At 53.9% G+C, this 279,546-nt stretch overlaps 15 protein-coding genes and 2 pseudogenes across 27 annotated transcripts in view; 10 read left to right on the forward strand and 7 right to left on the reverse strand.

Annotated features, from left to right (window-relative positions):
* Positions 1-49,498: 49,498 nt before the first annotated feature.
* SYCE1 (synaptonemal complex central element protein 1) lies at positions 49,499-58,013 on the forward strand. The gene is made up of 13 exons (XM_060033501.1): positions 49,499-49,568; positions 52,955-53,017; positions 53,655-53,714; positions 54,061-54,135; positions 54,822-54,869; positions 55,118-55,172; positions 55,878-55,967; positions 56,215-56,278; positions 57,077-57,143; positions 57,214-57,337; positions 57,407-57,517; positions 57,652-57,757; positions 58,011-58,013. The coding sequence occupies exons 1-13, from the start codon at positions 49,499-49,501 to the stop codon at positions 58,011-58,013; spliced, it is 936 nt and encodes a 311-aa protein (XP_059889484.1).
* A 7,333-nt stretch (positions 58,014-65,346) lies between these two features.
* On the reverse strand, positions 65,347-67,026 carry LOC138414298 (zinc finger protein 33B-like). Its single transcript, XM_069541490.1, has one exon. It carries the CDS (start codon positions 66,896-66,898, stop codon positions 65,945-65,947), a length of 954 nt encoding a protein of 317 aa, XP_069397591.1. The 5' UTR covers positions 66,899-67,026; the 3' UTR covers positions 65,347-65,944.
* Positions 67,027-70,191: 3,165 nt separating this feature from the next.
* On the reverse strand, positions 70,192-87,615 carry LOC132439635 (zinc finger protein 717-like). The gene is made up of 8 exons (XM_069541523.1): positions 87,495-87,615; positions 84,045-84,103; positions 82,940-83,031; positions 81,382-81,444; positions 81,069-81,162; positions 70,869-70,995; positions 70,432-70,613; positions 70,192-70,215 (listed from the first exon to the last, which is right to left on the reverse strand). Exons 2-8 carry the CDS (start codon positions 84,057-84,059, stop codon positions 70,192-70,194), a joined length of 597 nt encoding a protein of 198 aa, XP_069397624.1. The 5' UTR covers positions 84,060-84,103; positions 87,495-87,615.
* A 3,908-nt stretch (positions 87,616-91,523) lies between these two features.
* CYP2E1 (cytochrome P450 family 2 subfamily E member 1) lies at positions 91,524-102,010 on the reverse strand. 4 transcript variants are annotated; one of them, XM_060033794.1, is made up of 9 exons: positions 101,787-102,010; positions 100,684-100,843; positions 97,636-97,785; positions 97,179-97,339; positions 96,552-96,728; positions 95,369-95,510; positions 93,326-93,513; positions 92,687-92,828; positions 91,524-91,957 (listed from the first exon to the last, which is right to left on the reverse strand). In XM_060033794.1, exons 1-9 carry the CDS (start codon positions 101,961-101,963, stop codon positions 91,848-91,850), a joined length of 1,407 nt encoding a protein of 468 aa, XP_059889777.1. In that variant the 5' UTR covers positions 101,964-102,010; the 3' UTR covers positions 91,524-91,847. The 4 variants fall into 4 exon arrangements, with proteins under 4 accessions (XP_059889777.1, XP_059889776.1, XP_059889775.1 ...); XM_060033793.1 differs by having other exon boundaries at positions 91,524-91,981; XM_060033792.1 differs by having other exon boundaries at positions 91,524-91,926; positions 101,787-102,009.
* Positions 102,011-121,333: 19,323 nt separating this feature from the next.
* On the forward strand, positions 121,334-139,139 carry LOC132439234 (olfactory receptor 6B9-like; annotated as a pseudogene).
* A 641-nt stretch (positions 139,140-139,780) lies between these two features.
* Positions 139,781-140,366, forward strand: LOC132439235 (ganglioside GM2 activator-like; annotated as a pseudogene).
* A 4,056-nt stretch (positions 140,367-144,422) lies between these two features.
* On the forward strand, positions 144,423-146,061 carry SPRN (shadow of prion protein). Its single transcript, XM_060033803.1, has 2 exons — positions 144,423-144,651; positions 145,476-146,061. The coding sequence occupies exon 2, from the start codon at positions 145,492-145,494 to the stop codon at positions 145,936-145,938; it is 447 nt and encodes a 148-aa protein (XP_059889786.1). The 5' UTR covers positions 144,423-144,651; positions 145,476-145,491; the 3' UTR covers positions 145,939-146,061.
* A 2,508-nt stretch (positions 146,062-148,569) lies between these two features.
* MTG1 (mitochondrial ribosome associated GTPase 1) lies at positions 148,570-162,121 on the reverse strand. Of its 3 annotated transcripts, none has more exons than XM_060033798.2 (11): positions 161,846-162,121; positions 160,735-160,801; positions 158,208-158,310; positions 156,192-156,272; positions 155,606-155,662; positions 155,297-155,387; positions 153,982-154,043; positions 153,501-153,597; positions 153,117-153,198; positions 149,276-149,388; positions 148,570-149,037 (listed from the first exon to the last, which is right to left on the reverse strand). In XM_060033798.2, the coding sequence occupies exons 1-11, from the start codon at positions 161,955-161,957 to the stop codon at positions 148,904-148,906; spliced, it is 999 nt and encodes a 332-aa protein (XP_059889781.1). In that variant the 5' UTR covers positions 161,958-162,121; the 3' UTR covers positions 148,570-148,903. The 3 variants fall into 3 exon arrangements, with proteins under 3 accessions (XP_059889781.1, XP_059889784.1, XP_059889783.1); XM_060033801.2 differs by having other exon boundaries at positions 149,298-149,388; positions 161,846-162,077; XM_060033800.2 differs by having other exon boundaries at positions 149,292-149,388; positions 161,846-162,077.
* A 2,407-nt stretch (positions 162,122-164,528) lies between these two features.
* On the reverse strand, positions 164,529-173,216 carry PAOX (polyamine oxidase). 2 transcript variants are annotated; one of them, XM_060033797.1, is made up of 7 exons: positions 172,542-173,216; positions 171,559-172,045; positions 170,474-170,673; positions 168,659-168,911; positions 167,824-167,936; positions 166,930-167,087; positions 164,529-164,917 (listed from the first exon to the last, which is right to left on the reverse strand). In XM_060033797.1, the coding sequence occupies exons 1-7, from the start codon at positions 172,723-172,725 to the stop codon at positions 164,714-164,716; spliced, it is 1,599 nt and encodes a 532-aa protein (XP_059889780.1). In that variant the 5' UTR covers positions 172,726-173,216; the 3' UTR covers positions 164,529-164,713. The 2 variants fall into 2 exon arrangements, with proteins under 2 accessions (XP_059889780.1, XP_059889779.1); XM_060033796.1 differs by having other exon boundaries at positions 167,824-167,939.
* A 7,348-nt stretch (positions 173,217-180,564) lies between these two features.
* Positions 180,565-187,794, forward strand: ECHS1 (enoyl-CoA hydratase, short chain 1). Its single transcript, XM_060033804.1, has 8 exons — positions 180,565-180,698; positions 181,871-182,068; positions 182,543-182,670; positions 183,502-183,601; positions 184,826-184,930; positions 185,400-185,519; positions 186,630-186,697; positions 187,640-187,794. The coding sequence occupies exons 1-8, from the start codon at positions 180,611-180,613 to the stop codon at positions 187,703-187,705; spliced, it is 873 nt and encodes a 290-aa protein (XP_059889787.1). The 5' UTR covers positions 180,565-180,610; the 3' UTR covers positions 187,706-187,794.
* A 5,825-nt stretch (positions 187,795-193,619) lies between these two features.
* On the forward strand, positions 193,620-197,261 carry FUOM (fucose mutarotase). The gene is given in 7 exon segments (XM_060034113.1): positions 193,620-193,676; positions 194,334-194,493; positions 195,888-195,958; positions 196,158-196,185; positions 196,188-196,255; positions 196,838-196,911; positions 197,186-197,261. Coding segments are annotated over 7 exon segments (534 nt in total).
* Positions 197,262-201,485: 4,224 nt separating this feature from the next.
* On the reverse strand, positions 201,486-205,821 carry PRAP1 (proline rich acidic protein 1). Its single transcript, XM_060033816.1, has 5 exons — positions 205,675-205,821; positions 203,221-203,287; positions 202,521-202,570; positions 201,885-201,988; positions 201,486-201,755 (listed from the first exon to the last, which is right to left on the reverse strand). The coding sequence occupies exons 1-5, from the start codon at positions 205,680-205,682 to the stop codon at positions 201,532-201,534; spliced, it is 453 nt and encodes a 150-aa protein (XP_059889799.1). The 5' UTR covers positions 205,683-205,821; the 3' UTR covers positions 201,486-201,531.
* Positions 205,822-215,923: 10,102 nt separating this feature from the next.
* Positions 215,924-227,651, forward strand: CALY (calcyon neuron specific vesicular protein). Of its 3 annotated transcripts, none has more exons than XM_060033814.1 (6): positions 215,931-216,107; positions 223,697-223,839; positions 224,765-224,881; positions 225,494-225,607; positions 226,603-226,968; positions 227,266-227,651. In XM_060033814.1, the coding sequence occupies exons 2-5, from the start codon at positions 223,717-223,719 to the stop codon at positions 226,933-226,935; spliced, it is 687 nt and encodes a 228-aa protein (XP_059889797.1). In that variant the 5' UTR covers positions 215,931-216,107; positions 223,697-223,716; the 3' UTR covers positions 226,936-226,968; positions 227,266-227,651. The 3 variants fall into 3 exon arrangements, with proteins under 3 accessions (XP_059889798.1, XP_059889797.1, XP_059889796.1); XM_060033813.1 differs by having other exon boundaries at positions 215,940-216,107; positions 227,335-227,651; XM_060033815.1 differs by lacking the exon at positions 225,494-225,607 and having other exon boundaries at positions 215,924-216,107; positions 227,335-227,651.
* Positions 227,652-249,873: 22,222 nt separating this feature from the next.
* On the forward strand, positions 249,874-257,109 carry LOC132439637 (paramyosin-like). The gene is made up of 2 exons (XM_060034114.1): positions 249,874-249,927; positions 256,006-257,109. Exons 1-2 carry the CDS (start codon positions 249,874-249,876, stop codon positions 257,107-257,109), a joined length of 1,158 nt encoding a protein of 385 aa, XP_059890097.1.
* Positions 257,110-260,564: 3,455 nt separating this feature from the next.
* Positions 260,565-262,211, forward strand: VENTX (VENT homeobox). Its single transcript, XM_060034125.1, has 2 exons — positions 260,565-260,757; positions 261,290-262,211. The coding sequence occupies exons 1-2, from the start codon at positions 260,565-260,567 to the stop codon at positions 261,796-261,798; spliced, it is 702 nt and encodes a 233-aa protein (XP_059890108.1). The 3' UTR covers positions 261,799-262,211.
* Positions 262,212-274,917: 12,706 nt separating this feature from the next.
* ZNF511 (zinc finger protein 511) lies at positions 274,918-278,541 on the reverse strand. Of its 3 annotated transcripts, none has more exons than XM_060033809.1 (7): positions 278,389-278,541; positions 278,080-278,153; positions 277,592-277,793; positions 277,316-277,440; positions 276,043-276,192; positions 275,594-275,652; positions 274,918-275,223 (listed from the first exon to the last, which is right to left on the reverse strand). In XM_060033809.1, the coding sequence occupies exons 1-7, from the start codon at positions 278,539-278,541 to the stop codon at positions 275,174-275,176; spliced, it is 813 nt and encodes a 270-aa protein (XP_059889792.1). In that variant the 3' UTR covers positions 274,918-275,173. The 3 variants fall into 3 exon arrangements, with proteins under 3 accessions (XP_059889792.1, XP_059889791.1, XP_059889793.1); XM_060033808.1 differs by having other exon boundaries at positions 274,918-275,252; XM_060033810.1 differs by lacking the exon at positions 275,594-275,652 and having other exon boundaries at positions 274,918-275,252.
* Positions 278,542-278,594: 53 nt separating this feature from the next.
* Positions 278,595-279,546, forward strand: part of TUBGCP2 (tubulin gamma complex component 2) — a 19,488-nt gene continuing 18,536 nt past the window's right edge. For 2 of the 3 annotated variants that reach the window (XM_060033805.1, XM_060033807.1), the window contains exon 1: positions 278,595-278,697. The gene's annotated coding sequence lies outside the window, so the exon portion shown is untranslated. Of the gene's footprint in view, positions 278,698-278,888; positions 279,109-279,546 lie in introns of all 3 variants that reach the window. The other variant, XM_060033806.1, reaches the window with a different exon arrangement.

Here is a 279,546-nt window from a genome sequence, read left to right on the forward strand (position 1 = left end):
AACCCTAACCCTAGCCCGAACCCTGACCCTAAACCTTTCCCCGAAGCCTGACCCTCACCCGTCCCCTAATCCTAACCCGTACGCTAACACTAACCCATGCACTCACACGCACGCTCCTCCTAAAGCATTGCCGTACCCTCACCTGGACCCTAAACCGTCCCCGTCCCCTAACCCTAACCCTAGCCCGAACCCTAACCCTAAACCTTCCCTGAAGCCTGACCCTCACCCGTCCCCTAATCCTAACCCGTACGCTAACACTAACCCGCGCCCTCACACGCACGGTCCCCCTAAAGCGTTGTCGTACCCTCACCTGGACCCTAAACCGTCCCCATCCCCTATCCCTAACCCTAGCCCGAACCCTAACCCTAACACTTCCCCGAAGCCTGACCCTCACCCGTCCCCTAATCCTAACCCGTACGCTAACAGTAACCCATGCACTCACACGCACGCTCCCCCTAAAGCGTTGCCGTAACCTCACCTGGACCCTAAACCGTCCCCGTCCCCTAACCCTAACCCTAGCCCGAACCCTAACCCTAACCCTTCCCCGAAGCCTGACCCTCACCCATCCCCTAATCCTAACCCGTACGCTAACACTAACCCGCGCCCTCACACGCACGCTCCCCCTAAACCGTTACCGTACCCTCACCTGGACCCTAAACAGTCCCCGTCCCCTAACCCTAACCCTAGACCGAACCCTAACCCTAAGCCTTCCCCAAATCCTGACCCTCACCCGTCCCCTAATCCTAACCCGTACGCTAACACTAACCCGCGCCCTCACACGCACGCTCCCCCTAAAGCGTTGCCGTACCCTCACCTGGACCCTAAACCGTCCCCGTCCCCTAACCCTAACCCTAGCCCGAACCCCAACCCTAACCCTTCCCTGATGCCTGACCCTCACCCGTCCCCTAATACTAACCCGTACGCTAACGCTAACCTGCGCCCTCACACGTACATTCCCCCTAAAGCGTTGTCGTACCCTCACCTGGACCCTAAACCGTCCCCATCCCCTATCCCTAACCCTAGCCCGAACCCTAACCCTAAACCTTCGCCGAAGCCTGACCCTCACCCGTCCCCTAATCCTAAGCCGTACGCTAACACTAACCCGCACCCTCACACGTACGCTCCCCCTAAAGCGTTGTCGTATCCTCGCCTGGATCCTAAACAGTCCCCGTCTCCTAACCCTAACCCTAGCCCAAAACCTAACCCTAACCCTTCCCCGAAGCCTGACCCTCACCCGTCCCCTAATCCTAACCCGTACGCTAACGCTAACACACGCCCTCACACGTACGCTCCCCCTAAAGCGTTGTCGTACCCTCACCTGGACCCTAAACTGTCCCCGTCCCCTAACCCTAACCCTAGCCCAAACCCTAACCGTAACCCTTTTCCGAAGCCTGACCCTCACCCATCCCCTAATCCTAACCCGTACGCTAACGCTAACCCGCGCCCTCACACGTACGCTCCCCTTAAAGCGTTGTCGTACCCTCACCTGGACCCTAAACCGTCCCCGTCCCCTAACCCTAACCCTAGCCCGAACCCTAACCCTAACCCTTCCCCGAAGCCTGACCCTCACCCGTCCCCTAATCCTAACCGGTAAGCTAACACTAACCCGCGCCCTCACACGCACGCTCCCCCTAAAGCGTTGCCGTACCCTCACCTGGACCCTAAACCGTCCCCGTCCCCTAACCCTAACCCTAGCCCGAACCCTGACCCTAATCCTTCCCCGAAGCCTGACCCTCACCCGTCCCCTAATCCTAACCCGTACGCTAACGCTAACCCACGCCCACAGACGCACGCTCCCCCTAAAGAGTTGCCGTACCCTCACCTGGACCCTGAACCGTCCCTGTCCCCTAACCCTAACCCTAGCCCGAGCCCTAACACTAACCCTTCCCCGAAGCCTGACCCTCACCCGTCCCCTAATCCTAACCCGTACGCGAACGCTAACCCACGCCCTCACACGTACGCTCCCCCTAAAGCGTTGTGGTACCCTCACCTGGACCCTAAACCATCCCCGTCCCCTAACCCTAACCCTAGCCCGAGCCCTAACCCTAACCCTTCCCCGAAGCATGACACTCAACCGTCCCCTAATCCTAACCCGTACGCGAACGCTAACCCGCGCCCTCACACGTACGCTCCCCCTAAAGCGTTGTCGTACCCTCACCTGGACCCTAAACCGTCCCCGTCCCCTAACCCTAACCCTAGCACGAACCCTAACCCTAACCCTTCCCCGAAGCCTGACCCTCACCCGTGCCCTAATCCTAAACCGTACGCGAACGCTAACCCACGCCCTCACACGTACGCTCCCCCTAATGCGTTGCCGTATCCTCACCTGGACCCTAAACCATCCCCGTCCCCTAACCCTAACCCTAGCCCGAACCCTAACCCTAACACTTCCCCGAAGCCTGACCCTCACCCGTCCCCTAATCGTAACCCGTACGCTGATGCTAACCCGCGCCCTGACACGTACGCTCCCCCTAAAGAATTATCGTACCCTCACCTGGACCCTAAACCGACCCGACCCTAAGCCTAACCCTAGCCCGAACCCTAACCCTAACCCTTCCCCGATGCCAGACACTCAACCGTCCCATAATCCTAACCCGTACGCTAAGGCTAACCCGCGCCCTCACACGTACGCTCCCCCTAAAGCGTTGTTGTACCCTCACCTGGACCCTAAACCGTCCCCGTCCCCTAACCCTAACCCTAGCCCGAACCCTAACCCTAACCCTTCCCCAAAGCCTGACCCTCACCCGTCCCCTAATCCTAACCCGTACGCGAACGCTAACCCACGCCCTCACACGTACGCTCCCCCTAAAGCGTTGTCGTACCCTCACCTGGACCCTAAACCGACCCCGTCCCCTAACCCTAACCCTAGCCCGAAACCTAACCCTAACCCTTCCCCGAAGCCTGACCCTCACCCGTCCCCTAATCCTAACCCGTACGCGAACGCTAACCCGCGCCCTCACACGTACGCTCCCCCTAAAGCGTTGTCATACCCTCACCTGGACCCTAAACCGTCCCCGTCCCCTAACCCTAACCCTAGCCCGAACCCTAACCCTAACCCTTCCCCGAAGCCTGACCCTCACCCGTCCCCTAATCCTAACCCGTACGCTAAGGCTAACCCGCGCCCTCACACGTACGCTCCCCCTAAAGTGTTGTCGTACCCTCACCTGGACCCTAAAGCGTCCCCGTCCCCTAACCCTAACCCTAGCCCGAACCCTAACCCTAACCCTTCCCCAAAGCCTGACCCTCACCCGTACCCTAATCCTAACCCGTACGCGAACGCTAACCCGCGCCCTCACACGTACGCTCCCCCTAAAACGTTGTGATACGCTCACCTGGACCCTAAACCGTCCCCGTCCCCTAACCCTAACCCTAGCCCGAACCCTAACCCTAACCCTTCCCCGAAGCCTGACCCTCACCCGTCCCCTAATCCTAACCCGTACGCGAACGCTAACCCGCGACCTCACACGTACGCTCCCCCTAAAGCGTTGCCGTACCCTCACCTGGACCCTAAACCGTCCCCGTCCCCTAAACCTAACCCTAGCCCGAACCCTAACCCTAACCCTTCCCCGAAGCCTGACCCTCACCCGTCCCCTAATCCTAACCCGTACGCTAACACTAACCCGCTCCCTCACACGCAGGCTCCCCCTGAAGCGTTGCCGTACCCTCATCTGGACCCTAAACCGTCCTGTCCCCTAACCCTAACCCTAGCCCGAACCCTAACCCTAACCCTTCCCCGAAGCCTGACCCTCACCCGTCCCCTAATCCTAACCCGTACGCTAACACTAACCCGCGCCCTCACACGCACGCTCCCCCTAAAGCGTTGCCGTACCCTCACCTGGACCCTAAACCGTCCCCATCCCCTAACCCTAACCCTAGCCCGAACCCTAACCGTAACCCTTCCCTGAAGCCTTACCCTCACCCGTCCCCTAATCCTAACCCGTACGCTAACACTAACCTGCGCCCTCACACGCACGCTCCCCCTAAAGCGTTGCCGTACCCTCACCTGGACCCTAAACCGTCCCCGTCCCCTAACCCTAACCCTAGCCCGAACCCTAACCCTAACCCTTCCCCGAAGCCTGACCCTCACCCGTCCCCTAATCCTAACCCGTACGCTAACACTAACCCGCGCCCTCACACGCACGCTCCCCCTAAAGCGTTGCCGTACCCTCACCTGGACCCTAAACCGTCCCCGTTCCGTAAGCCTAACCCTAGCCCGAACCCTAACCCTAACCCTTCCCCGAAGCCTGACCCTCACCCGTCCCCTAATCCTAACCCGTACGCTAACACTAACCCACGCCCTCACCCGCACACTCCCCCTAAAGCGTTGCCATACCCTCACCTGGACCCTAAACCGTCCCGGTCCCCTAACCCTAACCCTAGCCCGAACCGTAACCCTAACACTTCCCCGAAACCTGACCCTCACCCGTCCCCTAATCCTAACCCGTACGCTAACACTAACCCGCGCCCTCACACGCACGCTCCCCCTAAAGCGTTGCCGTACCCTCACCTGGACCCTAAACCGTCCCCGTCCCCTAACCCTAACCCTAGCCCGAACCCCAACCCTAACCCTTCCCTGACGCCTGACCCTCACCCGTCCCCTAATCCTAACCCGTACGCTCAGACTAACCCGAGCCCTCACACGCACGCTCCCCCTAAAGCGTTGCCGTACCCTCACCTGGACCCTAAACCGTCCCCGTCCCCTAATCCTAACCCTAGCCCGAACCCTAACCCTAACCCTTCCCCGAAGCCTGATCCTCACCCGTCCCCTAATCCTAACCCGTACGCTAACACTAACCCGCGCCCTCACACGCACGCTCCCCCTAAAGCGTTGCCGTACCCTCACCTGGATCCTAAACCGTCCCCATCCCCTAACCCTAACCCTAGCCCGAACCCTAACCCTAACCCTTCCCCGAAGCCTGACCCTCACCCGTCCCCTAATCCTAACCCGTTCGCTAACACTGACCCGCGCCCTCACACGCACGCTCCCCCTAAAGCGTTGCCGTACCCTCACCTGGACCCTAAACCGTCCCCGTCCCCTAACCCTAACCCTAGCCCGAACCCTAACCCTAACCCTTCCCCGAAGCCTGACCCTCACCCGTCCCCTAATCCTAACCCGTACGCTAACACTAACCCGCGCCCTCACACGCACGCTCCCCCTAAAGCGTTGCCGTACCCTCACCTGGACCCTAAACCGTCCCCGTCCCCTAACCCTAACCCTAGTCCGAACCCCAACCCTAACCCTTCCCTGAAGCCTGACCCTCACCCGTCCCCTAATCCTAACCCGTACACTCAGACTAACCCTCGCCCTCACACGCACGCTCCCCCTAAAGCGTTGCCGTACCCTCACCTGGACCCTAAACCGTCCCCGTCCCCTAACCCTAACCCTAGCCCGAACCCTAACCCTAACCCTTCCCCGAAGCCTGACCCTCACCCGTCCCCTAATCCTAACCCGTACGCTAACACTAACCCGCGCCCTCACACGCAGGCTCCCCCGAAAGCGTTGCCGTACCCTCACCTGGACCCTAAACCGTCCCCGTCCCCTAACCCTAACCCTAGCCCGAACCCTAACCCTAACCCTTCCCCGAAGCCTGACCCTCACCCGTCCCCTAATCCTAACCCGTACGCTAACACTAACCCGCGCCCTCACACGTAGGCTCCCCCTGAAGCGTTGCCGTACCCTCACCTGGACCCTAAAGCGTCCCTGTCCCCTAACCCTAACCCTAGCCCATACCCTAACCCTAACCCTTCCCCGAAGCCTGACCCTCACCCGTCCCCTAATCCTAACCCGTACGCTAACACTAACCCGCGCCCTCACACGCACACTCCCCGTAAAGCGTTGCCGTACCCTCACCTGGACCCTAAACCGTCCCCATCCCCTAACCCTAACCCTAGCCCGAACCCTAACCCTAACCCTTCCCCGAAGCCTTACCCTCACCCGTCCCCTAATCCTAACCCGTACGCTAACACTAACCTGCGCCCTCACACGCACGCTCCCCCTAAAGCGTTGCCGTACCCTCACCTGGACCCTAAACCGTCCCCTTCCCCTAACCCTAACCCTAGCCCGAACACTAACCCTAACCCTTCCCCGAAGCCTGACCCTCACCCGTCCCCTAATCCTAACCCGTACGCTAACACTAACCCGCGCCCTCACACGCACGCTCCCCCTAAAGCGTTGCCGTACCCTCACCTGGACCCTAAACCGTCCCCGTCCCCTAACCCTAACCCTAGCCCGAACCCTAACCCTAACCCTTGCCTGAAGCCTGACCCTCACCCGTCCCCTAATCCTAACCCGTACGCTAACACTAACCCACGCCCTCACACGCACGCTCCCCCTAAAGCGTTGCCGTACCCTCACCTGGACGCTAAACCGTCCCCGTCCCCTAACTCTAAACCTAACCCAAACCCTAACCGTAATCCTTTTCCGAAGCCTGACCCTCACCCGTCCCCTAATCGTAACCCGTACGCTAATGCTAACCCGCGCCCTCACACGTACGCTCCCCCTAAAGCATTGTCGTACCCTCACCTGGACCCTAAACCGTCCCCGACCCTAACCCTAACCCTAGCCCGAACCCTAACCCTAACCCTTCCCCAAAGCCTGACCCTCACCCGTCCCCTAATCCTAACCCGTACGCGAACGCTAACCCGCGCCCTCACACGTACGCTCCCCCTAAAGCGTTGTCGTACCCTCACCTGGACCCTAAACCGTCCCCGTCCCCTAACCCTAACCCTAGCCCGAACCCTAACCCTAACCCTTCCCCGAAGCCTGACCCTCACCCGTCCCCTAATCCTAACCCGTACGCGAACGCTAACCCGCGCCCTCACACGTACGCTCCCCCTAAAGCGTTGTCGTACCCTCACCTGGACCCTAAACCGTCCCCGTCCCCTAACCCTAACCCTAGCACGAACCCTAACCCTAACCCTTCCCCGAAGCCTGACCCTCACCCGTGCCCTAATCCTAAACCGTACGCGAACGCTAACCCACGCCCTCACACGTACGCTCCCCCTAATGCGTTGCCGTGTCCTCACCTGGACCCTAAACCGTCCCCGTCCCCTAACCCTAACCCTAGCCCGAACCCTAACCCTAACCCTTCCCCGAAGCCTGACCCTCACCCGTCCCCTAATCGTAACCCGTACGCTAATGCTAACCCGCGCCCTCACACGTACGCTCCCCCTAAAGCATTGTCGTACCCTCACCTGGACCCTAAACCGACCCGACCCTAACCCTAACCCTAGCCCGAACCCTAACCCTAACCCTTCCCCGAAGCCTGACCCTCACCCGTCCCCAAATCCTAACCCGTACGCTAAGGCTAACCCGCGCCCTCACACGCACGCTCCCCCTAAAGCGTTGTTGTACCCTCACCTGGACCCTAAACCGTCCCCGTCCCCTAACCCTAACCCTAGCCCGAACCCTAACCCTAACCCTTCCCCAAAGCCTGACCCTCACCCGTCCCCTAATCCTAACCCGTACGCGAACGCTAACCCGCGCCCTCACACGTACGCTCCCCCTAAAGCGTTGTCGTACCCTCACCTGGACCCTAAACCGTCCCCGTCCCCTAACCCTAACCCTAGCCCGAAACCTAACCCTAACCCTTCCCCGAAGCCTGACCCTCACCCGTCCCCTAATCCTAACCCGTACGCGAACGCTAACCCGCGCCCTCACACGTACGCTCCCCCTAAAGCGTTGTCATACCCTCACCTGGACCCTAAACCGTCCCCGTCCCCTAACCCTAACCCTAGCCCGAACCCTAACCCTAACCCTTCCCCGAAGCCTGACCCTCACCCGTCCCCTAATCCTAACCCGTACGCTAAGGCTAACCCGCGCTCTCACACGTACGCTCCCCCTAAAGCGTTGTCATACCCTTACCTGGACCCTAAAGCGTCCCCGTCCCCTAACCCTAACCCTAGCCCGAACCCTAACCCTAACCCTTCCCCAAAGCCTGACCCTCACCCGTACCCTAATCCTAACCCGTACGCGAACGCTAACCCGCGCCCTCACACGTACGCTCCCCCTAAAACGTTGTCGTACGCTCACCTGGACCCTAAACCGTCCCCGTACCCTAACCCTAACCCTAGCCCGAACCCTAACCCCAACCCTTCCCCGAAGCCTGACCCTCACCCGTCCCCTAATCCTAACCCGTACGCGAACGCTAACCCGCGCCCTCACACGTACGCTCCCCCTAAAGCGTTGCCGTACCCTCACCTGGACGCTAAACCGTCCCCGTCCCCTAAACCTAACCCTAGCCCGAACCCTAACCCTAACCCTTCCCCGAAGCCTGACCCTCACCCGTCCACTAATCCTAACACATACGCTAACACTAACCCGCGCCCTCACACGTAGGCTCCCCCTGAAGCGTTGCCGTACCCTCACCTGGACCCTAAACCGTCCCTGTCCCCTAACCCTAACCCTAGCCCGAACCCTAACCCTAACCCTTCCCCGAAGCCTGACCCTCACCCGTCCCCTAATCCTAACCCGTACGCTAACACTAACCCGCGCCCTCACACGCACGCTCCACGTAAAGCGTTGCCGTACCCTCACCTGGACCCTAAACCGTCCCCATCCCCTAACCCTAACCCTAGCCCGAACCCTAACCCTAACCCTTCCCCGAAGCCTTACCCTCACCCGTCCCCTAATCCTAACCCGTACGCTAACACTAACCTGCGCCCTCACACGCACGCTCCCCCTAAAGCGTTGCCGTACCCTCACCTGGACCCTAAACCATCCCTGTCCCCTAACCCTAATCCTAGCCCGAACCCTAACCCTAACCCTTCCCCGAAGCCTGACCCTCACCCGTCCCCTAATCCTAACCCGTACGCTAACACTAACCCGCGCCCTCACACGCACGCTCCCCCTAAAGCGTTGCCGTACCCTCACCTGGACCCTAAACCGTCCCCGTCCCCTAACCCTAACCCTAGCCCGAACCCTAACCCTAACCCTTCCCCGAAGCCTGACCCTCACCCGTCCCCTAATCCTAACCCGTACGCTAACACTAACCCGCGCCCTCACACGCACGCTCCCCCTAAAGCGTTGCCGTACCCTCACCTGGACCCTAAACCGTCCCCGTACCCTAACCCTAACCCTAGCCCGAACCCTAACCCTAACCCTTCCCCGAAGCCTGACCCTCACCCGTCCCCTAATCCTAACCCGTACGCTAACACTAACCCGCGCCCTCACCCGCACACTCCCCCTAAAGCGTTGCCGTACCCTCACCTGGACCCTAAACCGTCCCCGTCCCCTAACCCTAACCCTAGCCCGAACCGTAACCCTAACACTTCCCCGAATCCTGACCCTCACCCGTCCCCTAATCCTAACCCGTACGCTAACACTAACCCACGCCCTCACACGCACGCTCCCCCTAAAGCGTTGCCGTACCCTCACCTGGACCCTAAACCGTCCGCATCCCCTAATCCTAACCCTAGCCCGAACCCTAACCCTAACCCTTCCCCGAAGCCTGACCCTCACCCGTCCCCTAATCCTAACCCGTACGCTAACACTAACCCGCGCCCTCACACGCACGCTCCCCGTAAAGCGTTGCCGTACCCTCACCTGGACCCTAAACCGTCCCCATCCCCTAACCCTAACCCTAGCCCGAACCCTATCCCTAACCCTTCCCCGAAGCCTTACCCTCACCCGTCCCCTAATCCTAACCCGTACGCTAACACTAACCTGCGCCCTCACACGCACGCTCCCCCTAAAGCGTTGCCGTACCCTCACCTGGACCCTAAACCATCCCCGTCCCCTAACCCTAACCCTAGCCCGAACCCTAACCCTAACCCTTCCCCGAAGCCTGACCCTCACCCGTCCCCTAATCCTAACCCGTACGCTAACACTAACCCGCGCCCTCACACGCACGCTCCCCCTAAAGCGTTGCCGTACCCTCACCTGGACCCTAAACCGTCCCCGTCCCCTAACCCTAACCCTAGCCCGAACCCTAACCCTAACCCTTCCCCGAAGCCTGACCCTCACCCGTCCCCTAATCCTAAACCGTACGCTAACACTAACCCGCGCCCTCACACGCACGCTCCCCCTAAAGCGTTGCCGTACCCTCACCTGGACCCTAAACCGTCCCCGTACCCTAACCCTAACCCTAGCCCGAACCCTAACCCTAACCCTTCCCCGAAGCCTGACCCTCACCCGTCCCCTAATCCTAACCCGTACGCTAACACTAACCCGCGCCCTCACCCGCACACTCCCCCTAAAGCATTGCCGTACCCTCACCTGGACCCTAAACCGTCCCCGTCCCCTAACCCTAACCCTAGCCCGAACCGTAACCCTAACCCTTCCCCGAATCCTGACCCTCACCCGTCCCCTAATCCTAACCCGTACGCTAACACTAACCCGCGCCCTCACACGCACGCTCCCCCTAAAGCGTTGCCGTACCCTCACCTGGACCCTAAACCGTCCCCGTCCCCTAACCCTAACCCTAGCCCGAACCCCAACCCTAAACCTTCCCTGACGCCTGACCCTCACCCGTCCCCTAATCCTAACACGTACGCTCAGACTAACCCGCGCCCTCACACGCACGCTCCCCCTAAAGCGTTGCCGTACCCTCACCTGGACCCTAAACCGTCCCCGTCCCCTAATCCTAACCCTAGCCCGAACCCTAACCCTAACCCTTCCCCGAAGCCTGACCCTCACCCGTCCCCTAATCCTAACCCGTACGCTAACACTAACCCGCGCCCTCACACGCACGCTCCCCCTAAAGCGTTGCCGTACCCTCACCTGGACCCTAAACCGTCCCCATCCCCTAACCCTAACCCTAGCCCGAACCCTAACCCTAACCCTTCCCCGAAGCCTGACCCTCACCCGTCCCCTAATCCTAACCCGTTCGCTAAGGCTAACCCGCGCCCTCACACGTACGCTCCCCCTAAAGCGTTGTCATACCCTCACCTGGACCCTAAAGCGTCCCCGTCCCCTAACCCTAACCCTAGCCCGAACCCTAACCCTAACCCTTCCCCAAAGCCTGACCCTCACCCGTACCCTAATCCTAACCCGTACGCGAACGCTAACCCGCGCCCTCACACGTACGCTCCCCCTAAAACGTTGTCGTACGCTCACCTGGACCCTAAACCGTCCCCGTCCCCTAACCCTAACCCTAGCCCGAACCCTAACCCCAACCCTTCCCCGAAGCCTGACCCTCACCCGTCCCCTAATCCTAACCCGTACGCGAACGCTAACCCGCGCCCTCACACGTACGCTCCCCCTAAAGCGTTGCCGTACCCTCACCTGGACGCTAAACCGTCCCCGTCCCCTAAACCTAACCCTAGCCCGAACCCTAACCCTAACCCTTCCCCGAAGCCTGACCCTCACCCGTCCACTAATCCTAACACATACGCTAACACTAACCCGCGCCCTCACACGTAGGCTCCCCCTGAAGCGTTGCCGTACCCTCACCTGGACCCTAAACCGTCCCTGTCCCCTAACCCTAACCCTAGCCCGAACCCTAACCCTAACCCTTCCCCGAAGCCTGACCCTCACCCGTCCCCTAATCCTAACCCGTACGCTAACACTAACCCGCGCCCTCACACGCACGCTCCACGTAAAGCGTTGCCGTACCCTCACCTGGACCCTAAACCGTCCCCATCCCCTAACCCTAACCCTAGCCCGAACCCTAACCCTAACCCTTCCCCGAAGCCTTACCCTCACCCGTCCCCTAATCCTAACCCGTACGCTAACACTAACCTGCGCCCTCACACGCACGCTCCCCCTAAAGCGTTGCCGTACCCTCACCTGGACCCTAAACCATCCCTGTCCCCTAACCCTAATCCTAGCCCGAACCCTAACCCTAACCCTTCCCCGAAGCCTGACCCTCACCCGTCCCCTAATCCTAACCCGTACGCTAACACTAACCCGCGCCCTCACACGCACGCTCCCCCTAAAGCGTTGCCGTACCCTCACCTGGACCCTAAACCGTCCCCGTCCCCTAACCCTAACCCTAGCCCGAACCCTAACCCTAACCCTTCCCCGAAGCCTGACCCTCACCCGTCCCCTAATCCTAACCCGTACGCTAACACTAACCCGCGCCCTCACACGCACGCTCCCCCTAAAGCGTTGCCGTACCCTCACCTGGACCCTAAACCGTCCCCGTACCCTAACCCTAACCCTAGCCCGAACCCTAACCCTAACCCTTCCCCGAAGCCTGACCCTCACCCGTCCCCTAATCCTAACCCGTACGCTAACACTAACCCGCGCCCTCACCCGCACACTCCCCCTAAAGCGTTGCCGTACCCTCACCTGGACCCTAAACCGTCCCCGTCCCCTAACCCTAACCCTAGCCCGAACCGTAACCCTAACACTTCCCCGAATCCTGACCCTCACCCGTCCCCTAATCCTAACCCGTACGCTAACACTAACCCACGCCCTCACACGCACGCTCCCCCTAAAGCGTTGCCGTACCCTCACCTGGACCCTAAACCGTCCCCGTCCCCTAACCCTAACCCTAGCCCGAACCGTAACCCTAACACTTCCCCGAATCCTGACCCTCACCCGTCCCCTAATCCTAACCCGTACGCTAACACTAACCCACGCCCTCACACGCACGCTCCCCCTAAAGCGTTGCCGTACCCTCACCTGGACCCTAAACCGTCCGCATCCCCTAATCCTAACCCTAGCCCGAACCCTAACCCTAACCCTTCCCCGAAGCCTGACCCTCACCCGTCCCCTAATCCTAACCCGTACGCTAACACTAACCCGCGCCCTCACACGCACGCTCCCCGTAAAGCGTTGCCGTACCCTCACCTGGACCCTAAACCGTCCCCATCCCCTAACCCTAACCCTAGCCCGAACCCTATCCCTAACCCTTCCCCGAAGCCTTACCCTCACCCGTCCCCTAATCCTAACCCGTACGCTAACACTAACCTGCGCCCTCACACGCACGCTCCCCCTAAAGCGTTGCCGTACCCTCACCTGGACCCTAAACCATCCCCGTCCCCTAACCCTAACCCTAGCCCGAACCCTAACCCTAACCCTTCCCCGAAGCCTGACCTTCACCCGTCCCCTAATCCTAACCCGTACGCTAACACTAACCCGCGCCCTCACACGCACGCTCCCCCTAAAGCGTTGCCGTACCCTCACCTGGACCCTAAACCGTCCCCGTCCCCTAACCCTAACCCTAGCCCGAACCCTAACCCTAACCCTTCCCCGAAGCCTGACCCTCACCCGTCCCCTAATCCTAAACCGTACGCTAACACTAACCCGCGCCCTCACACGCACGCTCCCCCTAAAGCGTTGCCGTACCCTCACCTGGACCCTAAACCGTCCCCGTCCCCTAACCCTAACCCTAGCCCGAACCCTAACCCTAACCCTTCCCCGAAGCCTGACCCTCACCCGTCCCCTAATCCTAACCCGTACGCTAACACTAACCCGCGCCCTCACCCGCACACTCCCCCTAAAGCATTGCCGTACCCTCACCTGGACCCTAAACCGTCCCCGTCCCCTAACCCTAACCCTAGCCCGAACCGTAACCCTAACCCTTCCCCGAATCCTGACCCTCACCCGTCCCCTAATCCTAACCCGTACGCTAACACTAACCCGCGCCCTCACACGCACGCTCCCCCTAAAGCGTTGCCGTACCCTCACCTGGACCCTAAACCGTCCCCGTCCCCTAACCCTAACCCTAGCCCGAACCCCAACCCTAAACCTTCCCTGACGCCTGACCCTCACCCGTCCCCTAATCCTAACACGTACGCTCAGACTAACCCGCGCCCTCACACGCACGCTCCCCCTAAAGCGTTGCCGTACCCTGACCTGGACCCTAAACCGTCCCCGTCCCCTAATCCTAACCCTAGCCCGAACCCTAACCCTAACCCTTCCCCGAAGCCTGACCCTCACCCGTCCCCTAATCCTAACCCGTACGCTAACACTAACCCGCGCCCTCACACGCACGCTCCCCCTAAAGCGTTGCCGTACCCTCACCTGGACCCTAAACCGTCCCCATCCCCTAACCCTAACCCTAGCCCGAACCCTAACCCTAACCCTTCCCCGAAGCCTGACCCTCACCCGTCCCCTAATCCTAACCCGTTCGCTAACACTAACCCGCGCCGTCACACGCACGCTCCCCCTAAAGCGTTGCCGTACCCTCACCTGGACCCTAAACCGTCCCCGTCCCCTAACCCTAACCCTAGCCCGAACCCTAACCCTAACCCTTCCCCGAAGCCTGACCCTCACCCGTCCCCTAATCCTAACCCGTACGCTAACACTAACCCGCGCCCTCACACGCACGCTCCCCCTAAAGCGTTGCCGTACCCTCACCTGGAACCTAAACCGTCCCCGTCCCCTAACCCTAACCCTAGCCCGAACCCCAACCCTAACCCTTCCCTGAAGCCTGACCCTCACCCGTCCCTACTCCTAACCCGTACGCTCAGACTAACCCTCGCCCTCACACGCACGCTCCCCCTAAAGCGTTGCCGTACCCTCACCTGGACCCTAAACCGTCCCCGTCCCCTAACCCTAACCCTAGCCCGAACCCTAACCCTAACCCTTCCCCGAAGCCTGACCCTCACCCGTCCCCTAATCCTAACCCGTACGCTAACACTAACCCGCGCCCTCACACGCAGGCTCCCCCGAAAGCGTTGCCGTACCCTCACCTGGACCCTAAACCGTCCCCGTCCCCTAACCCTAACCCTAGCCCGAACCCTAACCCTAACCCTTCCCCGAAGCCTGACCCTCACCCGTCCCCTAATCCTAACCCGTACGCTAACACTAACCGCGCCCTCACACGTAGGCTCCCCCTGAAGCGTTGCCGTACCCTCACCTGGACCCTAAACCGTCCCTGTCCCCTAACCCTAACCCTAGCCCGAACCCTAACCCTAACCCTTCCCCGAAGCCTGACCCTCACCCGTCCCCTAATCCTAACCCGTACGCTAACACTAACCCGCGCCCTCACACGCACGCTCCCCCTAAAGCGTTGCCGTACCCTCACCTGGACCCTAAACCGTCCCCGTCCCCTAACCCTAACCCTAGCCCGAAGCCTAACCCTAACCCTTCCCCGAAGCCTGACCCTCACCCGTCCCCTAATCCTAACCCGTACGCTAACACTAACCCGCGCCCGCACACGCACGCTCCCCCTAAAGCGTTGCCGTACCCTCACCTGGACCCTAAACCGTCCCCGTCCCCTAACCCTAACCCTAGCCCGAAACCTAACCCTAACCCTTCCCCGAAGCCTGACCCTCACCCGTCCCCTAACCCTAACCCGTACTCTAACACTAACCCACGCCCTCACACGCACGCTCCCCCTAAAGCGTTGCCGTACCCTCACCTGGACCCTAAACCGTCCCCGTCCCCTAACCCTAACCCTAGCCCGAAACCTAACCCTAACACTTCCCCGAAGCCTGACCCTCACCCGTCCCCTAATCCTAACCCGTACTCTAACGCTAACACGCGCCCTCACACGCACGCTCCCCCTAAAGCGTTGCCGTACCCTCACCTGGACCCTAAACCGTCCCCGTCCCCTAACCCTAACCCTAGCCCGAACCCTAACCCTAACCCTTCCCCGAAGCCTGACCCTCACCCGTCCCCTAATCCTAACCCGTACGCTAACACTAACCCGCGCCCTCACACGCACGCTCCCCCTAAAGCGTTGCCGTACCCTCACCTGGACCCTAAACCGTCCCCGTCCCCTAACCCTAACCCTAGCCCGAACCCTAACCCTAACCCTTCCCCGAAGCCTGACCCTCACCCGTCCCCTAATCCTAACCCGTATGCTAACACTAACCCGCGCCCGCACACGCACGCTCCCCCTAAAGCGTTGCCGTACCCTCACCTGGACCCTAAACCGTCCCCGTCCCCTAAGCCTAACCCTAGCCCGAACCCTAACCCTAACCCTTCCCCGAAGCCTGACCCTCACCCGTCCCCTAATCCTAACCCGTACGCTAACACTAACACACGCCCTCACATGCACGCTCCCCCTAAAGCGTTGCCATACCCTCATCTGGACCCTAAACCGTCCCCGTCCCCTAACCCTAACCCTAGCCCGAACCCTAACCCTAACCCTTCCCCGAAGCCTGACCCTCACCCGTCCCCTAATCCTAACCCGTACGCTAACACTAACCCGCGCCCTCACACGCACGCTCCCTCTAAAGCGTTGCCGTACCCTCACCTGGACCCTAAACCGTCCCCGTCCCCTAACACTAACCCTAGCCCGAACCCAAACCCTAACCCTTCCCCGAAGCCTGACCCTCACCCGTCCCCTAATCCTAACCCGTACGCTAACACTAACCTGCGCCCTCACACGCACGCTCCCCCTAAAGCGTTGCCGTACCCTCACCTGGACCCTAAACCGTCCCCATCCCCTAACCCTAACCCTAGCCAGAACCCTAACCCTAACCCTTCCCCGAAGCCTGACCCTCACCCGTCCCCTAATCCTAACCCGTACGCTAACACTAACCCGCGCCCGCACACGCACGCTCCCCCTAAAGCGTTGCCGTACCCTCACCTGGACCCTAAACCGTCCCCGTCCCCTAATCCTAACCCTAGCCCGAACCCTAACCCTAACCCTTCCCCGAAGCCTGATCCTCACCCGTCCCCTAACCCTAACCCATACTCTAACACTAACCCACGCACTCACACGCACGCTCCCCCTAAAGCGTTGCCGTACCCTCACCTGGACCCTAAACCGTCCCCGTCCCCTAACCCTAACCCTAGCCCGAACCCTAACCCTAACACTTCCCCGAAGCCTGACCCTCACCCGTCCCCTAATCCTAACCCGCACTCTAACGCTAACACGCGCCCTCACACGCACGCTCCCCCTAAAGCGTTGCCGTACCCTCACCTGGACCCTAAAGCGTCCCCGTCCCCTAACCCTAACCCTAGCCCGAACCCTAACCCTAACCCTTCCCCGAAGCCTGACCCTCACCCGTCCCCTAATCCTAACCCGTACGCTAACGCTAACCCGCGCCCTCACACGCACGCTACCCCTAAAGTGTTGCCGTACCCTCACCTGGACCCTAAACCGTCCCCGTCCCCTAACCCTAACCCTAGCCCGAACCCTAACCCTAACCCTTCCCCGAAGCCTGACCCTCACCCGTCCCCTAATCCTAACCCGTACGCTAACAGTAACCCGCGCCCTCACACGCACGCTCCCCCTAAAGCGTGCCGTACCCTCACCTGGACCCTAAACCGTCCCCGTCCCCTAACCCTAACCCTAGCCCGAACCCTAACATTAACCTTCCCCGAAGCCTGACCCTCACCCGTCCCCTAATCCTAACCCGTACGCTAACACTAACCCGCGCCCGCACACGCACGCTCCCCCTAAAGCGTTGCCGTACCCTCACCTGGACCCTAAACCGTCCCCGTCCCCTAACCCTAACCCTAGCCCGAACCCTAACCCTAACGCTTCCCCGAAGCCTGACCCTCACCCGTCCCCTAATCCTAACCCGTACTCTAACACTAACCCACGCACTCACACGCACACTCCCCCTAAAGCGTTGCCGTACCCCAACCTGGATCCTAAACCGTCCCCGTCCCCTAACCCTAACTCTAGCCCGAACCCTAACCCTAACCCTTCCCCGAAGCCTGACCCTCACCCGTCCCCTAACCCTAACCCGTACGCTAACACTAACCCACGCCCTCACACGCACGCTCCCCCTAAAGCGTTGCCGTACCCTCACCTGGACCCTAAACCGTCCCCGTCCCCTAACCCTAACCCTAGCCCGAACCCTAACCCTAACCCTTCCCCGAAGCCTGACCCTCACCAGTCCCCTAATCCTAACCCGTACGCTAACGCTAACACGCGCCCTCACACGCACGCTCCCCTTAAACCGTTGCCGTACCCTCACCTGGACCCTAAACCGTCCCCGTCCCCTAACCCTAACCCCAGCCCGAATCCTAACCCTAACCCTTCCCCGAAGCCTGACCCTCACCCGTCCCCTAATACTAACCCGTACGCTAACGCTAACACGCGCCCTCACACGCACGCTCCCCCTAAAGCGTTGCCGTACCCTCACCTGGACCCTAAACCGTCCCCGTCCCCTAACCCTAACCCTCGCCCGAACCCTAACCCTAACCCTTCCCCGAAGCCTGACCCTCACCCGTCCCCTAATCCTAACCCGTACGCTAACACGTGCCCTCACACGCACGCTCCCCCTAAAGCGTTGCCGTACCCTCACCTGGACCCTAAACCGTCCCCGTCTCCTAACCCTAACCCTAGCCCGAACCCTAACCCTAACCCTTCCCCGGAGCGTGACCCTCACCCGTCCCCTAATCCTAACCCGTACGCTAACACTAACCCGCGCCCTCACACGCACGCTCCCCCTAAAGTGTTTCCGTACCCTCACCTGGACCCTAAACCATCTCCGTCACCTAACCCTAACCCTAGCCCGAACCCTAACCCTAACCCTTCCCCGAAGCCTGACCCTCACCCGTCCCCTAATCCTAACCCGTACGCCAACACTAACCCACGCCCTCACACGCACGCTCCCCCTAAAGCGTTGCCGTACCCTCACCTGGACCCTAAACCGACCCCGTCCCCTAACCCTAACCCTAGCCCGAACCCTAACCCTAACGCTTCCCCGAAGCCTGACCCTCACCCGTCCCCTAATCCTAACCCGTACGCTAACACTAACCCGCGCCCTCACACGCACGCTCCCCCTAAAGCGTTGCCGTACCCTCACCTGGACCCTAAACCGTTCGCGTCTCCTAACCCAAACCCTAGCCCGAACCCTAACCCTAACCCTTCCCCGAAGCCTGACCCTCATCCGTCCCCTAATCCTAACCCGTACGCTAACACTAACCCGCGCCCTCACACGCACGCTCCCCCTAAAGCGTTGCCGTACCCTCACCTGGACCCTAAACCGGCCCGTCCCCTAACCCTAACCCTAGCCCGAAACCTAAGCCTAAGCCTACCCCGAAGCCTGATCCTCACCCGTCCCCTAATCCTAACCCGTACGCTAACACTAACCCGCGCCCTCACACGCAGGCTCCCCCTAAAGCGTTGCCGTACCCTCACCTGGACCCTAAACCGTCCCCGTCCCCTAACCCTAACCCTAGCCCGAACCCTAACCCTAACCCTTCCCCGAAGCCTGACCCTCACCCGTCCCCTAATCCTAACCCGTACGCTAACACTAACCCGCGCCCTCACACGCACGCACCCCCTAAAGCGTTGCCGTACCCTCACCTGGACCCTAAACCGTCCCCGTCCCCTAACCCTAACCCTAGCCCGAACCCTAACCCTAACCCTTCCCCGAAGCCTGACCCTCACCCGTCCCCTAATCCTAACCCGTACGCTAACGCTAACCCGCGCCCTCACACGCACGCTCCCCCTAAAGTGTTGCCGTACCCTCACCTGGACCCTAAACCGTCCCCGTCCCCGAACCCTAACCCTAGCCCGAACCCTAACCGTATCCCTTCCCCGAAGCCTGACCCTCACCCGTCCCCTAATCCTAACCCGTACGCTAACACTAACCCGCGCCCGCACACGCACGCTCCCCCTAAAGCGTTGCCGTACCGTCACCTGGACCCTAAACCGTCCCCGTCCCCTAACCCTAACCCCAGCCCGAACCCTAACCCTTACCCTTCCCCGAAGCCTGACCCTCACCCGTCCCCTAATCCTAACCCGTACGCTAACGCTAACACGCGCCCTCCCACGCACGCTCCCCCTAAAGCGTTGCCGTACCCTCACCTGGACCCTAAACCGTCCCCGTCCCCTAACCCTAACCCTCGCCCGAACCCTAACCCTAACCCTTCCCCGAAGCCTGACCCTCACCCGTCCCCTAATCCTAACCCGTACACTAACACGCGCCCTCACACGCACGCTCCCCCTAAAGCGTTGCCGTACCCTCACCTGGACCCTAAACCGTCCCCGTCCCCTAAACCTAACCCTAGCCCGAACCCTAACCCTAATCCTTCCCCGAAGCCTGACCCTCACCCGTCCCCTAATCCTAACCCGTACGCTAACACTAACCCGCGCCCTCACACGCACGCTCCCCCTAAAGCGTTGCCGTACCCTCACCTGGACCCTAAATTGTCCCCGTCCCCTAACCCTAACCCTATCCCGAACCCTAACCCTAACCCTTCCCCGAAGCCTGACCCTCACCCGTCCCCTAATCCTAACCCGTACGCTAACACTAACCCGCGCCCTCACACGCACGCTCCCCCTAAAGCGTTGCCGTACCCTCACCTGGACCCTAAACCGTCCCCGTCTCCTAACCGTAACCCTAGCCCGAACCCTAACCCTAACCCTTCCCCGAAGCCTGACCCTCACCCGTCCCCTAATCCTAACCCGTACGCTAACACTAACCCACGCCCTCACACGCATGCTCCCCCTAAAGCGTTGCCGTACCCTCACCTGGACCCTAAACCGACCCCGTCCCCTAACCCTAACCCTAGCCCGAACCCTAACCCTAACGCTTCCCCGAAGCCTGACCCTCACCCGTCCCCTAATCCTAACCCGTACGCTAACACTAACCCGCGCCCTCACACGCACGCTCCCCCTAAAGCGTTGCCGTACCCTCACCTGGACCCTAAACCGTCCCCGTCTCCTAACCCTAACCCTAGCCCGAACCCTAACCCTAACCCTTCCCCGAAGCCTGACCCTCACCCGTCCCCTAATCCTAACCCGTACGCTAACACTAACCCACGCCCTCACACGCATGCTCCCCCTAAAGCGTTGCCGTACCCTCACCTGGACCCTAAACCGACCCCGTCCCGTAACCCTAACCCTAGCCCGAACCCTAACCCTAACGCTTCCCCGAAGCCTGACCCTCACCCGTCCCCTAATCCTAACCCGTACGCTAACACTAACCCGCGCCCTCACACACACGCACCCCCTAAAGCATTGCCGTACCCTCACCTGGACCCTAAACCGTCCCCGTCCCCTAACCCTAACCCTAGCCCGAACCCTAACCCTAACCCTTCCCCGAAGCCTGACCCTCACCCGTCCCCTAATCCTAACCCGTACGCTAACACTAACCCGTGCCCACACACGCACGCTCCCCCTAAAGTGTTGCCGTACCCTCACCTGGACCCTAAACCGTCCCCGTCCCCTAACCCTAACCCTAGCCCGAACCCTAACGGTATCCCTTCCCCGAAGCCTGACCCTCACCCGTCCCCTAATCCTAACCCGTACGCTAACACTAACCCGCGCCCGCACACGCACGCTCCCCCTAAAGCGTTGCCGTACCCTCACCTGGACCCTAAACCGTCCCCGTCCCGTAAGCCTAACCCTAGCCCGAACCCTAACCCTAACCCTTCCCCGAAGCCTGACCCTCACCCGTCCCCTAATCCTAACCCGTACGCTAACACTAACACACGCCCTCACATGCACGCTCCCCCTGAAGCGTTGCCGTACCCTCATCTGGACCCTAAACCGTCCCCGTCCCCTAACCCTAACCCTAGCCCGAACCCTAACCCTAACCCTTCCCCGAAGCCTGACCCTCACCCGTCCCCTAATCCTAACCCGTACGCTAACACTAACCCGCGCCCTCACACGCACGCTCCCTCTAAAGCGTTGCCGTACCCTCACCTGGACCCTAAACCGTCCCCGTCCCCTAACACTAACCCTAGCCCGAACCCAAACCCTAACCCTTCCCCGAAGCCTGACCCTCACCCGTCCCCTAATCCTAACCCGTACGCTAACACTAACCCGCGCCCTCACACGCACGCTCCCCCTAAAACGTTGCCGTACCTTCACCTGGACCCTAAACTGTCCCCGTCCCCTAACCCTAACCCTAGCCCGAACCCTAACCCTAACCCTTCCCCGAAGCCTGACACTCACCCGTCCCCTAATCCTAACCCGTACGCTAACACTAACACACGCCTTCACACGCACGCTCCCCCTAAAGCGTTGCCGTACCCTCACCTGGACCCTAAACCGTCCCTGTCCCCTAACCCTAACCATAGCCCGAACCCTAACCCTAACCCTTCCCCGAAGCCTGACCCTCACCCGGCCCCCAATCCTAACCCGTACGCTAACACTAACCCGCGCCCGCACACGCACGCTCCCCCTGAAGCGTTGCCGTACCCTCACCTGGACCCTAAACCGTCCCCGTCCCCTAACCCTAACCCTAGCCCGAACCCTAACCCTAACCCTTCCCCGAAGCCTGACCCTCACCCGTCCCCTAATCCTAACCCGTACGCTAACACTAACCCGCGCCCTCACACGCACGCTACCCCTAAAGTGTTGCCGTACCCTCACCTGGACCCTAAACCGTCCCCGTCCCCTAACCCTAACCCTAGCCCGAACCCTAACCCTAACCCTTCCCCGAAGCCTGACCCTCACCCGTCCCCTAATCCTAACCCGTACGCTAACACTAACCCGCGCCCTCACACGCACGCTCCCCCTAAAGCGTTGCCGTACCCTCACCTGGACCCTAAACCGTCCCCGTCCCCTAACCCTAACCCTAGCCCGAACCCTAACCCTAACCCTTCCCCGAAGCCTGACCCTCACCCGTCCCCTAATCCTAACCCGTACGCTAACACTAACCCGCGCCCTCACACGCCGTCTCCCCCTAAAGCGTTGCCGTACCCTCACCTGGACCCTAAACCGTCCCCGTCTCCTAACCCTAACCCTAGCCCGAACCCTAACCCTAACCCTTCCCCGAAGCCTGACCCTCACCCGTCCCCTAATCCTAACCCGTACGCTAACACTAACCCACGCCCTCACACGCATGCTCCCCCTAAAGCGTTGCCGTACCCTCACCTGGACCCTAAACCGACCCCGTCCCCTAACCCTAACCCTAGCCCGAACCCTAACCCTAACGCTTCCCCGAAGCCTGACCCTCACCCGTCCCCTAATCCTAACCCGTACGCTAACACTAACCCGCGCCCTCACACACACGCACCCCCTAAAGCGTTGCCGTACCCTCACCTGGACCCTAAACCGTCCCCGTCCCCTAACCCTAACCCTAGCCCGAACCCTAACCCTAACCCTTCCCCGAAGCCTGACCCTCACCCGTCCCCTAATCCTAACCCGTACGCTAACACTAACCCGCGCCCTCACACGCACGCTCCCCCTAAAGTGTTGCCGTACCCTCACCTGGACCCTAAACCGTCCCCGTCCCCTAACCCTAACCCTAGCCCGAACCCTAACCCTAACCCTTCCCCGAAGCCTGACCCTCACCCGTCCCCTAATCCTAACCCGTACGCTAACACTAACACACGCCCTCACACGCACGCTCCCCCTAAAGCGTTGCCGTACCCTCATCTGGACCCTAAACCGTCCCCGTCCCCTAACCCTAACCCTAGCCCGAACCCTAACCCTAACCCTTCCCCGAAGCCTGACCCTCACCCGTCCCCTAATCCTAACCCGTACGCTAACACTAACCCGCGCCCTCACACGCACGCTCCCTCTAAAGCGTTGCCGTACCCTCACCTGGACCCTAAACCGTCCCCGTCCCCTAACACTAACCCTAGCCCGAACCCAAACCCTAACCCTTCCCCGAAGCCTGACCCTCACCCGTCCCCTAATCCTAACCCGTACGCTAACACTAACCCGCGCCCTCACACGCACGCTCCCCCTAAAACGTTGCCGTACCTTCACCTGGACCCTAAACCGTCCCCGTCCCCTAACCCTAACCCTAGCCCGAACCCTAACCCTAACCCTTCCCCGAAGCCTGACACTCACCCGTCCCCTAATCCTAACCCGTACGCTAACACTAACACACGCCTTCACACGCACGCTCCCCCTAAAGCGTTGCCGTACCCTCACCTGGACCCTAAACCGTCCCTGTCCCCTAACCCTAACCATAGCCCGAACCCTAACCCTAACCCTTCCCCGAAGCCTGACCCTCACCCGGCCCCCAATCCTAACCCGTACGCTAACACTAACCCGCGCCCGCACACGCACGCTCCCCCTGAAGCGTTGCCGTACCCTCACCTGGACCCTAAACCGTCCCCGTCCCCTAACCCTAACCCTAGCCCGAACCCTAACCCTAACCCTTCCCCGAAGCCTGACCCTCACCCGTCCCCTAATCCTAACCCGTACGCTAACACTAACCCGCGCCCTCACACGCACGCTACCCCTAAAGTGTTGCCGTACCCTCACCTGGACCCTAAACCGTCCCCGTCCCCTAACCCTAACCCTAGCCCGAACCCTAACCCTAACCCTTCCCCGAAGCCTGACCCTCACCCGTCCCCTAATCCTAACCCGTACGCTAACACTAACCCGCGCCCTCACACGCACGCTCCCCCTAAAGCGTTGCCGTACCCTCACCTGGACCCTAAACCGTCCCCGTCCCCTAACCCTAACCCTATCCCGAACCCTAACCCTAACCCTTCCCCGAAGCCTGACCCTCACCCGTCCCCTAATCCTAACCCGTACGCTAACACTAACCCGCGCCCTCACACGCCGTCTCCCCCTAAAGCGTTGCCGTACCCTCACCTGGACCCTAAACCGTCCCCGTCCCCTAACCCTAACCCTAGCCCGAACCCTAACCCTAAACCTTCCCCGAAGCCTGACCCTCACCCGTCCCCTAATCCTAACCCGTACGCTAACGCTAACCCGCGCCCTCACACGCACGCTCCCCCTAAAGCGTTGCCGTACCCCCACCTGGATCCTAAACCGTCCCCGTCCCCTAACCCTAACCCTAGCCCGAACCCTAACCCTAACCCTTCCCCGAAGCCTGACCCTCACCCGTCCCCTAATCCTAACCCGTACGCTAACACTAACCCGCGCCCTCACACGCACGCTCCCCCTAAAGCGTTGCCGTACCCTCACCTGGACCCTAAACCGTCCCCGTCCCCTAACCCTAACCCTAGCCCGAACCCTAACCCTAACCCTTCCCCGAAGCCTGACCCTCACCCGTCCCCTAATCCTAACCCGTACGCTAACACTAACACGCGCCCTCACACGCACGCTCCCCCTAAAGTGTTGCCGTACCCTCACCTGGACCCTAAACCGTCCCCGTCCCCTAACCCTAACCCTAGCCCGAACCCTAACCGTATCCCTTCCCCGAAGCCTGACCCTCACCCGTCCCCTAATCCTAACCCGTACGCTAACACTAACCCGCGCCCGCACACGCACGCTCCCCCTAAAGCGTTGCCGTACCCTCACCTGGACCCTAAACCGTCCCCGTCCCGTAAGCCTAACCCTAGCCCGAACCCTAACCCTAACCCTTCCCCGAAGCCTGACCCTCACCCGTCCCCTAATCCTAACCCGTACGCTAACACTAACACACGCCCTCACATGCACGCACCCCCTAAAGCGTTGCCGTACCCTCATCTGGACCCTAAACCGTACCCGTCCCCTAACCCTAACCCTAGCCCGAAGCCTAACCCTAACCCTTCCCCGAAGCCTGACCCTCACCCGTCCCCTAATCCTAACCCGTACGCTAACACTAACCCGCGCCCTCACACGCACGCTCCCCCTAAAGCGTTGCCGTACCCTCACCTGGACCCTAAACCGTCCCCGTCCCCTAACCCTAACCCTAGCCCGAACCCTAACCCTAACCCTTCCCCGAAGCCTGACCCTCACCCGACCCCTAATCCTAACCCGTACGCTAACACTAACCCGCGCCCTCACACGTACGCTACCCCTAAAGTGTTGCCGTACCCTCACCTGGACCCTAAACCATCCCCGTCCCCTAACCCTAACCCTAGCCCGAACCCTAACCCTAACCCTTCCCCGAAGCCTGACCCTCACCCGTCCCGTAATCCTAACCCGTACGCTAACACTAACCCGCGCCCTCACACGCACGCTCCCCCTAAAGCGTTGCCGTACCCTCACCTGGACCCTAAACCGTCCCCGTCCCCTAACCCTAACCCTAGCCCAAACCCTAACCCTAACCCTTCCCCGAAGCCTGACCCTCACCCGTCCCCTAATCCTAACCCGTACGCTAACACTAACCCGCGCCCTCACACGCCGTCTCCCCCTAAAGCGTTGCCGTACCCTCACCTGGACCCTAAACCGTCCCCGTCCCCTAACCCTAACCCTAGCCCGAACCCTAACCCTAAACCTTCCCCGAAGCCTGACCCTCACCCGTCGCCTAATCCTAACCCGTACGCTAATGCTAACCCGCGCCCTCACACGCACGCTCCCCCTAAAGCGTTGCCGTACCCCCACCTGGATCCTAAACCGTCCCCGACCCCTAACCCTAACCCTAGCCCGAACTCTAACCCTAACCCTTCCCCGAAGCCTGACCCTCACCCATCCCCTAATCCTAACCCGTACGCTAACACTAACCCGCGCCCTCACACGCACGCTCCCCCTAAAGCGTTGCCGTACCCTCACCTGGACCCTAAACGGTCCCCGCCCCCTAACCCTAACCCTAGCCCGAAACCTAACCCTAACCCTTCCCCGAAGCCTGACCCTCACCCGTCCCCTAACCCTAACCCGTACGCTAACACTAACCCACGCCCTCACACGCACGCTCCCCCTAAAGCGTTGCCGTACCCTCACCTGGACCCTAAACCGGCCCGTCCCCTAACCCTAACCCTAGCCCGAAACCTAACCCTAAGCCTACCCCGAAGCCTGACCCTCACCCGTCCCCTAATCCTAACCCGTACGCTAACACTAACCCGCGCCCTCACACGCACGCTCCCCCTAAAGCGTTGCCGTACCCTCACCTGGACCCAAAACCGTCCCGGACCCCTAACCCTAACCCTAGCCCGAAACCTAACCCTAAGCCTACCCCGAAGCCTGACCCTCACCCGTCCCCTAATCCTAACCCGTACGCTAACATTAACCCACGCCCTCACACGCATGCTCCCCCTAAGCGTTGCGTACCCTCACCTGGACCCTAAACCGTCCCCGTCCCCTAACCCTAACCCTAGCCCGAACCCTAACCCTAACCCTTCCCCGAAGCCTGACCCTCACCCGTCCCCTAATCCTAACCCGTACGCTAACACTAACCCGCGCCCTCACACGCACGATCCCCCTAAAGCGTTGCCGTACCCTCACCTGGACCCTAAACCGTCCCCGTCCCCTAACCCTAACCCTAGCCCGAACCCTAACCCTAACCCTTCCCCGAAGCCTGACCCTCACCCGTCCCCAAATCCTAACCCTCACTCGTCCCCTAATCCTAACCCGTACGCTAACACTAACCTGCACCCTCACACGCACGCTCCCCCTAAACCGTTGTCGAACCCGCACCTGGACCCTAAACCGTCCCCGTCCCTGAACCCTAGCCCTAGCCCGAACCCTAACACTAACCGTTCCCCCAAGCCTGACCCTCACCCGTCCCCTAATCCTAACCCGTACGCTAAGGCTAACCCGCGCCCTCACACGTACGCTCCCCCTAAAGCGTTGTCGTACCCTCACCTGGACCCTAAACCGTCCTCGTCCCCTAACCCTAACCCTAGCCCGAAACCTAACCTTAAGCCTACCCAGAACCCTGACCCTCACCCGTCCCCTAATCCTAACCCGTACGCTAACATTAACCCACGCCCTCACACGCATGCTCCCCCTAAAGCGTTGCCGTACCCTCACCTGGACCCTAAACCGTCCCCGTCCCCTAACCCTAACCCTAGCCCGAACACTAACCCTAACCCTTCCCCGAAGCCTGACCCTCACCCGTCCCCTAATCCTAACCCGTACGCTAACACTAACCCGCACCCTCACACGCACGATCCCCCTAAAGCGTTGCCGTACCCTCAACTGGACCCTAAACCGTCCCCGTCCCCTAACCCTAACCCTAGCCCGAACCCTAACCCTAACCCTTACCCGAAGCCTGACCCTCACCCGTCCCCAAATCCTAACCCGTACGCTAACACTAACCCGCGCCCTCACACGCACGCTCCCCCTAAAGCGTTGCCGTTCCCTCACCTGGACCCTAAACCGTCCCCGTCCCCTAACCCTAACCCTAGCCCGAACCCTAACCCTAACCCTTCCCCGAATCCTGACCCTCACCCGTCCCCTAATCCTAACCCGTACGCTAACGCTAACCCGCGCCCTCACACGCACGCTCCCCCTAAAGCGTTGCTGTACCCTCACCTGGACCCTAAACCGTCCCCGTCCCCTAACCCTAACCCTAGCCCGAACCCTAACCCTAACCCTTCCCCGAAGCCTGACCCTCACCCGTCCCCTAATCCTAACCCGTACGCTAACACTAACCCGCGCCCTCACACGCACGCTCCCCCTAAAGCGTTGCCGTACCCTCACATGGACCCTATACCGTCCCCGTCCCCTAACCCTAACCCTAGCCCGAACCCTAACCCTAACCCTTCCCCGAAGCCTGACCCTCACCCGTCCCCAAATCCTAACCCGTACGCTAACACTAACCCGCGCCCTCACACGCACGCTCTCCCTAAAGCGTTGCCGTACCCTCACCTGGACCCTAAACCGTCCCCGTCCCCTAACCCTAACCCTAGCCCGAACCCTAACCCTAACCCTTCCCCGAAGCCTGACCCTCACTCGTCCCCTAATCCTAACCCGTACGCTAACACTAACCTGCGCCCTCACACGCACGCTCCCCCTAAACCGTTGTCGAACCCGCACCTGGACCCTAAACCATCCCCGTCCCTGAACCCTAGCCCTAGCCCGAACCCTAACACTAACCCTTCCCCAAAGCCTGACCCTCACCCGTCCCCTAATCCTAACCCGTACGCTAACGCTAACCCGCGCCCTCACACGTACGCTCCCCCTAAAGCGTTGTCGTACCCTCACCTGGACCCTAAACCGTCCCCGTCCCCTAACCCTAACCCTAGCCCGAACCCTAACCCTAACCCTTCCCCGAAGCATGACCCTCACCCGTCCCATAATCCTAACCCGTACACGAACGCTAACCCGCGCCCTCACACGTACGCTCCCCCTAAAGCGTTGTCGTACCCTCACCTGGACCCTAAACCGTCCCCGTCCCCTAACCCTAACCCTAGCCCGAACCCTAACCCTAACCCTTCCCCGAAGCCTGACCCTCACACGTCCCATAATCCTAACCCGTACACGAACGCTAACCCGCGCCCTCACACGTACGCTCCCCCTAAAGCGTTGTCGTACCCTCACCTGGACCCTAAACCGTCCCCGTCCCCTAACCCTAACCCTAGCCCGAACCCTAAACCTAACCCTTCCCCGCAGCCTAACCCTCATCCGACCCCTAATCCTAACCCGTACGCTAACGCTAACCCGTGCCCTCACACGTACGCTACCCCTAAAGCGTTGTCATACCCTCACCTGGACCCTAAACCGTCCCCGTCCCCTAACCCTAACCCTAGCCCGAACCCTAACCCTAACCCTTCCCCGAAGCCTGACCCTCACCCGTCCCCTAATCCTAACCCGTACGCTAACGCTAACCCGCGCCCTCACACGTACGCTCCCCCTAAAGCGTTGTCATACCTTCACCTGGACCCTAAACCGTCCCCGTCCCCTAACCCTAACCCTAGCCCGAACACTAACCCTAACCCTTCCCCGAAGCCTGACCCTCACCCGTCCCCTAATCCTAACCCGTACGCTAACACTAACCTGCGCCCTCACACGCACGCTCCCCCTAAAGCGTTGTCGAACCCGCACCTGGACCCTAAACCGTCCCCGTCCCTGAACCCTAACCCTAGCCCGAACCCTAACACTAACCGTTTCCCCAAGCCTGACCCTCACCCGTCCCCTAATCCTAACCCGTACGCTAAGGCTAACCCGCGCCCTCACACGTACGCTCCCCCTAAAGCGTTGTCGTACCCCACCTGGACCCTAAACCGTCCCCGTCCCCTAACCCTAACCCTAGCCCGAACCCTAACCCTAACCCTTCCCCGAAGCCTGACCCTCACCCGTCCCATAATCCTAACCCGTACACGAACGCTAACCCGCGCCCTCACACGTACGCTCCCCCTAAAGCGTTGTCGTACCCTCACCTGGACCCTAAACCGTCCCCGTCCCCTAACCCTAACCCTAGCCCGAACCCTAAACCTAACCCTTCCCCGAAGCCTAACCCTCATCCGACCCCTAATCCTAACCCGTACGCTAACGCTAACCCGTGCCCTCACACGTACGCTCCCCCTAAAGCGTTGTCTTACCCTCACCTGGACCCTAAACCGTCCCCGTCCCCTAACCCTAACCCTAGCCCGAACCCTAACCCTAACCCTTCCCCGAAGCCTGACGCTCACCCGTCCCCTAATCCTAACCCGTACGCTAACGCTAACCCGCGCCCTCACACGTACGCTCCCCCTAAAGCGTTGTCATACCTTCACCTGGACCCTAAACCGTCCCCGTCCCCTAACCCTAACCCTAGCCCGAACCCTAACCCTAACCCTTCCCCGAAGCCTGACCCTCACCTGTCCCCTAATCCTAACCTGTAAGCTAACGCTAACCCGCGCCCTCACACGTACCCTCCCCCTAAAGCGTTGTCGTACCCTCACCTGGACCCTAAACCGTCCCCGTCCCCTAACCCTAACCCTAGCCCGAAGCCTAACCCTAACCCTTCCCCGAAGCCTGACCCTCACCCGTCCCCTAATCCTAACCCGTACGCTAAGGCTAACCCGCGCCCTCACACGTACGCTCCCCCTAAAGCGTTTTCGTACCCTCACCTGGACCCTAAACCGTCCCCGTCCCCTAACCCTAACCCTAGCCCGAACCCTAACCCTAACCCTTCCCCGAAGCCTGACCCTCACCCGTCCCCTAATCCTAACACGTACGCTAACGCTAACCCACGCCCAACACGTACGCTCCCCCTAAAGCGTTGCCGCACCCTCACCTGGACCCTAAACCGTCCCCGTCCCCTAACCCTAACCCTAGACCGAACCCTAACCCTAACCCTTCCCCGAAGCCTGACCCTCACCCGTCCCCTAATCCTAACCCGTACGCTAACACTAACCTGCGCCCTCACACGCACGCTCCCCCTAAAGCGTTGTCGAACCCGCACCTGGACCCTAAACCGTCCCCGTCCCTGAACCCTAACCCTAGCCCGAACACTAACACTAACCGTTCCCCCAAGCCTGACCCTCACCCGTCCCCTAATCCTAACCCGTACGCTAAGGCTAACCCGCGCCCTCACACGTACGCTCCCCCTAAAGCGTTGTCGTACCCTCACCTGGACCCTAAACCGTCCCCGTCCCCTAACCCTAACCCTAGCCCGAACCCTAACCCTAACCCTTCCCCGAAGCCTGACCCTCACATGTCCCATAATCCTAACCCGTACACGAACGCTAACCCGCGCCCTCACACGTACGCTCCCCCTAAAGCGTTGTCGTACCCTCACCTGGACCCTAAACCGTCCCCGTCCCCTAACCCTAACCCTAGCCCGAACCCTAAACCTAACCCTTCCCCGAAGCCTAACCCTCATCCGACCCCTAATCCTAACCCGTACGCTAACGCTAACCCGTGCCCTCACACGTACGCTCCCCCTAAAGCGTTGTCTTACCCTCACCTGGACCCTAAACCGTCCCCGTCCCCTAACCCTAACCCTAGCCCGAACCGTAACCCTAACCCTTCCCCGAAGCCTGACCCTCACCCGTCCCCTAATCCTAACCCGTACGCTAACGCTAACCCGCGCCCTCACACGTACGCTCGCCCTAAAGCGTTGTCATACCTTCACCTGGACCCTAAACCGTCCCCGTCCCCTAACCCTAACCCTAGCCCGAACCCTAACCCTAACCCTTCCCCGAAGCCTGACCCTCACCCGTCCCCTAATCCTAACCCGTACGCTAACACTAACCTGCGCCCTCACACGCACGCTCCCCCTAAAGCGTTGTCGAACGCGCACCTGGACCCTAAACAGTCCCCGTCCCTGAACCCTAACCCTAGCCCGAACCCTAACACTAACCGTTCCCCCAAGCCTGACCCTCACCGTCCCGTAATCCTAACCCGTACGCTAAGGCTAACCCGCGCCCTCACACGTACGCTCCCGCTAAAGCGTTGTCGTACCCTCACCTGGACTCTAAACCGTCCCCGTCCCCTAACCCTAACCCTAGCCCGAACCCTAACCCTAACCCTTCCCCGAAGCCTGACCCTCACCCGTCCCATAATCCTAAACCGTACACGAACGCTAACCCGCGCCCTCACACGTACGCTCCCCCGAAAGCGTTGCCGTACCCTCACCTGGACCCTAAACCGTCCCCGTCCCCTAACCCTAACCCTAGCCCGAACCCTAAACCTAACCCTTCCCCGAAGCCTAACCCTCATCCGACCCCTAATCCTAACCCGTACGCTAACACTAACCCGTGCCCTCACACGTACGCTCACCCTAAACCGTTGTCGTACCCTCACCTGGACCCTAAACCGTCCCCGTCCCCTAACCCTAACCCTAGCCCGAACCCTAACCCTAAACCTTCGCCGAAGCCTGACCCTCACCCGTCCCCTAATCCTAACCCGTACGCTATTACTAACCCACGCCCTCACACGTACGCTACCCCTAAAGCGTTGTCATACCCTCACCTGGATCCTAAACAGTCCCCGTCCCCTAACCCTAACCCTAGCCCGAACCCTAACCCTAACCGTTCCCGGAAGCCTGACCCTCACCCGTCCCCTAATCCTAACCCGTACGCTAACGCTAATCCGCGCCCTCACACGTACGCTCCCCCTAAAGCGTTGTCGTACTCTCACCTGGACCCTAAACCGTCCCCGTCCCCTAACCCTAACCCTAGCCCGAACCCTAACCCTAACACTTCCCCGAAGCCTGACCCTCACCCGTCCCCTAATCCTATCCCGTACGCTAACGCGAACCCACGCCCTCACACGTACGCTCCCCCTAAAGCGTTGTCGTACCCTCACCTGGACCCTAAACCGTCCCCGTCCCCGAACCCTAACCCTAGCCCGAACTCTAACCCTAACCCTTCCCCCAAGCCTGACCCTCACCCGTCCCCTAATCCTAACCCGTACCTAACGCTAACCAGCGCTCTCACACGTACGCTCCCCCTAAAGCGTTGTCGTACCCTCACCTGGACCCTAAACCGTCCCCGTCCCCTAACCCTAACCCTAGCCCGAACCCTAACCCTAACCCTTCCCCGAAGCCTGACCCTCACCCGTGCCCTAATCCTAACCCGTACGCGAACGCTAACCCATGCCCTCACACGTACGCTCCCTCTAATGCATTGTCGTACCCTCACCTGGACCCTAAACCGTCCCCGTCCCCTAACCCTAACCCTAGCCCGAACCCTAACCCTAACCCTTCCCCGAAGCCTGACCCTCACCCGTCCCCTAATCCTAACCCGTACGCTAAGGCTAACCCGCGCCCTCACACGTACGCTCCCCCTAAAGCGTTGTCGTACCCTCACCTGGACCCTAAACCGTCCCCGTCCCCTAACCCTAACCCTAGCCCAAACCCTAACCCTAACCCTTCCCCGAAGCCTGACCCTCACCCGTCCCATAATCCTAACCCGTACGCGAACGCTAACCCGCGCCCTCACACGTACGCTCCCCCTAAAGCGTTGTCGTACCCTCACCTGGACCCTAAACCGTCCCCGTCCCCTAACCCTAACCCTAGCCCGAATCCTAACCCTAACCCTTCCTCGAAGCCTGACCCTCACCCGTCCCCTAATCCTAACCCGTACGCTAAGGCTAACCCGCGCCCTCACACGTACGCCCCCCCTAAAGCGTTGTCGTACCCTCACGTGGACCCTAAAGCATCCCCGTCCCCTAACCCTAACCCTAGCCCGAACCCTAACCCTAACCCTTCCCCAAAGCCTGACCCTCACCCGTCCCCTAATCCTAACCCGTACGCGAACGCTAACCCGCGCCCTCACACGTACGCTCCCCCTAAAGCGTTGTCGTACCCTCACCTGGACCCTAAACCGTCCCCGTCCCCCAACCCTAACCCTAGCCCGAACCCTAACCCTAACCCTTCCCCGAAGCCTGATCCTCACCCGTCCCCTAATCCTAACCCGTACGTGAACGCTAACCCGCGCCCTCACACGTACGCTCCCCCTAAAGCGTTGTCGTACCCTCACCTGGACCCTAAACCGTCCCCGTCCCTTAACCCTAACCCTAGCCCGAACCCTAACCCTAACCCTTCCCCGAAGCCTGACCCTCACCCGTCCCCTAATCCTAACCCGTACGCTAACGCTAACCCACGCCCTCACACGTACGCTCCCCCTAAAGCATTGTCGTACCCTCATTTGGACCCTAAACCGTCCCCGTCCCCTAACCCTAACCCTAGCCCGAACCCTAAGCCTAACCCTTCCCCAAAGCCTGACCCTCACCCGTCCCCTAATCCTAACCCGTACGCTAACACTAACCCGCGCCCTCACACGTACGCTCCCCCTAAAGCGTTGTCGTACCATCACATAGACCCTAAACCGTCCCCGTCCCCTTACCCTAACCCTAGACCGAACCCTAACCCTAACCCTTCCCCGAAGCCTGACCCTCACCCGTGCCCTAATCCTAACCCGTACGGTAACGCTAACCCGCGCCCTCACACGTACGCTCCCGCTAATGCGCTGTCGTACCCTCACCTGGACCCTAAACCGTCCCCATCCCATAACCCTAACCCTAGCCCGAACCCTAACCCTAACCCTTCCCCGAAGCCTGACCCTCACCCGTCCCCTAATCCTAACCCGTACGCTAAGGCTAACCCGCGCCCTCACACGTACGCTCCCCCTAAGGCGTTGTCGTACCCTCACCTTGACCCTAAACCGTCCGCGTCCCCTTACCCTAACCCTAGACCGAACCCTAACCCTAACCCTTCCCCGAAGCCTGACCCTCACCCGTGCCCTAATCCTAACCCGTACGGTAACGCTAACCCGCGCCCTCACACGTACGCTCCCGCTAATGCGCTGTCGTACCCTCACCTGGACCCTAAACCGTCCCCGTCCCCTAACCCTAACCCTAGACCGAACCCTAATCCTAACCCTTCCCCGAAGCCTGGCCCTCACCCGTCCCCTAATCCTAACCCGTACGCTAACTCTAACCCGCGCCCTTACACGTACGCTCCCCCTAAAGCGTTGTCGTACCCTCACCTGGGCCCTAAACCGTCCCCGTCCCCTAACCCTAACCCTAGCCCAAACCCTAACCCTAACCCTTCCCCGAAGCCTGACACTCACCCGTCCCCTAATCCTAACCCGTACGCTAACGCTAACCCGCGCCCTCACACGTACGCTCCCCCTAAAGCGTTGTCTTACCCTCACCTGGACCCTAAACCGTCCCCGTCCCCTAACCCGAACCCTAACCCTAACCCTTCCCCGAAGCCTGACCCTCACCCGTCCCCTAATCCTAACCCTTACGCTAACGCTAACCCGCGCCCTCACACGTACACTCCCCCTAAAGCGTTGTCGTACCCTCACCTGGACCCTAAACCGTCCCCGTCCCCTAACCCTAACCCTAGCCCGAACCCTAACCCTAACCCTTCCCCGAAGCCTGACCCTCACCCGTCCCCTAATCCTAACCCGTATGCAAACGCTAACCCGCGCCCTCACACGTACGCTCCCCCTAAAGCGTTGTCGTACCCTCACCTGGACCCTAAACCGTCCCCGTCCCCTAACCCTAACCCTAGCCCGAACCCTAACCCTAACCCTTCCCCGAAGCCTGACCCTCACCCGTCCCCTAATCCTAACCCGTACGCTAACGCTAACCCGCGCCCTCACACGTACGCTCCCCCTAAAGCGTTGTCGTACCCTCACCTGGACCCTAACCGTCCCCATCCCCTAACCCTAACCCTAGCCTGAACCCTAACCTTAACCCTTCCCCGAAGCCTGACCCTCACCCGTCCCCTAATCCTAACCCGTACGCGAACGCTAACCCACGCCCTCACACGTACGCTCCCCCTAAAGTGTTGTCGTACCCTCACCTGGACCCTAAACCGTCCCCGTCCCCTAACCCTAACCCTAGCCCGAACCCTAACCCTAACCCTTCCCCGAAGCCTGACCCTCACCCGTCCCCAAATCCTAACCCGTACGCAAACCCTAAACCACGCCCTCACACGTACGCTCCCCCTAAAGCGTTGTCGTACCCTCACCTGGACCCTAAACCGTCCCCGTCCCCTAACCCTAACCCTAGCCCGAACCCTAACCAGAACCCTTCCCCGAAGCCTGACCCTCACCCGGCCCCTAATCCTAACCCGTACGCTAACGCTAACCCGCGCCCTCACACGCACGCTCTCCCTAAAGCGTTGTCGTACCCTCACCTGGACCCTAAACCGTCCCCGTCCCCTAACACTAACCCTAGCCCGAACCCTAACCCTAACCCTTCCCCGAAGCCTGACCCTCACCCGTCCCCTAATCCTAACCCGTACGCTCACACTAACCCGTGCCCTCACACGTACGCTCACCCTAAACCATTGTCGTACCCTAACCTGTACCCTAAACCGTCCCCGTCCCCTAACCCTAACCCTAACCCTAACCCTAACCCTAACCCTTACCCGAAGCCTTACCCTAACCCGTCCCGTAATCCTAACCCGTACGCTAACACTAACCCATGCCCTCACACGTTCGCTCACCCTAAACCGTTGTCGTACCCTAACCTGTACCCTAAACCGTCCCCGTCCCCATCCCCTAACCCTAACCCTAACCCTAACATTAACCCCTAACACTAACCCTAACCCTAACCCTAACCCCTAACCCTAACCCAACCCTAACCCCTAACCCTAACCCTAACCCCCTAACACCCTTATCCTAACCCCTAACCCCTAACACTAACCCTAACCCTCTAACCCTAACCCTAACCCTAACCCATACCCTAACTCTCACCCTAACCTCTACCCTAATCCTAACCTCTACCCTAAGCCTAACATGTACCCTAACCTGTAGCCGTACCCTATCCTGTACCGTAACCCATACCCGAACCCTATCCTTTACCCGTACCTGTACCCTAACCCTGCCCCATTCCCTAACCCTAAGCCGTAACCTAACTCTAACACGTACCCTAACCCACACCCTAACCCTAACCCGTAGCCATACCCTAACCTGTACCCTAACTCGTACCCGAACCCAAACCCTAACCCTATCACATAGCCGTACCCAATCCCTACCCCATTTCCTAATCCTAACATGTACCCTAACCCTGACACATATCCTAACATATACCCTATTCCTAAACCGTAGCTGTATCCTAACCTGTTTTCTAACCCCACCCGAACCCTAACCCTATCCCTAACCCGTACCCTAACCCATACCCTAACTGTAACCCATACCATAACCCTAACCTGTACATTAACCCATATCCTAACCCATACCCATACCGTAACCTGTACCTTAACCCATACCCTAACCCTATTGCTAACCCTAACCTGTACCCTAATCCTAACCTGTACCCTAAACCTAACCCGTACCCTAAACCCTAATCCTTACCCTTAACTTAGTTTTTTTTGTGTGTTTTAAAAAATATTTTTCTGGGGTGAAAACAAATTGCAGAACAATAAAATAAGACAGAAAGTAACCTGAGTGCCCCTCCAAAAGCTAAGTCTGAAATACTTGATACTTCTGTTATATGGACTTTTATGTAGCCTATAAAAGGTGTGAGAGCTCAATCTGTTTTTCTACAGTGAGAAACATGATGTTCCACATGTAAGGAACACCTGAATAAAATGAGAAAGCTTTACATTATGCTAGTCGTTTCAGGGAGTGTGGAAGGATGGCACATGTTCAAATATTTTCTTTTCCTTTAATCTTTTTAAATTTCCATTGTTACAAAGAACTTGAATTATAATTGTACTTTTAAAAAGTAACAATGGAAATTTAAAAGAAAAAAATGTATATTGTGTGTTTACATTTCGTAGAATTATTATCCCTGAATCATAATTCTGTTAGTACACCAGTATAGAGATTTGTTCTTAATATTTAGGTGAGAACCATTTCCTTCTGTTTTTGGGAATAATTCTGTGAACTCATTTTCAGTAATGGCACTCTTCCCCAAATCAAAGGTTTAACAAGGGAGATGCAGGCAGAATAATCATGAAAACACAAAGCAATACAACAGCAACACAAAATTTCTAACTTCCAATAACAACTCAATTTAGAAGAGGGTTTATATCTTCAGAACAAAAGCATTCCTCCTTGACTTGCTAACGACTCAAATTCTGTGTATTCTACAGAGAATCTGTGATGTTATTCCCATAAAACCACCCTTTACTGCGTCTGCCTCCATTAGATTTCCTAAGCACTAGTGTTTTAATGTACAGGTTAAAAACAAAATCCTAATGTGATTTATTTATAATGTGTGTGCTCTTTGTCTTATCCTAGTGTCTAAAGTGTTCTCCTTGGCTGGACCCCAAATAATATTCCTTTACGTGCTAAGTGATATCTGGAGAGTGGGAGAGGTTTTATAAATACCCTAACCCTAAAGCATACGCTAACCCTAAACCGTACCTTAATCCGTACCCTGACACTAACCCTAACCCTAACCCATACACTAACCCTAACTCGTAACCCAACTCTAACCTGTACCCTAACCCTAACCCATACCCTAAACCTAAACCTAACCCATACCCGTACCCTAACCCTACCCCGTACCCTAAGCCTAACATGTACTGTATCCCTAACATGTACCCTAACACATACCCTAACCATAAGCCAAAGCCGTACCCTAACCTGTACCCTAACCCATACCCAAAACCTAACCTACCCATCACCCGTACCCTAACCCATACCCTAACCCTAACTGTACCCTAACCCTAATCCTAACCCTAACCCCTACCCTAACCCATACCCTAACACTAACCAGTAGACATACCCTAACCTGTACCCTAACCCTACCCCGTACCCTAACCGTACCCTGTACCATAACACTACCCCATACCCTAACCCTACAACATACCCTAACCCATACCCTAACCCTAACCCTAACCTGTACCCTAACCCCTACCCGAACCCTAACCCTAACCCTACCCCGTACTCTAACACGTACCCTAATGCTAACCCGTATCCTAACACTAAACTGTACCCTAACACATACCCTAACCCTACCCTGTAGCCGTACACTAAACTGTACCCTAACCCTAACCCATACCCTAACCCGTATCCTAACCCTAAACCGTACCCTAATACATACCCTAACCCTAATCCGTAGTTGTACCCTAACCTGTGCCCTAACCTGTACCCTAACCCTAACGCTAACCCTAACCCTAATCCTAACCTGTACACTAATCCTAACCTGTACCCTAACCCTTGAACCCTAACCCTAACCCGTAACCTAACCCGTACCTTAAACCCTAATCCTTACCCCTAACTTAATTTTTGTTTTTTTGTATTTTAAAAAATATTTTTCTGTGGTTAAAACAAATTAGCAGAAAAACAAAAGTAAACAGAAAGTAACCTGAGTGTCCCTCAAAAAGCTAAGTCTCAAATACTCGGTACTTCTGTTCTATGGACTGATATGTAGCCTATAAAAACTGTGAGAGCTAAATCTGTTTTTCTACGGTGAGAAACATGATGTTCCAGATGTAAAGAACACCTGGATAAAATGAGAAAGCTACACATTATGCTGGTCGTTTCAGGGAGTGGGAAAGGATGGCAAGTGGTAAAATATTATCTTTTCATTTATCTTCTCAAATTTCCCTTGTTACAAAGAACTTGAATTTTAATTGTACTTTTAAAAAGTAACAATGGAAAATTAAAAGAAAAAATATATATAGTGTGTTTAATTACATTTCATAGAATTATTATCCCTGAATCATAATTCTGTTAGTACACCAGTATAGAGATTATTTCTTCATATTTAGGTGAGAACCATTTCCTTCTGTTTTTGAGAATAATTCTGTAAACTCATTTCCAGTAACGGCACTCTTCCCCAATTCAAAGGTTTAACAAGGGAGATGCAGGCAGAAAAATCATGAAAACACAAAGCAATACAACAGCAACACAAAATTTCTAACTTCCAATAACAGCTCAATTTAGAAGAGGGTTTATATCTTCAGAACAAAAGCATTCCTCCTTGACTTGCTAACCAGTCAAAATCTGTGTATTCTACAGAAAATCTGTGATGTTATTCCCATAAAACCACCCTTTACTGCTTCTGCCTCCATTAGATTTCCTAAGCACTAGTGTTTTAATGAACAGGTTAAAATCAAAATCATAATGTGTGTGTTCTTTGTCTTATCCTAGTGTCTAAAGTCTTCTCCTTGGCTGGACCCCAAATAATATTCCTTTACGTGTTAAGTGATATCTGGAGAGTGGGAGAGGTTTAATAACTACCCTAACCCTAAAGTGTACCCTAACCCTAACCCATACCCATACCCTAACCCATACCCGTACACTAACCCTAACCCATAGCCGTACCCTAACTTGTACCCTAACCCTAACCCGTATCCTAACCCTAACCCATACCCTAACACTAACCCGTACCCTATACCGTACCCTAACCCTAACCCATAGCCGTACCCTAAACTGTACCTTAACCCTATCCCATACCCTAAACCTAACCCTAACCCATCCCCTAACCCTAAGCCGTACCCTAACCCATACCCTAACTCTAACCCGTAGCCATACCCTAACCTGTACCCTAACCCATCCCCTAACCCTAAAACCTAAACGCTCACCCTAACCCCTAACCCCTAGCCCTAGCCCTAGCCTTCACCCTAACTGCTAACCCCTAACCCCTAATCCCTAACCCTAACCCTAAACCCAACCCTAACCCTAACCCTCTAACCCTAACCCTAAACCCTAAACCCTAACCCTAACCTTAACCCCTAACCCCTAAACCCTAAACCCTAACCCTAACCCTAACCCTGGAGACGTGCAGGAAGCCGGGCTGGCCCAGCTGGCCAGAGTAGGAGTTGGAGGGGTCCCAGCAGGTGAAATCACCATGCAGGATAAATTCCTTGGACTTGCCATAGGCCAAGGGAGAGTCTCAGGGCAACCCGCCCCTCTCTGGTGCTGCTTGGAGAGACCTCGCCAGGGCCACTTGGCTACTTTGGAGAAGCGCGCGGGAGAGAGCTTTACACCAGCAGACATTTTGTAAAATTTGAGAGCGTAGGCTCAGGCCTGTTCTCAAAGCCTTTACTCAAAGGCGAGCCCTTCCTGCGGCCGTCAGGTTAGGGGGCTCCGTGACTGTGCCAAACAGCTCTGCTGTGAGTCGTGCTTCCCTCCTCTACCCACCCCCACCGAGTCCCTGTCCCCTTACCAGCGGTCTGCGGCCCTCCGCTCCGCGCTCGGATGCCGCTGGGGTGCCAGGGACCCACGGGAGGGGTCGTTCCCAGCCGCCGCGCGTAGGTTTCCTAGACCCGCGCCGGCTCGCCGTGGGCCGGCGGCGAGGAGCCCCGAGGACGCCCCGCGCCAGGTGCGCTCTGGCCATGAAGCCCACTTCCGGGAGAGGCACGCGGACCGCCAGCGCGCTCAGGTGAGCCGCAGCCAATGCCGAACAAAACCCGCCCCGCCGGCGCCGCGTCCGCGCGACACAGCGCCGTCTCAGCACTCCTGGCACGGGCGCCTGGGGCCGGGCGTCTCCTCTCCTAACAGCGTGAGGGAGGAAGCGGCGCCCCTGCGAGGCCGCTAGCGATGCCCCGATGCGCGGGCCCCTGCGGCGCGGAGACCGCTCCAGGCTGGACTCACCGAGACCAAGGCCGCCAGCAGGAGCGCTTGGTGGGACCCGGCTTGGGCGGGGGAGCTACAGGCCCCCGCAAACAACCCAATATCTTTAAATGGAGAAAGGACTTGAAAAGACCCTTCCCCAGATAAGACGTACAAATGGTCAACAAACAGCTGAAGAGATGTTAAACATCATGAGTCAAGATGGAAATGCACATTAATACCACAACGCCATACCCCTCCACAAACACTAGAAGGCCTATAACCAAGAAAATTAAAAATAACTAATTTTGGCAAAAATGTAGAGAAATTGATACAGAGTTTCCCATGGGGCAAATGAATCGGTCCTGGAGATGGATGGTGAGAATATTTGTACAACAATGTGAAGGTAGTTAATGCCACAGAACTGTATACTCAGAATGGTTTAAATGATAACCGTTATTTTTAATCACAATGAAAAAAATGAATGAAGCACTGATGATACATGTTAGAACATGGATGAACACTGAAAACATTCTAAGTCAAAGAGGTCATGCAGAAAAGGTCGCCCAGATCATACTCATCTCGTGTGCTTTAAATCCATAAAGGTTTAGAAAATGAGGGAAAGTCTCAGTAATGGTTTCAGAAAAAGAAAACTGGATCACAATGGGAAAAGATATTTCCATGCAGTTGGGGAAACAGTGAATGTTGAAGCGGGCCAGTGCATAGGATTATAAGGTGGAACCATAAAATTTCCTCTTTGGGACTTTATGTGCTGGTTCCCTGGGAGAGGAGCCCAGTATTGGGTAAAACACAATGGAGTATTTTATGGGAGGTGGTGTGTTTTGTACTGCTACTTACAGTTTCTTTATACACTTGAAATTACTAGGAAGTAAATTACTTTTCAAATGAATCATGTCAAAACTATGCCCAAAAAAATGCAGAGAAGACATCAAACTTCATGATAGAGGCAAAGCCTTAACCAGATGCGATTCACCTAAAGCGGTGATGCTCATCTTTCTTGTAGGAATCCACGCGTTATTAACAGGCATGGTGGGAAGATTATATTGGAAGCCACTATGTGTTGGGTGCTGTGGATGACCTGGATGTAGTAGAAACAGTAGGATATCTGAATTCTAGTTTTCCACATCAAACCACCAAAAAACTGTTAGAACTAATAAATGAATTCAGTAAAGCTGAAATCAATACACAGGGTACAAAATACAAAGGGTACAAAATCAATACACGGGCTGCCCTGGTGGCGCAGTGGTTGAGAGTCCGCCTGCCGATGCAGGGGACACGGGTTTGTGCCCCGGTCCGGGAAGATCCCACGTGCCGCGGAGCGCCTGGGCCCATGAGCCATGGCCGCTGAGCCTGCGCGTCCGGAGCCTGTGCTCCACAACGGGAGAGGCCACATCAGCGAGAGGCCCGCGTACTGCAAAAAGGGGGGAAAATCAATACACAAAAATAAGTTGCCTTTCTATACACTAATAATGTGCCATCAGAAAGAGAAATTAAGAAACAACCCCATTTACAATTGCATCCAAAAAATTCCTAGGAATAAATTTAACTGAGAAGGTGAAAGCACACCTGAAAACTGTAAGACACTGATGAAAGAAACTGAACAAACACAAATAAATGGAAAGATATCCAGTGCTCATGTTTGCAAAGAATATTCTTAAAATGTCCATTCTAGGGCTTCCCTGGTGACGCAGTGGTTAAGAATCCGCCTGCCAATGCAGGGGACAGGGGTTCGATCCCTGGTCTGGAAAGATCCCACATGCCACGGAGCAACTAATCCCATGCGCCACAACTACTGAGCCTGTGCTCTAGAGCCTGCGAGCCACAACTACTGAAGCCCGCGTGCCTAGAGCCTGTGCTCCACAACAAGAGAAGCCACCACAATGAGAAGCCCGTGCACTAAAACGAGATGTGGCCCCACTCTCCGCAACCAGAGAAAAGCCCGCGCGCAGCAACGAAGACCCAACGCAGCCAAAAATAAAATTAAAAATAAATACATTTATTTTTAAAAAATGTCCATTCTACCCAAAGCAATGTTCAAATGCAAAGTAAGCCTGGTCAAAACTCCAAAGGCATTTTTCACAGAAACAGAACAAACATTCCTAACATTTGTGTGAAAACACAAAGGCCCCTGAATAGCCAAAGGGATTCTGAGAAAGGAAAACAGGCTGGAGGCATCTTGCTCCCTGACTTCACACTACATTAGGAAGCTACAGTCACCAATAAAGTGTGTAACTGGCACAAAAACACATTCACACACCAGAGGAACAGAATAGATAGCCCAGAAATAAACCTACAGGTGTGTGATCAGTTGATTCACAAGAAAGGAGCCAAGAACATACACCAGGGAAAGGAGAGTCCCCTCAATAAACGGTGCTGGGAAAACTGGACACCACACACCAGACAACAACACTGCACTCTGTCTACACCATACACAAAAACTGGCTAAAAAGCCAGTTTTCCACATCAAGCCCTTCCTCTCCTGGGTCCTCTAAAGACAGACACCCTCAGCGGTCAGCCACGCACAGGAACCTTCCCCCCACTTTTCCTCACTTTTTCCCTCAGGAGCATCACCTCCCAGCAGGTCCTGAGGAGACCAGACTTCCATTACTGTGGCCTCGATGCCTGTCCTCCCGGAGCTGCGGCCGTCAGCATGGCCTCGGCCCCGCGTGTTCCAGAAGCCAAGGCTCCAGTGGGTCCTGAGGAGACCCAGCTCTTCTCAGCTGCTCGGGCAGAGCCAGGTCCGCAGTCAGAGCGGGTATTCCTGCGGAGGGTCAGGGAGGTGGGCTGGCGTCCCCTCCAGCCAATGCGAATGTGCCGACCAAGCCTCCCTCACAGTTCAGCAGAGGCCCCGCCCCCTGAGAGTAGTTCTGCTGAATCCATTAAACTGCAGAAATTCAAACTGAAATACAGCCAAATATCTCATGACTTCTCCAAAATAGTTAAGGAACAATTTAACTGGAAACCATATGAAATGAAATGACTGCAGACACAAACTTTAAAACTTACACAAAAATCATTCAAATTTATTCACAGACATTCAAAATGCAAAACTATCAAAATTATAGAGAAACATAGAAGAAAATCTACATGACCTTGGGTTTGGTCTGTAGATCATGAACTTTGAGATTTAACACACAACACAAAAACCCAATCCACAGGGCTTCCCTGGTGGCACAGTGGTTGAGAGTCTGCCTGCCGATGCAGGGGACACGGGTTCATGCCCTGGTCCAGAAGGATCCCACATGCTGTGGAGCGGCTAGACCCGTGAGCCATTGTCGCTGAGCCTGCGCGTCCGGAGCCTGTGCTCCACAACGGGAGAGGCCACAACAGTGAGAGGCCTGCGTACAGCAAAAAAAAAAAAAAAAAAAAAAAAAACCAATCCACAACACAAAATAAATAATATTGTGGACTTTATAAAATTAAAGATTTCTACTCTGAAAGACCTTATTCAGAAAGTCAAAAGACAAGCCACAAACTGGGAGAAAAATATTTGCAAACCTCATATCCAATAAAGGATTTGGACTCAAAATAGACAAAGACCTCTGAAACAGCCCTATAAAAACGTGGGTAAGGATCTGAACACACACACACAGCCAAAAAAGATATACAGATAGTAAAAATCAAACAAAAATATACTCAACATTATATACCATTAGGGAATTAAAATCATGAGATATCACACCACACCTATTAGGAATGCTTAACTCCAAAAATGTGACAATACCAATTGCTAGAGCATGAGGAACAACAGGAACTCTCCCTCCTTGCTTTTGGGATGCCTGTACAGTCACTTTGTAAGACAGTTTAGCAGTTTTCCTTTCCAAAGCTAAACAAGTCTCACCTTGGGATCCAACAATCATGCTTTGAAAATCTATGTCCAAATGCAAACAAGGATGCAATTATGCACAGCAGCACTATTCATAATGGCTAAAAACGTGAAGAAATCAGGATATCCTTCAATAGATGAATGCATAAGCAAATTGGGGTACATCTATGTCAAGGTGACTAGAATATGCCACCCCAAAATATGTCTCTCTGACATAAGGATTATTTCAGTCTGCTTAAAAAAAAAAAAAGGAATCTGAATCCCTGTTTGTGAGTTGTAGGAGCCTCAGGAACTGAGGATGGGGTCCCTGAGGATAGGCACAAGATACAAGATTATAGGCATTGGGGCTTCCCTGGTGGCGCAGTGGTTGAGAGTCTGCCTGCCAACAGGTAGGGGACATGGGTTCGTGCCCCAGTCTGGGAAGATCCCACATGCCCCAGAGCAGCTAGGCCCGTGAGCCATGGCCGCTGAGCCTGCGCGTCCGGAGCCTGTGCTCCGCAACGGGAGAGGCCCGAGTACCGCAAAAAAAAAAAAAAAAAAAAAAAAGATTATAGGCATAACATGACTGCATTCTTCTTTTTGTATTTTATTTTATTTATTTATATTTTGGCTGCATTGGGTCTTCGTTGCTGTGTGCAGGCTTTCTCTAGTTGCGGCGAGTGGGAGCTACTCTTCGTTGCGGTGCGCGGGCTTCTCACTGCAGTGGCTTCTCTTGTTGCAGAGCACGGGTTCTAGGCGCGCAGGCTTCAGTAGTTGTGGCTCGTGGGCTCTAGGGCGCAGGCTCAGTAGTTGTGGCGCTCGGGCTTAGTTGTTTCGCAGCATGTGGGATCTTTCTGGACCAGGGATCCAACCCGGGTCCCCTGCATTGGCAGGCGGATTCTTAACCACTGCGCCACCAGGGAAGCCCGACTGCATTCTTCTTAAACGAGCCTGACCTACACTCACACGAGATGGTTTTCTCTTGTATGCACACTGACATAGGCACCTTCAGTCTGAACTGCAGGCCTTTGGCTTCACCACCTCCACTGACAGCGTTAGCTTCACCTGCTGTGAACCACCTCCTATACGATTTCCAGAACCAGAAAGCATCGAAGAGCTCATGCTCACGTGTAATCACGTTTTACAGGACCAGAGACTGTGCACTAGCATATGGGCAACTCATACTGTCCTCCCTTGAGAGCAAGAAGATCTTCCACTTGCTAAAATAGCAACTGTGCTGTTGGTGGTAAACTCAAGGCTCTGGCTTTGGGCATCAGGTCCTCACATCAGAGACTGGCCCTGGTTGCCCATGTGCCTCAGAAAGCACACAGACCTCATCTGTGACTCTGGGAGGTGGGAGCCCAGGAGTCACACCTGGCCCCTGGCCATATTAATCGCCCGTCCTTGAAGAATAACACTGCTCACTTTCCAGTCTTTTCTCTCTCCTTTACAAAGAGCAGAGACCGAACGCTGGGTGGTAAGGAAACTCTAGCTTAGTGAAGCAGTAGGAGTTTCAAGGGTTATTCCATGCCACGCAGTCCACAGTTGGCAGGCTTTCTGCGGGACGCAGGGCCGAGCCCTAAGCTCACATGGCGCGCTGAGACCATGCGGCCCCAGTGAGAAACTGCCCATTGCGAGGCCCAGCGGCCCCCATATCCTTGAGTCTTAACGAGTATGAGTGTCAAAAGTTTATTACAGCTGGAAGGCCAAAGAATTATGGGGTAACAGTCTGCTGTTTGGATGTTGTGGCCAGGGCCACACTCAGTGTTGGAGGGTTATTACTTCTCTTGGCAGGCTATGAGGCTGTGAGGGAAGAGACACTTCTCTCAATCACATGGATGTAGGGAACTGAACCACCCAGGGGTCTGTCTATGCTGCCCAGGTAGCTATTCTATTGCACAGTAACATGGTCAGCTCAGTGACTGGCAACAAGGGCTTGACAGGGCCCAGGCTGGCCTGAGCTAGAGGACTGCAAATGCCTGCCTGGATGGTTGAAGGTCAAGGGCTGTCCTGGCTAAGACCTGACTGTCTACTGCTGGCCACTTGAATAGGACAAAGGATCCATTCAGTCCCAGGAGGGCCCAACCAGCCTTCAAGTATGCAGCACGTGGGGGCTGGCAGGTCACTACCCCCAGTCCCTATATAAACCCACACATGTCTTCTGAGTGCTCTGTGGGTCAGGGCTGTGCTGGAATCTGGGGCTGCCCAGACAGAGTGGGCAGACAGAGGGTGGGAGGACAGAGGGACACCCTGTGGGACTTCTGGGGCCCTCCACAACACTTGACTGAGTAGAGTTAGATTTGAAACAATCAGTGACCAGAGTAGACATTTCATTCTTCTAACAGAGCCCAGTACTGGGGTACAGAAAATCAACGGTTCAGCTTACCTTCCTGACTCATGTGTGACCCTGGGCCACTCCTACCCTTCCTGGACGCCTCACAAAGATGGAGAGTGAGGAGGCGGAAGAGGACCAGTTATGCTTAAACCTAACTCTAACCCTGATCCTCTGATTCTAACACCCTAACCTATAACCCTAATCCCCCTATATATAATCCTAAACTGTAACAACCCTAGCCCCAGACCCCTAGACTGTGGACCCTGACCCCCTAAGCTCTAAATCTTAACCCTCCAAACCTGACTCTCTAATCCTGACCCATAACCCTAAACTCTGACCCCGACCCCAGCCCTAAACTCTAGCCTAGCACTGACCCTGATCCCCAACACTGACACTGACCCTGGATTTTGAGCCAGAGCCCAACCCTAACCCTAGGGGTTAGGGTCCTTAATCCTGATCCTAGCCCCTAACCCCGGGAAGTCTGTACAAGACGGGTTCTGGCTTCAAGGGTCATTTGAACTTTGGTCTGTCCATATCTTGCATATATCAGTTCATTCCCAAAGAAGTAGCCCCAGTAGCAAGGAGATCACGGTCCATTCTGCCATAGTTTGGGTCAGTAGTCCCTGACTTGAACCATGATCTTGGGCGGGAATGGCCATGGTCTCGAGTCTCTAATTCCTATCCCTGTCCCCGACCTCGATGCTGATCCTAACAATGAACAGTGACTCTGAATATGGCCTCTGACATTGACTCTTGACCCTTTCCCTGACCCTGGTCCCCAATCAGACTTTTGCTTGGACCCTGAGTCCTAATTCCTACTCTGTGACTTTTCATAACCTTATCCATATCACGAGAGCTATGGATTTTTAGACAGCATATTCACATTGATGTGACCGTTCAAGCTTTGAAAACTTCAGAAGGGTGCATGTGGCAGCGGTGGCAGCCTTTGTAAAGGCTTAAGGTGGGCTTGAGCCTATTTATCTTGAGGAAGGAGGCTGGTGGCTTGAGCAGAGTGGGTGAGGGGGAGTCCAGCCAGGTTGTCCTTTGACAGGATTACATGAAATAATCTCCTACCGTGACGAGAATAGGAACTGTTCTGGCACAGGAAGCCCTCCTTACATGTTAGTTCTTGTTTGCTATTACTATTTCCAGACTACAGATGAGGAAAACTGACGGCAGCTCTTAGAGCAAAGCTTTTCACAGGTAGTTCTCAAAACTGCTCCTCACACTTCGTTGTTACTGTCGTGATTGGATCCCGGTCAACAGGTGAGGAAGACGAGGGGTGGGATGTCTTGGAACAGGATTTGTGCACAGTGAACACTCAGATGTCCAGATTCAGGCTGGTAACTGTCACCTGCACCGCCTGCAACCAGGTCCACCGGCCTCCCCCAAAACGTGAATTCTGCCCCATCCAGCGCGCGGCAGGGAGCCTGGCTGAACCTCCCCTCCACATGCAGCCCTGAGGTCCACCACGGTCCTTCCAGACCCACAGGGGAACGCGGCAGTTCTGCACCCCCAGCCCGCCCTACAGACCCGACATCGTCCACCCTTCGGCCCCGCCTCCCTTGAGAATGTGTCACGCTAGGCAGGGCCAGCCTCGGGATCACGCTGGGAAGAATCAGGGTCTCGCTGCACCCTTGCCCTCTCCTCCGCGTCCAGCCACGAAGAGCGGCCAAGATGAGTCTGGCGGGGCCAACTCACGGCCTCGGTGCAGAACGCCCACGCGGAGGTTTGCGGTAAACCGGAAACCTCGCCTAAGCCTGCAGAGACTGAAGTCAAACTCGGCTCCCCACCGCCAGGCTCTGGCCCACTCGCCGCAACGCAGGTGACGTCACGTGGGGCGGGCTCTAGGGAGGCCTCTACACTCTCGCAGGCCACGGCTCCTCAACCGGCCAATCGCAAGCCTGGAAGACCAGGCGCCGCCCTCGCCTGCTCTGCCCTGAATCGGCACCGGGAGGCCTCAAGCATACGCACTGGCGCTTGCCCAACTGTCTATTCCGCGGTCCGCTCTCGAAGGGATCGGCGCGGGGCGCACTGCGCAGGCGTGCTGAGGGAGCCCCGCCCCCGGCGTGCGTTCCGTCCAATCCAAGCGGAGGCGCCAGACTGAGAGGAAATGGCGGGGCGCTCGGAGCTTTCGAGCGCGAAGCAGGCGGGAGCCGTGGGTCGGGCTGACGAGGCCGGAGGTAGAGCCGGGCGATAGAGGGCTGGGCGGGCAGGGAGCGCACGCGGGCGCCGCTTCGAGTCAGGGCGGACGTGGGGAAAAACGACTTTCGTCCCCTCCGGAAGGGTCTCGGCGGCTCTGCCGGCAGCCGTGAGGACTCACCCACAGGCCCGCGTCCTACATTCACACACCTCTCGCTGGCCTCGTTTGCCCCGTCTGCTCCGTTTAAGTAGCTAAAAGTAGGCAGAGGACATCCTTTCGACTTGATATCACACTCAGATGATAGGAAGACTAGTGGGTAAAGGCTTTGCAGTAGCCCATCTGGCACCAATTTTAACATTTAAATTATTTTTCCCCCTTTTTGGTCACCTTCCTAGAGGATCACACAAAACATATAGATGCATGGACTGGATGGTCCCTGTAGCCTGGGTGGTGGTACGAAAACGGGGAGGGAACAGCTAAATCCCATGCAGTTCTCTACTGATGGGCGTTCACGTTTTTTTCCCAGTTTTGACATAAATGTTGCTTCAGTGTCATTTAACATACCTTTTGCATACTTAACCAAGCATATCTGATGGATACATTCCTAGAAGTGGAATTTGTCTTCAAAATGTTGATGTAGCCAGACTGGCCTCCAAAAGGTTGCATCAGTTTCCACAGTCTGCCAGTTTCCCTACATCATCACAAACACTGGGCCTTATCAGACTTACTAATCTTTACCAACCTGCTAGATGCAACATGTTATTTTCATCTCTTTAATTATGACTGAAGTAGTACGTCTTTTCAAATATTATTAGCCATCTGTGTAGTTTTTGGTTAATTGTTCTCTCCATTTCTCCATTCTTACGTAGAAATGATTATTTACCTTCTCTATATTGTTTGATTGGTTGGTTGCTTTATTTTTTTTTAACTTTTTATTATGGATAAATTTAAGCACATACAAAAAAATATACAGGCACATGAAAAGATACTCAACATTGCTAATTATTAGAGAAATGCAAATCAAAACTACAATGAGGCATCACCTCACACTGGTCAAAATGGCCACCATCAAAATGTCTACAAATAATAAATGCTGGAGAGGGTGTGGAGAAAAGGGGACCCTCCTACACGGTTGGTGGGAATATAAACTGGTGCAGCCACTATGGAGAACAGTATGGAGGTTCCTCAAAAAAAAAAAAAACAACTAAAAATAGAGTTACTGTATTATCCAGCAATCCCATTCCTGGGCATATATCCGGCCAAGACGAAAGCTCTAATTCAAAAAGATACGTGCACCCCAGTGTCATAGCAGCACTGGTTACAGTAGCCAAGATGTGGAAGCAACTTAAATGTCTATTGACAGATGAATGGATAAAGAAGATGTGGTACATATATACAATGGATTATTACTAAGACATAAAAAGTAAGGAAATAATGCCATTTGTAGCAACATGGATGGACCTAGAGATTATCATACTAAGTGAAGTAAGTCAGAGAAATATATGATATCACTTATATGTGGAATCTAAAACTGGTACAAATTAACTTACTCACAAAACAGAAATAGACTCACAGACACAGAAAAGAAATTTATGGGTGCCAAAGGGGAAAGGGGTGTGGGAGAGTTAAGTTAGGATTGGGATTAACAGATACACACTACTAAATAGAAACAAGGACCTACTCTATAGCACAGGGAACTATATTCAATATCTTGTAATCTATAATGGAAAAGAATCTGAAAGGTATATATATAATATAACCAAATCACTTTGCTGTACACCTGAAACTAAAACACTATTGTAAATCAACTATACTTCAATTTAAAAACTTTTTTTTTTAATATTTACTTATTTATTTATTTGGCTGTGCTGGGTCTTAGTTGCAGCACACGGGATCTTCATTGCAGCATGTGGGATCTTTAGCTGTGGCATATGGGATCACGTTCCCTGACCAGGGATCAGACCCGGGTTCCCTGCATTGGGAGTGCAGAGTCTTAACCACTGGACTACCAAGGAAGTCCTAAAAACATTTTCTTAAGTCAAGAACAAAGTATAATTACCCCATGAACTCATCTTTCAGTTTTAACAATTATCAGCTCTTGGCCAATCTTGTTTCCTCGTTATCCTCACCCACTCCCTACCGCCGACTCCACTGTTTCATTTCGAAGTATCCCAGGCAACATAACATATCATGCATAGATACCGGGTTGGCCAAAAAGTTCGTCTGGGTTTTTCCATTAAGATGGTATGGAAAACCCAGGCGCACTTTTGGCCAACCCAATATTTGCATATATCTCTCTAAAGCATAAGCACTCTGCAGAAAAGTAACCACAATAGCATTGTCACATGTGAATAATGGCTACAATAATTCCTTTGTTTCATCAACTATCTAGTCAGTTTTCAAATTTCCTTGATTGTGTCATCACCATTTTAAAAAGTGCTTTCGATTGAATCGAAATCCAAGTATGGTCCGTTTATTGAAATTGGTTGATACGTTTCTTTAATCTCTTTTTGTCTGTAAGGGTCTTTCTCCCTTTTCCCCCAAAATGTATTTAAATTAAAGAAACTGGGTTGTTTTTCCTGTGACGTTTCCCAGTGTGGATGTTACTAATTGCATGCCCATGTGCCACTTAAAATGTTCCGCTCTCCCTGTATTTCCTCTGAATTGGTTATTTAGATTGAGAGGCTTAACAAGTATTAGTGTCATTTTTTTACAAGAATCCTACATTGAATTTTTACATTACATAGCTCATAATATCCAGTTATTTTTATTGTGATGTTAATCCATTAATAATAATTGCCTAGATCTACTAGTTCATCAAGGAGTTAAAAATAAGTGCCTATATTGATTATAAGCAAGTTAATATGAAATATTTTACTTGGAGGCTACAGAATAACAGTTGTATATAGGAAAGCTATTTATATTTATTTAAATGAGACATCTTATTAGATTTTCTCAGTATTCCTTGTAAGGTTTCTTTGGGTAATATTCTCTAGAAATTTCTAGTTCATTATGCCACCTACTAGTTAACAGTGATTTCTGAATCCTTGTTTCCAGTTTTTAATACCACTTCTTTTTTTTTCTTTCATTATTACATCCTGAGCTTTGGCCAAGCCTTGAACAGTATCAGCAGTAAGAGTGTACCCCTTTCCTTGCCCTGAGTTTTATTAAGGGGAAATCTGTGGTGTCATTTCACCCTTTAGGAAAGTCTGCCCAGGAAGGGCCGGTTCATCCCTTGTGCAGTGTCTCCCTCAGGGCAAGGAGCAGACGCCCCACTCTGGCTGGAGACCTGCCCTCAGGCCACCTCAGTCCCGGCCCAGTGTTATCAGATCCTTCCTCAGGCCTCTCACTCCTACATAATTCTTTTTTTTTTAAATCTTTATTGGAGCCTACATAATTCTTAAATGTTTGGTTTTCTCTCCACAGGGCAGGCCAAGTCCTCACAGAAAATTGAAGACTTGATGGAAATGGTGAAGCAGTTACAGAAAGGTCACATGTCTCCTCTGTAACTGGGGCTCAGCCTGAGATTTGGGGTCAGGCAGAAGTGGAATCAATTCCAAGGCCCAAAATTCACCACCTTGGGAAATTAACTCATTTGTTCTCTCTTACTTTTAAAACAATTTTTTGAAGTAAAAATATGAACCCATGATTCAAAATTCAAGTATAAGGGGATAAAGTACAAACGTTTTCCCAAAACTCAGCTGCAGTCCCCTTGCTGGCCGTCCATTTGGTTCCCATGCACTCTGCTGGATCCAGGGTTTCACCTTCCCTCCACCTCACCTCCGCTCCTCTGGCTTGCTCACCAGGCACCTTCCACCCGTGTTCCCACCTTAGGGCAGGCCTTTGTACTGACTGTCTCCCACCCCCACCCAGGGAACAGCAAGGTCTGCCCCCCTCACTTCATTTGGGGCCCTCAAGGGGTCTTGCCATATCTGAAGAAGCACGTCCCACTCCACTTTGTAATCTGTTGCCCCTCCTCTGTTTCTCTTGACTGCACTTAACCACAACCTGACTCAGGTTCTTTATCTGTTCCTGTCTCCCCTCCCCAGAATGTGAGCCCTTGGAGGGCATCCACCTCCCTTCACCTGCCCTTTCATCTTCACTCAACCTCCTTGTTTCCCTGCAGTCGGAAGCCTAGAGCCCAGGATTGAGGTCCTGATTAACCGGATTAATGAGGTCCAGCAAGGTGAGCTCAGGACCTTGGCTTGTCTGCCAGGTGCGGTTGCGTGATTGGCAGGGCCCAGTGCAAAATGAAAATGTAGGGCCCCTTGTTCCAAATTACTGTGTTTTGAAAGAGCAGAGCATTAAACTTAGCATGGGTTGGTCGGGCCCATCTAAATTCAGGTGCTGTACTCACACGTTTATTAACCTGTCCTGCTGTCAACTGAGCCCAACAAGAAAGGCTTGGGCTCTGGAAGCCTTGTTTCCTGCTTCCAGAAACAAGAATCTGGGCCCCTCTAGGTTTGCTTAAAGACAAATGTGAAATGTTTGCAAGGACAGACACTTACACAATGTTCTGCGGTTTGGCACAGCAAAAAAGAAAGCCAGTGAGGAGCTAGGAGAGGCCCGGACTGTCTGGGAGACCCTGCAGAAGGAACTGGACTCATGTAAGCTTGTGGGGGATGACCCAGAGGTCCCCACAATGTCATGCATCCTTGAACCCAGTATTCCAATCAGCATCCTTGCCGTGGCCAAGGGCTCCTGCCCCCTCTCCAACCTCAGGTCCTACCAATCTCCCCGCTCCAACTCTGTGGGTGGGAGTGTTCCGGAAACACCCTCCAAGCATACTCTTACCTTAGGGGCTTTGCTAGGAGAGGTTCCCCCAGATAATACAGGTTCCTATTGCCTCACATCATCATTCAGTTCTCAGCTCAAATGTCCCCATCTCAGAGAGGCCTTCCCCAGTTACCCCACCCAAAGACCGCACTCTGCCCACACCTAGTCACATGGCTCTTACTGCTTGATGTGTTTCTTCTCAGCCCTTATCCAACTTCATGCAATGTGTTTATTTTTCCTCTTCCCTCCATGTAAACGCACTGCCATTCCACAGGGTCCTCACAGCCACCCTTTATCAACTTGAGGGCCCTTTGATGCTTACAGGGAGTATGGGCCCAAGAGGGAAGGGGCTCACCTCAAGGGGTCTACATCTGGGGTTAGGGCTCACCTTGAGGGGTCTACATCTGGGGTTGGGGGTAGGGCTGTACCAGACCACACATGTGACCATGGGCAAGCCCAGTCCCTGAAGGTTCAGTGTGTGGACTCTGATGCCTGAACATGTTACTGCATTTTCCAGTGAGTGGAGAGAAAGTACGCCTGAAAGAGATCTTGAGCAAAAAGCAAGGTAATTGCAGCTACTCTGTCTCCAGGTTTTTGCCTTTGCCACCCTGCAGAAGCCCACTCTCTCTATAGAAGTAGGAGCCTTTTGAAACCTGAATCACCATGCATCCCTCCTGTGGCTTCCACCAAACATGCAGTAAATGACAGAGTCCCATCAACTCCAGAGATCCCACATGATCTAGCACTTTTACCTCTGCCCAAACCTCATGCCCTGATGGGCTCTCACGGGGCCCTCACTTCCTCTCCCTGCAGAGACCCTGAGGATCCTCCGGCACCACTGCCAGGAGAAGGAAAGTGAGGCACAGAGGTAAGAGCTTCCCCCTGGCCCCTGCTCAGCGCTGTCCATTCTGGTAGAGAGAGAAAGCAGAGGAAATCGGCCTTAGACCCACAGCTCTCATCTTCTCCCTAAAACGGGGAGGCCAAATGCCTGTCTTCCCACCTTGACTCCAACAGTAGGCAGTAGTGTTAGGAGTACTCATTCACGGGGACGGGCATTCATTTGCTAGAATGTCAATTAAATTCCCTCGGCTGGTTTTTATTCTATACCTTCATACTTTCTGCAGGCTGTCTTGGCTGTCTACTCACCTGTCCCTTCATTTAGGCGTCAAGCCAACCATCTGTGTACCAGTCTCTCTCCATTCATCCATTATCCCTCCATCCACCCAACTACTTGTACATCCATGTCTCTACCTCCTGAATCTTTATTTTGCTCATTTTGTGACCAGAGGCCCCAAGCCCCTAGCATACCAACTTTGAAACTGTTTGAGAAATTCACATAAGATTAATATGTGTGTGTGCCTGTACTTGTGACCATGCCCACATTGATCTCCCCAGTCTTCACAATGACATTTCCAGAGGGCATGAGCTCATGCCCCCCTCCCACAAAGTTACAGAGAAGGACCTCAATCTAGAAGGTTAGAACAGACCTCAAGAGAAGGACGCGGAAGCCCCACCCCAGGCCCCTCCTAGGGAGACATTCAGAAAACATGACGGCTGCCTTGCCTCTTGCCAGGAAGCATACCATGCTGCAGGAGTGCAAGGAGCGAATTTCTGCCCTGAACTCCCAGATGGGGCAGGAGAAGAACAAGCAGAGGCAGTTGAGGTAAAGCCCATTGCCCAAGGCCTGGGGGCTGGATGCATTGTAAGTGGGGGGAATGCTAAGAATGGGGGTTAGAAGACGAGCTGGCTGAGCTGAAGCTTGGAGGGTCAAGGAGGCAAAGGTGCTCCCAGCAGAGTGAGGAGCATGGGCGAGCTCTCCCATGTCTCTGCATGAAGACCCCGGCCTGAGCCAGGTTGAGGAGGGGCGTCTCTCAGCCCACGGCCCCTCATCCTGTGTGGTTGGTCCCCAGGTTGGATTTTGAGGAGCAACTGGAGGATCTGATGGGCCAGCATAAGGGCCTCTGGGAATTCCACGTGAGTCACTCGGGGCCACTCCTTCCACCTTCCACATCTTCTCTGGCAGCACCAGCCCAAACCTCGGGGTCATCCTCCAGGCCTCCTTCCTCTCAGTTGCCGCACCCAGTTCCTGAGCAGCCCTGGCAGCCGTGTGTTAGAATCATGCTCAGTCCAGTTCCTCGTCACCCTCACTGCCACCCGGTATTGTCCTCTTCACTGGCCCTGCCCACCCATCCCTGATGCCCTCCCAGGGGCCTTAAGTGGTCAGGAGGAGCCCTGATGAACCAAGGAGGGGTTATCCATCAAGGAGACTCCTGGCTGTGTCTGGGGCCATCACACACACAGGGCAGATAGTGGGGAACCAAGCAGGCCGGTGTTTGCCACCTGGGGATCCCAAACAAGAAAACAGAATGAATGTCAGGACGGAAGGGCTCAGTGCGGTCACAGAGCGGGAAGAGAAGGAGCTGCAGGGCTGGGCTGGTAACTGACTCTCCAGAGAACAGCCTCGATTTGTGGTGTTTGCAGGATGCCCTGTAGCGAATACCCCAGGGCTGATTTCAAACCTTGCAGAATTCCTGAACACTAACCCTCACGAGCCTCCCCAGCATAGCACCACAGGTATCTGGGGTGAAACAGCTCCAGGTGGACAGAATGGCCAATGGAAAGGCCCTGAGGCTGGGCCATGCCTGGCATGCATGGAGGGCCAGAGCAGCAGGAAGTAAGGCATGCAGAGTAAAGACCAGATCCAGATCGGCTTCTCTGAGGCACATGGGAGGAAGCCAGGAGATGTGGACAGGCTGCCTTTCTACCCCTCAGAAGCCAGAGCAGCTGGCCCTGGAGATCGCCGCCCTGGACAGCAGCAAGGAGAAGCTGCTCAAGGAAGGTGAGGCCTGGAGAATGGGGATGCCCTGCCCTGCCCTGCCCTGCCCTGCCACTGTCCCTTCCTGCTGCAGAAAAGCTGGTGGAGGCAAAGCTGGAGGATGTGAAGCATCGTCTGTGCTCCCAGTTCGGAGCCAAGGGCTGCTCGGCAATCACTGAGGGGCTCTTCCTGCGCAGCCAGGAAGCAGCAGCTGTGGTGTAAGAGAGGGACGGTGCGGGGGGCGGCGGGGAGGGAGAGGTGCTGCCATCACTGACGCCCACCCTCAGGCATCTGTTTGAGGAGGAGAACAAGAAGGCCGGGGAGTTCCTGGAGGCTGCTGCCCAGCGCCAGGAGCAGCTGCAGCAGAAGTGCCGGCAGCTGCAGCAGCAGAGGCAGAGGTAGGCGTGGTCCCCAAGGGGAAGGTGGCTAAGGGAGTCTCTGCTCCCTCCTAGACTCTGTCACTTGGTCTCTTTACAATCCTTCCCTTCTCCCCCTACCCTCCTACCCTACCCCCCTACCCCTTTTTGTCCAGGCTGAAGGAGGAGCTGGAAAAGCTTGGAGTGCAGGTCCCTGCTCAAGGCCAGAGCAATCAAGAGGAAGGGGCTGGCCCAGGAGAAGCTGTGAGTCCTGGCATCTGGGTCAGGGAGCAGAGACAGCTTATGAAAGGAGCTCTGGGTGGGGAGGCAAGGAGGGGTTCTGCAGAGAGCTCAGAAGATGGTCTTCAGGGAAGGGCATTCCCAAAGGGACACAGCCAAGGCAAAGGTGCAGAAGCTGGCAGCAGTGGGGTGAGGAAGGGCAGGACCCAGGGAGGGTGTGGGCATGGGGATGTGAGGAGACTCCCACGTCACACTCTGACCTCCCGCAGGCCAATCCCAAGCCCCTTGGAGTCAGTGAGGAGAAAGACCCAGAGCCGCCCACTAAGCAGAGCCTGATGCCCTCCTAGGCAAGGAGGAGCCACCCTGCACTAGAGCTTATGCCCTGCACTGGAGCTTATGGGCTTCAGGAAATAAAGGCACCATATTAACACAACTGCCTCAGCTGAGTCTGTGTTAGGTGGGGGGTTGTCCATCCCAAGACCCCTGGCACCTGAGACTGAGTGAAGCCTTGGCCACACTCTGCCTCTTGGCTTCAGCCAGAGTCCCACAGCAGGCACTCAATAAGTGCTTCCCTCACCTCACAGTCTCTGGTCTGCTCATCTCTAGGACTTGACATGTTCTGGGTCCCCAGGCAGAGGGATGCAAGACTGAGACCCTCTCACAATAGGCCCAGGGGTTCTGAAAACCCAGCCTGTGATAGTTTCTTCCATTCCTTATTCAGGCCTAGACCACAGAGTCTCAGAAATCCCAACAAGGACCAAGGGTCCTCAGCCAGTCAGTTCCATGCCCACAGCCCCCACTGATTCGCTGAGAAAAAGAAGTGTAATTGGAGCCTAAATGTAATTTGTGCCTGCATAGGCACAAAACCTCTACCTGAGACACTTGTCACAAGAACATAATATGTTAGAAATCCTCAGTGTCGTGGAAGTCAGTCACCTAGGACAGTTGGTGCTTAGGGCATGTTTCAAATCCACTGGAGTGCATCACCCAAGCCAGGGCAATGATGGGAGTCAAAGTCTGTGTTCTTGGGTCAAAAGACAGTGAATTCAGTACGTACAAAGAGATTCCTTCTCTTGAACGGCTCCCCCATCCAGGTAGGACAGTGACACAGTCGGGCAGACAAACCTCAACAACTCTCATTTCTGAATATATACATATATATATATATATATCCATTTCTGTAACTGGTCGTGGGAATCACAGCCGGTATTTATATCCATCTTCACCTTCTTCCACCACCCATTCTGCTTCCCCTTTGCCTTCATCAAGCAACTCAGCCGTCTGTGCCTTTTTACCCGGTGGAGTGACCAAAACCTTTATTCCTGAAGGATCTGGGCCATCAGTACTCTTGCTGGATTGGATTGTTATCGTTTTTCATTGGCATTAATCACAGGGCGTGGTCATACTCAAAGGAACCCTAAGGTATCTCCTGTATCACGGACATGGTTTCCCTACCTGCACTGACGAGAAGTCCAGTTTCCCTGTGGTAGTCAGGCTCAGTGATCAGTCACACCAGCCAGCACAGGGACTCCTTTGCCTGTTGATTCACAGGCATGAGAAGCCCAAGGGGGCTGAGCAGCGGTCTTAACTTCCCGTTCAGTGGAATCATTATTGTATCTCCTAGTGGAGGCATTCCTCCCTCTGGGACTAAGGCCTCTAGGCCAGTGGAATATACAGTTGGGGGAACAGGAAGCAAAACTTTTCCAGCTGATCGCTAGGGACAACAGTGAATGTTACCACTCCCATTTCCACCCCATGATTTTTGGACCTTAGAGTGCTGGCCATGGGAGACAGCACCATATATTAGACACTGATTCAGAACATATGCAACCTTCTGGAGAACCCTGTCCCAGCCCTGCAAGGTATTGCCACCTAGCTGGTATTGTAACTGAGTCTTCAAAAGACCATTCCACCATTCTATCAAGCCAGCTGCTTCAGGATGGCAGGAGCATGGTAAGACCAGTGAATTCCATCACAACTTGGGCCCACTGCATAACTTTTTTGTGTTGTTAAGGGAACTCTTCAATCAGAAGTAATGCTGTGTATGAGACCATGATAGTGAATAGGAATTCTTAACTCTGCAGATGGCAGTTTGGGCCGAAGCATTGTGTACAGGGAAGGCAAATCCACACCCACATTTAACCCTACCCTCATTCCTTCTGGGGCAGCAGGCATTACTGATATTAACCAAGGCACATAGTTCACTTCTCAGAATACACCATGTTAGACTCTAAAAAGGCCTTCAATAGCACTTTTATCTTCCTGATAGGTTCTTGATAGCCGATTCAACTGAGAGACATGATGGTCTCCTCAGACAGTTTTTCAAATTCCACTCCAGCAAATGGACACCTTATATGGGTCTCTGTCTTGTCCCAGGCCTAAATCGCTTAATTCAAAGCCCCTTGTGAAACCATACCCTGTAATTTACAAGGTCCATGTAGTAGAAACAAAATGATACACCAAGAACACCAGGGAAACCACAGATAGGGAAACAACTTGCTGATGCACAGGCACATTGAGGGACTAGGGTGACTGATAGTGAACGTTAGATGTCACGAGCCAAAAATTCAACCCCTGCTACACACCAAACACCCTGAATTTGCACATATGACACATGAAGAGCAGAGCAGTACTGCCTGGGCAGAGAACTCAATACTTCCATTGAAACTTACACGTACTTTTCACCAATCATTTCTGAGCTCCCTGCCCCTCTTTCTCCCTCTTTCCAAGATAAATACACCACTTTGCCTCCTGTCTCCTTGCTTGGCCACCCTGCAATAAAGCCTTTTTTTTTTCTGCAAAAGACTTGTCTCAATATTTGGTCTTTTCTATTGCGTAGCAGGAAACGAGCCCACACGCTTGGTTACAAATTTGCTGACATCTCCATGTACTCCAGGACTGTTCTCACAGGCAGTGTGGACTACGGAAAAGATAAATAGAAAACTCCACTTAGTAAATGAAATTCACATTTGGAGATAATAAAATCAAAACCATATTCCATAGGGATAAAACCAGAACACCTCTACCTGTTACTGATACGTGCTGGAGGAAAATCAACGTCAAATGACAAAAGCCAGCCAAGTGAGCTGTAACCACTCTGCTGGACGTCTCCTTACTGTCAGTCTGGGTGTTTTCATTGGTTTGCAAACCAGAGTCCCAAACCTTCCAAGGAAGCCATGGTTTAAACCAACATGGTGAATGCAGGCCGACATGCCATCACTTTTGACTAATACAAGTTTTACAGCCCAAAGACTGCAGGCTAGCCTGTCACCATCCAAACCAACAGCTGAGGCAAAGGGACCTAGAAATTGGCCAAATTAGAGGGCCTGTCTAGAGGGTAATGCCAAAGCTCCACAGCCACAGATATTTTAATTGTCAACCGGACACCCTGCTAACAACATACACCCAAATCAGGCCATATGACTTAAACCTATTTGCAACAGAATCCAACTCACCACCCATCTGGGAAAAACCTTGGAGAGTTAAAACCTCAGATCTGGCCATCTTTAATGGAGCCTTTACCTGCGCCAGTTGAGTGCCGGCACTTTGGTTCATGATGACAGCATCACAGGTGCCAACATCACCTTGGCTACCTGTGCACCCACGGCCCCTTAACTTAAAAGATATTTGCAAGTCAAGCTCCCAGGCCCAACGCTGCCTTCAAATTAGACAAGTTGTTCAGCATCTTTATAATGCCAAAGAGGCAGAAAAATAAGACTCATACCACTCCAAGTGGGTGTCCACTTGAAAAGGATACCCCAGTCTCACATTCTAGACAATATTGCTCTATCCAGGAGCTCAGTGTTGGAGATGACATCGCCCCCTGAGGTGGAGACAACTCTGTCCTGGACACTAAAACCTCTGCTCCAGGGATGCATAAGACTTGCCCCACCCAAGGTGCCGGCAAACTAGCTCCAGGACATTCACTGCTTTTCTTCCTTTGACATTAGGGATTCTGTTGTGTTTCTTGAGCTCCTGGCCTGCTTATCCCATGATCCAAGTATACTCTTGCTCTCTGCAGAAACATACATCCCTACACATCTACGCCTACAGGGAAATCTGTAGAGATTACTACTGTCTGTACCGTTCTACAAATTAATGGAGACTATTGCCTTTCCCAGGAGACAACTGCCACCTATCCGTCAATTCCTCAACCTGCTTGGGAAAGGACAACACACTCCCCAGTGCCTCTCCTACTCCCTGCCCCAGCTTTCCACCACGAATTGCCACCTGGAGTCTCCCACCATGAGCACCACGACCACCGCTTTCTACTAGTTAACACACGAATACAACGAATCTCTACACTGACTTCACTATCAATCCATACTCGCCAACAACACAGTGGCCAGACCTGCCACACTGACCCGAGAAATTGACCCTATGCTGTTTAGGGCAATGTATGTCCTACACTCATTTATTCAGGCCACTCCAATACCCCAAATACTTGAGCTCAGTATTGACTCAATTTTGCGGCCCTAGCCAGATGAGCTTACCCTCTTAAACGGCCAATTAAGTCCACACTCCCAAGCACCTGCTGAGTTGTACCCTCACACTCTGCACTACTGTACACCTGCCCTAATTGCCCTAGGGCCAGGTAGCAGAACAGTCAGGGACAGCCTCAATGCCCCAAAGTCCACTGAAAATATTCACATTAGCCAATCCTAAGCCTGCTTGCAATGCCTATCCCCTTCCTTCTTGCTGAATCCACAGTACAGGCACTGGATCCACAGTTCCCCCTCTCCTCTGTCTACCTCTGAGTGGCCCTGCACGGTGTGCCGTTTCTTCCCAGGAAACTGTAACTAAACTGTGAAACTTTCTGGATTCTCTCTCTTGTTCTGCAACCTCATGCAAGACAATAGGATTAAAACAGGGTCAGAGTGATAACGGCCAATTGTTAAGCCACACACACACACACACACGTGTCAGCTTCCCATGTCTATTGGGTCAGTTGAGATGTACATGACCCAGCTCCTTACGGAGTACCCAGCACGATGGATGTCAGCTTGTTCATAGTGGTCACCAGCTCAGTAGCATACACCTTACTGGCTTTTCCTCCTCTCCGCTGTCATTTCCCCCACTACCTCATTCCTGCTTTTTGCAATCACTTCCCAAATAAACTGCTTACACAAGCTCGTGTCTCACCTGTGTTTTGGAATACAAAACGAAGACAACAGGAAAACCAAGCAAGGCAACCCAGCCCCTACTCTGATCAAGTCAAAGACAAATATAGGGACTCCATCCAAAAATAAATTGATACCCACCTTAACACTCCCACCAAGAATTAAAGAGTGGACAGGTCCCCAAGCTAGCAATCCCAACACAATCACCCAGCAGAATCAATTATCACCACCAGGAGAGTCAGTAGTACTTCCGTTGTGTTTTTCAGAACATCTGATTTGTCCATTGACAGCTACCACTTAATGCTGGGAACATCTGCTTGGTGGAATCTCAGTCAGATACAGGATTTTAGCTGCAATGGATACTGGTTTCCATTGCTGTGTAAGAAATTACTGCAAACATAATAGTTTAATAAAAAGAAATGTACTCCCTCACATCTGGAAGACAGAAGTTCAAGATCAGTGTCACAGGGCTGAAACCAAAGTGTCAGCAGGGCCCATCTCCAGAGACTCTAGGGGATAATCTATCCCTTCCAGCCTCTGATGGCTGCTGGCATTCTTGTGGCCAAATCACTCTATATCATCTATCCCTTGGTGGTTTCAGGAATTTCTTAAGTGTCAAATCTTCTCTCATTTATAAGAACACTTGTGATTGCATTTAGAGTGTACCTGGACAACCCAAGATGATCTCATCAAAAAATCCTTGATTTAATCTGTACAACTCTTTCCATATAAGGTAACATATACAGATACCAGAGATTGAGATCTGATATCTCTGGGGGCCATTATGCAGTCTTCCATACCTGGGAAAGAGCTTTTACCTTTCAAGCTTATTTAATGAGCAAAGGCCTGCTGCCACAGTGTTGGACTGGTTGCACGTTAAGTGAGCCATTATACATTATCTACTATACTCCCCCAACAGCAAAATTAGTCATCTGATAAACTCTCACCCACAGACCCAGAAGACAAAGAAAGGTACGGCAAGCCAGGAAGGGGCTCAGCCCTGACTTGGAAGAAACAAGAAGTTTAGCAACTCTTGGGACAAACACAGGGTAAGCTGAGAAGGAGGCTGAAACTGAGGGACAGGAGGTGGAAGGTGGTGGGGGGAGAAGGTATCAGAGCAATAAAAGAAGGAAAATAAGAGGAAGAAGACTCCAAAGTTTTCCAACGTGACAAGAGCTCCTGGGAAACCAAGGGCCGAGTGCTGGGGGGAAGTGGTTGAGGTGGAGGCAAGGGATCAGGCCTGGGAGAAGAGATGCTACCAGTAAGACGTGAGCATCTGCTTCAGTTCAAGGTGGAGGAAGGGAATGTGTTCCAGAGGAAATGTGCGTGTGGCTTCCATCTAACGGAATGGATCACAATTTGACATATCGTGAATCCCAAAACTTTTTTTTAAGGATTTCAATCAATTTGAAATAAAAGGTTTAAAAACAGTTCAAATGAAAAGAGCCCTCTGGGAATTCCTTGGTGGTCCAGTGGTTAGGACTTGGCACTGTAACTGCCAGGGGCCGGGATTCGATCCCTGGTTGGGGAACTAAGATCCCACAAGCTGTGTAGCATGGCCAAAAAAAAAGAAGGAAAAAAAATTTTTTTTAATTTAAAAAAAAAAATTTTTTTTAAAGAGGAAAAGAATAAAGAGAAGAAAAAGAGCGCTCTGGGCAGGAAGTAGGACTGAAGCAACTAGTTAGTTATAAAATCAGGCTTTGTCTCTTGGAAAAGGGAAGACGACTTCACTCAGCACAGAGCCTTGGAAATCATCCCCTGAAACACTGTAGCCTAATCAAGGAACTGATGGTGTGTCCTGCTAGACTCAGCCAGTGATGCCTCAGTGCCTCCCCACTGCCCCGTGAATGGACGTGCTCTTGGTATCCCATCTCTGTGTTACCATTGCCTGTTGAGCGTTTGCAGGGCAGGTGACTGGTCACTTCAGGTCACACACCTTCAGATTCAGAGCAACCACGAACATGGAACTGTGCCCAAAGAGCCTATGTGTACCTAGACCTGATACAGATGACAAGCTCCTAGATTTCTGCGCCAACAGCTTTATAAAATGAGATTTGGGGGAGACTTAGTAGAGTATGAGTATTTTTTGTATGTGGAAGCTATGTGAACTCTGTGGCCATACAGTGGACAGTATCATACTATATTTTCCAAAGATGGTTGCATTAACATGTCCCATCCTGCACACTCTTCTGCAATGTGCTCTTGCAACATTTCCATCAAAGACGGAGAGTCTATTTCTCCACTCCTCAGAACTTTCATGGGCCTTGCAACTTCTCTGAATATGAAAAGGCAGAAGTGGCACTGCGCTGGTACCAGGAGTAGCTCTGCCAAATGTTCCTTTGGAGGCAAAATCATTCCCATTAGAGAACAACTGGTCTACAGTCTTAAATTTTTCAATACATTAATATTTCTATCTGAAAAATTGCATTCACGTTACCTAAGCTGATAGTTTTCATTAGAAATTCTCTGATGTACATAAAGTTGTTTTATTGAAAACTCTGACACATTAAAGATATTTATAAGGCTTTACTTTATTCTCAGTGTTCAATGAGCTGTCTCTGCCTGATAAAGGCATTCCTACATTTCTTGCATTCTTTGTCTCTTCATATGACTTGATTTTTCCATCAATTGACTGGGGATGAAAGATGACACCACAAGGAATTGTGTTGAATTTTCTACACAATTTGTGTGAATTTTCTACACAAGGACTGGTAACTTCTCACAGAAGTCTGTCTCAAATTCATAAAATGAACTGGCCACAGTGGACTGGTAGCGTTGTGAATAGATTACACATGGGAGGGCCCAACAGTGAATATTTATTTCTCTCTCAGGTAAAGCACAACTGAACATTTTTTTTGGTAGAGTTGGGAAAATTTCTGCTCTCCATAATCATAATCAATTTTTTCTGTCTTAAGTCATGGTTGCCATCTCCACCCAGTGGCTCCCAAGGCAAACTGGGGTGGGGGTGTGGGGAGCAGATTTGCGCTTCAGAATCACAGGGCATAAAAAGTCAGCAGGAATGCATGGAAGGTTTTTGGTTTTTTTCTTCTGGCCTGGCCTGGAATTAATGTTTATTGCTTGTGTTCAAATTCTCCTGGCCACAGCTCAGTTATATGGTCCCACCCACAGTAAAGGAAGGCTGAGAAGTGCAGGCTAACTGCGTGCCCCAAAGAAAAAGAAAGTGAGTTTGGGTGTACAGACAGCCAGTCTCTGCCATACATGATTTCTCCTCTGTGTGAGTCCTCTGATGTTTGCTGAGGTGTGATTTCTGGCAAAAGGTTTTTCCACATTCATTACATTCATAGGGCTTCTCTCCTGTGTGAGTTCTTTGATGTACAGTGAGGGCTGACTTCTGGAAGAAAGTTTTCCTACATTCTTTACATCCATAGGGCTTCCCTCCTGTGTGTGTTCTCTGATGTCTATTGAGGGTTGACTTTTCACAAAAGGTTTTCTGACATTCGTCACATTTATAAGGTTTCTCACCTGTGTGAGTTCTCTGGTGTACAGTGAGTTTTGACTTCTGGTAGAAAGTTTTACCACATTCTTTACATTCATAGGGTTTCTCACCTGTGTGAAGTCTCAGATGTACAGTGAGTTTTGGCTTCACACAGAAGGATTTCCCACATTCATTACATTTATAAGGTTTATCTCTTGTGTGAGTTCTCTGATGTGCAGTGAGGGCTGGCCGGTGTCCAAAGGATTTCCCACATTCTTTACATGCATAAGGTCTCTCTCCTGTGTGAGTTCTCTGATGTGCAGTGAGTACTGACTTCTTATGGAAGGTTTTACCACAATCATTGCATTCATGAGGTCTCTCCCTATTGTGAATCCTTTGATGAACAGTGAGGGCTGAATTCTGGCAGAATGATTTCCCAAATTCATTACATTCATAGGGCTTTCCCCCAGTGTGGATTCTCTGATGAATAGTATGGCCTGATTTATGGCAGAAGGATTTCTCACGTTCATCACGTGCATAGGGTTTCTCTCCAGTGTGTACTTTCTGATGTTTAGTGAGATTAGACTTTTTATAGAACGTTTTACCGCATACATCACATTCAAACATTTTCTCTAACTGAATTCTCTGAAGCTGAGTGGGATGTAATTTCTGGCAGAAATTATTCCCACTTTGATTACATTTATGCTGTTGCTCCTGGAGATCAGCTCTGTGTTGGTTTCTGTGTTGGTTTCTTACAAAAGGTATTCCCCCATTTGTTACATCTATAGTGATTCTCCCTTACGTGAGTTCTCTCTTGGGCAATGAGAGCTGACTTACCACAGGCCTTCCAATATTTCTTATATTTGTAAGCCATCTCACCCATACGAACCATCCTATGTATAAAGAATATTGCTTCCTTGATGAAGTCTCTCCCTTGTCTGTTACATTCAAAAGGTTGCTGCAGAGTTTGATTCTTCTTCTGATGCCTAGGGTACTCAGCATATCTGAGGGATTTCCCAGTTCTATTACTAGCCTCCGGTTTCTCTCCAGCATGCATCTCATCAGGCTCACTAGGGAGAAACGTGTTCTTACACATATTCAACATTTCTGGGTTCATTTCTGAATAGGTACCATCATTTATCATCAGTTTTGAAATATGAATTGGGCTCAAATTAAATGTTTTTCCTAAGTCAGCTGTCCCCTTAGTTGACGTTTCATTGCTGGTGATTACAACTTGCCACAAACGTCTACCGTGATTTTCCTGGCTGGTCTCAATCATGTCATCCACAATCTGGACATCTAAAAGGAGATAAACATAATTACAGGTCATACCTTTGAATCACATATAAGTATTTCCTATTGAATGGTTTGTAAAGGTAAAGAAGTTTCTTTTCATCCTAGCAGGATATGATTCTTTAAAAAATCAGTAACGGGGGACTTCTCTGGTGGCACAATGGTTAAGAATCAGCCTGCCGATGCAGGGGATACAGGTTCAAGGCCTGGTCCTGGAAGATCCCACATGCCGCAGAGCAACTAAGATCCTACATGCTGTGCACCCCAACTACTGAGCCGGTGTTCTAGAGCCTGCGTGCCACAGCTACGAAGCTCACATGCCTAGAGCCCGTGCTCTACAACGAAGAGAAGCCACCACAGTGAGAAGCCCACGCACCACAACGAAGAGTAGCCCCCGCTCGCCACAACTAGAGAAAGCCGGCGCTCAGCAACAAAGACCCAACGCAGCCAAAGATAAATAAATAAATATTTTTAAAAATCAATAATGGGTACTGATTTTATGTGATTTTTCTCCCTAATGAATTAATGTAAGAACCTTCATTGATAGGTTTTCTAATGTCAAATCATTGGGTTTTTTGTTTTTGTTTGGTTTTGCTTAAGTTTTTTTCTTTTCTTTTAAATTCTTTTCAATGAGGAAGTATTAGATGAAAATATTTACTTACTGTCTAAATGTAGATTTCAGCTGACAGCTTTTCATCTACCATTGGTTTTCCATTCATTATCTCTACCTTTCTTCTTATAATTGTGGGTAACTTGTGCTAGCCCTTTTCTAATAGCTCAGCTTTGAAGATGGCATGATTTTCCTGGATAAGTTACTTACAGGATACGGGAGAGGGCCACTTGTCTGTCACCTAAACAAGAATACTGCTTAGAGAGAAGAATTTTACACCTATGTTTGTTTAGTTTTTACTTCTCCCTGGGGAACACCTATAGGCACCTGTGGGTTTTTCAAAGGCTTAATCTTTTTTTCCATGCTAGACAAGGGAGCTTTCTGCAAATTCTTAACTTAACACTATACCCTTGGCTTCTCAGAACCCTAACAAGTTCATGAAACTCTAATTCATCACTTTGTGAAACTCCTCCCTGCCGGCCTGAAGGATTTGGGTTCTGCAACCCAGCATGTGCCCACCGTCTTCGAAAAGCTTTCTCTGGGTGCTTCTGAGACCAACAGCCAAGGCATTTTCACCTCACTTCATGGTGCGAGTGACTCTACTTGATAATTCACTGCTTCTGAAGATACTAACTTTACTGTACTTCACAGTTTCAGCTGTCCCTTAGTTGTATTGAAACTGGAGTCCCATGTATACTTCTCATTCTTTTTAAAAAAAAAAAAAAAACAATGATCTTCACAAGAGAAAGTAAAAAAAAATTTAATTTCAAACTCCACTCCCAAAGTATGAAATTCTTGGTTTCACTGGCCTTGGACCCATAGTCTCTAGTTTATCCTCCCGTGTCACAGGCCACCGCTTTCCACGGTGAACAGTTTTCTGGGTCCTTCTCAGCCTCATGGTTTCTGATGTAGTGATTCATGAGACCTGTACCTGGACCACTTCTCTCATGGTCTTAATAGGTCCGTAGGCCACCTCCTCTACTCCTACCAGTCTTGAGTTAATGATTTGCTAATTTGCATCTCCAGCAGTGATGTCCATCTTCTACTCCAGATTTTACATGCATGCATATGTTCCATGTCAAAATGGAATACAGTCATCTCAAACGTAAGCTCTACCAACATAAACACTTAATCTCCCCTAAATGTGCCTTCTTAACACCCTTCTGGAAACACTATACTCTTATTATCCTCTCTCTCATCCTTGTTTAACACTTTCGTGGCTCTGATTTCACTACTAAACATGTACATTTGTTTCATTTTTCTCTTTCAACAAAATATAAGTTCTATATAAAAAGGACATTTCGGGACTTCCCTGGTGGCACAGTGGTTAAGAATCCACCTGCCAATGCAACAGACACGGGTTCGATCCCTGGTCCAGGGAGATCCCACATGCCGCAGAGCAAGTAAGCCCATGTGCCACAGCTACTGAGCCTGCACTCTAGAGCCCGTGAGCCACAACTACTGAAGCCCGTGCACCTAGAGTCTGTGCTCCGCAACAAGAGAAGCCATAGCAATGAGAAGCCTGTGCACCGCAACGAAAAGTAGCCCCCGCTCACCACAACTAGAGAAAGCCCATGTGCAGCAACAAAGACCCAATGCAGCCAGAAATAAAAATAAATTAATTTTAAAAAGGACATTTCTTTGATTACTGCTGTTATCCACACATTTACAAAATTTACCAGTGTGTAAAACTTCCCAATTAACATGTTAAAAGAATAAATGAATGTACGACTAAATGCCCAAAAGAAAACAGTCTCTGAGAATGAACAAAAAGGAGGCCTATTGGGACTTCCCTGGTGGTCCAGTGGTTAAGAATCCTTCTTGCAATGCAGGGGACGCCAGTTCAATTCCTGGTCGGGGAACTAAGATCCCACATGCTGTGGGGCAACTAAGCCTGTGCGCCTCACCTAGAGAGAAGCCCGTGCACCACAACAAATCGAAGATCCCACGTGCTGCAACTAAGATGCGACGCAGCCAAAAAATAAATAAATATTTTTAAAAAACCAAAAAAGGCGGCCTACTGAGAATCTAGGGACAGTGACTAACCAAGAAAAAATTCCAAGAGGAGGCAGGTGGGCACCGGTTTTTGGTAAGTCTAAGAAAACATTCAGCAATTAACAAAAAGGGGGAGGTTTACATGTGAGAGCCGTATCTGGAGACTGAATAATGCATGAGTCTGATACATGCAGACTGAAGTCTGTCCCAAGGTATGAACTTGGAGAAAACAACTGGTGAAAAAGAGCTCAGCACGGCCAACATCTGCTGTGCACTTGTCTTCGCAGCCTCCCTGCTCAGTGTGCACTGACTGCCTGCTCAGTGTGCACAGTGACAGTGTGCACTGACACCGGGAAACCCTGGTCTGGGGTTTTTCTTTTACAGTCCATGGTGCTGCTCCTTGCTCCAACTTGATGATCACCTCAGGCCTGGTAATGCAGTGCCCTGTTGATGAGAAATACTGTAGGACTTTTGCCAAACTGTTTATGTTTCATGGGCTCTTGAAAAATGCCAACAGCACAGCCTCAAGAGTAGTGCAATGAAGGGCCAATCTGAACCTCTGACTGGAGGGGTGAACACACGTTCTTCCTGGCCCGGAATCTTAAACCTAAGTAGCATTTCATTTCACAAACAACTGTACATTTACCAATGAAGAAAAACGTGCTTGCACTTGGCAGTTACTAGGGGAGTTTTGCTCACCCAGTGACACCAGGCTACTGTAGTTCTCCAGCATGACATCCCTGTATAGGGTCCTCTGAGCATCATCCAGGTCCTGCCACTCCTCCCAGGTGAAGTTCACAGCCACATCCTCAAGTGACACCAACCCCTGTAATGGTACATTTTTCCTCAATTCAAGGCATCAGCCTGGGTCAAAAGAACAGGAAGTCTAGGAATTCATTCTTATGTGTGTGTTTTATCTTACACAGGATATACCATACCATGCTTTGTACTCTATATTGTGGGATAAGGAGAAATCATCACAGAAATACCCTACGTCTGTGTTAATTTAGTAGTTCTTCAAAGTACCATCATAGTTTCCCTTATAAATCTGGAATGGTCCTCATTGCCAAAGATACAAGGAACATATGAGCTGGTATGGAGACATAAGTACAAACACTTACCTGGAATAATGTGTTAGATGAACCAGGTTACACACATATTTAAGGTAGCCTGGGGTATCAAGGGAGAAAAAGAATAGTTGTACTTTGTACTGTCAGGTTGCACTTCACTGAAGAGCTAAACATGTCAGCTGTTCAGTGTGAACCACATGTTCTCATGAATATGAGGCAAGAGCAGAAGTCAAGCTGAGAGGCATAAAGAACAGATGCCACTTTAATAGAAGTACAAGCAGCACCACATCCAGGTGGGTGCTCCTGGGCTGAGATAAGAGATAAAGACAGTAAAGGTATCCAAGGAACTGATTATAAAGTTACCCTGCATTTAAATATATGACCTAACTCCATCAGTAAAAAACCTTACGTGCTCACCATTTTTTTAAAAAAGTATGTACACATGCATCCTAGAATTTTCTTATTACCTAAGGAATTGCTTATGTCTACCCAAGAGTGAACATGACCCACTTCCTAAACAACAGGGAGTGAATAATGAGGGGCTGCTAACGAGAGGTAAGCTACATAACCAGATGTGCCCTTTAACAGTCATCATCCAGCAGGAGAATGGAGAAGGGCTTAAGGGAGAATCAGAGGAGAAAAAACCAGAGGGAGAAATGACCAACTATACTTGGTAACAGAGGTAACAGAGGAAGATGAATACGGAACAGGGGACTAATTCCAAAACAGAAAAAAAGAAAAAGAATTTGGTACTCATTTGCTCTGAGAAGGTGAAGGGAAAGCTTTACTACCAGGCTGCCTGCACAACAAGCTGGTAGATACTAGCGCTATAAACTGATATTGGGATAAGGACAAAGAATAGGATTTGCAGAACAGACACAGATCTTGGACACAGCATGTTTGAAGTTTGAAATGTCTGTGATCAAATATGTGAAGATGTGCAACTGGCAAATGGATATATGCTCTTGAGCTCAGGAGAGAGATACAAGATGAAGAAAAGGATTTAGGAAACAGCAATATTTTAGTGGTAGCTGAAGCCATCAGAGTGAATAAAATTGCTCAAAGAGAACCTAAGAGATTGAAAGGAGAAAATGAACAGGTATGGTGTTTTAGGAAACACTGATATTTACTGACAGAGAAAGAAAAACAGACCATGACAATGGAGAAGAAATTTTTAATTATTCTAGGAATAGAGAAAGCCTCAATATTAAGAAATCTATTAATACAATTCATCATATTTGTAGTTCAGTGGAGAAAATTCTAGATGCTAATAAGTAGACATCTATAAAAATACCCTCTCATTTGTAATAAAAAAACTTAAAAGAGGATTCACGGGATTTTTCCTTAACATGATAAACATGTATGTCTTAGCCACAAGTGAAAGCCAGCATCACACTTATGGGGAAACATGCAGAGCAAGGATGCTTCATCACCATAGTTACTAACACTGTACTAGTAGTGTCAGTCAACACAATTAAAGAGAGAAAAACAGCACTGAAAGTGATGATGGTTTCCATATAATTCATACTTGGGAAGCTGAAGAGAATCACATGACATCCAAGTACATCCAAGTACTCCACATAGGAAGACTTAATAAGTTAGTAGCTTATATGACTAATATAAGGCTTTTATATAAACCTTCATATACATGATACTCACACAACCACAATAACAAGAAGACAAAACACCTAGCAATACATTTAACAAAATAATGTACAAAATTTATGAGGCGGGGAAAAAACCCTGAAGGATACAAAAAGGAACTAAACAAATGAAAAGACACACCATGTTCACGGATGTGAATGAGTAGTACACATCATGGCAAGCTGATTTAAAAGTTCATGTGGAAAATTAAGAATAAACATGTGGTAGGTTATATTTCTGTCCAGCTAAATTCAGTGCCATAGACTGGGTGGCTTAAACAACAGAAAACTCTTTTCTTACAATTCTAGAGGCAGGGAAGTCTAAGATCAAGGTGCCAGCCAATTCATTTCCTGGTAAGAGCTCCATTCCTAGCTTGCAGATGGCTGTGTTTCTGCTGAGTCCATATATGGCAGGGAGGGAGGGAGAAGGAAGGAAAAGATCTCTCTCTTCCTTTTCTTATAGGGCCACTAATTCTATTGGAGTAACGGCCCCACCCTACGACCTCATTTAAACTTGATTAAATGCATTGGGAGTTAAGGCTACAGCATATATATTTGGGGGGAATATAATTCAGTTCATAGCACTCCTTGCAGTGCCTTTCTCTGTAAAAGGATGTATATATCGCCTTGCGCTGGAACTCACATATAAACAGATTTGTAATTCCCCACCTGTCTTGCTTTGGCCGATGACATGTGAATGGAAGCATTACTCCTAAACAGAACCTATTTAAGAGTCACACAATGATCACCGTATTTCCCCTTTACCATGTTCATCCTCAGCAATATGACAGAAAGAAATACTCCTCTGTCTGGGATGCTGCATGATGCTGAAAGGAACAAAACTAAAGCTGACCCATGAAGGACAGGTAATAGCACTGAGAAAGAAACCTTTCTTCCTGACCGAACTGGTAACTGAACTGGCACCAAGCCAAACAGAAACAAACACCAACAATGGCAACAAGTAGTGCAAAGAAACTGTGAGGATGGTGTTATAATGGACCATGGTGTTACTTAAGATAACTGGTAGTTATATACTTACTGTTACTTAAGCCACATGAGTCATACTTCTTAAATCAAGTAATGTTTACCTCATGGACTTAAAATCTTAGAAAAAGAGGCAGGAAATCAAAATGTGAGTAGTAAATCTCAACTACTAGTCACCGCTTCTGATAAAGCAATATAGGAAAATGATGAGCTAAGGGGAGGGAAAAAAAACAGATTGCAAGGAGGGATGAAAGAAAATAAGCAGAAGCTAGAAATTTGGGGTCTTGTGGAGTAGGAAAACTCTCAAAACATTTCTTTAGCTTTTACTGTGTCAAGGCAGAAAAAGTTGCCTCTTTCAGTTCTTACAGAAAAAAATACAATGAGAAATACTTTAGGAATCAAAAGTAATTATACTGAACTGTATGGCAAGTAACAAATGAAGAATATAACTATGACAGTCACTGTTAAAACTTAAGAATGGCTTGAGCTGGCCCACAATAAATCCCTTCTGCTGCACAAAATGGCAAAGACTAAGGATGAAATACTTAAGAAAAAAACAAAAACTTACAGTCTAAAGAATATATAGATACATGAATACCAAAAAAAAAGAAAGGTATGTCTCAAAAAGCTCAAACTGGCTGAAATCAAAGATATATAAACCCAACTATATTTTTTATGGTTGTACTGTCAAAAACCAACCAAACTGAACTAAAAAGTACTGACAGTTTAAGATTTAAAGAGGCTGCTTGAGACTATCGACAAGAGGCATATCAAAAAAAGCAGCCCAGCCACTGAGGAAGGCATATTTATTTTTTATTTTATTAGTTTTTAATTTTATACCTAATTGTACATTATTCCACTTTTATTGAAGTATAATTGACAATTAAAATTATATATATTTAAAGTGTATAACCTGCTGATTTGATAAATGTATGCATTATGACCTGATCACTACAATCAAGTTACTTAACACACCCATCACCTCACCGTTACCCTCTTTGTGTGTATGTGTGAGAACACTTAAGATCAATTCTCCTGGCAAATTGCAACTAAACAATAAATTATAAACTATGGTCTTATAGTCACCATATTGTACATTAGTTCCTCATAATTTATTCATCTTATAATTAGAAGTTTGTACCCTTTCACCAACCTTTACCATTTCCCCCATCCCGACAACCACCATTCTAATGTTTTCATGAACTCAACTTTTTAAATTTTTCCTTCCACAGTTAAGTGATACCATAAAGTAGCCTTTCACTGTTTGGCTTATTTCACTTAGCATAATGCCCTCAGGTTCATCTATGTTGCTGCAAATGGCAGAATCTTTCTTTTTAATGGATAAATAACATTCCCATAGATATACATACCACATTTGCTTTATCCATTCATCTGATGACTGACACTTAGGTTATTTCTGTATCTTGGCTGTTGTAACACTGCAAGGAACACGGGTGTTAAGATACTTCTTTGAGATACTGATTTCTTTTCCATCAGAAATATTCCCAGAAGCAGATTTCCTGGATCACACAGTAGTTCCATTTTTAAGGTTTCTTATTGTTTCTTTCTTCCTATCTATCTATCTATCACCTATTTGGCTGTGCTGGGTCTTAGTTGCAGCACGCGGGATCTTTGTTGCCGTGTGCGGGATCTTCACTGTGGCATGCGGGATCTTTAGTTGTGGCATGTGGGATCTAGTTCCCTGACCAGGGATTGAACCTGGGCCCCCTGCATTGAGAGCACGGAGTATGAGCCACTGGGCCACTAAGGAAGTCCCTATTTTTAAGTTTTGAGAAAACCTCATATTGTCTTCTAAAATGGCTGTATAAATTCCCACCATAGCGTAAAAGGTTTCCTTTTAACTACATCCTCACCAACACTTGTGATCTCTTGTCTTTTGGATACTAGCATTAAACAGGGGTGAGGTGATATCTCATTGTGGTTTTGATTTGCATTTTCCCAATGATTACTGACATTGAGCACCTTTTCATGTACATGTTGGCCATCTGTATGTTTTCTTTGGAAAAATGTTTATTCAGGTCCTTTGCCCATTCTTGACTTGGTTATTTTTTCCTATGAGTTGTAATACATTCCTTATATTTTGGATATTAACCTCTTATCATATATGACTTGCAAATTTTTCTCATCTCACGGGTTCCCTTCTCATTTGGTTGAGTGCTTTCTTTGCAGTACAAAAGCTTTTTAGTGTGATGTAGTCCTACTTGTTTATGTTTGCTTTTGTTTCTCGTGCATCTGGTGCCATATATTGCCAAGTCTCATGTATAAGCTTTTTCTGTTAGGAGTTTTACGGTTTCAGGCTTTACATATAAGCCCTGAAGTGTCTTGACTGATACAAGTATCTTTGTTTAACCTGATAGCTTTGGGTCACACAGATACCCTATGCTAAAAATGTGATTAATAGTGGGAGGCCTTGTTATCAGCACATTTTATGAGCTCAGTCTATGGAGGGACTAGAGATTAAGGTCAGCCACACAGATGGTCAACCAGGTCTACATGACAGAGCCCCAGTGCAAGCTGGATATCAAGGCTCAAGTAAGCTTCCCTATTTCTCCACATTCCACGCACACTGTCAAACCCTGTTGCTGCGAGAAAAAGGCACCGTCCACGTGGCTCCACTGGCAGGTTTTTGGAACCCTGCACATGAAGACTCGTGGACCTGCTTTATGTGCCTGATCCCTTAACTGATTTTAATCTGCATCCTTTCACTGTACAAAACCATAAACATGAGTACAACAGCTCTTTTTTTAAATTTATTTACTCATTTATTCAACTTTTGGCTGCACTGGGTCTTCGCTGCTGCACGGGGGTTTTCTCTAGTTGCTGAGAGCGGGGGCTACTCTTTGTTGCGGTGCACGGGCTTCTCATTGCAGTGGCTTCTCTTGTTGCGGAGCACAGGCTTCAGTAGTTGTGGCTCGTGGGCTCTAGAGCGCAGGCTCAGTAGTTGTGGCGCATGGGCTTAGTTGCTCGGCGGCATGTGGGATCTTCCCGGGCCAGGGCTCGAACCCATGTCCCCCGCATCGGCAGGTGGACTCTTAACCACTGCGCCACCAGGGAAGCCCACAACGGCTTTTCTGAGTTCTGTTGAGTCCTGCTAGTGAATTACTGAACCTGAGGGTGATCATGGGGATGGTAAAGGGCATGAGGGCGCTCTGGGGACCAGACTTTGTACAAGCAAGAAACATCAGGTAACTAACTAGAACAAGGACCACGATAATCAAATTGCCTAAAATCTGAAGGAAAATGTATCAGATAGAAATCTGGGTATATATAAAGGAATAAAGAGCACTCAAAATGGTAAATATATTAATAAATATATAATATATATTGTATTATGTAATATATGTTTTATAATATATTATGATATAATATTATATTATTTTTATGTTCAAACTCCTTTAAAGGTAATTGACCATATGAAGCAAAATAAGAATGCATGTGGGGGACTTCCCTAGTGGCGCAGTACTTAAAAATCTGCCTGCCAGTCAGGGGACACAGGTTCGATCCCTGGTCCGGGAAGATCCCACATGCCATGGAACAACTAAGCCCATGCACCACAACTACTGAGCCTGTGCTCTAGAGCCCGTAAGCCACAACTACTGAGCTCACAGACCACAACTACTGAAGCCTGCATGCCCTAGGGCCTGTGTGCTGCAACTACTGAGCCCATGTGCTGCAACTACTGAAGCCCGTGCACCTAGAGCCCAGGCTCTGCAACAAGAGAAGCCACTGTACTGAGAAGCCTGTGCACCACAATGAAGGGTAGACCCCGCTCACTGCAACTAGAGAAAGCCGGTGCGCAGCAACGAAGACCCAACGCAGCCAAAACAAAAGAATGCATGTGGGAGTAAAAGGTATGCCAACGATATCACAGAAGCTGGGAGGAGAAAACTTTTGAAGTATACTGTTTTAAGGTTCTTATATAAATGGTATCTTATTTTAAAGTAGACTAGGATAAATTAAAGATGAATAGCACAAACCTTACAGTAACTGCTTAAAAAAGGTGTAATAAGCCAACAAACGAGCTCACAGGTCACACAACAATAGGTAGTAGCCACATCTGACCTGTATGCCGTAATTTACTGCCCCTTACCTTGGATGAATTATTCCCATGGAAGAAAGAACTGACTTGGGATAGTAATAAGATTGGGAGACTTAAGAGAGCTGACCAATAGTCCAGTGGAGAGAAAATGACCCTATGATAAAGACAGGCCAGATAAACTAGTGAAGATAGATTTACATCTATCTATTTACATCTATCTATCTATTACATCATAAATGTAGCATGGCTTGTATGTTAATGGCAAAGTAGCTTGACCAGACTAACAATGTGCAGAAAACTATTATAAAAGCTGGACAAAATTTATAACACAATCACCTAAAGGCACTGGAGAACAACTAAAAGTAGGCAGAAACTAGGTTTGAATAATCCATTAAAGGACAAACTACTTTGCAAGTTTATGGCATTTTACCAGAGGGCAATCTTCACTCTGCAAATAGATCAAGAAACTGAAAGCTGAAGCTTTACTGGCTTAGGTGTCAGAGGGCATAGTTCAGGGCTGCCAACAAAACTGGAAAACTCAGTGGGGGTTGGGGGGTAGCCCTCGGAGAGAAGCAGCAAAAGAACATAATGTACCAAATTTCCACACAAAACCAACCACAGTTGTTGGCTGACTGCTAAACTACACATATGTGGAAGACCTCAGAGGGCCCAACAAGAAAGCAGCCTCTCAAAGCTGAAGGAAATGAATGAAGAGTCAGCTGCTGGTCACTATAAGAAATGAAGTTTAGAATTTGAATCCAGCCAAGTTAACTGCCTTGTAGAACAAAATCACTCTTCAGAGAAATGTAACAGGATCCAAAAACTCTTGCAACATATGATTTACAATGTTTAGTACATAATTCAGAATCTCAACACATGTAAAGTAAGAGGAAAATGTTACTCATATTCAAGAAGAAAAACAAAAAACGACCACAAACAATCACTAGAAACTAATCCCAAGGTATCCCGGATGCTGCACGTAGCAGAAACATAGTTAACCCATCCATAAATACATTCAAGTACTTAAAGGAAGATAAAAAATAATGTATTGGCGGGGGGGAGGGGCAATATCAGTACAGAAAAACAAACTAGAAAAACAATTAAATGGAAATTGCAGAGCTACATACTACAGTAACAAAAATGAAAAACTTTCTGATGAGCTGAACATCGCATTGGAAACAGCAAAAGAAAGCCAATGAACTTAAAGATAGATCAGTAGATATTTTCTTATCTTTTTGAGAGAAAAAAATGAAGAAAAATGAAAAGAGGCTAAGAAACAGTTTAGAAAACAGTCTAACATATATGTGACCGTAGCACCAGCCAGAAAGGAGGGAGAAAGAATGGAACATAATATGTATTTTTAGAAACAGTGGCTAAAACCTTCCCAAATTTTGTGAAAGACACGAATTTACAGATTGAAGCAGCTCAATGACCCATGATCAGCTTAGATTCAAAGAAAACTACTCTAGGGACTTCCCTGGTGGCACAGTGGTTAAGAATCCACCTGCCAACGCAGGGTACATGGGTTTGAGCCCTGGTCCAGGAAGATACCACATGCCGCAGAGCAACTAAGCCCGTGCGCCACAACTACTGAGTCCGTGTGCCACAACTACTGAAGTCTACGCGCCTAGAGCCCGTGCTCCACAACAAGAGAAGCTGCTGCAATGAGAAGCCCGCGCACAACGAAGAGCAGCCCCCACTCGCCGCAACTAGAGAAAGCCCACGCGCAGCAACAAAGACCCAACGCAGCCAAAAATAAATTAATTAATTTATAAAAAAAGAAAAGAAAACTACTCTAGGCACACCAGTCACACTGCCAGTATCCAAAGGTAAAGAGAAGATCTCGAAAGCAGCCAAAGGAAAAGATCCCACTCAGGTACATCTGCACATGAATGATAGATGACTTCTTATCAGAAACCGTGGGGAACGCCTTTACTACCCTGAATGGAAACATCCTTCAAGTTGTAATTCTACCCAGTGAAACTATGCTAAAAATAAAGATGAAATAAAGACATTTTCAGATAAAGATAAACTAAGCTAATTCATCATCAGAAGATAGCACTAAAAATGATAACGGACATTCTCCAGGAGGAAAGAAAAAGATACCAGATGTTAACCTGAATCCACAGGAAAGAATCAGGATCACTGGAAATGGTAAATATAAAAGATTTTATATATATATATATATATATATTTCTTCTCTTAATTCCTTTAAAATAGATATGATTATTTAAAGAAAAATTATAATAACATACAGGAGACTCATAATGTATGTAGACTCAATATGTAAATACACATGTATAAAAACAAAAGTACAAATGATAGGGGTTGTAAATGGAATACTACTACTCAAAGGTCTCTACATTTTATGTGAAGTAATGCACTGCTCCTCTAGTATATTCTGATAAGGACTCATATCGTAAGCCTTACAGTAACCAATAAAAAAGCCGTGGAATGAAGTGCAGTGTATTAATTTGACAGGGCTGCCATAACAAAGTAGCAAAATGGTAGAGCCACTCTAGAAGACAGTTTGGTACTGTCTTCAAAATTAAACACACACTTTTAACACATGATCCAGCAAGTGCGCTTCTGGTATTTATCCAAAGGAACTGAAAACGTATGTCCACATAAAACCAGTACACGGATGTTTGCAATAGCTTCATTCATCAACTGCCAAACTTGGAAGCAACCAAAATGTCCTTCCGTAAATGAGTGGATAAACTGTGGTACAACCAGGAAATGTAATATTACTCAGTGCTAAAAATAAATGAGCTATCAAGCCATGAAAAGACACAGAGGAAACTTAAAAGCATGTTAACAAGTGAAAGAAGCCAATCTAAAAAACCCACCTAACGTGGTTCTAACTATATGACATTCTCTAATAGGCAAAACTATGCAGACAGGAAAAATACCCGTGGTTGCCAAGGGCTACGGACTACAGAAGGATATGAACAGAAGGAGCGCAGAGGATTCTCAGGGCAATAAAACCACTCTGCATGACTATAGTGGTGAATACGTATCATTACACATTTGTCCAAACCCATAAAAAGTGCAGTACCAAGAGCGAATTATAATATAAACCGAGGACTTTGGGTAATAATGATATGTCTGTGTAGGTTCATGAATTGTAACAAATGAATACCTGATACTGATAATGGGGAGGCAGCGCCTGGGGGCAGAGAGTACACTGGAAATCACTGTATCTTCTGCTCAATTTTGCTGGGAATCTAAAACTGCTATAAAAAAATAAAAGTCTATTTAAAAAATGTGCAAAAAGGATAAACAAATGGCCCATACACACATAAAAACATGCTCAACATTGCCAGTCATTAGAGAAAAGCAAATCAAAAGCACCGTGAGACACCATCTTATGCCCATTAGGATGGCTACTATGTAAAAAACAAAACAAAACAGGAAAGAACAAGCGTTGGCAAGAATATGAAGAAACTGGAAACCTTGTGCACTGCTGGTGGGAATGTAAAATAGTGCAGCCACCACGGAAGACAACACGGTGATTCCTGAAAAAATTAAATACAGAATTACAACGCGATCCTACAACTTTACTTCTGGGTGTATAAGAAACAAAGTAAAAGTGGGAACTAGAAAAGATACGTCTACACACATGGTCATAACAGCATTATCCTTTATAGCCTGAAGGTCGAAGTAACCCATAAAACCATTGATGGATTAATGGATAAGTAAAACGTGGGCATACATACAATGGTAATATTATTGAGACTTCATAAGGAAGTGAATTTTACCATGCCACGATACGGATAAACCTTGAAGACACTACACTAGGTGAAATACGTCAGTCACTTAAGGACAGGCACTGCATGATTCCACTTACATGAGGTTCTCAGAGTCATCAACTTCATAGACACAGAGATTAGAGTGGTTGCTGCCAGGGGCTGGGGGAGGGGAGAATAGGGAGTTAGGGTTTAATGAGTAAAGTTTTTTTTTGTTTGTTTTTGGCTGCGTTGGGTCTTCAGTGCTGCGTGCGGGCTTTCTCTAGTTGCGGTGAGTGGTAGCTACTCTCTGCTGCGGTGCACGGGCGTCTCACTGCAGTGGCTTCTCTTGTTGCAGAGCACGGGAGAAGGTGCTCAGGCCTCAGTAGTTGCAGCATGCGGGCTTCAGTAGTTACAGCGCATGGGCTTAGTTGCTCCGTGGCATGTGGGGTCTTCCTGGACAAGGGATTGAACCTGTGTTCCCTGCATTGGCAGGCAGATTCTTAACCACTGCGCCACCAGGGAAGTCCCGAGTAAAGTTTTATCTGGGGAGGATGAATCTGGATATTCTTAGTGGTGATGATTACACAACAGTGTGAATAAACTAAATATACTACGAGTACTGAATTGTACTCTTAAAAATGGTGAAATTGCCCACATTAGCTTATGTACATTTTATCACAATAAAAAAAATGAACCAACAATTAGGAGAGTTCTGCTCCAGTCATAGCTATGAATAATGCACACATGCACTTCTCCCTATTCATTTTTAAGTGATTAACTGAAATAGCAGAAGAATTAAATAGTCTTTAACAGGATTTGGGAAAAGGTCATTTTTGAACTAGCAATACGCAATTATATCATAATAAAAGCGACAGAATCACTGACAAATTTATATAAATGGAAGTTAAAAATTACAAAAATCTGTAACCCTTGTTTTTAGACTTTGTGTAACTTTGTCCTGACCCTTGTTCAAAATAACTCTGAATAACTCCTGAATTCTTTCTCTCACTGGACTCCTAAGGCTGTCACCACACATGCTGGCCAGTAGCACAGCTCGAGGGGAATCTAACCAGATCACAGCAAACACATCCTTCAGGTTTTGCCAAGGATGACAATTCCAACGTAAAAAAGAAAGTTACTGCGTTTGTTGGTGAGCAACAATGCAGACATCAGACGAAATTAAAGGCACAAACAGAAGTAGCAGGACTTTACCTTAGATGAGATTAAAGCTGAGAGAGAGGGAGGGGTCCAGGAGAAATCCCATTTTGGTGGTTTGACTCACTGGCTCCATGAAAGTAGCATCATATGTACGGGAAGAAAGAAGAATGTGGTTTTCATTTTGGATTTGTTGAGCTTGTGATACCTTCTGGATAGCTACAAGAAAGCATTCAACAAGGAGCTGAACCTATGGTCTAAAGGTAGGGAAGAGGTCCAAGCTGGAGAGAAACAGGACTGTCAAATCACAGAGGGCCAAACAGGTCAAGGAGAACTGCAGCGTGTGAAGAATGGGGCCCAGGTTTGAACACCTGGATGAGCAACGCTCAGGAGCAGAAGAAAAAGACAGAAGAATTCGGGAATAAACCATCAGAGAGGCCACGACAGAAGCTAATGGCCGAGAATTTCCAGGAGATCATGGACAGTAGCTTCAATATGGCAGAAGGTTCAAGTAAGGCAAAGACTACAACATATTCATTGAACCTAACTATAATTTAGGTTACTGGTGAGCTTGAGAAGAAATGAATTAAGACCATGTTGAGTAGGTTAAGCTGCAAAAGAGCAGTGGAAACATTTGCCAGAAAATATAGCCTTGAACAGTCTGCTATACAACCTGCATGCATTGACTAGCGGAGAGAAATGAGTTACTTAAAGGACCTGCAGTCAATTCAATCCTCTAGACATTCCACGTTTTATCCATGCATCAAGTAGGGCCTTCCAAAAGCTGTCTGGGACCACACTCTTTTAGCAACTCCAGAAGAACCTTATTAAGCAAGTTCTGCTTCAGCACTAGGTAAGTGTCACCACTGCAGATGCATGAAGTGTTTATTTCCAGACTGGCAGTGAAACGCTGTCCACTCCATCATCTATGTGACCAGTTAAGCCACTGTTCGGACATCTGTGCATGCAAGTTCTCATGTCTCAAGCATGCTTTCTTCTAAGGGTCCATTCTGATCAGAGAACAGGTGTATCTGTGTTTTTGCCATTGCACTCACCTTGGACCACTCTAAGGTCGTATTACCTGCCTATATCCACATGCCACCTTTATCTTTTTATGTATATTGCCCTGAAGCTGAATCTTACTTAGTTTTACTTTTCCATTTTACTTTAAGGACCCTCATAAAGCTCATATAGTAAAATATAAAACGAGCTGAGGAAAAAAAACAACTCACCAGAGATGTATTCATTTCCTGCTGTTCTTAGAAACACACAGAGGACTCTGGAAATAGAGCTGCGAGAGAAGGTGAATGGAGGGGCATCAATTTAAATTTTTAAAAATGCTTATTTAAACAATGGTTGTTGCTTTATTTAAACAATGGTTGATTCTCCGATTTAAACAATGGCTGCTTCTCCGCACTTATTTCCCTGTGAAGTTCCCTACAACTGATGTGGGCTCTGCCATTTGACTTGCTTTGGTTAAAAGGGCATAGGATACAGCAGAAACTAACACAACACTGTAAAGCAATTATATTCCCAAAAAGATATTAAAAAAAAATAAGGACATACGATGCAAACACAGATGAAAAGCACTTTTCCACTACAGCTTGCCTTCTGGGGCTAGCCTGTTAGGGACATGTGGTTTAGCCAACAGCCAGCACAAACCACCAAAAAAGTAAATGAAGTCATCTTAAATCAAACAGCCTCAGTCAGGGCATCAGATGACTACAGCTTCATTTGTGAACCAGACAACACGAACATAGGAACTGACCAACTAAACCTAGCCCCAAAATGCTGAACCACAGACCTAGAGATTGTCACACTGAGTGAAGTAAGTCAGACAAAGACAAACATCATATGATATTGCTTATATATGGAATCTAAAAAAAATGGTACAAATGAACCTATTTACAATACAGAAATAGAGTCCCAGATGTAGAAAACAAACTTATGGTTACCGAGGGGAAAAGGACAGGGGGAGGAATAAATTGGGAGATTGGGATTGACATATACATACTACTATATATAAAAGAGATAACTAATAAGAACCTACTGACAGCACAGGGAACTCTACTCAATACTCTGTAATGACCTATATGGGAATAGAATCTAAAAAAGAGTGGACATATGTATAACTGATTCACTCTGCTGTACAGCAGAGACTAACACAACATTGTAAATTAACTATGCGTCAATAAAATTTTAAAAAGTAAAAACAAAACAAAAATTTTAAAAAACCCAAAATGCTAAACTTTGAGCACATTTTTTTTTAATATACTTATTTATTTATTTATTTTGGGCCGCGTTGGGTCTTTGTTGCTGCGCGCGGGCTTTCTCTAGTTGCGGTGAGCAGGGGCTACGCTTCGTTGCAGTGCGTGGGCTTCTCATTGCGGTGACTTCTCTTTGTTGTGAGGCACGGGCGCTAGGCGCACGGGCTTCAGTAGTTGTGACACGTGGGCTCAGTAGTTGTGGCTCACAGGCTCTAGAGCGCAGGCTCAGTAGTTGTGGCGCACGGGCTTAGCTGCTCCATGGCATGTGGGATCTTCCCAGACCAGGGCTCAAATCTGTGTCGCCTGCACTGTTAGGCGGATTCTCAACCACTGTGCCACCAGGGAAGCCCCCAATGTTTTTTTATTATTTTTTATTTTTTAAGTCAGTAAATTTGGGTTGGTTCATTACTGAGCAAATGCTAAATGATATGTCTAAGTCCCCAAACTCAATGTTTTTAACAAAATTACGTGGGGAAAAAAGTCTTACATTACATGCTGAAAAACAACCAATAGAACTTCACAACACATGCAGAACTTCTGAAAGGAAAACAAATGTCACCTGGATGGACCTCAGTAAGGTTGTTGCACTAAGAGACCACGTGAATTTTAAAAAGCAATTGTGTGCAGACCAGAAAACTATATTTTAACTTTTTTACACCGTAACATGAGCCTGTTAATTTTATGGGGGCATATGCTGTGTTTTATTTACATTTTTAAAAAATCAGTTTGGAGCCAATTAGAGTGAAGTGTGATTCACTCTAATTTTCCCATTTTAAACAGTGGAAAATAGGCTTCTGTTATTGTGCTGTGGAATTTATGATTATCAAGCACAGATTTCTGATGTTAAGTGGGAAACACTTGTATTATGAGTCCCCGGAGCTCACTTAGTCCACAGAAAGAATTAGGGAAAATAAGACAGGCATGTTTAAGACAAGGTCTTCTAAAACTTATTTGTTCTTAAGTTGACTGCATTTCTCAAAAATGGTGTCAAAAGTAAACGTGTTTGACTTAATGGTGGCAGAGTGGATAATATTATCCAAAAGTCAAGATGCCTGATGTATACAAAAAATCACGTGAGCCTGGCACATCACTCATGTCCTCAAATCCTTTTTCCTCTCCTCCACCCACACCCCGCTCACTCCCCAGTCTTTCTCATAAGGCAGACATACCCTGACAAACCCTTCCTGAACTAACAGAAAGAACTGCTGGGAAGAGCAAGCACCAGCATACCTCCAGATACCAAACTTGACGGTATAATAGGCTTGAGAGAGCTCAGATAACAGAAACAGTGGGAGCAGAATGAAGGAATGGGAATATTTAGGGAGCACCATAGACAGATTCTCTCAGCTGTGACAGGTTATCCCTCCACCCCAGACCACACCCTCGGGACCTCTCCAATAAGTAACATTTCTTTTGGCCTCTGCCTACCCGCCTCAGCCTAGCTCAGGTCTCCTTCTGAAAGTCCATTCGGACCTTCCATTATCACCCAGTCTTTGACAACTTCGGGAGGAAGCAGTGTGTGTCACCCATATCTCGTTCACTCTGCGCAGAAGCATCAATAATTGCTTGGCCATGCAAAGCTAGAATCTCCTCCTTTCTGTGATTCTTCTGCCTCTGCTCTGAAGCGCTAATAAGCGGGTTCAGGTTTCAGGGGTTGTCTTTCGTTCACAGGGCGCCTCCCCTTCATGCTTCATAATAACTACCTTGTTCCAAAGAAAAGGGGTCAGTCATTCAGAGCCCAACGATCCCCCCTGGCACTCACGGTCCCTAGAAACTAGGTCTTGTGAAAACTGTAACCGAAACCTGGTGCTCAGCAGGCTACACAGCGCAGGAGGGGACCTGACACCTCACCTGCTGAAAAGACTCCGAGAGACCCCAGTAACAACTACCACACAGTAAGACTCCTCATGCACTTCACACTGATTTCCCCGGGAATCGGGGGCAACTCGCTAGTCCTTAAGGCGCTCGCGTCACAGGTGAGCAAACCGAATGTCACAGAGGTGAATGACATCGCCCGGGAGTTTTGCTTCGGCGGCACAGCTGGACAGTGCACGCAGCCCGCAGCCCACCCACGCTCGCTCGCGTGGTCTGCAGACCCGCCCCGGCCTCACAGTCACCTTGGACTCCACCCCCAGGTCGCGAAGCCTCCGGAGGCGGGCGCCCGGCTGTCCGCAGTGCACCGTCTTCTGACCAAGCAACACTCGAAGCACGGCCCGAGCCGGCCCTTTCCAGCCCTGGACCAGCGGGTCCTAAGGCCACAATCGCCTCCCGGGCCCTGCCCAGGGTGCGGCTCGCGCCTGCGCCTCAGGCCGCGCCGCTCACACCCGCCGACCTTTACGCTCCCACCGAGTGGAGCAGCGTCCCCACCCCGCCCTGCGTCCCCGCGCCGCGGCCGCCTTCCACCCTTGCACCCACCTTCAGGGCCCCAGAAGGACAGCCAGCGCGCGGGCGCAGCTGCCGTAGCGCGGTGGGGCCCCGACGTTCCGGACGGAAGAGGGTGAGGTGGGCGGGGCCGCACACGCGCAGGAGAAACCCGTAAGACTCCATCCCAGAGGCTCCCGCGGGGACGCGTCCTTGCGTGGGGAGAGTGCGTGTCCCACAGGCGTCTCCGTCCGTCGGCGCCGTCGGGGGACGTTTTGTGTATCGAGGGGTAATGGGTCTTGCTGCCCTGAGCCCCGGATGTGATGGATGAGACTGTGTCTCGACCCACGTGCAACCACGTGGAATTCTGGTTTGTTATTAAGTCCTAGTTTAAGAAACTGAAAGAGATGTTGTGAGACGAATGGGTAAATTCTTATGGGGGCCGAGAATCCGATGATACTATAAGTTAGCTTTAATGTTTTTGTTAACTATAATGGCATTGCGGTTATGGATCCCACGTCCTTTCTTTTTTTTTTTTTGACAGTTGCATACTACCGCATGAACCGTGAAATATCACAATGTCTGTCCTTATTAAAGTACGTAAACCAATATTGCAACTGTTGTGACTTTGTTAAATTAACAGTTTAAATGTATATCCTGTGTGCGCGATATTGTTGAACCACTGTCAACAAAGACCACGAGGAAACGTGAAATAGAAAATTTTAGTACACGTAGGTCTATGCGTGCCTGTATGTGCCACAAGAGGAGTTCAAGGCAGGCGGTGTGGATGGGAAAGGGACAGGGCATGCTGCTTGGGAGGCTCTGGGACGTTGCAGTGGCTGCAACGTGACAGAGCGATAGGAGTCCTGTAACTCTTTGTTCCGGCAATGCTGGCCCTTTGAGTTTATCTTGTTTTTTGTCCTTGGAGCGCCACATTTCCCCCTCTCTTTATTTATAGGGCCAATCCTTTGGCCCTGTTGGACACCCTGCTCATGTCTACCTGTCTGCCTAGCTCCTTCTCAGGCGTTCCAGAACGCTTTTTGTTAGGAGAAGAGGCAGGGACGTCGTAGGGGCCCTGGGTTCCTGATGCCTGCTCTCTGTCAGAGTATTCCTAGAGAGGGGGTGGGGGCTCCATGGGATGTGACGGAGGCTTGTTCAAGTGTTGTCTGGGTGTTGACTGGCCTGTATTCTTGTCACCTTACCATCTGGAGGTTCATTGGTTGTATTCTAGAAGAGACAAACTTAACAAGGAAGTTAAAAATGCATGGCCCGAAGATCAGTAGAAGTAGGAAGGCTGCTATAGGACCTAGAAGAGGAGTTAGCCAAGAGAACCAGGACCAGATATTAGTCTTGAGATCCCACCAGTCGAATCCCTCTGAGGCTCCCTTCATATAAAACCCTTTAGCTCTTTCGATAATATTCCGAAGTTTAGTTTGAATTTTGCCCAATTGGTTGACCAAAAAAAACAGCAATTCTCCTTTAACATTGCACAGGTCCCACCTTGTTTAACCATTGGTAAGTATAAAGCTCTCCTATTCTGTAAAACCACTCCTGCTAGAGAATTTATTTGTTCTTGTAGAGTGTTAATTTGAGCTGCTGGGTAGGCAGTCTGTTGTGTAAGTTCAAGAAAGAGCTGTCGGGCAGTGAAAATAAAGTTTAAAAGTCCAGATGAGCCTGTTTCTATCCCAACAATAATCTCTAGGACTGATATTACAGTGAGAGGTGCCCGCTTTTGTTTACGTGATTGAGAGTATAAGGGAAGTGGGGTGCTGTCATTTATAAGGATAAGATTAGGAATAATGTATGCAAGGGTACAGGTCCCCCGTCCAGTTGGCTGGAAGGCATAAATAGGCATTGGGTCCGCAAAGGAAACAGGTGCGATTTGTAGGGGCTAGGCAGACGTCTAAGGTGATGTTGAAGTAGGGTTTTCCTAAATGGGTGCAGGAATGTTCTATGCCCTCACAGGTAGTAGCTAAAGTCATTCCAGCTAAAGGAGAGAGGCAAGCAACCTTTGAGGGATGAGAGGAAAAGTTTTAAGCCCAGTTGAAAGAAGGAATAGTAAGGTTCCACCCTATGTCATAATCCTCAGGTGTCTTGAGATTTTTGCAGTCTTCTTGCTTAATATTTGAGGGTTGGAACCAAAAATTGTGGTTCTGTTAGGGACAACTTGGGGATGGGGTGGGACTTTAGCTAGAGTAGTCTTCGTGGTGGCTGTTAGGGCCATATTTACTGGTGTAAATGATAAAGTAGCTTTAAGTTTTGTTAAAAGCTCCCAGCCTAGCAGAGGTGTGGGACAGGCCGGGAGGACTAGGAAAGAGTGTGTGAATAAAGCGTTTTCAAGAGACGGGGTGAGGGAGGTGTAAAGTGGCCATAAGAGGGTTGTCCATCTATCCCCGTTGGGAGGATCGAGGAACAGCGAGTGGGACCAGAGAAGGAGGTCAGAGCTGAATAAGTAGCCCCAGTGTCAGTCAGACACTGATAGGAGCCCCTGCCACATCCAGGGTTACCTGGGGCTCCTCCGGTCTTATGGGGAACGTAGGGGCCTGGAGGTTGAGCCCCAGGCCCCTTCAGTCGTCCGCACCCAGGAGCCCCAGATCCAGAGCACAGTCCGCTTCTCGTTCCTGATGGCCACTTACCACCGACAGGGGAAACTGGCCTTGACTTTGGCCCAGGGGGCAGGGACCTGAAATACCCTGGGTGTTGGGTGGTCATGGTGTTGGCCTACCCGCTTGAGGATGGGAGGGACAACTCCTTTTCCAATGGCCCTTTCGGTGACAGTAAGGGCATGGGGTATGGGGTGGCAGGGTGCAGCATTTCCTGACAGTGTGCCCCTGCCGACTGCACTGGTAGCAGGTCAGCGGTGGTCTTTGAGAAGGAGAGGGGATTCCTGTCGGTCCCTGTTGTGGGGACTGAGCAGTGGCAACGGCCATGTATTAGAGCGTGTGTCGCTTTAATTTTTCCTCCTCTCTTAGTTCTCACCTATTCCTGGAAATTTCCTCCCTGTCGCTGAAGATCTTAAAGGCCGTGTCAAGTAGGACAGAGAGTGGGGTTTGCGGGCCCTGTTCTAGTTTTCGTCATTTTTGTCTGATGTCAGGGGATGCTTGGCTTTTAAAATGAACTGCAAGTGTGGCCTGACTTTCAATGATGCAAAGAGGATCATTCCCAGGCTTTAAGGTCTTGTCATTTGCTCGCTAGGTTTTGGATTTGCTTGGGACCCGACACCCCTTCCTTCTTTCTAATCTGTGGATATGTTACCTAACGTGGTAGGTGGGACTTTGCATATGTGATAGGGTAAGGATCCTGAGAAGGGGAGGGATTCCAGGGTTACCTGGGTGAGCGCGATGTTATCACAGGACCTTATAAGTGAGAAGCAGGAGGGTCAGTGAGAGCTGGAAGATGCTGCACTGCTGGCTGTGAAAACTTACTCACTTTACTAAGGAACATGGGGCTTATGTGCTGCACAGTGTTCCAAAGCTCTGCATCTTACCCGCTCAGCCCTCACACTCTATGCTGTGGAGGGGGGCTGCTGACATGCCCATTTGACAGGAAGTCTGGACATACAGTGCGTTTCCTGGTGTGTGCCCTCTGGGTGGGAACAGGGTTCTTGTCCCAAATTCTTCTTCTGTTTCACAACATTGAGGTTTAGTTCACGGAGCTGATTAATGATTTCCTCGTTTCTGCCTCATTCTGCACAAGGGTCCCCATATCCTTATGAGTTCCGCTTCCAGGCACAAAGACTTAAGAGATAATAAGAGATCTCTATGCTGACTTTTCAGACATATTTTAATCTTAAAATATAGCACAGGATAATGCTATTAGTGAGCCCAAAGGAATACTTCACAGCCTAGGGAAAGATGTCAGGGGATGCATTTAGGATATGGCTAACAAATCCTCCGAAGGTATATTATTTTTATTTTTTCCAAACAGCAAAATAGTGTCTGTGCTCCTTTTTGTGAACCCTTTACAGGAGATGCTGACTCTGGTGACTGGGGCGCTCCACTTTTGCCGAAGAGTTCAGTTTCACCCACACTGATATGTTCTTACTTATCATGGTTTCTAGGAACTCCAACACAAACTAAGTCATAGTTTGCTCTAATTACTTTAATTAGTTTGACACAATCTTTTATGGACTTTGCTTCAAATTCTCTCTGAAGAATGTGCTTGGCCTGGAAAGCAGCCTCTCTGGCCCAGGTGGTTCCCTGTGGAGCCCTGGCTAGCCTTGCTGAGGGGCACAGGGAAGCGGGAGGCCTCCAGGCCAGCGTCAAGGGACCCGCGGGCTTCAGAGAACGTGTGCCTCACACTTGTGAGCGGGGAATGACACAGAGTCTGTAATGGGGGGGGACCTTGGCAAACCCAACTGCGATGGGGCTGAGGTCGATATCCATGGGGTCCACTGGCGACTTCAAGTTAAAGTGCTGCAGGATGGAGGCCAAGAACAGGAACAGTTCCATGCGAGCCAGGCCTTCTCCAACACACACCCGCTTTCCTGGAGGTGACAGCAACACTAAGACACCGCCCTGGGCGACACAGCAAGAGCAGAGCTGGGTGGGAGGAGGCTGTGCGTCAACGGCCACCCTAAGCAGAGTTGACCCCCGTCTGTCTGTTGAAAGGGAGCCCAGAGTGGATTTCAGTGTAAGAGTATCAGCGACGGGTGTGCTCAGGGACCAGCCTTCACACAGCCTCAACCACCAGGACTCAGCTTCATGAACCTGTGTTAGGTTGGGAGAATGGGCCCTGCCCAGTGCTCAGCCTGATGTCCTACAGGAAAGAAGAGCGGCCCCAGGTGGAAGCCAAAGCTCTCGTGTTGGTGTTAAAGTTATCGAGTTGGTTTCAGATCTTCCATCATACCCACACCAAGGGCAGGCCCTGGAAAGGCAGCCAAGGGCTGGAAAGGTTAGATGGTCCTACGACGAGTCCAGGTAACCAAACGTTAAAATTTGCTTAGTAACCCTTGTTTAAAATTATGGAGAGTCAGTAATATAGTTTTGAAAGATTTTCACTAAGTTCTAGTAAATGAAGAGTTTTAGCACTGAATGAAGTGAAGTATCTAAGGAAAGAAGAACTCATCTCAACTCATTCCCAGGACTTCTGGTGAAAAGATGTCATTTAACCTCTCTGAACAGGGAAGAACACATTTGGGTCATGTTGGGGACGGAAATCAGGGGCACGATGCTGGTCACACATGGAACGGAGAGCAGGACTTAGGGACAACCCCCGGGAGGGGGCTACACGTGACCTCTTCTTACCTGCGGAAAATGGCTTGAAATGGTCACTGTACTTGAACTTTCCATTTTCATTCAGAAAGTGCTCTGGCTTAAACTTCTCTGGTTCGGGGAATTCTTGGCTGTCATACAAGAGGGAGTCCAGCGTCGGAATTATGACTGTGCCCTGGAAGGAAGAGGCTGCCTTGGTCAGTCAAGTTGACACAACACAGGCTCACCTGGGAGCCAGCGGTTGAATGTTACGTTAGACAAGATGGTATGTTCCCAACCGGGGAAGGAGTTCGCCTGAGGGCAGACAGAGAGCAGGTGGGGGTCACGACCAAATGGCAATGAGAGCTCTCATCTTTTCAGGGAAGTAGCTCCTCTGACCTACTCATCCAGGGCTGGGTGCTACTGTTGTTGCCTCTTTCTGCTGCTGGAACACACCTCAACCCCAGGCACCGTCTGAGGAGCCCCTTCCCAGACTGCCTCCATTCCTGTGGCCACCAGGTCCCCACAGGCCTGCTGGGGCAGCAGCACTTTGCAGGGTAGGGGTGCTGGCCCGGCCCCCAGTGTTCAGCCGCCTCTGCCTAGAGCAGGTGTCCTTGGTCCCCGTCCTGTTCCCTGGCCGGCGGCTGATCGGCAGGGTGGTGCTCGGGGGTGCGCTGCAGGCTCACATCTGACCTTGGGGATGACGTATCCTCTGAACACTGTGTCCCGGGTTGCTTCGTGGAACAGGTTGGAGGGAATGAGGTCGATGAATCGCTGAATCTCATGCACCACGGCATCCAGGTAGGGCATATCCAGCCTGTCCTTGATGGCAGGGATTCGGCTTGGCCCAATCACCCTGTCAATTTCCTCATGAAGTTTCTCTGCGAAGACACGCATGGAATAAATGCACGACTCCAGGCTGGCTCAGCGATCATGCTCCCGTCCATATACCCAGTAGATGCTCATGGAGCTTTGGATTCTTGGGTAGTTCATCCGCGTGCGTCAGCAAGAACCAGGCTCAGTGAGGCTAGGAACCGTCTACAGCATTTATGTAGTTACTTATTCATGGCCTCCACTACCTTAGCTGGTCATGGCTAGCCCCGTTCTGGTCGTCATGCCAGGAGCAGAGAATAAGAAAGGGTCTTGGGGATCTCTAGTTGGAGGGAAACTGTGTTTATGGTTACCCCAGGCTGGTTTGTTGCAGGCTTGTAAGGAGTGTGGAGGCGAATGGAGGATGGAAACTGACATGCTCCGTGTGTTTCTGCGCAGGCTCCGGCAGGCCAGCCTCCGCTTGGCCTCTGTGGGTTTGAGGTTGCCTGTGGGCCTTGTAATCTGCTGAGTGAACTGCAGCGCTTCCGCAGTGTGGCAACCGAGTAACAATTTTAAACACGTGTAACAAGAGGGACAGTATGCTGATGTTTACTAGATGGTAAATATAAGAAGTGGTGCACAGGGATCTCACGTGGCAGTCCAGGGATATGTGGAGTTAGGGGTGGGTGGAAGGCAGGGAGGCGAGGAGGGGCCTGGGCTGGCTCTGCACCCTGCTTTCTTTCCAAGAGCTCTGAGCCAGTACTGAAAACTGTCAACACATGTTAAGTTTGGCAGTGGATGTGTGGGCGTCAGTCATATTTCCTTTCTGTCTTTTTCTCTGTATTGGAAATTCCTCATAATCCATAATTAAAACAGTCTTGGATTCCGTGGCTCCCCTATAGTACAGAGCGGTCAGAAGCCCCCTCAGAGCTGCCACAGACCCGTGGAGCCTTCGCGCCCTAGACTTCCGGCTCTTTCGCATCACCTTTCTGTCAGGTAGAAAAGCAAAGGCTTTGGAGTCGGACCAGGTCTGACCCTGGACAGGTCACATATACACATTCCTAGGGAAAATAACCTCACGCCCTTTCCATCAGCCCTCAAGAATACAGTGTGTTAAAGGGCTGATTCCCATACCTGGCACACAACCGCAGCCAGCATGGCTCGGGTGGTGAGGGGCTCCTTGCAGTGGGGACCCCCCCTCCCCAGCTCTGTGCCCAGGCCTGAGCACTGCCGGGGAGGGCACCCTGGCCCCAGGCGATGGCTCCTTTACCTCCTCTTTCCTTGGAGGTTGGCGCTGATTGGCCTGTTGATAAGTGGCGTTGCTCACATCGCCTCCACTGGCCCATGCGGGTGGTTCTAGCGCCTCGTGCTCTGTGCATGCGGCCCCCAAAGCCATGCCTGATCCACCCTGGGTCCCACCCGGCCCAGTGCTGGGGAGGAGCCCTGGGAGGGAAGGCCGGGTCCAGGGCAGCAGGCAGACTTGCAGTGCTTTTCCTGGGGTTCCTCCTCTGATCCCCACTCTTCCAATCGGGTGAGACACGCCAGGAGGCCTTGCCCCTGCCCCCTCCTGCCTCTCAGCTCTGCCTGGAAGGCTGGGGCTGACCCAGGGGCGGTGTGCCCATTTTTTCTCTGTCATAAATAGATCATGGCCTGGAGTGGATGCAGCTGGCCTGGCGTTTCTCCACTGGGCTTTCTTCCTGCAATCTGGGGTTTGCCAGTGGGTGTGGGAGAGCTGAGTGCCAGGGCCTGTCATGTACGGGAACACTGCCCCTAACGCATTCGTCCAGCAACCCCAGTGTCACTGCTGCAAGGGTTAACAAGCAGTCCCCGTGTGGCCGACGGGAAGCTGAAGCCTAAATGCTCCAGGCTGACCGTGCAGGTGTGACGGCCACATGGTCCGGTGGCCTTGCCTGTTACTTGTCCTACCTTCGACCTCCGGGTATTTCATGAGAATCAGGAGCCCGTATCTCAGGGTGGTGCTGGTGGTCTCTGTCCCCGCAAAGAGCAGGTCAGCCACGGTCACAGCAATGTTGTCCAAAGTGTACACAGGGTCTGTACTGTGTTTTTCCTGCGATGTGAGAGATAGGGCCTCAATACAGGGAGGTGTTCAGGTGGATGAGAAAGAGACCCTGTGTCCCTCAGCAGAAGAGCACCTGGCAGCCCTGCCAGCTCCACAGGGGGCCCATCCTGCACAGACACCATCGTCTCCATTGCAAGGCTAGGGAACAGAGGCTCCCAGAAAACCGACCACGGGTGGGACTGTGCCCTCACCTGGCTGTGGGGTCCGTGCTCCTTCTACAGCACCGAGGGCCCTCCTGGGGGTGGGGCTCTCCCTGGCCCTGCGCCACGACCTCCAGCAGCTCAGGGCTGAGCTGTGGGGCTTCTGCAGGGCTGCCCTCGGCCTCATTCCACCCCACGGCCGCTGCCTTAGGTCCCAGGAGGCAGGGAAGTCAACAGGGGAGCTGGGCATAGGGTGGGAGGTGGGAGGGGTGGGAGGAGAGACTCTCGGACTCCAAGGGCAGCCTTCCGGGAGGCAGGTGTGGAGCTCACGTGTGCCTCTGGAGCCACGTGTGATGCCGAGGAAGGAAGAGAAGCTTGACTGATCTGGGCGGGCGACCCGGGGGGTGCCAGAGAGGTGGTGCCGGGAGGGCCCGGGCCCCCTTAGTCCGTGCACGACGTGGGGGTTACGTGCTGACGAGGAGCACCGAGGGCCTCTCCCCAGGTGACATGTGGTCATTAGTCAGTTGATCAGAAGTGGTTAAGAGGCTGGGCTGGAGGGAGCCTACGTGAGGGGCCCACTCACCCGGTCCCACAGCCCCCTGATGGCTTCCCCAAGAAAGGCCATCCTGTTGGCCGGCACAGTGGACAGTACAGTGGAGCCTAGGGCGGCCAGGAAGGCTGGCCGTGTGTCGAGGTGTGGTGGTCACGCTCAAGCCAGTGCACTTGTATAAAACTAAGAGCATCAGAATGTACACGATGTGGGCGGCGTGGACACTGCAGTGCAGGTCATAATACAAATCTGAAAGATGCGCCCTGCCCCCGCAGACCCTCTCACAACGGCCGAGTGCCCGGCTCCGCCTGGTCTGGACGCTGAGAGCTGTGAGGGTACCTTCTCCATTTGCAACAGCATGGTGTCAGTGAAGTCTCGGGGGCAGCTGGCCTCCAGCGACCTCTGGTGGTCCTTCACTCCTTCTAGAGCGTACTCTTTTATTTCAGACACATTTTTCATTAGTTTTCTATGGCTTCCAGGCAGGTAACGTATACAGCCTGAGAAATTATTATAAAGCTAGAGAGAGAGGGAGGGAGGGAGAGAATTTTCTTACTATATATATTTTTTCCAGATGCAATAGCATTTGGCGTACTAGGCTGACAACCTTCTCCAAACCTGAACTGATGGCTGTCACTATTGTATTGTTTAGAATATTTTGGCTGAAAGTATCTTTCTGGGCACCACTCTACGAGGTCGTGTGAGTTCCGTGGTGGGAATGCGAGCACATAGGCAGAGGTACCGTGTGCCTGGTGAGGACTGATTTTAAAGAGTGAAATGGTAAGTGTCCTGCGGTTAGCAAGGGGGAAAGGCGGGCCCCGTGGAAGTGTCCCGAAGGAGCGCTCAGGCTCTCTAGTCTTGTGTGCCTGTCTGTCCGCACACACAAGTACCCCTTCTTATCCTTTCCCTGCTGTAAACCCTCGACTGAAGCCGGGTGCAGACCAGGCGAGAGGGAGGGAAGTGCTTCACCTGGATCCAGGGTGTGCTGAGCAGGTAGAAGTTCTCATTGAACAGACTCAGCATCCTCAGGGCCGTCCTGTCGTTGTAGTCAGCGCGTCTGTGGAAGAGGATGTCGGAGATGACGTTGTAGGGCGTGAAGCCGATGACAAAGGTGGGGTCGAAGGGCTGGCCTGGAAAACAGGGGAGCCATCAGGGCGCTTCGCTCGTGGGTGTGGCAGGAGGGCCGTTTCCAGTGCTTGTGAAGAGACACCCTAGGACTGTGAGAATTCTCGGGAGGTGGTGACTGGGAACCACTCGGGTTTTCTTCACTTGTCAGTTATTCAGGACACACCAGCGGCACCCTTGATGACCACGCCCGCTCCCTGGGTTAGAGGGGAAACCAGCTTGTGAAGTGGCGTCTGGGGGCCAACGTGGGGAGCTGCCTCGGTCGTCAGGGGTCGTGGGGCCCAGGCCAGGCTGTACGCACCATGGGTCTTCCGGAGCGCCCCCAGCAGGAGCTGGGCCTCCCTCTGGATCCGCTGCTCATTGCCCTGTTTCCCCATCCCGAAGTCACGGAGGGTGGTCAGGGAGAACCGCCGGGTGTCCTGCCAGGTCGGTCCATTATTGAAAATAATCCCTAAGGAAGAGGGAGCAGCAGACTGTCACTGCAAACTGTCCTCTCAGGAGAAAGGGGCAGGAGTGATGGGCGCCCTGCGCTGCGCTCTGCGCGGGAGGGACCAGGGGCCGCACTGACCCGCGCAGTGACAGATGCTTGGGTTTGGAGAGAAGCCGTTGGGGCCGGCTGGCTTTCTCCGTTGCCCCTGTAAGCTCTGCAACCACCAGCCTGCTTGCTTTCCCCACTCTGCCTTGTGTCCTCCCCAGAGGAGGGAAACCACATCTGACCACTGAGAAAAACCTCTGCCTCTTTCCTGTTTACTGACTAATTTCCTTGAAGCCATCCTGTTTCCAATGATTTTTTTACCCTCACACTATAGACACCTCAGCTCACACTCTGTGGCTTCACAGCAAGTCCTTACTAAAATCTGAGGTCACAGGGCCCCCGGACCACGGAGACCTCCGGATCCGGGAAGATCTTGATCTGGTTCCCTCCTGCACGTGGAGGCCTGAGGAAAGCCATGGCCCCGGACATTCCAGAAGGAAGTCTGGCCGGACCTGAGAGGTATAGCGGAGGAGGGCTTCATTCTACCCCAAAGGGACACCTGGACGGTCTGCAGGGGAAGCACAGGCAGGGGTGGGAGGATAGGGATGTGACCCAAGGAGGCTGCCATGGAGTCAAGCCCGGGGATGGACAGCATGACTACTGATGGGTGTGTGGGCACCAAGAAGACCCATTTACAGGTGCCGTTCACCAGGTTAAAAGCACAGGTGACACTGAGTTCAGGGTCCTGTGTCCAGGTATCCTGGTGCCGATTCCTGTGGGACACTGCATAACGGGCCAAGTGGGTGCTGGGTACGTGACACAGCAGCCCAAGAGGGAACCCAGGGGAGGGACGCTCCGAACTCGCGGGTGTCTATGCCGTCAGCCCGGCCAGGCCTCGGGCAGCTCCAGCCTTCCAAGTTGCTGACCCAGGACACAGGGCAGACAAGCAAGCGGTGGCAGGGACCAGGGAGCGTGTGCTGAGGAGGCCAGAGGACGGAGCAGAGGCTGTGCCCCTAGTCCTGAGGACCAGAGAAGCCAGAAGGAAGGCAGGAGGAGAGGCGCTGGGGGACCACCCTGAACGGCATGTGATAAGGAGAAGGGGTGGTTAAGGAGGGAGGGGCAGAGAAGCAGTTAATTTTAAAATGTTCTGGCAAGAACTGTGTAGAAAGAAAAGGTGGAAGATACAGAAAAATGTGAGAAGAGACAGAGGGAGACAGAGATACAGAGACAGAAAGACAGAGACAGAGATGGAGAGCGAAAGAGACAGAGTCAGAGAGACACAGAGATGGAGAGAGGAAGAGACAGAACCCAGAGGCGCACCATCATTCGGGATCCAAACAGGCTGAAATGGGGCAACAAATCTCCTCTCCCAGAGCTTTGTGAAGATTGACTGAAAGGATGGGTGCGGCCCCCTCGGCACTTTAATACGCAGCCGCTGCTCCACACTACTGGTAGTCACCAATGCTCACGTCATTATTCCTGGGGACCAAATGCAGCCCTGGTCCAGGGCCTGGCTGAGGCTCAGGGTCAGCCCTGGGCCGTGTGGGACATACAAAAACAGCACTTTGGAGCCCTCAGGCAGGAGGCAGGCAAGCCCCTTGTGTCCCACCTGCAGGAGGTGGATGCTGGCCCCTGCCTGACTGCTCTCAGGGGCCCATGACTTGGACCAGGGCTGGCAGATAAAGGGTCCCCAGAGCCAGGATGGAGCTCTTTGGCCCCAGAACTCCTGCTCTCCTGGGGCTCTCCTCCAGTAAGTCTCCTCTTGTGTTAATGACAAAGATTAGGGTGGTTAATTTTGCTTTGAGCCGCCCCCAATAACAAAGCCACCCACAATACCTAAGAGGGACAATCAACCGCCATTGGTTGTGGCAGGATATAACCTCGGAAATGCAGACTGGAAAAATAAGGCAAGGAGCCCGTATACAACTGTAAGCACATCAGTTTGAAAATTCTACATAAAATGAATAAAAGTTTTCTAGAGGCTCATCACCAAAGTTGACTCAGGAAGCGCTAGAGGCTTCCAAGTTTTGCTGGGTTGGTGGGACACTGTTTCCTTCTCATCTGCTTTGGATCTCAAACACCAGGGAGCAAATGACAAAGGCCAAGCAGGTGAGGCTGGAGGACAGCAGGTGGGGCAGGGAGCTTTCAGAGCTCAGAGGTGGGGGAGGGGCGCCCCCGCCCAGGCTCCAGGACCTCCTGGGAGACGCGGAAGATGGAGTCTGAAGCCAGGAGTCTGGAAAACACTCAGATAAAGACCAGTTAGACCCCACCCCACCCCTGCCCCGCCAAGGCCTCCTCCGCCTGCCGGAGGGGAACTCAGGGGCTCTGGAGACACTGGAGGGGGGAGGGGCAGAGGAAAGAGGTGAGCCTGGGGAGACGGGGTCACTGGGAAGTCTCAACACCCCCTTCCTGGTCTAAGAACAGCCCCAGGTAGGACATCGGGAGGCCCCCTCGATGGAGAAGCGGGGTGCCCATCGTAGGTGAGGGGCCCTCGGTGGATGGAGCCCCAACACCCACGAGTAGTTGAAACTGTGACTGGAAAGAGCTCCCAGGGGAGAATGAGGGCCCAGGGAGGCGGGAAGGTCTGCGGGGGGAGGCCCGGCCCAGCCGTCAGAAGCAGCTCCCTGGGTCCTATTTCTCTGTGAACACGTCTGTCCTGCTGGCCGGAGGGTGGGTGCTCCAGGTCTTGTCCACTCTGGGTCCATCAGAAGGTGCAGAGCAATGACTGAGTGAGCGAATGCGCCACCTTCGCCCGAGCTGTCTGCGGATCGCTTCACCTTTCTGTCTTTAGCATGTTGTTACTGTTATCTCGGTACCTCCCCCCAGCATCTTCCCCACCCCACAAGCACCGCCCCCCCCCCAAGTAGGACGCACCTTTGTCCTGGTGCACCCGGAACGCGGGGATTTCTCCTCTGCCAGAAAACTCATTCCTGTAGTCGAGCAGGACCTCCTTCACGGCCTTGTAGCCGTGCAGGACCACGAAGCGCCGTGAGCCCAGGTACAGGGTGAACACCGGGCCGAAACGCTCTGCCAGCTGCGGAGGCCACCAGGCCGGGGAGTGAAGCCACCGCGTACTTGGGGAACATGCCTCGCTTTAACGTGCCCCCCAAGGTCGCTGTTGTTGACCAGGAGAACCCAGAGTGATCTGGGGAAGACCTCCCTAGAGGCTTCTTCTGCCGGGAACACCTCCAGCGCACGGCGCACCTGGGTGTGCCTAGCTGCCCTCCCTCCGGGGAACAAGTAACTGGGAAGGCCGATTCCTCTTGTTCCCCCTGAGGCCCCTTTGCCCATATCCGCCCCACCCCCCACCCCCACCCCCACCCCTGTCTGCTGTCCCCAGTCAAGGTCCCGGACCCCAGGACGCTGCTGGAGGCCCCGGAGCCATACTGTTCGGAGGCCCGAGCACGTCTTCCTCTGCCGGAAGCTCGTCAACGCCTTCGGAGCGGCTCCGTGCCCTGTGGCGTTCTTTTACTAGCTCATTTAATAGACTCATTAACGCATTTTGTTTTTAGATTTGTTAGCTCGTTCACTGTTCACAGCAATCGTAGTGGGTGGGGGGGGGGGGTCAAACACTTCACTTTTCCCCCTGTTCTTTGGCGGCTACGGAGTGCTGCAGGTTGACGCGCAGCTAGTGTGCGTCTGGTCTCAACGCGTGTCCCTCCTTGCATCCCAGTGGCAAAGAGCAGCAGCCCCGGCCACACTGCCCTGGCCAAGCCACCCAACGACAGCACGGCAGTTAACGCTTCGCTCGAGCAAGGGCCTTCGGGGCCAGCCATGGCCAAGGCCCACTGAGCTCCATACCCGAGCTGTAACACTAGCTAAATATTTTGAATATCACTCTTGGGTGCTACTGGTAATTCAGCGAATTCATAACAAGCTGGTATCGAATTACAATTTGTCTGAGAGTGAATTGAATGCACACATATTACATCTAATTCCTGAATGCTCCTCCCTCAAACCAACAATATTTCTCTTACCCTGGTGAAGGACTTGGGAATATCCTTAAATTCCAACTGGAAAATGTTCCCAACGATGGGCAGTGGGAAAGGGCCAGGGGGCAGTTGCCAGCTGCTGTAGATGTGTTTCCAGATGGAGATGAGCAGCAGGGTGGCCATCCACACCAGCAGGGCGACCACGATGCCCAGGGCGGCCATGGTGCCTTCCGGGGATCTGCCGACTCATGCGGACGCTCCTGGGGACAGGCACAGCTCTTATAGCGCATCCTTGAGAAGGAGGGTGACCAGCCAACCAATGTCACCTTCCTTTTCCTCTGGCCCAAGATATTAGTTTATTATTAGCTGCTGTTGGCCACCATTTCAAAGGCCGATCCCTTCAGTGTTTGCCGCTTAGAACTCCATCCAGGCACCCACTTGGCCACGCCTGGGCTCTGCCAGCACTGGCTACTGATACCTGCACCAATGTCAGTAAACTCGGCATCCAGGGGAGCTCCACCAACCCACACCTCAGAACACGGGGTGATGGCCTGTCCTCCCTTTGACACTGATTGGACAAGAAGGAGTACGGTCCTGTTTACATGGGTTTGTTTGGGGTAGGATTTACGTAAGGCAACATCAATTATGTGCCGACAGTCTCCATGGCAGAGTGCCTGATCTCCTGGTGCAGGTCTCACCTCTGAGCAGGTTTGTCTGAGCAGCCCCAGTGGCACTGAATCACCAACAGCCAAATTCATAAGCCAGAGAAGGAAAATGCAGCATCTGACATTTATTCCACTTTGTCAGATCAACTGGCAAATTCAGTAGAAGAAAGAAGAAGAAAGAAAAAGAAAAGAGTTGACCAATTTTGAAAAACTTAACTACATTTTTAATGTAGAAAATTGGGGATAATCACTGTTTAGAATCATTTCTTCAAATTAAAAAAAAATACGTTAGGATTTTTATTGCGTTTAAATCAATGAACTGTTTTGGTAGACTTTATGTTTTAACATACCTTATCTTTGTGCACAAAACTCACCTTCTGTATATTTATTTATGTCAAACCGAGGCTGCATTCCACATACTGAATTTTAACCCACTTTCCCACCCAGTTTGCTAGCAATGTGATTTTTCTGCGTCTAGACCTGCAGCCATGTCACTGGTGTTGGACTTGTTAACTTATTGTGCCATGTAGGGGCGTTGGCCTTGGCAGGAGTCTCGGGCCTGTTTTGTGCCCGTGAGCTGCTGGGCGGCAGGCCCTGCCAGCTTGCGTGGGCTCTGCTCGTTCCTCCCAGGGGCTGGTGTGGGGCTGCAGGGCGCATTCCGCAGGATGGAGACTGAGCAACCTTGACCCCCCTCTGCCCTCTTCCACCCTGCCAGGCCTGCCAGACAGACATCCGGGTCCACGCGGCATTTTTCTTCTTGGTTTGTCCCTCTTGCTGGTGCTGAGGGTTGGGCAGGGTCAGCCTTCCCTGGGGCTCCAGTTCAAGCCCTGACTGGTGGTCGCGAGGACAGCAGACGTTTGAGGCAGAGAAGGCCCTCTGGCCCCCGTTGGCTGAGAATAACTACACCTGGCAGCTTATCTGAGCGTGTGCATCCTGCAAAGGGGCCCAAGGGCAGGCGCAGGTGAACCTAGACCTCACAGGGGTGCAGCCTGGGTGGTCTGGGGCCAGGCCGTACTATTCTAGGTCCTCTGTGGAAATGCCCTTGGAGGGCCAAACAGCAACAAATTCTAAATGCAGGTACAGATGTCTTTTGAGAGTAAGGATATTGTTGAGTCCTTCTTTGCAGAAGCAAAAGACCTTTTTATTTGTCTTGGATCTTATTCAGTTGCCTGCACCTTCTCGGACAATGTTGACTAATTGGAATGACAGAGGTGGCCTTGCCTTGTGCCTGGCGGGAATGGGTACTTCTCCATCAAGTCTATTGTTGTTTGGTTGTAGCAAAGAGACAATCACATTGGGATGATTTTCTTCTTTCTCTAGTTAGCAAGGAGTGTTTAGCAGGGATGAGTGCTGAGGTAATGAAATATCTTTTTAATTGAGACAATCCTAGGACTTTTCTCCTTAAACCTGCTGGTATGATGCTGGATGAAAACATTGTTTCGTATAAAAGCAGTCTTACAGTTCCGCTTCACAGCCAAGATTTTCATGGAACGATACTCTTTCCACGCTCGCGGGTTTAACTTGTTAACAGTGTTTTCAGTAGTTGTGCATCTATAGCCACAGACAAAACTGGGCTCAGTCTCTTCTGTTTTATTACCTGCTGAGAGCTGTGCCAACTCTAGAGACGATTACAGTTCTCTCCATCTTTTGCTATTGTCTGGGATACTTTAAATTGTTAGGGAATTATCTGGACTTTGAAATTTTGATAGAATTTACTAGTAGAACAATATGGAAAGGCCTTATTGAAGTTAAACAATTGTTTATAAAGATTACAAATATCATCTCAATTAGGAAATTAAGACATGCTCCTTGTAACAGATCAAACAATGCAGAACTGGATAAAGCAAGATGTGAGCGTACAGACTCTCCCTACCGCGGTAGTTCTCCTATTTTCAGTCCCATTAAGAAAGAAAAACTGCTGCCGACTTTTGTATTATTTCTCACCTTTCTTTTATACCTACTAAAAGATTTCTTTTGCACTTACTTTGATTCTGTGCATCAGACCTGTGCCTACATTTAAAAGGCACATGTAAACACGTCTCTTGGTTAAAGTGTGCTTAAAATAACCTCCTGTGCCCTGGCATGGCCTGGGGGGAGCCACACCTTCAACACTGGCAGAATCAGTGGCAGCAACTTGAAATAAAGTCCTGGAAGAATGGCAGATATCTTTTAAAAAGCTACCCTGCGATACTTTGAATGGCATAGAAGGAATATTGTGTAGGGAAACCATGGACTTTGACAACTCAGAGGAAACATGTTTCAGAGAAGTTGCATCCAAATGGTTTATTCTGGGTACAAGTCCCCGTTGGGTATAGAATTCGCAAGTATTTTCTCCCGTCCTGTGGGTTGTCTTTTTACTTCCTTGCTGATGTCCTCGGTAGCACAAAAGGTTTACATCTTGATGAAGTCAAGTTGATCTATTTTTTCTTTTGTCACTTGTGCTTTGGTTCGTATCTAAGAAATCATTGCCTAATCTAAGTTCATGAAGATTTATTCTGAGGTTTTCTTCTACGTGTACCATCCATTTTGAGCTGTTTTGTATATGGTATGAGATCGGGTCCAACTTAGTCCTTTGCATATGGGCAGCCTTTGTCCCAACACCATTTGTTGAAAAGAGCAAACTTCAGGAATGGGGAAATCCCCAAGAGTGCCAACTGTCTTGGTACTTTTGTCAAAAGTCAGTTGACCACAGATGTGAGGGTTTACTTCCAGACTCTCAATTCTATTCCATTATTCTGTATGTCTATCCTTATGCCAGTTCCACAGTGTCTTGATAACTGTAGCTTTGTGTTAAGCTTTTAAGTTAGGAAGTGAGTTCTTTAAGTTAGTTCTTCTTTTTAAAGATTTTTAAAGAAGGTATTCTGAACTTCTTGCATTTCCATATGAATTTTAGGATTAGTTTGTCAATGCCTACGAAACAGATAAGTGGGATTTTGAAAGGGATTGCAATAAGTCTGTGCATCACTTTGAGAGAAGAGCTGTCTGTATGAGTTTGCTGCGGCCGCCGTAACAAAGCACCGTAGACTGGGCGGCATAAGCAATAGAAATTTCTTCTCACGGTTCTGGAAGATACGTCCAAGATCAGGTGTTGGCAGGCTTGCTTTCTTCTGAGGGCTCTCTCCTTGGCATGCAGGCAGCACCCCTCTTGCTACCTCTTCACATGGCCTCTCCTCTGTGCGCAGGTCCCCCCGTCTCTGTGGATCCTAATCTCCTCTTCTTATAAGGACACAGACCAGATTGCATTAGGACCCACCCTAATGCCTAATTTCAACTTACTCACCCCTTTAAAAGCCCTGTCTCCAAATACAGTCACGTTCTGAGGTGCTGGGGGTTAGCAGTCCAACATATGGATTTGGCGGAGGGGAGGGACACACAATTCAGCCCATAGCACCACCTTAACAATGGTACAATATTAAGTCTTCTGATCCACAGAGGGGGAAAGTCTTTCCATGTATTTAGATTTAATTTACTTCAGTGAGGTTTTATAGTTTTCAGTGTTCAAGTTTTATACCTCTTTTGTTAATTTCTTCCTATTTTCTTTTTTGATGCTATGGTAAATGGAGCTTTTTCTTCACTTCACTTATGCATAGTTCATTGGTAGTGTCTAGAAATACAGCTGAATTTTGTATACTGACCTTGCATTCTGCAACCTTGCTGCACTCATACAGTTCTAATCGTTTTTATACACTCCTTAGGACTTCCTATATACAGGATCACATTATCTACGAATAGACACAGTTTCACTTTTTTGCTTCCAGTTTGAACATCTTTCATTTCTTTCTCTTGCGTGATTGCTCGGGCACCTCCAGGGCTCTGTTGAGTAGAAGTGGTGAGAGCGGGCATTCTTGTCTTGTTCCTGGTCTTAGGGAGAAAGCAATCTTTCACCAGTGAGTATAATGTTACCTGTGAGTTTTTAGTAGATGCCTTTTATCTGCTTGAGGAAGTTCCCACATATTCTTAGCTTGTGTAGTGTTTTTGTGATGAAAAGGTGTTGAATTTTGTCAAAAGTATTTCTGCATCCATTGAGATGATCATGCAGCTTTTGTCTTTCGCTGTGTAAGTATTGTGCATTACATTGACTTTTATATGTTAAATCAACCTAGCATTGCTGAGATAAATCCTACTTGGTCGTGCCATATAATTTGTTCTATGTGTTGCTGGATTTGGTTAGCTAGTATTTTGCTGAGAACTTTTGAGTGTGTAGTCATAAGAGACATTGTATTTTTTTCTTATGATATCTGTGTCTGGTTCTGGTAACTGGGTAATACAACTCTCTTAAAATGAGCTGGGAAGTGTGTGTGAACAATTGGTATTAATTTTCCTTTAAACATTTAGTAGAATTCACCATGAAGTCATGTGAGCCTGGAATCTTCCTTGCTGGAAGTTTTTTGATTACTTATTCAATCTCTTAACATTATAGGTGCATTCAGATTTTCTCTTTCTTCTTAAGTCTGTTTTGGCAGCTGGTCTAGAAATGTGTTGGTTTTCTAGGAATTGGTCCATTTCTTCTAGGTTATCTATTTTGCTGGCACACAGGTGCTTGTAGCATCCCGTATAGTATCCCGTAGAATCATGTTTTTATTTCTGTAAGGTCACTTGTGATGCTCTCACTCTCATTCCTGATTTTAAGGATTTGAATCATCCCTCTTTTTTTCATGATCATTCTAGCCATATATGTTAAAATAATATTTTCAAATCATCAATTTTGATTTAAATTTTTTCTCTGTTGTTTTTGTATTCCTATTCAATTGATTTCTACTCTAGAATGTATTACATCTTCCCTTCTGCTTGCTTTGGGTTTAACTTGCTCTTCTGCTTCTACTTAATTAGGATGGAAAGTTAAGTTATTGATTTGAGATCTTTCTTCTTATTTAATGTAGGTGTTTACAGGTATAAATGGTATATGCATTACAGGTATAAGTTTTCCTCTAAGCAGTGCTTTGGCTGCATCTCCTATGTTTTCATATGTTGTGTTTTCAGTCCCATTCACCAAAAAGTATTTTCTAACGTGCTTAGTGATTTCTTCTTTCACCCACTTGTTATTTAGAAGTGTATTGTCTACTTCTCACATATTTTTTACTTTTCAAAATTTCCTTGTTATTGATATTTCATTTTATTCTCTTGTGGTCAGTGAATATACCTTGTATGAACTCAATGTCTTTACGTTTATTGAGATCCTAAGTTACAGCCTAATCCACAGGCTGTCCTGGAGAATGTTCCATGTGTCCTCGAGAAGAATGTATATGTCACTGCTGATGGGTGAAGTGTGTTATAGATCAGCGGTCCCCAACCTTTTCGGCACCAGGGAACAGTTTTGTGGAGGACAATTTTTCCACAGACCGGGGAGGGGGGATGGTTTCGGGATGGTTCAAGCCCATGACATTTATTGTGCACTTTATTTCTATGATTATTACATTGTAATATATAATGAAATAATTATACAACTCACAGTAATGCGGAATCAGTGGGAGCCCTGAGCTTGTTTTCACTTGCCGCTCACTGATAGCGTTTTGATATGGGTCTGCAAGCAGTTGATTTATTATGGTCTCTGTGCAGTCAAAGCTCTCCGCTAATGATAATCTGTATTTGCAGCCGCTCCCCAGCGCTAGCATCATCGCCTCAGCTCCAACTCAGATCATCAGGCATTAGGTTCTCATAAGGAGCGCGCAACCTAGATCCCTTGCATGTGCAGTTCACAGCAGGGTTTGCGCTCCTACAAGATTCTAATGCCACCACTGATCTGACAGGAGGCGGAGCTCGGGCGGTAATGGGAGCGATGGGGAGCAGCTATAAATACAGCCACTTGCCCACCACTCACCTCCTGCTGTGCAGCCCCATTCCTAACAGGCCATGGACGGTAGCGGTCCATGGCCCGGAGGTTGGGAGCCCTTGCTCTAGATGACTATTAAATCGAGTTGGGCTTTATTGTTGGTCAAGTCGTTTATCTCCTTGCTGATATTTTGCCTAGTTGTTCTCTATATACATTAGTGAAAGGGAAGGTTGGTGTCTCTAGCTAGTATCGATGAATTGTCTATTTCTCCTTTCAATTATCTGAGTTTTTGATTAATCTAAATTTTGGGGCTCTGTTGTTAGGTACCTGTATATTCATAATTGCTGTATCTTCCTGATGGATTGATTCTTTTATCATAACAAAATATCCTTGTTGTCTCCAGCAATCATTTTTGTCATAGAATCTATTTTGTCGGATATTACTATAGAACTTCAGCTCTTTTTGGTTACTGTTTGCATAACACTTTTTTCTATCCTTTACTTTCAACCTTTTGCTGTCTTTGAATCTAAAATGTATGTCTTGTAGATCGTGTGAAAAAAATCATTAAAAAACATCCATTCTGCCAATCTCTGCCTTTGATTTGAGTGTATAGTCTGTTTACATTTAATAAAGTTACTGATAAGGTAAGATTTACATCTACCATTTTTCTATTCGTTTTATGTGTGTCTGATGTCTTCTTTGGTCCTCTAACCTCTATTCATGTGTGTGTGTGTGTGTGTGTGTGTATGAAATTGATATTTTCAAATATGCTATTTTAATTCCATTCTTTGTTTAAGCTATATATTCATATACATTACATTACTTTGTAGTATAATTAATGTATTATAATAGAGACTATAAATTATACATTATTATATTATAATTATGAGTTATTTTCTTATTGGTTGCCCTGGAGACTACAATGACCATCTTAACTTAAAATGATCTAGTTTTATTAATACCAACTTAATTTCAATATTATTCAAAATTTGCCCCAATTTGACCTTGTTCTCTCTCCCGCTTTTGTGTAATTTTTGTCATACAAATGACATCTTTATACATAGTAAGTCTATTGACACTTTTATAATTATTGAGTTATGTGTTTTAAATTAGATAGAAGAAAAGAGTTACAAATGAAAATTCATTTATGCCATATGTAGTTACTTTTACTGTCAATTTCCATTTTTCATGTGGATTTAAATTACTGTCTAGTATCTTTTCATTTTAGCCTGAAGTACTCCCTTTAAGATTTCTTGTAAGGCAGGCCTGCTAGTGGTGAATTCTCTCAATTTGGGTTTATCTGAGAATGTTTGAATCTCTCCTTCTTTTATTTTTTTGCGGTACGCGGGCCTCTCGCTGTTGTGGCCTCTCCCGTTGCGGAGCACAGGCTCCGGACGCGCAGGCTCAGTGGCCATGGCTCACGGGCCCAGCCGCTCCACGGCATGTGGGATCTTCCCGGACTGGGGCACGAACCCGTGTCCCCTGCATCGGCAGGCGGACTCTCAACCACTGCGCCACCAGGGAAGCCCCCTCTCCTTCTTTTTTGAAGGATTGTACTTCTGGATATAGAATTCTTGACTGACAGTACAGTTGACGCATGAACAACATGGGTGAGCAACACGTGTGGGTCCACTTGCTTATGTGTGGATTTTTTTTGTTTTGTTTTATGGTTTTTTAAAATATTTATTTATTTATTTGGCTGTGCTGGGTCTTAGTTGTGGCTGGCGGGATCTTCTGTTTTTGTTGCAGCATGTGGGATTTTTAGCTGCAGCATGTGAAATCTTAGTTGTGGCATGTGGGATCTAGTTCCCTGATCAGGGATCGAACCCAGGCCCCCTGCATTGGGAGCACAGAGTCTTAGCCACTGGACCACCAGGGAAGCCCTTTGTGAATTTTTAAAAATAGTAAATACTCAAACTAGTGGTTTCCAGCGGGGAGAGGGAAGGGGGAAGGAGCAATAAAGAGGGAGGGGAGTAAAAGGTACAGATTATTAGGTATAAAAGAAGCTACAGGGAATATAGCCAATATTTTATAATAACTATAAATGGGGTGTAACCTTCAAAAATGTGAATCATGATATTGCACACCTGTAACTTATATACTACTGTGCAGCAAATATACCGCAGTAAAAAATAGTAAATACTACCGTGCTACACGATGTGCAGTTGGTTGATTTGGAACCAGGGATATGGAGGAATCGAGTGTACAGAGGAGCATCTATAAGTTACATGCGAATTTTTGACTGTGTGGAGAGTGGGAACCCCTAACCCCAGCGTTGCTCAAGGGTCAACTGTCTTCTTTCTGCACTTGGATTATGTCATTTCACTGCCTCTGGCCTCCAGTTTCTGGTGAGAAGTCAACTGTTATTTTACGGAGGATTGCTTACACATGGGGTTCACTTTCTCCTGCTGCTTCCACGGTTCCCTCTTTGTCTTTGTCTCTGACAGTGTGACCATGAGGTGTGTAGGTGTGGCACTCCAGTTTATTTTCCTTGGAGTTTGTTAAGTTTCTTGCATATGCAGATGAATGTTTGTCATCGACTTTGGAAGTTTCTAGCAGTTATTTGTTCCAATAGTCTTTCTCTCCCCTTCTTCTTTTCTCTCCTCCAGAGGCTTCCATTATGCATACGTGGGTATTCTTGATGATGTCCTGCAGTTTTCCGAGGCAGTGTTCATCTTTCTTTATTTTGACATTTTGGTAGTGTTTTCATCACAGTTATGAAGGAGCAGATTTTCAGAGTTCTTAATCCACCATTCTGGAAGTGCTTCTCTTGCCTCTCCCTTTATCCCGTTGTCAGCGCTTATTCAAGAGCTTTCCAAAAAACGTCCAGGAAACCTGAAATTGCTTTTATTATTGGTTAGAACGTAGCCACTCCTATGTGCAAAAGAGGTTGGAATGTGAGCATTTAGCTTTTCCAGACTTTAAAAAGTGGATGTATTCAAAGAAGAAAGTGATTGGAAATGGATGTTAGATTATCAGTTAATAGCGTGTGCCCTGTTATGGTTAGCAGTCTTCTGTGTATTCTTCTGATTTTTAAAAACTTATATAAATACACACACACACACATTTCCCTCCCAGAGAATTGTATCACAGTAATCACAAAATTATCTTCTTAGCAATAATTATACCACAGGTATGTATTTTTAGACCTGGAACATACAGCTCTTCATCATTCATCTTAATGACTGGAGAATATTTCATTTTGTGAATATTTCATAATTTGTCGATTTTGAGTTGATGAACAGTTAGTTTTCCCCCAACCTTTTGCCATTACAAACGGTGCTGCAATGATATCCTTGCACATGTATTTTTGTTCAGAAGTGCATATATTTCCATAAGATAGTTCTGTGAGAGTGAGGTTGTTAGATCATTAGGCGTGCAGACTTAAGATGTGAATAGATACATAAAATTGCTCCTCAGAAGGGTTGCGGCGCTTCAGAGTCCCTGCACAGTAGTCCCTGCACAGTAGTCCCTGCACAGCAGTCCCTGCACAGTAGTCCCTCCACAGTAGTCCCTGCACAGTAGTCCCTGCACAGTAGTCCCTGCACAGTAGCACAGGCGTGCTCATTTCTACACATTTTTTCTGACACTGGATGCTGTCAGTTACTGACAACTGAGAAAATGCTATCTCATTACTCTATTTGGCATTTCTCTGATCAATAAAGTTCATCAGCTTTTCACTCATTTATTAGCTATTTTAATTTTTAATTTAATAAAATATCTATATATGTTTCCCTTTTTTATATTCGTGTTTAATATATTTCTTTTTTTTTTAACATCTTTATTGGGGTATAATTGCTTTACAATGGTGTGTTAGTTTCTGCTTTATAACAAAGTGAATCAGTTATACATATACATATGTTCCCATATCTCTTCCCTCTTGCGTCTCCCTCCCTCCCACCCTCCCTATCCCGCCCCTCCAGGCTGTCACAAAGCACCGAGCCAATATCCCTGTGCCATGCGGCTGCTTCCCACTAGCTATCTACCTTACGTTTGTTAGTGTGTATATGTCCATGCCTCTCTCTCGCCCTGTCACAGCTCACCCCTCCCCCTCCCCATATCCTCATCGTGTTTAATATATTTCTTATGAGGTTTTTAGAACTTTTAAAAAATAGGTATAGGTTTATTTTAAATATTATCATACTTTTACTTGTTTCATTTATGAAAACATTGTGGCGTCAGGGAGGGAGGAAAAAAGGAAACTTTCTTCCTGCGCAAAGGGTGTGCTATCGACCCAAGAGGACAGGGCAAAAATTGCTCAGTTTGCTCTCCCGGGCTGAGGGCGGCCTGCGGTGAAACTTGGAAGAGAATTCCATCCCTTCCCTGGCAGTCGTACCGCGCCCAGGAACGTTCGGAAAAAAAGTTGCCTGGTCCCTGGTCCCCAGTCGGAGGCCCCCAGTGAAGAAATGCGCGCCAAGAGGATCCAGACCAGGCCCTGCGCCAGGGGGTCCGGCGACGAGTCCCGGCCGCCCAGCGATTCCGATGGGTCCCGCTCCCTGGACTGCCGGTTGTCCTAGAACTCTTTATATATCCATATCAAATAAATATTTGTTATTTTCCTGTTTTATGCATTGAAAATAATTTCTCCCAGTCTCTTGTTTGATTTGTCATATAGACATTTAGATTTTTATGTAGTTAAAAATTTCAGAACTTTTCCTTTATGGCTTTCAAAATTTAGATCATGCTTAAAAAGACTTCCTCGGACTTTCCTGGCAGTCCAGTGGTTAAGACCCCGCGCTCCCAATGCAGGGGGCCCAGTTTCCATCCCTGGTCAGGGAACTAGATCCTGCATGCATGCTGCAACTAAGACACAGTGCAGCCTAAATAAATACTAAAAAAAAAAAAAAAGACCTCTATCTTGAGATTACAAAACACTTCTGTTATATTTTTGTCTCTGTTAATTACTTTTTAATCGTGTAATTTAACACTTGTCTTAAATCAATGTGATCTTGTCATTTCTAAGTAAGATGTGCTGATTTCTCACATTATAATCATGTTTTGTTAAATGCTGCTTTATTTTAAAAGTTACTTTGATATATTCAATGCACATTAAGACTGGTGATTTATCTTTTAACAAATTGTACCTTTTAGCAGCAGAAACATATTTTTGTCCCCTTTGATAATTGTTGACACATATTTTCTTTTGTTCATCCCAGCATTTTAAGATCTCTATGCCATTTTGTCCTTGAGAAATGCCTGGTACAATCCGTTGGTTTGACATAATTAAAAATTCTTTCTTTTTAACAGGAGAATTATGTCACATTTATTGTGACTGCTGGTAAATATGGCTTTATGACATATATCCTTTCCCTATTAGTTGCTGAATTTGTCATATTCTGTTTGTTCCTTTTCTTCTGTGATGCTTTGGTGTCTTTATGTTCTGTTGTCATTCTACTAATGATTACCCTTAAGTTTGAAAGTACACATAGACTTATTAACCTGAAGAGTTCTTTTGATCTGAGCAAAAAGAGACCTTTAGCATACTTTTCCTCTCCACTTTCCATGCAATATACCACTCTGCCCCAACTCAGGAATTTTAGTTTCATAATATTAGTTTTAAGTATGTTTAAATGTATTTTCTTCTGTTTTTTTTTTTTTTAACATTTATTTATTTGGCTGCACCGTGTCTTTGTTGCAGCACGTGGGATCTAGTTCCCTGACGAGGGATTGAACCTGGGCCCCCTGCATTGGGAGCGTGGAGTCTTAACCACTGGACCACCAGGGAAATTCCTATTTTCTTCTATTTTTGAAAGTCAACTTTTGCAATTGCATGAATATTTATAGCCATCTTATCAAGTCATTATTTTCCTTTAAATATACACTTTACTGGTCTCTTTGCCTGTTAATTTTACATTATATCTTTTTCTTGGATTCAGCCTCCTAGAAGTGTAAAATCTACACTCAAACAAGTCTTACGGGGAGAGGATGGACTACATGTTTGCAATATCCAGTGAGCCTTTTCCCCTCAAGATTGCTCCTGGGCTGTAACCCCCACAGGCTCCTTGACCTCCCTCCATGGGCCAAGCTCTCCTTAGCGGTAGATTCTGTGGTAACAGTATTTTCTACCAGGTTGATTTTGTGCACTGACTTCCCCTTCCTTCTTACTCACAAGAAGACACACAACTATCCCAGAAGTTCCTTAAGAGGCAACCCAGTAGCCATGAATCCTTAGACCACAGACGTAAAAAGTATTACTTCTCTGGGCACCCAAAAGGCTGTGGATAAGCAAGAAGGAGTGGAGTAGAGTTGGAGCTGAAAATAGGATGCTCTCCTGGAAATTCCCTCTTCTTTTGTAGGTAAAAGGTTTGCGAAGAGCCACATAGAAATATGGGCAGGTAAGTATGTGACATTTAATGCACTCTGGGCTAAAAAGAATGACCTTGACAAAGCCAAAATCTCTTCCAAGTAAAACAAAAGCAGAGAACACACAACCTCCCAGGGTCCAAAGGGTGAGCTGGCTTGGCCCGGGAGCAGAATTTTCACATCAAAGGGACTGGGGATTATAAGTGTGTGTTCTCTCATCTGTCCCCTGGCTCTGCATTCGTCTCAGAGCTGCTGTTTAAAATTCCGGGAGCAAGCAACACAGTTTCCCTACGTGCAGAAGAGTTAGCCCCGCGTGGTGGACGAAGGCGCGCTCCTGAATTCCAGGGGTGTGGCTTCTGCTTACTGAGACTCCAAAGGAGATGCCAGCACAGAGCAGTGGTGGGGCTTGGCAACAGAAGGGTCCCCCAAAGGGCAGTGATGCCTGTGGAAGCTGGATGGACCCAGAGAGAGGACCAGCCACTGCAGGACCTACCAGAGGGCCCAGAGGAGAGGCAAAAGGAAAAAGCCTAAAGCAAACTTGTCCTTTATTATCTTTCATATCATCCTTGGTACGTTGAAAAGAATGTATGAGGAATTCCTCATGTAAATCAAGGTATAAGAACAGTGAACACCAAGCAATCCGCTGCTAATCCCAGAACGAGCACCTCACTTCCAGCTGCACCTGCCTGCCTCCGTCCTGTCCCTGTGCCTCCAGAGGTGACCACTGCCCCGAATTTCCCTTCTGATATTCTCGGTGGTTTTCTTGCCAATGTTTTCACATTGTTTCATTTTTCTTATTTTTGAATTTCTAGAAATGATTCCATCATTACCTCTAGGCGCCCTGTGAACCGTGGCTGGGAGTCAGTGACCAGGACTGTCCACTACCCATCAGATTATTCCCACGTTCCTGCTGCTGCAAGGAGTGATGCTCAGGCCGTTAATGCATGCTTCCTGGAACACCTTGCAGGAGCATCTCTAGGCCAGGAGTCTCAAGGTCTACGTCATACATGACACCATGTCACTTCTTAAGTGTTTGAACCCGTTCAACTCTTACCAGCATGTCCAAGTGTTCCTGTCCATTCACAACACTTAATACTAACGGAGTTCCTAATTTTTACCCGACTAATGGGCACAAAATGGTATTTAATTCTGGTCCCAATTTGCATTTCTCTGATTATGAATGAAGTAGAGAATCTCTTTATATATGTTTATTCATCAGACTTGTATCTTCTTCTGTAAAATGCCTGCTCGTGTACACGCTCTTCTCTTGTGGTTTCTGTCTTGTTCTCGTGGTTTGTGGCACTGCTTTATGTATGGTAGCTAATGACCGTTTCTCAGTTTTGTGTGTTGCAATGATATGTCTCCTCTTTGGGGGCTTCCTTTTCACACTATGGCGTTTTTAAAAATCTGTCCTTGCCCTGGAAATATCAGAAAGATAGTTGCCCATATTTAAAGTTTTACTTTTCACATTTACATCTTAAATCCATGTGGAACTGATTTTTGTGTACGGTAAGGGCTAAGGGTAAAATCTGTTTTTCCCGTATAGATATTAATCATCCCAGGACAATCAACTAGGCTTTATGGCTCGTACATGCAATTTAAGTGTGGCGCACAGACTGAGGCTGTCTGTGAATGGTCTGCTCTGTCTGTGCTGAGACCAGGACAGAAACTGAGAGGAGGCAGTGACATAGAAACTTCGACATTGCTGTGCTTACCGAGCACATGATTTTTTTTCCAGTAAGTCACTTCTATTATGTTTTGAAAAAATATTGGCTCATAACAGGTTGCAAAGTAACAAAAACCATGCAATACACCAACTCTTTACTACAGATAGTCAGAGAGGCACTGGCCCAAATGAGTCCCATTTATGTAAATGTTCAGGTAGCGCTTGAACAGCCGCATGTGCTGTGATGGGGAGGTTATTCAAGTGTCTTTCTTGCTATCAAAAATACTTGCTTGTTGGCTTGACTTCGTGATGGACAGAGCACTATTAGTAGCTTCAGATCTCTCCCAGTAGGCCGATCAGTTTTCCTTTTAGAGACTTTGCGACTGTTTTATCAGGTACGTTGACGTTAGTATGCCTGAAAATACCTTCTGCCTCATAGTCTGTTGTGTTGGACATTGATGTCGCTACCCTGGTTTCCTGTATAACGTATTAAAGGCCAACTGGCAGAGACCAAAGGGTAACTTGTGAGACCAAAGGGTCACTGGTGGGGCTGCTATTGGCTTACATATACCCAAAGCCTATCTCAGGGATGGGGGATTTGGGAACGAGACTTACATGTCTCACGAGAGACTCTGGCCCAGTCTAACAATACACAATCTTCTTTAAATTTCACACCCCTCCACTGAATGGGGGGACCTTAGCTAACCACCCAAGGAAACATGGGGTAATGAACTTGTCAGGGCCGTGCTGTCCCTCATCCAGAGGAGTGACCCAACTTGCTGGCAATCCGTCTTCTCTCCTCCAACTCTGGCGCTCAAAACGACGTTCAGTGTTTTCAAAGATTACTGTGGTGACTTTTGCATGTTAAACTGATCTTCCATTCCTGGGCCAAACTGAAACCGGTTGTGCTATATTATCTGTTTTATATGTTATATTATCTGTTTTATATGTTGCTAAAGTCTAATTGCAAATATTATGTTCACAAAGTATATTGCTCTGTATTTCCTGGTCGATTTTGAGGGCTATGCTGGCCTAATGGAAAGATTTGGGAAGTATTTCCTTTTCCTCTATTCCTTGTCTCCAATTTGTGGGTGACTGGCAATATTTTTCCTTAAGTGTTTGACAGAATTCACCAGTGAAGTCATCTTTGTCAAAAGGCTTGTTTTGTATTCCTCATCACTCAATTTGAAATATTTTCTAATTTCTTTTGTGATTTCTTCTTCGACCCATGGTTTCTGAGAAGTATGTTGCTTAATTTCCAAGTATTTGGGGGAGTTTCTAAATATATTTCTGTTATTTATTTCTAGTTTAATTCTGTGTGGTCTGGGAATATACTCTTCTGATCTCAATCCTTTTTGATTTATTGACAGTTACTGTATTGCCTCATACAGTCTACACTGGTGACTATACCATGTGCTCTTGAAAAGAATATGTACTGTGCAGGGGTTCAGTGTAAGGTTTATGAATTTTTCTTGGGTCATTTTGGTTGGTAGTGTTGTTTACTTTTCCTATGAATAACTGAATCTTTTGTCTTCATTTTCTAGCAATGGTTGAGCATGGAACAGTAAGTCCTCCAACTACGATGTGGTTTTGTCTACTTCTGCTCTTAGTTATGTCCATTTTCATTTCACATATCTTGAAACTGTTAATAGCTGCATTCACCTGTAAGATTACCTTGTCGTTCTGGAGAGGTGGCCCTGTTGTCATTACAAGACGCTCCTCAATCTCAGTAATACGCCTCATCTTGAAGTTTATTTTATCTGCCATTCGTGTGGCCACACCAGCTTTCATATACTTACTGTTTGCATGGTATACATTTTTCATCTTTTAATTTTTATCCTATTTGTGTCATTCTATTTAAAGTACATCTCTTGTAAATAGCATGAAACGTGGCCTTGTTTTTTTAGCCATTCCACCATTTAATTAGCTTGTTTGGTCCATTTACATTAAACGCAATTACTGACATGGTAGAGAGTAGGTCTGCCGTACCATTGTTTTCTATTTGTCCAGCTGCTCTTCGTTCCTCTTCCCCTAACTTCTTTTGGGTTGCTTTTTTAGTATTCCATTTTATTTCTATTGACTTTTTAGCTATATTTCTTATACAATAAGCATCCCAAACCCACGACAGCGTGTCTTGAATTAATATTGTAGTATTTCACATGATCCTTTTATTTCACATCCTATCTGATACTAATTCTGTTAATGATTTTAATAGCAAATACTGTATTTTTCAGTTGGAAGATTTTCATTTGTTTTTCTTCTTGTTTATCCATATCTTACTGAAACTCTCCTCTCCTTACACATCATATTCATCTTTTCTTATAATTTATTTAACAAATATATATTGTCCCATCCAGTGTAACTTTCATCTCATACATTTGGTTTTCATCTCTAGAAGTTTGGTGTGGATCTTTTATGTATCTTCCATGTCTCTGCTTCGCTTTTTGGACTACTAAGTGAGTTGCATGACATGAGATCAATGTACAAAAAATCAACTGTACTTCTATATACTAGCAACAAACAATTGCAAATTAAAACTTGAAAATACCAATTACAATATCACCAAGAATATGAACTACTTAGGAATATACCCAACAAAAGACATGAAAGATCTACACACTGAGAACTACAGATGACCACTGGGGCAAATTAAAGGCCTAAATAAATCAAGAGATGCTCTGTGTCCCTGGACCAGAAGCCTCAACATCATTAATACATCGCTTCTCACCAAACTGATCTGTAGTTTCAATGTAATCTCATCCAAAGCCTCCCGAAAACTTGTCTGTAGAAATCGACAAGTTTATCCTAAGACTCATGTGGAAATTCAAAGGACCTAGAAGAGCCGAAACAACTTTGAAAAAGGGTAACAAATTTGGAGGACTGACACCACCTGGTTTCAGATTTATTATAAAGCTACAGGAATCAAGAAAATGCATTGGTGTTAAGACAGACAAACAGACGAATGGAACTGAATAGGGAGACCAGAAATAGATCCACAAATATATGGACAATGGATTTTTATCAAAGCAACTCAGTAGAAAACAGTGAACTTTGATCCATACCTCATACCATATGCAAAAATTAACTCAAAATGCATTATAGACCTAAATGTAAAATCTAAAATTATAAAACTTCTAGAAGAAAACATAGGAGAAAACCTTTGTGACCTGGGATTATGCAAGTATTTCTTAGATATGACCCCAAAATACAAAATATAAAAGAACCAATAGATAAATGGCCTACATCAAAATTTAAAACTTTTCTTTGAAATAGAGAGCACAAAGGACAAACGACAGACCGAGAGAAAATACTTGAGAAGCACACATCTAAGAAAGGACTGATATTCAGAAGATATAATGCACCCTCATACGCAAGGATAAGCAAATCACCCAATGATCTAATAGGCAAAGTATTTGAACTTCATCAAAGAAGAAACAGGGATGGCAAATAACCCTCTGGGGAATTTCAAATTAAAACAACAATGCAGCCCCTACAGGCCTGTCAGAAGGACTGGAATTCAAAGACCGCCGAGTGTCGTCGGTGAAGACGTGGGGCAGCCGCGCTCACGGTCTGCAGCCGCCCGGGGAGGGTGCGGCATTTCACAGCGAGTTACACACACCCCACCACGCGATCCCGCCGTCTCACTCCTAGGTAGTTACCCAGGAGGAATTAAAGCCTGTGCGTATGAAAGGTCTTGTGCAGGAACGTTCATAGCTGCATTATTCACAACAGCCGAAAACTCAAGCAACAAAAACGGCTGGCAACAGGCAAATGTGGCAAATCCACACAACAGAAAATAAAAAGGGTGAACTACACGCCACAGGGACATGATTCCATTTACATGAAACTGACTGACAGGGACAGAAAACAGGTCAGTATTGCCTGGAGAGGAGGGGCCGGGGGCGGAGAGGAGGAAGCTCTGGGCTGGTGGAAATGCATGTTCTCTTGGTCGTGGTGAGGGTCTCCTGGGTGTGCACATAAGTCAAAACTGACCAAACTGTATGCTTTTTATGTGTGCTATTTAGTGTGTCAATTACACCTCAAGAATGCTGTGTTTAAAGAAGGAAAAGCCTCCCACAGAGAAAACCCCAGGCCCAGAAGCAACAGAATCAGCAATGTGTGCAAAACATACTAATTACGTCCAAGCTGGCTTTTCTCCAGGAGCGCAATGTCGGTTTAACGTTAGAAAATCACTGTAAACTCCCACATTGAAATACTACGAGAGAAAAATCACAGTCATCTTCAGAGATGCAAAAAAAGTATATAACATTCAATATACATTTGATAATAAATAAATAAGGTAAGACTTTGTAAACTAGAAGTGGGAGGGAATTTCCTTAATCTGATAAGAAGTGTCACCAGAACACAGCTCGCAGCCAACGTCCTACTTTCTGAGATCAAAAACAGGCTACTCTCACCAGTTCTATCTGACTTTGCCCTGGAGGTCTTAGCCAGCGCAGTAAGTTAAGAAGAAAATCATAAGTGTTGGAAACTGTCATTCTCACAGACAAGGCCACTGGGAATGTGAAAATCCAGAAGAATCTGCAGATAGGTTAGCAGAACTCAGAAGAAAGTTTATCGAGATAACTGGATAACTTGTCAATAACAAGTCACTCGTTTTTCTATATGTGAGAATAAACAGAAAATGAATTCTTTTAACTAGATACACTTTATAAAAGCAACAAAAATAATAAATATCTAGGAATTACTCTAATGAAAGAGGTGGAGGCTTTATGAGAAAACTGAGTGACACTGAAGGAAAGTTTAAGGAAGGAAGGAAAGGCACCAAGTTCACAGAAGACTCAGTCTTGCAAAGACGTAAAATTTTCCCGAATTAAACTATTGAAGGAGGGGGACTAGACGACAGAATGATTCTAAAATTTACACGGAATCCAATGAGTGGGAATATCATCCAAGTCAACTAGAAGCAGCCCTCAGCAGCCCCTTTTGGACGCGGTCCGTGGTGGTCGGGGGTCTCCTACAAGGGCCAGCTGGGCAGCGTGGGGTGGAAGCAGAGAGCAGCGTCTAGGAGTACATTCCCTCCTCCCCGCAGACACCACCAGGCACCTCCAGGGGCCAGGCAGGCCTCCGTGGGGTGAGGAAGTGAGGGTGCCGGTTACCAAGGGGCAGAGGTGGGAATTTCCATGCTGATGCTGGAAGGAAAGGAGGTGAAGACCCAGGAGCCGAGATGGACGAGGGCCCTGGAGGTGTGGGGCTGGGGTGCAGAGCTCAGCGTGCCCTGGCGCAGGAACTACTGGGTAAAGATAAGGTCTCTGGGGGAGGCAGGAAGTCCGGCCAGCCTGTGGCTTGTTTTCCGAGAAGGGGTTGGGGGTAGAGTTTAGGAAGCCTTCCGGGAAGGCAGCTCATGCTGCAGAGCCAGAGATGGGGGCTCTGCAGGGGGTGGGTGAGTGCCAACCCTGGAGAGGGGGGCAGCGCTCACTGCGGTGGGACCAGGGGTGCTGTGGGAGTGACCCAAGAAACAGGCAGGCCAAGAGCGGAAGCTGTGGGCCGTGGGAAGCCGGGGTGTCAGTGCGGAGGGGCTGACGAGGCGTGGGGTCCAGGGCCCTGGGAAGTGGAGGTTGAACCAGCGGCCGTGAGCCGAGAGGGCTGTCCACGGATGCCTGGGCTCCCGAGAAGAAAATCTCCAACCGTGAGCCAAAATCGTCAACAAACAAGCGAGAAGTCCCAGCAGTTCTGCAGCCTGAGGCAGCCCGTGCCGAACAGGCCTCCGGGAGAGACATCCGACCCGTCAGTCTCTGTGGGTGCGCGGCGGTGCCAGGTCCCAGGAAGGTAGGAAGGCGCAGCGGTGGGGAGACCTGCCCTAGGAGAGCAAGCCCTGAGCGGACTGGTGGCGCGGGTGGGCGGCCAGGGAGGCTCACGTGGGGCCGGAGCCACACCCCCTGGAAGGTTCTAGCGGGCTCTCTGCCGCAGGCAGAGCCGGGGGAGGCTGAGGCCACGGTGCTGCAGACAGAGGTCCACAGGGTGGGCGGCCCTGCACCGGAGCCCACAGCTGCGCCGCTGCGCCCAGGCCCAGCAGGAAGAGAGTGAGAGTGGACACACCACCCACACCACCACCACGTCTCAGAGTCCTCCCGTGGTCATCAGGGCTGGCCACGTTCTCAATCACTTAAAATTACATCCTGAATACATTAGCTCTGGCATCCTGAGAACATGGTGGACCAGGCGAGGTTAAGGACATCATCAACAGCTAAAGAAGACCAACCTCACCAGCCTCGCCGGGGCTCACTCCTCCCCGCCAACCTGCCCGCTCCAGGCTCCTTTCCCATCCCACACCCTCGGCCGTGGGAGGCCCCAGGCCTTGGGCCTCTTCTCAGCCTCGTGAGGAAATGCCATCGTGCCCAGACGGACCCCCGAAGGCTCACCTCCACCCCCAGCCCAGCTCTGGACTCCAGTCTCACACGTCCACGTCTCCACCTGACTGTCCTTTCATCTCCAAATAAGCATACAGAAAACTTACTTCTGACTTCCACCGAACCCCTCAATCCCATGGCTCCCAGAGCCTGGGACTCCTGGCTCTTCCACACCTACGTCCAATCCATCAGCCAAGCCCACGGGCTCTGCCCCAGAATCCATCCTGTGGTGGATGTGACTGACCCACCACAGTCACACTAGAGTGCACGCTACAACCTGCAGCCACAGCCCCAGACCAGACCCTGGCGCTTCGTTCCTTTAAAGCAAAGATGCATCTGGCCCCGCTCTGGTCAGAGCCCTGCACCTCTCCCTGAGAAAGCCAAGCGCCGAGGACACCAGCAGGCTATGTGCACTGACCACTGAGGGGCGCCCACCTCTGAGCTCGGCCGTGGTTCTGCCCCAGGCCCCTCCCCAGCACGTAGCCCACGCCGCAGCACCCTGAGGCCTTTGCAGTCACCATTGGCTCTGCCTGGCCCTCCTTCCCCTGCTATCTCCAGTGCCCCTGGGCCCTCAGGAGTCGGCACGAGCCACAGCCCTGCCCTGCACCCGGCACGCATCACCACCCGTGGGCCCCAGGAGGGCCTGCTCACCAGCCTGCCATCCACCTCCGCCAGCACGCCAGCTCCATGTGGCAGGAACTTGTCTGTTCACTGCTGCATCTGAAGTTGAGAGCCCAGGCGGAAACCAGTGAGGACCCAGCAAACGCCTCTGAACGATGAAGGAGTAAAGGACTTCTGTAAAATGACTTCAGGGCAGAGGGACACACAGCCAAGCTACCCCCACCCGGGACCAGCGGGGCAGCTGGAGTGGCAGCAGGGCCCTCTCCCACCTTTAAGGGGCCGGTAAGCTGTCCCCTGCAGCCTGTGGGACCCCTTCTCTGATTCAGCACAGAGACTGATGGCGAGGTCTGCGCCCCACGTGCCAGGAAGCGGCCGAGGCCCCTTGCGGGTTCCTGGGCAGAGGGTCCTAGGGCCGACACCCCTTCGTGCCTCACTAAAGGGTTTCTCCGTCCACCTCATGTGACCCTCACAGTGGACCACCGGAGAGCAAGGAGGTAGGTGACCATGCGGCCGGCCGGGAGCCCCAGCCACTCGGAGCAGGCAGCGTGGAGCCCACCCAGGACAGCAGGGTCTGGGGCACGGCCCAGGCCGCTCCTGTGCCCCCAGCTCTGGCCAGGGGTGGGCAGTGGTTTCTACCCGAGCCCCCTCTGCTGCATTGAGCGGCCGCTAGATGGCAGGGTGTCCACCTGCACCCACATCCTACCTCTGTCACACCGGCTGTGGTCCCACAAGGACAGCGGGGGAGGGCAGGTTTCCCTCTGGGCTCTGATTCCCGCCACTCTGGCTGACAGAGCTAATCACAGGACAGGAGGGCCCCTGGGCGGAGGCCTGGCCTCCCAGGAGGAGCTGCGGGCCGTGTGGGTGTCTTGTGCACCGGCCCCTGGGACGGGTGGGGGCTGGAGGGGGAGGAGCCTGGCCCTGTCCTCCTCCGCCTGCCTCTCCCTTCTGTGGGCTCTTTTCATGTGAGAAGAAAGTGACTGAGGATCGACGTCAGCCTCCCATTTAAGACTCGGTTATCCTTTGGAAACACACTCGTGGGCTGGGAGGCGGGTGGTGTGGGTTCCCAGGCTGCCCAGCCCCCGGCCGCTCTCCCCACGCAGAGGAGGCTGTGGTCCGCTGTGCTTTCCCAGAAGACCAGACTCCCGTTGCTGTGAAACAGGGACCTCAGAGGAGGCGCCTGCTTCCATCTCAGGCATCGGCTGCTGTCTCCCCCGAGACGGTCTCTTTACTGTGGAGGGAATCTCTGCAGCCAGGCTCATCCCTTTTGCATCCTCAGAGCTCTATCCTGGGAGGGATGCACCTGGATGGTCGCAGGGAACGCAACAGTCCTGGGATGGGGAGATCCGCAGGCCCGGCGTCCAGAGCTGGGTTCAGCTGTCAGCAGGACACACGCTGCAGGAGCCCCTGGTCAGCCTCTGCCTGCCCTGACCCAACCGAACACCCGTGCAGAACCTGAGTCCCTCTGAGCGCTCGGGACCAGGTAAGGAGCCGCGTCTGCCAGGCCCCTGCCCCAGAGAACTATCGGGCGCCCCATGACAAGTGAGCAGAGCGTGGGCAGGGCTGGGCTTGAGCCCAGCCCCACCGCCTGAGACTGCATCAGTCTCAGCACAGGTGGGGCTGAGGGTGTGTGTGCCTGTGTTCCCGTGTCCGAGCACATGCCTGTGTGTGCCCATTCCCGCAACAATGGGCAGCGAGCCAGCCAGGGCTGTCGGCAGCCGGGTATGTGTCTTGACTGGCCCCCGTGTGCAGGGCAGCGTGTCTGTGGTAGGGGGTTTACCCTTGTGTCAGAGCCGTGTTTGTCCATGTGTTTCTGTGCAGGTGGCATGCGTACAGGGACGTCTGAGTGTCTCTCTGGGGCACGGGCCCTGCTGTCTCTGTGTCTTCATCTGCCGGGGGGTGTGGTGTCCACGTGAACGCCTGCTCTGCTCGGGGGCCTGTGGGCTGGGCGCGGAGGGTGCAGGCACCTGTGAGTGAATCTAAGTCTGGGGGACGGTGTGTGGCTCTTGCGCTCGTGTTGGGTTTGGGGAGCACGTGTGTTGACTGGTACGTGGTGGTGCAAGACGGGGACCTTGTGGTTTGTCCCCGTGCATCTGTGTGATGAGAACTCAGGCCCACCTCCCACCCCATCAAAGAAGTGGCCCTTCTGCTCCATCTTTCAGACTGAGAAACAGGAGCTGGGTGAGTACAGATCTCTGTTCCAAGTCCCACAGCCAGTCAGCGGCAGCTCAGAGCAGACATGGCTGTCAGGAGCCATAGTGGGAGAGTGGAGACGGGGGCCCGGGGTAGTGGTACCCAGGCCCTGGCCACACGGGCGGCTGACACCACACCACCGAGGTCTGACGAGGCTCCCTCTTCTGCCTGGAGTCGCCGCCGCCCCTGTAGCCACCAGGCACCCCAGGGTCTGTAGCAGGTGAGCTCAGCCAGGGTCCCGCCATGACCCCGCGGGACAGCTGAGAGAGCAGAGGCGCGGGGAGGGCAGCTGTCCTGTCCAAGGCTCAGGTGGCCGGGGGAGGGCAGGGTTTGAAGCCGAGCTGCCCATCCCAGAGCCCACACCCTGGAGCTCGGGGCCCTGCTACCTCCTAAAGTCTTTGCAGGATGAAAACGGGGGGTTCCTGCCACCTGGAGCAGACACGAAACAAGGGCAGAGATACGAGGCTGAGGTTTCTGTTCTCCAGATACATCCTGCACACGTGATGCAGCCTGTTCCAGCAGGGGCCAGGGCTGGCGGCAGCATCTCCCCTGTTACAAGGAATTGTCTTCACGGGCTTGAAAGGACCAGGTCCTAAAGACAGAAGTCGGCTCCCCTCCCGCCCTCGCTGGGCAGCCGGCTCTCGACTGGGTGTTACTTCAACGTCAAGTGTGTGGACCCACACAGGGCCCCGTTCTGAGTCCCGTACAGTGCAGACAAAAAGCTAAAACCCCAGCCACACTACAAATGAGTGGACTGACTTTTATTTTGCCCGCGCCATGTGGCATGTGGGATCTTAGTTCCCCAACCAGGGATCGAAGCCGCGACCCCTGCAGCGGAAGTGTGGAGTCCTAACGACTGGACCACCAGGGAAGTCCCTGGACTGACTTTTAAATGGGCTTTGGAGACCTGGAAGCTCACTAGGATGTCTGGAGGGCCCGTTCTTGGGACTGAGCGACAGGCTGACGTGGGGCAGGGGGTAGGGACCCAATAGGAGGGAGCAGAGCAGCTGCTCTGGTGGTGACACGTGCCCAGAACTCCAGAGACAGAGGCCCAGGGAGGACACACCCAGATATCTGATGGCGAGACCCCAGTCCTGCACCCTGGTCCCTCCAGATGGGAGCTTGGATGGAACTTCTCTGAGAAAACTTCCCACGAATGCCCAGAACCAAGGACACTGACAGTGGGGGCCCCAGCCCAGTGACCCTTCCTGGGTATAGTCAGCATTTTGGGCCTCTCCAGTGCAGGCTGAGAGCTGAGGGTCACCAGACATCTGATGAGAGCCTCTAGCAGGCAAGATGGAGCGAAACTAAGGAAGGACTGGAAGTCAGAGGAAGCAGAGCTCAAAGGGAAAGAATTTTGTGAATATCCTCGGACATGAGAAAACATGGATTGCGTTGTTGAAACAATAAAAACTTTTTAAAAAGAGAGAGAGAGAGAGTGAGAGGGAGAAACTTGCAAACTGGAAATATGATGGCAGAAATAAAATTTCAGTAAGGATTAGAAGTGAATTGAAGAAATCGTTCAGAAAATCAAGGCAAGAATTGACATGCAAAATGGATACCAAACACGTTTCAAAATCAGGGAATTGGCCCGGAGATCTGATATCTAAGCAAGAGTACCAGAGACGCAGAGGAAACCATGGGGAGCTCCAGACCCAGGCTGGAGAACTGAGCACTTCAGATTAACCTTTTCCTGGAGGACAACCAGATAAGGAGAGTGAACCACGTTTTAATCCTAAAAGCAGCAAAGGGACAAGAGTCAGTGAGAAATTGCCAGGCTGAGGAACAAAGACCACCGGTGTCTAGTGCGGGGAGCCCAGACTCGGCCCTCAGGCCAGCTGAGGCCCTACAGACCCCACAAACACGGTGACCCTGCAAACCCACAGCCTGCCTAGGGAGGGGCTGCACCCTGGGAACGAGGGTGACTCAGGCAAGATCCAGCTCCCCGGGGCCCAGGACAACCACAAGTCGAGAATCCTCAGAGCATGAAAGTGCAGACTTTGAACTTGGAGTCACAGGATTCTAAACAACCAGCACCACCATGTGTCTAGAGGAAGTAAAAACCAACAAAATCCCTCCTGGAGGGAGGGATTACATCAGAGTAATGCCAGTCATTCCTTCAAATATTGCTTCAAATATCATCTTCAGCACAAAATCAAAGGTGAGAAGGCGCGTGAAGAAGTGAAAGATGACGAGCAGCTGCCAGCATAGGACTCAGGAGAAACTCGACGAAACAACTGTATTTACGAAACCCAAGGGGGCAGAACAAGCAGAAGCGGGAGGACACAGTAGACTGAACAGCCATCAACTTGACCTACTTGACACCTAGAGGACACGCCACAAGACACAGAAGAATACATGCTTTTCAAGTGCACATGGAACACTTACCAAGATAGACCCTTATTCTAGGCTGTAAAACAAGTCTCAAATTTAAAAGAATTGAAAGTGATGCAGTGTATGTTTCTGATCATAATAGAATTAAAATAGAAACCAATAAAAGAATAAGATACCTGGGAAGTCTCCAAATATTTGGAAACAGTACACTTCTAAATAACTTGTTAGTTAAATGAGAAATCAAGAGAAATAAGAAACTGTTTTTAATGAATATAAAAACACAACATATCAAAAATTGTGGGATTCTCCTAGAGCAGTACTCAGGGAAATTCATAGCATCAAACACCTATGTTAGAAAAGAAGAAAGACCTTAAATCAATGATATCAGCTTCCATATTAAGAAACTAGAAATATAATAATAAACTAACCACAAAAATAAGCAGAATAAAGGAAATAATAAAGATCAGAGCAGAAATCAGTGAAATGGAGCACAGAAAAAAAAGAGAGAAAATCAATGAAAACAAATGCTGGTTCTTTGAGAGCATCAATAAAATTGATGATACGGGGATTTGCCACTTGTACAGACATTCAGGACCGACTGGCACAGACCTCAAAGGAGACTCCTGAGGGGGCTCTCTTCTGCCCCGCCAGCTCTGGCTGCTGTGCTCCTCCCCTGGTCCTGATCAACAGCACCTGTGTGGACCTGGAGAGGTGCTGTAGGCCTCAGGTTACTCTCAGTGAAGACCTGCTAGAGCAGACACAGGAACGCCTTTCAGGTAACTGCTGATTCTAAAAATATTTTCAGTCTTACAGCCCAGCACCCTTTCCTTCACCACCTGTGTTCTTCTGCGCTGAGCGACGAATCACCACAAACCTAGTGGCTCAAAACCACACACATTTGTTATCTCACGGTCTCTGTGGGGCGCCGGCCTGAGCACAGCTGAGCTGGGTCCTGCTCGGGGCCCCAGGCTGCAGTCAGGTGGGCTGAGTTCTCATCTGAGGCTTGACCAGGGCCGGACCCTCAGGCAGAATTTGTCTCCCTGCAGCTGTGGGACTGAGGTCCCATTTTCTTTCTGGCTGCTCTCGGCCCGAGAGGCCACCGCCGTGCCCTGCCCTGGGGCCTTCCCACAGGCCTTCTCATGATGGTGGCTTGCTTCTTCAGGACCAGCAGGGCCAAGCTCAGACAGCGTCTTACAGGACGTACCGTGGTTACAGGAGGGACAGCCCCCCACCTTTGCATGCTTACTGGTTCCCATCCACCCTCAGGGGCTTTCTGTTGTCCTCAAAATATTAGTAAAAATGGCCTGGAGATGAGCTGGGTTCACTCAACACCCTAGAGCTCCTTTGCCCAGACAACTGTTGGCCAAATTTATACCTAAGCCCTTCCTTCCACTGCTTAACCTCATAAAATTCCCTTTTCAAAAAATCTTTATGGGACTTCCCTGGTGGCACAGTGGTTAAGAATCCGCCTGCCAATGCAGAGGACACGGGTTCGAGCCCTGGTCCAGGAAGATCCCACATGCCATGAAGCAACAAAGCCCGTGCACCACAACTACTGAGCCCATGCACCTAGAGCCCGCGCTCTACAACAAGAGAAGCCAGTGCAGTGAGAAGCCTGTGCACTGCAACGAAGAGTAGCCCCCGCTCACTGCAACTAGAGAAAGCCCACAGGCAGCAATGAAGACCCAATGCAGCCAAAAATTAATTAATTAATTTTTTAAAAATCTTTATTCAAATTACAGAGGAGGGGAATGTAAGGTGAATTTTAACAAAAGTAAACCTTGTTTATTGATAATGATGAAGCTGATGTTACCAGGAAGAAATTTCCTACTATGTAAGTGCAGGGTGTAATGTTTTTCCTTAAAATGTTGACTTTAAAGAATGTTCCTTGCAATACAGGCAGCTAAGTCCAGATTTTATTTCTGACCATGGAGTAATTCCTGAGAAATACTTGGATTATATGCCTCAAATGGCCAGGGACTGTGTCTCCTACTGCTGTATTTACACCTAGTATGGTGTACCTAGGACAAGAGCCGGGCCTCATTAAACACCTGGCAACTAGCTGGACAATAAAGTCCGTGCTCTGGGGGGAGGGGAAGGTTCCTATCCACTCTCGGGATTGTGCAGCACGGGAACACAAGGCTACCCCAGGCCCCATCACCACACCACTGTCCCATTCTTCAAAATTAAGGTGCAAACACACTATTGTTAACCATAAGCACCATGTGTTCAGCAGAGCTCCAGAACGTACCTTGCATGACAGAAACTTTATACCCATTGAAACACAGCTCCCCTTTCCCCTCCCGCAGCTCCTGGCAGCCTCCATCCTCCTCTGTTTCTATGAGTTTGACTCTGTTGATGCCTCGTATATGTGGAGCCACGCAGCATTCATCCTTCTGTGCCTGGCTTATTTCACCGAGCACGTCTTCCAGGTTCATCCATATTGTCACATATAGCAGGATTTCCTTCTTTTTTAAGGCTGAATAATATTCCATTGTATGCACAGCAAAGAAAACCATCAACTAAATGAAAAGACAACCTAGTGAATGGGAGAAAAATATTTGCAAATGATATTAACCACTTTGGAAAACAGTATGGAGTTTCCTCAAAAAAATTAAAATTAGAACTACCATATGATTCAGAAATTCCACTCCTAAGTACATAGCCAAAGAAAGTGAAAACACCAATTCTAAAAAATACACACACACCAATGTTCATAGCAGCATTATTTACAATAGCCTAGACATGGAAGCAACCTAAATGTCCATCGACAGATGAATGGATAAAGAAAATGTGGTATATATATACAATGGAATATTACTCAACCATAAAAAAGAATGAAATAATGCCATTTGCAGCAACATGGATGGGCCTAGAGATGATCATTCTAAGTGAAATAAGTCAGAAAGAGAAAGACAAATATCATATGTTATCAATTATATGTGGAATCTAAAAAAATGATACAAACTTATTTACAAAACAGAAATAGACTCACAGACATAGAGAATAAACTTATAGTTACCAAAGAGTTTGGGATTAACAGATACACACTAGTATATATAAAATACATAAACAACAAGGACCTACTGTATAGCACAGGGAACTATATTCAATATATTGTAATAACCTATAATGGGAAAGAATCTGAAAAGGAATATATATATGTATGTATGTATATGTATGTATAACTGAATCACTTTCTGGTGCAAGAGAATTGAAAACTGGTACTCAAGCAAATACTTGTACACGAAGGTCCGTAGCAGCACTATTCACATATTGCCAAAAGGTAGAAACAACCCTAAGAGATGGATAAAGAAAGAAAAGTTGGTATATACTTACAATGGAATATTATCCAGTCATAAAAAGGAATGAAGTATTGATTCAGGCTGCAACATGGATGAAGCTTGAAAACATTAAGCTAAATGAAAGAAGCCAGACACAAAATGTTACATATCATATTGATGTCATTTATACGAAATATCTAGGATAGGTAAATCCACAGACAGAAAGCAAATTGGGAGCTGACTGGTTCATTTTATGTTATGTGAATTTCACTTCAATTTTTAAAAAGGAAAAAAGAAAAGAATGTCAAAAAAGAAGGAAATACTTAAAATATTTCCATGAATATATAGATGAACATTATTCTAACCTCAGAGTAGCCAAGAATGTCCTTTAAAAGCATGTGAATCAGGGACTTCCCTGATGGTGCAGTGGTTAAGAATCCGCCTGCCAGTGCAGGGGACACAGGTTCGATCCCTGATCCGGGAAGATCCCACATGCCGCAGAGCAACTCCGCCCATGCGCCACAACTACTGAGCCTGCGCTCTACAGCCCACGAGCCACCGTTACTGAAGCCCATGAGCCTAGAGCCCATATGCTCCAAAACAAGAGAAGCCACCACAATGAGAAGCCCTCACAATGCAACGAAGACCCAACACAGCCAGAACTAAATTTAAAAAAATAAAATAAATTTATTAAAAAAAAAGAATGTGAATTGTAAAAAAATAAATATTGAAAATTTTGACTGTGTTAAAATTATGACCTTTAACACCTCACCAGAGAAGATACACAGATGAAAAAGAAGCCTATGATAAGATGGTCAACAAAATTTACTAGAAAATTGCAAATCAAAATAAGCAGGGATGGGCTTCCCTGGTGGCGCAGTGGTTGAGAGTCCGCCTGACAATGCAGGGGACACGGGTTCATGCCCCGGTCCGGGAAGATCCCACATGCCGCGGAGCGGCTGGGCCCGTGAGCCATGGCCGCTGAGCCTGCGCGTCCGGAACCTGTGCTCCGCAACGGGAGAGGCCACAACAGTGAGGGGCCCGCGTATCGCAAAAAAAAAAAAAAAGCAGGGATTTCCCTGGCGGTCCAGTGGTTAAGACTCCGCGCTTCCACTGCAGGGGACACGGGTTCGATCCCTGGTCAGGAAACTAAGATCCCACATGCCCCACAGCACAGCCAAATAAATAAATAAATAAATAAATTTTTTAAAAAGGAGATACCACTACTCACCTATAAGAACAGCTAGAATCCAAAAGCCTGACAATGCACAATGCTGGCAAGGATGTGGAGCAAAAGGACTCTGCTTCATTGCTGGCGGGAAAGCAAATGAAAAAGCCACTGTGGAAGATAGTTAGGCAGCTTCCTAACAGCTAAATGTAGTCTTGCCATGTGATCTAGCAGTCACACTCCTAGGTATTTGCCCAACTGATCTGAAAATTTATGCCCACGAAAAAACCCGCATGCCAGTGTTTACAGCAGCTTTACCCATAACCACCCAAAACTGGGAGCAACCAAGATGCCCTTCAATAGGTGAGCAAATAATAAACTGTGGTCCACTTAGTGCTAATTCCATCCAGTGGAATGTCATTTAGCACTAAAAAGGAATGAGCGATCGAGCCACGAAAAGACATGGCTGAATCTTAAAGGTACATTGCTAACTGAACGACACCAGTCTGAAGAGGCTACACACCGTGTGAGTCCAATTTTATAACATTCTGGAAAAGGCAAAGCTGTGGAGACAGTAAAGGTCAGTAAGTGCCAAAGGGCTGGGGGCGGAGAGAGGGTTTAACAGGTGAAGTTCGGAGGATGTTAAGGCAGCGGAACTCTTCTGTGATAGTGTAATGGTGGATACATGATATTGATACTTGTTAAAACCCACAGAACTCTACTGTACAAAACGTGAACTTCAATGTATATAAACTTAAAAAAAAATCATTTAGGAGGCTCGGGGACTCTAGATGGAATGCAGAAGGTGGCAAACAATTGAACTGTATAAGGAATGCAAGAAAAACCTCACTGCAGGACGTGGGGTGTAAAGGTGCTAGTCTAAGTAACCGTGGAAATGAGTGGAGTCTGTAAGACCAATGGCAGGAGAAACTACACAGCACTGTGCTCTAGTTGACAAAGATTTTTCCTAACAGAGTACAGGTTAACAATTCTACCACCACTTTGCATGTAATTGGAATGTAACTGGAATTGGACAATTAAGTTAATGGATGATGGGCAGTGGGAGCCAGGGGTTTCACTGTCGGAGTGGACATCTACAGATAAGCACAGCACGGAGGATGGGATGGTCCATGTGGTGACGGATCAGAGCTGGAGACATCAGTAAGGTCTCCTGTTTGGCTTAGCACAGATACAGGTGTTACATACAGAAATACGTGCGGAAGTGTGTGCACACAGGTTACTGTACACACAGGTCTCCTTGCTCTGTCAGGCAAGGGGGCCTAGAGATAACAGTATCCTAGTAGCGACAGGCACTGCTGGCACCCAGAGGTTGCTTTCTTTCTTTTTTTTTTTTTTTTTGGCCGTGCCTCGTGGCACAAGAGATCTTAATTCCCTGACCAGGGATCGAACCTGTGCCCCCTGCAGTGGAAGCTCGGAGTGCTAACCACTGGACCACCAGGGAAGTCCCCAGAGGTTGGTTTCTAATATCATCGTATAATAAAAGGTACCAGGGCTCCTTGGGAAAATGGCTGATTCCAGGTATAGCAGGAAATGTGCAGGATGAGCCTGGGGCATCTCAGCACCAGAAAGTAAGTATTCAAAAGAAAAGCCAAAATGACGGGGCGTGTCCAAGGGGCCCAGGAATCATCTGAGAGCTCCCAGTGACAAAAGCTGGGATGGTTCGAGCAACAAAATAATTAGAATAGCATCAGGTTATAACCCAAAGTATGAAATAAAATCCGTGAGTCTGTACTGATATAAAGGACTGATTGGATAAATAAAGAAATGAGGAGAAAAGACAATCTTCCATGCAAAAGAACTGCAAGTGATTTAGGTCTATATTCCTTTCTCAAGGAGGGAGAGCGTGACCGCCCCCCCACACACACACTCCTTAAGTGTGGGCTGATGTAATCATCTCCTTCCAGAGAGGACAGTGTGGAAGGCTGGTGGGTAACCTGACAGGAGAGATGACACACGGCCTCAGCCAGGTGATCAAGGTCAGCACCAGCACTGACGATCCTTGTTGACAGTATGGACCTCTATGGACCTCTGATACGACGTGATGAGAAGGACACTTTATCTCTGTAGTCTTCCCCCCAAAGATCCTTAACCCCAGTCTAATCATGAGAAAAACATGAGACAAACCCTAATTTGGGGACATCCTATAAAAGAGATAACCCAAACTCCTCAAAACTGTCAAAAAAAAAGAAAAGTATGAGAAGCTCACAGCCAAGAGGAACTAAGGAAGCATGACAACTAAATGTAAAGTGGTTTTCTGGAGGGGGTCCTGGGACAGGAAGAGAACGTTGGGTAAAACTAAGGAAATCCAACTAAAGGATGGACTTTACTTGATAATAATGTATCAACATCGGTTCATGAATTGTAACAAACATACCCCACACTAATGTAAGATATTAGCATTAGGGGAAATTGGGTATGGGGTATACGGGAACTGTCTGTACTAAATTTGCAACTTTTCTGCAAATCTAAAACTGTTCTAAAATAACTGAAAAATTAAGAACTCTGTTCATCAAAAGACATCTTAAAGGAACTGAGAAAAGCTATAACCTGGGGAAAGATATTTGCAAAACATGGTAAAAATTAAAAATCACTAATGAAGTGAATCAAAGATGAACCAAAAAATGAAGAGATAGACCATGTTCATGTATTGGAAGATTCAATATTGTAAAGATGTTAAATCTCCCCAAACTGATCTAGATTCAATGCAATTCCAATAAAAATTACAACAGAATTTTTTTATAGAAATCAAGTAGCTGAATCTAAAATTTATGGAAAAGCTAAGGAACTAAAAGAGCCAAAGCTACTTTGAAGAACGAGAACAGTCAGAACGCTCGCACCAGCTGCTTCAAGCCTGTAAAGCTGCCGTAATCGAGGCAGTGCGGCGTCAGAGAGGACGAGCTGAGGGACAAATGGAACCGAACAGGATCCAGAAATAGACCCATGAACACAGATCACTTCCCAATACAGGCCCATATTCTAGAGCATTAAATAAATCTCAAACTCTAAAAGATGCAAAATTATGCAAAGGATGTGCTCTGATTACAATGAAATTAAAATATCTGGAGAAATATCTCCAGAAAATTTCCAAATATTTGGAAATTAAATAACACTCTTCCAGACAACCATGGTCTATCTATATAGTGGAACGGGCACAGACACCCTGGACATGCCTCAAAAACATGCTGACAGAAGCCAGAGACAAAAGAGGGGATATTGGGTGGTTCCGTTTCTCTTACATTCTAGAAAGAAACAGAATTAATCTATGAAGAAAAGAATCAGAACAGTGGCTGCCTCGAAGTGGGGGATTAAGGGTTGACTGGGAAGGAGCATGCTTCTGGGGTATCTTGATGAGGTGCGGGTTCCATGCGTGTGTGCATTCGTCAAAACTCATCAAACTTAACACTTAAGGTCTGTGCACTTCACTGTGTAAATTACACCTCAATAAAGAAATTTAGAAAAGGATATACAGAGAACTCCTGCAAATCAATAAGTAAAAGGTGGCACCATGGAGAGAAATGGGCAAAAGACACACACACACACACACTCACACACACAGGCATCTCACAGAAGCAGAAACACTCACTGACACTAACCATAGCAAGAGAAGCAGCGAAAGACGATTCACAGTGAGATGCTATTTTTAGCCTCCAAATTGGCAAATATTAGGAAATCCACCAACACCATCTGTTGTAGAGGATGTAGTTCAATGGTAGGAGTGTAATCACTACAGCCACTTTGAGGAAAGAACTTGGCATTTTCTTGCAGTTGCATGTGAAGTTCAGCCCCAGCACCCCCATTCATAGGGGCGGCTGCAAGAGAAACCCTGGCGCCCCGCACTCAGGAGCTGCGCACAGAGAGCAAATGCACAGACCGCGAGGCAGACACGATAGAATGTTACTGCGCAGGCGTCAGAATGAGCGCAGCACAGCTGCCACGAAGGGTAAGAATCTTCGCAACAGAAAAAGCAAGACCCAGAAGACAGCATGTAGCATGATACCCTTTGTTATGACGTTTGAGTACGAGCAAAACTAAGCAATGTGTTATCTATAATTAAAATGCTTTAGGCAGCAGGGGAACCCCCGTGAGTGGTCCCTCTGAGAGGGAAGGAGGGGTGGCAGAGGGGAGGAACTAAGGTCACTTATTAGCCACTGTGTAGGTCTTGAGTGGAGAGCCGGTTTACAAGAGTCCCTTACCTTATTTTATACCAACGAATAAATAAATGCTCTGCATGGAGAGGAAATAAAACGATTGCTATAGGGTAGCAGCCCCTCCCCTTTGGACCTCAGGGAAGGGCCTTGAGACTGGGAGCCAGTCTCAGGCGTCACCAGGGCCAGGACACCTGGAGGGCAGGTGACAGGCCGGGCTCTATTTGTCCCACCCCTTACATCATATTCCCCCCTCACAGTCCCTCCGTGGACCCTGCAAATTGCTCTGAGTCCCGCTGGTGAGAATGCCAATTAGCATCCTCCAGAAGACAGGGCTGGGGGGGGGGGGAAGCCTCTAATGAGCCCCAGAAAAGCCACCTGGGCCCTGAGGCAGCAGGACCCAATGAGATGCGGCACTTCCCCTAGACCCTCCCTGGAGACCTTCTGCGAGGGGAGGGGTGGGGTAGGTTGGCAGTGACCTTGGTCTTGAGGCAAAGGGTCTGGGGGTGCTACGAGGGCAGCACCTTCTGGGTGCCCCCAACACCTGCCACCAAGTTGCACGGCATAGACAGCAGGGCACGGGCTCCTGGAGCCCCCAGCCCTGATGTCCCATGTCCAAGCTGGCCCACCAACCCCGGTTCTGCAGCCCCTTCTCAGGCCCAGCCTCTTCTGCCGCATCGCCGACGGGTCTCACATCGCCAGGGACTGGGACACAGTCCTCAGTCCCCTCTGCACCCCCCACCAGCTCTGAGCCCTCCTGCAGCCCCTTCCCAGGGGGCTGGGCACTGGGCGCCATCAGTGGGGGTCTCCAAGCCCCTTCGAGGTGAGCCAGGAGCAGCCACCAGCTCAGCCCCGGCCCAGGGAAGGTCAATGTAGAAGGAACCGGCTGAGGGTCGCCCAAGAAGTACACTTGCCGGCGGGAATCACCCTCCCCCTCCAGCGCGCCCCCGGTCCTGCTGGACAGACCCCAACCTCGCAGAGCGGGGGAGGGGTTGAAGAGGAGCTGAGGCCCCAGGAGCCCCTCACCCACCAGCAGGGAGCACTGCCCGGCTCCGCCCAAGCCCGCCCACCTCCCTGCCACTCGCCCATCCGTCAGACACCCAACTCCTGGGCGTCCTGGCACGAAAGTCCCAAACTGCGAGGCCCTTGAAAGGCTCTGAGTGGACCGATTCCACCATCCCCCAAAGGCCACTTTGATGCTCAGAAAACACAGGATAAAGACCTCAGGTCGGTTCACGGAGAGTCATGTGGGGACACCAAAAGTGGGGATCAACCCTCCCACCCCCTCCCCCCAAACCCCCTCCCCCACACCCCTCCCCCCACACCCCCAGCCCTGCAAACCCCTGGCCCAGGTTTTGCTCACCCCTGGAGAGCCGGCTGGCCATCTGATGGAAGTGGTGTCCTTCCTGAGGCCTGAGGGGCCCTGGCCAGAGAGCAGCACAGAGCAGCAGTCCCTGAGGGCCCACGTGGAGGAGGCCAGGGAAGTGCCCAGACACACAGCCTAAGACGGCACACCAGGCAGGCAGAAAGGGTCTTCTCTCCTGCTATGTGTACACATACACCTGTGTGTGAGTGTGTGTGTGTGTGTGTGTGCACGGGCACACGCACTCCCATGCCTGTCCGTGTACCTGGTGCTGGGACAGGGAACAGTACGCACCTGAGAGCACCCACATGAGTGTGGAGGTAAGAGGTGTATCTGCGCGCAGCGGTGTGCAGGCACCGAGGCCCCCTTGCCAGGTGTTAGCTCAGGGCGAGGTGCGTGCTGGGCTGAGAGGGGGTCAGTGCTGCAGCGGCTTTGAGAAGGGTTACAGTGCCCCATGCAGCTCTCACGGCCCGGCCCCCTGCCCAGCACACATCACACCTGCATCTTTCTGCTGTCCAGGGTACTCAGAAGTGACCCCCCTGCCAGGGAGGGCTATGAGAAACTCCACCAACTCCACTGAGACCTTGGTGACAGATGTCATCCTGCTGGGCTTCCCTGGGCTGTGCCACCTTCAGGGGCCACTGCTCGGGTCATTCTTCACGATCTACATGGTGACTGTCCTGGAGAACCTGGCCATCGTGGTGACCATCAGAGCCAGCCAGCCACTGCACACACCCGTGTCCTACTTCTGGGCCAACCTGTCGGTGCTGGAGACCCTCTACACCTCGGTCACTGTCCCCAAGCTGCGGGCTGCCCTCCTGGCCTCGGCGAGGACCGTCTCCTTCTCAGGCTGCCTCACCAGCTGCTCCTCTTCCTCTGCCTTGGCTCCCCTGAGTGCTTCCTCCTGGCCACCATGGCCTGTGACCGGTTCCTGGCCATCTGTCGCCTGCTGCGCTAGCCGGCCATCACGGACTCGAGGCTCTGCTGAGTCTAGCCCTCAGCGCCTGGCTGGGTGGCTTCCTGGTCTCCTTTGTGTCCATGGCTCTCACCTCCGGCCTCAGGCTCTGTGGCCCCAACGTCCTCAACCACTTCTTCTGTGACATCTCACCCCTGCTGCGGCTCTGCCGCTCCGGCACCATCACCATCGAAGTGCTGGACTTCGTGGCAGCCCTGGCTGTGCTCGCGACCTTCCTGCCAGTGACCGTGGTCTCCTATGCCCACATCGTGGCCACAGTGCTGAGCATTCCAGGAGGCTCCGGCCACCACAAGGCCTTCTCCACCTGTGCTTCCCACCTGGCGCTGGTGGCCATCTTCTACACCACCACCATCTTCACGCACACCTGGCCTCACGCCGTCAGCTCCTTCGACTTCAACAAGCTGGTGTTCAGGGTCTACTTGGTTGTGACCCCACGGCTCAACCCCAACATCTACTGCCTGCCGAACCACGACATCAGCGAGGCCCTGGCCAAACCCCACCAGGCCCCTGGCCCCTCCTAGCACCAGCTGCAGGGGGAGGAACTTCAAATCCGTCCCCCGGCATCTGCTCACAGCCACCAGCCCACACCAGGCAGGCCATGGCTCTCTCCCAGTGCAGCCAGCAAGCTCCTCTCTTCCCCCCTCACCCTGAGACGGGAGCACAGTGGGAGCTGCCGAAACTCCGAAGGCTCCAGCTGCCTCTCACAGGGAGCTTCAGCACCCGATCAGGGGACAGCTCCTCAGCCCAGGACGAGCTCACTCCGAGCTCCCGGGAAGGTCCCCCTCCACCTTCACTCCCCCGACCACCTGTGACCTGGTCAATCTCTGGCTTTCCCCCACGCCTGGAAGCTTTCAAGATCTTCTTGTTGTGTTTGGTGTCCAGGGTATGCTTGTGTGTGTGTGTGCGTGTGTAGTTATCATGCTTGGAGTTTGTCACGCTTCTAGAATTCGAGACTTGCTTTCTCTCATCAGCCTTGGAAAGTTATCAGCCATTACCTCCTTAAACACTGCATCTGCCTTATTCTTCCTTCCTCTCCTTTTGGTTTCAGAAGTGCGTGTATGTTGGAACGCACAGCTTTGTATAACCAATACGGGCAGGCATTTAAAGGCGTTGTCACCTCCACAGAACTTGTAGTTAACCCAGTGAGGACCCACCCTCTGTGATGAACGCCCTGATGCAGGCCCCATTCCCCATCTCCCTGGGCTTGCTTCTCGCCGGCCCAGCAGCTCCTGCACACATCCTCTCGAAGGCTCTCCAGGCTCGGTGGCGTTTCCTGGGGTAACTGCGATGAGGGGAAGCACCCTGCGGTGGTCAACAGCCTGACTGTGGAACCTGACCCCATTGTCATTCCCAGGAACGTGACCATCAATGCTGCGGTCAGGACCACTGTGGGCCTCAAAGATCCTCTGAAAGTGGTATTAGCTCCGGAGAACGAAGTGGCTGGCTTTTGGGTCAAAGTCCCAGGTGTGGAGCAACTTGGTAGCTGCGCCTACGAGAACTTCCGTAATGTGCTTGAAGTGTTAACTCCCCTTGAGAATCCCTGTCCAGAACCCCTGCACACCTGTGGGCTTCCCTGTCACTGTCCCTTCAAAGAAGGCACCTACTCACTGCCCAAGTCTAACTTCTTCCTGCCTGCCCTGCAGTTGCCCAGCTGGCTCAGCAGCGGGAACTACCCGTCGGAGATCATCCTGAGCAACGGGAAGCGTCTGGGCTGTGTCAGAGTCTCCGCCTCCCTAAAGGGCAAATAAGGTGGCACTTGTCACAGCAGAATGAAGGGGTGTGAGGAAGGCATCCTCTCCCTCTGTCTTACGTTGGCCAAGGCCAGATTCTACTCTCTGTCCTTTCTACAATGATGACACTCCCCCGCTGAAAGTCATTTTATGCCACCTACAAAATCGTTAGGCGTGGGCCAGCAGCCCTAACCGAAGCGAGGATGAGCCTGGTGGTTTTTGACAGCCCAGGACGTCTACTGGGCTGGCCCCTGCATTTTCCTCCTCACCCCCGTGGCTTTCTCTCTAAGAACTCAACTCATTTTCTAAACAGTCAAGGAAGGGGGCTAACGTGTTTTGTGACCCCCTGTTCAGACTGACCCAGTCTTGGTCTCCTGAAGTACCTTTATGACTTCTCTCATTGATTTTGTGTGTGTGTCACCGACCTAAAAGCAGAGTGAGAGTACTAACAGTTTTCATTTTACTCCCACCCCCTCTTACAATGAAGGGTCTGAAGGAGTCGATCTCAGTCTGTTCCTCCATTAACTTCTATGATTTAGTGCTCTTTTCTAGACTTGCCCAGCTAACAGTGGGGCACAGTGTATCCTGGGGAGGCACGGCATGTGATGGGAGAGATATCTGAGAATGCTCTATGTGTTTAAGATGTCTGCGAACTCAGGTGCCTGCAGGGCAAAGCGCAAGACATCAGTGGACCACGCAGAACATCACATTGTTTCCGGGCACATCTTCCATCCTTTCCTTCGTATAACATAACCGATCCGAGGCAGCTGCTGCCCAGTCTGGAGCTGGGGGTATAATCAGGGATGAGGGGACTGGGGTGAGTTGGAAAGGGCACATCCGGTCCGTAGGGACAGCTGCTGTCTAGCTCTAGCCAGTAAGCACCACAGGAGGATGCAGGCTTCGTCAGCTCTGCCTGGTCGTTGGCTCCCCAGCTGCGGGGGGTGGTAAGCAGTCGAACTGCAGAGCCTGTGGCTTCTCCAGTGCATGGCTGTCTCCTGGTCTCAGGCCAGACTTTACTCTGATCGACAGAAGTGGTGAGAGTAGGAAGCTTTTCTTGTTCTATTTTTTAAGGGAACACATTTAAAGGCTCTCCACTAAGTATGATGTCTGCTGAGGGTTTTTTTGAAATACAGCCTTAATCGAGTTAAAAAACTCATTTCAACGACTAGTGTTCTTGGCATTTTTCCCACCGATGAGTGTTGATGGAAATCAAACGCTTGACAATGGTGATCGTATGACAATATGCAAATGCACCAAATCAACATGTTGGACACCTTGCATTTACAACATGTTACATGTCATGTGTATTTCAATTTAAAAAATAACATTTAAAAATTAAGAAATGGCTCTCTTCTGCTCAGGCCCATGGCATGTCTTCATCCTGCCAGGAAGCTCCGTAGCCACTGACAAGACCAGAAGCGGCCTGATAAACGGTACAAGAACCAGAGCCCAGAGGGCCAGCCCTTACGGAGGCGCTTCTCACGCAAAGGGAACTGTGCTCAGAACAGTAGGGGTTGGAGCCAAACAGCCAAATTCTGCCGTAGGGAAGTGTGTCAGGCTTCAGTTAATGAAGGATGGCCCCCAAGTCCCAGCCTTTGCACCCAGTGATGGTTGTTTGAACTTTACGGAGGAAAATGATGAAGTTCTGGTTGCTGGATTTGGTCGCAAAGATCATGCTGTTGGTGACATTCCTGGAGTCGTCTTGTAGGTTGTCAAAGTAGCCAATGTCTCTCTTTTGGCCTTAACGCAAAGGTTAGAAGAAAGGACCGATATCGTAAGTTTTGATGGTGACGGCACGATAGTAATACGTTTTCACATGCAAAAAACGCCCCAAAAAACAAACCAAAAAAAATTAAGAAATGAAATGCTTTGTATTCTCCTTCTGAGAAAATCATGAGCGTTCTTCTCCCTTGGTGCAGCAGTGAGTGAAGCACGTCCGCATACTTGACGATGTTGAAAGCACCTGGACCTGAGTGGTGCGACCTGCTTCCGATGTACTCTTGGGCTCAGTGGCTAACATTTTATTTAGATTTTTCATGTTGATATTTAAACATAAAATAGTCTAAATTTTTTTCTGTGCTTCCCTTACATATTTTAAGAGAAAAGGTTTAGGGTCTCGAAAAGGGTTAATTAAGCCTCAGCCCGTGGCTCCTCCTACGTGGTGCCCTTGGTTCTTCTCTCTCCTCCGAACAACTATCTGTCAGACTCAGAGCCCAAAACCGTGCCCTTTCTCTCATATTTGCTATCGTTTGCTGCTCATGCAGGGAAATTTCCTTACCTTTATAATTCAGTTCTCCTGGTTGTTTCTCAGAGGTTCGTTCTTAGCCGCGACCTTTGTCACAGCATCCTGTTCTTATATAAATAGTATCCCCCCAGCTTTTCTGAGCCTATGAGTTGGAATATTTTTTGTTTGTTTCTTAGGTTTTCTTCTAATTCCTCAAACTTCTTGAGCCTTTTTTTTCACCCCATTTCTTTACCTTGGCCTTTCTCTGTTGTGTTGCAGACTTTCTGTCTTTGGATGCCTGATAAACGCTGTTTGCTGTTCACACTTTAAAGCAAAGCAGTGGGAAGGCTACCTGGAAGCTCCCTGTGCTCGGCAGGGCCCTTGAGAATGAGGGGGCAGGGACGGGCCATCGGGCTGGGGACCCTCTAAGTGCAGGTGACGGAAAGCACTCATCCAGAGAAGGTCCACGGCGTCAGCTGTGGCGCTGCCTGACCCGGGAGGTCGAGGGGGCACAGGGCCCGACTCACTTGCCCTCGGGCTCCATGTGAAGGCTCCACGAGGGTGACAGGTCCTCGCATGCAACGGCTCCAGGCACAGCCTCCCGCGGAAGGAGAGCGGCCTCTCTCAGCAGCTCAGACCGCGGCCAGGGGCCTTACACCGGGAAGCAGGTCCACGTGGCCAGGAAGAGCCACAGGGCATGCCACATCCCCTCACAAGACCAGGGGAGGGGGCAGTCACAGTCAGACCCATGGGCCGAACATAAGAGAGGGCTGGCTCCCCAGGGCACACACAAGGATGCTTTGACCGGAACAGGGAAAGGACGCTGAGAGGCCAAAGCGGCAGCTGTCCCCAGCAGGCCCCACACCGCGCCGGGGCTTCCAGGTGCTTCCTGATACCGTCAGAGAAACGCCCTTGTTTCCTTGGGGTGAGCAACACGCTGGGGGCCGTTCTGTGCGTGGGACCGGGGGTGGGGGGGGCTCAACCAGAGAATGCAAACCTTGGACGAACCCCCATTTCTGTCCCTACCCCTCCTGCCATCCATCACCACAGCAGCCCAGTCCCTGAGGCTGGGCGGGAGGCTCTCTACTTGGCCGCTGCCCCTCTGGCCCAGGTGGCATTTGAAACCCACAGGCCCTGAGATTGCCCAGGAGAACGTGTGGAGCAGCGGTGCTGAGCCTCCAGGGACCACGAGGGTCTGATGGAAGCTGAGAGATCGAATCACATAACAACCCTCTGAAGTTCAGGAGGTCCCTGTGCCCACCTCCGACACCATCAAGAGGGCCTGGTGTCCCCAGGTGGAGTGGCTGGGGTGAAGGCCTAGAGTCAGTGGGTGGAGGGGAAGAGATTCCAGAGGACAAACCAACCTTGGGAAGCAAGACAGCACCATTTCAGACGTGGCCCCAGAGTCCCATCCGGCCGGGACCGGGGAGGCCCGCTGGCTTGAGCAGTCGGGTTACCGGTGGCGGGGCTACCTGAGGACCCCCGGAGGAGCCTGAACAGTGGGCACTAAAGGGCGGGAGGAGGGGGGCCCACGAGGGGGTGCTGCTCTGGGACTCGGCCCTGGAGAGCCGTCCTCCCCTCTCTGTGCACCGCGGTCAGGAGCTCAGGGTCCGACGTCGCATTCTGTGGTCCCTGTGTCTGGGACACACCCACCCCGGGAAGGATGGAAATGAGGAACGGGAGAGGGTGGGGTGGGAGAGGTTAGGGTTTGGGGCGGGTGGAGTGGGATGGACTGTGGGAAGGTGGCGGTGTGCGCACCGGGTGCTGAAGACAGCGGGGGAGAGGGTCCTGTCGAGAGACAGGACCCGGGGGGGGGTGCGGGGGGGGCCGCTAGGACGGGGCGCTGCGCCTCGGAGCGCCTGCCTTTATCTCCTCCCTTCCGTCTCCCGGGGGATGCGCCTCCGCGTCTGCCCACCCCCAAGCCTAGGGCGGATGCCTCACGCAAAAGCCAGGCTCCGCGGTCGGCGCTTTGGCGGTCGGCGCTCGGCGCTCCGCGCAGTCTCCGCCGCAGCTCCGTCCTTCCCGCTCGGCAGCGGTCCCTGGAGCGGCCGCCGCGGTTCCGAGCGAGGCCCGTGGCTGGTAAGGCCGGGCGGCGGAATGTGGGCGCGCACCGGGAGGCTGGGGCTGGCGCCCGCCGGGCTAGAAATGAAGACGCAGCGAGGGGCCGACAGGGCCCGGGCGGAGGGTGGAGCCTCCGGCAGGTGGTCGCATCCCGGTCCCCCGGCCCAGCAGCTGAGCCAGGCGGTGGGGGCGGGGGGGGGGAGCGCGAGGCAGAAGCGGGCGGGAGGCGACCCTAAGCTGGGCCCGGGCCTGCGGCGGCGGGGCGGGGTCCGCACAGGGTGACGAGCCCGCGAGGCCCGAACCGGCTCTGGCCCCGCGCAGCCCCGGAAGGGGTGGGAGGGCCGGGTCGAGTCTCACCGTTGGTCCCTTCTCCAGACCCCGATCTGGTTCCTTGGGGACCCTCGGTCCCTGAGACCCCAGGGTGGCCTCTGGTCCTGCCGAGCCCTGGAGACCGGAGTCGGTCCTTCCAGAGCAGCCCAGAATACGGGGCCCCCTCCCCAGGCCTGAGCGCCCCCCGTCCACCGGAGGGTGCTCACCACCGCCCATTCTTTGCCCCTACTCCACCACCCCCCCCCCAAGCACAGAATAACCCGCAGGTGCTGAACCCTCTCACCCCCTGCCGCCCCTTCCCAGTTACTGAACAAGAGCCCACGCCCTCCCCAAGCCTGAGTCCCTAATCCTCAGGCATTACAACCTCCTCCTCTTAGCCCACGCCAGCCTGGTCCGGTAGTGCTCCAAGGTGCTGGGGCCCCATGTACCACCAAATGCTGAGCCCCTGTCCCCAGGCCCCGGGCGCCCTGGGCCTCGCAGAAGCTGAGGTCCCTTCCTCCATCCTCCCGCAGGTTTTGCTCCACGAAGATGAACTGGACTGCCGCCGCGTGCTGGGCTCTGCTGCTAGCGGCCACCTTCCTCTGCGACAGCGGCGCGGCCAAGGGCGGCCGTGGCGGGGCTCGCGGCAGCGCCCGGGGCGGGCTGCGCGGGGGCGCGCGCGGGGCCTCGAGGGTGCGCGTGAGGCCTGCGCCCCGCTACGCCGGCTCCTCGCTGCGCGTGGCCGCGGGAGCGGCGGCGGGGGCAGCGGCGGGGGCAGCCGCGGGCCTGGCGGCGGGCTCGAGCTGGAGGAGGGCCGCGGGGCCCGGGGAGCACGGCCCAGACGACGACGAGGACGGCGCACCCGGCGGCAACGGAACGAACCGAAGCGTCTACAGCTACCGGGCGTGGACTTCGGGCGCGGGGCCCATGGGCGACCCTCACCTCTGCCTGCTGCTGGGCGGTGCCCTGGGCGCCCTGGGGCTGCTGCGGACCTAGGCCGGGCTGGGCTCGGGGGCCAGATCTGCCCCCAGCCCGCGCCTGCCCCGCGAGCCACCACAGAGGCTGCCCAGCACTGAGCACCCCTTGCCTCCACTGCCCAAGGCCTCTGAGCCCAGAGGAGCTGCGTGGCCAACTCCCGACAGTCCAGCAGCCTCTCCTCCTATGACCCAGAGGCACCTCCTGTTCCCCCTCCTGCCCGATCCCCTCCCCAGCCTCCGCACCTCCCACCCTACCAGGGGACCAGTGGCCCCTCAGCTCCAGGATGCCCTGCCTGCCACTTGGAGGTTAGGGTACCCCCCCAGCCAGAAAGGCAGGTGTCCTGAGGTTCCTGCACCATCCTGGCCAGCTGCCCACCACTCTACAAGCTGTTCAGGCCACTCTAGCTCCCCTGACCCCACCTGGACACTTGAGAGGTGTGGACGGTGCTGACCACCAGGCAGAGAGGTGGGCCCTCAGGCTGGGCTGGTTCGGCCACACCCCTGAGGACGTGGTGGCATCCCCCCCAGAAACAGCCCCAGTGGGCCAAAGGACTTGAGGATTTGGGGGAGAGGAGAGGTTTCCCTCGCAGGCTGTAGTGTGCTGCCTTCCAGAAAGGAAGGGGGCCACATCTGTGGATTAGTGAGCCCAGACGTGGCCCCGTGGTTCTCCAGACGGCTCCCAGGATACCCTCGCCCACAGGAACTGCCCACGCCTTGCCCCTGCCCTTGGGCCCAGGGCCCGTGCCCGTGTCCCCCCACGGGCAGACGCTTTGCGAGACCCGTCGCCAGGGGCTCCCTTAAAGCCACTTTGCTCTGACTTGAAACAGCTCTTCTTGGACCTATTTTGGAAGAAAAAGAAAATCTGTTTAAACTTCAAGAGTTTTCCATTTGCTCTGAGCTCCAGGTCCACGTTCCAGGATAAGAGCCCCGCCTGTACTCGGGGACGGCAGCTGTGGCAGGCAGCCCCTCGGAAGCTGAGGGCGAGGTGGACCGGAGGGGCCGGGGCTCCAGTCAGACCCACGGCCGGCATGGCCACAAGGCAGGCCCCAGTGCCCAGCAAGTGCCACCAGATGTGAGGGCACCTGTCCAGCAGAAGAAAGCCCAGAAGCTGAGCTTCCTCCACACCCCGAGGGCTGTCAGAGCGAGGCCAGAGCGGCCTCTGAAGAAACCACAGGGCGCGTCCTGACAAGGGTTTGCGGCTGGCACTCAACACCCGCGCGGAAGGCCAGCCCTTCACCTCTCAGGTGCCTTTCCCTCAAGCCGCCAGCCTGGTCCACTGGCCGTGAGCTCAGCCTGGGGCCCCAGCTCTTTCACATGTCCTGTGGCTTGAATAGCCTCTTGTCCCTCGGAAGGACGGCCCCGGGGTCTGGCTTCCGGCTCAGGCTCTCCTGTGCTCAGCAGGAGCCTCCCCGGCAGGGCTGCCTCCAGGATCTGCCCTCGCCTGCCCCTGGGCTGCAGGGCCCTTGGGCTCAGCTGATGGACGCCAGTGCCAAGACCAGCATCTCCCAGGAGCCGTGCCACCTCTGCTCTCCCACAGCTGGCACTCGGCTCTGGTTACACTGAAGGTCTCCAGATTATCCGCGGGACCTGGGCCAAGCACTTTCCTCCGAAGACCCAGGCGCTCCGCTGCAGGACGCAGCTCCCTGCAGCCTCCTGTGTCCACACTGCCAGCATTCTTGGGTGCGGCGCCCAGATGCGCTCTGTCCTCCCGAACCAAGCTCGACGCTCCCAAAGACCAACAGGTCGTGGCCAAGCCCTGGCCGGGGCCTCAGAGGCAGCGTGGCCGTTTTAAAATCTTGAACGGGGGGACCCATCGGGGCGGCCCCTCGGTTGACTCAGTTCTCCCTGATGGGCCCGGCCAGGCTGTGCTCAGCCTCAGAGACCCACCCGGACCTGGACTGTGGCTGGCCCAGACCTTCACGTGCCTCTGCAGCGTGAGCCGCCAGCACGCTCGTCAAGCTTTTCCACACACCAGCCCGACTCCAGCGGCATCTGGCGTCTGGCACAGCTGCGAGTCTCTGAATGCTTCCCACCCCTATGGGTCAGGGTTCCGGCAGGAGGCCGGTGGGTGTCTCAGGAGACTTGGCAGGTGCGCTGGGTGTGGGGCAGCCACGCGGGGCGGCAGGACCTAGAGGGGCGCCTACAGGAAGGGCCGGGGCTGCTGACCAGGTGCAGCCTACCCAATCCCCACCCCTTCCCCCCTCCGGCCTCTCCAGAATGCAAGCTGGTGGTCATGTTCCTGCACCCCTTCAGGTGCGACCACAGCAATGCTGAGCACCGCCTCCGGGAAAAAGTCCTGCTGTCTCATTAGCTGGAAGGTGCTGGGAGGCGGTGGGGAGGCCTAGGGTCTCCGCTGACCACACCGGCCTGTGTGCAGCTGGGCTGTGAGCAGAGCGGCCCCGGCCACCGAGGGGACAGGTGGTCCTTGGGTTCTGCCACGGCTACTTGGGACCTCTTGTCCGTGTGTGTCTGCACGTTTTAGTAGTGAAATAAACACTCTGTTGCCAATGAGACTGTTTCTTATTGCGGGACCCAGGACTCCGTGTCGGGATTCTTACACAAGAGCCTTGGGTACTAAGTGGTTCACGTTCCGTTTTTCCTTGGTGAGGGGCCCAAGGGGCTGCACAGGTGCACAACGAAAGGGCCAACCACAGAGACAGGCCTTTTAATTTTAAAATTACAGATTACACTTTCAACTCCTTCTGAGAAAACACCAGCTTCTCCTCAAGAGAATATTTAGGAGATACTGAACATGAGTGAGTTTCCTCCCCCCGCCAGGAACCCAGGGACGTCCACTGCCCTGATGTCCACACCCAGGCTCAGTCCCCTGTAACCAGGGGCTGGGCTGGGCAGCAGGAGGGCATGGCCTCCTTCCTAGAGCAGAGACCGGGGAGTATACAGTGACCAGCAAGGAGCCTGTGGACAGGGGACTCCCGGGTGCCCACCCCTGGCCGTGGAGCCGCGAGGCCCTCCTGCTGGACTAGTCAGGGCTCCGCCGCAGGGGGGCCCTGCAGGAGGTCCCGGTCCAGCATCACGGGGCCCAGCACCCCGCTGCGGAAGGCCCGCAGGAAGTCTCGGGCGGCCGCAGGGTAGTTGGGCTGGACAACGTTGACGTCACCTGGGGAAAGCAGGAGGGCCCAGTAAGGACGGAGCCCCACTCGGGAGCTCTAGCCCACCCACCTCAGGCCCGTTCAGGTGGGCGCCTGCGCTGCTCATTTGGGAAGCTGGAGCCTCCAGAAGCCACAGGAAGAGGGTGGGGCCGCCCCACGCACCCTGCCCCAGCCCCAGCCCAGACCGAGAGCCCCTCCCCCAGAAGCTCCGCCCCCCGCGCCCAGCCTGGGGCCACCGGGTCTCACCAGTGCCCGTCAGCACCTTCACCTTCTGGGTCTTCCTCAGCTTCACGGCCACACGCCTTAGCACACTGGCGATGTCGTCGCAGGCCTCACCCAGGCCATAGTGCTGCACGTACCTGCACACAGGCGATGGTCAGCAGCTCCACCAATGACCCCTCGTGGGTGCGGGTGACCGCCACGTGGACCTGGGGGCCTGCCTTCCGCGTGGCCACGACCAGCTGCCCGAGACCCCCTCCCCCACCGGGGTCCTGGGGCGGCGGTCAGAAAGGCTGCTGCTCCCAGCGGTGTCATCCCCTGGCCCTGAGCTGGCCTCCCACGATGGCAGCCCGGCCACTGGCACACACTCAGTTTGCTGCCGAGGCTGCCTTGGTGCCTCTAGGCGGCTGGCCGGAGATGGACGGTGGTATTCCCCACTGACTGGTGCTCTGGGCCTGGGGGGAAGAGCCAGCACGGGACGGGTGCGGCACATCAGAGGCTGAGAGGCCAAAGGAGACCAGCGTCTTCCACGGACACGTGCCTCCCTGAGCCCCGGGGCCAGGACCCCTGGACCAGCACCTGCGCTGGCCCCTCCCCCTCACCGCCCGCCGGGCAGGCAGGGCTGCAATGTGAACTGCAGCTGCAGAGTGGGGGAGGCCGGACGGGCCTCAGGCCTCGCGCCTGGACCCCACGTGAGCATCGGAGCCGGTCTCGGAACGACAACCCCGAGGAATGCGCGTCCAAAATCAAACTTCCCAGAGCAGCAGCTGCGCAGGCCCCTCTGTCCCCAAGAGATCGAAGGCAAGGAAGACTCCCACCCACACACGCCCAAGACCTGCCACCCACAGGGAGTCGGCTGTCACGCTTCCCAGAAACACCGAGGACAGCGGAGGTCCAAACTGAATGCCTCGAACATCAAGCAAAACATGACATTTCAAATTCTACTTCCAGGACTTCCCTGGCGGTCCAGTGGTTAAGACTCCGTGCTTCCAGTGCAGGGGGCACGGGTTCAATCCCTGACTGGGGAACCAAGATCCCACACGCTTAGCCACATGCAGCCAAAAAAAACCAAAACCCAAAAAAACCCACATATGTCAAATCCCACTTCCATGCAAATGGGCTAACAGGGACTGGGTCTACTCGCCACCTGGAATAACAAAAAAGGAAGAAACAACCAAAACTTCACACAACAATGGTTTTCAAGGCCCAGACATCAGGCCACAAAGAGTGTAGCCATGGGAAGGAGGAGTGCAGGGAGGGGCCCCGGGGAGCCCGGAGCGGAGAGACGGCGCTGGGGACCAGGGCAGCTGCCGGCTGCAGGCGAGTCAGACAGGGCAGAGCTGCCCAGGGAGAGGGCTCGGGAAACTGGCAGACAGCCACCCTCAGATGGTCAGCAGAGCAAGTTTCCCAAGGCCAGAGGCCAGGAAGAGCCACCCAAGAGGCAGGAGGGGAGCAGCCGGGACAGACGGAACCCAAGATCCACAGGCTGGGGAGGGGGCGGGACGCCCTGGGAATTGTTCCAGGCCCACCTGACAAACTGTAAAAGGAAGGTCCAAAAGGACCAAAGTGTTTCCAAATAACGGTCCCAGAACAGGAATATAAAGACACCTGTCACCAGAAAGGTCCGATTCACGTGCCTGCCCCCCGTCAAAAGCTGTCAGGCACACACAGCAGGAAAACAGAGCCATTACAAGCAGAAAACCAATTACCTGAAACTGCCCCAGATGTTAGAATTCCCAGACGTTGAATCAGTTATTAGAACTGCGTTCCCGTGGTTACAAAGTTAAGAAAACATGCAGAAGATAGTAAAAAAAAAATGATCCAAACCCAGTATCTAGAGGAGAGCACTGTGAAAACACACACTCGGGATTAAAGCAGGTCAGATCTGCAGAAGAGAGGGTGAGGGGACTGGAGAGCCAGCACTGCTGAGCCGGCGGCACCCGCGGCCAGTGCCTGGGTGGTGGAGTCCTGGGAGAGAGGAAGAATGGCCAGAGATCATCCGAATGTGATACAAACTACACAACAGATGCGAGAGCCCGAGGAACTAAAAGCACAAGAAACACGCAGAAAACCACACGAAGGCCCAGCGCCATAAATTGCTCAAAAACTTGATAAAGAGAAATCTTAACAGCAGCCAGAAGGCCATGAATACAGAGAACAAAGACAGACAGACAGACTTCTCATCAGAAACAACAGCCGCTCTGCGGGACTGAGGAAATCCGTCCATCTAGAATCTACACGCAGGGCAAACGCCCTTCAAAAACTAAGGTGAAATGAGCACATCTTCGGACAAACAGCAACCTGCGTCACTGTGAGCGTCACAGGAAACCCTCGGGCAGGAAGATGGCCCCAGAGGGAGGGCGGGTCCACACACAGACAAGGAGCCGTGACTGGCGAGGCTCAGAGGAAACTGCCGAGATCGAGCCTCCACTTACATCCGTGCATAAACAAAGCTCGGCAGCACGTCTGCTACATAAAAGCAAAAGGTGTGACGAGACCGGCCCAGAGGTGAGGGTGAGGAGAGCGGAAAGGCCCTCACACCACACTCGGCATTAACACCCCCGAAAAGTGTTCTACAAACCCTAAAGCTACCTCCTCCAAAGCTACAGGTAACAAGCTGACAAAGGGGAATCATAAAACACGCCAGAGAGAGAGAGGAAAAAAGAACAAAGAATAGCTGGGACAGATGGCAAGATGACAGATGGAAACCTAACGTCAGTGACCACATCAGATGTAAATGGGCTACCCAAAATAAAAGCAGAAACGGTCAGACTGCGTACAAAGCAAGGCCCAACTACAAGCAGCCGATAAACACATTTTAAAAGTAAAGACGCACAAGCTCAAAGCAACGCGACAGGAAAGATGAGCACACAGAGACTCTCCTGAAGGATAAGGGGGGTCACGTCCTCAAACCACCAGAAGAACCCAATGACCTCCTGACGCTTTCCACCCCCGACAACGGAGCCTGGAAACTCACGAAGCAGCTGCTGCCAGGACAGCGGGGAAGAGAGCAGCCCAGGCGGTGGTGGGAGAGCCCGTCTCCCCATGGGCAGCACAAACAGGAAGAGAGTCAGGAACACGGAAACAAGGAAGGAACAGGGACCGAACAGCAATCAACCAACAGCAACCAGGAAGAAAGAGAACACAGAAAGTCAATGAAACCAAAAGCTGGTTCTCTGGGGACAGTCAATAACCTGTGCCTGATGTCCTCAAGGTGATAAAGCAGCGGTCCCCAACCTTTTTGGCACCAGGGACCGGTTTCGTGGAAGACAGTTTTTCCACGGACGGGGTTGGGGGGAGATGGGGTGGCTCAGGCGGTAACGCGAGCGACAGGGAGCGACGGGGAGCGGCAGAGGAAGCTTCACTCGCTCACGCGCCGCTCATCGCCCGCTGTGCGGCCCGGTTCCTAACAGGCCACAGACCGGTACCGGGTCCCCTGGGGGTTGGGGACCCCTGTGATAAAGGACAGCTCTGGGGCCCCACGGGACACCGGCGCTCACACCGTCCTCAGCAGCAAGAACGAACCAACCAGATGTCTGCACAATGAAACCTCCCAGTGGTGACCAGTGTTAGAACACGGATGAATCCCGAGACGACGGGGCTGAGCAGGGAGTCCGCACCATGTGGCTCCACTCGTGAGATTCTACGTGATGGGAAGCAGATGGGGCAGGAAGGGGCGGGAAGGAGGGGCTACAAAGCAGCATAAGAACTGGGGGGGTTTTCTGGACTGTGGAACGCTTTCACACGTCTATTAAACTGTACACTTCAAAGGACTGCACGCTATCTGTCTACAGTACTTTAACGGTTCTGTTTTTTCAGTCACGTTTGTCTGGGATGGGAGAGGAAGGGCCCGCCTTCCCACACTCACCCCAAGAGCTGGCGCCTGTTGAGGGTGTAGAGAAGGTAGTCAGCCAGGGTCTCCTCGCCCACCAGGTGGTCCAGCACGGTTCCTGGGAACAGGCAGCAAGGGTGAGCGCACACACGTGCCGCTGAGGAGGCCAAGCCGTGGCCTGACCTGCCCCCACCAGCCCCGCCCCACCTGTTAAACAGGAGGAGGGCGCCCCTCCAGGGCAGGCCAGGAGGACTGGTGGGGTCAGAGGGTGCAGAGTGTGTCACTTGTGAGCCAGGACCACACACGCTGCCCGAGACGTCCTGCACCACAACTCTGGACATCTCTATGGCAGCCAGGCCAAGGCTGACACGAGGCGCCCAGCCTGGGGGCCTGGGGGCCTATTGTGGGGGGTTGGCTCACCACACAAGGCCAGCTTCAGGCCTGTCTCCACGCTTTGGATCCGGGGAGCCAGCACCCCAGGGGTGTCCAGCAGGAACATCAGCGGCCGCTCACACACCTGTGGGCACAGAGGGCAGTCGGCCAGCCGCTCGAGCAGCCTCAAGCAGCCCCTCCCGCCAGGCCCTCTGCTGGGCCCCACAGGCTTGAGGAGGCCCCAGAGCCTGCCCGCCAGTGTCGTCACTGCCACCAGCTCTCAGCTACCCCACAGGATGCCACTCCCGCGTGATGCGGAGAACGAATAAGAGCAGGAACCCAGCAGCTGCCCTCCTCCCAGGAGGACGGGCTCTGCCCTGAACCTGTGTGCCCTCGGGCAGCTTCCCTCACCTGTGAGACGCGGTGGCACCTGTGCCCTCCCCCAGGCTTGCTGTGAGGACTGGGGCAGCGCTTGGCGGACAGAGCAGAGGGAAGGGGCGGTGGAGGCCCGGCAGCCGAGGGCCCCTACCTGAATCCTGGACATCACAGCTCTGGTGATCCCAGGCTCGCCGCCCACCCTGGTGGCTTTTCCTGCAGGATGAAAGAGGGTGTCAGTGTCTGTTAAACACACAGGCAGGTAAGCTACAGAATGAGAAACGACACACGTGGAGACCTGGAGGGCCCCCAACACCAGGAGAGAACTGTCTCCCGGCCCTGAGAGTGGCCCAGCACCTGCTAAGCAACGGCCGTGACGTCTGGACCGGAGCTGCCCGCCGCCATCACCTTCCTCCCTGCAAGACCGGGTCCCAAGCATCTGCCCCCACACCACCCAGAAGAGCCTGTCGGTGGGGCCACTCCTGACCAAGAGGCCGCCTGTGCTCTGAACACTGGCTGCCCTGGGGCCCAGCTCAGGGTGTGTCCCAAGCAGACTCTGCACCCTCTGCTGAATCAACACAAGAACAAAGGGACACATGCATCCGTCGGCACAGATGGATAAACGAAATGTGGTCCGTCCACACCACAGAGTATTATTCAGCCCGAAAAAGGAAGGGAATTATGAATTATGAATCACGCTACAACGCGGGTGGACCCTGTAGAGCTAGGCTCCGTGAAATAAGCCTGACACAGGCCAAATCCTGTGATTCCAGTTATGCGACACCGGAGCTGTCAATTCCACACGACAGAAAGTAGACCAGAGGCTCCCAGGAGTTCAGGAGGGCAGCTACCATTTATGTCTAGAGTTTCCGCTTGAGATGATGGAAAAATCTGGAAATAGGTGGTGTGATGGTTGCACAGCACTTAACGTACTTAATGCCAACGATGTTTTTTAAAGCCACAACTAAAGAAAAATAAACAAAACAACAGCTGACTGTAACAGCTCCCCAGTTGGCAGCGAAACAGCCCGAGATGACGGTCTGGCACTGTTCGGGCTTTGGGGTGGCGCCCGAAGGACACGCTCGTGCAGACTTGGTCTCAAAAGTTGAGAGGCGTGGGACAAGGACACAGGCCTGGGGCTCCCCCTCCCCAGGTCCCGGCCTGACGTCGCACCCCACGTTTCCTACACACCTTGAGCACAGCGGGTCAGAGACAGATAAATGAAAGGACGAGACTACCAACGTTTAGGAAAGTCATCGCACATACTAAACACTATAATTAAGCATTTAGTTTTGAAGAGAGAACGCGAATGAAGCATAAAATGTATAAGGGAATGACTGTGTCTCACCAGCTGACTGCATGCCAGGCTGTTACCTCCTCCTGGTGGGAAAAGACCCCCTGGCGAGCTGCGGTCTCGGGCTCTGAAGTTTGTCCCAGCACAAGAACCAGAGCCTGCCCCGGGGAACTACCTTTCCTGAGGTGCTGCCTCCGCAGGGAGTTGATGAGCGATGACTTGCCCACGTTGGGGACCCCAATCACCATGATGCAGTACTCCAGGTTCTGCAGGCGCGAGAGCAGGGATCAGCGGCCCAGCCAGACCCCCCAGACCCACACACGCCCAGGCCAGCTTAACAGGAAGGACAGTCGCTGCACCGGCCCTGCTCACCCACCTACTGAGACCCGGAGGACAGGGGGCTCCCCAGGCTGTGCTCGGTAGCTGGGTCTGGGGCTCCCCAGCGGGAGGGACGTCCCACAGCTGGCACTGGCCCACCACCAACCTCTCCTCGGTGATAGCGGTAGCTGCTCCCAACCAACTCCGTGACCTTCGGGATTATCTGCAAGAAACAGACCACAGGCCCTTTCCTGGGGGAACTGGCCACCCTTAGCTTCTGGAGGTGGACACTCCAGCGCCCAGCACCGGACAGCTCAGGTCCAAACACGTCAAGGTTCAGGCTGCGCTACGGCAGGCGGAGGTGGGGGTCGCCTGTGCCCCACCTCGTCCCTCCACCAGGAACCAGCAGGACAGACCCCATGGGGCGACGGCTGTGACTGCCAGCACCTGCTAACAAGATGCACGTCAGCCGCTGAAATTCTCAAATACAACTGGGAAAACAGGCACTAGACCCTCCACAGGCCCTTCCACCTTATGACCCCGGAACGTGTCTCGCAGGCTGACTCTGCTCCCTTCCCACCGTCAGCCGTCAGGCCCGTGCTGCCCTTGGCACCGGGAGATGAGCGTGCCCGGACCCAAGCAATTACGGGTCGTCTCCGACACTGTGCTTCTTGCAGAAGCACAGCCTAATTCGTGGCGTCTCTTTAACATATTTAAGCACAGCGTTAGAGCACAAAACAGAAAAAACCCACCTGCTTGACATTTTCATCCTTCACACAGTTGGTAAAAATGACATTTTTTAGGCCTTCTCCTTCTAAGTGTTGTATAATTTTCTGAAAGAGACAAGACGAAATTTCCATTTTAAACACTAAATGAAGACATGGGCAGTGTCACACGCTAACGCCCAAGATCTGCTCGCCAGCCCAGAGCCGCAGCGGCCAGGGACTCAGGGAGGAGGCTGGGCCCACCGGGCAGCGCAAGGGGCAACGCAGCACCAGGGACAGGCTGCCTGAGGAGACGTCCAAGGAGGGCAGCCTGGCCCCGGGGTGGCCCTGGGCGGCTGGCTCCATGTGAGGACACAGAGAGAGGAGGCCACACCAGGTCATTCCAAGTCACTCCCAGCACTGGAACTGCTCAGCGCTGGTCTCTGTCTGGTCGCACCATCCCTCCCACTCCTCCTAACGAGCTTCCACACAACGAGCTCCACTGAAACTAAGCTTTGAGCCCCATCCGATTACAAAGTACAAGGAATACTTTAAAAGCCCCTAAGTAAACTAAGGTTAATATGAACTTACTGGCCGTAACGTGAAGCAAAATCAGCGCATGACTGATATTTTTACAACCAGTATTGCACTCTTTGATCAGCTACTGAGTTACTTAAAGGAACAAAGAAATCGTTCATTAATTCATTTAGTTTTACTCATTTATGTTATTTGTTATGAGGACGCAGATTAAGGTCAGGCATCACAGACACACGTGAAGCTGCGCTTCAAGTGTACAGATTTGCACGGGACGCTGCCACCCACTCCACAGAGGCAGACACGGAGGGCCACCCTGGGGGCTTCTCCTCTCCTCTCCTCCCCAAGCCCTTGGCCGCAGCACCTGAGAGGAGGGGCAAACACCCCAGCCGCCTCCCACAGGTGAGACCCCCCCACCCCCGTGTCCCCTTGTCAGGCCACCTAGTGTGCCCGTCACTCCACAAAAATCAGCATTTTGGAGCAGGAACAACTGATGGCTGATACGACCCAAGTCTCAGCGAAGCAAAGCAGCTGAAAACTTGTGATCACCAGTAACGACAACTGCCCCTGCAGTGAAACCCGTGGGGTTCTGTTCTCAGAGCGGAGCGCGCTCGGCAGGAGGGATTTCAGTGAGCAGACGCGCAGCCTGCACGGCAGGGGCAGGGTCCTGATGGGCGACGTCTTCCACTCGGGTTCTCAATGAACAAAGCACCCTGTGGCTTCAGCACTTGCATCTCCCTGGAAACCGGGTGCTACAGGCCTGTGGCAGGGGTTTAAATAACTCAATGTACCACAGCCAACTAAGAAACCAGGAACGTGTTCTTGCTGCTGTGAAAGGAAAAGCTCCACAAAAGAAAAAAACTGGCTTGATTTCAAGATTCTGACACCTACTCTTTACAAAGGATTTGATAACAGCAAGAAAAGCAGAGGAGAACACTTCACAAGTAACATTTCCTGAATCTTCACGTTTCTCTTACTCAGGGACAAGGCGAAACATACCTCCGGCCTGGTCACTGTATCCCCGTCCCGCAGGGCTCAGGGAAATCCCCTAGCTGCTTTGGGCCACCCGCCTTCCAGCTTCCAGATCACTCGGTGGGCAGCAGGTAGCCCACAGGTCAGCCAGGGGTCTGGGAAGCCGTGGGGCTGGCCAGCGAGGACACCAGGGGCAAATGCAGCCACCAGGAGGCCTCCAGGCCAGCGCTGTCCGGGGGACGACCACTCACCTCATGAGGCAACAGAAACGTTAGCGAATGAAAGTGAAATAAAACGTGGACGTCGGCCTCACAGCAGCAACTACGACCCACGTGCTCACAGCCTCGCGGGTCCAGTGGCCGCCACGTGGGGCGCTCGGCTCCGGCCGCACCTCCCGGCCACCTGCTACAGGAGGCGCACGCTTCGATCACTTGGATCATGAGTTAAACAAAGGGTAGTTTGCTAAAGCCGGCGGGCCCGGGCGGCCTGACACCACGTCCGCCCAGTGATCCGGTCCGACTCAGGGGCGCTCACGCGGAAGGCCCTGCGGGGCATTACCTGCTGCTCCTTCAGATCCGCCAGGTCCATCTTGTTGAGGACGAGCAAGTGAGGCTTAAGCCCAAGGGTCTCCTGAAACAGAGGGTTTCGGCCTGAAAGTGGGATGTGGCCAAATTAAGGCAAAATTCCTTCAACGCTTTACCAGCCAATTAACGTACTTTGCCTCGTCTTGTTACGCAGACTGGACCACCTTCGAAAGGAAACCTTCAGAAGGGACAGGGCAGAGGAAGCCCAGTCTGGGAGCAAGCGAGCTCGGGCCAGCCCAGCCTCCCACCAAGACCAGCCCCCCAGCGTGCCTGCCCCGCCAGTGCCAGGAGCCACTGCAGGCCCCTCGCCACTTCCTGTGGACAAGAGGCAGAGCACAGACAGGGCGGTGGCCCTCAAGTGGCTTCTCAAACAGGAACGACGGTGGCAAAAGCAAAAAACAAAGCCCACTGGAAGGTTTTACGACTAGACCATTGTTCAGTTGCCAGAACGATCTGATGGCTCAAAAAAAGTCCCTCCCACAGAGTCCTAACTAGCATATGTCAGACCACCGCCGCCACCCACCGCCACCACCCTGTGGAGTTCCCACGAAGACCTCCAGTGAACCTGCCTCCTTACTGCCATGGGCAGGCCCTTTTTCCCTCAGCCAGGGGCCCTTGGCGCTCACTGCCAAGTGCCACCTCCCGTGACACGGACCCAGGCAGGAGGGAGGTCTGTCTGTGTCTTCATCTCGTGAGCACTCGGCCCCTACCTGGTGCTTGTCTACTACGAGGCCAAGGCCTCAACGTGCCCTGGGTCTAGGCACCCAGTCAAGTGCTGTGCCCTCACCCACACAACAAAGGGACTTTCCGTAAACAGCCCTCTTCCCCCAGAGGCTAGCCAAGCCTGTGCTAATTCATGACGCTGAGAGCCTCCAGACTCCCTCACGGCGCCGACCTGGAGGAGAAATCGAACGTCTAGGGACTAAAGGAGCAGAGGCGGCCTCTCATCACAGCACACGGAGCAGTAAGGGCAGGTTTCGTTGTTTTTCAATAATCAGACATATAACTGCCAGTAAGCCCTTCGGACTGGCATGAGGTATTGTACGAACTGATACATTTAGCCTACAGTGGAGAAATTCCCACAGGCCTTTGAAAGAGAAAACAGTCCCTCGCCCTCCACCCTAGAGATGGCAATGACTCTCAAGCCAACACCTTCGCCGTACAAGGAAAATCTAAACACAGCTCAGGTAAGTACAACAAAAGCAGGCTCTGAAAAGTATACTGAGCGAGATGGCTACACCTTGCCAATCCACGCCTCAAGTACAGCGGGCACAGTCTGGTTGGCAGGAACGTTTTAATGGAGGTTTCATATCCCACCTGGACTGGGTTGGAAGGCCTGGGCGTGCCAGGCAGAGGTCTGCGAGAAACGATGCCACCTGCGTATCAAAGGGGAGCTTTCTGGGCCCCACAGAGATTCTGGTTCACTGGCCTGTAAAGGGGCCCAGATATCGGTATTTTCAAAAGCCTCCTGGGGGAATTCTCGTGCGTAACAAGGACTGAGAACCACTGCTTCAAATGCCAATAATTATGACAGGTGACGCCGCTGACCACTGTGGTGCTGACTGGACCAGAGCAGGGACCAGAGGAGGTAGACAGAAACAAGGTAACCAGCCAGGAATGCCTCCTGCTTGACTCAGGAGGGTCTCCCCTGCACTACAGTTCTGCACCCAATGCCAATGGGGTTGGGGGACGTCCCTCACCACCAAGCAATCCTCCACCACCACCAGCTGGGTGTCCTAGTATTCAACTCAGTTCTGCCACTATCTACCTGGAGATGACATCAGACCCCACAGGTTAAGGGCTCAGGACTGCTACCACCCCCCACTTCAGACACCAACTGCAAGTCGAGGTTGTCACCTGGTGACAACCAACACGCTGTCTGACCAACGGGCTATGGAAGGAGGGTTCCCACGACCCCCTCCTTGGGTCCTAGCAATATCAGTCTGCCAGACTGGCTCAAGGAATTAAGAGAAACATTTTACTTACTAGATCAGGCTTATTATAAGAAGACCTAACTCTGGAATAGCCAGATGGAAAACACGTACAGGGCGCGGGACGGGGAAGGGACCCGGAGCTTCCATTCCCTCTATATGCCACTATGCCTGCATCTCGACACCTCACCAACCCAGAAGCTGTCCCCAGCCCACCCCTCAACCTTTTGGGTTTTTACAGCGGCTTCATTACACAGGCAGGACAGAATGAATCACTGGCCTTGGGTGACTGAACTCAATCTCCAGCCCCTCTCCTTTCCGTAAGGTCAGAGGGTAGGACTGAAAGTTCTAAGGCTCCCATATCAAGGTTGGTTCCCCCAGCAACCAGCTCCCCACCTTAGGTGACTTAGGGTCTTTTCCAAAATCACCTCATTAACATAACAAAAGACACCTTAACGAGCTCCTCACTTAGGAAATTCCAAGACTTTCAGGAGCTCTGTGCCAGAACCAGGACACAGACCAAATAAGTGTTGCTTATTATAAGTCACAATGTCACAAGCACCAAAGGATATCCGGGCATCATGGACCTCGATGATACAGTCCACCAGCTTTAGGCTGCTCTGCATCTTCTTCAGCCCTGGAAAACAGAAGAAGGACGCTTAAGGGAAGAAAGGGGTCCATGGCCTTTTAAGAGAGGTAGAAGATTTAAGTTGAACTGTCAAGAATGACACACCATCATAAACAACCTAAAATGAATACATCTGAGTGCAGTGCTCTATTAAACAATAACTGTGTCTCCTTCAAATTCAACCCTGGTGGCTGAGGAGAGAAAGTTCAGGTCCCTGCCTGAGGGACACCTGCACATCACAGGGTGAGGTCAGAGCCCATCCGTCTACACCACTTCCACAAGTGGGCGACTCTAGGTGGAATATTTAACCTCTATGGGTCTTTATCTATAAAGCAGAGAAACACTGACTAATTGACTCATGGGGCCCTCAATACTGTGTGGAGATGACGATGGTGTAGGTACCAACCTGAGCCACTCACCCTGGACGACGCACACACAAGGCACTGAACTCACCCCGCACTAGGAACACAACAATGCTCCTCTTCTGCGGCTCAGCAGTGACACCGCCCCTCAGCCTCCCCTCCCACAGCCAAGCCCTGTCATTTATGCACATCCTCAGACATCTCACCTCACCCCACATGCCGCCCCCCGCGGGCGCCCCGTCCCTCCCGAGCACCGACGCGCGGAGCACCCGTCACCGAGCCTGGCAGAGCAGGCGCCAAAGGGGGCGGGAGCAGGGGGAGCGTGGCAATCCGTCACACGGGGAAGGGCTGGACCCGTCCTACATGTCTTCTTGGGGCCAAACTTTGACAAATGAACGGTAAGAAACTCCCAGAGAGGTTTGGGCAGAAGACAACAAACTCGATCTACGTCTCAAAGGTTTTGAGGTGACTGAATAGCTGAATACAACTTGTAAAGTGCTTTCCTACCCCTACTTCATCTAGTCTCCAAAGTAACGTCAGGACTTTATCTTTTCCAAAGCAGATGTGTAAACTGAGGCTTCAGGAGCCGAGTGGCAGAAGGGCCTTACGACCCCCGCCCTCCCCGCTCGCGGGCGACCCGCGAAGAGCCGGGTAAACAGCGTGGGCCCCGCCGCGTCTCGCCGGACCTCACCCTTGGCCATGTGGCCCGGGAACCAGCGCGCCACGTCGCGACCGTCTAGGGGGAAGCTCTCCCGCCAGGCGGCCCGGGCGGCGCCGCACAGCGCGCGCGTGGTGAGCCTCATGGCGCCGCGTCCCGAGCTCCGCGCAGCGCCGCGGACCGCTCCATCAACGGACTTCTCCGCCGGGCCCGCGACCCACACAAGGGTTCCGACGCTCCAAGCTTCCGCAGCGCGGCCCGCGCGTGCGCGAACGACTCTGCCTCTAGCGGCGGACCCCGAGAGGGGGCGGGGGCCCGTGGGCGGGGCTATGAGCCAGGGGCGTGGCTCCGAGCTAGGGGCGGACCCACGCAGTCCCGGGGGTTATCGGGGTCCAGGGTTCAGTAATTCATTAAATTAAAAAATCCTGGTTCTTCCTAAGCGTATCCTGAGCATAAGTAACAAAATTTAGCAGTCCGCTGTCAGTTTGGTCCCTTTTTACAAACTTGGTCAAAATTTTTCAGATATTTAACATTTAACTTACAAGTGTAACATCCTTTTCTAAGTACTCTGGATTTTAATGTAACAAACAAACCTTTGCAAAAACTGACTGCAGTTCTGCTAAATTAAACCTATTAGTACAAACAGCCTCAAAATTCCCTTCACTGTCCCAACACTCTGTATAAATGTAGTCAGATTCTAACTTTTTTTTTTTTTTTTTTTGGCCGCGCAGCATGGCTTGCAGGATCTGAGTTGTGCAACCAGGGGTTGAACCTGGGTCATGGCAGTGGGAGCCCAGAGTCCTAACCACTAGGCCACCAGATTTTAACTTTATACCTCAAGTCTGAGTAACTACTGACTGCACTTCGAGTTACAAGAGTATGACAATAATGTAATTTTTTATTTTATTTTATTTTATTTTTGTCTGCGTGGGGTCTTCGTTGCTGCACGTGGGCTTTCTCTAGTTGCGGCGAGCGGGGGCTACGCTTCATTGCGGTGCACGGGCCTCTCACTGCAGTGGCTTCTCTTGTGGTGGAGCACGGGCTCTAGGCATGTGGGCTTCAGTAGTTGTGGCAAATGGGCTCAGTAGTTGTGGCCAACGGGCTCTAGAGCGCAGGCTCAATAGTTGTGGCACACAGACTTAGTTGCTCTGTGGCATGTGGGATCTTCCCGGACCAGGGCTCGAACCCGTGTCCCCAGCATTGGCAGGCGGATTCTTAATCACTGCGCCACCAGGGAAGCCCTAATGGAATTTTTTAAACAAGCTCCTAAAACTCCAAAGATGCTCAGATTCTCAGCACAAAGATATCACTACTGTCATCTTGATGGCCTTAAACCTCCTAATACTCAGAGCTAATGGTTCCTGGGGCTGAGACAAGCCCTCCAGGTGCCTGACTGAGACCATCTGGGCCTCCTGCCAGGCCTCCCAGCACCCCTCCTGAGCCAGCCCAGACAGCCTGAGTCCTGCACCCAGACTCATGAAACGTGAGACGTCAACAACACAGAACTCTGTGCCTGATGCACGCTGTGTTCTTCCATGGCCCTAGGACCAAAGAACGAAAATAAAAACCCTCCTGAAGCCCAGATTTCTCTCAGCTGTCTGACAGGCAGGTGCCCCAAGTGAGACAACTCCAGGGACACAAAGCAGTGGACACACAGACAGACCTCTGGGGGCAGAGGGAAGGTCCCTGGGAGAGTGATTTGACCCAAGATGAGAAGTCAATAAGAAGGTGCCAGGATGAAGGATGGAGGGCGTGTCTGGCACCACGGCCCAGAGCCTGGCCACTTGGGGCTGAAGAGAAGCCCAGAGGCAGTTCTCCAGGCATGCATATACTCCTCCAGGGAGCCAGGGCCCCAACCCAAAGCAGGACACACCCTGCAGCCCAAGGTCTGAGGAGGGTCAGGAGCCACTGACCTCGAGGTAGGTGCCAGGCCGGTGGGCGCCAGGCCGGTGGGCCCCGTGCCTGCCACATGGAGTCCCAGCCTCTGCAGCTCCTGCACCTCCCTGCACAGGCTAGCTTCCAGCTGCACCGCCTCCCCGGGATGGTCCTGGAAAGATGCCCAAGCTCTGCCGTGGCAGCCATGAGACTGGCCATTGCCACCCTCACCTGAGGCTTCTGTCCTTTCCTCAGCTGTGAGATGGGGGCCGTGCAGCCCATTCCCTGGGGCTCTGAGGATGCAGCGAGGGAAGATGAGAGAAGCTGAGCACAGCACCCAGGCCCCCGATACACTCCCCACCATCTACCCAATCACTGCCCAGGAGACCCTGACACGCTCACCCCAGCACCGCCCAGGGCACCCTCACACGCTCACCCCAGCGCCGCCCAGCGCACCCTCACACGCTCACAGCAATGCCGCCCAGGGCACCCACTCCTCTGCACCCTTCAGGCCTCACTGTTCACCTCCTCCAGAAAGCCCTGGGCCCTCGGGTCAGAAAAGGGTGCCCCCTCCCCCACACACTCCTGTCTCACACTCACTGGCCCTCGCCCAGACCGTAGGGCAGCCAGTGCCTGAACAACGGGGAGGTCCACTGGCTCTGCTGCCACCAGCAACGAGAATTCAGACACCCGTGAACACACCCAGGGTCCAGGGTGGCCGGGGTAGGCGGGCCACGTGCTGGGGGCACAGGGCCCTGCAGTGACCTGAGCCCGGGGCACGATGAGGACAGAGCAACCCATGCTGCAGCTCCGAGGCATAAGGACGACTCTGGACAAAGGACACTTTTACACAGTTTATGTTCTTCCAACCGCATCAGCAGCAGCATCCCACCCCTCCCTTCTCCAGGAAGACTTCGCGCTCAGCTCAAGTTCAGCCCTGGCCGGACTCCAGCGACTTGGGAAAGGAGGGAGCTGACCCCAGTGACATTAACATCCCAAATCCCAAGCCCGACTGAACCTTGTCCATCAAAGGAAAGGGTGGGGCCAGCCTCCCCGGGACCCGGGAACTGGGGGAGCAGAGCCGAGCTCAGAGCCGGGCTCAGGCCGCTGTGCCTGCGAATCCCACAGAGCGATGAGCCGGTCAGCCTCCCTCCAGCCGGACAGCAGAGCTCCGTGCGTGGTGGAGTAAAACGTCCGGTGTGTGGCTTCCCCTGCAAACAGGACCTGGAGCTGCAAAGAAGGGTGGGCTTAGGGTGGGTGCCAGGGGTCGGCCACAAGCCTCACACGCTCCTCCCCAAACACAGAGCGAAAAACCAAAAAGACAGACATCAGCAGGAAAAAGATAAGAAAATTCAAGGGCCAACTCAGAAGCCCACCATCCAACCAGAAATCCAGAAAAAGAAAAAGCAAAAAAAAAAACCACGGTGAGGTAATTCAAGAGCATCCCAGACGAGTGAATATGTGCCAGAAGGCAGCGCCGCTGGGCTCGGAGTGAGCGTGAGTGTGGGGCTTCCTGCTCATTCAAGCTTCCTCAGAGATTTGAAAACCAGGTGACACAGGGAAGAAAGGCATCGGAACGGCCTCAGGCTTCCAGCAGCAACGCTGGAGAACGTCTTCAAAACCCTAAGGGACATGGCTCTCCAAGCAGCATTTACACCCAACGTGGGGCTTTACACGGCTGTGAATCCTCGGACACTCCTCCCACAGAAAGTGCGGTCTGTGTCCGGCCCCTTGAATCTGGGCAGGTTCCTGACCACTTTGTCCAGCAGGTGTGGCAGGAGTGGTGCTTCCTGACTTCCCAGCTCCGTCACTGGAGCGATGCAGCTGCCCCTCCCCAGAAGGCCTGCGCTGGAGCCCCAGGCGGCCACAGGGCAGCGTGACGGCCACCACTCTGTGAGGAAGCCACATGGAGAGGCCTGGGGCAGGTGCTCCAGCCAGCGTCCCAGCCATGCTCAGGACAGACATGAGAGAGGCAGCCTCAGATGACCCCAGCCCCAGCCCTGAGTCACCCCAAGCCCGTCATCTTCCCAGCTGAGACCCCAGATGTCGTGGGGCAGAAACAACCGTCCCACGGTGCCCACCTACAGAATCCATCGGCCCAGAGAAGTGGTTGTTTCCACTGCTGGGAAAGAAACAAAGGCACCCTTGCCAGCTCAGGTGTGGAGAGTGCCCACGGCAAACAGGATGTGTCAACAGTGAGTAGCAGTCTTAGCAAAATTACTGCGGCACACCTTGGAGGGTGGGGAGAGGTCTGAGGGCTGGGTGGGCAGATGAGTGCAAGAAAGCTAAAACTTTATGTGCCGTGGTGAGAATTCAATCAGTAATTCTTAAAACTGAAAAATCAAAGAGCACTTAGAGGGACTTCCCTGGCGGTCCAGCGGTTAAGACTCCGCGCTTCCAGTGCAGAGGGCGCGGGTTCGATCCCTGGGCGGGGAACTAGGATCCCACGTGCCTCGAGGCGCGGCCAAAAAAGAAAAAGGCTTAGAAAACTGAACACAGAATGTTGGATGATGTGGAGCAACTATTGTGAATTTTTAAGTGTGATAACAGTGCTGTGTCCTTGATCTTTTAGAGACGCACACTGAAACATCTGCAAATAAAATGACATCACCTGTGGGACATGCCTAGTAAAGGTATGGGGGAGGCCAGGGCAGTGAGACACCAGGAACAGACAGCTGTGAAGCTGGAGACAGGAACCCAAAGGTTCTGCCAACCTTTGTAACATTTAAAGTTTTACACAGTTAGATGTTTTGTAAAAAGTGGTAGCACTATAATGGAAAAGAACCTGAGAAAAAATACGTGTTGTGTGTGTGCGTATCTGACTCACTCTGCTGTACACCTGAAACTAACACAACAATGTAAATCAACTATACTTCGATTTTATAAAATGGCTTTAAAACAGTGGTAGCACAAGCCTGTTACTTAGAGCAGAATCAGCCTGAAGAACAGTCTGGGAAGGGGCAACGGCATGCCCCCCAGCAGAGTGCTGTATTTTGTTTATTTCATTTTGTTAGCCAGCACCATAGAATCCTCTGACGCTTTAAGCCACATGTATGTATAATTCTGATAAAAATAACACATTGTAAAATTACTGTTAGTTTCAAAAAGAAAATGGACTCTGAGTCTCGGGGCCCCAGCCCCCCACTTGATCGCACCCAGCATCCCTGGCCTTCGTGGGACCTATCCCGGGCCCTGGGCCTTCAGCGGGACCCCAGTGCCCTCGCCAGGCAGCTGCGTCCTACCTGGGCACCCCTGCCGTCCGCAGGGAGAGGCTGGGCTAGCAGGTCCAGGTCGTCCCCGGAGCTGCCCACGGCCACATAGCTGTAGGAGCCCCGGGTGTATGGGGCACTGTGCCAGCGGGACCTCAGCACACTCCTGGGTGCGGGGAGCCGGGGATTCCCTAGACCAAGAGACACTCGCATTAACAAGGAGCCTCTGGGACTTCCCTGGTGGCGCAGTGGTTAAGCATCCGCCTGCCAATGCAGGGGACATGGGTTCGAGCCCTGGTCCGGGAAGATCCCACATGCCGCGAGCAACTAAGCCCGTGCGCCACAACTACTGAGCCTGCGCTCTAGAAGAGCCCGTGCTCCTCATCAAGAGAAGCCACCGCAATGAGAAGCCCATGCACCGCAATGAAGAGTGGCCCCCGCTCGCCGCAACTAGAGAAAGCCCACGCAGCATCGAAGACCCAACGCAGCCGAAAGTAAATTAATTAATTAATTAAAAAAACAACAACAACAGCAACACCAAGGAGCCTCTCACCTTAAGGACTCTTAGCAGCTAAAAGCGAGAGATACTGCCCGGGAGAAAACCAAGGCCCAGAGGGTGTTAGTAAGGGGCTCCCCGCATGAGGCCCTAGAAGCAGAGCCCCCGACAGGCACCGCTGCCTTTCCCGAGCCTCAGCGTCTTGTCTGTGAAGCTCTGATTAGGGACAACTGTGTTCATCTTGGTGGCAAATTTTAGAAAAGAGAAGTGGGAAGTGTCCCTCAGAGACAAGAACTCTTAGTGACGCACTAATGGGAAGGACAGTCCCCAGACACTCAGGGCTGAACCCAGTTCCTGTCTGGTGAGAGGTCTGGTTCCTGTCAGAGACCAGCCACCAGGGCAGGAGGCGGCATGGCCCCTGCAGTCGGTACCTGTCACCCTGCGGAGCACCTGTGTCAGAGACAGGAGCACATCCTCGTCCGATAGCGTCTCCATGAACTCAGACTCGAGCCCTGCGATGAAGCCGCAGAGCACCTGGCTGGCCCTGCTGGAGAGAAGCAGCGCTGGGACCAGACCCGCAACACCCAGACGGCCTCCACCAGGGCCAGTGGCTCCGCCAGTGTGGCCGTGAACTCCCAGGGCCCCTCGACATGGGGTCTGCAAGGTCAGAACTCTCGGGGCACTAAGACGATTCCTTCTGTCTCCACAACTGAGCGCCGGTGGGGACGGCCACCCCCAGCACCTTCGGGGACTCAACAGAACCTATGAACAGAGCCGGTGGCTTCCCTGCCACCCACACGCACTGGGAAACGCCCCACCACTGCAGTGTCCCGTGAGGCAGCGAGTCACTAACTGTATCAAGTCCTGACCCTCGGGTGCGTGTCTTCCTAATACCCCGTGTGACGGGCCGGAGGGGACGGGGCACACCATGCGGACCCTGGCTCGGCTGCCAGGGGCATTCGGGCCTGGGTATCTGGCAGACACTTTCTTGTAAATGAGCAAAGTGTGTCTCTTACAAGGAAAACAACTGCAAGTATTTATTACACGTTCCAGGTCCCAAGAAATGCTGACAAGCAGCACACAGTGGGTCTCCATCTGTCCCTGCACGGGGTGGGCCCAGGGTGTCTGTCTCACCACTCAAGGTACCCTTGGGATCCCTACCCATTCCAACTCTCCAGAAACACCTCACAGAGAATCGACATAGCGCTGGACCCCACGCAGAGCTCACACCAGGTTTCCTTGGAGAAACCTGGGAAGAGCACGTACCCGAAGGAAGGCAGGACCCAAAAGCCAACAAGCTTCTTGAACCAGGCATCCTGCAACTTGGGGGCGGCGTCCTCCAGGGGCGACGTGTCCCTCCACACCACCTGGATGTGCTGGCAGTCTGGCTGCCAGAAAGGCTCCTCAAACTCCAGGAAGATTTTATTGTTGGTCCCAAAGCCTATTTTCCTGATCGCTTCCGCCTTCTCGGTGGGCAGCGGTGGCTCAAAGAAGGTGTCCAGACGTTCTTTAAGAAAACCTGGAATTCATAAGTAGACTCGGTTTACACCACGTCAATCGCTTAAACCAGAACTGATAGCCACAGTAAGGCACCCTGACCCCGTCACAGGAGTCAGAGAAAGAGGTGTCTGGGACCCACGCAGGCTGGCCATCGGGAATCCTGGCCAGCACCTCAGCGGAGGGACACAACAGGCCCCCTGAACACCTGGCCAGGCAGGAACAGGTCGCATGGCCCCCGGACTCCTCTGTGGGGACAGTTCTCCCCCCTGAGCCTTCTGCCTCTCAGTCTGCCCAGGGTTAGCTTGGAGGGGCAGCGAGACATACCGGCTTTACCCAGAAGCCACCTGAAAATTAAGCAGGTTCAGCCCAAAGTCAAACCGCGAGGAGATGAAACATTCGCAGCACAAGCCAACCTCGCAGGTCTGCAAGAAAAGGACGAACAACCCCACAGGAAACAAGGCACCAGCCGTGAGCATGCACAGAGGGGACCGTCCCTCCACGGCCGCCCTCTCAGTGCAGAGCTTCAACTCAGTAGTTCCTGCTACTGGAATTGATCCTACACATATGCGCCCACAAGTGTTTTTAAACACACACGTGTACAACACTGTGTGCAACAGAACAAGTGAAAACCATCTAAATTTGCATCAGTATCAAGTAACGACACCTACATACAAGAAAACACAGTGTGGCTGTAAAGAACAAACGGGACAGGTGCCTGGCCCCCTGTGAACAGTGACCACACAGCCGTAGCGATGCACCTACTGACTGCAGCAGCTTCAGTGACCACGCACCACAATTGTGCATGAACAAGGCCGTCCACGTTAGAGAAAACACACCACGATAGACCTGTCTGTGCTGATTCGGAAACGAAGGAGCAGCAGAACACTGTGCTAACACGCGTGGTGTGATTCCACCGTGGGAAAAAGGAGCCGGGCACTGAGCAGGCTTATCCACACCCAACTCTCTGCGAGGGGACAGGCGGGACCTGTGGGAGGTGGGCAGAGACTCTTGCCCTTCATCTTCCATCCACTCTGGCACCTGCTAGCTTTGTGAACTTGGGCAATTAAGTGACTTATCTCTGTTCGCATTTGTCAAATGGGGATGGGGCAGATGTGTCCCCGGCTGCCTCAGGAGTAAATGAGATGAGCAGGCACAGACTTGCTTTCAACCATCTCCACCTTTTACCCAACTGCCCACTCCTACTCCAAGACTTGCGTGTGAAGCATCAGATCTGGAAGCAAATAGGATTATACACACGACTCCTTCCTCGATTACCACCGGGACCTAAACTCGAGACCTGGCTTTCATGCCCTCTCCACCGCTAAGGAAGCAGTTTGGTGAACCTCCCAACCTTTCCATAAATTACCTCCAAAAGGAGTAAGACACTTGCTGCCCTGCATTTTCTCTTCCTGTGAAACTTTATTCCAAAGCACTCGACTGCTACAAAGCACAACCAAGTAACTCTGTCCTAAACTCAGAAAGAAAACGCAGGCTTAGCAGCCAACAAACGCCCCAGAGCCAATGAGGCTGAAGAAAGCCAGAGGCCAGGGGCCCCTGGGGTGGGAGCTGGAGAGCCTTTACCTAACGGCACGGTGACGACCACGTGATGCGCTGGGAAGCAGCCTCCATCCTCACATTCCACCAGCACCGGAAACGTCTCCCCAGGAGCAGAAGCTTCCTCGAAGCACCCATCCCAGTGAATGGTCTTCACTGGCTTGTTAAAAACCATCACGTCCTTGGGCAGGGAGGCCATGATGCGGTCTGTGAGTCCTTGGTAGCCTCTGGGAGAGACAGAGGTGTCCCGTGGTTCGACCAGGCCCTGGAGGTGAGTCTCTGAAACAAGCCCTCCAAGCTCACACCAGATCAAGGAGCTGCAAGGGGCTGTGGTCTTGGCCTGGGGGCCTGGCTCAGCCAGGGAGGAGAGCAGGGAGGGAGGGGGTCTCATGGGAGGGTTAAATGAGCAAAGGGATGCGAAGGTAACCTGTGGAGAGCAGGTCCCTCCTCACCAAGCCCAGGGCTCTTGTTCTGGGCATCTGCCTGGTCACAGTGCCCTCCCTGTGCAGGGCAGTCCTGGAGAGTCTTGTGAGTGCCCCATGGGGGAACAGCCACATTGACACAGAGGAGGGCCTGTCTGCCCATCTCTGAGGTCGAAGCCCCCGCACAGTGCTTACAAGCAGGCGGCCTCCTAAATGTGGGAGGAGTTTTTGCGGTACGCGGGCCTCTCACTGTCGCGGCCTCTCCCGCTGCGGAGCACAGGCTCCGGACACGCAGGCCCAGCGGCCATGGCTCACGGGCCCAGCCGCTCCGCGGCATGTGGGATCTTCCCGGACCGGGGCACGAACCCGTGTCCCCTGCATCGGCAGGTGGACTCTCAACCACTGTGCCACCAAGGAAGCCCTTAATCACTTGTTTTTGAGAACAATTCTTTTCTTTTTCATAAGTGAGCAAAACTAGGGAAGTAAATGACCAATCTCCCTAAAACAGGGAAGACAAACAGCCCCATGTCTCTCCCACCCATCCCCTGCCTGCCAAAGCTTGGCCTGAGGTACGGGTAGGGACCCCTGGGGTGCATGGGGGGTACTTGGGGTGCATGGGGGGACCCCTGGGAGGCACGGAGGGGTCTGGGTACACGGAGGAATGTCTGGGTGGGTGGGGCACGCACATACCCAGGAAAGGTGCAGTCCAACCCTGGCAGCACAGTGTACTCCCCGAAAGGTGCGAGGGCCACCAGGTCCATGCTGTGGGTACCGCTCACACAGCACTCCACGTTGAACAAGTTGTTCAGGATGGCCAGCTTGAGCCTCTTGGTCTCCTCCTCCTCTGTCCAGCCGGCCATGTGCTGGCGGATCTCCTTCTTGAGGTACTCCCCGACACTGGGGGCGGGGGTCTCAGCCGCATGCAGGAACTCCCTGGTCTGGTCTATGAGACTGTAGAACAGTCTGGCCATCTCCGCCACCAGCTCAGGGCTCACACTTCCCCCGGAGCTGGCATAGGACACAGAGGGCAGGCCCACGTGACCCCCGGTCTCGATCAGCTGGTTCTCCTCCGACAATGCCTTCTCCCCCAGAAGCCCGTACTTGGCAGCCAGCTGGAAGACGGGGTTGCCCTGCGAGGGCCCATGGATCCAGTGAGCGCCCACCTCCACCACACCACCTGGGAGGGAGCAGGAGAGGCGACTGTGAGGCTCCCTCACCTGAGCCCTTCTTCTGTACACGGAGCCCTGCCCTTCCCAAATATGCTCTGAAAATCAGCCGGAGGCCCGCACGGTCCCTGAGGACCACAGACTCTCCCGGCAGGGCCCATCAGACCTAGTTTAAGAGGAACACCCGGGAGGGGCGACCTGGAGGCTGGAGGGGGAGCTACCTGCGGGGCCAGAACCGGGGGCAACTGTGCATTGCCACGGGTTCCCCATGCACGGCAGGGGCCGGCCCTGCTCATGCGGGCAGCTGAGTTTCGGGGACCAGTGAACTTCGGTTTATTAACTGAAGCAGTGCGAGGATTCACTCAAGGGGCCAGATAAGGGTTCCGGGTCGCTTAACCCCGGACGGAGGCCGAGCCAGGAGTCGGCAGAGCTCTGGCGGCACGGATTGGGCTCTGGGAAGGGGGTCCGGGAAGGAGTTCCGGGAAGGAGTTCCGGGAGGGCTGTTACCGAAGCTGCGCTCCGAGCGGATGCGGCCACCGGCGCGGGCCGTGGCCTCCAGAACCCGCAGGTGCGGAAAGGCCGGGTGGCAGCAGAGCCTCTGCGCCGCGCCCAGCCCCGCGATGCCACCGCCCACCACCAGCACCCGCGGGCCGCGGCCAGGGGCCTCCGCCTGACGGTCACTCGACTGCATCGCGCCGTCCCGGGCAGTTCCCGCGCGTCCCCGCCGCTCGGAGGCTCGGAGAGCCGGGAAGAGACGCGAAGTTGGCCCGGGACGTGGGGCGGGGCCGGAGTTTGAAGGGGGCTCGGGGCGCGGGGCGGGGCAGAAGGCGGGGCCAGAGGTGGACAGGGGCTCAGGGCGCGGGGCGGGGACACGGGGCGGGGCCGGAAGTGGATGGGGGCCCGGGGCGGGGCGGAAGGCGGGACTGGAGGTGGAGCAAGGGGCGCGGGGCAAGGCTGTCCCCCCGCGTCGGCCCCCCTTGGCTCCGCGCGCCCCTCTGGTTTGGGCCTGGGGCAGCCCCTATGGGTCTGGCCCACGCCCTAGGATGGTAGCGGAAGGCCGCCGGGGAGGGCGAGGGCGAGTGCAGAAGGGTCCGTGAGTATTCCCCGGTACCGGCCGGTGTGGGCAAGCGTCCCCACCGAGGGAGAATCGGGGCGGCCGGCTGGCCAGTCGGGTTGTGTCCCCTTCCTAAGAAGACGTGGGGACGGCGACCAGAAGGCGGAGGAGGAGCCTCCTAGCTTCAGACGCGGAGGCGAGCGCCGTCACCTCCCGACCCGGTGGAGCGCGTGGACGGTGGGTGCTGAGATGTCAGGGCGGGACGGGGAGAAAGCCTCCAGGCGACGACACTTTTGTGTGTTGTGTGTGTGTATATACACAGTCACAAGTCTACAAACACAGGATGCAGCACACATAAAGTACAAAGTTCAAGATAAACGGTAAATGGAGAAACAAGTCTTACGTCCCCCCTCCCCCTCCGGCCCCAGGAGAGGAAGACACATTCAAGCCTGCGGCATTTCTGGAGAATTCCTCTAGTTCCCGCAGGTCTCCCCTACTGCCTTGCAGGGATTAGAAAGCTCCTGCCTTCTGCTAAAAGGGCCCTCAGGCTTCCCTGTAAACCCAGTTAGGGCACATCATTCCTTCTCAGCCACACTTGGGTACCGCTGCTCCAAACCACGGCGCACCCGTGCCTCCGTGGACTTTCCGTGGCCACCTGTTCCCTGTGGGGTGAGGGTAGTCAGGGAGAGGAGCTAGCTCCCAGGCTGGGTAGGTAGTCTTTCTGTTTGGGGTGTTCCTCCTTCTCCAGGAGGAGCCCTTCTCGCTCCCTGTGTTGCCCTCCTCAGCCATATATTCTTGTTCTTGGATTCACTTTCCTGTTTTGGTGAAGCTGAAAAGAGGTGTCTGGGAGATCATTTTTTTAAAGATATTGCAAAGCTGAAAATGTCTTCATTTTGCCCTCATACTTGATTTGTAGTTTGCCTGGACATAGAATTCTAGGTCAGAATCTCCTTCCTTCAAACTCTGAAGGCATTGCTCCCTTTCTCTTCCCTCCTAGGAGTGTTGTGAAGAAATCCACAGCTATTCTAATTTCTAATCCTTTACAAGCAGTGGGGACATTTTCCTCCCTGGAAGTTTTTAAGATCTTCTCCTGAAGTTTCACAACGTGGTGCTTCCATGTCCCTCGGTTGTTACTGTGTTGGGCACTCAAAGGGCCCTCAGTCTGGAAACTCCCATCCTTCAATCCTGGCAAATGATGTCATTGATTATTTCACTAATCAGTTGTTTCTACTGATGACTCATCCCTAAGCAAGCTCTTGAGGGTTTACTCTTACCTCTTCCTAAAGTCCTTAATTCAGGCTGTCAGACTTTGAGCCTGGCCCTTGAATGCTCACGTATGTTCTCTCCTGTTTCCCACCTTTACATTTCTGCTCTCCTTTTGTTAGGTAGTTAGTCAGACATTAGCAGCAAGGAGGTGACAGTGGCGAGAAAGACGAGAAGAAGCAATCGAGTCACACCCAACCATCTGGGGACTCTCCCCTGACCCCACCCAGAACAGTTGAAACTATGGTCATATTGTGGGCAGCTTATCCTGTTAAAGAGGGGCACAGTAACACAAGGGAACTTCCCTGGGCTGCGCATGCCCAGACCAGACAGGTGTATAACCTATAGTAAACCCAAACTCATTATACCATCATTATAATAAAATCCATGTATGGTTTTGCCCCCCCGCCCCGTGGGCGTTTCTTAGCGATTGAAGGATGAGAGAATGCGCAGCAGTAAACTTGTTACAGAGCTTGGGACTGTCGATCAAATAATGATCCCCGTCACTCGCCCCCGCCTCCCTGCAAAATGCTCCTTAAAAGCACCCTTAAGCCTGGGGGCTTCCCTGGTGGCGCAGTGGTTGAGAGTCCGCCTGCCGATGCTGGGGACACGGATTCGTGGGTTCGTGCCCCGGTCCGCGAAGATTCCACATGTCGCTGAGTAGCTGGGCCCGTGAGCCATGGCCGCTGAGCCTGTGCGTCTGGAGTCTGTGCTCTGCAACGGGAGATGCCGCGACAGTGAGAGGCCCGCTACAGCATAAGTAAATAAATAATAAATAAATAAATATCACCCTTAAGCCTGTACGGGAATGCTGCTTTCAATTCACAGAAACAGCCCACTCTCTCTCTCTCTCTCTCTCTCTCTCTCTCTCAGAGTGTACCTTTGCTTTGATAAACTTTGCTTTGGTCTTGCTTCACTTCGCTGAAACAGCCCGCTTTCTCTCTCCCTCTCTCTCTCCCCCTCTCTGGGAGTGTACCTATGCTTAAATAGACTTAGCTTTATGCTTAAGCTTAAAGCGGTAGTTTGCTATTCTTTGCTTACTATCGCGGAACCAAGATTGCTGGTCCGGGTCTTCCGTTGACCTCCTTGGTTAGAGCTATTTTGTTATAACGCATGTCAACCCGGTGACACTTTCTGTGTGATTTCTTCCATTGAGGCTTTCGTTTCTGCTGTCACAGTGTTCATTTCCAGGAGCCCTTTCTTCTCGTACAAATGCTTCTTTTTAGAAAGGGGAGGGTGTCTTCTTGCTTCATCTTCCAGGGAGATTGTCCTCGCTGGTCTGGAGGCGTGAAGTGCTATGCTTCTGCTCTGTTGCTGTGCTCTGGGTTCTTCTTCCTGTTTCTTTTGGCTCTGTCTTCCAGGAAGAAGCTCTCTGAGATGTCAGGTTATGTTTGTCTGTCTGCTGGTGATGAGGAATGGTAGACCAGATGGCTGTTTGTGAGTGGGGCTCATCAAATTTGAGCTTGATTCTGGGTAGGCTGTTATTTGGGGAACCTCCATCCATATCCCTAGGTCTTTCCTCTTGGGTTGGTCATGCTCCCTGGGAAGAGTCTTCCAGTCTCCTGCGTGGAGCATATAGACCTGGCTGCCAATACTTTGGGAGCCAAAGAGTGGACAGGAGTGGGGAGGGTCAGCTTACTGGATGCAGTAGACCCACCTCCAACTGTGCCTGCTGTCCCCTTCCTGGAATCCCTGTTTGCAGAGAATAGCCTCCCAGGATGCTGCCAGTCACCCAGTGCCACTTCCTGGAATGTGAAAAGGGGTTTAGGAATCTAACTGCTTCTTAAGCAATAAGACAGTACCTATGCAAATAATCAAGCTGTGAAGACTCACCCCTGAGTAACGGACAGAATCCCAGCCCTCATGGAGCTCAGTGAGTGGAGACAGAAAATAGTCGCATAAATATGTGGTCGTTTCTCCAATGAAATGTGCATGCAAGGGATGCCTGCCCTTTCAAAGAAAGGCTTGGGGAGAGCTGTTGCCGTGGACCCGAAGCAGTCCCTGAAAACTCTCCCATTTTGTGCCCAGACTGCAGGCTGACCGGCTGCTGATCCTGAGCAGTTTCGGTGGCTGGTCTTACAGGCCGCCAAGCAGGTCAAGGTGCCCGCGGCATGACTGCTAGCAATGGCCCGCTACCCGGGGGCCGGCAGCAGCGGAGGGTGGCTTGCGTGCTGCTTGCTGGGCCCGTGGCCCTGGGCTCTTCACTCTCCACCCCTGCACCCCCCAACCCGCGGAGCACCCCCTGCCCTTCCCCCGTCTCTGAGTCCTGCCTCCCCAAGCTCCTACCCCACCGCGGCCCGCGAGAGATGGCTGGTGACCCCCCCCACCCCGCCCCGCGCGCTTCACGCTGGTCGCGGTCCCCCCACCTCCCGCAGGGAAAGAGCCAGGATGAAGCGCCCCGCTCGCAGCGGAAGAGGACGCCATGCGTGCCCGTCCCGGGCGGGGGCTCACCTCGTCCGGTCCCCGCAGGGCAGGAGAGGCACGAAGCCCGGCAGGGAGCCCAAGTCGCGCCTTCGGCGATGGCAGTGACCACTGGACCCAGAGGCGGCGCGGGGTCAGCAGCGCCAACTCCTAGCTAAAGCGCTGGGCCTGGGACCAGCCATAACGCTGAGCCAGTCACTGGCCTTGTCACTCAGCCTGACATCCCGCAACTAATGAGGAAACCCCAGGCAACCTGGCTACTCTAATGAAACAGCCCATCTGCGTGCAGCCACCCTGACCCTGGTGTCCCTGTTTGCAGGGGGAAATTTTACCCCCCATTCTGCCACCTGAAGCAAAGTCCCCAGCTCAGTGTAGCTCCCTCCTGTGAGGTTCCCCCAAGGGTCAGCTAAGCTGAAGCCCAGCGGGGTCACTGGGCTGCTGCCAACGTCCCAGTGGTCTGGTCTACCCTGGGGACGCTTCAGCCTGCAGACCTTGGGTCCCAGCTCCACAGACAAATACACCACTGGTCTCTGGGTCCCTCACAGGTATGCCCACAGTGAGGTCCCTGGTGTAACCCCTGAAATCAAGCTACTGGTGCAGCCTCGTGGGGCTGTGAGAAGCATGTCTGTGTGCTCATCCTGCAGTGCAGGAGGCCTCCTTGCTGGGCCTGGGCCACTCCGGGCACACTGGGGCCTCTCTCTGGGCTGCCAGCGGGGCCCAATGGCTGCCGCCACATTCTCAGGTTGCAGCCCCACTGTCCTCGTCCCATCAGCTGACTCTGTCACCTTTGAAACTACCCTGTGTCCTGTGTTTGGCTTTCCCATCCCTTCACAGTTGCCACTGGCCATGCAGCAAGGGCCCTAGTCAAGGCCCTAGTCAAGGGCGAACAGGGGCTACTCTTCGTTGTGGTGTGCAGGTTTCTTATTGCGGTGGCTTATCTCGTTGAGGAGCACCGGCCCTAGGCGCGTGGGCTTCAGTAGTTGTGGCACAACTTCCCAGACCAGGGCTCGAACCCGTGTCCCCTGCATCGGCAGGCGGATTCTTAACCACCACGCCACCAGGGAAGCCCAGGCAGGTACCTCCTGACTGTCAGTTACAGACCTAAGGAGAAGGATCACCAACAGGAGATTCACTGCATCTCACAAGAAAGTGATGGCGCAGCTGCCAGGCCAACGAGAAGCTGTCAGCACCCTGAGCTCTCCTTTTCCTCCAACTGACTTTTCTTCAAAACAACCCCTCCCAACTTCCTCCTTTTTCTCTATAAAATAGAGAAAACTGGTAAAATAACTGGCTGTTTTATTTTTTAGGTTAGCAAGTTGAAAGTATTCTTTATATATTCGAGACACAAGACCCTTATCAGATCTATGACTTGCAAGATTTTTTCTCATTCTGTGGGGTGGCTTTTCACTTTCTTCATTGTATCCTCTGAAACACAAACGTTTTTAATTTGAGTGAAGTCCAATTTATATATTTTTTTCTTTTGTCACTTGTGCTTTTGTCCCTAAATTACTTCATGAAGGATAGCAGCCACCTGACCTCAACACCAGCCCTGGGGGGGTTAGGAAAAAACTTCCTTTACTTTCGAGCCATTTCCCTTTGGGTACCTGTCACAGTACTGCAGCCCATACTAAGACAGAGGCTCCTTTGGTAAAGAGTTTTGGTAATGTTTCTCTTTGCATGAAAATGTCTTTAGTCTATCCTCAGCCCTGAAATAAAGTTTTGCTGAGTATTCAATTCTGATTTGGATTTTATTATTTACCTGAAAATATCCGTTTTGCTCTTCATTTGTAGATGACCTTTTTCTTTCTTTCTTTCTTTTTTTTTTTTTTGGCCTCCCCACGCAGCTTGTGGGATCTTAGTTCCCTGATCAAGGATGGAACCCGGGCCGCAGCAGTGAAAGCATCCTAACCACTGGACCGCCAGGGGATTCCCACGTACTTGATCTTTTTATCTCCACCCTTGAATTTGCAGAACTTGGGCACGAATACAAACGGAGGCCAATAATATGTGTCTAAACATTTGAAATTTATAAATCAAAGTAATTTAATCATTTCATTGTTAAAGTTTAATTACATCTTATTTTATACAAATAAAACTATTCACAATCTAGTGTTCAATAGATACCAAGTTACCAATGTAAAGAGTGTTATGCTGCACTCCTGTTATATCTAGACCTATAAATACATACATTTCAGAGTGATATGAATTGTTTAATGTTGCAAAATGTTCCTCAGCCACCTCGTGCAGCTGCTATGAATAATACTGCACACACTTCATGAGCACCTGGACCACGAAATGGGACAGGAAGAGAAATAAGAAGGTGGATGTTTGCCACAGTGCTTGGCAATGAAAAACTCAGTTACATGATGCCTCTAAAAGGAAGCATTTTGTTAATAATTTATCTTTTCCTTGTCTAAGCACTTACTTTGTGCCTCTCAACTCCTTCCCACACTGCTTAGCAGTATTATCTCTGATTTCTCCGTGCTATTGAAACCAAGTCCCCCTAAAACCGAGTTCCCTTACTGAGTTCATGATTCGTCTCTCCACCCAAAACTTTATTCCCTTTCTTGTTCCCTCTGACCTCAATCCTGTGCTAACTGAGCACTAATCAACCAGAGTCAGGTGACTAAGATGGCTGCTGTTGATAACATCGCTAATGTACTGAAATTGCCCTTGTAGACACCATCGTTAATACACACTCAGGTTGTTTCTCCAGGGCAAGATGAGCTCACAGACCCCCCAGCCATGGACCGCCTGGCCTGAGAATGTAAACCAGAGACAGCCTGACTCCTGAAACTAGATTCACAAATGTCACAGAAATGTCACAAAACGATGATGAATCCCAGCCTCTTTCTTTTCCCCTTTTTAAAAAATCCCCTCAAAGATCAAGTTGGTCGGAGGCTTATCTGAGCTGGTCTGAGTGGATCTGAGGCTTGTCTCCCACTCCTTTGCTTGATGTCCTATAAACGCCCGCTGTCAGAGTCTGGCTTTCTGCGCTGGTTACAACTGCACGTTGCCCTGAGGGCTGACTTCAGGTCACAAGTGTATCCGCCCAGCTCTAGCGAGCTCCAGTCTACCCGTCCTCAGCAAGTTTGGCTTTCCATGCCCCACAGCCACTGCCTCCAGCTGCGAATCCGGGACCCAGCTGTGGCTCGAGGCGCAGTCACCCGGGTGTGGGGACGACACGCTTGCCCCGCACCCAGACACACGCCGTTTCCCGGAAACGGCGGGAAGGGCCAAAGGCTAAGGGCACTGCCGGGGCCTGAAGAACAGAGGCGGCGCAGGCCGGCGGACAGTTCCGCCAGGAGCCCGGCGGGCCAGCACCGCGGGCCTGCGCACTCGAGAGGCCTCCCAGCGGTCCCTCTCGACCACGAGGGCGTCCCGGCCGGCCCCGAGCGGTCACACCCCGAGCTCGGGCTGCGGCGCGCGGTCCACGCGTCTTTCCACCCCCACGGCTCGGCCAGCCCGGAGGGTTTGCTCTCAGGTCTTCAGGGCTACTTCCTACGGCTCGGGGTCCGCCAAAGGCGGCGCGGATCAGGGTACCCACCTGAACCTGAACCTCCAGCCCTCGTCCCCGCCCCGGCCCCTCCTCCTGGACACCGGTGCCCCTCCCCCCGCCCCCTGACCCCTGTCCCCGAACACTGACCTTCACTCCTAAACCTCAGGCCCGTCGCCCCGGCCACTTCCGCCGCCCGGCTTATCTCGCGAGACCTGCGAGATCTCGCGATGCTGGCCCGTGGGCGGGGCGGGCCCTGACTGGTGCGGCCAGGGGGCGGCTCCGGGGGGCGGTGGCTCCGCGGGGCGGGCGGCCGTAGCGACCTATCGTCACGCAAGAGCCATGGCCGCCCTGCGCGCCCTGCAGCCTAGCGTCCGCGTCCTGCTGTGCACTTGGCCCGGCTGCCCCGCGCCGCGCTCCTTCGCCTCCAGTGAGTGCGGGGCCGAGGGGGGCGGGCCCGCGGTGGGGGTCCTCCGGGCCCTCATCCCAGGGCCGGACCCCTCCCAGCACCTGCTGCCTGAGCTCGCGGAGCCCTGGGGTCACTAGCGTCTCAACTCCGAGGACTCGGGACGGAGTGCCAAGACCTCTGGCCATTTCAGCGTTCGGTGTGAAAGTCCTCAGACTTTAAGAGAACGTGCGGTTAGCGCCTCTGCAATTGGAAAGGGTCGCACGTGCTGTCCTGCAGTGCCTCCTGCCCAGGCCTCCCCATGTCCACGGCTTCTCCCCGGGTGTGTCTTTCCGGTTCTGCCCCACCCCAGCCAGCCGGGCGCCCCTCCTCCTCTCTCCTGAGCGCACTCGCCACCCCCCCACCCCTCATTTAGCAGGAACTCTTGGCCATGTCGATGTCGCTGGGAAAGAATCTCTGCGGCCTCTGCCTTCACCTGTGTGTCCACTTGACCTAGCTACCAGGTCGTGTGGGTTTTACCTGAGTTCTCTTTGACCACCCGCTTCTACATCCTGGCCTGTACCCAGCCATCATTCCTGGTCTTGTATGTGACAGGCATGCTGCCTTTACACGTGTGATTTCAGTCACGTCCCCACAAGCGCATGGGATAGGTACCGCGATCCCTGATGCCCCATTCAAGGAAGCCACCACGTTGGTTAACCTTCTTCTCCAGGTCATTGCTGGCCCCAGCTCCGAGCGGGCCGCCCCCGCCCAGACCCTGGCAGTTGCCCTTTGCCTGAGTACCTCCCACCAGGCTGTCCACCCAGCAGGGCTGGAACTCTGTTCTGTTTGCAGCTTAACTGCCCTCACCTAGTTGGCATTTGTTTAAAGAAGGCGTTTTCTCATTCCTTGTTTCTACAGGATCCCAGTCTGTCTCTAGTGCGCATCCTGGGAAGCGCTGACCAAGGCATTCAGGAGAAGGAAGGCTGCTCTTCATTGCTGGGTTTTTTTTTAACTTAAGGAAGTGTTCCAATATCTGTGAAAGCAGAGAGCACTGTAAAAGCCACCCATGCAGCTACAAGCTGCATGATGCAGCCACCAGGGACTGAGCAGGGGCCCTCAGGGGTCCTGTCAGGGTCACTCTGTCCACTGACGGATGCATCCCCCCGGTTTGGTGCCTCCGTGAGTGGACATCCCCTTTTCCCCTCTCCCCCCAGGCGCAGCCTCTGAATACATCATCACAGCCAAGAAGGGAAAGAACAGCAACGTGGGGTTGGTCCAGCTGAACCGCCCCAAGGCACTCAATGCGCTCTGCGATGGCCTGATCATGGAGCTCAACCAGGCACTGCAGGCCTTCGAGGAGGACCCGGCTGTGGGGGCCATCGTCCTCACGGGCGGGGAGAAGGCGTTTGCAGGTGAGGCGGGCAGTGTGGTGGCAGGCTTCCCAGGTGGGCGGTCGCACCCATGGCATGAGGCAGGCAGCCTTACACCTCCGTGAATGCATCAGGAAGGTTCTGCGACTCAGGGGTTTACTTACGTAAAGGGGACCAAACCCCAGGCTGCTTGGAGGGGCCCGTCTGACGTTTAACGTTGAATGTGCCCCGCCAGCAAAACCAGTCTGTTCAGGGGCAGTCACGTCTCGGGTGCGGGTGAATAGTGAGTGAGCCCTGCCTCTTCTGAGTCCCCCTCCGCTCTGTTTCCTGTCCATATCCGTCTGCATCACCTCCATCAGCTCGTATCACAGCGTATTGCACTGTACCCCCAGCCCAGCTGTGTGTCCACGTGGCCATCCCCTGTAACCCTTGGTGCCTGCGGGCGGGGCACACACAGTAGCTACCTGTTGCTGTGGGGTCTCTGCTCTGGTAACTGGGACCTCATTTCCACCACAGCTGGAGCCGACATCAAGGAAATGCAGAATCTAACGTTCCAGGACTGCTACTCCAGCAAGTTCTTGAGCCACTGGGACCGACTCTCTCGGGTCAAGAAGCCGGTCATAGCTGCTGTCAATGGCTACGCCGTGAGTGCCCGCCCATGCCACCTCCTTGCACTCAGAACACCTGAAGGAATTGTACTTGTGTGTGTGCAGTAGAACTGATTTTTATCTGGGGGAGACCTGAGTCTCGTTCCTAGGCTCGCAGGCCTTTTCTGACTAGTGACGCTGAAGAGCCAAGAGCTGTAAAGGGAGGAGGTGTTTCAGCATCTGCCGTGTTAGTGGGGATTCAGCTGTTGGGCTTCAGATTCCTTTGTTAGTAAAGTCCCCCCAGTCCTGAGGCTCCCCGGGAGTGCTTTTCCCCCACGGCAAGGTTAAGGGCACACGTGTTGGCTCTCTGTGCAGTTTTGATGGCTTCCCAACCTGCACTGCCCTGTAAACTAACCTCTTTCACCACTGTTGAAAGCTCTGCCTCCCCTGTTTGGTCCATCGGGGTCTCCTATAGGCGCCTGGACAGCTCAGAGGCTCTGGGACTGGTTGTGGCCTGTAGAGAAGCCAGGAGGGCGTTTGAACTCACGATTCCTTAGTAAAGCTCCCTTGGGGTCAGCGGGTCAGCGGGCAGAGGTTATAGCCATCGGTTCTCCCCCTCCTGGCTGCCTTCGAGCCCCCCCGGCAGAGAGTGGAGTTGCCACGAGAGACACTGTAGGACCTGCAAAGCCGCAAGCATTTGCTGTCTGGCCCTTTACAGAAAGTTTGCTGGCATCCACTGTATAGGTAATTTGTGGGAACAGTTAACTAACTTTGCATCTCTGTGTTAATCTTTGCTGTACCCTAGACTGTGTTTCACTTTAATAGAAAATTCAAATAAGCAGTGATTTTTGACCGGGTTCCTCCGTGGAACCTCGTGCTGTTTTGCAGCTTGGTGGTGGCTGTGAACTTGCTATGATGTGTGACATCATTTATGCTGGAGAGAAAGCCCAGTTTGGGCAGCCAGAGATCCTAATAGGAACCATCCCAGGTAAAGACTGATGGTAGCTTTGGTATTGGTTCTTCAAGTCATCGTCCACAATCTGCCCGCATCTTGGGGGCATTTGGGCTGTTCCAGTGTCAGACAAAAGCACGTGGGGCTGTCGTGTGAGCCTGGATGGTGGCTGCCTGTCTGCACACTAAGGTCACGTGGGCACAGCAGCGCTGAGAGTGGCTTGGGGGCCTCGGAGCTGTGCCGGCTCCTCTGGAGTGGCTGGGTCCCTTGTCCGACACGAATAGGAAAGGCTGGCCACATGGTGGATTCTAACCGCAGAGTCTTGCTTATGAGCCACATCTGCGCTGGATCTTTATTGGTCAGCAGCTCAAAGAAGAGAACACGCTGACCACGGGGCAACACTGAGAGCTCACGTTTCAGTGGCCAGAGCGAGTCCCATAGCCTCACCCAGGTTCAGAGCAGGGAATCAGATCCCCCATGGGCAGGGCGACAGGAACAGTGGGCCAACAGTGACACCTCTGCCCCTCGGTCCACCTGACGAGGACTTCGGGCTGTGTCCCCACGGGGTCTCTGCCTTGGGTGTAGAGCCTGGAGCCCAGAGCCTCTCCCGAGCCAGCTGGGCTGGGCAGGGAGCAGCCGTGGGGTCAGGAGAGCGTGTCTGAGGTCAGCTGAGGGTGACCACCAGGGTCTTCCCATCCCAGTGCCTGAGGTCTCCACTGCATTGAGGCAGTGTCCAAGTCTGCTGGACTGTGGGTGCCCCCCTCAGGTGGCTCCTTGGCTCGGTCTGGCAGCCCTGGGGTTCACCACGGGCGGATGACCGGGCAGACCACTCTCTTTCCAGCTAGAGGCCGTGGAGTGAGCAGGAGCGGGTGGGGAGCGGGGCCGGGGAGGCGGGAACCCGGAAGAGAGGAGCGTCGTCCCACACCTGGAGCAGAGCAAGCCGTGCTCGAAGGCTGCCCCCCAGCTGCCCCCTGGGTTGGGTTGAGTCAGGGTCTGGGGCCCTGGGCCGCGAGCTCCTTGTGTCTGTCCGTAGTCTGACTTCTGCATGAGAGGTACTGGTGCAGGGGACCCAGGGTACCAGGCAAGGGGTCCCGAGTGTGGAAAGGAGCCTCCCCCGGCTTCCCCACCTGCTGGACGCCTGGGTTCTGCCCACCCACCCCACCCAAGGGGCCCATCTTCAGCCCTGGGGCACTTGGGGACAGCACGTCTGTGCATCCTGGCTGCAGAGCCATCCGTGCCCAGCAGCCCTCTGCCCTGCAGGTGCAGGGGGCACCCAGAGACTGACCCGTGCCGTCGGAAAGTCACTGGCCATGGAGATGGTCCTCACTGGTGACCGGATCTCGGCCCAGGATGCCAAGCAAGCAGGTACGGGCCACAGCCTCCCGTGGAGCTGCCCCCTCGGGAAGCTGAGTGGAGGGGGGAGGGCTGCGTCCAGGGCCTCCCACCGGTGATGAGCACAGAGCTTTCCCGTGTCCTGGGAGCCCAGGAGACTCACTGCCTTTGTTTTTTTATTTGAAATACCACATGCTCAAAGGATTGACTGAGACATGCATGCAGGTTAAAGAGCAATAGTGAAACCGCCCCGCTTCCCAGAGCCAAGGTCAGCAACAGGGTCTCCGAGACCCTCCGCAGGCATGCCCTCTCCTGGACCCTCAGTGACCTGTGACTGTAAGAGCCCAGTGACCGCAGCAGCCAAGGGTGGCGGCCCTACCAGGGGACACCGTGGACCCTTTCCTGTGTCCCCACTGCCTTGTCGGCACCCAGAGGCCTGTGCTGTGGCTTAGAGAACGAGAACCAGCTGCTGCCACGTGTTGTTTACCTTTTTGTGTTTTAGGTCTTGTAAGCAAAATTTTTCCTGTTGAGACACTGGTGGAAGAAGCCATAAAGTGTGCAGAAAAGATTGCCAGCAACTCTAAAATTGTAGCAGCGATGGCCAAAGAGTCAGTGAACGCAGGTAGGGAGGAGAGCGGAGCTGCGAGGCTTGACAGCGCGGGGTCAGAATTATGCATCTTAACCGGTCTCGACAAAAATTGTTAGGATTCTTGGTATTTCGATTTTGGTTCTTCGTAGAGTTCTGGTTTCTAGTTGCTCGCTCACAAATTCTGTTGAAATGGCCTGAGCTCCCCTTGGAAGCAGGACCCGAGAACAGGGCCAGCCTGGGGGACAGGCGGCAGGGGGCTGGCGTGCAGGGGAAGCCCGGGAAGGGTCACCTGGGGAACCTGGGAGGAAGAGGCTCCTCTCGGCCAGCAGCTCCGCCCATCTGTCGGGGATGAGCTGGGGGCAGAGAGCATGCTCCCGGCTGTCGCTGTGGACTGGGCGTCCTCTCTCTGCCGGCGGGGCAGCTCTGACCGCCCCTCCTCAGAATCGCTAGAGTGTTAACATGACGATTTGTTCTCAGCGTTGGAGTGAGGCTGTCCCTTTGCTCCGTGTCACCTTTCAAGAGGACGGTGAGCTGGGACAGCCGTGTGTGCCTGCGGCGAGCCGCTCTGCCCCCCGTCTCTGCTCACCGGCCTCCCAGGCCCCCGGCCTCGGCCAAAGCGTTCACACAGGCACTAGCGTGTGGAGCGTGCAGCAGGGGAGGGGACGTGCCGCCAGGCCCAAGGCACCTGTCACCTTGGCTGGGCGCTGGCCGCAGGGACCCAGCTACAGGTGCCGCCAAGGAAACGCTTCCGTGAGCCTCGCACCTGCATCACCTCCACTGCAAAGATGGCCCGGGACTCACTCTGTTCTGCACAGAGTTCTGTTTTCTGGGTGTTGTCCTTAATTATTTGTCGTGGTTTTTGAGTTCAGTGTCGTGGGCTTCCTCAGCCCTCTCGTGACTGGACAGAGTTTGCCGTCCCACCTTCCATCCAGGTCCCCGTGCAGGACACTGGGAGGCCGGGAGCAGTATTCACTGGGCATCTCGGCTGGGGTGGTGCATTTGAGCAGCGAGGCTGTACTTTAAACGTCATCGGTGAAGTCAAAGTCCACATCAGTCCCCGAGGGTGTGTCCTGCCTCCACGAAAACGTTCTGCGTTCCCACATCTGGCATCTCAGCTCCTAACTTCAGGGTTTTCTTTTTCAGCTTTTGAAATGACATTAACAGAGGGCATTAAGTTGGAGAAGAAACTCTTCTATTCAACTTTTGCTACCGTAAGTAAGCCTCATTCACGTGGAGAATCACACACGGTCCAGCCATAGACGTTCCTGGCATTTCCTTATAGGTTTTATCACTAAATACCATTTCTCTTTGGTCAGAACTCTTAGCTTCCCCTGTAACTGGACCACATGTGTTCTATCACTGAGCATTGATTTTTTTTCAAATAAGTACAGTGTGTGGAAGTTCAAAAGTACAGAAACTTACACAGGGTTATTTCGTATTACAAAAGATCTTACAAATTGCACCCTTAAACAGCAACTCCTGTATTTAAAATGCAATCCATTTACTCATAATTTTCCTAGATTGTTCCAGTTACCTGGAATGGGGCTCGAATATATTATACTGTCGTAATCTGAAGCCTTGGAGCATTATTTTCTAGGATATCTGCCAGTAACTCAAAGGAAATCATTCTCTTAATAGTCATTCAAACTGATCTTTTATTATCAGAAAGTCATACCTAGGTGTTTTATAAAAGATTAAAAATGGCTTTAGCTCTTGAGGAAGTGCAGGTGCGTGTGTGCCCATGTGCACACAGAGAAAGGTATGCAGAGGTAGAGCTTGGATTCTCGTGTCCTGCTTCCTGACCCTCAGGACACCACCTGACCTAGAGCGTGGCTAAATCCAGGTCATGATTTGGTGAATGACCCAAGTATGTGCATCTGAGGTTCTCTGTAGATGGGAGTTTGTTCGACTCGTAGGTTAGTGGTTCCTGAATGACCATCACAAAGGCGGGGCGGGGGTGTTTAATGGAAAAATACCCATTCCCAAGCCGCCCCTGGGAACTGGGATCCTTCACAGTTTTCGAGGTGATCCCGCTGCAGAACCCAGTGAGTGGACGGCCAAGGGCAGGGAGCAGCCCTGACACAGGCAGAGCCTGGCGCCTGGACCCCACGCAGAGTGACCATCCATCTCTGCCCTTCCCCTTCTCTCACCAGGAAGACCGGAAGGAAGGGATGTCCGCGTTTGTGGAGAAGAGAAAGGCCAGCTTCAAGGACCAGTAGGAGCTGGCTGCCTGTGCCTCAGCTCCTCAAGTTAAAGAGGAAAAACGGCCTGTCAGCTTCAGAACAAATAAATCCTCTTTCAAACGCGGTGTCAGTGACACACAGCTTCTCTCCAGCTGTGAGGGGCCCTGGGGGGCTGTGTGGGCTCTCGCCCCCCCGAGCAGCAGGGGGCCTTCACCCGGCTCTCGTGAGGACCCCCAGCTTGGTCGCGGTGTCGTTTGCAGCCGGTGGACGTGGCCGCTCAGAGGGATGGCCTCGCTGCTGAGCCTTTAAAGAGACGTGCTCTTGACTAAATGACAAACTTCAGGTCACATTATGCCTTTCTTTTAGTTATCGCTAGATTTGAATGTTCTGTCACTTTTTAAAACTTGTCATTCTCAGTAACAACATTCAAACAGAACAAGGCTCTTAAAGTAAGGCACCCACGTCCCACTCCGAGGGTAACCACTGTTCACACGTTCGTGCCTTTCCAGGTGTCTTTCTGTGCCCACAAGCATGAACACATGCTCCGGTGTGAAATTCCGTTTTCTTTGAACAGAAATGGTTCTCCACGTACACGTTTCTGCAAGGTGCACTGATCACCGTCTGCTCCTAGCACACAAATGCACCCTATCCTTCTGTTTGACTAGCATTTGTTTTCATTTTTCCCATTTTTAAATGTACATTTTCGCAGCATTCAGTGTATTCACAGTGTTCTTCATCTCCAGACTGTTTCATCACCCCAGACAGAAACCTCACCCCTTCAACACTAACTCCCTACTCCAGCCCCCGGCCCTGGGGCCCTCTGTTCCACTTTCTTTCTGTCACTGGACTTAATATAATATTTCCAAGGTCCGTCAGGTTGTAGCACTAACAGTTTCATTTCGTGTCATGGCTGAATACTATTCCTACTAGCACTCCTTTCAGTGGCCCTGAAATATTTCATGATGTGTGTATGTCGTGATCTGCGTGTTCACATGGTGTTGGATGTTTAGACCGTGTCCAGCTTCTTGTTTCAGAGCCGCCGTGGCGACGGTGCAGCGAACATTCCCTGCACAAATCCTTGCATTTCAGCTCGAGTGCGTCTGGAAGGGAAGGGCGGCACTGTGGGGCTGGGCTGCTGGGGGCCGAGGCTCCCAGATTGGTGTGAGGACTGCTGGTGTCGGAATCCCTGGGGCGTTGGTTTAAAATGCGTGCTCCCAGACCTGGCGCAGGATTGGTGCCCTTTGCTGTGGGAGGACGTAGAGTTTACACACCAAGGTTCCTCTGCTGGCCTTATCCCCGGGAGGGCCAGCTGCGTCCCCCGGGCCACCGTGCAGTCAGGCACCTTGCAGGACCCTGGGTGAATGAGTGACCGAGGTACCGGGAAATGCCTCTGCCCCGACCAGACGTCTGCTGTTTAATCCTCAAGTCACAGCCCAGCTCGGAACTCTAAACCCTCCATTTTACACCAGATTCTCGAGCAGGTGTCCAGGGGGAGAGTCGTATGAGTCCGGGAGCACAGGATGAAGGCCCTTGTCCTCCTGCTGCCTGGGAGGGCTGCACAGGTGAAGACGGCAGTCACTGGCCTGGGTCAGGGCCCCCCAACCTCAGAATGTCCTCAGACCTTCCAAGGTGAGGCCAGAGCAGCTGCACCTCTGGGAGCGAAGGCCGGCACCGTGAGGATCCCCCTGGATCTTGGTGCGGTGCCCACTGCAACGCAGCTGCAGGTGAACAGACGGCCAGGTGAGGGGTGAGCTCTGCTGGCTTCGTTGTGCCCCCACCCCCACCCCATCCGTCTTGCTCTGCAGAGAGAGCCTCAGCTGTCGGCATGACGGGTGCTGCTCAGAACCCAGGGCAGAGCCCTGCCTAAGCAAGCGCTGCACGGTGAGACATGCGCCTGCTTGCTGGGAATCGGGCCTCAGAGCCCTCCTCCGGGAGCCGCCACCCAGCGAAGACCTGAGCACCTGGTACAGGCGTTTCCTCCACGTTGTCCTGCTGCCAGTCATGGGCAGGTAGCCTGTTGACCAGCCTGCCCAGCGGAGGTTTCTGAATGTGGGATTGCAGTCATGGCCTTGGGCAGGGCTGGGCCCAGAGTGTGTACCCTCCCCCTACCCAGGACCCATGCTGAACACCCAAGAGAGACCCACCTGCATCTGAGGAAGAGCTGAGATGGCCAGTGGAGCTCTGGCCGCCCAGCACCTTCAATGACTCGCCCTTGTGCTCTGGTCATATTTGCGCAGCTGGGGGGCCCAAAAAGAATTGCTCTGCTGACCGTCTGCCTGGGGAGGTTAGCTCTGCAGTCTCCGCCCAGGCCCTGTCATTCTGCAGTGTGTGCCGTGGTCGGGAGTTTGAGAAGGGCGCAGTGGTTCTGTTACGGCACAAGACCCTCCCCAGACAGCAGACAGAGTTCTGATAGAGTCGCCCTTGAACGGTGGGCAAGGGAGTAGGTACAAGGGGACCACGAGATCAGGCTCTCCCCTGGGGTCAGGAAGGCCGGGCCCAGCCGGGCGGTCTTCATGGCAGTAGAGGTGGGAACCCCATTTATTAAAGCTGTGTAACCGGGGTTTGCACTAGTGACATGCCATCTAGAATGAACAAGCAGAGGTATGTGCAGCAGGAAACCTTAGAGTTGAGAAAGTCCGTGCATTAGTTTAATCTTTCACACGCGTTGGGCGGTGACCTTCATAACCGATTCCGAACAACAGAGCTCCAGGTGCTGGGGGGCCAGTTGTGAGGGGCCCATCCAAGACTCGCGGGTACCCTTGTCTCAGCAGCTCAGCCGGAAGCCGAGAAAGGGCTCGACGTGGAACCCGTACATGAGAGTGTGTGTGTCTCAAAGGTCTGCACCCACAGGGTCGTTTGGGATCCAGCACGTGGCAGGGACGGGGCCCCAGCCCCAGGCCCAGGGAACAGGATCTTCTCTTCAGGCTGCGTGGTGGCCCCTACTTGGGGAGACTGGGGACCGTCCAGTGGTGTGACTGCGTGCTTTGCTGTGGGTGGCGGGGTTGAAGGCAAACCCCAGCAGGACTTCAAGGACCACAAGCTCCAGAGAGCCCTCCACTCCCTCTTGAGTTAATTGACCCCTGGCACCATATTGTTTGGGGGTTTTGATTTGTTTCTGAAGCTGAGACCTTGCATTCTCATCTATCCGTATAAAATTGGCTTTTCCCTCTTATATTCCTACTAAAAAGATAAGCTTCAGGGAATGTTAACTTCAAGTCTCTCCACTCAGGTTTTGGAGGAGAAACTGCTCACACTGGGTGGAATTGGCCACTGTGGGCGGCCTGAGTGTGGGCCCTGCGGACCACCTCCCTGGGCAGCTTCCTTGACCAGCGAGGCTCCGCAGGGCCGGGCAGTGGACATGGGTTATCTGTTGACTTCCGGTTCTCTGCCATCTTTCACGTACAGAACTTCCGCAGGAGCTGCCAGGCCTCCGGGCGTGTCACCGCAGGGCTGAGGGTCCGTTTGGGAATGAGGTGGAAGGGGGCGGGCTCCGAGGGGAGAGAGCCTGGCCTGTCCCGGCTCTGGGTTGGGCTGTTTCCTGCGGCACAGGCAGCAGTAAGTACTCAGGTGGCTGGCAGGCAAACCGGGCAGCCCCGTAAGGAGGGCCAGAGCCTGGAGGGCTGAGAGCCAGCTAGCCTGAGCGAGAGCCCGTTTGCAGGCTGGGCAGTGAAGTTAGGTTTGGGGTTCTTAAGCGGGGGTATGATCCGGCCGGTGCAGGCACGGGCATCTGCACTGGGGTCTGCACTCAAGCCTGCATGTGTGGAGCGGGGTAGAGAGAGAGCAGACACAGGGTTGAAGGCCAAGGGCAGCGTCAGCAGGGCTTTTGGTGACATCTCGGCAGGGCACAGGAGCCACCTGCATTAGTCAGCTGCTGCCACATAATAAATGATCCCTAAACTCGGTGGCTTACAGGAACAATCATCAGTTCTCCTTTCTCAGTTTGTGTGGGTCAGGAATCCAGACAGGCCGCCATGGGTCAGCGTGTCTCTGCTCCACAAAGTCTGGGGCCTCAGCTGGAGCCCCGCCTGAGCAATCGCTCCCTGGCCTGGTGGTTGATGCAGCATCACTGGGCTGAGCTGGGGCTGTGGGCCGAATGCCCACAGGAGGGCTCACCACGTTCATTCCCTCGGCTTCCTGCCAGCACCGTGTCTGCATTCCCAGTGGCAGAAGTTCACAAAAAACAGAAGGAAAACTAACAAATTACTTAGGTAGAGATTAGTAAAAGTGTATTGTGCACACACCAGAAAGACAGTTTGCAAACCAGGAGTACTCAAACCAAAACATGGGATGAGGCTCAGAGGATGTTGTTACAAAGCAGCATATGTAGTGTGAGGGCAGTGATTCTTTATAGTGATTGGTTACAAGATTCGAATTTTCTTAAATGAAAGAGAGTTGGCTAGTGGTTACCCCATGCCAGTTGGGGGAACTGTTTAAGTTTTGCTTATGATTTTCAGAAGCATAAACAAGAACTGTCCCAGGTCAAGTTGACCTTTCTTGTCCTGCAAAATAAACTAAATTAAATTGTGCTTGTCTAACTGGTTTTGTCTCCTCGGGAGAAAATCAGATGCATTTGATTATAACACCAGGGCAAGTGTTCTGAAGAGAGAATCAGGAGGAAGCCATACTGCCATTTTTTTTTTTTTTTTGGCTGTGTTGGGTCTTCGTTGCTGTGCGTGGGCTTTCTCTAGTTGCAGTGAGCGGGGGCTACTCTTCATTGCGGTGCCTGGGCTTCTCATTGCAGCAGCTTCTCTTGTTGCGGAGCACGGGCTCTAGGCGTGCGGTCTTCAGTAGTTGTGGCGCACGGGCTTAGTTGCTCCACGGCATGTGGGATCTTCCTGGACCAGGGCTCGAACCCATGTCCCCTGCATTGGCAGGCGGATTCTTAACCACTGTGCCACCAGGGAAGTCCCACTATACTGCCTTTTATGACCTGCCCCCAGAAGCCAGGCAGCAGCATGTGAAGCATTCTATTGGAGGCAGTTACACAAAGGTCCACCTGGTTCAAGCAAGGGGACAAACCCGCCTCAGGGGAGGCGCGTCGCTCACTGTGGCCTGTCAGATACAACATGGCGGCAGTGCTGCCATTTTGGGGAAACACAATCATACCTGTCGACTGAAATAAATGCACAACCTAAAAATTGAGAATTACGCTTTATTCGGTGGACTTGCTGAGGACTTAAGCCCAGGATACAGCCTCTCAGCTCTCAGGGACTGTTCCGAAGAGGTGAGGGAGTGTAAGCAGATAGGGCAGGGGGTCCCCGGAGAAAGAGAACCAGGAATGGCTTTCTGAACATATGAGAACCCGTTTTGGCCTGTGCCATTTTTTGGTCTAAGCCTGGCCCTGGTGCTTGCCCTTGAACAGGTCTCAGTAATCAGTGATGTTAAACGAACAGAGGAACACAGGGACAGAGAAAAGGCAGTGATAAAGCAGAGTCCTAGGTCCTCCTCAAGGGATAAACATAATAATATACCTGGAGTTGTGCAGGAACTAAGGTCCCTACCCAGGTGGAGGGTGGAATGGTGATGCTGACCGTCCTGACTTAAATCAACAAAGACGTGACTCTGTCGACCTGACCTTTGCCCCAACTTTATGCTAAATTCTCTGCTCAAGCCCCTTCCTGAATATGCATGTGCCCTTAGCTTAAAACGTCCCCAGTTTTGCTGGGGGGGACCCTGCTTTGGGAAGGCCCCCGTGCTCTCCTTATTTGCTGTGATAAATTCTTCCTTCTCCCCACCTTTGCTGGCTTGGCTGTCTTTCGGCTCGACACCCACCGAGAGGTGAACCCAGTTTTCGGGTAACAGGAGGAGCCAGTATGTACAGGAGTTTTTGCAAACAAAACAAAACAAAAAACCAGGTAGTCTGAACAGCAAAATATTACTGCTAATTAAAGAAAACCAGACATCTCAAGTTAATGAATTTAGTGCTTTCCTATGTATGGGAAGATGCAAGATGTATGGGCTCCTTGAAATCCTTCCTTTTATATGCACCTCAGCTGGCCAGCTGAAGGTGACCTCTCCCCCGCAAAATTAAGACACCTAGTGTTGGGGGGCGTGGGGGCGGGAGTGGGGCGGGTCCTGTGGAGTCCAGGTCGCTGGGGCCCCAACGGGGAGTCAGAGCACTGCTTCCCTGGGCAGGGGTGCGGCACCCTAGCCAGGTACCTGAGGAGTCTCAGCAGGCTGACGCCTGGAAGACAGCGCAGGGGTGCTCTCAGCACACCCGCTTGGCCCAGAGGTCGCACCCACCTGTCCTCAGGGTCCTTCCAGTGTGAACAGTGTTGGGTGAAGAAGTAAATCCTCCCTGTGCCGCCACCCAGCCCTCCCCACCCCAGGGCGCCACGGACCCTGCGGGCTAGAGGGGGTGGGGGACGAGTCCCCAAGGCCTGGGGGCGGAACGGGGGCTGGAGAGGAGGCCTTCACGCACGGAGGGCGCTGGGGAGCTCCAACACAAACACACATGGGTGCCCGGGTCCTGGACCTGGCCGGGTAAGCGAGACCTCGAAAGACGGCGCCTGCGGGGCTGGGCTGGGGTCGACCCCGCCCCGAGGCGGCCCAGGCAACCCCAAGTCCTCCGCACTCCGGGGGACCCTCCCTTCAGGCCACGCCCATCTCCCGCCGGGCCCCGCCCCTACATGCACCCGCCCCCTCTGGCCCCTCTCCCCTCCAGGATCCACCCCACACGCGGCCCGCCCTCCCCGGCCCCGTCCCTCGTGGCCGCCCCGCCCTCTCAGGCCCAGCCAGCAGGGTGGTGCTGAAGGGCGTCCCCGCGCTGCCGTCCCCCGAACCGCTCTACGCCCTGGCGCGGATGGGGCACGGAGATGAGATTGGTGAGCGCGGCGGGCGCAGAGCTTCTGGTGGGGAGGGTGGGCTGTCATCCGGCCTCTGGGCTGCCCAGGTGCTGCAGCTCTGCTCCTACCCCCACCAATTCCTCAATAACCCACCAGTGACCCAGGAAATCTCAGTGCCAGGACCCTCAGGATTCTCCTTGCAGCCCCCAGCCCCCAGAAGTGAGCCTGGGCCTCCTGCCCCATCTCACACACCACTTGGTGTCTTCTTACAAATGGGGAAGCTAAGGCCTGGCACCGTCCTGGCTGGCTGGGCAGCGGTTCCTGGTCCAGGTCAGGTGTTCAGCCTTTACTCTGCTCTAGAATCCCACCACTCGTGACCGGGCCCCAAACGTTCCAGGTGTCCGCACACTCCGTCTCTTAAAACCCTCTCATCCCCCCAGGGGCCAGTGGGAGGTGAGGCTGGGAGGGCCCTGGAGCCAGGTCCAGGAGGTAACAGTAAGAGAGGGGTTAGCAGTCCTGAGGGTAACGGGGGGCATGGGCTGGGCTTGGGCTGTGCCTGGATGCCTCCACCCCCAGCAATGCTGTGAGGCAGGAACACGACTCTCCCTGCAGAGTTCAGGCCACTAAAGGCATAGAGATGTGAAATGTGGGGTAAACGCAGCCCCCTGGACAGGGCGCTCCCGACCTGGTGGCCCCAGCTTCCCCCCCTGCTCAGGGAGCTGAGCCCGCTGTGCCTCGGTTTACACCTTGAGCCAGGTAACCCGAGGTGCTCTCCTCCCTTTCCGCGGGGTGGGCCACAGAAAGGCCCAAATGGTGGAAGAGAAGGAAGGCATAAGTGAATCACGGTGCAGCCCCCAGAAGTGACACACACACCCCGGCAAACAAGCAGTTAGCATTCAGCGTCCAATGTGCAGAAAAGTCTAACCTTGCTGAAACGAGGGAAAACGGCAGAAGGAAATGCACTCCGACAGTAGCAGGGTTTCCTTTACGTAGTAAGATTACAGCCGGTTCTTTTTCTTCGTGGGCTTCTGTTTTTCCTGGTTTTGTACAATGAGCGCGCGTTAGCTTAACAATCAGAAACCAACTTTCGGGAGAGCAGGGGCCCTTGGAGCCAAGTGGGGCAGGTCTGGGGGCAGCCTGGGGCCAGAGGGGCCTTCTTCCAGACCCCACTGTCCTCGTCACAAGGAGGTCATCTCCAGGCCCTTCTGGGTTCAAGGAGGTGGCCCAGGTGCCCCTCCTGGTGGACGAGTGTTTGGGGGTCACCAACAACAACCCGTGTGGTAGAGTGAAGGGGGATGGGCAGGGCCAAGACAGTGACAGGTGCCGTGGCCAGGGTGGGGAGACACCAATGTGACCTCAATAAGTGTCACCCCACGGGCAGCAGGTGGCCGGGTGGGAGACGGCGGCGTCTGAGGTCGGCACTCTGCCCTCAGGCCTGGGCATCCCTCAGCGCCTGGAGGCTGTGCTGCAGCCGCTACCACTGGACTGCTACATGGAGAGCCCGGTAAGGCTGCTCTGGGCCTCAGTTTACCCTTTGCCAGAACTCAGGGGGGCCACTTGCCTTGGGTAGGGGGCAGGACCCATGTCCCCAAAGACCCCTGAGCCTGATCAGAGGAGCCCTGAGCTGTCACCCAACGAAGGGTCCTGGAGGCACCCAGGGCAGGAGCAGTGGGCCACAGAGCTGACCCCCCCTCTGTCTCCAGGCTGTGGTCGTGGAGCTGGTGCCCAGCGACGGGAGAGGGGCCTGCAGACCCCAGTGTGGCCAAGCTACCATTCCATCCTCTCCAGGGCCGGCTGTGCGGTGAGCCTGAGATCCCCACCAGGAAAGGGGTCAGGGATCCTCTGTGCCTCCTTGGAGTCCCGAGAGAAGTGAAAGACAGGCCCCCCCCGAACCCTGCACCATGGTTGTGCGAGCTTCTACCCGGGCGTATGGCCACCCCTTGCCCCGGCCTCCCCGCTCCCTTCCAGGACCCTGACCTATCTCTGCCCGGGGGTCCTCACCCACCCCAGCCTGTCCGAGCGGAGCCAGGGGAAAGCGGGGAGCCCCATCTGTGGTCAGAGGCCTGGCCCAATGCTGCCTGTCAGCCCCCCACCCTTCAAGGGGCCGGGCCTGTCCTCCCGGCACCACCCACCAGCAGATCTTGGGCAGGACCTTCCTGAAGAGAGGACCCGGGGCTCCTGTCCTGGACAGCAGCCCCACCCCGACCCCCAGGGCAGCTCAGACGATTCAAGGGCCCCAGGCAGGCGGCCACCACAGCCCCCTGTGCACCTGTCCGCCCAGCCCTCGCAGGTCAGGAGCCCAGCGTCCTGGGGACCCCAGCCTGGAGAATGTGCTGATGCCCCACTGGGCCTGGGGCCCTCAGCTGCCCCCCTTGCCTTCCAGAGCCCCCTGGCCACGATAGAGAGATTGGAGTTTTATGAGTGGACCAGAAAGGCTGTTGCTGTTGTGACAACTGGGTGAACTCTGGCTGGACCTGCTGGGTCCACTGGGTCCTCCTGGGTCTGGCTGGGTCCGGCTGCATCTGGGCCGAGCCTGGGCCCCTACCCCTTCCCACTGCAGAGCCCTCCCCACCCTCTACTCAGCCCCTGCCCCATCGGAGACTAGATGCCCCACGGAGAATGGCAGAGCCGAGGGATTTGCTGAAAGTGCACAGGGTGGGCGGCAGAGCAGGGCTCTGGGCACCCCAGGCCTGTCCATCCCAGCTCGGCACTCAGCCTGCTCCTTATGCAGGGAGGCGGCCCTCTACGGAAACCTCATCCTCAAGAAGGGGTTGCCGGCCCCCGATGCCCTGTTCCAGGCCTGTTGAAGACCACCCGCCCAGGGAGGGATCTGGCCTGAACCCGACGCCGCCACCAGCAGGCGTGCCCAGCGGCAGATGAACTGGCCTGGCCCTGCCCGGCAGCGCTCAAAGCTCACCCAGCCAGGGGCTCCAGGGGCCCAGCGGGTCCTGGGGGGGCCTCTGCTGACCAGGGCTGGCATTATCCCAGTTCAGGAAAATGATGGAAAAGTGCAGTGACTTGCCAACATACCGTCCAAAGGTTTAAACAGGAGCTCCATCTTCACTCACAAAGGCCTGTTTTGTGCTGAGTGCAACAGCGGCTGTGGGCTCCCCGGAGGGCAGACCCCACCCACTCTCGGTGAACCCTCAGGTGGGAAGTAAGGCCTCCCTCCTCCCGATAGGTTTGGGTCACCTGACTCGGCAAGTCCCTGGGTTTGGGATGAGAGTTCACACAGGTCGAGACCCTCGCGTGGGGAGATCTCACAGAGGGCCGGGGCAGGGGCCTGGGTGACGCAGCACATGGCAAGGGGGCCTGGGGGTGGGTGCATCAGCTACCCAGGCAGCCCTGAGTGGGCTGCAGTCACTAAGGTGGCCCTTGAAGAGGGGGCCAGGGCTGCTCCTTCAGCCCCAGAGACTGGTCTGGAGCCTCCGGGAGCTGACCACACCGTCAGCTGGGGTGGGGGGCGCTGGGCCCGGTGCCTGTGTTCCCTCGCTCTGGTGGCTGAGCGCCTACTGAATACGCATGAGCCCGAGTGGGTCTGGGGATGGCCGGGGCGGCGGGTAGAGGACAGGAGGACGCGAGGCACCCAGGCAAAGGGGGCCTGCGAGGTTGTGACGGCTTCCCGGCATGTTCTCAAACTGGGTCTCCCGGGGTGGGCGGGGTTCCCACTGGCCATTGCACAGGGTCCCTCCCTGAGGGCCTTCTCCCTGCTCCTCCAGACCTTCTCACAGCACGTGGGCGTGGGAGCTGGGATGACCAGGGATCCCCAGGGCTCGGGGGAGGCTGGTGGGCCTGGAAGGCAGATAGGTCCACTGGGCGGAGGTCTGGGGCTCAGCCTGGGGAAGGGACCACGTTCTGGGCCCGCCACTGCCGGGGCTGATCTCAGACCCCTGACCCCACGGCCAGCCGCTTCCAGCCACACACGGGCCTCTTGAAGCAGTTTTATTGAGGTTGAATTGACGTGCAGTCAGTAAGCTGTTCACGTTCAAAGCATTCAGTTAAATTCGTTTGGGTGTTGGACCAGCACCTCCATCCCCCCCTTCTGCCCTGCCCTCACTGGTCCGCCCCCCTCCCTGCTGGTCAATGTGCACTTTGCAGAACTCCGTGTAAGTGGAAGGCCGTGCATGCCCTCTGCGTGCTCGCGGTGGGGTGGGGTGTGTGTGTTTGCGTGCGCTGTGTGCATCGATGATTCTACTTTGCTGCAGAGCGGGATTCTGCTGTGCACACGCTGCTGTGTTCCATCCAGGCAGCTCTTGGCTATCGCAGATAAGCTTGCTGTGAACGTACCCGCACAAGTCTGCGTGGACACGAGCCTTCATTTCTGGAGCAAACACCTCTGGTCAAGTCTCGGCCGTAGGGCGTGTGTATGTGTGACTTTGTAAGAAACTCCGAAACCGTTTCCAAAGCAGCTGAGCTGGTTTACATCCCCAGCCCTGGGAATGTGCATTCCAGCCCCTGGCCCTCATCCTGGCTGCCCGTCTTTCCCGTGAGCCGCTCTAAGGGGACTGTAGCGGTGAGTTCTCTGACCGTTAATGGCGTTGAACATCTCATGGGTGTGTGTGCCTTCTGTTTTCTTTGGTGACATGAGTGGTCAATCTCTTGCCCACTAGGGTGTTTAATGATTCCGGTCACCAATTGGCACTAGGGTGTTTAATGATTCCAGTCACCAATTCCACTATGTGTCGTGGGGGGAAGGGCAGGGGGCTCCCCCCACCGCCAGGCAGCCCCTCAGCACCAGCTGGTGTCCTGCAGTCCGCTTGGTTCTGACACCCCCTGCCCGGGGACGCGTCAGATCCCGCAGGTTCAGGGCTCAGTCCCACAGGACTGCCCCCCGCAATGCCCCCACTCCAGATGCCAGTCCCAAGTCCAGGGGGGCACCCGGGCTTCTGACCGACTGGCTGTAGATAGAGGGTTCCCTTGACCCCTCCTCAGTCTCAGTTAGTTTTCTAGAGCGGCTCACAGAACTCAGGGAAACATTCACTCCCTAGATCACTGCTTATCCTACAAGGATAGGACTCAGGACCAGCCAGGTGGACGAGGTACGGGGAGGGGCTTCCGTGCCCTCTCCAGCGCCCCTCTCCCCGCACCTACACGTGCTCACCACCCCGAAGCTCTCCAGACGCATCCTCCTGGGTTTCTGTGGAGCCTTCACTACGCAGGCTGTTGGATTCAGTCACTGGCCACTGGTGATTGATCTGACCCCCAGCCCCTCGCCCCTCCCCGAGGTCTGGGTGTGGGGCTGGAGGTTCCAAATCTCTATTCCTGGTCACTTCCCTGCAACCGACCCCATCCTTAGGGACCTTCCCAGAGTCACCTCCGTCACACAGCAAAGGACAACTTTATCACGCCCATCACTCGGGAAATTCCAAGGGTTTTAGGAGCTTGGCGCCAGCATCAGGGATGAAGACCGCGCACATTTCTGATTGTAAGTCACAGTATGACAGTACTTTCCACTAGTCCAGGCTCTTGCTGGGGGGCCCCAGTGCCCACCAGAAGGGTCTTGGGTTCAGCCCAATGCTCAGACTCAGGGAAGAGCACAGACCACCCTTGCCAGCCATCCACTGAGGAAGAACGTTCCACAGGTGTGGTGGGTCACATTTGCCCTGTGGCTCAGGTGTGTGGGGATGAGGGTCGCTGGGCACTGCCTGGCCAAGAGCCTGTGCCCCCAGACGCAGGTGCAGCATCCCGGGTCCCCGGCAGGAACACTACATCAGGGGAGCCAGGGCTGCGGCTCCCGGGAAGCACCTCAGGTGTCTTATTCCCTGCCTGGATGCCTCACCCAGCAGCGGTCACTCTGCAGAAGCAGTACTGCCTAGTGACGCCGGGGAGCAGAGGCAGGGGATCCACGCTCAGCACCCTCTGTAGAAGGGGTGAGCAGCGGCAGTGCGCCTGGGAGTTTGGGGGGCGGGGGTCACAGGGGGCTGAGCTGGCCTGTGGCCTCTGCCAGTGTCTCCTGCTCACCCCCAAGTCCCCTGCTCCTGTGGGTCTCCGGCTGTGCCCTCGGGGCAGGCAGTGCCCACTGGGGACCTGGCTCCAGCAGGGCTGGAGAGAGACTTGGCCACGAACACCACCCTGGGCTGCCCAGGGCCGTGGCCACCATCGACCTCAGGTCTGAGCAGGTCACCGCCGGGGCCTCAGTCTCCTCGTTGGTACTGGGGGCAAAAGAGCTTCTGTCTGTGGGGCCTCGAAGCTGGGAGGCATGTACGCCTCTGAGCAGCGCATCTTGGGGTGAGGCTGCCATTTGAGGCCTCCAGGAGCTTGGGACCCGTGGGGTGACATAGGAGCTGTAGGGCACGCGAGGTCCCCAGGACAGACCCACGGCCTCTGGAGCAGCCGGGAGCCTCGTTCTGTCTTAGCCCCCAGCAGGCTCAGTCTGGGCGGCAGGGAAGTTTCAGGTACCAAGTGCTTCCCGCCCGATGCCGGAGCGCGACTGCCACACAGAAACCCCGCCTGCACTTGCACACACCCCAGCACATGTACAACTTGTGGAAAATTCCAGTGACCCTATACCTGCGTCTGCAACATCAGGCCTGCTGAGCCAGGCCGTGTCAGAGGACTGGTCACCTCAGAGAGCGCCGGCAACTGCCCAGAAAATGAGGACAGAAAGGCTGGGCCCAAGTCCACCCCCACTCACCTGTGCACCTGCCTGCCGTCCCCCTGAGCACGTCCACTTGTCCCCTGTCCCCCTGAGCACCTGTCCACTTGCCCCCCCGTCCCCGAGCACCTGTCCACTTGTCCCCCGTCCCCCTGAGCACCTGTCCACTTGCCCCCCCGTCCCCGAGCAGTCAGCGACTGGGCTCCCTGCTCCTGAGTCCTTTCCATTCTCCAGTCCTGTCCACGGGGAGCCCAGAGTAGCTCCGTCCGCACCCCAGCACATGAGGAGGCCTGGGGGAAGCAGACAGCTCCCAGCGCATGGGCGCTGGGTGCAAGGAGCCAAGCGTCAGCCTGGGGCTGCCCGGGGCCAGCCTGTGGCCCCCCTTCTCCCAGACAGAGCAGGTGGGGTCCACAATCACTGTTCTTGAAGACATATGTGGCCGCCGCCTCTTTGCAGGGTTTATTTTTGCAGCTGTGGGGGGGTCAAGGCTCCCAGGGCTCCTCCTTGGGATGGTAGATGTGGTCTCGGTCCTCCTCTGGCCCTTGAAGCACCTGCTGAGGTGGCAGCACCCGAGCCCAGGGCCTTGCCTCCCCCTGGGCCTCCTCGGGCCAGTTGTGGTGCAGGCTGTCATGGTCAGGCTCAGGGCCCCACCTGGGGCTTGGGACACGGCCCAGGGTGTCCTCGGTCTCTGCCAGGGCCTCGGCACCTAGGGACAGACACAGGGAAGTGTGGCCTCAGTTTCCCTCCCGAGGCTTCACTCATCCAAGTCGGCCCCTTGCGAGCCCCCTGCCATGAACTTGCGCCCCTCTCCCCAGGGGACAGTGCCTGCCCTGACCTTGCCGCTTCTCCCCGGTGGTGGCCAAGAGCTTTGGTGCCATGAGGAACCACATGAGCTGGCTGTCCTTCTCCGGAGGCTCCACCGCTCGGGCGCCCCAGGCCCTGTAGCAAGAGCGTCTGGGTCAGGTCACTGTGTGCAGCGGGAGACCCCAGGACGACACCCCTGCCCAACCCCCAACCCAGACCCTCGGGCCAGGCGTGCCGACGTCGGGCCCGGGAAGGTCCCCGAAGGGGAGGCCTTGAGAAGGCTCCATGGGCTTGGCCGGGGCTCCCTCCTGTGCAGAGGTCAGCGGAGCCCAGTCTACAGGTGGTGCTGCGTCCTCCTGCCTGGCCGGCCGTCTCACATGGGTAGCGGAAGGGGGCACGGCTGGCTCAGTCTGCTGCCTTGGCCACCCCGGGCGGGAGCCACCCTGGAGGCTACGGGGGAGCAGGGGAGCTGGGCGGGGCAGGAGGGGGGACTGGATCCTCCAGGCCCCGCGCTCTGCTCGGTTGCTCACGGATCTCAGGGGCTCCCGTGCCTCCCCTCCCCAAAGCTGCTGGACAGGATCCCCCCTCCATGCATGAAGGCCCCCAGCTCAAGGCAGGCCCGAAGGGGGCACAGGGAAAGGCGCAAGAGGCTGCCGGGGGCACTCACTCCTCTGTGCCCTGCTCAGCCCCGGCTTTGCCTTTGGTCTGGACGAGGACCTGGGAGAGAGAGGTCGCAAGTGAGGCTCAGTGTGGTCCTCCAAGGGTCCTCCTCTGGGGACTGGCTGGAGTACATGTGGCTTTGGGGGAGACTTGGGGACAGCATGGGGTCTGTACTTGCACCACCTGTCCCCTGGGGGCCTGAGGAAGGGGGGCCGGTTCCTCTGCCCGTACTTCCTTGCGGGGCCAGTGGGGCAGGGGAGCAAATGAAACGGGTGACCCAGCCCAGTGACCGGTGCCCAGCAGCTGTGGGACAGCTGTGCTGGTCCTCCTGTGTCTCCGTCTTCGCCTGGCACTCCCAGGGTGTACGGCTGGTGAAGAACACGGCCCCAGCACAGTCCTGGCCCCTGGGCAGCCCTGCATGTGGAAGTGCCCTGGGCTTCACAGCACAGGTGAGCGTCATCAGGCCCCCTCCTCCACCTGGCTCACCTGGGGTGGTTGTGGCTTGTCCATCAGACCCCGCAGAGGGGCCGCTCCCCTCATCCTGAGGGTCCCCCCAGTGCCCACGGGCCCGCCCGGTGCACAGGACCTGCAATCCCATGGGTGCCACGCCTCCCCTGCCCTAGGCCAGCTGGTGCCTTTCTCCACCCCCTGCTGGTGGGGCTGAGGGCGGAAGCCACGGGGCGGCTGGGTGAGGACCCCGCACGTACCTGGGGGGTCCATGCTGAGCTCGCCTGTAGCAGAAACACAGCACCCAGGCTGGTGATCAGGAGAAGCCTGGGGGACCAGGGAGGAGAGTGAGAGACAGGCAAGGCTCTGCCTCTGCCCCGCGACCTCCAGACATGACGCCTGGCAGGGCTGGCGATGGTCCAGCCAGGGGGGCCAAGGGCCGGGTCCTGATCAGGTCCACAGGTGGTTTACTGTCCCCCACGTCACAGAGCAGGCCACGCAGGCACAGAGATGGGGCCTCCACAGGCCCACACCTGCTCCCGGGCCCTCGGACCCCACCCTGCAGGCCCGGGTTACCGCGTGGATCTGGTGGTCCCAGCGTTGCCTCTGGCTCCGCGGCCTGTGCCGGCCGCACCGTCGGGGCCTGGCGCAGTGGGGCTGTAGCACTGATGGGGCGCGGGCTTGGGCCTCAGCTGGCAGGCGCTCAAGCCCGCAGCAGCCCTGAGGCTGTGCCCGTGGCTCCTCAGAGGCAGGTAGCACTTCGCTCTGTCCCAGAGCCGTGGGTGGACGCCGGGGCCGTTACCTGGGCGGGAAGCCCAGGAGGGGCGGGGAAGATGGGGTGCTCCGCCGGGACACGTCTAGCCTGACCTCAAGGAGCTCGAGGACCCAGCCCAAGCAGGGGCTCTGAGGAGCAATGGCCGAAGGCAGGAAGTGTGGAGGGACGCACAGGACAGAAGGCGACTAAGGGACTCAGCAGCGAGGAGGCCTCACCCAAGACAGACCGGGTCGGGAGAGCAGAGGACGGCCGGGGCTGACTGCGGCGGGGATGCGTGGCGTTGGGTTACGGTACCCGCCCGTGCCTGTGCGTGTGCATTGCCGTGTGCGTGGTGTGGGTGTGCGTAGCGTGCGCGTGTGTGGTGTGCATGTGCCCCGTGTCTTTTGCATTATTAAAATACAAGACAACAGGCCCCCAGTGGAGTTGCTGGGCTGAGAGCCTTCATCACCAAACTGAGGCCTCAGTACCGGGTGGGCGCTGCCCTCCCCTCCCCTCCCCTCCCCTCCCTCCCCTCCCTCCCCTCCCCTCCCCTCCCCTCCCCTCCCTCCCCTCCCCTCCCCTCCCCTCCCCTCCCTCCCCTCCCCTCCCTTCCCCTCCCCTCCCTCCCCTCCCCCCCCTCCCCCCCCTCCCTCCCCGCGATGGAATATCCTGAGCCAGACAATCCGGAACCGCCAGGCGGCACTCGCGGCCCTGCCTTCCCCTGAAGGAAGGTGACCCGACCACAACCAGCGCCCTTCGCTTACAGGAACTTCCTTGTTCACCCCACCTCCCCACCCCCGGCCTGTAGAAGCCTTTCACTCTGTCCAGCTCCTTGGAGCTCCTTTCTGTCTGCTAGATTGGATGCCGCCCCGATTTCAATCGAGTTTTGCTTAAATAAACTCAGAATGTTTGACACGCCTCAGTGCATCTATCTCTCGGCAGTGTCAGTCCGTGGGCAGGAAAGTTTCTGCTCCGCAGCTGGGCCGGGCTGGGAGCACGTGGCTGGGGGGGAGGGGCCAGGGGCGGCCCATCAAGGCTTCCTGCCTGATGCCCCGATTCCAGCCCCACAAAGACCTTCGCTCCTCCCGGTGACTCAGCACTTTGGGGTGGAGGTTCCCTTGCACTCCCAGGGGGCAAAGGGCAGGGGCCTGCCCTGGACTGCAGGGCACTGGCCCAGTCTGGTCAGCTACCCTGCCTCTCCCCAGACAGAGGCTCTGGACACCAAGAGGTCCCCATGTCACTGATCAGCCCGCCCCTGGCCCACGCTGGGGTCCCTAGGAGAAACCCCCAGGACAGGAGGGCCGGGGAGAGCGCTGGCTTAGAGGGGGAGGGGCCCCCCACCCCTGCCACAGGTGGAGGGGGCGGAGGGAGACCCCCCTCAGGAGAAATGGCCTCTGACCTCAGGGTCCTGGAGGAGCCCCAGTGCTTCCCTGGGGCTCACACCCCAGCTCCCGGGGTGACGACCCCTTGGGCTCCAGCTGCCCTGCCCGCATCGCCCCCCAGCCTCCAGCCCCGGCTCAGCGTCTTGACCCCCACTTTCATTTCGTCAGTCACAGACCTGCCTTCTTTGGCCCTGGTGCCTCCCACCCGCTTCCAGGGGCTCCCGGGTGACTCTCCACAGGGTCAAGGGACCCCAAGGGACAGTGGTCTCTCTCGGGAGCCACAGGGGTGGCCTTTGGAGCTGGAGCCCAGGGGCTACAATCATTCTGGAGGACTCGGGAGGAAGAGTTCTGTCCCCAAGCCCTTAACACCCGGGAGGAGCCGGCGCTCCTGGGAACCAGCCAGACACTGGTTTGCAGACAGAGCCCCGACTCCCTTCTGAAACCGGCCTGCACTGGGGACCCAGGTGCCCCAGGGGCTGTTCCCTGAGTCCAGGGCTCCTGGACCCAAGTGACCACACAGCAAAGCTGTGGGTGGGGTGTTTGGGTGGGGACCCGGGTTTGCAGGCGCTGGGCATTACCTCCTCATGCTGGGGTCCCCTCCTCAGTGTAGACAGCGCTCTGGGGGACCTGCAGCTGCAGACCCAGCTAGCCAGCGGCCCAGGGATCCAGACGTCCGGTCCTCGTTCTCCCTGCCCTCTCCTCTCTCTCGAGGCTTTATGGCCCCTGTGTGGGCGTGTCTGGACAGAGGTCGGGGCCGGGATCCTGACTGGGCTGACGAGGTGACTGAGTCCACCTGTATGTCACACGCATGACCCTCCCCAGCACCCGACTTCTGCCCGCTACAGCCACCTGACGCAGCCCTACCTCCCCCCACCTCTCCACACGCGGGAACTCGCGCAGCCTCCGCCCCACCCTGGCCCTGGGCTCTGTCACCCAGGGGCATGGGACCCGAAGCAGGGCTGACTGCTTGGATGGAAGCCGGAGGGCGTCCCAGCCCACCCTGCCCTCTGGGCCCTCAGCTGCAGTTGCTGGACCCCTCGGATATATCACTGGTTCCCCAAACTTTTTTTTTTTTTTTGGCTGCACTGGGTCTTCGTTGCTGCGCGCGGGCTTTCTCTAGTTGCGGCGAGCGGGGGCTACTCTTCGTTGCGGTGCGTGGGCTTCTCATTGTCGTGGCTTCTCTTGTTGCAGAGCATGGGCTCTAGGCACGCGGGCTTCAGTAGTCGTGACACGCGGGGTCAGTAGTTGTGGCTCGTGGGCTCTAGAACTCAGGCTTAGTAGCTGTGGCGCACGAGCTTAGTTGCTCCGCGTCATGTGGGATCTTCCCGGGCCAGGGCTCGAACCCGTGTCCCTTGCATTGGCAGGTGGATTCTTAACCGCTGCGCCACCAGGGAAGCCCTCCCCAAACTTTTTAATGATCCAGTACCGAACCCAAGCAACATCTGACTCTCGATTCAATATTTTCATACGATTAACATACACAATAGCTTTTACAGTAAAAACACCCCTCTACGCGTTACACCTCTGACTGCACGGCGGGTGTAGAAGCCCCGACGGTGGGATCTACGGTTCCTGCAGCTGCAGCACCCAAACTCCCAAACCCCTTAAAGCCACAGAGCAGATCCAATCCTTACATCATCCTAATGAGGAATAATTATAACAGCGCAACCCACTCACCGCTGCTTCTCCGCGGGCCACACTGGCAGTGCGTGTTCTTACCGGACACCTTGATGTTGCAGGGGCTTAGAACTGCTCATGGCCTCACATCATCTATACTATTTTCCTTGGCACATTCAAATCACGCACGTATTCACAGCCGTACCATAATTTTAGCCCATGGCCTAAACCTTTCTTCCACTAATGGCGATGACGACTATTACCAAGGCTTACCAATGCAGCCCTGCCGCCAGCAATCAGTTTAATTAGAGAGTTATTTGTAGTAGTGACACCAAGTCCCCCTAAAGCCGAGTTCCCTTACTGAGTTCATGATTCGTCTCTCCACCCAAAACTTTATTCCCTTTCTTGTTCCCTCTGACCTCAATCCTGTGCTAACTGAGCACTAATCAACCAGAGTCAGGTGACTAAGATGGCTGCTGTTGATAACATCGCTAATGTACTGAAATTGCCCTTGTAGACACCATCGTTAATACACACTCAGGTTGTTTCTCCAGGGCAAGATGAGCTCACAGACCCCCCAGCCATGGACCGCCTGGCCTGAGAATGTAAACCAGAGACAGCCTGACTCCTGAAACTAGATTCACAAATGTCACAGAAATGTCACAAAACAGTGATGAATCCCAGCCTCTTTCTTTGTTCCCCTTTTTAAAAAATCCCCTCAAAGATCAGGCTGGTCGGAGGCTTATCTGAGCTGGTCTGAGTGGATCTGAGGCTTGTCTCTCATGCCCTTGTTTAAAGCCTGCAAATAAACCCTTTCTTTGCTGCAGACACCTGCTGTCAGGAGTTGCTTTCTGCTCCGAGGGGACAAGCGCCCTTGCTCGGGTGCAGCAACGTCATCTCAGGATCCAACATCCCCATCATCCTAATAGGGGTCGATACATTCATCACTGCCTCAGCGTACATACTCCTCTCAAGTCAACTAGGCCTCATTGTACTAACTACTGACAGCGAAAACCCTGCCTAGCATGGCTCCACAGCTTCACACGTGCGTTCTTCAAAGCCACGCTCTGTATATGCTCCAAAGCTATTATTCACAGCCTACGGCAGACACATATAGGCCCAGTTAAATTACGTTTGCTCTCCTTCCTCGTCACACTTAAGTACAACCCTATTTAATGTCCACGGGTGATCTCCATCATAACCAGAGCACCAATAAGCAGGGACCAACCCGTAACAGTCACCAGTCACGTACCGTACCTACACCACACAGCGTTCCTGCAGCTTCCTCAGAAAAAGTCGGAATCTCCCGTAGCATAAATTATTCAGTTCCCATCCCCTTAAACTGAAACACAATCCCTGCTCCTCAACTTTTTCAGCAAAAGGATCACTGCACGCCCCATTATCAACCCCAAAAGAAACAGCCCTAAGACAGTTTTGTTAGAAACACAAGGCTCAGGCTACTGCTCCGTAGGCACAGCTGTTGTATAACCACAAACTAACAACAGTCCCACTAAAGAAACTTAGAAACCATTAAGCTCAAAGACGACCCACCAAAACTTATTACAATGCCAGAACCAATTCGACCACTCACAATCAACCCAAGCCCACCATAAGTAAGGAAGCTTTTGAAGGAAAACCTTCAAAACTAACTACCAAAATGTACTTAAAATAAATCCAGTGTATGTCATGATTATTCTTATGTGGAGTGTAACCATGGCCAGTGCCATGAAAATCATCGTCTTTCAACTATATAAACACTAATGACCAGGGCTTCTCTGGTGGCACAGTGGGTAAGAATCTGCCTGCCAGTGCAGGGGACATGGGTTCAAGCCCTGCTCCAGGAAGATTCCACATGCCACAGAGCAACTAAGCCTGTGTACCACAACTACTGAACCTGCTCTCTACAGCCAGTGAGCCATAACTACTGAGCCTGCGTGCTACAACTACGGAAGCCCGTGTGCCTAGAGCCTGTGCTCCGCAGCAAGAGAAGACACCGCAATGAGAAGCCTGCACACCGCAATGAAGAGTAGCCCCCGCTTACCGCAACTAAAGCCCACGCACAGCAACAAAGACCCAATGAAGCCAAAAATAAATAAATAAATAAATTTATTTAAAAAACCCCACTAATGACCAACATTAGAAAAACCTACCCATTAAGCAAAACTGTCAACGATTCATTTATTGATTTACCAGCTCATTAAATCTCTCATCATGATGAAATTTGGGTCTCAGCTTGGTATTTGTTTAATTTTACGTATCTTAACAGGGTTATTCCTAGCAATACTTTATCATGTATCAATAACTGCCTTCTTGTCCATAACCCGTATCTCCCAAGATGGAGACTATGGGTGAATTCGCCGATACTTAATGGAAATGGAGTCTCCATATCCTTTGCTTGCTTGTTTGCCCATGTTGGGAGAGGTCTGTATTACGGATCTTACAGCTTCCGAGAGACATGAAATGTTGGAATCATCCTGCTGTTTAATAGCCACAGCATTTACAGGTTATGTCTTATCATGAGGCTTAATAGCTTTTTTCTCTTAAAATTATTTATTTATTTATTTTTGGCTGTGTTGGGTCTTCGTTGCTGTCACGGGCTTTCTCTAGTTGTGGCGAGTTACATTACATTACAAATCTCCTTCCAGCAATTCCTTACATTGGCACTAACCCAGTCAAATGCAGCTGAGGAGGATTCTCAGTGGATAAAGCCACCCTTTCCCCTGCTCTTCACCTTCCACTTTATCCTCCCATTCACTGATTGCTGCAGCTTTAGTAGTTCTTCACCCATTACTCCTCATGAAACAGGCTCTAAGAGTCCAACAAGGATCTAATCCGATATGAACAAAATCCCGTTTCATCCACACTGCACAATTAAAGATATCTGGTATGCCTTGTTCCTATTTCTAATCTCACTAATACTGGTACTAGTCTCATCCGAACTTCTAGGGGACCCAGACCATGATACTCCTCCTAACCTCCTCAACACAGCCCCCCACATCAAGCCAGAATGGTACTTCTTATTTGCAAACACAATTGTATGATCCATTCACAACAAACAGGGAGCACACTGTCCTTAATCTTCTCAATCCTAATTTTATCAATTGTCCCAATACTTCATACAACAAAACAACAATGTATAACATTCCGACCCCTTAAGCAATGTTTATTCTGAGTACTTGTAGGGGACCTACTGACACTAATATGAAGCAGAGGACAACCCTTTGATCACCCATTTATTGTCACTGGACACATAGAATCTAGTCTGTATTTTTTTCTAATTCTGGTCCTTGTACCGCTAACAAGTATCATTGAAAATAACGTCCTAAGAGGAAGGGTCTTTGTCATTTATCTGTTGCCCTGGCAGGGAGATCAGTGCCACACACCACAAGGAAACAGCCTACAGATTTAGTCCAGGAAATTGCTGAACAGCTAACCTCTACCCTCAGGGGAAAATACCATAATCCATAGTTGTTTCAAAATATAATCTAAGACAGCTAGTTGTTTTGGTTAATAGACTTTTTAAAAAAATATTTATTTATCTATTTGGCTGTGTCGGGTCTTAGTTGCGGCACGTGGGATATTTGTTGCAGCACATGGGATCTGCCGTTGTGGCACGTGGGCTCTAGAGTGCCAGGACTTAGTTGCCCCACAACATGTGGGATCTTAGTGCTCCAATCAGGGATCGAACCCATGTCACCTGCCTTGGAAGGCAGATTCTTAACCACTGGGCCACCAGGGAAGTCCCCTGATAAGAAATTTCAGGGTTAGAGAAAAATTAAGCAGAAAATCAGAGTTCCCATAATACCCTCTCCCCATCCCCATTTCCCCTCCTAGTAGCTGACATTGGTTAGTATATTTGTTACAAATGATGAGCCAATTAAAACGTGTATTTTTCAACCAAAAATTACAAGACAGGCAAAGAAACAGGAAAAGTGTGACCAATATTCAGGAGAAAAGCAGGTAATAGAAACTGTTCTTAGTGGACCTAGGCATTGGACTTAGAGCAAAAAATGAATGGAAGCCATGTGTAGAGTTAAAGGAAAATATGATGAAAGTGATTTAAATAAATAAATCTCAATAAACGACATTTTAAAAAGAATCAAACGGGAATTCTGGAATTGAAAAACAATAACTAAAATAAAAAATTTACTAGAGGGCTTAATAAAAGACATATTTAAGTATATACCTTTAAGTTAGATCAACACTTAAAGACATAACTAGAAATTATCCAACCTGAAGGAAGAGAAAAAAAAGAACAATGAAAAGCATCCCAAGGACTTCCCTGGTGGCCCAGAGCCTGTGAGACAGCAACAGACACATGCGCGCACACAGGCACACACCACACACACCACACACACACATGGAGTCCCACAAGCAGAGGAAAGAGAGGGACAGAAAAAGTATTTCAATAACTAATGGCAAAAACCATTCCAAATTTGATGAAAAGCATTTATCTACGAACCCAATAAGCTCAATGAGCCCCAAATAGGATAAAAACAAAGATGTATCACAGCTAAATTTTTTTTTAATTAATTAATTTTATTTATTTATTTTTGGCTGCGTTGGGTCTTCGTTGCTGCGTGCCGACTTTCTCTAGTTGCGGCCAGCGGGGGCTACTCTTCGATGCTGTGCGCGAGCTTCTCATTGCGGTGGCTTCTCTTTGTTGCTGAGCACAGGCTCTAGGCACGCGGGCTTCAGTAGTTGTGGCACGTGGGCTCAGTAGTTGTGGCCCGAGGGCTCTAGAACACGGGCTCAGTAGTTGTGGCGCATGGGTTTAGTTGCTCCGTGGCATGTGGGATCTTTCCAGACCAGGGCTCGAAACCACGTCCCCTGCATTGGCAGGCAGATTCTTAACCACTGTGCCACCAGGGAAGCCCACAGTTAAACTTTAAAACCCAAAGACAAAGAGGAAATCTTGAAAGTAGCAAGAGAAAAACTACTCCTTCTGTGCAGAGAACCAGCAACACGATTAAAGCTGACTTCTTGTCAGAAACACCAGAGGCCTGCAGACAATGCTTGAGAAGGAATAACAGCAAAAATAACCTTTCACAGCCTGTAGAGGAGGTGAGAGCACCTCCTGCGTCCAAAGGTAGACAAAGACATTACAGGGGAAAGAAAGCTATATACACACCAACATTCCTCCTGGACATTGACACAAAAATCCTTAATAAAAAATACCAGCGAGGGCTTCCCTGGTGGCGCAGTGGTTGGGAGTCTGCCTGCCAATGCAGGGGACACAGGTTCGTGCCCCGGTCCGGGAAGATCCCACATGCTGCGGAGCAGCTGGGCCCGTGTGCCACAACTACTGAGCCTGCGCTCTGGAGCCCGTGGGCCACAGTTACGGAGGCCCGCGTGCCTGGAGCCTGTGCTCCACAACAAGAGAAGCCACCGTAATGAGAAGCCCACGCACCGCAACGAAGAGTAGCCCCCGCTCGCTGCAACTAGAGAAAGCACCCACGCAGCAAGGAAGACCCAGCGCGGCCAAAAATAAATAAATTAAATAAATAAATTGATTTTTAAAAATCATAATAAAAAGCTATTATGAGATTTAAAAAAATACCAGTGAAATCCAGCAACACATAAAAAAGAATTTATCCCAGGAATTCAATGTTGGTTTAATATTCAAAAAGTTAATTAATGTACTATACTATATAGATAACATGAAAGACAAAGAAATGATCATTTTAATAGACACAAAAAGAATCTGAAATTCTTTTTCAGGAAGCCAATACTCATTGATGATTTAAAAAAAAATACTTTCAAAAAAGTAGAAGTAGAAGGGAACTTTCTAAACCCGGTAAAAGGGCATGTACAGAAAAACTTACAGTGGTGATCATATTCAGTAGTGAAAGACCACCAACTCTCACCTTCAGATGGGGAGGAGACGTCACCGTCCACGCTCACCCTGCTGTTCGACATTGTGCTGTAGAGTCCAGCCTGCACAACAAGGCAGGACAAAGAAAAGATCATGCTTGAATTGGAATGGAAAAATAGCTGTCTTTATTTACAGATGATATGATCCCATACTTAGAAATAGTTTAGTAAGATCTCAGGATATAAGATCAATATACAAAAATCAATTGTTTTTATATACTAGAAATGAACAATTTGAAATGAAATTAGGGAGAATTTTTCATTCATAGCAGCACTGAAAGTAATAGAATACTTGGGAATAAATTTAACAAAAGAAGCACAAGACTTGAGCTGAGGAAAATCCAGATCTAAATAAATGGAGAGATATTCTTTCTTCATGGATTAGAAGACTCAAGTCTTCGTCCAGATGGTGATTCTCCCAGAATTAATCTATAGATTCGATGCAATTCCTATCAAATTTCTAGCAGAACTCTGTAGAAATAGACAAGTTGATCCTAAAGTTTATATGAAAATGGAAGGACTCAGAAGAGCCAAAACAATTTCTAAAAGGACAAAATTAGAACAGATACACTCCGCCACTTCAAAACGCTACAAAGCCCCAGTGGCAAAAGACATACTGTAGGCATAAGGATTGAGACACACATCAGTGAAACAGAATTAAGCGTCCAGAAATGAACCCACATATGTATGGACAGCTGGTTGTTGACAAAGATGTCAAGACAACTTAACATGAAAAGATTAGTGATTTTAACAAAAGGTGCTGAGACAACCGGATATCCACATGCAAAAAATAATAATAACTTAGACCTATAACTTGATCGTACACACAAGCTACCTCAAAATGCATCATAGGCTTAAATGTAAAAGTTAAAATTACAAAACCACTGGAAGAAAAAATGAGAAAATATTCATGGCCTTGGGTCAGTTCTTAACACAACACCAAAAGCACGACACATAAAAGAGAAAATTGATTCCTTGGACTTTATCAAAACTACAAGCTTTTGCACTTCAAAGGAGACTATCAAGAAAGTGAAAAGACAAGTCACAGACTGGGGGAGACTGCAAATCTTCTACCTGCTGAAGGACTTGTATCCAGAATATATGAAGAGTTTTTAAAACTCAGTAACAACAAGACAAACAACCCAATTGAAAAATGTTCAGAACATTTAAACAAACATTTCACCAAAGATATACAGGTGGCTAAGAAACCCACGAAGAGATGTATAGTTAATGATGGAATAAAATGTATGTTTTTAAGACAAGACAAGAAAATTTAAGCAGACCATACTCTCCGCCCTGGGCCCTCCTCAAGAGCAAGAATCTCTGCCTCACCAAAAAGATCATTTTTTTTTTCCCTCCTTCCTTCTTTTCCTAGTACTGTTACGGTCATGGTGACCTGCACTCGATTCATACGTGTAGAGCTGGAGTGTGTATTTTCGGTGAACTTTACATAAAATGTCAGGGTCATTTCGATGAACAACGCTTTGTCTTGAAAATGTATAGAGCTGTGCCTTCAACTTCTAGCAAGCTGAACAGTCCTCAGAGTTTTCTGAGTTATAATCCTCAGGTTGCCTTGAATAAAATTCTCTATTTCTTCCTTAGATGGACTACTGATTAATTTTTGTTGACATTAGCATCATTAGTTATTAGGGATGCAGATTCAAACCACGGTGAGATATCACTCATCCTACTAGTGGGTACGAGGTCAGCGTTATGAGCAGAATTGTTTCCTCCCAAAATTCATACGTAGAAGCCCTAACCCTCAGGACCTCAGCCTGTGACAGTATGTGGAAATATGGTCTTTAAAGAGATAATTAAGTTAAAATGAAGTCATATGGGTGGCCTTAATCCATTCTGACTAGTGTCCTTATAAGAAAAGGAGGTTAGGGACTTCCCTGGTGGCGCAGTGGTTAAGAATCCGCCTGCCAATGCAGGGGACATGGCTTCGAGCCCTGGTCCGGGAAGATCCCACATGCCGCGGAGCAGCTAACCCTGTGCTCCACAACTACTGAGCCTGCGCTCTAGAGCCCGCGAGCCACAACTACTGAAGCCCACGTGCCTAGAGCCCATGCTCCGCAGCGAAGAGTAGCCCCCACTCGCTGCAACTAGAGAAAGCCCGCGCGCAGCAACAAAGACCCAATGCAGCCCATAATTAATTATTTATTTATTTTTTAAAGGCTTAAAAAAAAAAGGAAAAGGAGATTAGGACACAGATACACACAGAGGAAAGGCCATCTGAAGACACAGGGAGAAGCGGGCCTCTATAAGGCAAGGAGAGAGGCCCAGAGGAAACCAACCCTGACGACACCTTGATGTCTGACTTCCAACCTCCAGAATCATAAGGAAATAATTCCTGTTGTTTAAGCCACTCGGTCTGTGGTACTTAGTTATGGCAGCCCTCGCGAGCGAATACAGACGGCTGCAGCAAAAAGGAGAGATGGTAACACGCGTCCGGGGCGGGGGTGAAGCCAAGCCCTTCTGCACCGCTGATGGGAATATGAAATGCTGCAGCCACTTTGGAAAAAAGTTAAAACATTTTCTTTAAAAACTACATGTAAACTACCATACGACCCAGCAATTCCACTCCTAAGTACCTGCCCAAGAGAAATGAAAGCCCTGTGTCCACACAAACACTAGTCCAAGAACGCTGGCAGCAACGCTGTCAACAGTAGACACACCCGGGACGAACAGTCCAGAGCCTGGCGACTGAATAGATAAGACGGGACACATCCGCAACACGGGGCACTAGTCAACAGCAAAAAGGCATGACACAGCCGCGCCATCGCTCCTCGGCCAGCTGTGAGCCCAGGTGTGGAGCCCCGACCCTGCTGGGCTGAGCCCCGGGGTCCTGAGACCACGGGCCCCGCTCACCTGCTCACTCGGACAACGCGCCTGCGTGGCGGCTGCTCTATGCCTGGCGCTGTGCAGGCTCTGCGCCACAGCGGCTACCAGGAGCCACAGGCTTGCCCTCCGAAAGCGGACAGTCGGGGCTTTGGACGCCGAGCCGTGAGGAGGAGGCCCTCTGGGCGGGTGGGGGCCCAACCCAGCTGTGCCTGAACCAAGCGGACCAAAGGGGGCAAGACTGCGCGCCCGACGAAGTGGTGCCTGGGAGCCTGGACATCCCCAGGGTAGGATGCTGGCCAGGGTGTCTGTCCCCTCCCCGCCCCGCCTGCAGTGCGGTGGTGTGAGTGTGTGAGGTGTATGTATATGTGTGTGCAGCGTGTGAATGGTGTGTGTGTGAGATGTGTGCCGTGGGTGGATGCGGTGTGCGTGTCTAAGCCAGTGACAGGTTGCGGGGGCGGCACAGCTCCTACGGGCACGCGTGGGAGGCGGGGCGGCGGCGGCAGACGCACTGCTCGCCTCCTCCAGCCTGCATCTCCCTGGCAACAACGGCAGCCTCGGTCTGGGGCTCGGCCCCTCCCCCGCCGCGCCCCAGCTGAGAAGCGTCTGGAACCGCATCCTTCCTCCGCATCCTTGTCCTGCGACTGCATCCTGCTGCAGCTGCCCGTTGGAGCCGCCTGTGAGCCATTTGCACATTTGTCCTTGTGGAGCGGAGCTGGGGGGCGGGTGGGGGGCCGAATGTGCGCACGAGTGTTGGGTGTGCGGGGGTCGCAGGTATACTGGTGTGTGTGCACGGATGTGCGAGGGGCGTGTGCAGGGGTGAGAGAGTGGCGGGGGGGGGGGGGAACTGCGGCTGACCCGTTGGCAGCCGGCCGGGCAGGGGTCGGCCCAAGCGCAGGAGGTTGTCCTCAGGCCCCCCCGAGGATCCGGGGCCTCCGCGGGAAGAGTCCCTGCCTGGATGTTCCAGAAGGGCCGTGGGTGTCCAGCCTTGCGCAGACCCGACGTGCCTCCCAGATTCCCGTCCGCGGTAGAGCGGGGCAGCTCGGGTGGGGGTAGGACTGCTGGACATCAGCTCCCCCTGTCCCATGGAGACTGCAGCCCCCTCCCCGCGAGCCAGCTCCACCTCTGCAGGTCTGAGAGAGCCAGTGGGAGATGGGCGTCCCGAGGTGGAGAAGGGGTGCCAGTTCCAGCTCTACCTGAGGTTCAGCTCTACCTGAGGGGGTGGGGGAGGCAGAAGGGGCTTCCGACGGACCAGATCACGAAGCGCTGCCGGCAACGGCACGGTGGTGGCGGAGGTGAGGGAGGCTACGTGGCAGGCGGGACGTGGCCAAGAAGCGGAGAGAGGGCGTTTGTCCAGAACCGCCTGCCGCGGGCGCTCGGTGCGGAGCCACAGGTGGCTGGTACTTGGGACGCTGAAGCCGGGGGCAGACCTGCACCTCCCCCCACCTGCCCCGCTCGCCTGGGCCTCTCAGGGCTGGGCTGGCGCCTGCAGTCCACCTGCCCTTCAACCGGCAGTCAAACCCACCATCGGCCTGCAGGGCAACGGGTGGGAGCGCACCTGGGTGGGCGTTGTGGCTGGGCCTGGAAGGGGCGGCGCGGGGCCGGGGGCCTTGCGGGTTCGGCAAAGCGCGCAGGTCCCCCGCGCTCCGTTGTCACACGCACGCCCAATGCACACAGGACGCTCGTGCCCGCCCGCACATGCAGGCGCCGGTGCATACCTCCGAGTGACGCAGCATCCCAGGGTGGCGTATGTGTGAAAGCGAGTCTGTGACGTGACCTGCAGCCAAGCTTCCTGAGGGCTTTCGGCTGAGGGTCCGTGCCCTCCCGTCCAGCCACCCATCGCAGCCTCAGCACAACCTCACTGCTCAACCTGTGCCCCCTCCCCAAGCCTCGTAGAGGAGACGTACACCGCCCCACATCCCAGCCCAGCAGCCTACGGCGAGCGGGGAGCAGCTGATCCGCTGTCAAAGGCACAATTACAGCGCAGCGTGGAGGGAGGGGGCCGGTGGGAGGAGTAGGGAAGACCCCTCCCATTCCACGGAGCTAAGTGTCTGTCGTGTGAATGAGCCCAGCCAGCCTGCCCAGAGGGTCTGCATGACTCAGGCAGGGAAAGGAATTTTGCGGGGGGGGTGCTTCCCAGATGCAGCCCAGCCCCTACCCCAGCATTCTGCCTGGAACAAGGCGCCTAGAGTCAGACACAGAGGGTCCGTTGGGCCCCCAAGTCTTTTCTTCAAGAAGACGTGTCATTGCCTGCCTGTCTCTGTTGCCATGGAAACCCAAGATGATGTAACGTGGACGTCATGCAGAGGCAGAGGAGTTGGAGCTTACGTTTGGCTTAAAGGGAACCCAGAGGCGGAGCTCGTATGGATAGGGGCGTCCTGAGGGAGAGGACGGGGAGACCTCGGCCTTCCGCCTTCCAGGGGGCGTGGCCACCAAGCTGAGATTGACAGGTTTGCGGGGGTGGGGGCTGTGCCCCCTCTGCCCCTCCCGGCTCCTGTCTGTAAACCGCAGGTTGGGTTTGAGAGTCGCGGGGCGTCTGCTGCGTGAAGGCCCCCAGCCCCCTCCCCCTAGAGGGCACCCCCCCCAGCCCCTCGCCAAGCTCCCCTAAAGGCCGGGGCGCTTGCTGTCCCCACCTCGCACAGCCCTCCCCTGCAGTGCCCGGTCGTTCCCCCCCGCCCTCCTCCGCGGCCCCCTTTCGGCGGTTTTCATCTCTATTTCCTTCTTCGCACGGATCGCCCGACCTTCTTTTATTTATATGTTGATGGCTCCTTGTCCGTCTCTGCCTCGTGGAGCGTGGACGTCATATACGCGCGGTACGAGCGAAGAAGGACAGATGTCCCGCCCGCCTGGGGCAGGTGCCCAGGTGCCCGGACGTCATCCACAGGCCGAGGCCCGGCCAGGCCTCGACCCACCTCAGGAAGAGCACACCGCCTCAGCCTGGGGTGGGTGGGGAGTGGGGACGCTTTGCCGGTCTGTACGGCCCGGGCAAGGCGCGCACATCCGGGGAAGGGCGCCGGCTCAAGACCCTAAGAGAAGCCTCCTCCGCGGGCGCCTGGGGAGTGAGTCCACGATGCGGCGGCCCCTCTCCCAGCCTGGGCCGGGGGCTTCCTGCCCTCCCCACAGTGACCGCCCCGAGCCTCCCTGCCCAGTGCCTCCCACACGTCCTGCAGGTCTGTCTGACTCTGCCGCTGGCAGGGGCTCCCCCTCTGCGTTCCCACCTGGCCTGCCCGCACCGGCACCCACAGCAGGGCCTGGCTGCTGGGGTTTGAGTGAGGGCCTGGCAGGCACCTGCGGTGGTGGAGCTGATGCCCAGGAGGGTCGCTCAGGACAGAAGTTTGGGGGTTGCAGGGTGGATGCAGGCAGTGGCGAGGGAGGGGCCACATTCGGAGGCCAGGGCGGAAAGCTCAGCCCGAGGTCCTCGTTAGGAAGTGGACAGCCAGGGCACAGTTGTCAAAAGGCTGTTCAGTCCTGGGAGAGGGCGTGGCCTGGCTGTGCCTCTGCTACCTGCCCGCTGTCGTTTGGTTTTGTTTGTTTTTAACCTTTTTTGTTGTGAAATATAACGAACTCAGAAGAGGACACGAAGCAAACGTGCAGCCTAATGATTCGTCATAAGTGAACCCCAGGCGTCCAGCACCCAAGAGAAGACCGGAAACGCCCGCCCCGCCCCGAAGCCGCTCCCCTCCCCCAAGGGCACCACCGGGGACTCTGCAGACGCAGGAGCATTGGCCGCACCTCCGAGCTCCTGAGCGCGGGATGGGGTCCTAAACAAGGCTGTTGTGTTTCTTTATTCTCGACCCTTCATGTGTGCCTGGCTTCTTCTGGCCAACGCTGGCTTTGTGATTCAGGGCTGTTCTTGCAGGTAGCGTGGTCCCTTCCCTTCCCTGCTCTGACGACCTCGCAGAAACGCCTCTATTCATGTGCTTGTTCCACTGTGGAGATGCCCCGTGGTGCGCGCGTCTGTGGGCAGTGCTGCTGTGCACGTGGGTGCACACCTGCCTTCCTGCGGGGTGTCTGCCCAGGAGTGAGTGAGGCCGTCACAGGTTCAACACCCTAGATAAAGCGGCCCCACCCCACCCTGTGGCGGCCTGTGTTCCTGCTCTCCCTGTCCTGGTGTTCGGCTTCCCCCCGCCCCGCTCCCCCACCACCACCCCCGCAATTTGTCTCTTCAAGGATAATGGAGTGAGCAGCATTTCAGTATTCATGGCCATTGGAAATCCTCTTCTGTCCATTTTTCTCTTGGGTGATCTGCCTGTCTTTCTTGACCAACTTGAGACGCTCTGTTTATACGGTAGATGCCTGACCCATCTTGGCTTCCACCATAGCTGGGTGGCTCCAGACAGCAGACGTTCGTTCTTGCGCAGCTCTGGAGGCAAGAGGCGGGACATCAAGATGCTGCAAGGGCCGAGCTCCCCTGAGGCTCCAGGGGAGGCTCCTTCCTTCCTCTTCCAGCTTCGGTGGCCCCAGGAGTCCCTTGGCTTGTGGCCACCTCCCTCTAGTATCCACCTCCATCTTCAACATGGCTTCCTTCCTGTGTGTGTCTGTGTCCAAATTTCTCCCTTCTTATAAGGACACCAGTCATTGGATCAGGGTCCACCCTAATCCAGTATGAGCTCATCTTAACTTGATTAGATCTGCAGAGACCCTATTCCCAAATAAGATCACGTTCACAGGTGCCCAGGTTAGGGCTTGGGCTCGTCTTGTTGTTGAACCCACAACAAGTCCTTTCTCATTTGCAGGTTGCAAATATTTTCTCCCAGTCTTGGTTTCTGTTTCCATTCTTTGAAGGCTGTGTTTTGATGGGCAGAAGCTCTTAATTTTTTAATTGAACTGTAGTTAATTTACAGTGTTGTGTTAGTTTCAGGTGTACAGCAAAGTGATTCAGTTATACATATATAGCTATTCCTTTTTGGATTCTTTTCCATTATAGGTTATTACAAGATATTGATTATAGTTCCCTGTGGTACACAGTAGGTCCTTGTTGTTTACCTATTTTATATATAGTAGTGTGTATATGTTAATCCCAAACTCCTAATTTATCTCCCCCTACCCCTGCTATCCCCTTTGGTAACCATACGTTTGTTATAAGAAGCTGTTAATTTTAATGTAGTTCTTTTATCAATATTTTCTTTTGTGGTTAGCGCTTATTTGTGATACTGAAAAACTCTTTCCCTCCCTGAGACCAGGAAAATATTCTCCTGTATTATCTCCACGACGCTTTTCCATCTTGGCTTATCCACCGGGAGTAGATTTTTGTGTGGGGTGTGAGGTGGGGATTGGGTCCACTGTTTGCCATGTGGACGTTGGGTGGCCATCCCCAAGCTTTGCAGTGACATCTCCGTGGTCCGTGTGTATAGGGTGTGTCACATGGGTCTTTGTACATCACGCAGTGATACCACACGGCTATGTGACAAGCTAGACGCCTGGCAGACAAGTGCCCCCCTCGGTCTTTTCCAAGATGTTATGAGTATCCTTGTCCCTCTGCCTTCCATATAAAATTACAAAGTTTATCAAATTCACACAAAAAGGACTTCCCTGGTAGCGCAGTGGTTGGGAATCCGCCTGCCAATTCAGGGGACACGGGTTCGAGCCCTGGTCTAGGAAGATCACACATGCCACGGAGCAACTAAGCCCATGTGCCACAACTACTGAGTCCATGCGCCACAACTACTGAAGCCCGCGTGCCTAGAGCCTGTACTCCACAACAAGAGAAGCCACCACAACGGGAAGCCCATGCACTGCAATGAGAGTAGCCCCCGCTCGCTGCAACTAGAGAAAGCCCACGCACAGCAACGAAGACCCAACACAGCCAAAAATAAATTAAATAAATTTATTTTAAAAATACAGAACTATTGATATATTTTTAAAAAATTTCACCTTGAAATTTTGATTGGGATTTATTGATTCTATAGCTACACTTTGAGGGGAAATGATGTTTTTAAACATGGAAACTTCCAAAATCCATGACCATATATTTCCCCATTTATTTAAGGAATTTAGGAGTTATTTGGTCTCAGTCAATAATGTCTTTTTTAGGGGCTTCCCTGGTGGCGCAGTGGTTGAGAGTCCACCTGCCGATGTAGGCGACACGGGTTTGTGCCCCGGTCTGGGTAGATCCCACATGCCGTGGAGCGGCTGAGCCCGTGAGCCATGGCCGCTGAGCCTGCGCATCCGGAGCCTGTGCTCCGCAACGGGAGAGGCCACAACAGTGAGAGGCCCGCGTACCGCAAAAAATAAATTAATAATAATAATGTCTTTTTTTAAAAAAAAATTATTTAGGCTGCACAGGGTCTTAGTTGTGGCATGCAGGCTTCTTAGTTGTGGCAGGCATGCAGGATCTAGTTCCCTAACCAGGGATCGAACCTGGGCCCCCTGCATTGGGAGCGTGGAGTCTTACCCACGGGACCACCTGGGAAGTCCCAGTCAATAGTGTCTTGACAGAGGTTTCTTCTGGGTTTCCACAGGGAGGTCCTTCTAATCTCTTGTTAGACCTGCTCCTGAGCATTCGATATCTCTGATACTGTGTAAGTGGAATATTTCAACAAATTATGTTTTAATTTTTTGTCACTGATACATAGAAACAGCACTGATTTCTGAATACCTTAAGCCCATCAACTCTGCTGAACTCACTTTCCAACCCGTATAATTTATACGCAGATTCTCTTAGATTTTCTACACACAGAAGATGCTTTCTCTGTGAATAATGAGAGTCTTACCTAATCTCATCCAGGCTTTGTACCTCTTATTTCTTTTTCCTGCCATATGGCTTGGCTAGGACCTCTATAAATCACCATCATTTATAGAACTGATAATAAAGGGCCTTGTATCTCCCTTTCTTTTTTTTTTTTTTTTTTGGCTGTGCCGCGCAGCTTGTGGGATCTTAGTTCCCAGACCAGGGACTGAACTGGGCCCTCGACAGTGAAAGCATGAAGTCCTAACCACTGGACCACCAGGGAATTCCAATAGATTTTTTAAAATAGTAAACAAATGTTGAACCTTACCAGATACTTTTTCAGCTACTATTGAAATTGATGAGATCATTTTTCTTCTTTATTCTGTTCATATGGTGAAAATAATGATTGCTTTCAGATGTGAAATTTCCAGAATACACCCAGCCTTTTAATATCTTGCTAGATTCCACATGCTTGCATTTTATCTGGGGCCTTGGCACTGGTGTTGGTGGGTAGCATGGCCTGCGAGGTCTTCTGTCTCGTTGTCCTTGCCGAGTTCTGAGATAGAGGTCGTGCTGGCTTCACAAGCTGGGGTGTGCTCCCGTGTTCTTTCCTCTGGATGAGTTTTGTATGAAATTTGCATGATTTCCTCCTTAAATGATTGGTAGAATCCAGGGGTGATGCTGCCTGGGCCTGGAGTTCTTTGTTGGAAGATTTTAACAAGAGATTTAATTTCTTAGTGGACATGGGACCATTTCTTTCTCCTTTTGATTGGCTGAGTATATTTTGTGTTTCTGTTTTTTCAGTTTCAAGTCATTTGCTGTGTTCCTTTTCTCTTATCAGTCAGCCTAGAAGTGAAACCATCTTGACCTCCCCCAGGAAGCTTTGTGCTCCTCCAAGCCATGCAGGTCCCTCCCACCTCCTGCCTGCCCCCCACTCCTGTTCTTGTCAGGGCGTTCCAGCTCCCCAGATGGTCCAGTCCATGTACACCATTACTACCACGCTCTGTGCAGTTAGCTCTTGGATTCATTCACCAGCATCCTCTTTCTGTAGCTCTTTGTTACTTCCTGCATCTCCAGTAGGGTTGCCAGATAAAACATAGGACACCCAGTTAAATTTGAATTTCAGATAGACAATACTTTTTAGTATAAATATGTTCCTGTATTGCATATTACATGGATATATCATAAAAAGCAAAAGCATCCGTTGCTTATCTGAAATTCAGATTTAACCTGGCGTACCGTACTGGCCACCCTACTCTCCAGGCTTCTATCTGGGATTGTTTTCTGTTGGTTGCTGCCCTTAGAATATCTCCTGGAGCAGGTGGGCCAGTGGAAGACTCTGCCAGGCAGTCACCAGTCAGAGGCACTCTCGCCTGCACGGCTGTGGGGGCCAAAGGGAGTCCAGGGGGCAGGAAGGGACTAGAATCCTGCGGCTGGACTCACCCGGTTTGTCCTGGGGAGGTTGGCCTGGCCACCCACGGCCCAACCCACCTCTGGCGTGAGGAGCATAAGGGCCAGCCTGGGGCCCTCTCACTCCAGAGCCAGCTGGTGTGGACATCTGTTATGTGGCCAGTGACCCTGTGTCTGCCTCTGGACAGGACGAGGACTGCCATCCACCATGGTGAAGCTGAACTGCAGCTTCTCGGGGAAGACAGGCTCCGGGGACGGGGCTACCATGGACAGCGTCCCTCTGATCAGTCCCCTGGATGTCAGCCAGCTACAGCCTGCGTTCTCCGACCAGGTGAGGGGCCTGGGCCAGCGTGGAGGCCTGTGTCATCCTGCCCTGGAAACACACGGGCGTTAGCAAGGTGGCTTTAGGTGTGGCCTCCTCTAAGGGGCAGCTGAGCAAGTGGAGGAAGGGCCAGGCTGAGCCTGCTGTGTGCCCCGATCGGCTCCCCCCGCCACCCAGAACTGCCCTTTCCTCATCTGCAAACCAGGGTAAACTGGCCACAGGTGGTGGTGAGGATTCACATGCTCTCACAGACAGTGCCCAGCTTGCCTGCGGTCCAGCAGGGGCTCAGCAGCAAAAACTACCCCCTTCCTCTGCTGGGCGTGCTCTTTCTTGGATTGCAGCCTGAGATGAGGTCCTTGGGCAAGGGGTGGGTGGAGGGGGAGCTCTCAGAAGGGACCTGTAAGAAGCAGAGCTCAGCTCAGGCACAGCCCTGCCTGACCCCACCGGAGCTCTGGAGAGTGAATGGCACGCAGAGTTGTCCCAGCCTGAGGCCCCCGTCAGCCATTGGTGAGGGCAGGGGGCACGTCCCAGCATTGCTCCCATGAGCCGAGGGCAGTTCTCCAGCGATCTGTGTGGGCTTCGACCATGCCTGCTACCGTTCTGGACCTGGTTCCCAAAGGGAAGGCTCAGTGGTGGGCTTCCTGGAGGAGGGGACCAAGCTGTGGTACCCTGGAAGAGGAAGCTTCTGGCAGGGACAGCTAGCGTCCTCAGAGCCGAAGGCAGCCAGCAGACGTAGGGGCTCTTTCCATCATCTGGCCAGGCCCTGGGCTGCCACGGCCCTGGCCGACTTCCAGTGTCCCCCTCCCTTGGTGTCAGCTGGTAGCCACTAGAGCCCTGCCACTAGCACCCACACCACTGCGGGCAGCTGCCCCCTGCCCCCTTTCCCTCCCAGCCCCCCTAGTTCAGGGTCCTCCTGCATCATTTCTTCCCACAGGTTGTCATTAAGACACAGACGGAATACCAGCTGTCCTCCGGGGACCAGCCGACAAAGTTCTCCGACCTAGAGGCCCAGAAGCTGGGCGGCGGCCACCCAGAGGATGCACGTAGCAGGGTAACCCAACCCTCCCCGCCAATTCCATGGGGAGTCAGGGCAGGGGAGGTGGAGAGGCAGCTGCAAGCTGTGGGAACCCAGGCTCTGGACTGGGTGGGCTGGGGGCCCTTGGTCAGGGCCCTGCTCTCAGTAGAGCTGGACAGGGAATCACCCCATCAGAGGTAGGGCTCTGCCGGCCTCCCTGCTGCTGCTGTAACGTGGGGTGCGGGCAGCCGCCGCCCTCGGAGGAGCCCCTGGCAGGAGACACAGTGCCTGCTTGCGCCCTGCACCCTTTCCCAAGTGGGTCGTTCGTCTCTTCCTCGGTGACTCGCGATTTCCCGTAGACGATGGAGGCTCACTTTTCCTGCTGTGTCTCTGGCAAATGTGTTTTCCCTTCCTTTTCTAGCTCTTCAGCTTACTAATGGTGGCTTTTTTTATAACTTTTAGGGTACCATTTCTAAAGCCTTTCATTTCTCAGTAGTAACTCTGCCCCTTTCCCCTTTCCCCATCCTTTCTGAGAGGCCGGTGAGCCCTGGGCTGTGTGCGCGATGGGCGCCGGCCCTGAGGTTCGCGGCCCGGGCCCTGCACAGCCTCACCACCCCACCTCTCCTCTCCGCACCTGCCCACCCCCAGATGCCCACAGGGCGGATGATCGCCTTCACCATGGCGCTCATGGGCTGCCTCCTGATCATGTATAAGGCCATCTGGTATGACCAGTTCAGCTGCCCCGACGGCTTCCTGCTTCGGGTAAGGCCGGTGGACAGGGCACCGGGGCTGGGAAGGGCAGTCGCGCCCTGCAGGCAGAGTGCCAGGGAGGGTCCCAGGGGGGTGTCCTGTGGAAGGACGGGGTGCCTCCCCTCCTCTCCCCCAAGCTACCCCCAGGAGGGTTGGTCTGGGGTGTTCCCAGCTCTATGGGAACGTGACCTGCAAAGGCCCTCAAGCCCCGTCACCTTCCAGGTATATTCAAGTCCTATCTTTAGAAAAATTAAAAGAAAAGGTGTTTTAGCGAGAGGTTTTCTCTTCTTGTAATTTAAAAAGTAAAGCATAAGGAAGGAGGTCCAGGTGGAGGGAAGCCTCCCTCACTTGTATGTGGTGTGTTTCTATGTCACAGGATGTTGACGTTTTCTGTATGCTTGGAAAGTGTTCCCCCATCCTTGTTTCTTTTCTCGCAGCTTTGCTTATGGTGACTTTTACCATTTTCAGTGTATTTTTTCAAGACTCTAAGTTTTCAGTAGATAAATCGTCCCCCTTTCCCCGTGATTTCCGTGAGGGGAGCGCTCCCCCCACAGAGGCCACGAGCCCCCACTGTACTTCCAGGGGTGCACCGGGCTGCTAACGGCCCTCACTCACTGGGATTCCCTCGGGGGCCCGCGGGGTGGGGGCGGGCCGCGGGGCACTCGCCGAGCCCCCTCCCCTTCACTCAGGAGGAGGCCATGGCCACCGGCCGGTGCGTTCGGAGAAGGGCTGGCTCTCTGCGGAGCCTCCAGGTCTGAATTGCAGGCCTACCCCTGATGGCTTGAAATTACGGCAGAAATCAGTGTATTTAGGGGCACTGTCTACAGTATGACCGAACTGCTCAAAAGCAGAGGTGACCGCCCGCCCGCGGGTGGCCCACGGACGTGGCTCCCGCATCGCGGCTGATGCCACTGAGAAAAAATGCACCCCGTTTTGCACACCCGAGCCCAGGGGCGCGGCCGCCACACCTCCCCCCACCCCCGCCCCTGACCGGCCCCCTTCCGCAGCACAAGATCTGCACCCCGCTGACCCTGGAGATGTACTACACCGAGCTGGACCCTGAGCACCACCGCAGCCTCCTGGCGGCCATCGGGGCCTACCCAGTGGGCCGCAAGCACGGCACGGAGACCCCGTGGTTGTCCGCGAGCTACCACGCCTTCAAGGAGGCGCCCAAGGCGCACAAGGCGCCCGCCCGCGCGGCCATGGCGGCGGTCACCGAGCCCTCGAGGAAACCCTCGGGGAAGCCCTCGGGGAAGCCCTCGGGGGAGGCCTCGGCGCCAGGAGAGAAGGAGGCGGCGCAGAAGGTGGAGGGGAGCGCGCCGCCCCCAGCCCCCCAGTGATGGCCTCTGGCCTCCGGGTCGCAGCCCGTCCGGGTAGGTGGGACCCTCCTCCCTATCCGCCCCACCACCCCCGGGAGGGGCAGGGCGCCGGCCCGGTCGGCCGGAGGCTCACTCAGGGGTGCTGTCCGCCCTGGCGACCCCTGTGACCGCGTGAGGGTCTCGGGCAGGGAGCAGGCACGAGGGCGTGGGCAGGGCAGGATGGGGGATGGGGGGCGTGGGCAAGGCGCGAGGGTCGGGGACCGGAGTGGGGGGGGCGGGGTCAGGCGGGGGGCGGGGTCAGGCGAACTGGAGGCGGGAGGGCGGAGTTCAGCCTCATTTCTTCGCACGCAGGTGGGCGGTGTGGTCGTGCGCCCGCCCCAACTTGCCCGGCCTCACCCCTCCTCCCCTCTGTCTTCGCAGCGTCCCACGCCGGCACCTGTGACCGCCCTCGCCCGACGCTCGCCGCTCTGTGGTCGCTGTGGTCGCCGTGGTCGTGCCCCTGCTCCCAGGCCCCCTCGCTGACGCCCCCCGCCCCGTGAGCCTCTAGCTCTGTCGCTTTTCTCTGAGTAAAGATTCACCTCCACCTGGATCTCGCGCTTCTCCTGAGCATCCTCGGCTCTCCGGCCTTTTTCCTGACCCCCCAACCCCATTCGGGCGAGGGCCCGAATTCTGTCCCCCGTTGCCCAGCTCTTCTCAAGCTTTAAAGCTCAATTTAAAAGCATTTATTAACCTAGTAACCTTTGTGTATGTCTTCACTTATTCTTTAATTAATACGCCATTAATTTATACATTTACTCTCTCTAAACTGTTAAAGACATTTCCCAGAAGTGACAACTTCATTAATTAGATTCCCTATGGCTCTCAGACCCCAGGAGCCCTCTGAGCATCTAACAGCGCGGACCCCACCCGCCTGACACCGCGAGGTCGGAGTCAGATCTTAAACTGAAATTCTCTCACCTCCTGGAACTAAAACCCAGGATTGCTGAGATGAAATTTAAGCCATTTCAAATTAAAACGAGTTGCCTGTGCCGCATCCTCTTAAGACTTCCCCTGGTTTTCAGTAGCGAACAGCAGGAACTGATGCTGCTGGTACCACTTCTGGGCGAACCTAAGCCTAGACGGGCAGTAGGAGCAGGGCTCCACCCTCCCCGCGCCGTGTGCGGGGTCCCGCGGACCACCTCGCCGCACCAGGACAGGCTCCTGGGACGGACCCAGGCCAAGAGGGCCGTGGCTTCTGGCCAGTGTCAGGGTGTAGGCTGGGGCTCGGCTCTGGGTGGCCTGCCCGGCCCCCTGCGGTAGCCCCGGCCCCGCAGCGTGACCCACAGTGCAGACCCTGCAGTAGAACAGGCGAGCAAAGACTCTTTCCCCCGCCCTGCGGCCTGCGATGTGGTGACCCTTCCAGGGTTCCCTCTGCACACAGGTGCACACACTCACGTGCACACATACGGTCGTGCCTCGGTACCACGGGGATTGGTTCCAGGACACCCCACAGATATCCAAGTCTGTGGATACCAAAATCCACGGATGCTCGAGTCCCTTATATAAAATGGTGTAATATTTGCACATAACCTACGTACATCCTCCCATGTACGATAAATCATCTCTAGATTACTCAGAATACCTAATACCATGTAAATGCTGTGTAAAAAGTTTCTGGCTTGGCAAATTCAACTTTTGCTCTTTGGAAAGTTCTGGAATTTTTTTTTTTAATATTTCTGATTGGCAATTGGTTGAATCCTCGTATGCGGAGCCTGAGGGTACACAGTCACGTGTACACAGGCACACGCACACATGCCAACACACGCGTGCACACATACTCCCACCACCCCCCTCCCAGGTGTCTGGTGATGCAGCCCCCTCCCCACACACGCGTGCACACACATGTTCTTCTGGGGTGAAGACCCTTCCCCAGCTGGGGCGGTGGGTGGAGGCCCGCAGAGGTAGCGGCTGTCCTGGGGTATTGGACTGGGATGGGGACTCCTGGCTTGTGTTTTGAGTGGACTCCCCTCAGAAGCGGCCTCCACCCGCCTGGCTGTGGCTGTGCCCCCAGATGGGACGCCCCGCCTCAGGGTCCCTGCCATTCACCTAGGAGCTGGGAATCGGAGGGCGGGGGACCTAGGCCAGAGAAGAGAGTCAGCCGCGGTCCGACCAGGGGGGCTGCGCAGTCTCTTGGGACCAGACCCCTGAAAACTCAGTTTCCTCGTCTGTAAAATGGGGACCCAGGCAAGCTGGCGCCTGTGGGGGTGCTGGGACAGGGCCGCTCTCACGAATGTGGGTTCCCTCGCTCCGGAACAAGGCTCTCTGTGCCCCTGGGGTCACCCAGGCTCCGCTGGGCAGCGCCAACATCAACCCGCTCCCAGGGTGCCTTCTGCAACCCGCCCCACCAAGGGCATCCTGCTGAGGGACCCCTCACCCCACTGCTGCCACCTTCATGGCAACCCCGTCACCTGCGTGGGCCCCTTACAGCAACACGCAGCTCCGCCGTCTCCTTGGCCAAAGAGACTCTCAACTACACTGGACCCCAAGACCTCTGGAGATGCTTCTGAGCAAGGCGGTTGGGACCTGCCCTCACACTCCGTCCCAGCTGGGCCTGGTGCCCCCCGGCTCCGCCCACGTCTCCCCTCTAGGGAGGACCTCTGGGGAGAGCGCCTGGCTCATGGCCTCGACCCAGTGCTCAGGACGCCCAGCGCAGGTACAGGACAGCCCTCTGCTGACCTGGGCGCTGCACCCCCACCCTGTCCCCTTGGGGGAGGATCCTGGAGAGAGCAGCTCTGGCCCAGCCCCACCGTCCATGGTAAGGCTCACCTGACCCGCAGGGCAGAGCCCAGCCAGGTGGAGGGTCAGTGGAGGGGCCTAGGAAGTCCTGGGGATGTCGGGGGGTCCTAAAAGGCCCTGGAGGGTCGTATGGGGCCCTGGGGACAGTCCATTCAGAGCTTCAGGTCACCCCTGCTGAATCCAGGCCTGAGCTGGGACGGGGGTCACCAGGGTGTGGCAGCCTCATCCTGGAGGCCTTCCTCTCCTGTCTCATGGGAAACTGCGGGGCTGAAATGGGGGCTGCTGCAGAGGCCCCGTGGGGTGGCTACCAGCGGGTGGCGCGCCAGGATGCAGGGTCGGCCTCGGACAGCTGCCGGAGCACCTGGTGACCAGCAGCCTTGTGAGGGGGCTCCCAGCACTGGTTAGAGCCTCAGCCCCTCCCTGGGGTTCACAGGCCCCAGCCTGCCTGAGGCCACCCCACTGAGAACCAGTCCAGGACCCAGCAGAGGAGCTTCCTGGGGCGTCTACAGGGCGTGGAGCTCCCAGGTCCACGGAGCCTGCACCTGCATCCTCAGCTGTCCGGGGTGGTGAGTTGGGGTTCTGTCCTGGGGCAGACAGCGGAGGTTGCGCACTCAGGGGCCTCTCCTCCTGCCCCCGCCGTGAAAGCCCTGGGTGCCCCCCAACCACCGACCACTGGAGCGGGTGGCAAGGCCGAAGGGTCAGAGCAAGCAGTGTGACCCTGGGCAGCCCTGAGTCCAGGCTGCGGGGAGGTGGGCAGGCGTCCTGGCATTCTGGAGTGGCAGGCCTGGGTCCCACGGCCCTGGAGTGGGTGCTGGGGGCTGGCCAGCCTGGGGCCCCCCAGACCCTGGTCCCCGGCGGGCACTCTGGGGGGACCACTTCTCCAGGTCTAGCGCCGCCACTGCCTGGAGCTGCCCGACCCCAGTGGGGGGATCTGTGCCGTACTGGGGGTGGCCAGGCCCCGAGAACTGGAGCAGGGCTGTCTGAGGCAGGGCCTGCCTGCCGCGGGCACAGTGCAAAAGAGCCTTGGATTTCCCACAGCCTACGTTACAGATAACGGTCCCATAGAAAGGCTCGTTTAAACGTCTCCCCTTTCTTGTTGCACAAATGTGCTATTTCATGACAAAAAGTGAGCCTTTTGAAGTGACAGACTGCCCTTCTTTTTGTCCCTCTCCCCATCTCTCGGCTGCACGGCTCGGTGCTACTGGGCAGGAATGCCAACGTCATCAGCGGTGTGCTCGAGCCAAGGGGCCGTGCGTGTGCATGTGTGTGGATGTGTGTGTGCGTGTGGATACGTGTGGGTGTGTGCATATGTGTGGGCGTGTGCTGATACATGTGGGTGCGTGCATACATGTGGGCGCGTGCTGATACATGTGGGGGTGTGTGGGCCTACATGTGGGCATGTGCGGATACATGTGGGTGCGTGCACACAGGTAGGCCTCTGTCCCCGGACCCAGGCACTGCCTCCCAGGGCTCCCTGTGCTGCCCCCAGGAGTCTGATCCCTAAAGGCTGACCAGTGCCCAGCTCTGTGCCCAGGGCTCCTGTGCTCTCTGGCACAGATACATTCTGGGCACTGAGTGGACCCTCGGCCTGGACAGGCGTGGCCAGTGTGGCCTGGGGTCGGCCTCTCTGTAACTGTGGTACCACCTGTGCGGTCCGAGAGGCAGTTTTGGCCTGGAGCAGGGGTGGGTGGACCCATGCTGAGACTCTGCTGGGGATGGAGGACCCAGTGGGGTCTGGGAGGGGGGCTGCTGGAAGGCAGCAGGAGCCCCCACTGTTCCGAGGCTCCTTCTCCATGTGAGACCCAGATGGTGCCCTTCCTTGGGCATCTCAGAGGCCAGGTGCTGGGACCCTCGGGTGGCTCTTGCTGCTAAGCACTGTGCCCTAAAACGTTCCGGCGCCCAAGCCACCCAGCAGGCTTTGGGGCTCACAGGACACTTCCCCCTTTGGCTGTGCCCGTCACCACGTCCTGGCCATGCTGCTTCCCCATCAGCCCCCAACCCTTAAATTTGCAGGGGAGCCCGGCCCCACGGGCATAGAGAGGCTGTGTCAGGGCCCGTCTCTGGGGGCCCCGAGGTCCGGGGCCTGCCTGGCGCCTTTGCTCATGCTGCCCCCTACCCAGAGCCTCCTCTTCTCTGTCTCTCACTCTGCAGGTCAGTCTCCCCTGGAGGGGGAGCCTCTCTGTGCGATCCTGGCCCCAGGGCGGAGGCGACCAGTACAGCCTCTGTGCCAGCCTCCAGCAAGACACTCGTGTTATGATTTCGTTCAATTAACCCTTGTTAAGCAGAGCACAGGGTGCTGGATGGTGAGCCGGGTTCAACAACAGACCACAAGAGCCAATGAAACAGGCGAGTTTATTACTCGCAGGGGAGGTCAGGCAGGCAGGCAGCGCGAGCTTGCATCAGGGCCCACGGGGGCAGTGCTTTGGGGTCCCTGCGCTGGGCCGGATTGGTCAATTCAAACCACAAGAGTGGGGTTTCGGTCCACCCTGGGGGTCTCATCTCAGGGGCGCCAGGGGAAGGCAGGCCAGGGAGGGAGGGCGCTGTGGCTCACCGGGCTGCTGGGAAGGCCCCTCAGGAGGCTGCACCGGCCTGTGACTCTTGGGCTGCTGTCCGCGGCCTGCACTTGCTGACTGCAAGGCTGCCAGCCAAATGAAGTGTCTGCAGGGCCACTATACCACGCAGGGGCTTAGCTAAGCTCTCGCCAGCACAGCACCTGGCCGTGGGCCGGGGGCTCCCCGAGGAGGGCCAGGAACTTCTGCCAGCTGCTCATCTACAGATCAGTAAACTGAGGCCCAGGACAGAGCCCCAGGGCCACTGTGCACCTCCGACGTCCTGCCCTGGTGCGTAGGGACCTCTGGGGACACCGGCCAGAGTCCTGCTCCCCTGGGGGCACAGAGTGATGGGAGCCACACCGCTCAGCCAGGACTCTCAGGTGGCCCGGCTATCCCCGCACCCAGAACCAGTTCACGCTCCAAGGCTGCTCTCTTGGGGATGAACAGTGTCAGCAGAAGTGGAGCCAGCTTTCAGGGGCAGCGCTGGTGGATGGACCCCACCTGCTCCAGGGGGCGTCACTGCAGCCCCAGGCACGCCCTCCGCCCGAAGGGGAAGGAGAAGCCACCAGGTCTCCAGTTCAGGAGCTGGGGCGGAGCCGGAGGGGAGGCCACAAGCAGAAAGGGCACCTGGTCTGCAGTCAGTCCTGCTCTGGCCTGGCAGGACGCAGGGGCCTGAGGCCGCCACACTCAGCACAGGGAACCAAGGGGAGAGGCCTGTGCACACCAGCCAGGGCTCAGCGCAGCCCCGTCTGCAGGGCCCGCCAAGGGGTGACCGGACATGCAGCAAGAGGCCCGGCCCCTGCCCTCCAGCCGTCACACGGGTTTAACCCCGAGCCCCCCGACTCTCTTCAGCTACAGAGAGATGAACTGGCAGAAGCACAGGCCCAGCTCCACGTGGCCTGGGGCCCCTGCGGCATCCTCGCGGTGGGGGCGGCATGCGTGGGCCAGGCAGCAGGTGTAACCGGACGAGAACTGCAGTGGGGCCTCCTGCAACAGGGCCTCGCCCTCGGGGGCACCCAGGAGGGCCCGCCTGCAGTCCCCCAGCAGCGCATACACAAAGCAGAGTCTGTTTCTGGTCTCCTAGCCCATCAGCGCCGAATGCGGCGCCAGCAGCAGGCTGGCCTCCCCAGCTCTGCGGACCAGCTCCCGCATCTTCCTCTTAGAAAACTTTCGGAACCAGCACAGGGTGTTAGCACTTAAGACCATGAGGAAGGGGCCGGAAAATGCATTGGCGGTGATCAGGAGGAACCGCTGAGCTGGGTGGTGTTCCCTGAGCCCTAAAAGCAAGGGGAGGAACAGTGATGCCAAGGAGAGAAGAGTCAGGACGATGCCAAGTGTGATCCTGCAGCCCCAGTACCGCAGGCAGGACCCGGGCGACGGAGCACCGTTCACGATGCCCACGGCACGCTTGTACACCTCGGGGTCCTCCAGCACCCAGGGTGCTGAAGGTGCCCACCTTCCACGAGGGCAGGTTGCCCCTGTTGACGCAGTCCAGGGTCAGCAGGGTCTCCCCGCTGTAGAGGGTGGGGGCCGAGCGCAGGGCCGGGGCGCGCCACACAGTGGCTGGGGAGGCACTGGAGCTGCGCCACCTTCGGGTAGAAGCGGCTGTCTGCAGCCTCCAGGTAGGTCAGGCCGACGTGCAGCGGGACCCGGCAGGCCCTCAGTAGGACGGGGATGACCGGCTTCCCCTCCAGGCAGGAGCCCAAGAGGGACAGTCGGCCTCCAGCAGCCACCGCCGGCTTTGCACGAAGCCCCGGCTCTGCTGGATGCAGTCTGCCACGTTCTCCAGCGCGTTCCTGCCCGGTGTGAAGTCCCGCTCGTGCAGGCAGACCCTCAGCCCCGCGTGGTCCCCCTCCAAGGGACTGAAGAGCCCGTGGGTCCACGTGGCGTCCACGCCGCTGTAACTCACAAACAGGTGGGACTTCTCGCTTGGCCTCAGTGGGGGTATGGCCAGGGCCACGCCTTCCTCCCTGGGACTGGAACCCACAGGCACTGCCCTGAATCTGCCTCTGGTCCCTGTGGAGAAAACTGCCCTTAGGCTGAAAGAGACGAAGACAGACAGGCTGACTGTGTAGATGGACTACGGCCAACCATCTATAGAGGTGGAGCCGCAGTCACGACCAGCTGCTACCAGCCCCGGAAGCCGCAAACCACCCAAACCCACCAGGACGCGGCCAACGACTGTCACTCTTCCCCCTTCCAACTCGGGACCCACCAGAGAGAGTCACAACGCTCCCCTAACTAACCTCCAGGACCCAGCCTCCCGGGGGGCAGCCTGAGCCCCCTTCCCACTAGGAAGCCTCCTACTGCCCGGCCTGCCAAACCCCAGTGACCTGGACCCCACTCCAGCGCGCCCTGGGCAACCAGCCTCTGCTGTGCCCACCCGGGGGTCTCCGGTGACGTCCACAGGACATCTAGCTCCAAAAGGGTTGGGGCTTACAGTGGCCACACCTTCTAGTCACCTGTGGCTCATGTGTCAGTGGTCATGGGAGGTTGAATGTCTGTGTCCCCCCCAGACTTCTTGTGTTGAGATCCTAACCCCCAAGGTGATGGTCTAAGGAGGCGGGGCCTTTGGGAAGTGACGAGGTCACCAGGTGGAACCCCCATGATGGGGTCAGTGTCCTTATAAAAAAGACCCCAGAGAGCTCCCCCAGCCCACGTGAGGACCCAGTGTCAAGGAGCCAGCAAGCGGGCCTCAGGGAACCACACCACGCAGCCCCTGGTCTGTGGGGCCTCCAGCCTCTGGAGCGGTGGGACGTGACCGCTGCGGTGTGGTGCGGTGCAGCTGAGTGGACTGGGCCGGGTCCCACCCCACAGCATGCCCAGGAAGGGCAGCCACGCTGTCCAGGGCACTAGACCTCCTCTGCTCTGCACACACCCTCCCATCGAGATGCCGCTGCTCCAATTCAGTGAGCGGAGGGCTGAGCTTGAACTGCCTTTACTTGGGTCTGTCTGCTTGTCTCTAGGAGCACCATCTCCCCAAGGCTCAATCGTGGGAGCTTTCTCACGTGCCCACGGCCAGCCATGGTGACCCCAGCAAGCGGCCCTCCCGCTGGAGCCCTGCAAACCCGCAGGCGCGAGGTGGGTTGTGACCTCCCTGCAGCCGGGGGCCCCCAGCTGAGACCCCTCCCCACTTGGGTGGGCAGGGTGGGGTCACGAGGGCTAGGCCAGCCCTGCAAGGCCTGTGCGGTCTAGCCAGCAGCTCCAGGAAACTGTCTCCCCACTCTCCCCTTCCACAGGGACCCCTGACGCCGCCTGCCCTGCGGCAGGAAGACACCACACCTTCCTGGCTAGCAAGCCCTTGTGCCGCAGCCGTCCCCTCCTGGAGGTGGCAGCTGAGCGTCAGGGCAGGAGGCTCTGAGGGACACGGTGGGAGAGCCTGGCATTCAGGGTCGTGTCCCCCGCCCGCCCCCCAGATCCTCTCACCTGCACTTCCAAGCGGGGAAGGGCGCTCCTTCCATAGCGTCCAGGCGTCCAGGAGGCGGAGGCTGTGCTGTCCTGGGCACCAGCGGTCTGAATATTGCACTCACGCTGCCCACTTCCTCACCCCAGTCCTCCGAGGAGGCCTGGGGGCAGTCGGGGATGCTCCCCCAGACAGAAGGAAGTCTTCAGCCAACAGTTTCTGAAGGCATCTCTGCTAAAACTAACAAACAGCGAGAAAATGAAAGAAGGAAGCAGGTTGAGGAAGGAGGGGTTGAGGCGCTGGGAAAAGGCACGGGCTGGACCCCGGACGGCGGGGAGGCAGGATGGCCAGGGTGCTCTCGAAATCCGTCTGATGGTGGTGCCAGGTGACCAGGGCGCCCTGGCGGAGCCCCGTGCTTTCCCGGGGCTGGGTCAGCCCCTCCGGCTGGAAGCAGCGACATGAAGGGCTGGGGTGACCGGTTTCAGAGGGGCAGGCCTGGAGGGGTTCAGGGCTGGGAGTGCACCCTCGGTGCCCTGGGGCTGACTGCTCCTCCAAGGGAAGATCCCAGCTGCTGGGTGACCCTCCACAAACAGCCACACTCTCCTCCAGTAACTTCCCCGGCCCCTGGGGCCCAGGGGAGGGGGCAGCCGCACCCTCCTGTGGCTTCCGGAAGCCCACCTGGCCCCTTAGCAGTTCCGCTAAGTAACCCGGGGAGTGGCCATTGCTGTCACTTGGGGCCCTGCCCCTTGATGATTCCCTCCCACCTGGGGAAGGTGGCCCTCAAAGGCTCCCATCAGGCCCATGTGATCACTTAAAAAATAGCTATTCAACCTCATACCTGACGAAGAAACACGCTAAATCAGTGTGGTACTCACTCTTTTATTCCCATAAAACCGCCAAACCCAGAACTGATGACGTAGCCCAGTGCCGGTCAGCTGCGGTGGCCAGACTTGTCCCCTCTGGTTTGGAACAGAACCGGTACTGTGATCCCGGAGGCCTGGAAAGAGGGCTCTGCCCTTTGAGGGCCAAATCCCGCAGGTGCTGTAACTGCGGCTGACTCGACTCTGTGCCTGGACTATGGGATCTCAAGGGACCTACGTTTCCAGCGTCGCCACCTTTCGAAGGATGAAAACGACTTTCACTACTCGTCCCTTCCTGGGGGTCCTGCTCCGTCCGCCGACTCAGGTGGACTCTTCCAGAGCAAGGGGGACAGGCCACCTGAGGCACCTGCACCCAAGGCAGGGAGGGGTCAGTTTCCTCGTCAGCTGGCTAGCAGGCCAGAAGGAGAGGGCAGCGGTGGGGACTCAGCCGCTCCGTTACCTGTGCAGAGGGTGGGGTCCCCGGGGCAGAACTCCCAGGCGCCCGGGGCAGGGGCAGTGTCATTGGCCGGGGCAGTCCTCCAGGAAAGGTTGTGTGGGAGCCCACTGACGCCCCAACACCCACAGCTTTGGGGGCACCCAAGCCCCGGGGTCTGCGTGGGTCAATCCACCAACCAGAGCCCTCCTGGCTGCACAGCCCCACCAGGCTCTGGGTTGAAGCACGTGGGAACCCCAGCTTCCTCCAGCCCCCCACCCCCATATACCTCCCCACCTCCCCAAACCTCCCACATCTCTGTCCGGCTTTCACACTCACCAGGTCCACGGGGGTGGGGGTAGGGGTGAAGGATAAAGTGAGGGTTGGGGAGTGGGGACGGGGTGAGCAGAGCGGGGCCGGAAGCTGACCGCCGCCCCCGCCCTTGTCTTAACTCTGCTTGGCAGGTCACTGACCTCCGACTTCCAGTTTGGGGCTGGGTGGGGAGCATGGTCAGAGTACGGTGTAACCTGAAAAGAAACATCCACGCGACAGTTAAGGCCTGTAACAGCGAGGTCACCCTGTGGCGGCCCCAGGGTTTGGGAGCTCGGGAGCCAGGCCGCTTGTCCCTGGCGCCCTCGTCCACCTGGGACTGGCTCTGGAATCCAGGGGGCTCGCCTGGAGCTCACAGCAGCACCCTAAGCCCAGTGCCTCAGCCCACTCACAGCGCCCCCAGCCCGACAGGCCTCCCGCGGCCACCCAGGAAGTGTCCGGTGGTCCTCAGGAGCTTCCTGGTGGGACTCTGTGCTCCCTCAGCGCCCGCTTTGCCTCCGGCCTTTGGTGGGTTCCCTCAGGGGCCCAGGAGGGGCAACACCTCTGGGCCCCATGATGCAGGGGGTAGGGCTGGAGCTCCCGGGGTCCCCAGGCTCTCCCCAGCTCAGGTGCCCCCACCTCCGTGGCTCATTTTTAACTGTGTTCGTTGAAAACCTGCCTCTCAATAGCTTCAGTGCCACGAATACAAATTTTGTTTTCTTTTAAAAAACAGCTGCATGTGGGTCTCAGGGCCCATGTCCCACTGGAGACACGTCCAACTGCTAATGGCCTTGGAGAGAAGACCCCCTCCCCAACAGTGCAGCGGAAGGTTCCAGGGAGGGAGGAAACCCACAGGCCTGGGAGGTGCCTGGGTGGAAGTAAGGCAAAATTCATCGTGTACTCACGGCCGAAACTGGCACCAGGCTCGGTCACAGGAGAAAAGGCCTCCAGGACCCAGAGCTGCCCGCTGGGCTTACTGGCTGGCTGGACTTAGTCCTGGGCGGCCGCCTCGGGCTCTTCTTCCCTGAGAAGAGCAGAAGGCGCTTCAGAGGAAGAGAAAGGAAGTGGCCCAGGGGGCCCATCTGCTCTGAATGAAGGCGAGGGTCCAGGGCTGGGTGGGGGCTGGTGGGACACGGCGGGTGGGGGGGGACATGCGCCCGCCCTGTCCAAGTCAGCCCCACCCCCACCCCCCGACAGCTGCACCTGCCTGCCACCCCGCTCTCACCCAGAGGGAGGGCACCCCACTCTCTGCCCCTCCCTGGCTCTGGGGCCCCGCCTCTGGCGTTTCTTGCTGCAGGGCATTAGCAAGCACTGCTCCGCTGGCTGGAAGGCCTCCTTCCAGGCGGCACAGGGGCAGGCCGTTCAGGGCCTCTTGCCCTCCCAGCCGGGCCTGGCTCTGGGCCTCCCAAGAGGACTCCCAGGGCCACCAGCTTTGTGCGCCCTGACCCCTGTGTCATCCCTCTGGGGCCACAGCCTCTCCCAGCCGGGCAGGTGGTCAGGCCCAGTGCCCAGCTGTGGACTGCTTCTCAGCAAGGCCCCGGGCTGCAGGTGAGACAAGCTGGGACCTGGGACCGTTTGCTGCAGTGCTGCAGCAGTGCCTGCACCTGGACACACATCTCCTGGAGCAACAAAATGCAAAAAAACTGTGTGGGACTAAAAAGAACTGCGTGCATGGCAGTTGGGACAAATTCTGGACAAAAGGTACAGAGAAACCAAAAAACCCAACTGCCACTTTTGAAGAGCCTGGAGCAAAAGCAGGGGCCCTGGAGCAAAAGCTGAGTACTGCACATGCCCCCTGCACACACCACCACCTAGGGGTGGGCAAACCACCTAAGCCACACCTCCGGCCCCACCCCTGGACACGCCCCTACCCTCACCCCATATAAGGAGCCAGCTCGCCCCCTCTCTTCCCCCGGCCCCGCCAGGGAGCAAGCAAGCAAGGGAGCCTGTTGTTTGTTCTCACTGCCCCCTGCTGCAGCAGGGGCCCCAGTACAGCCTTGCCTGAATTTCTTTTTTTTTTTTTAATTATTTCTATTTCTTTTAATTGATTTATTTTATTTATTTGTTTTTGGGTGCATGGAGTCTTCGTGGACACGGCAGGCATCTCTGTGTCCAGGCTGCCAGGCAGCAGATGTATTTGGGAAGAGAGGGAGGGAGGGAGGGAGAACCGAGCTCCACCCATGTCACTCCACACATGACGGGCCCCTCTGCCATGGGTCAGCTGTGTCCACACCTGGACCACGCCCACCCCCAGGTGCAGCTCCAGGCTCAGGGATCGCCCCCGGCCAGGGCCTGCCCCACGACCCCAGAAGGGGTTCTGGGCTTCAAAGTCCTCGAGGTGGGACGGCAGGCTTTCTCTAGTTGTGGCGAGCGGGGGTTACTTTTCGTTGCGGTGCGTGGGCTTCTCATTGCTGTGGCTTCTCTTGTTGCAGAGCACGGGCTCTGGGTGCGTGGGCTTCAGTAGTTGTGGCACACGGGCTCAGTAGTTGTGGCTCGCGGGCTGTAGAACGCAGGCTCAGTAGTTGTGGTGCACGGGCTTAGTTGCTCTGCGGCATGTGGGATTTTCCCAGACCAGGGCTCGAACCCGTGTCCCCTGCATTGGCAGGCGGATTCTTAACCACTGTGCCACCAGGGAAGCCCCGGCAGGCAGATTCTTAACCACTGTTCCAGAATTAGATCATTGTAATGGCTGCATAACTTTGTGAATACAATGAAAACCACTGAAGTGTATACTTTAAAATGGAAGACGTTGTGGTATGTGTATTGTATCTCCATTTAAAAAACCAAGATGGCATATGGGCAAGATAGAGTTAAAGGAAGCTCACTGGTAACCAGAGCACTCAGAACACAGGAACGGGGCCTGCAAGCTCTGGACTCCCTTGGACGGCCCCAGCGGCAGTTCCACGTGACCACGGCTGTGACAAAAAGATGCTGACCACGCAGGGAGGAACTGCTTCCTGCCGGAGCCCAGTGCGCTGGTGCCTGTGGGGCTTGGCGTGTTTCCTTAGAGCAGAGCCCAGAGGGCTTCCGCCTCAACTGGGCTGGGTTCGTTTTCTGCTGTTACCCCAAGCCCTTGATGTGGAAAAACAGAGAGTGAGCTGACACCCCCATCCCCACTCCTGCTCTATCCTGTCCTCGCGCCCTGCTTGACCACACCCCCTGAGGCTGGTCTTTGCTCTCCTGGGACGCGGGAGGGCTGCCCGCCTCTTCCCTCGCATCAAGGCTGGACTGGAAGACCTCGGCCCACTGCTGTCTGAGCCTCTGAACAGTGTCTGGACAGCCACGGGTGCTGCCTCGGGGGAGTGGGGCCTGCTGGCCTACGGGGTCCCCAGATCTGCTGTCCCCGAGCTCCCTTGGCCCCTTACCCTCCAAGCCCCTCAGTCCTAGCGCTCCGGCCACACCAAGCCTCCGTCCCCTCTGCCAGTCACGCCTTCCCTCTTTGCTTCCAGACCTCAGGTGGCACCTCTGAGTCAGGCCCCCACGGACTCGCACCTCTCCCCAGCAGCCCCCAGCACAGGCGCTGCGTCTGGACTCACTGGTCCCGCCTGGGAGGGCTCCATGAGGTGGACACGGCAGGCATCTCTGTGTCCGGGCTGCCAGGCAGCAGACATATTGGGGAAGGGAGGGAGGGAGGGAGGGAGAACCAAGCTCCACCCATGTCACTCCACACATGACGGGCCCCTCTGCCATGGGTCAGCTGTGTCCACACCTGGACCCCGCCCAGCCCCAGGTGCAGCTCCAGGCTCAGGAATCGCCCCCGGCCAGGGCCTGCCCCACGACCCCAGAAGGGGTTCTGGGCTTCAAAGGCCTCGAGGTGGGATGGCAGGAGAGCCCTGGGCCCTGCGAAGCCCACGCCAGGCGAGGGCAGGTGGAGAGGGGCCCCTGACCAGGGTCGGAGATGGTGCTGGGGGCCCGGCTTCCTGCTGAGCTGTGCCTGGAGCGCAGGCCGGGCCCCTCCCAGACCCCAGAGGCAGGGAAGGCCCCCAACTGCGCACAGCAGGCTGCAGGGGGGCACGCGCCCCCACAGGAGGAGCCCTACTCCCACGTTCCAGACCCTGAGAGCCCTCGCTGCGGGCAGGCGGGCAGCCAGGGACTCACTTCTTCTCTGTTTTCAAGGCCACAGCAGGACGCTGGCCTAACCCCTCACCCATCTAGCATTTCCTATTGGGCAGCCAGTGGCCACTTCTCATGGTGTCAGCTTTCTACCAAGTCGGTGTGCTGAGGTCCTTTGGCACCTCGGGCGGGTGACAGGGCAGGAACACCACAGGTCAAGGTGGAGTCTGAATGCGATTTTAGAAAAGCCAAAGACAAAGGGCTAAGGACCCGGTAGCCCTGTCTGGACCGAGCTGCTGGGGGCCGCAGCTCCTCTTGGGCAGAGCAGTTACATGGAGGTGTCCACTGCAGACAGACTGTGAGGCCCAGTGTCCACTGCCCTGTGGTGGACCTGCCCTTCCCCAACGCCACCCACAGGGGACATATCCACTTTCTACGCAGCTGAACTCAGCCTGAGGCAGCACCGCCTTCCCCGGGACAGAACCCCTCAGGGACAGCACCCCCCCAGGGACAGTCCCCTCCAGGGACAGCCCCCCCACAGGGACAGCCCCCCTCAGGGACAGCCCCCTCCAGGGACAGCACTCCCCAGGGACATCCCCCCTCAGGGACAGCAACCCCAGGGACAGCACTCCCCCAGGGACAACACTCCCCCCAGGGACAACAGCCCCCAGAGACAGCCCCCCCCAGGGACAACACCCCCCAGGGACAGCACTCCCCAGGGACAGCACCCCCTCAGGGACAGCCCCCCCCCCAGGGACAGCCACCCCCTCAGGGACAGCACTTCCCAGGGACAGCCCTCCCCAGGGACAGCACTCTCCAGGGACAGCGCCCCCAAGGAAAGCACTCCCCAGGGACAGCACCCCCTCAGGGACAGCACCCCCAGGGACAGCACCCCCAGGGACAGCCTCCTCAACTCCTCAACCACCCTGCAGAGTTCCACCACACCAGGCCACTGCCTGGCACCCCAGCCCATGTCTGGTCTGACCCCCACCATGTACCTCACTGTAAAGGTTGGGGCAACTCTGAAGTCTGGGGAAGTTGGGCCCTATCCCCACTCTGACTCAGCTGGCCGGCCATGTCCCCACAGGTCAGTGTCCCCGGAAGAGGGCGAGACCCCCGACTCCTGACCTGCAGCAAGACTGAGACCCCCCAGCTGCGTGCCCGCCGTCCCGGCAAGAAAGGGACTGAGCGCGGTGGCCCCTGGACAGCCCAGAGCCGGAGGACCTGCCCCCGGCAGCAGGGTGTGTGGCCTTCCGACGGGGGCAGGATTTGCAGGGGCGCGTCTGTGCACAGACAGGGCTGACCCCAAGCCTGGGGTGGACTCCGAGAGTCCAGCCACGCTGTGCTGTAGGCACTCAGCATTGTAAGCCTCGCGGCCTTTGTAACATTATTAATGTAACAGGCTATTGCCACAGATATTTTAAATAGATGTGCAGTAAATTGACTCTCACTTGAGCGAATGTGGACATTACAGGGTTGTCCACGTGGGCCGGTTGAGGCTGCGTCTACGGGGACATCTGGTAGCACTGGAGTGACCACCAGGCGTTGGGTGATGCCCCCACCCCCAGGCAGGCTCTGCTAGACAGGCATCACTGCACCTTCAGCCCCTCCCAGCAGGCTCTGGAGCCTGGGAGGCTCCCCTAAAATAGCATGTCCAGTCTCTGAGCAGGGAAGGTCTCAGGGCCTGGGCAAGGCACCACAGAGCCCCCAGACCAGCCCTTCCAGGGGCCACTGCCAGCAGAGCCCCCAGTGGGGGAGCGACCTGACCCAGGACCCCAGGAGCCCCTGAGCCCTCCCCGTCTGAGGTCAGGAGGCCTCAGTGATGGTCTGCTGCACTCCAGACCCTGGGCCTGGTGGGAGCAGGCCAGGCTTGGTCACAAAGCCCCCCTCACCCCACTGCTGCCCGGCCCTAACCTGGGGGAGGGGAGACTCCATGGAAGGAAGGGCCTCATGGGGTGGGTCCGGCGGCCGTCAGCGTCAGGAGCATATGGTGAGAAGCAGCCGGGGTGGCCAGGCAGCTGCCACGTGGCCCCCGAGGGAGGACAGAAAAGGGGTGGCGGGGTTGGCCCCCCACCGTACCCATGAGCACCCACGGAGACAGCTGTCAACCGCCCACCAGCCCAGTGACCACCACAGCGGGCTGGGAGGGGCACGGGGTGTGAAGGGGCTCGGAGCAGGCCACCCCAAAATACGCCAAGGTGGCATATTGACTATTTTGAATTAAAGTTACTTGAGAAACAGTCAGTACGCAAAGGACATTCTGACTCTCCTTTGTCTCCCTGAAAGCAGGAAACAAACTCCCACGAGAAGCATCCCCACAGGCAGGGGGATGGAGGGCATCCTCTGGGCCGGAGACAGGGAACTCAAGGCCAAGTTGCTGCATAATCAAGCTTTGTTACTTCTTCATTCATTTGCCACCCAAGCAAAAATCCCTTTGTTGTGTCAAATCTTCACAAAGAATTGATTCTTTGTCTAAAAAGATATATAAACAGTCTGTTTTGATCACAGACTTAGGTCCACATGGAGCCTCGCACGTACAAAATCAGTGGCGCCCGACCTCCAAGAGCCCCCGGGAACTAACTCCCAACCCCACACCCCAAGGCCTGAAAACCCCGTATGCAGTCTGGGGCTGGGGGGAGGCGGGGCGCGACCTGGGGGCGTGGCCTGGGGCTGGGGGCGTGGCCTACGCTGGGGTCAGGGCCCCAAAGGGGTCTTCTCCAGAGTCACTTCCTGCTTCCCAAGGGCCAAGGACGAGTCGGTCCCTCCCAGGGCTGCATTCCAGGGCCCGGCCACACCCGGCAGAAGCCCCGCTGGTGTTTGTTCAGTGAACAGATGAGTGAATAAATGCAGTGATATTACACCACACGTTCTGCGCCCCTGCATGAAGAGCTGATCTGTTCCAGGCGGAGCACAGACTTCCCAGGAACGCGCACAAACAACAGGCGCCCCCCTCCAAGTCCCCACCCCCCATGTCTGCTGGCCAGGCCCTCACCCCTGAGGGCAGAGCTGGGGCTGGGGGGAACAGGGGCTGAACCCCAAGGACACCGCCTCCCAGCTCGAGCTCCCAGGGTCAGGATCGATGGGGGTCCTTCGCACCCACCCGCTCCAGGTAGGCCCAGCACAGTCTCTGAGGCCTGAGGTCCCATGCAGGACGATTGGGGTGGGGGGCTTGGCGGCACTGTGCCCAAAATTCTCCGAATTTTCTCTCCTTCCCCGTCTCACTCTTTCAAAAAACACTAAAAGCAAAACAACCAGGAGGACCAGAGTCCTGGGAGAGTCCCTGGTCACCTTGGGGCCCCAGGACGGCTGGCCACGCAAGGCCCGGCAGAAGCAAGCTGGGCCCCGCCCCCACGCGCTAGCCCCCGAGAGGCGGGGCGGGGTTCCCCCACCCCACCCCCGAGAGCGTAGGCCCCGCCCCCCGCGGCCACGGCCCCGCCCCCGCGCGCCGGCCGCCCCGCTGGTTTTAATAAAGTTGAAAAGGAAAGGATGAAAAGAAGCTGAAACCTAGCGGCCGGACGGCAGCTCCGCGCGCGGGGTGGGAGCGCTCAGGGCGCCGCGACGCCGGCGGGGGCTTCAAAGGAGCAATTACCCCGGGCTGGCGGCGGGAGGCCGGGTAGGGGGAGGCGGGGAGGGGGGAAGAGAGGCCGGAGGCGGGGAGGATGGAGCCCCGAGAGGCTGGGCGGCGAGATGGGGAGGGGGCACAGAGCGTGGAGGGGAGGCCAGCGGGAAAACGGGGAGTCTGGGAAGGGGGCGGGGAAGGGGGAGAGCGCCGGAGGACTGGGGGCCCGGCGCCCTCCACCCGGGACTGCCCGGCCTCCCCACGGAAGCGCACGGGCGGGGCGCGCTGAGTGGCGCGGCCTTTGTGCGGGCGCTGCGAGCGCGACCCGCCCCGAGCCCGCTCCGCGGTGACGTCTCAAAGAGCCTTTGACGGGAGCCCCTGGCAGGAGGGCTCACCTGCAGAGACGCTCTATAGCGCCTTTGAAAGCGCAGCAGCTGCCGGGGGCTGTCGGCCGGGCACCTAGGGGGACAAAGAATGGCGGACCGGGCCCTTTGAATGGGAGGCCACTGGGAAACAGCAGGCATGTGCCAAGCCCGCAGACTGGGAAACAAAGTGCTCTTCATCGGTGACTCCGTGTTGATGGGGACCCTTACTCAGCCTCGGCACCCTCATGTGCATGACAAAGGGGCCGCGAGGCCGACTGTCCCTGAGGGCGGCGCGCACTCGAGTGTGGCTGGTCCGACCCGGCCCCTCCGGCGCTTCTCCGGCCCCGACTCCTGGGCGCTTCTGCCGGGAAGCCAGGGGTCGTGGTTCCAGCCCTCCCTTGGGAAACCTGCCACCGACCAGTCCCCTGCCCGGTGCCTGCCCTGGGCTCACCACCCCGATGTTTGCCGAAGCCAGAACTGCCTGTTCCGGAGTCAGGAAGCAGAATTTGAGGCGGGGGTGCCCTCGTGGCCACAGCATCCCTGAGTCAGGGAGCCTGGTTTTCCTTGGCCACTGCAGGAACCAGGGACGAGCAGCCAACCCCAGAGGCCAAAGGGAAGAATTCCCGCTGGTCTGCAACCTGGGGATCCGAGAGGGGCCCCGGGTCACTGCCTCCTCCTCCGGCAAGCTGACAGACTCAGGCGCAGGACCTTCGAGGACCTCCTCCGTCTGACGACAGCTCAGCGCTGGGTCCCTCCAGCCCCCATCTGGTGGAGGAGAAGCAGGACTGCTGTGGGGGGCCCTCTGGGGAGAGGCAGGGCGGTGAAAATGCTCCTCGCCACAGCGCCCTCACTGGGGATACTGGAGAGCGCCTCGGGCAGGAGCACGAGCTCCACACCAGGGACCTGGGAGCCAGCCTCGGCGGGCTGCCTGAGCCTGGCTCTGCCCCTCCTGGTCTGGTGGGCGCTCTTCAGGGTCCTGCGGACATGGTGGTGCAGAAGGCGTGGCTGCCTGCCTACTGGGGCTCAGCCCACCTCACCGCCAAGAACCTGGGAAGCATTATCCTTCCTTGGGTCATGGGTGCGCACAGGCTGCCCAGCCCTGACCTGGCAGGGTGAGGAGGGCATGCTCGTCTTGGGTGACTGAGGGTCACATGGCAGCAAGGGCCTGGGCCCTACGAGCCTTCAGGCCTGGGACATCCCGCAGCTTTGCCTCAGCCCCTTCTGAGCCCCGGCTGAGGGTCCTGCTGCTGCTCCAGACCCCCAGCAAGTCTCCCCACCCCTCAGAGCACAGGGAGCCCTCAGCCCTACACGGCTCCCCGGCGACCTGGGCTCCTTGCTGCCGGCTCTGGGCTGGGCGAGCGCCTCCAGGATTTCACACGTGCCCCAGAGAAGGTCCAGTGCAGGGCTGAGGGGTGACAGCTTAATAGGCGCACACAGGATGGGAACCGCGCTCGGGCTTCGCAACCAAGGGAGTAAAGAACCATCCAGGTGCTAGTTCCGGTTAAGGCCCCGTCCTCGGCTGGCCCGACACACAGGCCCCGCGACAGCCAGGCACAAGTTGCGTGCAGGTCACACGTGTGAGTCGGGGTCTGAGACCAGGATGGCGGCCTGGGGCCTGGGGCCTGCGCCATCCCAGGGAAGGTGCTGCCCTTCATGCCAGCCTGGCAGTAGAGTGAGCTTCCCCCGCAGTGAGCCTGTCATCTGTCCCATCTGGAGTCTGGGAGCACCACGGTGTGCCCGACCCCCATTCCCCCCGACTGAAGCCCAGGGCCTAGACAGCCGCAGTCCTCCAGAGCCCGGCAGCCAGACCCACTGCCGAAGGGTTCGCTCAGCTGCTCAGTCTTAAATGAGCTTTCAGAGCAGGATTAAATTAGATACTCGATTGTTATTTACCCTCTATAGGCTGTTTTCAAACATAACAAGCCTCGGGCCATGAATCCTCCGCAAATGCACACAGTTCACACTGCCAGCCCTCTCTGATCAAGAGGAGGAATTCCACTGGCTCCCGTCAGGCCCTCATTGCCTGCCCACCCACCCTGCTGCAGGAATCTGTTAGGCGGGAATAGAGAGCTGCTGTGGCCCCTCTGATCTGAGCCTCTGAAGCTTCATGCCTGCCCCTGCCCCCTATGTTGAGAACAAAACCCAGAGTCTCCACACAGGTTTGATGACCCAAGGTCCTCGTTCCCTCTCCCGCAGTGCAGGCTCTCGGCCTCGCCTCTGTCCCCACGGCGCTCCTGGCCTTAGAGTCTCCTCTCAGATCTCACCCTGGGTTTCCTTGACCAGGCCACCTAATCGTCCCTCTCCTGTGTCATGTGGCATCGTGGCTGTAGGGCTGTAGGAGGACGCATTAAGAGTGCCCTGTGTGACCTCCCGGCCCTTCGCTGCCCCTTATTCCCTCCGTCTCCCTGGAGAGGTCCAGGCGCTGCCCAGTGGCCACTGGAGGGTGGACAGGGCCCAAGTGGTCTGAGGCCCCCCTTCCCCTTGAGCGGGCACAGCTGGGGCAGTGGGGGGCGTGCTGGGGGGATGCCCTTTCTGGGGCTGGCCCCTTTGGTCCTCACCACAAGTTGGCCTCCAACTTGGCCATTTTCAGGAATGGAGGCCGTCAGCTCAGAGAAGACTTCCCAAGGCATGTACTTCCCGAGCCAGGGTCCACGTTCAGTGCGAACAAAAACGCCAGAGCACCCTTGAAGGTCCCCAGTAGCTCCCATCCAAGGTGCTGGGGAGGCCCCGGCTCTGGTTTACTTTGGCCCTGGACCTGGACCGGGCTAGTTGCCTCTGCCTTCTGTGCGTGGCCTCGCCCAGGCCGAGGGGAGGCCACAGAGAGGCAGGCGAGGCCGGCACCTCCGCCTTTCAGCTTCTCACCTGTGCACACAGGTCCTGGACCCGGAACCCTAGGGGAGGGTCTCAGGGCCGGAGGGGGCCACTCCCCCGGCCTGTCCCCAGGACCAGGATCTGCCGAGGCCACTGTGTGTGGCCTTCCTTCTGCCCGCAGGGATCTGAAGCAGGATTAGGTGGGATTACAACCCCAGAAGCCTCCCGCGGAGGCTCAGAGGATGAGCGGCCCACCCGTCCTGGTTGGGAGTGGTCCCTCCTGCACAGGGGTTGGGGAGGGCGGAGGGCATTTTGTCAGGACCCCCACTTCAGTGGACAGCCAGGGGCACCCTCCCACCTCAAGGCCCCGGGCATCTGGAGCGGGCCCCATCAGCCCTGAGGGCCCAGGACAGGACGGCCCCCCTTCCCTCCCCTGAGCAGCAGAACTCAGTAGCCCCTGCTTCTTCCGAAGGACCTGCTGCCCTCTGTTGCTGGCGACCTGCCCTTCCCCAGTGCCTCTGTGCCTGGCTGACCAGAGGGGCTGTAAGGGCAGTGGGTAGGGGCTTTGATGACCATGACTGAGGGAATTCTTTGTAAGTTTGCTTCAGCTTATGTGGGGGAGACTGAACAGGAAACTGAGGCCCAGAGAGCTTAAGACACCAGGTCAGTGGCACGGTCCTTCAGCAGAGCCAAGACTAGAACCGGGCACGCGACTCCCAGCGCCCCTTCACCTCCCCGACCCCCCTTCCCACCCCCTGCAAGGCCCACCTGTAACTGGCACTCAGTACACGCCCCTTGTCCTCTGCCATGGGTCAGCTCCAAGTGCCAGGAGCGTGGGGTGACCGGTGACGGCGCAGCACGGGGCCTGCAGGGTGGAGCTCAGGGTGGGTAGGGGTCTGAGATGTGGGCACCGTCTCCAACTCACGCCCACAGGCCTTGGCAGCTAGAACATTCCACCTAGCCCAAGTGCAAGGGGCTCGGCGGGCAGGTGGGTGGGTGGGCAGCTCTGAGCAGGGCCCCCAGGCCCCGCCCCCAACTCCAGGCTTCTTGCCGCATGTGACAACACTGCTATCGCTCATTACTGGGGACAAAGGAGAACTTCCCTTGCTATGGAGGGAGAAGGAAACAGAAACCCTCTAAGGAAAGGAAACGTGCCCAAGTTAGGGCTGCTCTTGTCTTGGAACCACCTGGTTTTGGAAGCCCACGTACGAGCAGGAGACGTCTCAGTCCCGGGCTGAGGGGTTTCTTTTCTCCCCATTTTGAGGGGTTGCACTCTGGTCCGCGTGTCTCACTACACAGGCCCACCCTGCTGACACCGGCGCCCCTCAACACCCCTCACTGTCCTGAGACAGCCCCTGAGACAGGATTTGCAGGCCTTCCTCAAACCACTTCCAGCTTCTCTGGGCTTCTGGAAACCACGGAATCAGGGTCTCGGCTCTGAATTCCAGGCCCAAGTAGAAAATGACCCACAGGTCCTCGACCCGCGTGAAGATCCGAGTCGACTGCTCTTGGTGGCCCGTCTGTGGCGTGGCCCAGCGTCCGGTCGCCCTGAGCACAGCCCGCCACCCACCAGGGCTCAGCCCGGCCCCCTGAGGCCTGCAGCCCCACCCGCGTCATGAGGATAGACTGCGTTCCAGAACATGGTCTTTCAAGGCGTCCACAGAAGCTGGCCTTCAACAACTTCATAAAGATCTAAAGCCGAACACTGGGTCAGCCTGAAAGACGGGAGAAAACGTCATAAAACGTCGGGCGCTCTCGGCAGAGGCTCAGAAATCGGTTACACGTTCGTGACCCTGCATCTCAGAAATGATTCAGATCTTCCCTGCAGTCCCCCCCGACATGCCCGCTGTGCCTGGACGTTCAGCCGTGAACGCAGAGCTGGCCAAGAGACAGGCAAGGTCTAGAGTGATCACTGGGGGCCTCTCAGGCAGGGCTGGCCCTGCTGACCTCCTCTGGAAGGAGTGGGGGTGGGGTGGTGTCCGGAGCCCAGTCCCAAGCCCCCAGCATCGTCCTCCTAGCGTGGTGTCTGCTGTGGGGAGGGGTCTGGTACTCAGTCCAAAAGCAGGGGAGAGCTCTGGAAATTGGGGGAGGCAGGAGAAAGGCGTCTGCTGTTTTGTTTTTCAAGCCTTCTCATTCCTGGGGTCCCCAGCTGTATTCAGAGCCCCTCTGAGGCCTGGGCTGCTTGGGGTCTTCTCGGGAGGAGGCCCAGACCCGGCCCGTGGCCTCTGCCGGGATGCACTGGGCCCTCCTGACAAAGGAAATCAGTTCTGGGTTCTCCCAGCAGTAAGTTGACTCCGCCGCCCCTGAAGCGATTTTCACAGCCGGGGAGGCGCAACTGTGTTTTCCAGCTCATTAACCCGCGGTGGCTACGGCACAAAGCACGCCGGCTGCACAGAGCAGAGCGCGGCAGCCGGAGGATTCCACAGGTCCCTGCCGCCTGGAGACTGGAGACCAAGCCGCCCGTTGTCCCCCAAATGCCCCACCTGTTCACTCAGGCCCTTTGAACACTCTCCCGCCTGGGGAGAGCCCAGCCTGGCTGGACGGTGCCAGGCCGTGATTAAAGGGGCCTGGCCAGGCGTTCAGGGCCGGGCAGGGAGAAGGCCTTTGGGAGGGGAGCACGTGGCCCAGCTGAACAGGACCCTCTCTAACTTCCCGGGGGTGGGGCCGGGCCCAGGAGGATCCCTCTGTCTCTCCCTAGGATGGCGTTCGGGTTGGCGGCCTTCCCCACCCATGCTACGAGCTGGCGCCCCTCACCAGCACTTCTGTCCACAGTGCCCACGGCTCGTGAGAGGCCCCTTCCACAGTGGGATGGCTCATGGGGGGAAGAGCAAAAGGCTGCCTAGGGTGGGCCTGGGCAGCCCCCCACCCACCCGCATCACTCCATCCCCACCCAGACCCGGGACCACCTGTCACCCAGGAGAGCAGGGTACGGAGGGGAGGGGCCCCGAGCCAGTTCTTCCTGCAGCACCAAGAAAAGTAGTGAGGCCTTAAACCGGCAGGGCTCGCCGTTTGCTTCCCTCCCCTTCCCAGGGGTGGGGGCTGCCTTGGGGGTTCCAGGCTGTCACCATCCCTCGGCCCAGGTGCCACATGAACTTTTCCGTGGACTTCCCAGAGTCCTCGCAGTAGGCGGGCAGGTGACACAGAGACGACATGGGCCCCAGGGTGCCCGTCCCTCCATGCTTCCCGAGTAGGGCCCTGACCCCAGCCACACCCCAGCCCCAGAACCTGCCCTCTCGTCCCAGCGCCCACCTTCCCCTTACTCCCTGCACTCGAGCCACACAGGGCCTCCAGCTGCTCAGGGGCCTTTGCCTTTCCACCAGCCCCTCCTCGGTCAGAGGGTCCTGACAAAGGGTTCTCCCCCCAGAGACTCTGGGTGGGCCGTTTAACTCCCAGGAGAAGCAGTTGCAGACCCACTGCGGTTTCACTGCTCTGAACCCTGGGGCCCCTCCCCCATGAGTCCCATGGCCTCTCAGGCCCCATGGGTCCTGGAGCCCCTCCTCTGAGCGCTGTGGCCCTGGCCTCTGCCCCCAATGTCTCTCTCTGTTCCAGCTTCCCCTTCCCTCCTCCCAAGTCAAGGCCTGTACAAGGCTGCCCACGATGCTTGACCCCCCAGGATGGACCCTCCGCCTGCGCACAGGTGGGAGGGAGCATGTGCCTGGCTGGCCTCTGAGTGGTGCAGGTGAGAGCCAGATGCGGTCCCACCCAAGGAACTCAGCGCACGCACTCCAGGGTGGAGTCTCCCATGACCTCCAGTGACTCTGCGAAGCGGAGATGTTTGTAATAAATCCTTGTGCCAAAAACATGACACACCAATCAAAACAAACATAAAATTACATCAAGGCCCGTTATAGCCGAACTGCTCAAAACCAAGGATAAAGGCAATATCTTCTTTCAGAGAGAGAAGACGTCTTGTGTGCACACGAGCAAAGATGAGGACGATAGCAGAGCTCTCGTCGGAAACTGCACATGAGAAGACAGTGGAGCAATGTCTTCAAATACTAAAACCTGCTAACTTATAGTTGCACTCTAAGAAATATTTTTAAAAGTCCTTACACAGTAGGAAAGTGATACCAGATGGAAATATGAATGTACCAAAAAAATGAAGAGCACCAATAACAGTAACTACATGGAGGAATAGAAAAGGCTTTTTCTTATTATTTAAATCTCCTTAAAAGGTAACTGACCGTTTAATCCGAATGTAGTGTGAGGCTTATAACACGTAGTGGTAAAACGTATGACAACCATAGCACAAGAGTCAGAAGGGAGAAATGGAGATACCAGACACTACTGTGAAGTTCTTATACTGTACACAAAGCAGGATGATATCACTAGAGGTACGTTGCGGTAAACTGAAGATGTATACTGTCAACCCTAGAGTAGCAAAAAATAATAATAATAATAATAATAAAAGTTATAGCTAGGGCTTCCCTGGTGGCACAGTGGTTGAGAGTCCACCTGCCGATGCAGGGGACACGGGCTCGTGCCCCGGTCCGGGAAGATCCCACATGCCGCGGAGCGGCTGGGCCCGTGAGCCGTGGTCGGAGCCTGTGCTCCGCAACAGGAGAGGCCACAACAGTGAAAGGCCCGTGTACCGGAAAAAAAAAAAAAAGTTATAGCTAATAAGCCAACAAAGGAGATATGCTGGAATACTTTTTAAAATATTCAATTGATCAAAAAAAGAAACAGAACAAAGAACAGATGGGAAGTTATAAAATAATTAGTAAGATAATAGATTTAAACCTAACCTACCAGGACTTCCCTGGTGGTGCAGTGGTTAAGAATACGCCTGACAATGCAGGGGACAATGCGTTCAATCCTTGGTCTGGGAAGATCCCACATGCCGTGGACCAACTAACCCTGCGTGCCACAGCTACTGAGCCTGCGCTCTAGAGCGCGCAAGCCACAACTACTGAGCCTATGTGCTGCAGCTACTGAAGCCCATGTGCCTAGAACCCATGCTCCGCAACAGGAGAAGCTACCGTGATGAGAAGCCCACGCACCACAACAAAGAGTATCCCGTGCTCGCCACAACTAGAGAAAAGCCCGCATGCAGCAATGAAGACCCAAAACAGCCCCCCCACAAAAATGTAATTAAGCTATAAAAAAAATTAAAAATAAACCTAACCTATCAATAAGTACACCAAATGTAATTGGTCTAAATATCAAATTAAGAGTCAGAGGCTGTCAATGTGGATAAAAGAGCCAGACCCACATGCACAGAGCCTACACAAAGCACTCTAAAGATAAATACACAACTATGTTGAAAGTAAAAGCATGGAAAAGTGAAAAACATGCTAACACTAGTCAAAAAAAACCTGGAGTCTCTACGCTAACATTAGACAAAGTTGACTTTAGAGCCAAGAAATTACAGAAATGAAGATCATTTCAAATTGATAAAAGCATCAATTTGTCAAAGGCATGTAACAATCTTAAACATTTGTGGACCTAACAAGACAGCTTCAAAATAGGTGAAAACTGATAGAATCACAAAGAGAAATAGACAAACTCACAATTACCATTGAAGTTTTTGATATCCCTTTCTCTATAATTGACCAAACAAGTAGGCAGAAAATGAGCCTATAACCCTACAGTACCAAACAATAAGTACAGTCGGTAGGTGCTTATCAACCAATTGACTCAATTGATATTTACTGACCACCCCATCCAGCAACAGAAGAATTCATATACTTTTCAGGGACAACAGAAAATATTGACCAAGATAGACCATATTTGGGGCTGTAACACAAGTCTCAATAAATATAAAAGGACACATGTCAAAGTGTGTTCTACCAAACGAATGTAAAATGAAAACCAATACAGAAACATCCCTAAAAAATCCTGAAATACTTGGAAACTCAGTAACCCGCTGAGTGACCCTGGGTCAAAGAAGAAATCAAAAGGGAATTATTATTTTGAACTAAGATTGAAAACATATCAAAATTGCAGGATGCACCAAAGCAGTACTTAGAGGAAAATTCATAGCACTGAGGGCTATATTAGAAAAGAAGAAAGGTTTAAAAAAATCAATGACAGCTTCTACATTAAGAAACCTGAAAAAGTAGACCAAAGACAACCCAAACTAAGTAGAAGAAAGAAAACAATGAAGATCACAGTAGAAATCAATGAAATAGAAACCAGGAAACAATAAAGGCAATGAATCTGAGAGCTGGTTGCTAGATATCAGGGGCATTGGTAAGCCTCAGGCTGCCCAAAGAGCTGGCACCAGGGGACTCTTGTGGGCTTCTTAGTTCACTTCCGAGCCATGGTCCTACCCTGTCCAGCCTGCCCTAGAGCACAGGCCAGAAGCCCTGGGTCTAATTACTGTCCCGTCTGGGGCCTTGGAGCCGAGGGGCGTCAAGCTTGGAGTGGCTGCTTTGTTCCTCCTGTTTCTAAAACCATCCTACACTCATTCCCGTCTTCTCCTGCATGGTGTCGTTTCTCCCCCCATCCCCCGCCTGTTTTTCAAGCATCTCCAAAGAAAAGTTGTTAACCCTCAAAATAAAACAAATATTTACAACTCAATAATTCCAAAATAGCATCATCTCTGCTTCATGGATTCTTCCAGCTGTCCTACACTCGGGCCCGCACCTGGGGCTGCACGGTGAGCCCTTCCTTAGGGCCCCACTGTTTCTGCACACAGTGGCTTCACTGGCCCACTGCTGTCCTGTGCCCACCGAGGCCCCCAGCTCTGCCTGTTCTCTGCAGTCAGATGCCCAACGGCCAGTTCCCCCAGGAGAGAGCGACACCCCCACCGCACACAGGCAGTCTGACTCTCAGCTCTGCCAGCAGAGGCGACTTGAGCACATCCCACCTGGGGGCTTGGAGATGGGCTGGGCAGGCAGAGCGAGGGAGGCAGCAAGGAGGCTTTAGGATGCTCCGGGGGGCCTGGGCTCTGGGAGAGCTGGTGCCAGAGCAAAGGTCCCAGGTGCCATGGAGCCCTGGCTCCCTGCTGCCTCTGACCCATGGAGAGCGCTAGGCCCACCACCCTAGGCAGAGCACGGACTTGAGAGTCACTCAGGGCTGGGTCCACCCTGCCTGACCCCCGCTGCCAAGTCGTCTGTCTCTCTGAGCCTATTTTCTCTCCCACAAAAGCTGGGGTGATAAGAGGTGCCTCAGAGGGGAGACCAGCTCCCTACTGTTGCCGTAACAACTGACTGTACACAGCCCAGATTTACTGCTGCACAGTTCTGGGGCCAGAAGCCCAAGTGGGTCTCCCTGGGCCAAATCAAGTGTCAGCGGCCTGGGCTGGTCCTGCTGGAGGCTCTGGGGGACCCCAGGCCTTAGAGGCCGCCCACCAAAGCCAGCTACGGCTAGCTCATTCCTTCCCACGCTGCCATGTCTCTGGGCCTTCGAGGACCCTGGTGATTAGATTGGGTCTACCTGGATGCGCCAGGATGGTCCATCCCAAGGGCAGTTGATGAACAATCTCAATCCTGCCTTTGCCACGTACACATTGCCAGGTCCCAGGGACTAGGCTGCAGACATCCTGGGGGGGTGGGTCATTCTGTACCGGACAAAACTATATGCACCTATTGCTCTGGACAGAGAGGTCACTCAGTAAAGATGGGCTTCTCCTCTGATTTCCCCCATCAGGAGGTTTGGCAAAGTTTCAAAGCCCTGGATGTAAAGAGTAAATGTGAAAGTAAATTGGCAGAGAAGATAGAGGTGAACAGGAGAAAAGAAGTGATGTGGGGAGGGACTTCCCTGGCTGTCCAGTGGTTAAGACTCCACGCTTCCACTTCAGGGGGCACGGGTTCAATCCCTTGTCAGGGAAATAAGATCCCACATGCTGAGAGGTGTGGCCAAAAAAAAGACGTGGGGAGACACTATGAAGTGATGGGGTCGCAGGATGAGTCCCAGGGCCTTCTTTCCTCAGCTCCCACTTTCATCTGAGCCTTCCCCATCTCATGGGCCTCATCTGACTGGGAGCAGTTCCTCTCCTGAGCGACTCCAAAGCATCCACCTGGGGAGGTAGACCTCACGTCCCACCTGGGGGACCTCACGTCCCACCTGGAGCACCTCACGTCCCACCTGGGGGACCTCACGTCCCACCTGGAGCACCTCACGTCCCACCTGGAGCACCTCACGTCCCACCTGGGGGACCTCACGTCCCACCTGGAGCACCTCACGTCCCACCTGGAGCACCTCACGTCCCACCTGGGGGACCTCACGTCCCACCTGGAGCACCTCACGTCCCACCTGGGGGACCTCACGTCCCACCTGGGGGACCTCACGTCCCACCTGGAGCACCTCACGTCCCACCTGGGGGACCTCACGTCCCACCTGGAGCACCTCACGTCCCACCTGGGGGACCTCACGTCCCACCTGGAGCACCTCACGTCCCACCTGGGGGACCTCACGTCCCACCTGGAGCACCTCACGTCCCACCTGGAGCACCTCACGTCCCACCTGGGGGACCTCACGTCTCACCTGGAGCACCTCACGTCCCACCTGGAGCACCTCACGTCCCACCTGGGGGACCTCACGTCCCACCTGGAGCACCTCACGTCCCACCTGGGGGACCTCACGTCCCACCTGGAGCACCTCACGTCCCACCTGGAGCACCTCACGTCCCACCTGGGGGACCTCACGTCCCACCTGGAGCACCTCACGTCCCACCTGGGGGACCTCACGTCCCACCTGGAGCACCTCACGTCCCACCTGGGGGACCTCACGTCCCACCTGGAGCACCTCACGTCCCACCTGGGGGACCTCACGTCCCACCTGGAGCACCTCACGTCCCACCTGGGGGACCTCACGTCCCACCTGGAGCACCTCACGTCCCACCTGGAGCACCTCACGTCCCACCTGGGGGACCTCACGTCCCACCTGGAGCACCTCACATCCCACCTGGGGGACCTCACGTCCCACCTGGAGCACCTCACGTCCCACCTGGGGGACCTCACGTCCCACCTGGAGCACCTCACGTCCCACCTGGGGGACCTCACGTCCCACCTGGAGCACCTCACGTCCCACCTGGGGGACCTCACGTCCCACCTGGAGCACCTCACGTCCCACCTGGGGGACCTCACGTCCCACCTGGGGGACCTCACGTCCCACCTGCCTCTCTTTTAGCACACCCACTAGCTGCTGGAGCTCATGTCACCTAGTTCCCCTCTGGCCAGAGTCCTGGGTAAAGTACCACTTGTGTTTGGAGCAATTTTCCAATAAGTTGAGAAGGAAAAATTCAAAGGCTCCAACACAGATGCCTTTGAGGAGGGGAGTGGCCCCAGCCTTTCAGGATGAATAGGAGGCTCTCTGGGGCCTCAGCAATGACAGCAATGACATAGAGGATGAGGCATAAATCGATGGTTTCTAACATGGTTCCCCTGGAGATTACAGTGTCTGGGAAGTGTGGCCCTTTGGAAGGGGCCCTGAGGAGTGGGTGGTCCCGCCCTGGAGCAAGACCCAGGAGATGGGCCCGTCATGGTCCCTTGTGTGCAAACTGTGCTACCACCCTGTAGACGGCATCCAGGACGGGATGCCCACCATCCCCATACAAAGGGGACCGTCGCTTTCTTCAGTCACTAACGTGGTATCACCTTCAACCCTGCGGCACCGTCTGGCGTGAGCTCTACGTGACCTCTCCTCCGCAGCATCAAACCCTCCCCTCCACCAGGTTTTAAGAGGAGGGAGAGCACTTGTTTGAGTCCTGCCCAGTACCAAACTTGCCCGGATAAATCCCACAGAACAAAATCCATTCTCAAGAATCATCTCGCTACACTGACTCCACTGAGGAGGCCCCTCAGGGCTTCCAATCCCCCCGTGTCTGTACTCGTCACTCATTTCTGGAAGCTAAGGATGTGTTCATTCCCCATGAATTCAGCACCAAAAGGAGGAAGAGAAACACAGGAAATAAAAGTGTCTGGGCCTTCGCTTGACCTCCTGTCCCCACACAGCTCAGAGCAAACTGCAGGGACAATGCCACTCGAACTGGGGGGACAGTGTCTGCCCCAGGGTGGATTGAGTGGGGCATTCTTTGGGGCTTTGCTGTCATTTCAGGGGCTCACCTGGGATGGGAAGGGTGCTCCTGTCCACACAGCATGCCTGGCTGGCCTGCTCCTGGGCCGCTGGGAAGCCGGGTCCCTGCAGGTGTCTTCATCCCTCCTGGTGGCCAGAGACGGTGCCCAGGCTCCCCTACACACGGGGTCCAGGGTTCTGCACCCAAAGCCCCCACGTTGACAGAAGTGGGACCCCTTCCTTCTCACCGCCACCATCCCCTGCCCCATCTCCCATCCCGGGGCCCAGCGGGGCTGGAGATGACACTGTGCTGGAGGCCTGGTTGTGCTCAGTGTTGGGGTCTGGGTTTTGATATCCAAGCCCAGGGGCTCTCCCCCAGCCCCACATCCTCCCTCCCTCCTTCCTCTATGCCCCTGCTGGAGCCAGTGCCAGTCAGGGGCCTGGTCAGCACTGGCCCAGCCTTGCTGGGAACTAGAGACACCAGTCCAACACCCTCAGGGAGCCGGTCCTGAAGGTCGGCCCCTGCGCCTGGCCCCATGGCCCCATCCCACCCCCAGGCTAGCCAGGCCGCAGCCAGGCCCCCACGTCATCCACCCAGAGGCCACCTCCGGAGTGTCCTGAGTGGACATGGGGCAGGCGGAGGCAGCTGGCTGTCATCCTCATTAAAATTCTTTTTCAAACGCTCCTGTGAGTGGCCTGCTAAAGATAAGCTATCAGGAGAGAGGCCTTCAAAGAAAGTGCTCTAATGGTACAATTATCTTCAATCAACTCAGAACATCTTTATTACATTAGAAAGGGGCAATCCATCTTGGAATGCAGAAAGAACTGATCTAGCCACAGATGCAGGCCTGGCCTGGAGGCGTCTGAGGGCCCCTTTCAGTCATGCTTCTAAGTTTGCACGGAGAGAAACTTTCTAATTGAATTTTTCTAGCTGAACTGGATAAAGTGTCACCCAAAGCTAGATTTCATTAAACAACTTTGAGGGTTTCCCTGGTGGCGCAGTGGTTGAGGGTCCGCCTGCCGATGCAGGGGACGCGGGTTCGTGCCCCGGTCCGGGAAGATCCCACATGCCGCGGAGCGGCTGGGCCCGTGAGCCATGGCCGCTGAGCCTGCGCGTCCGGAGCCTGTGCTCCGCAACGGGAGAGGCCACAGCAGTGAGAGGCCTGAGTACCGCAAAAAAAACAACAACAACAAAAAAAACACTTTGGTTTTTCAAAAATAAACATGTACGGATTTAGGTTGCTGTTTCCGTGTTCTGGGATATTAATCGGACATAAAGGTGTTACCTGCAAAATAATCTCATGATTTATTCTAAAACACAGTCGGGGTTTCTTTCGTTCCGCGAGAGGCTGCAGAGCGGTGCCTCGTCTGCAGCACCCCAGAAGGGTTTTAAACCAAAGATTGGTTCAGTTTTGGAAAAATAATCCGAGTGAAGCGTAAATCTCTGTCGGGCCTTGGCTCCACCTTCTACGAGCCGTGTCGGGGATCCCTCTCCGCCTGATCCGCGGGGGCCCCGTTGACAGCCCGGCCCCGTCTGGCCGGGTCAGTCGGAAGCCCGCGCCGCGGGGCTTTTCCCAGGTCCCAGGTCCCGCGACTCCGGACGATTCGGCCAAGCAAGTGAGGAGCGGGAGAGGCTGACGGTGAATCCAACACCCAGCGACTGACCTCGCGCCCCAGCGGCCCGAGGCGCCCTGCCTGTGCCCCAAGCCCTGCGTCGCAGGCGGGTGAGAGGTCGGCCCCTCGGCCTTCTCCGCGGCTCCGGGCCCTGCCCGGGGACCTTCGACGTGCCCCGCCGGCCGTTCCTGGAGCCAGGCCGTGGGACGCCACGGAGAGCGTTCGGCAGCTACGGGTGCCCAAAAAGCCATTCAGGGTCAGGGCACCTGAGGCCCGACTACAAGGCGACAGAAGCAGGGTCCTCGGTCCGGGCGCAGGTTCAGTCAAAAGCAGTCCCCAGGGTTCGGAGGGAACGCCTGGGCCACAGCAGGCACGCGCCGAAGGCTCAGGCTCCGGACTGGGCGCAGCGGGAAGAGCAGCCGGCGAGCGACAGAGGGACAACACTACGGGAGGCGCCGGCGCCGCCTCTCCGACGGCGCCGAGCTCTCCGCGTCTCAGGATCCGCGCGCGGTCCCGACCTGTGCCCGGACCGCGGCTCAACCAGGTCGCGCCCACTGTGGGCTCCTGCGCGTGGGGAGGCTGGGGCCAGCGCCTCGTGCTCCCCGGGTGTACCAGCCACCTCCCAGCCGGGCCGCAGCGCTCCGGGAGAGGACAGCCGGGCTCTGGGAAGTCCACAGGGGTGCGCCAGGCAGGCCGGGGCTGGGGCGCTAGAGTCCCAGTCGGCCGTCCCGCCCTCCCGGGTCAGCGAAACCAATGGACGCCTGGGCCCACGCGGCAGCGACAGCGGCGATTGGAGAGCTGGGCATGAAAGGGGCGCCGCCTTTTTATAGGGCTCTGAGGGCGGGGGCGCAGTGGAGCCCCCGGCAGTGTCGCGGCGCGCTGGCCCCACGTCGCGCCTGCTGAGCCCCGCCAGCCCCGCGCCCGCCGGCCAGCGCATGGCCCCGGCGTCGCTCGGCATGAACCCTGTTGGGCTCAGGACGTGCAGCAGGGACCGTGCGGGGTCCGGCCCGTTGCCCTTCAGCGTCAAGTCGCTGCTGCAGGCAGAGCACTGGCTGGGCGCGGAGCCCGCGGAGCCCCGGGAGGAGAGGCCGCGGGGCGCCGCGGAACCCCGGGCCTGGGTCCCGGCGGCCGCCCCCTTGTCCTCCCCACGTAAGTGCCCTGTCGCACGGTTCTGGGCTGCGAGAGGAGCCCGCCCGGCCCGGGCTCGGAGGACTAGGGCGGGAAGGACGCTGTCTCTCGTAACTTTGGAAAGTAACCAGCCACTAACTCGCCGGCCCGGGCGCAGAGAAAGAAACCAGCCCACGCGAGCCCACCCGACCCCTCCCGCGCGCGCGCGAACCCCACGGCGGCTCCCCGGCCCCACGCCAAACAGGCTTCTGCTCCACCCTGGGGCGGAGCCCGCAACCCAAGACCCGGGGCTTCTTGTCTCGGAGTCTCTCTGGCCGAGCACCCCTTTTGCTGCCGTCACTCCCCGCGATGGCTGACTTCTGCTTGGCCTCTGCGCTTCCCGCCCAAGTTTTTCGCTTTTCCAAGTGGGCAGAGTTCCCCTCCTCCCGAGGGACGCAAGGCCACCGATCTGGGGAGCAGAACCCGAGTCCACAACGGCCCCCCTCTCCGCGCGCCGTCTCCCCGGTGCCTCGCTTCTATTACCCCGGAGGTTTGGGGGTATCTTGTCTCAACTGAGGTCCGCGGTCTCGGCCGGGACACGCATCCGGAACCGTCCTTGGCGCGCACTGCTGGCGTTTGAGCGTCCGCTTTGTGCTCTCTTTCCCCCTAGGCGCCCCCAGCCCTCCACCCTGCACCCTCAGGAAACACAAGAACAACCGCAAGCCGCGGACGCCCTTCACCACCGCGCAGCTGCTGGCGCTGGAGGGCAAGTTCCGCCAGAAGCAGTACCTGTCCATCGCGGAGCGCGCCGAGTTCTCCAGCAGCCTGAGCCTCTCCGAGACGCAGGTCAAGATCTGGTTTCAGAACCGCCGGGCCAAGGCCAAGCGACTGCAGGAGGCCGAGCTGGAGAAGCTGAAGCTGGCGGCCAAGCCGCTGCTGCCCTCGTTCGCCCTGCCCTTCCCGCTGGGCGTCCACCTTCACGGCTCCCCAGCCGTGTACGGCAGCGCGGCGGGCTCCCTGCCGCAGGTGCCGGGACTCCTCGCCGCGCCCGTGGCCGCCTACGGCATGTATTACCTGTCCTAGGGCTGCAAGGCCGTGGGCCCTGGGGGCCCGCTGGGGAGGAAGGGCACGCGCGCAGGGGGTGTAGGGGGCGGGGTGTTGTCTTCCGCCACCGGGGCCACCCCTTCCCAAGGCCGGAGACGGGTCCCCGCGGGCGAGCGGCGCCCCGGCCGGTTCCTTGCTCCTGGTGCGCAGCGGGCGTCTCGGGGTTCTCTTCTTGTCTCGTTTTTCAGGTTTTTGTTTTTGTTGTTGTTAATACTGTGTTAAACTGGATGCCGCAAGACTATCTGTGGGTATCTTACGGTTATTTTAAAAAAATGTTTTTATAAAGTTATGTTAGTGCAAACTTTCCTGAAAGACAGTGAACATAGTTTTATATTGTCCTCGAAATGGACAAAATAGGACTTTCCAATGTATACAAAGCAGCCAATAAAGTATTCTGAGGTTTCCTCTGTGGACCTGTCTCGGTAACCGCGGCGGCTCGGAAGAACTTAGTAGATTGTTTCTGGCTGCAGCGGCAGGAAACTGATTCGGAACAAAGAAACGACAGGAACAGTTTGGTGCCGGAATTGCTAAAGAGAAACTTACCAACTACTTTCGCTAACTAGGTTTCTCAGCGTTGTGTGCGAGTGGAGACTTTCACGCTTATTTTAGGGGATTTTTCCCGCGTTCATTTATGTATTTATGTATTTTACTAGAGAACGTCCGGGAGCCTGAGGCGAAGTGCTGTCTCTGTGGGATCATGTGCGTGAGGGTGCGTGCGGTGAGTGTGCGCGGGGCATCCACGCGTGGGCCCGGCGGCCTCGGAACCTCGGACTCGTGGAGCGCGGACCGCACCGCGGGCTGGCGCGGTCGCTTGGCGTCCGCGGGGACGGAGCTGGAGCGGGACAGCGGTCGGCGTTGTCCGGCGGAAAGAGAAGGAATGGCCGCGCGCCCGCAGCGGGACCGGCGGCGCCAGCGGCCAGCTGCGTCCTGCCGACTCGCCAGGGTGGCCGGTGGCCGGGGACCTGCTGCGCATCCTTCTGCTGCCTCTTGACAACGTGCTGACATAACTTAGGAACCGAGCGCCCAGGCGCCAAGCAAGAGGACGGTCCAACCCTCTCCCCTGTCCGAGCGTCTGCCCTGCCGCCCCCAATGCTCCGACTCAGGGCTGGGGCCGTGGCGGGCGATCTTGGGGTTAGCTCACCTCCCCTCCCTCACCCGCCGGGCCGGAGGGGGCACCTGGGCGGCAGACCGCCTCTGCCGCGTGGGCGTAGGGACACGCAGTGACCACGCGAGAGGCCAATTCCAGGCCCGTCTCTCCCTGTAATGACTGCAGGGCTGGGGTCCTGCCGCCTGCGAAGGCGAAGCACTGACTTTTACTGGGCAGGCAGCGGAGGTGCAGCTCCACGGGAAGCAAGGATAATACTGCATTAATTTACATGTCGTAGCCATCATTCTCTCTCGGTTTCCTGGAAAAATGCAAACTCAGGATGAATTTGAAAGAGAAACTAACGCAGTTCTTGAAGTGCAGCTGCTAAGAATGAAGGCCTGCTGATGGGAAGGGGGAGGAGGCCAGATGCGTCCAGTCCCTCCTGGGGTGTGGGCCAGCGAGTCCTGAACCTGCGCTGCTTAAGCTCAGAACCCAGCTCCAGTCACGATTTGCGAGGGGCCAGACCCGTCCGTGGTCTGGAAAGTGCCAGAGAAGGCAGGTGGGGGCCGCTGCACCAAGGGAGCTGGACGAGGGGCCCAGGGGCCCTGAGAGCGACCACCCGCCTTCTGTGTGCCCAGGCACCTGCAGGACCACATCTGCGGCTTTTTAAGGCCCGTCAATACTTTGATCCTCTTCTCCACACCCCAGAGCGCTGGGCAGCCCGGGGCTGGCAGAGGGATCGGCTGCATCAATTTGCATGGGTCTGCATGACCGGTTCTGACCAAGACACCTCCCCAGGGAGCCTCTCCTCTCAGGACCCCACGGAGCAGCTCGACCATCCTTTGTCTGACTCAGGGCTTGGCACCCGGACCACTGGAGGGTAAGCGAGGCTCTGTGGAGGCCCAGAGCCCACCAGCTGGGTGCCCTTGCTGGGAAAGGCTGAAGCAAACTTATCAAGACCAAGACTTTCCCATTGTTTTAGACCAGGCTCCCGCCCCCGGCAGAGCACTGTGGACTTCTACTGCCTGTCCACCGTCTCATGGACAACTCGGGCCCCTGAATGCCCTGGGCCAGGTCCTGGGGCCAGGGGACACTGCCGGCCGTCTCCTCAGCCACTGTGTCTCCAAGGCCTTGAGGCTGCCCAGCTGGCCGGAGCCAACGCGGGAGGACTCACCCATCAGGACCCTGCACGGAGGGGTCCGAGCTCCAGAGTCCGGCTTCCCCCCCAGCCCCGCTGGTTCCCAGTCACCTGCCTCATGCCCGGCTGCTGGATTTGGAGACAGCAGCCCTGCCCTTGGGAGACCACCTGGACAGGGGGACAGGAGAGCAGTTCAGGGCAGAGCACGCCTCTCTGGAGGTGCAGGGGCCACCTGATCTGGGGACAAGGAGTGGGCCAAGTTATGCAAAGGTGTGGACTGCGGTGACCCCGGTAGTGCCAGAGTGGGGAAGATGGGACTAGGGAGGACGCTAAACAGTGACCCACCCAGCATGCCTGGGTCTCAGGGTCTCAGGAAGACTGCCCTGAGGCTCCCACGTCAGGGTCGCCTCTGGTTCCTGGGTGGGGACCAGGGTCCCTTCCTGGCATCCAGTCAGCTCTATGGTCCCTGCTGGCCCCCGAGCCAACCTGGCCTACTCTGTGCCAGGCGTGGACCCCAGGCCGCAGGTCTTGCGCCTGTGGACCACTCAGAGGGTTGGGCCAGGTCAGTTCTGCTTCAGTACTTCTGGGGGAGGGACTCCCGCAATCTGACCATAGGTCTTGAACGATCTTAAAGAAGCAGTGCCGGGAGGGTAGAGGCCCTCTCATGGGACTCCTAAAAGTAAACACTGGGTACTTCTTAAGCTGGGTTGTGGTGCTGTGGTATCTACTGTCCTTGCCAGGACGTGTGATTTTATTTTTTATTTTTATAAATGTATGTATTTATTTATTTATTATTTTTGGCTGCATTGGGTCCTCGTTGCTGCGCGTGGCTTTCTCTAGTTGTGGCGAGCAGGGGCTACTCTTCGTTGCAGTGCGCAGGCTTCTTATTGCGGTGGCTTCTCTTGTTGTGGAGCACGGGCTCTAGGCGCGCAGGCTTCAGTAGTTGTGGCTCGCGGGCTCAGTAGTTGTGGCTTGCGGGCTCTAGAGCACAGGCTCTGTAGTTGTGGCGCACGGGCTTAGTTGCTCCGCGGCATGTGGGATCTTCCCGGACCAGGGCTCGAACCCGTGTCCCCTGCATTGGCAGGCGGATTCTTAACCACTGCGCCACCAGGGAAGCCCAGACGTGTGATTTTACATTTGCTTTTGTGCGTTTAAAACATTTCATAACAAGAAAACACTACTTAGGCAGTACTTCCTCCCAACAGACTGTAAAGACCTTGCCATGATTGGCATGTTAAGAAAAATGCCATTTCTGCATCGCCAGAGATGCCATGCTTCATGGACACAGCCAGGGGCAGGCAAAGGGCAGGGTTCTCTGCTGGCCTCGCTGGTCCCAAATCTGTGCACGCCCTCAGGAAGTATTTCTGAATCACTGTACTTCACCGTGTTTCCCTGGTGTGATAACGCATAATGCTATCCAGATGGCCTAAAGCTCTGGTACTTTCATTTGACTTTTAAAAAAGTGTTGCCTCATTAGCTAAACATACACAGTTCTTGCTATTTCTGATATTCCATACATTATGCTGTGTTTCCATTGATTAGACCATTAAGAAAAATACCCATATAGCAAATTAACCGACATGGCCATGATGATAAGATGCTAAATTTCAGAGGCAGTAGAATGTGGGCAGGAAATGTCTCAGCATGTTAAGAAGCACGTGTTTTTAAAAACCACACCAAACAGCTGCATGGTCCTGTGCGCATCCAAGGGGTGTTACCGTTCTTCCAGGTTGACTTTGAAAATCTGCAGAACGAGGAACCATGTGCTCACCCCTACCCTCGGCGAGCCCGTTTCCACAACTTGGGGTGGAGAATGCTGCACTCAGAGGCCCAGAGGCAGCGCCCCTGGACCCTGCAGGAGGCTGGGGAGGCCTCAGGGGCCAGAGAGGATTGCGTTCCTACCCGTGTAAGCAATTGTTTGGGTTTTCTGTTAAATGGAACTGAAACAAAGCACAGTGGTACCCATCTCTTACCTCTTTCTCCTGTCTTACTGGGCCGGCTAGAGCAGTGTGAGTGTGGCTAGAAGTTTCCAGAAGGGGCATTTTGTCTTATTCTTGCTTTTTAAAGGAAATACCTTTAACATTTCACCATAAGCATGATATGTGCAGGGGGGGTTTCAAAATACCTTTTCCAGGTGACCTACATTTCCTTCTGCAACTAGTTAATAGGACATTTTATCATCAGTGAGTGTTGTACTTTATCAAATGCTTTTGCTGCATATATTGAGATGATCAGTTGATTCCCCCATTCAATCTGTTAATGTGGTAAATTATAGTGGAAAGTTCGATTTCTCCATATTCTTTCCAACACTTGCTATTATCTGGTATTTTGATTCCAGCCAGCCTAGTGGGTGTGAAGTCTCAGGCTTTAATCTGTGTTTCCCCGATGGCTAGAGATACTGACTGTCTTCTCATGTGCTCATTGGCTATTTATGTATCTTCTTCAGAGAAACATCTATTTAAGTCCTTTGCCCATTTTTTAGCTGGGTTGTCTTTTGTGTTGAGTTGTAGGAGTTCTTTACACATTCAGGATATTAAATCCTCATCAGATACAGAATTTGCAAATATTTTCTTCCATTATGTGGGTTGTCTTTCCACTTTCTTGATTGTGTCATTTGAAGCACAAACTATTTTAATTTTGATGAAATACAATTTATCTATTTTCAATTTTGTCGCTCATGCTTTTGGTGTCATACCTAAGAACCCTTTGCCAAATCCAAGATCATTAAGATTCACTCTGTGCTTTTTTCCGAAGTGTTTTATAGTTTCGTCTCGTACATTTAGGTCTTTGATGCATTTTGAGATAATTTTTGAATATTTTGTGAGGTAAGGGTCCAACTTGATTCTTCCCCGCGTGGTTATCCAGTTATCCCACACCACTTGTTGAAAAGACTGCTCTTTCCCCATTGGATGGTCTTCGTATGCTGTCAAATATCACTCGACCATAGGGGTATGGGTTTATTTCTGGGCCCTCAGTTCTATTCCATTGGTCAATATATCTATCCTCCTGGCAGACACTCCTCCACAGTGTCTTGACTACTGTTGCTTTGTAGTAAGTTTTGAAACCTTCTTTTGTTCTTCTTTCAAGAATGTTTTGGCTCTTCTGGGTTCCTTGCAGTTCCATATTAGAATTAGGTTGTCAGTTTCCACAAAGACGTCCACTGGGATTCTGACAGAGATTTTGCATCGAATCTGTAGATTAGGGACTGTTTCGGGAAATATTGACATTTTAACAATGTTAAGTCTTCCAGTCACGAGCGTGAGATGTTTTTCCAATTATTTAGATCCTCTTTAATTTCTTTGAACAATGTTCTGTAGCTTTCAGGGTATAAGTTTTGCATTTTTTTGGTTAAATTTATTTCTAAGCATTTTATTCTTTTTGATACTATTGCAGTTGGAATTGTTTTCTTAAGTGCATTTTTGGATTGTTCATTGCAAGGGTATAGAGAGATAACTGATTTTGTACACTGATCTTCTATCCTGCCACCCTGCTGAGTTCTTTTATCCGTTCTCATCATTTTTCAGTGAGCTCCTTAGGATTGTCTACATACAACATCATGTCATCTGTGAATAGAACTAGTTTTACTTCTTCCTTTACAATCTGGATGCTCTTCCTTCCTTTCTTTCTTTCCTTTCTTTCATTCTTTTCTTTTTCTTTTTTGCCTAATTGCTCTGGCCAGAACCTCCAGTACAATGTTGGATAGAAGTGACCAGACAGGTATCCTTGCCTTGTTCCTGAAAGCATCCAGTCTTTCACCATTGAGTATGATGTGAGCTGTGGGGTTACCGTAGATGCCATTATCAGATTAAAGAAGTTCCCTTTTATCCTTAGTTGGATTTTGTCAAATGACTTTTCTGCATCAATTGAGATGATCGTGTGGTTTTTGTTTTTGCGGTACGCGGGCCTCTCACTGCCGTGGCCTCTCCCGCCGCGGAGCACAGGCTCCGGACGCGTAGGCTCAGCGGCCACGGCTAACGGACGCAGCCGCTCCACGGCACGTGGGATCCTCCCGGACCGGGGCACGAACCCGTGCCCCCCGCATCGGCAGGCAGACCCCCAACCACTGTGCCACCAGGGAAGCCCTGTTTTTTATTCTATTGATATGATGTATTACACTAAATGTTTTTCTGATGTTAAACCAACCTAGCATTCCTGGGATAAATCCCACTTAGTCATGGTGTATAATTCTTTTCTTTTTTTAATATTTATTTGGTTGCACCGGGTCTTAGTTGCAGCAGGTGGGCTCCTCTTAGTTGCGGCTCACAGGCTCCTTAGTTTCGGCAAGTGGGCTCCTTAGTTGTGGCATGTGAACTCTTAGTTGCAGCATGTGGGATCTAGTTCCCTGACCAGGGATCGAACCTGGGCCCCCTGCATTGGGAGCATGGAGTCTTAACCACTGCACCACCAGGGAAGTCCCATGGTGTATAATTCTTTTTATATGTTGCTGGATTTGGTTGGTTAAAGTTTGTTGAGGATTTTTGCATCATAGTCACAAGAGATATTGGACTATGCCCTCCTTGTGATGTCTTTGGTTCTGGTAACATACTAATCCTGGACTATAAAAGGAGTTGGAAAGTGTTCCCTCCTCTTCTGTTTTTAGGAAGTTTTTGAAAAATTTGTATTAATTCTTCTTTAACTATTTGGTAGAACTCGTGAACCTATCTGGTCCTAAACTTTTCTTTAGGGGTAGTTTGTGTGTGTGTATGTGCGTGTGTGTGTGTGTGTGTGTGTGTGTGTGTGTGTGTGTGTGTGTGTGTTTTAACTAATTTAATGTTTTCAGCTGTTATAGGTCTATTCAGATTGTCTGTTTCTTCTCGAGTCAGTTTTATGACTCTGTGTCTTTCTAGAAATGTGCCCATTTGTTGGGATACAATTGTTTCATAGTGTTGCTTCATAGTCTTTTTTATATCTGTATGGTACGTGGTGATGCCTCCACTTTCATTCTGATTACTGGATGTAGGATTCTTGACAATTTTTTTTTTTTGGCTGCGCCTCAAGGCACGTGGGACCTTAGTTCCCCCACCAGGGGTGACCCATGCTCCCTGCATTGGAAGTGTGGAGTCTTAAGCACAGAACTGCCAGGGAAGTCCCCTTGACAGTTTTTTAATAGCATAAGAGCACTTTGAATATGTTATCTCACTTCTTTCTGGCGCTTGTTATTTCTGACGAGAAGTCAGCTGCTACTTTTATTGTCTCTGGACTCCCTTTGCATTTATCCTACTTGGAATTCATTGAGATTCCTGGATGTATAGGTTATTTGTTTTTCAATAAATTTGGGAAGCTTTCAGCCATTATTTCTTCAAGTTTTTTTGCTTTTTTCTCTGTCTTCTCCCCCTGGTACTCCCATCACATGCATGTTGGTGTTCTTAATGGTATCTCAAGTTTCACTGAGGCTCTCTTCATTATTTTTTCTCGATGTTTTTTGGCTTACATAATCTCAATCAATCTTCAAGCTCATTATTCTTTCTTCTGCTAGTTCAGCTCTACTGTTGGGTCCCTCTAGTGAGTTTTTAGAATTTTTCAGTGTTTGTACTTTTCAACTCCAGAATTTCCATTTTGTTCTCTTTAAAAAAATAATTTCTATCTCTTTATCGATAGTCTCTATTAGATGAGACATTGTCATCGACCCTTCTTTTCATTCTTTAATCATAGTTTCCTTTAGTCCTGTGAACATGTTTATAACATGCTTATAATGGCTACCTTGGAGTCTTTTCTGATAGATCTGACATCCTGTAATGCTCACAGGCAGTCTCTGTTGCTTTGCTTTTGCAGATATAAGGGTTATACATTCCTGTTTCTTTGCATGCCTCATAATTTTTTGTTGGAGATTGGACATTATAGATAGTATGTTGTAGCAACTCTGGGTACTGGTCCCTCTCCTCTGGGGCTTATTATTATTTGCTTGTGCATTGTTTTTGTGACCGGCTGGGTTATTTGGGTATTTCCGTGAAGAGTATCTGCCGCCCCACGCCCACACCGAGTGTTAAGCCTCTGATGTCCTGAGGGAGATGCGCCTCTGGGTACATGCGCAGTCACCTGGGACCACACCCAGCTGTTAAACTCCAGTGATTGCCTGATGATTGCTCTACAGTTGTCAACAAGCCCCTGGGCATAAATTCCTCTACAGAGTCATCCAGTCAAGGTCTCTGACACAGTCTTTTCCAAGTCGGGCCTTTCCTGTTTGTTTCCACCCCACGAGGGCTGCCCCTCCCCACCCCAGTTTTCTTATCACTTGTTTCCCTCCTGTGAACCACCCTCCAACTTAGCCTGTACTCGACACCCCTCCTGAGTGCCCCCCACCTCACTGTTCCTGAGAACTTGGGCTTCAACTTCTCCACAGTCTGTTGCAAACAGTCAGCTCCTTTGGGAAGAAATTAGGAGAGATGTTTTTCCGACTTGCTCATCACACCCCCCCATCCCCCCAGTCTCTGAGCCATGGCTCTGGAACTGGGGTGAGGACAAGGGCAGACTTCTCTCTGTGTGACGCCCCTGCTCCAGGAGCTCCACGGGAGGGGCACTAGCCTGGTGTCCTCTCAGCCGCCTCTCCTGGTGAGAACCACTGCCCCACAGCCAGGGAAGGTGCCCAGGGCCTCAGCACCCTCAGTGGTGCCAAGGTAGAGCCTCCACTCCAAGAGCTGGGCTGGGCAGGAGGGAGGCCCTGCTCTCAACCGGCCTCACCCACACTTAGCCTCAGCAGCAGGCACTGGGCAGGTACAAACACCTAGGCCTGCAGCTCAGGGAAGGAAGCCCTTCCACGCGGAGCCGGGGGACAGGAAGCCTTCTGTTCTCAGCTGCAGCCTCTGGCGCAGGGTCCCTCCGTCCCCGAGCTGAGTGGGGAGGAGGGAGTGGTCTTGGGTCAGATACCCCACTCTGCTTTCTTAGCAAATTTTCATAGATTTTCTTGGATGGATGCTTCTCTATTTGCTGCTTGCCTGCAGGACCATTCCCAGAGGTTGTAGGTATTGTTGTCTTTTTGTTTTTGCTGTTATAGTTCTCACCAGTTTCACTGGGAATGGGTTGTGGAGCGCCTCACACTGCCTTCATGTAAGTTACCCCGCAGGTAGTCTTGGTTTGGTTTTTTCAGTTTGTTTATTTGAACCTGGATCTCACTAAGGTCCACACACTGCCGTTGACTGGTGTGTGTCTTAGGGATTTGGTGTCTGGGTCTTGCTCCCTGCGTCCTGGGTGGGGTTCACGTGTTCTGTGTCTGGAAGCTTGACCAGGGCCCCGGTGCCTCTGTGCCCGCCTCACATCTCTCAGGCCACCTGAGAAATGAGCAACAACTCCTCCCAAGATGCCTGGGCCTGCCGACAGCATCTCCCACCGGCCGCTCCGAGGCTCCCCGCCCTGCGGCTTCTCTGACCACACTGACCCTTCATACCGCAGACTTGGAAGCGTGAGGGAGTGAGTTCATGCCCGTGGGGATGCCGGTGGACAAATCCTCTGCTCTCGGGTCTCCAGCGGGACGGAGCCTCAATTGCCCACAGTGGGGACCACTCCAATAACGCCCCCCTAGGGTGGGCTTTCCCTCTTCCCTTGTTTCACCCTCCCAGCCCCCCACTCTTGTCCCTTAGGATCATCTCTCAAAATAAACCACCTCCATGCAACCCCTTACCTCAGGCTCTGCCTTGATGTTTTGGCAAGACTATGTAATAGGTTGTGTGGTGAACGTCTATCAGGAAACAGCCAGTGTCTGGTTCACCCTTTTTGTCATGTCTGCAGACGCTGACATCAACACCTCGTTACCCAGAGGTGTAGTCCTTTCAGGAAAGGTAGGAGAAGTCCTTGACTTCCCCTTGATTTACCAGTTTTCAGAAGATGTCAATTCCTGACATCCTCCCAACGGTAGTCAATGAGGTTTTATTTTTAAAGATGCTGTGAGCTCACGGATTTAAGTGTATTTCATGCGCTTCATTCATTGTAGTTCTTGTTCTCGGTGCCACTCAAGCGGTCCTGTTCTTGGCCAGCAGGACCTTCCTGAGGTGGCTCGTGACTCCCAGCTTGGCATTCCTCAGTAACTTCCTTGATTTCAAAAACTAGTCCAGGCTTTCAGTAAAGTTATTGATTTAATAAATATGGTATGTACATTATGGGTTTATAGCAATACTTCTAATTCAAATTCAGGACTATGGGGTTTTAATTAACTTCAGTGATCCTAAACCTGTATCTTCTTTTTCCCAAGCCAAAAATTTTCAGTTCTCAACACTACTCAGATCATTTGGTACTTGGGACATTTGAGCTGTTCTCAGTAATTGGCTATTAAAAATTTCACTGAATAGTGAAATACCTTTAGGGTATTTTGAATTTTTGCCAATGTGAGTTCAGGATATATCCCCAGAAGTAGGACTGCTAGGTCAAAGGGTAACTGCAGAAGTGATCTTGTTAGGCATTGGTAAACTCCACTTCGTAGGTGGCTGCAGCGTTCAGCACCCCACTTACAACGTGTGAGAGCGTAAGCTGCGTGTCCCCCACCCCCTGCAACAGGCTGTGCCGTCAAACCTTTGGGCTTTTGTCAACTGCACGTGTAAGAAAGGGTCTGTGCATTTTTGTTTTTTTTTTTTTTTTTTTTTGCGGTACGCAGGCGTCTCACTGTTGTGGCCTCTCCTGTTGCGGAGCACAGGCTCCGGATGCGCAGGCTCAGCGGCCATGGCTCACGGGCCCAGCCGCTCCGCGGCATGTGGGATCTTCCCGGACCGGGACACGAACCTGTGTCCCCTGCATCGGCAGACGGACTCTCAACCACTGCGCCACCAGGGAAGCCGGGTCTGTGTATATTTATTTCTACTTCTCTTGCTATAAGTGAAATGAGGGGTCTGTTTCTGTTACTCAGATGTTCTGCTTTGGCTAAGGTTGTGTCAAGGCAAGACAGAAAAGGCATTTGCGGAAAAGTGAACTGGGGGTGAAAACTCATACCTAATAATTTTTTATTTTTATAAATTTATTTTATTTACTTATTTTTGGCTGCATTGGGTCTTCATTGTTGTACGTGGGTTTCCTCTAGTTGCAGCGACTGGGGGCTACTGTGTGTTGCGGTGCGCGGGCTTCTCATTGCGGTGGCTTCTCTTGTTGCGGAGCATGGGCTCTAGGCATGTGGGCTTCAGTAGTTGTGGCACACAGGCTCAGTAGCTGTGGCTCCCGGGCTCTAGAGCGCAGGCTCAGTAGTTGTGGCACATGGGCTTAGCTGCACCGTGGCATGTGGGATCTTCCCAGGCCAGGGCTTGAACCCGTGTCCCCTGCATTGGCAGGCAGATTCTTAACCGCTGTGCCACCAGGGAAGCCCATTTTTTGATTTTAAATTTTATTTTATTTTTTGGCTGTGTCGGGTCTTAGCTGCGGCATTTGGGGTCTTCACTGAGGCACGTGGGACCTTTCCGTTGAGGTGCGGAGGCTCTTTGTTGTGATGCGCAGGCTTTTCTCTGGTTGTAGTGTGGGGTTTTTTTTCCTCTCTACTTAAGGCACATGGGCTCCAGGGCGTGTGGGCTCCGTAGTTTGTGGTGCACAAGCTCAGTAGTTGTGGCACGTGGGCTTAGTTGCCCCGCAGCATGTGGGATCTTAGTTCCCCGACCAGGGATTGAACCCACATCCCCTGCATTGGAAGGCGGATTCTTTACCACTGGACCACTAGGGAAGTCCCTCTTTTTTTCCTAATAATTTATTTTAAAGTTAAAGTGGTCCTAGATCATAGCTCCCCAGTCACATGACAGAAGCAAATACTAATTTTTTCAGGAAGAACCCAGACATGTTAGAGAAACTCCAGAGGTAAAATTCCAAGAAATACAAACTCACAGCCAAAAATCACAGAATTCATCAGGAAACAAGGCACCATGAGTGAGTCAACAGAAAAAATTGACAGAAAAATCAGACCCACAGAGTCTTCAAACATTGATATTAGCAATCAGAGAACGTACAATAAGTTTAACATGTTAAAAAAGAAAAGAATGAGTTGAAAACGTGATGAACAAAAGTTATAAAGTCCAGCAAATTAGAAAAACAACATAGAACTTAAAGAATTGAAAATTGTAACTATGGAAATTAAACACTGAATGAGTTCAACAGCACATTTGACACAGCTGATCAGAAAATTAGTGAACTGAAAAGTGGATCTTAAGAAATTATCCAGAATGTAGCAAAGACAGATAAGGAACGGGAAATACGGAAGGGCTGTTAGAAGACGGAGGGCGTCTGACATACATTTGGTTGGGGTTTTAGAAGGAGAAGGAACAGAGATTGGAGTAAAGACAATATTTGAAAAGATAAAATCCAGATTCAAAACATTCAACAATGAGCAGGTAGGGCGATGAGTACCTTCCCCTGACATCTTAGTGGAACCACAACAGACAAAGAGGAGACAAGTAATCTTCCAAAGAACAACTTCAAACTGACACCCACCAGCCCCGACCCGTGTCTGCAGAGCTGTGCGCAGGGCTTGGCGGGGGTGGTCGCAGGCCGGCAACCGCTGCTGCCACCAGACTGGAGCCCAGAGTGGGAGCAGCCGGGTGAGATGGGCCGAGCGGGGCCTCGGGCGGGCACGGCAGCACCGGGCACCGCAGGGGGACAGCTGGCTGGTGCGTCCCCACTCCCCAGGTCCAGCCCGGGGGGCCCTGATGTCATCAAATCGGAGCTAAGCCAGCTGCCGGCCTAGGTCTGCGCTCCGCCCTCCCCGGCCCGGGTCCCTCCCAGCTCCCCAGCCCCACCCGAGGCTTCTGCTCACCTTGCCAAGCGCGGGAGCGAGGACCACAGGCATCTCCCTTGAAGCCCTGATGAGCTGCGCAAGCCAGTCACCCCCTCTGAGAAGCGGCCGCTGGAAACAAAGTCCTCACCAGTAACTGCTGCTATCTCCCTCCCCCCAACACAGAACGTCGACCAGAGACCGTTAATGATAACCATTTACTCCACGTGTTTCACAAGGACGTTGGGGGGCGGGGGCTGCTCCCCACACCCCAGTCACCGCACGAGGGGGCCCTTCCCGGAATCCGCGGCTCCCCCACAGCTTCCCACATAGCCACCGGCCTCGTTCAGTCGGTCACAGGCCTGCGACATGGAGGGTGGCACGGGCCAGGGTCCTGGGGCCCCCGTGGCGGGGAGGAAAAGCCCGGCAACACCGCCACAGGGCCGCAGAGGAACCGCCGTTACTGGTGCTTATTTCTCTTCTTGGCCCTTTTAAATCCTCGCGAGGCACCTTGACCAAAACAGATGGTAGATGGTATCCTGAAATGAAAGACACCTTCACGCTAAACTGCTACGCTTTTGTTCACAAACAACCCAATTCATGCTGGCAGTCTCGTGGGCTCGCGGGGGTCTGATTCTTGCTCTGGACACTCCCTCTTCCCCCGCGAACCGTGCAGGGTGTCCGCTGGCTCTCACCCGGACTCTCCCCTCCCCGGCTGCAGCAGGCCAGCTGCTCCAAACCTGCTTCCGGTGGGAGACGCTCCCCGCCACTGACTACCTGCCGCCGACCACCTACTGCCAACCACCCACCCCGGAGAATGTGTCCGGGCTCCAGCTCAGGCTCCCTGTGACCCGCCCTCCAGGTGGCACCTGGGACTCACTCTCAGGCCAAATTCTGGGCAACTGTGCGAGGGCAGCTGAAGGACACGAGTTCATCTCCCTGTCGGTTTGAATTTATGGGCGATTTCTTCCATTTCTCCAACATTTACCCCCAAATTAGATTTGAAACCAACTTTATCCCCTATAAAAGCACAGTTAACACTAGAAACACAGCCTCGTAGGTTGTAACTCGAGCAGTCACACCCTGGGTCTCTCCATCCCAGCCTAGGCCGTGGTCAAAGGGGCCAGTGCTTTGCAGTCCTGTGCTGCTGGGGCCCCAGGTCGTCCGAGGGCAGCAGGATGGTTAGCTTTCACCTCCCGCTGAAGCCAACGCTCCAACCCAGGGGCGGTTTCTCTCAGCGGGAACTGGGCCGGCCCAGAGTCAAACCCAGAATTCTCCAGGAGAAGCACAGATTCAGAACCTGCTTCAGAAAGGTGCCCGGGTACTGACCTGTGGCTGTAGGCCCGCCTCTCTCCCGCGGGTGCTGGTGGGGGCTCCACGTGTTCAGAGCAGACTTCCATGGCGTCGCCTTCCGACGGCACCCCGTCATCCCCCAGGGCTTCTGCCAACACCTGCTCAGCGGCACCGGGCATGACTGGGCTGGGGAAGACAGGTGGTGAGGACGCTCCCGGGTGTCAGTGCCTGCAGCCCCCGCTTCCCCCAGGACTGAATTCGCAAAGCTATTTTATGACTGTTTTATCAGAGAGTAATTTTCAGGCTACCAGAATGTGGAGAAGTGAATGTTCATATGACGTAAGCCATATTCTATGAATTTAGGTATGATGGTCACACTCCGTCTTTTAAAAATAGTATTTTTATGGTGTCACACGGTAAATGACTACCAACGGTACCGAACGTCTCTCCATTACAATTACTGAGAAATTTACTAAAAGCAACCATACAATACTGAGCGTCTCCTTCTTAACACCAGTGTCTCAATCCAGCATCGTAGGGTTTTTCTCCTTCAAACGATTCCTTGGAAAGGAAGGAGCTACCTTATACTCAAGGCCTTATAAAAATCTCCCATATTGAAGTCAGTTCTCCAGATTATTCTACTGTCAACAGTAAAGTTCTGTCTGGGGACAACAATTTAGTCTGAAACGACTTCAATCAATGCAACTTTTAGATGGTGATGAAGCTTCACCTGAGGAAATCGGTTAATGAAAAGGCAAAGTAACGTAACACGCACTTACGGGCTACTCCCAGAGGTACTTCCCACAGTGCGTTCTGAACAGTCACATGTAACACGTGGCTGTGCCGTCAAGTTTGTAAACACATACTGACGGGAAAAGGGAAAAACTGACGGCCCCACGTGAGGTGAGGGGCTCACGGCCTGGGACAAATTCCCCAAGGCCCACATGAGGATGGAAGGGAGGTGATGAGCGAGGTGGAGATGAAACGTGAATGTAGAGGGGCGCGGTGGTGTTCCTGCACGCCCGGCAGACCCCAAGATGGTACCCCAGCCACTCCCAGCACAGGCCCGGGGAAGGCAGGCTCTCCCCTTCCCGTCCTCCCTGCAGCCGGCGGGGCCACACACAGAACCACCCCATCTGCTTAACCCCTCTCGGTTAAGGACTCCCGATTTGTCAGGGCTTCTGTAACCTGCAGCTAAATGTAACGTTAGCGGCAGGGATGCTGAACGAGGGCATCTGCACCCTCAAAGTCTATGCACGCAAAGGCTTTCTAGGCTCGGGAGGCGGCTCCGCGGCGCACCGCCACGCACCCTCTGCTTTTCCTTGGTTTATCGAAGCGGAAGTCCGCAGGGTAGAGATGACGCATCACCAGGTGCTCCTTCCGGTCTCTGCTGGTTCTGAACTTCTCTGTGCAGCCCTCCACCAGGCACTGATACTGAAATGGAAACAGCATCACCCCACCCTGACCCCAGGGCTGCCCATCTCACCGCGCTCTGACCCCAGGCTCTGGCACCAGGAGGCACACGGCTCAGGGACGAGCCCCCGTGATGCCTGCCCTTGGCCTCAGCGGGCGAGCCGTCACCCACCATGTCCTGCCGCTCGGCCAGAATCTGGAAGAGGGAGTCGTGCCACTCCAGGATGTGGGTGTCCAGCAGGTGTCCAGAAGGGAAGGCCCGCTTGCAGAAGGAGCAGACGTTTCTGTGCAGAGTGTGGTAGTGGTGCTCGTAATCCTCCAGGGCGTCGAACACCTGGCAGCAGCCGGCCACCTGACACGTGAACTCGGGTACCCTGGCAGAGGAACGCCTGGTGGGGATGCCATTCCACAGCGGACAGAACGTCGGGCTCCCTGTCACCACTCCCCTTTAAGTGGACTGATAAAGCTTCGGATTTTCTCTTGCAAGCCCAAATCCTACTTTCACAACAATTACATTTTTACAGACAAGCTAGGCGGTGGTGAGGCCAGACACGCAGGCTTCCGTGGTGGTACAGGCAGAGTAGCGGGGCGGGCACCAGGGGCGGGGCGGGCAGAGGGAGGGGCCCGGAGAGGGCAAGAAGGGCCCCTTGCAGCACTAACCTGGGCCTCTCGGGCGCCCCGCCCACCTGCATGAGCACATCCTGGAGGTAGAGGTGCCGCTGCACGTCCCCTTCCTGCGGGAGACAGCGTCCTGGGTTCTGACCCGGCTCCACCCCGGGCCCCGCCCCTAGGACCCCGGCCCCACCCAGAGCCTCAGCCCCGCCCACCGGGAGTCTGCCCCCGCCCCACCCAGGCCCGGCCCACCCAGGCCCCGCCCCAAGCATTTCCCCCGCCCCATCCAAGCCCTGCCCCCAGGGCGCCGGCTCCGCCCCCACCCACAACCGCTCTCTCCTTCCTCGGGTCACGCACCTCAAAGAAGTCGTGCTCCCGTGGGAAGCGCACCGGGCGCGGCGCGAAGCGGAAGGGCGCGGTCCTGGCCGCGGGGTCCCGCTCCACGGGTAGAGGCTCGGCCGACCCGGGTGCCCCCGCCAGGCGTGCGTGCAGCGCGGGTGGCAGCTGCATCGCCCTGAGCGCCAGCGGCGCCACGGCCTGTCGGCCACCGTCCGCCAGCCGGCCGGGGCGGGGCCGGACGTGACGTAGAGCGCCACTTCCGCCGCCGGCGGGGCTGCCCTGCGGGCTTGACGGGCTTGGCGGGCTCGGGCCGGGCGCGCCCCTGCGGTGAGTCCCGGGGCGGCTTCTATGCGGAGCTGGCCTCGCGCGTCCAGCCGATGGTTCGGGTCCCTTTCCCGGCCCCGAGCAGCACAGGCTCCTGGCTGTAGAGGCTCCCTCCCTCCCTCCTCCCTCCCGTCCTCGTTGCGATCACCCTCGGCCCCCCTCCCACACACCCCCGCCTTGTCTCCCACCTGAAGGGCTACCGCGGCCTCTGGACCATCCTTGTCTCCAGACCAGTTCGCAGACTGGAGCCCGAGTGGTCTTTGGGAAATTCGCGATTTGTTGTGCCGGTCCCGCGGCCCCACGGCAGCTCACCCTCAATCACTGGGGTCTGTGGGCCCGTTGGTGGCGACCAGTAGGGTGAAGCCCAAGGGAGCATTAAAAAGATCAGCTGAGCTGGGGAGGTGCTACCTGCAGGTGAGAGCCACAGATCTTGCAGGAATGGTTCCCCACATCCGCGTGGAACAGCAGGCTCCTTGTAGTATTAATACTTGTGATGTGGAATGTCTGCGCTTGTTTCTACCACAGATGTCAAGGTTCACGAAGATAGTTTCTAAATAAGCATTTACTTAAATGATCTTTCTTCTGAAGAGCCCTGTCCACCCACTTGTGACTGGTGGAGAGATGGCAAATGCAGTGTCCATGCCGCCTAGGTGGCCAAAGTGGTCCTCAGTCCAGCTGTTAGAGAACACCCCGCGGTCCTTGGAAACCTCGTAGAATGTGGGTAAAAGCAGTTGCCCTTGGAATGGAAGAGGCCATCAGTGGGAGAGCTCCGTGCTGTCTTTTCTGTTTGTAGTTCGCAGTGCCTCATTCAGCCGCTCTGTGACTAATTAGAAGGTGATAGTTGAGAATGCT

Source organism: Delphinus delphis, chromosome 16 (assembly GCF_949987515.2).
Source record: "Delphinus delphis chromosome 16, mDelDel1.2, whole genome shotgun sequence".
NCBI classification, from domain to species: domain Eukaryota; kingdom Metazoa; phylum Chordata; class Mammalia; order Artiodactyla; family Delphinidae; genus Delphinus; species Delphinus delphis.

Coding starts and splice junctions, on each gene's coding strand:
- CYP2E1 (XM_060033792.1), bottom strand. CDS start 101,963: ATGGCCGCCCTGGGCATCGTGGTCGCCCTGCTGGTGTGGATGGCCACC. Junction 96,729..97,178: donor TCAGCACACCCTGGATCCAG/GTGAAGCACTTC, acceptor CTCTCTCTCTAG/CTTTATAATAATTTCTCAGG. Junction 91,927..92,686: donor TTTCAAGCCATTTTCCGCAG/GTAAGAAGAGGT, acceptor TGTCACCTCCAG/GAAAGCGGGTGTGTGTTGGA.
- MTG1 (XM_060033798.2), bottom strand. CDS start 161,957: ATGAGGCTCACCACGCGCGCGCTGTGCGGCGCCGCCCGGGCCGCCTGG. Junction 153,199..153,500: donor CCTGAAGCTGGCCTTGTGTG/GTGAGCCAACCC, acceptor GCCTGTTCCCAG/GAACCGTGCTGGACCACCTG. Junction 149,389..153,116: donor AACAGGCGCCAGCTCTTGGG/GTGAGTGTGGGA, acceptor GCCTGTGTGCAG/GTACGTGCAGCACTATGGCC.
- PRAP1 (XM_060033816.1), bottom strand. Junction 201,989..202,520: donor GCTGAGCAGGGCACAGAGGA/GTGAGTGCCCCC, acceptor CTCTTGCTACAG/GGCCTGGGGCGCCCGAGCGG. Junction 201,756..201,884: donor CACCGGGGAGAAGCGGCAAG/GTCAGGGCAGGC, acceptor GTCTGTCCCTAG/GTGCCGAGGCCCTGGCAGAG.
- LOC132439635 (XM_069541523.1), bottom strand. Junction 81,445..82,939: donor ATGCTACTTTCATGGAGCCA/GTGAGTCAAACC, acceptor TAATTTTTTCAG/GAATCACCGTGTTGTCTTCC. Junction 81,163..81,381: donor TCCCACCAGCAGTGCACAAG/GTTTCCAGTTTC, acceptor ATTTTTTTATAG/CAGTTTTAGATTCCCAGCAA.
- SPRN (XM_060033803.1), top strand. CDS start 145,492: ATGAACTGGACTGCCGCCGCGTGCTGGGCTCTGCTGCTAGCGGCCACC.
- PAOX (XM_060033796.1), bottom strand. CDS start 172,725: ATGCAGTCGAGTGACCGTCAGGCGGAGGCCCCTGGCCGCGGCCCGCGG. Junction 172,046..172,541: donor CCGCTCGGAGCGCAGCTTCG/GTAACAGCCCTC, acceptor GCTCCCTCCCAG/GTGGTGTGGTGGAGGTGGGC. Junction 168,912..170,473: donor GGTCGTCACCGTGCCGTTAG/GTAAAGGCTCTC, acceptor TATGAATTCCAG/GTTTTCTTAAAGAACGTCTG.
- LOC132439637 (XM_060034114.1), top strand. CDS start 249,874: ATGCCCGCTGTGCCTGGACGTTCAGCCGTGAACGCAGAGCTGGCCAAG. Junction 249,928..256,005: donor CAGAGCTGGCCAAGAGACAG/GCAAGGTCTAGA, acceptor CCACCTGGGGAG/GTAGACCTCACGTCCCACCT.
- CALY (XM_060033814.1), top strand. CDS start 223,717: ATGGTGAAGCTGAACTGCAGCTTCTCGGGGAAGACAGGCTCCGGGGAC. Junction 224,882..225,493: donor CAGAGGATGCACGTAGCAGG/GTAACCCAACCC, acceptor GCCCACCCCCAG/ATGCCCACAGGGCGGATGAT. Junction 225,608..226,602: donor CCGACGGCTTCCTGCTTCGG/GTAAGGCCGGTG, acceptor CCCCTTCCGCAG/CACAAGATCTGCACCCCGCT.
- VENTX (XM_060034125.1), top strand. CDS start 260,565: ATGAACCCTGTTGGGCTCAGGACGTGCAGCAGGGACCGTGCGGGGTCC. Junction 260,758..261,289: donor CGCCCCCTTGTCCTCCCCAC/GTAAGTGCCCTG, acceptor CTTGTCTCAACT/GAGGTCCGCGGTCTCGGCCG.
- ECHS1 (XM_060033804.1), top strand. CDS start 180,611: ATGGCCGCCCTGCGCGCCCTGCAGCCTAGCGTCCGCGTCCTGCTGTGC. Junction 180,699..181,870: donor GCCGCGCTCCTTCGCCTCCA/GTGAGTGCGGGG, acceptor CTCTCCCCCCAG/GCGCAGCCTCTGAATACATC. Junction 184,931..185,399: donor CCAGGATGCCAAGCAAGCAG/GTACGGGCCACA, acceptor TTTGTGTTTTAG/GTCTTGTAAGCAAAATTTTT.
- LOC138414298 (XM_069541490.1), bottom strand. CDS start 66,898: ATGTTTGAATGTGATGTATGCGGTAAAACGTTCTATAAAAAGTCTAAT.
- ZNF511 (XM_060033808.1), bottom strand. CDS start 278,541: ATGCAGCTGCCACCCGCGCTGCACGCACGCCTGGCGGGGGCACCCGGG. Junction 277,441..277,591: donor TGGCCGAGCGGCAGGACATG/GTGGGTGACGGC, acceptor TTTCCATTTCAG/TATCAGTGCCTGGTGGAGGG. Junction 275,253..275,593: donor GCCCAGAATTTGGCCTGAGA/GTGAGTCCCAGG, acceptor CTTTCATTTCAG/GATACCATCTACCATCTGTT.
- SYCE1 (XM_060033501.1), top strand. CDS start 49,499: ATGGCGGGGCGCTCGGAGCTTTCGAGCGCGAAGCAGGCGGGAGCCGTG. Junction 55,968..56,214: donor AACAAGCAGAGGCAGTTGAG/GTAAAGCCCATT, acceptor GTTGGTCCCCAG/GTTGGATTTTGAGGAGCAAC. Junction 57,518..57,651: donor CTGCAGCAGCAGAGGCAGAG/GTAGGCGTGGTC, acceptor CTTTTTGTCCAG/GCTGAAGGAGGAGCTGGAAA.